The sequence below is a fragment of the Nomascus leucogenys genome, unplaced genomic scaffold (assembly GCF_006542625.1).
Source record: "Nomascus leucogenys isolate Asia unplaced genomic scaffold, Asia_NLE_v1 Super-Scaffold_249, whole genome shotgun sequence".
In the NCBI taxonomy this organism is placed as follows: Eukaryota; Metazoa; Chordata; class Mammalia; order Primates; family Hylobatidae; genus Nomascus; species Nomascus leucogenys.
Window position 1 is genome coordinate 1,182 of NW_022095768.1, and position 284,283 is coordinate 285,464.

General features: G+C 44.9%; 9 protein-coding genes, 1 non-coding gene and 2 pseudogenes across 22 annotated transcripts in view; 5 read left to right on the forward strand and 7 right to left on the reverse strand.

The window, feature by feature from the left end:
• The window catches only part of LOC100603413 (TBC1 domain family member 3F-like), a gene marked incomplete at its 3' end in the record, with an annotated part of 3,552 nt that extends 536 nt beyond the window's left edge, over positions 1-3,016 (reverse strand). The window contains exons 1-6 of the mRNA XM_030807922.1: positions 2,936-3,016; positions 2,586-2,658; positions 2,341-2,423; positions 1,005-1,044; positions 452-532; positions 1-5 (exon numbers count right to left, since the gene is read on the reverse strand). The exon at positions 1-5 is cut by the window's left edge and continues 103 nt beyond it. Coding sequence (XP_030663782.1) covers positions 1-5; positions 452-532; positions 1,005-1,044; positions 2,341-2,423; positions 2,586-2,657 — 281 coding nt within the window. The remainder of the gene's footprint in view (positions 6-451; positions 533-1,004; positions 1,045-2,340; positions 2,424-2,585; positions 2,659-2,935) is intronic.
• Positions 3,017-12,979: 9,963 nt separating this feature from the next.
• On the reverse strand, positions 12,980-52,313 carry UNC45B (unc-45 myosin chaperone B). 4 transcript variants are annotated; one of them, XM_030807925.1, is made up of 20 exons: positions 52,220-52,313; positions 51,699-51,866; positions 51,125-51,161; positions 49,916-50,091; positions 47,433-47,522; positions 45,696-45,863; positions 44,974-45,142; positions 40,870-41,040; positions 36,249-36,420; positions 32,069-32,369; positions 30,490-30,584; positions 30,165-30,306; positions 28,975-29,115; positions 26,947-27,074; positions 25,283-25,349; positions 24,175-24,288; positions 23,689-23,804; positions 20,315-20,432; positions 17,101-17,256; positions 12,980-13,874 (listed from the first exon to the last, which is right to left on the reverse strand). In XM_030807925.1, exons 2-20 carry the CDS (start codon positions 51,864-51,866, stop codon positions 13,614-13,616), a joined length of 2,790 nt encoding a protein of 929 aa, XP_030663785.1. In that variant the 5' UTR covers positions 52,220-52,313; the 3' UTR covers positions 12,980-13,613. The 4 variants fall into 4 exon arrangements, with proteins under 4 accessions (XP_030663785.1, XP_030663784.1, XP_030663783.1 ...); XM_030807924.1 differs by having other exon boundaries at positions 51,699-51,869; XM_030807923.1 differs by lacking the exon at positions 52,220-52,313 and having other exon boundaries at positions 30,159-30,306.
• Positions 52,314-57,778: 5,465 nt separating this feature from the next.
• Positions 57,779-68,564, forward strand: NLE1 (notchless homolog 1). 2 transcript variants are annotated; one of them, XM_003278376.4, is made up of 13 exons: positions 57,779-57,830; positions 57,966-58,109; positions 59,995-60,212; positions 60,743-60,822; positions 62,117-62,193; positions 62,367-62,464; positions 62,818-63,010; positions 63,513-63,648; positions 63,795-63,841; positions 64,569-64,771; positions 66,502-66,661; positions 66,755-66,825; positions 67,458-68,564. In XM_003278376.4, the coding sequence occupies exons 1-13, from the start codon at positions 57,813-57,815 to the stop codon at positions 67,468-67,470; spliced, it is 1,458 nt and encodes a 485-aa protein (XP_003278424.1). In that variant the 5' UTR covers positions 57,779-57,812; the 3' UTR covers positions 67,471-68,564. The 2 variants fall into 2 exon arrangements, with proteins under 2 accessions (XP_003278424.1, XP_030663787.1); XM_030807927.1 differs by having other exon boundaries at positions 57,795-58,109; positions 59,995-60,241.
• A 623-nt stretch (positions 68,565-69,187) lies between these two features.
• FNDC8 (fibronectin type III domain containing 8) lies at positions 69,188-77,874 on the reverse strand. Its single transcript, XM_003278378.2, has 4 exons — positions 77,553-77,874; positions 72,492-72,867; positions 70,261-70,497; positions 69,188-69,638 (listed from the first exon to the last, which is right to left on the reverse strand). The coding sequence occupies exons 1-4, from the start codon at positions 77,759-77,761 to the stop codon at positions 69,486-69,488; spliced, it is 975 nt and encodes a 324-aa protein (XP_003278426.1). The 5' UTR covers positions 77,762-77,874; the 3' UTR covers positions 69,188-69,485.
• Positions 77,875-79,547: 1,673 nt separating this feature from the next.
• Positions 79,548-99,384, forward strand: RAD51D (RAD51 paralog D). Of its 3 annotated transcripts, none has more exons than XM_030807928.1 (10): positions 79,548-79,883; positions 80,243-80,304; positions 80,755-80,873; positions 91,769-91,850; positions 92,095-92,229; positions 92,736-92,831; positions 95,640-95,730; positions 95,860-95,930; positions 97,803-97,967; positions 98,135-99,384. In XM_030807928.1, the coding sequence occupies exons 1-10, from the start codon at positions 79,802-79,804 to the stop codon at positions 98,216-98,218; spliced, it is 987 nt and encodes a 328-aa protein (XP_030663788.1). In that variant the 5' UTR covers positions 79,548-79,801; the 3' UTR covers positions 98,219-99,384. The 3 variants fall into 3 exon arrangements, with proteins under 3 accessions (XP_030663788.1, XP_012359070.2, XP_012359072.2); XM_012503616.2 differs by lacking the exon at positions 80,755-80,873 and adding an exon at positions 82,325-82,503 and having other exon boundaries at positions 79,579-79,883; positions 98,135-98,793; XM_012503618.2 differs by lacking the exons at positions 80,755-80,873; positions 91,769-91,850; positions 92,095-92,229 and having other exon boundaries at positions 79,579-79,883; positions 98,135-98,753.
• A 5,857-nt stretch (positions 99,385-105,241) lies between these two features.
• On the reverse strand, positions 105,242-105,334 carry LOC115833555 (annotated as a pseudogene).
• Positions 105,335-110,285: 4,951 nt separating this feature from the next.
• On the forward strand, positions 110,286-189,761 carry RFFL (ring finger and FYVE like domain containing E3 ubiquitin protein ligase). 3 transcript variants are annotated; one of them, XR_004028943.1, is made up of 8 exons: positions 110,286-110,501; positions 164,744-164,931; positions 169,518-169,928; positions 173,676-173,759; positions 174,701-174,911; positions 176,517-176,540; positions 179,111-179,520; positions 189,724-189,761. XR_004028943.1 is itself a non-coding variant. In XM_003278372.4 (7 exons), the coding sequence occupies exons 2-7, from the start codon at positions 164,752-164,754 to the stop codon at positions 179,290-179,292; spliced, it is 1,092 nt and encodes a 363-aa protein (XP_003278420.1). In that variant the 5' UTR covers positions 110,286-110,501; positions 164,744-164,751; the 3' UTR covers positions 179,293-182,311. The 3 variants fall into 3 exon arrangements, 2 of the variants coding, with proteins under 2 accessions (XP_003278420.1, XP_030663792.1); XM_003278372.4 differs by lacking the exon at positions 189,724-189,761 and having other exon boundaries at positions 179,111-182,311; XM_030807932.1 differs by lacking the exons at positions 110,286-110,501; positions 164,744-164,931; positions 189,724-189,761 and adding an exon at positions 165,972-166,125 and having other exon boundaries at positions 179,111-182,311.
• Positions 144,894-145,000, forward strand: LOC115833556. Its single transcript, XR_004028949.1, has one exon. It is a non-coding gene; the product is annotated as a small nucleolar RNA U13 (small nucleolar RNA).
• LOC101178641 lies at positions 183,189-185,656 on the reverse strand (annotated as a pseudogene). Its single transcript, XR_180470.3, has one exon. The product of XR_180470.3 is annotated as an oligosaccharyltransferase complex subunit OSTC pseudogene (transcript).
• Positions 183,189-210,418, reverse strand: LIG3 (DNA ligase 3). Of its 4 annotated transcripts, XM_030807931.1 has the most exons (21): positions 210,290-210,418; positions 207,100-207,650; positions 204,499-204,642; positions 201,289-201,480; positions 199,835-199,986; positions 199,114-199,280; positions 198,902-198,979; positions 198,245-198,413; positions 196,501-196,656; positions 194,742-194,873; positions 194,288-194,367; positions 193,125-193,212; positions 192,654-192,731; positions 192,223-192,346; positions 191,500-191,642; positions 191,090-191,164; positions 189,527-189,673; positions 188,825-189,020; positions 188,140-188,261; positions 183,689-183,848; positions 183,189-183,550 (listed from the first exon to the last, which is right to left on the reverse strand). In XM_030807931.1, the coding sequence occupies exons 2-21, from the start codon at positions 207,644-207,646 to the stop codon at positions 183,492-183,494; spliced, it is 3,009 nt and encodes a 1,002-aa protein (XP_030663791.1). In that variant the 5' UTR covers positions 207,647-207,650; positions 210,290-210,418; the 3' UTR covers positions 183,189-183,491. The 4 variants fall into 4 exon arrangements, 3 of the variants coding, with proteins under 3 accessions (XP_030663791.1, XP_030663789.1, XP_030663790.1); XM_030807929.1 differs by lacking the exons at positions 183,189-183,550; positions 183,689-183,848 and adding an exon at positions 185,869-186,660; XM_030807930.1 differs by lacking the exons at positions 183,189-183,550; positions 183,689-183,848; positions 210,290-210,418 and adding exons at positions 185,869-186,660; positions 209,390-210,238.
• Positions 210,419-227,918: 17,500 nt separating this feature from the next.
• On the reverse strand, positions 227,919-229,565 carry ZNF830 (zinc finger protein 830). Its single transcript, XM_003278370.2, has one exon. The coding sequence runs from the start codon at positions 229,532-229,534 to the stop codon at positions 228,416-228,418; it is 1,119 nt and encodes a 372-aa protein (XP_003278418.1). The 5' UTR covers positions 229,535-229,565; the 3' UTR covers positions 227,919-228,415.
• A 1,898-nt stretch (positions 229,566-231,463) lies between these two features.
• On the forward strand, positions 231,464-263,544 carry CCT6B (chaperonin containing TCP1 subunit 6B). The gene is made up of 13 exons (XM_030807911.1): positions 231,464-231,529; positions 232,412-232,546; positions 236,478-236,651; positions 239,018-239,121; positions 248,256-248,366; positions 248,520-248,679; positions 250,524-250,606; positions 251,435-251,531; positions 252,139-252,286; positions 258,994-259,127; positions 260,424-260,526; positions 262,436-262,508; positions 263,358-263,544. The coding sequence occupies exons 1-13, from the start codon at positions 231,527-231,529 to the stop codon at positions 263,428-263,430; spliced, it is 1,398 nt and encodes a 465-aa protein (XP_030663771.1). The 5' UTR covers positions 231,464-231,526; the 3' UTR covers positions 263,431-263,544.
• Positions 263,545-284,283: the final 20,739 nt, after the last annotated feature.

The following is a 284,283-nucleotide window of genomic DNA, read 5'->3' on the forward strand; positions in this document are numbered from 1 at the left end:
ACGAGCTGTGGGCAGAGAAAAGTCTGGTGTCACAGGCCACGGGGTGACCCCAGTGAGGACCAGAGCCCGGGGATTCTGGGAATTGTCAGCTTTGACCCCGTGATTCCTCAGTAGAGGTGAGATCGAGCTGGGACAGGGTCTCCCTTCCCAGGACTGAAAGAGTGGATGGACACTCAGAGTCGAAACTCTGATCTGAACCTTTTTCTTCCTTCGGGTCACCAGGGCATCCCTAGCCTTGAACTCCAGGTGGTCCCAGCCCTAGATTCAGATTCCCTCCCAGCAAGGTGACGCTTGCACGCAGGAAAATTGGCGACCAGGCCTGCAGTCCTCTGGGCGAGGACAGTGTGCCATGCGCCCTCTGAGAGGCTGACGGTGCCAGGCCACAGCCATGGGTGCCTGTCCCCTGTCTCTGCAGAGAGTGCTTCTGGGGGCCTCTCCCTCCACACATTACCTTTTCGCTGTTCTTGTACGTCTCCCATTTGCCCAGCATCTCCAGCCACTTGCTGTTTCTCCTTGTCTCCCGTCGAATTCGCTGTCAAATGAGGAATGTTGGAGTTAGTGGAGCTGCCGGGCTTCCCAGAGCTGCCGTGGATGCTGGGTCTTGGGCTCTGGAGCCCTGGTGGGACCCAGCTGGAAGGAGCCAGGGAAGGGCAGACCCTAAGGGCTGAGAGCCTTTGAGCAAATGAGCACCAGTGGGCAGGCCTTGGGACCCCGGGATGTGCCATCCTCAGGCCACAGACACACCAGTCTTAGGTCCCAGCCTCTAGGTGGGGTCCCGACACAAGCGGGAAGCCACCCCCAAGCCAGGACTGTGGTTCTCACTTTGGAATTGTATCCAACTGCCAAAGTTAAATCAACCTGGGGTCAGGTCTCTGCTGCCCCTCCCAGTGACAGAGTGTTGCCCTCACCCGCCACCGCCCAGGCCAGCTGCTTCCTCCGCCTCACTGACCACCCGCCCAGTCCATACATCCCTGGACCAGCCCCTCCATGCATCAGGCTCTTACCTTTGCCTCCCGCGCAGTCAGAGGAGGCAGCTCCGTCTCACTGTAAGGCAACCCAGGCAGTGCTGAGGACCTGCACAGGGCCTGGAGCCGCCCCAGCCCGGGAGCCAACCCCCAGAAAGGACTGGCTCTGTCCCTACCCAGCTCAGGGCTCAGCCCAGGAGAAGGCACAGGGAAGGGAGGACAAGGGCCTTCCTGTGGGGCTGACTCCCAGGAGGGGCAGGACCTGGGAGAGGAAGGAGTGCAGGGACAGCCTGGCTGGGGTTACCGGGGCCCCTGGCATGGGGGGTGGTCAGGCTGCACAATGGGGCTACCCACCCTGGACTCGAGGTGGTGCTTTCTGCTGGAGCTGAGAAAGGCCAGCCCTGAGATGGGATGGGGGCTGCCCAGGGTGGGCGACCGGGCCCTGCCAAGAATCCCTCAGGGATCGACCACATCACCCCGCCAGGGTCAAGGGAGGATGCCCTGAGACCTGCCCGGTGTACTCTGGGTGCACCAGGGGCCCATCCCACTTGACAGCCCCAGGGCTCTTGCAGGCTCTGACCTCCCAGCATCCACCTGCTTCTCCATGCATCTGAGCCACACACCCTGCGTTTCAGAAGTGGCATGGCTCATCAGCTCCCTCCCACCCTAATTCTCCCACCCAGGATCCGCTGTCTCTCCATCCTCTGATCCCTGAGGGATGGGCTCCAGGCTGGGCTCCTCTTACCTGGCCCCAGATCCCTTCCCAGCACCAGACCCAGGGTCTTCAGTCACAAGCCCTGCTGTCTCCCCAGCCTCACCCTGAGATGCCCAGAGTGGGGCCCTGCCCGTCTTCTCCCCCATTCTCTTAGGGCCAAAGCCCCCACTGTCCCCACACCTTTCCCCCTTCCCCACGGGGACAGTGAGGGCTGTGGCTCTAGGGAAATGGGGGAGGACAGGGGCAGGTGGGCTCTGAGAGACCTGCTGGACAACAGCCCTGAGGCTAGGCCAGGTGTCTCCTCACCCTGTGGCCACAACCCTTGGATCTCACTGGGGTTGTCTCCTGGTAGACAGGGCCAGACCCTCGGGCTGCCCTGCTCGTCTTGTGCTGACTTGCCAACAGAACTGCTGAGAGCCCAGGGGCCTGACCTAGCCCAGTCGCCATTCCCAGCTGCTCCCTAGATGGGCCTTGCACCTCTGGCCTAACGACAATCTCGGGCTGGACCTGCAGGGGAGCCAGGGAGGAGTTCTGACCCTGGAAAGGAGGTTGACCCGAGCTGGCGAGACATGTCCTGTGTCAGAAAGGCCTTTCTAAAAGCAAACCCATCCCTGAGCTGAGACAGATTCTTTAGGGGTGAGGGGAGCACAGAGGACTCACTGCACAATCCCAAACGGATCCACGTGTTCGAACATTCCGATAAGCACACGCCCCTTGTCCTCTGGCAGGCCAGCTCGGTGCCCCTGTAAGCCAGAGGGAGCCTTGGTGAGGGGTCCAAGGTAAAGGGTGCAAGGGCCTGGGGGTATCGGCCACCCGTCCCTGTCCTGTGCTCCCAGGGAACCCAGGACCCTTTGACCAGGGCGCACTGGAAGAGGCCTCCCTCCAAGAAGCAGACCGAACTGTACCTTTGAATATTTTCTGATGATGTCCTCTCGCTCCTGCACCCGCCAACTCTCCGCGTCCTCCACCACGTTCATCCTGTGAGACAAAATTGGATAAAGGTTACACTGTACCTGACAGCTTCGGAGAACACATGAACCGCTCCCACCAGGCTCCCAGATGCTGGTTGGTGGTGTAACCTTCATTCCACCACTGCACTCTGGTTAAAAGGGGCCAAACCCCGTGGCCCACACCTCCATGGGTCTCTGCAGTCTGAAGCCGCAAGCAGGGGTGAGCATCTTCCCAAGGACCCGAGAAGAGTGGGACCTGGACAGAGAATCCCGTTTTCCCCTTATGCCATGAAACGGGCACATACCTGCCCCGGCAGGTTGAATGGTGTCCACCAGCCAAGGGTGAAGGTCCTGTGATGGGCTATTCCGGGGTTGTGGATGTGAACTGGGGTCAGGCACCAGAGGTCTCTGTACGATCATCCTCCTGGGATACTCAGGGCCACAGAGATGCCCAGTTTCCTATGGGGAACAAGATCTCTCCTGACTGCTCCGTTCTACCTCGCTCATCACTTGGGCTACCATGGCCCTTCGGGCTAACCAGTGAAGCTGCTTTAGGAATAACGCCATTTGAGCGGGAGTGTGTTTGGTTTTGGGCATGAGGGATGAAAATGATCTATTGTCTCCAAAGCAGCCACTGCTCTCATGGACACCACATCTCTCGGGGAGGGACTGTGGACTCCACCATTCTGAGCTGTCCCTATAGGAGGGGGCTTCATTTTCCTGGGTCACTGATGAAGAACAGTGGATCCTTGCTCCTGGAGAACATCTAGATGGACCGTCCCTCCTGAGAATACTCAGGGCAAAAGGAAAGCAAGGCCAGACAGAATAAGAAATACGTGGGGAGAAGCCCAGTGCCTGGGCCCCTTTGAACACAAGGGAAGATAGTCTCCCCTCAGCCAGCCCTCCAGGGCTCCTTCACTTTCCACAACTGCCCAAGGGCAGAAGGCTCCCCATGCCACTCCCAGACAAGGGACCGTGTGTGTCCAGTGGGTCCCACAGTGACCATCAGGACCCAGCTTAGGCCCCAGGTGTGTCCTGAGGACTCTTCCTTCCTCTCCACCCACAGTGGATCCATCCCAGTGTCTCTACCAGGGCCAGGCTCTGCCCCATTGGGATCGGAAATCTGGGCAGATTTGGGATCTCGAGCAGGGAGGTCACAGGGTTGAGGCCTGAAGTCTAGCACAGCACACAGCAGGGCTGAGAGCAAAACTCAGGGTCATGTCTGGATTTTCGGGCCGGTTACCGCCTCTCTGACCCCAGACGTCTCACCTGTCGAATGGGTACATTTGGGAACAGCACCCACTCTACGAAGCCACCGTGAGGACGAAAGAGAAAGTCATCTATACAGGCAGTGTAGAACGGGCTCCCTGTGAGTGCTCAGGGATGACCCTCCTCCTCAGTAGCTGCCCAGAGGCAAACACCGCCCGTACCATAGCCACCATCCCCAAGTCAGCCTGGAGGGAAGAGAACAGGTCACACTCACCTGATTCTGATCAGCTGGCCTGGGTTATGTCTGCCTCTCAGGGAGAAAACCTTCTCAGGGAGAAAACGCAGCTGCTCACAAACACCACTGCCTGTGAGTAACTGCCGTAGAACACAGAGGCAGGCCGGAGAGCGGATAGGTGCTAAGCACCAGTGGCATTCTGAGGTCATGGCACGCATCACAAGGGGGCCTTGCCCGGGTCAGCAGGGCCCAGAGTCAGGGTCCTCCGCTGCCTGAGGCGTCAACATGCCTGCCTGCAATGTGTTTGTGCACGTGCGTGCACACGCGTACGTGGGTAAACACGTCTGTGCACGTGTGTGTTGCTTCTCTGGCCAGGCCCGGCTGCCCCACTCATGTGTGCACCCAGTTCCTCATCACTGTCACCCCCGAGGCCCAGGGCCGGCATCAGAGCATCCGTGGGTGCTCCCTAACCTCAGCCCTCCCCGCCCAGGGTGGTCCTGGGATACACATAGGGGTGGAGGGAAGTGACTGCTGCTGTTGGATCTCAGAATACAAATGCTCATACTATCACCTAATGGTCTTTTGAGCGTCTCTAATAGTATCGCTTTTTCGTTTCTGACATTTTAACTGGGTATTTCTCTCCATGACCCTTGGCTATTCTAGCTAGAGGATCCTGTGGGGAAAGTGCTGGGCACACAGTAGGGGCTCACTCTTCTAGACATGTTATCTAAAACCTGGCTCATCTGTCCTTCCACCCAGGGCCTAGGGGATGCCAAATTCCAGGGGCCAGAAAGAGCTCGGGATAAAATGAAACTTCAAGGGGAGGGCTTTGACCTGGGCTGAGTCTGCCTGTGCCATCCAACTGGAGTCTCAAGTCCTGAGGCAGGACGTCCAGATGCCCCAGTGCAGGGCCCTCCTGATCAACACCTGCTCCCCTGTACTCATTAGCAACCTCACCCACCCTACTCTCAAAGCACGCTTGGCTCTCGTATCCAGGAGTGCTGCATCTGTAGATTCAGCAACAGCAGATGGAAAATATTCAGAAAATAAATTGGTTGGTTATGTTTCTATTGAACATGTGCAGACTTTGTTCTTGTCATCATTCTCTAAAGAATACAGTATCACAACCATTTATGTAGCATCTGCATTGTATTACATATCATAAATAATCTAGTAATGGTCTAATGTATACGGGAGGATGTGCATAGCTTATACGTAAGTACTACGTCATGTTATATCAGAGACTTGAGCATCCATGGATTTTGGCATTCCCGGGGATGCTAGAACTAATCCTCCATGGATACCAAGGGATGACTGTATATACTCACTCAGGAAGGCTTCTCATTGGAGGAAGGGCCCAGTTCAGGACAGACAGGGACATCATCCCTGGACTACTGTCCATCCATCCATTCATCCATTGGCACCACCCTCTAGGACTGTCCCAATGACAGCCCTAGCAAGTGGAGACAAGAAAAAAGACTGGCTCAAATGGTATAGCTTTTTGAGGTCTTGGAAGATGTTGCACCAGTATGAGAATAGTGGGTCAGTTTTCTCCAGGATCCAGAAAGCGTATCAGGCAGGCTCGGGGAGAGGAAAGGAGCCCGGCCTCTCCAGCAGCCAACAGGCCTGCAGTAGGATGGGGCTGGGGCTGGGGCTGGCCCCATTTATCACTTGGGCCTCATGAGGGGAAAAGAAAGAACAGGGGGCAGAGGAGGAGCATGGGGGCAGCTGGTTGCCTAAGGAGAAGGCGCCTCAGGGAAGGGATATTCGTTCGTTTTCACACTGCTATAAAGAAATACTCGAGACTACGTAATCGATAAAGGAAAGAGGTTTAATTGACTCCCAGTTCAGGGAACTTACAATCATGGCAGAAGGTGAAGGGGAAGCAGGCACCTTCTCCACAAGGCGGCAGGAGGGAGTGAGTGGAGAACCAGGAAGTGCCACACTTTCAAACCATCAGCTCTCCTGAGAACTCCCTCACTATCGGGGAGCAGCAGGGGGGAAACTGTCCCCAGGTCCCATCCCCTCCCACCAGGTTCCTCCCTTGACACAGGAGGATTACAATTCCAGATGAGATTTGGGTGGGGACACAGAGCCTAGCCTGTAAGGGTCTCAGTGTATCTTGCAGCTCCCCTGGCACTGAGGCTGACTGCAGATCTGCTGGCCCTGCTCTACAGCACGCGGGGACTCTGCCTGTGTGCCCCCATCTGCTCTTCCTGGGGGTGGTGGCTGCTTTCTCGAGAGGAGGGTGGATCTGCTCTCCTGCCCACCCCTCTCCAGGGCCTTTTGAAGCCCTGGCCATGACCTCCCAGGGTAAGGCCAAGACACCAGGCTCCTTGCCCTTCTTGCTGCTTGGGTGACAATCCTGGGGTCATCCATAGGCCCCATCACTGTTCCTGCTTCTAAATGGAGAGTATTTTGGCACATCTTCCTGGCAGAGTCCGGGGTCTCATCCCTGTTATTTATTCTATCTCGGTAAAGCCAGGTGAAGACATCTGGGCAAGGAGATAGTAGAGTGGCCCCCAGGTAGGGTGGGTGGAGGGCGCTGGCCTTTGGGCTTGCCTGGATCAGGGTGGGAGGGGCAAGGTTACCAGGAAGCAGGGCTGTCAGGGCTAAAATCAGGAGGTGGTAATAATGCTGGTGGGGGGACAGGGCTGTGTGGTTGGCTTGGGGTGGGGCATGAGAGCCAAGGTTTGTCAGCACGCAGAGGGGTGGCTGACTCACGGACTAGGGGCTGTAGAACCCAGTGGTTGCCCTTAGCTCCTGGATCCTGGGAGACTTCTGGAGCCTGGGTGTGGGGCAGCCTAGGGGTGGAGGTGGGGCAGACAGGGATAGGGGTGGGAGAGGAGGCCTTGCATGGCAGGGTGCAGGGTAGGAAACCAGCCAGGGGCCAGTTTGCATTGGCGGCTCCCATCCCCATCCCCACCCTCAAGCCCACCCCTACCCCCACCCTGCTGCAGAAACGGGCCTGGGCTGCTGTCCTCTGCTTTGGCCTCAGCAGATCACACGATGGAAGCTGGCAGCCCACTTCCTGTGGGCGCACCACTCGAGCCAGCTGTGACCTGCAGTTTCTGCTTCCTGGAGTGTGGGGCGCCCACTCAGGAGAGCACGGCACACCCCACACCCCTCATTTCGAGGATGCTGGGAGGTGGGGACCAAAGTTCTGCAGCCCTGTGCTTGCGCTATGAAAGGTAGCCTAGGAGTCCTGTGTCCGCCCATCCACGTGGGGCCCCAGGAGCCTGAACAGTGGCAGGCAGAGAGATGAGGAGGGAGAGAGAAGAGGAAAAGAAGGAGAGAGAAAGAGAGATGGGGAGAACGGAGTGAGACACAGAGAGAGAGGAAGAGAGATAAGGAGAGAGACAGGAGGCTGAGAGGAAAAGGAGCAAGAGAGAGGGGGGAGAGACACAAAAGGCAAAGAGAGAGACAGGGAGAGACGAGCATGAGTAGGAGGTCAGGTCACTCTCGATCCCAGTTCCCCGTGAAAACCGTAGGTCGCCATCACCTAACTACGCATGCAATAAAGTCTTCTGCCTCCTGCTTACAGCCCGAGAACCCCTTCTCTGAGAGAATAAAATCTTTGACCATTGCCCTCTCTCACTGGAGTTTGCTTGTGTCTTCTGATGAACTGTGATGTCTCACCTATTGCCTTCCTGGGCTCAAGGATCCATGAAAAGCTGACGCCTCTTTTGGGGAAGCTCTGCAGTGCCTTCATCTTACTAGGCTCCCCAGGAAGCTTGCGAACTTGGCTTGAGCCCTAAGCAGCCGAGTATGTGCCGGGCCTCTGCTTCTCTCTTTCAGTAAGAGGGAGAACCAAGAAAGAGACTGAAGCATGGTCTGCAGAGAAGGCACTTGTGCAAACACCAGGAGAATGAGGGGCCTGAGTTGTCTTCATTTCTCCTAAAAACACGCATTTCCTCCCAGGCTACCCTAGTGAGGTCATGAAGCACAGCGTGTGTGTGTGTCTGTGTATGTATGTGTGTGCAGGTATACGCATGTGTAGGTATGTATGTGCATGTGTGTGTGCAGGTATATACATGTGAATGTATTTATGTATGTGCATCTGTGTGCATGTGTGCAAGTATATGCATGTGTATGTATGTGCATGTGTGTGTGCATGTGTGTGTGTGTGTTGCAGGGCTTTACAGTGGACAGGATGTGGGAGGGCAGCTGCAGCTCCAAGCTGCAAGTCTTTCTGATAGAATGGTTAAGATTCCCTGGACGACAGAAAGAGTGTTTTCATTTTCACCTATTTTTATTAGCATTTAAACCTGTATTCTTCGTAGCACGTAAAGTTTAAGTTGCTTAACTATTCTTAGAAACATTTACACCAGCGGTCCCCAAACTTTTTGGCACCAGAGAGCAGATTTCTTGAAGACAACTCTTCCACGGACCTGGGAGAAGGGGAAGGGATGATGCAGACATGATTCAAGCCCATTACATTTATTGTGTGCTTTATTTCTATTATTATTTCACTGTAATATATAATGAAATAATCGCACAACTCACCATAATATAGAATCAGTGGAAGCCCTGAGCTTGTTTTCCTGCAACTACATGGTCCCATCAGGAGGTGATGGGAGACAGTCACAGATCATCAGGCATTAGGTTCTCATAAGGAGCACGCAATCTAGATCCCTGGCATGCGCAGTTCACAGTTGGGTTCTATGAGAATGTAACGGCAGCACTCCTCTGACAGGTGGCAGAGCTCATGCGGTAATGCGAGGGATGGGGAGCAGCTGTTTTTACAGATGAAGCTTTGCTCACTGGCTGGCTGCTCACCTCCTGCTGTGTAGCCTGGTTCCTAACAGGTGGGGACCCCTGATTTACCCAGTAAGATAAACACATTATGTCAACTGAAATTATTCACCCTGCACCACCCAAAATTACCTTACATACCTCACCCACCCAAGGGTCTGGTAGCACACTTTGGGAGCTGTAGACAGTAAGCCTGGAGCTCCACTGAGCATTCCATCCTCCACCATCTGTGGGCTAACAGGCTGTGTTAGTTTCCTAGGGCTGTTTTACAGTACCACAGACTGGGCAACTTCAACAACAGAGTGTTACTGTCTCAAAGTACTGGAGGCCATGGGTACAAGATCAAGGTGTCAGCAGGGTGGGTATTTGTTTTCCACTGGACCGTTGATACATTCTTAGAAGGTTTTTGATTGCTGTTTAGGTTAATTTCTCTTCCTTTCTGCAATTGTTCTCTTTCAGTACTCCCTCATATTTTTCTTCTTGAAGAAGTAGCTAGTTAATTTTGTATTTTAAAATTCTTCCCCTCACCCCAAGAACTTCTGCCTTTGTAATTGTTTCTCTGTTCATATTTATTTTATACAAGATATGTGGTTGATTATATTGTTTCTGTCTGTACAGATGGAGAGTTAAGGAATAAAGGGGACAGACAGACTAGGTTTCCCTGTGTTAGCCAGGATGGTCTCGATCTCTTGACCTCGTGATCCACCCGCCTCAGCCTCCCAAAGGGTTGGGATTACAGGCATCAGCCACCGCGCCTAGCCTGTTGTTTTTAAATATATGTTGTGGCCTGGTGCAGTGGCTCATGCTCAGCACTTTGGGAGGCCGATGTGGGAGGATCATGAGGTCAAGAGATCAAGACCATCCTGGTGAACATGCTGAAACCCCACCTCTACTAAAAATATAAAAAATTAGCTAGGTGTGTTTGTGCATCCCTGTAGCAACCCAGCTACTCTGGAGGCTGAGGCAGGAGAATCGCTTCAACCGGGGAGGCGGAGGGTACAGTGAGCCGAGATCGCACCACTGCACTCCAGCCTGGCGACAGAGCCAGACTCCATCTCAGAAAACATTAATAAATGAATATATATATATACACACACACATATATATGTATATACATATATATGGTGCATATATTGCATAATACAGATAAACCATAAATTATGTAACCACTTCCCTAATGTTGGCCTTTTATATTATTTTCTGTTTTTATTATTATACATAGTAAAGCCTTTGCATATATCCATCATTATTATGATAAATTCTTAAATTTGAATTGCAGGATTAAAAAACACACTCATTTGCAGTTTTTCCTATAATATTGCCAAATTCCCAAGTTTGATGTTTTTGCAGTAGGATCAGACTTTTTATGGCTAGAACTATGTTTAAGCTTATGCTTCTTCATAAATCTTCTTTCATGATAATGTAAATTTTTACTTGTTCCAAAAGTACATATTTTTGCCTGGAAAAAGAGTAAATCAATTTTGTAAATGAATGCCAGACTTACACACACACACACAGAGAGAGAGAGAGAGAGAGAGAGAGAGAGAGAATTAACTTTGTAATGAATTGTTTTTATCAGCTCTCCTTAATACTCTTTTTATCTAAAAATCAATGTTTTTAGGTTTTAGCAGTTTGCGTTATGGAAGACAGAAATTTCTTTTCCTGTAGGGTGGATAAGGTAACTTTCACTTTTGGCTTGCTTTCCCTGAGTCAGTCAGAAGAAAATACTGACTTTGAATTAGTGTCAAGCTTGTAGCTATTTGTTTTCCACTGGCCTGTTGATACATTCTTAGAAGGTTTTTGGTTGCTGTTTAGGTTAATTTCTCTTCCTTTCTGCAATTGTTCCTTTTCAGTACTCCCTGATATTTTTCTTCTTGAAGAAGTAGCTAGCTAGTTTTGTATTTTAAAATTCTTCCCCTCACCCCAAGAACTTCTGCCTTTATAATTGTTTCTCTCTTCATATTTATTTTATACAAGATATGTGGCTGATTACATTGTTTCTGTCTGTACAGATGGAGAGTTAAGGAATAAAGAGGACAGAGAGACTAGATTACCTCAAACGCTGAAATGCTGTGATTTGTCCGAAGTCATACATGCATTATCTGACCAGACATATGTGCTTTTTCTCTAGAAGTATTTTGTCATTTTGAATAAAATAGGTCTTCTGAATCTACCTTAATGAAGTTGACAACTTTCAGAGATTTTCAGTGGTGAAGAGAAACTTGGACAAGGAGATAGCTTGCACAAACAGAAAAAGCCTTGTCTCTTCTGGATTCCTTTAATAACAGTGGTCATCACCAGGGGCAGATTAGCCTCCTTTTACCCTGGCTGGGACCTCCACCTCCTCCTCTACAGGTGTACCACCTTAGAAATCTTCTGCATCTCACTGTCACCCAACACATTTTCTCCTTCCAAGCCTCTGCAGCCTCACAAGTTTGTCTGTATTTTTCTTCTTATAACCTACCTTGCTACCTTAGCCAGCCTGGATCTCATAGGAGATTAACTGAAATACTCCCAACATTGGGCCTTTCCTGTGCCCCTATCTTCCTGCTGTATCCTGGCAAAATGCCAGCCCAATCCACAGTCTGTTGTTCTACTTCTGTATGAAAGGGTTAAAGAAAAAGCACCTAGTCGTGGAGATTAACCCTGTTTTAAAGTAACTATTACATATTTTCAGCCTCATCTGAGTACTCGGCCTTGCCTGATGTCTTTTGCTTGCCCAGCCCTGTTTAGTTCTCTCATTCTCTTCAACATCTTTAGCAAATCTTCTCCTTCCCCGTCTTGACCTTCCTGTCTCTTCACATGATACAGAGGTTCTTAGCTCTTACTTCATTGAGAATCTTAAGGTTTTGCTCTCTTCTATAAATTGACCTAGAGGAGTATCCTTCTTTACCCCTTTCCTATGGTTTTCAGGGGATGGAATATTTGTCCTGAGAAGGCCAATACATCCATCGGACACGTGTCTCTATGCCCATTTGCTACATAAGTATTTGACTTCAGCCATCCGGTACTCTGGCTCTGTCTCTGGTTTACACCTGCTGTCTCTGTGTCAGCACTCATTTCCGCTTTAGCCTATTTATTTTATTTTGAGACAAGGTCTCACTCTTGCCACCCAGGAAGGAGTGCAGTAGCACGATCACGGTTCAATGCAGGCTTGACCTCCCCAGGCTCAGGTGATTCTCCCACCTCTGCTTCCCGAATAGCTGCGACTACAGACACGTGTCACCATGCCTGGCTAATTTTTTTGTATTTTTTGTAGAAACAGGGTTTTGCCATGACGCCCAGGCTGGTCTTGAACTCCTGGGCTCAAGTGATCCACCCACCTCAGCCTCTCAAAGTGCCAGGATTACAGGTGTGAGCTTCTGCACCCAGCCAAGCATCTTTTATTTTTGTACTATCTTTTAAAAAACTAAAGCCAGTGGCAATTGACTGTATTAGCTATTTTTAAGTCAGTTACCTAAGACAATTAAATATTTCAGGTAGTTGGGACTTTTCTTTTTTGGTTTGCTTTATTTTGCTTAATTTAACCATTTTAAATATGATTCTCTGGGAATTTTTTCTTCAAAATATAGAATATATGTGCATGAGTTTGCTAGGCTTGCTGCAACAAAGTACGACAAACCGGGTGGCTTAGACAACAGAAATTTATTATCTCATAGATCTGGAGACTAGAAGTTCTAGATCACGTTGTTAGAGCTGTTTTCTTCGACAGCTGTGAGAAACTGTATGTTCCATGCCTCTCCTCTGGCTTCTGGTGGTTTGCTGGTAATCTTTGTCATTCTTTGGCTTGTAGGTGCATCACCTGGATCTCTGCCTTCATGTTCACATGGTGTTCTACCTGAGTGCATATCTGTGGCCAAATTTCTCCTTTTTATAAGGATACCAGGCATATTGGATTAGGGTTCCTCTCTACTCCAGTAGGACCTCATCTTCACTAAGTACATCTGCAATAACCCTTTCCAAATAAGGTCACGTTCTGAGGAACCAGAGGTTAGAGTTTCAACATACAAAATTTTTGGGGGGGTGGGTAAGGCACACGATTCAATCCATAACAATATGTTTATGAAACTCTGGATCTAACAATGTCAGACCTTCCCTGGATGGCCAAGATACATGAGCCAATGAATTATTTATTTTTTGTTTGAAGTACTTTGAGTTGATCTTATTTGTATTCATCATGTCCATCTTGCTTGGAAGACTTTCCCAAGAAAATTGCAGAGGTCACGTCCCACTGTTGAACATAAACTCTATTTCCATCACAGTGAATTTGATGGGAATGGGCATGGGACTGGGACAGAGCACTGTAGGTGAAACACACAGTTCTGAACAGACTGATTCAAATAGTGTGGGAGAGAGGACATGAAAACAGCACAGATCAGCATCCAAATACAACAGCATTAACCTTTATATGCACACACCCGTTAGTTCCTACCTTACCACAAAATCCATTTTCCAAAATATAAAGAACTTCAACCTATTATCCTGGCCTTCAGAATGGGCACAGAAAGAATGATCCAACCTATTTCTAATCGTGGGTGAAAATTATTCTGGGAATTTCTGAAACATGACGAATGTAAGGAGACAGGAAGCAAGAGAGAGAGTGAAACATCCAAACTCTGTCAGGACAAAGAAGATTCACAACTCAGAGAACAGTCAAGTCTTTCCTTTATGTTGAGACTTCATTGGCACTGCTATGATCCCTAGATGACCTGACACTCCAGGAGAACCCAACCCAGGACTCTGCACAGTACAGGACCACTCCCAGCAACCCTGAGGGTCCCTGTCTAAGACACTGGTTTAATGAAGCCGTAATCCATGCACTTGATGAGACATTCTCGGGCTGTCTGAACCACTTCTGCCTTCTTCCCATCTGGCTCCTGTTTGCCCACCACAGTCAGGATCTCCAGCAGCTCACTCTCCACCAGCTTCTTGGCCAGCTCAGCATCGGCTGCCAGTAGGTTGTAGGTGATGACCAGGCCCCGGTGTTGGACAGACAGCTGGTCATGCAGGCAAAGCCGCTGGAGGATCTCCAACCACTGGGTTGTCTGGAGGCAGGGAAAAAGGTAAGGAAGGTCCTAGGTTTGAGTGTGTCCCCAGAGTTCATGTGTTGGAAATGTGGTCCCTGGTGTGGCAATGTTGGGAGGTGGGGCCTTTAAGAGGTAATTAGGTCATTAAGAGGAATTAATGCTGCTGGCCCAGGAATGTGTTAATTCTTGCAGCAGTGAGTTCTTGCTCTCAAGGGACTAGACCAGTAACCATGAGAGACACTCATGGCCCCAATTACCACCTCTTGTGTTTTATCCTTTTCACATACACACACTTTCCCTTCTGCATCTAAATCATGCTATGACACAGCACAAGACCTTCACCAAAAGCGAATCAGATGACGCTGTCTGATCTTGCACTTCCTAGCCTCCTGAGCTGTCAGCCAAAATGAACCTCTTTTCTTTTACCTAGTCTCAGGTATTCTGTTATAGCAACAGAAAGTGAACTAAAACAAAATGACTAAAGGAATCAGCATAACTTAGCTATGGTCACGCATCTGGAAATAGTAGAGGATTCATATTCCCACATCCATTTATTTCTTAAGCAGCTTAAGAAGCAAAGGGCCAGACCCACTACAAGCCCGAGAAGAACAGGGATGCAGAGTGTTCAAAAGGAGGATTCTCACCCTGGGCACATGGGCAATGCCTGCTTCTGCCAAACCAGGTGCCCTTTGAGACATCAGCTCCAGGCATGCAGACATGCTCTCCCCCAGCCCTGACTTTAACTGGAATCAATACAAGAGTCTTAAATGTATCCTCACTTCCATTCTTCCTCCATTCCCAGCTGTGAAGCAACCCAACTTCTATTCTTGGGAAGGCAGGACTCTAGACTCCTCTGATCATCCCAGGAGACAGAGATAATGCTGATAACAGAACCAGGAGGCTTGATTCCTGTATCATTCAACAGACACACTTGGCGCAGCAGAGTAGAATGGTCATCAGCATGGGGATTTGGAGTCAGAGAGGCCAGTGTTCAGGTCCCAGCTCAGCCACTTACCAACTACATGGCCTCAGCTAAGTTATTTAACCTCTGTAAGCCTCAGGGTCATCTTCTACACCTACCTCTAACATTGTGGTGATTTAATGAGATGATACATGGAAAGAGCTTAGCATGGGGGCTGGAGCACACAGTAAGTGCTCAACAAGTAGAAGTGGATGCAGGGCAAGTACGTGATGATTTAAGACACCAACCCAGGCCGGGTGCAGTGGCTCATGCCTGTAATCCTAGCACTTTGGGAGGCCAAGGCAGGCGGAGCATGAGGTCAGAAGTTCGAGACCAGCCTGGCCGACATGGGGAAACCCCCCTCTACTAAAAATACAAAAATTAGCCAGGCGTGGTGGTGCACGCCTGTAATCTCATCTACTAGGAAGGCTGAGGCAGGAGAATCCGTTGAATCCAGGAGGTGGAAGTTGCAGTGTGCCAAGATTGTACCACTGCACTCCAGCCTGGGCAAAAGAGCAAGACTCTGTCTCAAGATAAATAAATAAATAAATAAATAAATAAAAATTTTAAAAAACGCCAATGCAAAGGTTTTCCCTTGGGCTTCTTTGTACCTGTTACCCTCACCTGGCATTTGTCAGCAGGGCTTGCTTTTCACAAGCACATGGGGAGACAGACACAGGGGGAAGAAAAGGCAAATTCTTGGCTTTTGAGCATCTAACCCAACTTTTGTAAACTCTGCACTGAATGTCCTATCCCAAGGAAAGAACATGAAAGCTCAGCTAGCTGTGGCATGGTTCTATGCTGGAAAGTTTCTATGCTGAAGTGTAACTGATGATGGGTCCAGGGCCCATCGCTCCCTGGGATGAGTCACCAAGGGTCAAAGGAAGCAGTGATAGAAACTCAACAAGGACGGGATTCCAGGGCAGGAGGCATAGCCCAGGGCATAGCCCAGATGACATGAGACTGTAGAGATGTCCAGCATCCAACATGGCCATGGGGTGGCACAAAAGATGAGTCTGAGTAGCTTCACAGAGTCCCCAGGAAGCCCCGTGTCAGAACAAAAATGCAGCCAAGATGTCTGAGCCCCGCAAGGAAGAACAACAAAGTGGCCAGGAGTGGGTTGGCAATCCTGAAGGGTTCCAATCCCTTCCCAACTAACAGGCTGTGTGGCCTTGGGCGAGTTGCTTTTCTGCACCTCAGTTTCCTCATTCGTAAAATACGGATGATGATAATAATAATATCCACCTCACAGGGTGTTTGGGAGAATTAAGTGACTTAATAAATGTAAACACTTAGGGCAACACCTGGCACTCAGTAAGTGCAAGGAGTCACAGAGGGTCCTGTGAGGACCTGCAACAAGAGTTATATGACCAGTGACACCAGCAGAGGCTGCTCTGGGGCAGTGGTTTCAAAGTGTGGTCCCCAAGCTGTTAGCATCGCACCCCCAATCTACTAAATCAGAACATGTGGGGAAACTGTTTTAACAAGTTGCCCAGGTGATTCTTACACACATTACAGTTTTGAGAAGCTTGCCTTAGGGAAAGAAGCTGAAGTCCAAAGACCATGCAGGATGAGCTACATTCAGCAGATACACCCTTGCCAGATGCCAGGACAATATAACCCCTCTTGGAACTTAGAGAACACATCTGCCGACACACACACACCTTACACGACTATCTAAAAGAGCCTGCCTTTAAACCAGACATGAACACCTTTGAATTGAGATATCCACATTTTTCACCATGGGGAGAGATGAGTGCCCACAAACTCCTCAGTTTGGTGAAATAAGGAAAGTTTCATTGTGCACTCCCTTGTTTGTGACTATACAGATATCGTTTCCATTACACCTGCTGCAATGGCCACAATCTCGTAGGAGATGGTCATTGTGTCCACCTAAGAGAATCTGCAGCTTTTTTGCCAAACCATAAGCTCCTTATGGCATCCCAGCCACATCCGTGCTTCTCTTAGGAAGCTCTGGAGCTTCATGGCAGTGGTTAGCATTGCTGTTGTTCTTAAGCAATGAGGTATATGCACCACTAAAGGCAATGGGTGAAACTCCAATGGGAGGGTTTGAGCTAGCACACTTGGGAAGACCAAATAATGAACATAAGGCACTGAAGGGAATAGACCCTCCTCTCCTTAGGCAGTAGGAACAGATGCCTGGGGGCTTCGAGGGGTTTCTTTAGGAGCTGGCCTCCCCAGGGGATCATCCAGTGTGGTCTGTGGGTGGGGAGATTCCCTGGAGCCCACCCAGCCCTTCCTATCCCCAGGGCCAGCTCTTACCACTTGAGTCATCTTGAGGCACAGTTTCTTGTGTGCTGCTGTCAGCATGGCCAGAGCCCCTGCAGCCGCATTCTGCACCTTATCATCATCCTCCCCACAGAGCAGCACCACCAGCTTCAGCCGGTCATTCCCGTCAGCCAAGAATCTTTCCTGTACCTGCGGGAGGCAGGAACATGGCTCAGAGAAAACTGTCCCCAATCTGCCCAGCCTGAAGAGGGTAAGATACATCTGAAGTTCTCTGACCCAAGATCTCTTAGAGTTTCCCTTTGAGCAGCTCACTCATGCTACCTCCCCCAAGAAGCCTTCCCTGACTGGTTGAATGAAGGGGCTACAAATTCTTCCAAGTAAAGAAAATAAGGAATTCCCCATCTAGTGTGCTTCACCACCTCTGTTTGCATTCAGCCTCCACACCAGGGGAAGGAGGCAGGCACAGACTCCTGCAGGGTAGATGATGCCTGAGGAACTGTATTTCCCATCCCTTTGGGGAACCTTGGAAGGTTTCTCCCATAATGGATGGGCCTTCAGGGTCTTCCATAAAATGATTTTGCAGGGACGGGGGCAGAAGCAGGAAACAATTAGGTGGTTTGCTTGGTATTAGAAAGCTACAGTGCCATCTCCACCAGGTGAGAGATGAGGCTTCCCAAGGATCTGAAAACCAGGAGAAGAGCTTCCAGGGGACCAGTGCCCTGACATGTCTCAGAGAGGTATTAACCCCTTACAGCATCTCATCCTCACCCCTCTGCACTACTGTAAAATCTAGGTGGTCAAGTCTCAGAGCATTCTAATGGGCCAGGTTTCCTAGAAGTGGAACTCCAAAAGGGGACCAAGATCACAGCTTCCCAGGTGTGACCCTCTACCTGCATCTCCCTGAAGCTGGAGCAGTGGTCATGGGAGGTGAGAGCATGGCAGAGGTCACCATATATCAGAGGGGTCAGCATGGCCCCCTCTCATGGGACACAACTGCCCTTACATGGACTACATTCCCCCATTTCTCACATCTCAATGTGGTGATGGCCTAGTTCTCAAAGATGGAACATGAGCAGAAATGATGTGTGTCACTTTCAGGCACCTCTCCCTCAGTCTGTCTCCCCATTCACCATCAGAATGGAATCCACTCCCAGTGTGGCAGAGGAGAAGACAGTTCTTGATGATCAAAGAAGCCTGGATCCCTGAGTCAGCTTGAAAGTGAGCCACCCGGCCAGGCGCAGTGGCTCACGCCTGTAATCCCAGCACTTTGGGAGGCCAAGGTGGGCAGACCACGAGGTCAGGAGGTCAAGACCATCCTGGCTAACATGGTGAAACCCCATCTCTACTAAAAATACAAAAAAATTAGCCGGGGGTGGTGGCACGCGCTGGTAGTCCCAGTTACTCTGGAGGCTGAGGCAGGACAATCGCTTGAACCCAGGAGGCAGAGGTTGCAGTGAGCTGAGATCACACCACTGCACTCCAGCCTGGGTGACAGAGCCAGACTCTGTCTCAGACAAAAAAAAAAAAAAAGTGAGCCACCCAATCCAAATAGGACTTTGACATGGTGAGCAAGAAATGAACTTTTTTTTTTTCTTTTTTTTTTGAGATGGACTCTCGCTATGTTGCCCAGGCTGGAGTGCAGTGGCGCGATCTCGGCTCACTGCAAGCTCCGTCTCCCAGGTTCATGCCATTCTCCTGCCTCAGCCTCTCCGAGTAGCTGGAACTACAGGCGCCTGCCACCATGCCCGGCTTTTTTTTGTATTTTTAGTAGAGACGGGGTTTCACCGTGGTCTCGATCTCCTGACCTCATGATCCGCCCGCCTCGGCCTCCCAAAGTGCTGGGATTACAAGCGTGAGCCACCGCGCCCGGCCAAGAAATGAACTTCTATCCTATTGGGACCACTGAACATTTTGACTTGGGTTGTTGAAGCAGCCGGTGCTCCCATAGGAAAGGTTGCCTCCCTCCTTCCTTTACCTCTCTCAGCTTCTCAACCTCCCTGCCCATCTCCTTGGACACACTCTCTGCCTCCCCCATGGCTGCCAGGCCCCCAGCCCAGCCTTAGGCCAGCTCCCTGGTAGACCCTGGTAGCTTCATTCCCCCTGACTTTAATATGCTTTTTTTTTTTTTTTTTTTTTGAGATGCAGTCTTGCTTTGTCACCCAGGCTGGAGTGCAGTGGCACAATCTCGGCTCACTGTAACCTCTGCCTCCCAAGTTCAAGCGATTCTCGTGTCTCAGGCTCCCGAGTAGCTGCGACTACAAGCACCCACCACCGTGCCTGGCTAATGTTTGTACTTTTGGTAGAGACGGGGTTTCGCCATGTTGGCCAGGCTGGTCTCGAATTCCTGACTTCAAGTGACCCACCCACCTCAGCCTCCCAAAGTGTTGGGATTACAGGCATGAGCCACCACACCCGGCCTTTAATAGGCTTTAATGGGTTAGGTTTTCCCCTATAACAGTGAGAAGATCTAAGGTTCAGGCGTTAAGGGTAAACAGAATGGGTCTCATGCTAGCCCCTATGTGGGGGCCCAGGAGGGCCATTCGGCTTGGCCCTCATGTTAATGAATGGCCTGAAATTTAGACCCTGCTGTTATCTCTGATAAGATTATACCTACAGGCACAGCAGTACTCTGACAGGATAGGAAGAAGAAGACATTCACCAGATGGGTATCATTTGTCCCATGACTGGACCATGAGGCCTACAGCATGTTCTGAATTCATTTTATTTTTATAAACCCTATAATTATTCTGTGATGAGTACAGTTATATTGCATTACAATTTCTATGGGAACAGTGGTAGTTCATTAAATGCTGTCATTTAAGACATCCTAAAATGGTTGATAACTGTATTTGGCGTTTCTTCATTTTTTTATACATGTGGAGCTTCAATAAATGCAAGTGGTCTAGCCTTCCTTGACCTCGGAGAGGCCCTGGTCTCATATCCTGCTTTGTTTTAAGGTTATTCAGGCCTAAGTAACTTAGGGAAATGGTGCCTTCCACCTCATCTAGCCCAGGGTTTGGATTCAAAGCCCCAGCTTTGTATTTTTTCCTTTATGCATATCTTTCTCTCAGGGCCCCTACAGGGAGGGGGGCTGTAATCTAGGAAAGATTTAGGGATTCCTGATTTTCTGTCCAAAATGCTACCTTAATGCCATCATAACAGCTCCTGATCTCACCCCAGGCCCTGACCCTGGCCTGCCTCTCGTGCCTTGATTAAGCCCGGGTCTCCATCCTGAGCCCTGCCTCACCTCCTTGTGGAGCACCATGTTGCACATGCACTCGGTGGCCGCCTGCCGCAGTTGATCATGATTCTCAAACATGTAGTTCTCGATGTCTGGCAAGGCCCTCTCCTTAAAGATCTTCTGCCTAGGGTAGGAGGGTGGAGGAAGAAAGACCCTTGAGTCCTCTGCAGTGACCATGGGGGTTTTCTGGCCACCCAGGGACCATTCTTCCATTCTGGTGCTCTCCTTCCCACATCCTCAGCCAGCGTGGTTTATGTGGCATCAAACTGCCCACAGCTCTAGGAGGGGCACCATGGGCCTAAACTAAATGGCATAGCATGGCATCCTGGCCACAGCAGTGGGTTCTGGATATCACCCAACTGGAGAGCCTCTGTATTATTGCAGTAAAGAAATTCTCTCTCTCTCTCTCTCTCTCTCTCTCTCTCATCCTGGATGTAGATCCAAGAAGATGCGAAGGCCAGAGCTGCCCTTATAACCATGAGAGAGCAGAAAAGCCCATTGAGAATTAAAGCAATACAGAAAGGACAGGAGAGACAGAGAGAACAGGAACCTAAGGCAGCTTTGTAAGCCCTGCATCAAGCCACATCTGAATCTTGTTACTCCAGACTTTTTACCTACATGAGCCAATAAATTTCCTTTATGCTTAGGCCTATTATAGTTAAGTTTTCTGCTACTGGCAACCAAAAGAAGCCCAACCCAGTACATGCTGACATATTCCTGCTTCCACAGAGGAATACATTTTATCCCACTATCCACCTGGATATCTTTTTTTTTTTTAACACTTTAAGTTCTAGGGTACATGTGCACAACGTGCAGGTTTGTTACACAGGTATACATGTGCGTGCCATGTTGGCTTGCTGCACCCATCAACTCCTCATTTACATTAGGGTATTTCTCCTAATGTTATCCCTCCCCCAGCTCCCCACCCCCAACAGGCCCCGGTGTGTGATGTTCCCCGCCCTGTGTCCTTGTGTTGTCATTGTTCAACTCCCACCTATGAGTGAGAACATGCGGTGTTTGGTTTTCTTTTTTTTTTTTTGAGACAGAGTCTCACTCTATCGCCCAGGCTGAAGTACAGTGGCACGATCTTCGCTCACTGCAAGCTCTGCCTCGTGGGTTCATGCCATTCTCCTGCCTCAGCCTCCTCAGCAGCTGGGACTACAGGCGCCCACCACCACGCCCGGCTAATTTTTTATATTTTTAGTAGAGACAGGGTTTCACCGTGTTAGCCAGGATGGTCTCGATCTCCTGACCTCGTGATCCGCCCACCTCGGCCTCCCAAAGTGCTGGGATTACAGGCGTGAGCCACCACGCCCGGCCCGGTGTTTGGTTTTCTGTCCTTGTGATAGTTTGCTCAGAATGATGGTTTCCAGCTTCATCTATGTCCCTGCAAAGGACATGAACTCATCTTTTTTATGGCTGCGTAGTATTCCATGGTGCATATGTGTCACATTTTCTTAATGCAGTCTATCATTGATGGACATTTGGGTTGGTTCCAAGTCTTTGCTATTGTGAATAGTGCCGCAATAAACATATGTGTGCATGTGTCTTTATAGTAGCATGATTTATAGTCATTTGGGTATATACCCAGTAATGGGATTGCTAGGTCAAATGGTATTTCTAGTTCTAGATCCTTGAGAGCCAAATCATTAGTGAACTCCCATTCACAATTGCTACCAAGAGAATAAAATACCTAGGAATCCAACTTACAAGGGATGTGAAGAACCTCTTCAAGGAGAACTACAAACCACTGCTCAACAAAATAAAAGAGGACACAAACAAATGGAAGAACATTCCATGCTCATGGATAGGAAGAATCAATATCGTGAAAATGGCCATACTGCCCAAGATAGTTTATGGATTCAATGCCATCCCTATTAAGGTACCAATGACTTTCTTCATAGAATTGGAAAAAACTACTTTAAAGTTCATATGGAACCAAGAAACAGCAGGCATAGCCAAGACAATCCTAAGCAAAAAGAACAAAGCTGGAGGCATCACCAGGGTCAGATATCACACTACCTGACTTCAAACTATACTACAAGGCTACAGTAACCAAAACAGCATGGTACTGGTACCAAAACAGATATATAGACCAATGGAACAGAACAGAGGCCTCAGAAATAACACCACACATCTACAACCATCTGATCTTCGACAAACCTGACAAAAACAAGAAATGACAAAAGGATTCCCTATTTAATAAATAGTGCTGGGAAAACTAGCTAGCCATATGTAGAAAGCTGAAACTGGATCCCTTCCTTACACCTTATACAAAAATTAACTCAAGATGGATTAAAGACTTAAATGTTAGACCTAAAACCATCAAAACCCTAGAAGAAAACCTAGGCAATACCATTCAGGACATAGGCATGGGCAAAGACTTCATGATTAAAACACCAAAAGCAATGGCAACAAAAGCCAAAATTGACAAATGGGATCTAATTAAACTAAAGAGCTTCTGCACAGCAAAAGAAACTACCATCAGAATGAACAGGCAACCTACAGAATGGGAGAAAATTTTTGCAACCCACCCATCTGAAAAAGGGCTAATATCCAGAATCTACAAAGAACTTAAACAAATTTACAAGAAAAAAACAACCGCATCAAAAAGTGGGCAAAGGATATGAACAGACACTTCTCAAAAGAAGACATTTATGCAGCCAACAGACACATGAAAAAATGCTCATCATCACTGGTTATCAGAGAAATGCAAATCAAAACCACAATGAGATACCATCTCACGCCAGTTAGAATGGTGATCATTACTACTTTAGAAAGAAGTGCTGGCTGGGTGCAGTGGCTCACACCTGTAATCCCAGCACTTTGGGAGACCATGGCAGGCAGATCATCTGAGGTCACGAGTTTGGGACCAGCTTGGCCAACATGGGGAAACCCTGTCTCTATTAAAAATACAAAAATTAGCTGGGTATGGTGGCGCACTCCTGTAGTCCCAGCTACTCGAGAGGCTGAGGCAGGAAAATAGCTTGAGCCCTGGAGGCAGAGGGTGCAGTGAGCTGAGATCGCGCCACTGCACTCCAGCCTGGGCGACAGAGCAAGACTCGGTCTCGAAAAGAAAAGAAAAAGGAAAGAAAAAAAGAAAAGAAAAGAAAGAAAAGAGAAGAGAAGAGAAGAGAAAAGAAAAGAGAAAAGAAACTAAAAGAAAAGGAAAGAAAAAAAAGAAAAGAAAAAGAGGGGCCTTATAGCATCTTTTGGCTTTGGTATAGTCACTGTGTGGTTTACTAAGTGCTAACTCAAATCCCACCCCTGGCCTTTGATGTTGTCTTCAGAGAAGAGCATTCTTAGCACATTATGTGAAATTTCAAACAAACACTTTTTGAGCCACCTCTCTCCACCCCTGCCACACTCACCACACTCACCGGAGTTTGTCACTCCGCCCAGACAGGTTGGTGAGGCCTAGGAGAGCCTCATAGTTCTGAAGCCCATCCCTCTGTGTGTCCAAGAGTCTTACGAGGGGCCGCACCACCTCATACACCTGTTGGGGAGGGGTCAAGTGTTTGGTCAGGTGAGGACTTTGTTTCCTGAGTGCCTCACATTTATAGGTGCCCAGCTGTAAAGTTTCCAAAGCACTTTCTCATACATTGTCTGATTTAATCCTCACAGTGATCCTGACAGGCAGGATTATTTTCTTTACTCTATAGATAGGATAACTGAATTTTGGAGAGGGCAATCCTGTTTGTCAGAGGCAGAACCAGGCCTGGAATCCAGGTGCCTCCAATGCATCACCCTCCCTGTGACAGCACCATGCCCCTGTCCCAGGCTGGAGGTAGAATGACAAGGGGAAAGGCCTCTAGAAGCAGAGGAGACCCCTCCCATTGCCCTATCCCATCTACCCAAGCACCTACCCGCTCCCCAGGAAAAGCAATGTCCGGATTGGAGACAGCAGCAATCTTTGCTAGAGCGTGGGCTGCCTTCACCTTGCCCACATCTGTGCCCTCCAAAGCCAGGGGAATCAGGGCCTGCAAGAAAGGGCAAGGTCACTACTTAGTCACAGACATCCAGAGGCTTCCCTCCTATCCTCCTGCTCCAGGTGCTGTCTGCCTGTCCCATGGGAGGGCCAGGAAAACTCTGCTGTATAATCAGCCCTTGCACATCATGGAAAATGATTAAATCCTTAATCACATATTCACTCCTCTTGGTTCCCAGTGCACATTCAGGTCTTTACTCCACTTCCTCCCACCCACCTAAATATTCCTTCAGCTTTTGGAAAAATAAATAATTCAATCAACAAATTTTTTACTTTCTGCCCAAGCCAAACTCAATCTTTTTGTTTGTTTGTTTTGTTTTGTTTTTTTGAGACAGAGTTTTGCTCTTGCTGCCCAGGTTGGACTGCAATGGCATGATCTCGGCTCATTGCAACCTCCTCCTCCTGGGTTCAAGCAAGTCTCCTGCCTCAGGTTCCTGAGTAGCTGAGATTACAGGTGCATGCCACCATGCCCAGCTAATTTTTGTATCTTTAATAGAGACGGAGTTTCAGCCAAACCCAATCTTAACATCAGACAACTATTGAGCACCTACTATGAATCAGTACTTTCTATATTTTCTCTAATTCTTGTGACAGTCTGTAAAGTGAAAGTATGATTTTTCCCCTATTTTACAGATGAGGAAGCTGTGGCTGGGAGATTAAGTATTTTGCCTGAGGTTATGCAGTCAAAAATGGGAAGAGCAAGAACTCAACTACAAGTCTTCTACATCAAAGTCCAGGGTCTCTGTCTTTGCACAGTGCTTCCTTCCAATAGCAAGGAGGATAGATGGGATTCCAAAGTACATACCATCATAGCATAAAGTCAAGCAGAAATTGGCTTGGGGCTATGAGCACAGAGAGCGCAGATAACTGGTGGCCATATTCCAGGAGGTTGAGTTGGGGCAGAGGGTACATTATTCTTGGGCTAGGCAAAGAGCATGCATAAAGGCACATTCTAGGATGGCAAGAACCATGTCCTGCCCAGTTACCTTGCCACCACCTTGAGCCACAATGGTGCCTCGGTCCTTTGGGTTGTCACACAGTGCCAGGAATACCCTGTGGGACCGAGAAGAAAGGAGAACAGTTAATGCACCAGCACACTTTCCCAGGCAGCAGCAGCAGCGGCAGCAGCGGCAGCAGCGGCATCAGCAGGCCAGCCAGTCGGAGCCAGTGAAACCCTGGGATGAAAAGGGAGGCCATGGAAAGTGCCACTTGTGTGCCTGTGCCCCAGAATTAACCACCTTGGGAAGATGACATCATGGAAATAATTGGCTGGGAAGGAATTGAGGCCAAGTGAGGCTGCAAAGATCACTCCTCACTATCACTATTTAGGGACACAACCACCCAGGAGAAGCTTTTCAACATGGATGTGCCCCAGGTCCTCTGTGATCTGGCTCTGGCCTCCTCTTTTGTCTCATCCAGCACCAGCCCTTCCTATGCATTCCCTGCCCCAGATATATTGCAGGAGAACCCCAAATTCACTCATTCTCTCTCCATCCTCAGTGTCTTTGCAGATGCTATTCCCTCTGCCTGGAACCTTCCCTCTCCTGCATTTAGGTGGCTCCTTTCCTTCCTTCAGAGCTTGAGTTGTTACATCCTCCAGGAGGCCTTACCAGCTGCCCACCCACCTCCCCTCCAGTCCGGTTGGTTGGGGGACACTACTTGTGCTCTAACCAGCCCTTTGTGCTTCCCACATCATGGCACCCATTGCATCGGACTGTAGCTGTGATCTTGCCTGCCTCCCTGGCCAGGCTGCACCCAGACTGTGCCTTTAATCTCTGGGAACAAGGTAACAAGAAGGAACAGTGGCCTCGTTTCTCCTGATGCAAACTTCCACCTGTGATGACCTGCCCAACATGCCACTTCTCTTCCTTCCTTTCCTTCTTTCCCTCTTTCTTTCCTTCTCCTTCCTTCCTTCCTTTCCTTTCCTTTCTTTCCTTTCCCTTTCTTTCTTTTTCTTTCTTTCTTTCTCTTTCTTTCTTTTCTTTCTTTCTTTCCTTTCTTTCTTTCTATTTCCTCTCTCTCTCCTTCCTTCCTTCCCTCCTTCCTTCCTTCCCTCCTTTCTTCCTCTTTCTTTCTCTCTTTTTCTTTCTCCTTCCTTCCTTCTTCTTTTCCCTTCTCTCCTTCCTTTTTTCCTTCCTCCATCCCTTCCTTTCTCTCTCTCTCTCTTTCTCTCTTTCTTTCTTTATTTCTTTTTTGTATAGAGACAGGATCTTGCTCTGTTACCCAGGCTGGAGTGCACTGGCACCGTCATCATTCACCGCAGCCTTGAATTCCTGGGCTCAAGTGATCCTCCTGCCTCAGCCTCCCAAGTAGCTGGGAGTACAGGTGCACACCACCGTGCCAGGCTAACTTAAAAAATTTTTTGTACAGATGGGGTCTCAATATGTTTCCCAAGCTAGTCTTGAATTCCTGGGCTCAAGCAATCCTCCCACTTCGGCCTTCCAAAGCCCTGGGATTACAGGCATGAGCCACCACCCCTGGTCCCATGTCACTTTCAAAGCTGATCCCCTCAGACCTTTCTCCAGGCTTTCCCAATAGTTTATCTCTTCATTTAGGCCCCCACCATTTCTATCTCCCTGCCCAGTGTGCTGCACTCCAGGCCCCTCAGCCCCCAGCCCTAGTTCCAAGCTTTGGCCCACTGCAGCCCCACCTGGCCAGCAGCTCCTTGGTCTGGTCAGTGAGGATGGCACTGTCTGCTTTCACCATGCAAGCCAGGGCAGAGATGACACCCGCCTTCAGAAGCCGCTTCACCCGCATGTCTATAAAGTCCTTCTTGTCCTGGGGAGATGAAAAGATGGCAATGTGGGAGGGTCCTGGGTGCCAGGCCAATCTGTATTGGAACCGAAGATGGTGCATTTCTGAATTCTTGGGGTCAGTTGAATAATGGCCTCCAAAGATGTCCATGGCCTGGCCAGGTGCGGTGGCTCACGCCTGTAATCCCAGCACTTTGGGAGGCCAAGGCGGGCAGATCATGAGGTCAGGAGATCAAGACCATCCTGGCTAACAAGGTGAAACCCCGTCTCTACTAAAAATACAAAAAATGAGCCAGGCGTGGTGGCGGGTGCCACCAGCTACTCAGGAGGCTGAGGCAGGAGAATGGCATGAACCCACAGGCAGAGCTTGCAGTGAGCCAAGATCACGCCACTGCACTCCAGCCTGGGCAACGAGTGAGACTCCGTCTCAAAAAAAAAAAAAAAAAAAAGATGTCCATGGCCTAATCTCTGGAACCTGTGTATGTGGGACCTTACATGGCAAAAGGGATTTTGCAGACACAATTAAGTTAAGGATTTGAGATGGGGAGTAAGCCTAGATGTCTGTGTGGGCCCAATATAATCACCGGGATCTTTATAAGAGGGAGACAGGAAGATCAGAGTTAGTACTAGGAGATGCAACAATGGAATGGAAATGAGGTCGGAGTGGTTCAAGGTCACCAGCCAAAGCATGTAGGTGGCATCTAGAAGCTGAAAAAGGCAACAAAATGATTCTCCCTTAGAGCCTCCCAAAAAAACCAGCCCTGCTAACACCTTGACTTCAGCCGAGTGAGATTCATTTTAGGACTCTTGACCTCCAGAACTATAAAATTTTTAAAACTGGGCCAGGCATGGTGGCTCACGTCTGTAATCCCAGCACTTTGGGAGGCTGAGGTGGGTGGATCACTTGAGCCCAGGAGTTCGAGACCAGCCTGGGCAACATGGCGAAACCCCGTCTCTACTAAAAATACAAAAATTAGCTGGGAGTGGTGGCACATGCCTGTAATTCCAGCTACTCGGGAGGCTGAGGCAGGATAATCACTTGAACCCAGGAGGCGGAGGTTGCATTGAGCCTAGGTCTCACCACTGCACTACAGCCTGGGTGACAGAGCAAGACTCTGTCTCAAAAAATAAATAAATAAAATAATGATTCAGAGAATGAGATGGCAATGTGAAAAACACGTTTTTCCAAAATTGGGCACAAAATGATAAATATATTCTGATTATAACTATGAAAAGAAAAAAGATACATAGAAAAAAAGCCTCTGGTAGGTAACATAACATCAAAATGCCAACAGCAGTCATGTGGAGATGACATAATCATGAGTGGTTATTTTCTTTTCTCCACATTTTAATTCATTTTGCAGCATGATTATATTACTTTGATCATTAAAAAAATCTAAATGATTTTATTGGCTGGCAATATCTTGCATATATTCATACGCAAATCACACACAAATCATATCTTCATGTGCAAGGAATTGTGGGAGAGGGTTCCGGGAGGTCTGTGACTTCTGGGCTAATGCTGACCACGCCTCTCCTCTCATGATTCCTACTTAGCACCCATGTCACAAAATCCAGAAATCTGAGAAAATCAAATTGTTATCTGCTGGAGACATGAAATAAAACTGTCTTTTATCCATAAAATCAACAACACAAATTGCAAAGTGTCCATCATGGCTCCGTTTGTTTTCTCAGACTACAAATTGTTGGATTTTTTTTCAAAATAGAAAATAAAAACAAAGAAAAAGCATGAGCACCATCTGGTGGGAAAGTTTACCATTAACATATTCAGTGTATGTGTATCTTACCCCCAACCACCCAAACACACACCGCGCCACTCCTGACACCACTCCTTTTGCCATTCCGCCTCCTTTGGAGGCCTGGTGGCACAAACCAGACCCCTCCCGGGTCACGCCTGACCCTACCTTGGGGTGTTCCTCGGGCACATGCTGCTTGGAGAACTTGGCGAGCTGGACAAGCTCTGGAATGACCTCCTTGACATCGTAGCTGTTGGTGCAGTTCACCAGGGTGGTGGCCACCGAGTACAGGATGGTCTTGTCACTGGTCTGGAAGGCACAGGGTCAGGGAGAGGGAAAGGAAACTTTAGGACAAACCTCTGCTTCCAGGATGCTCCCTCACGTGGCTGGCAGGTTGGTGTGGGAGGAGTGCAGCTGGTAGGGCCCATTCTGAGGAAAGACAGCAGTGCAGGAGAGGAATGGCTTTGCCCATAAAGGCAGGCAGCAGTGTCTCCTGCACCCTCCACAGTAGCTCTGACAGTATGAATAGGAGCTGTCCCACAAAGATCCTCGCTTTGTGCCTCTTCCACAAGCTCAGTCTAACACTTTCCCACCCAACTGGAGATGGGGCAGGAGCTGGACATTTTCCGGTCCTGGCGAAAATCTCTCCCATGCTTCCTCCCTTTACTGTTAGAAAAGGGCCAGGGAGTTGGCCCAGCAGATGAGGAAAGGAGTCTGGGAGGGCCTGGGAGGGAGGGCAGGTTCCCAGAAAGGCTGGGCACAGCCTTTTTTATTTACTTATTTTCTTGAGGCAAGGTCTCTCTCTGTCACCCAGGCTGGAGTGCAGAGCTGCAATTCTAGCTCACTGCAGCCTCGATCTCCCAAGGCTCAAGCAATCCTCCCACCTCAGCCTCCCGAGTAGCTGGGATTACAGGTATGTGCCACCATACCCAGCTAATTTTTGTATTTTTTGTAGAGATGGGGTTTCACCATGTTGCCTAGGCTGGTCCTGAACCCCTGAGCTCAAGCCATCCACCCGCCTCAGCCTTCCAAAGAGCTGGGATTACAGGTGCGTGCTCTGATGCCCCATTTTTTTTTTTTTTTTAGCTGCCTCAGGTCCTTCAAGACCTCACCTTCTGAGGGCCCCAGGAAAACAAACTGCCCTCCTGTGCATCTTCCCATCTCTGGAAGGCATTGGGAGTCAGGAGTCCATTTTACAATCAGGCAAAATGAGGGCCAGAAAGGGGGAAATAACCAATCATGTTTACACAGGGGTAAGGAGTAGAGCCAGGAGGAAGACTGAGATCCATTCCTTGTGGGTCCAGACCCAGCAGACCTTTCCTGAGGTTTGTGGTCAGGCCAGACTCCCCCACACTTGCCTTGGCCAGCTCAAACATGGCCTGCAGGGCAGGGACATCCTGGACAAAGTCGTCCTTCACATCAGCGTCCAGCGTGAGGTAGGCCAGGCCCTCCACTGCCCAGCGCCGGGTCCGGGTGTCGATGGAAGTATTGCACAGCCACCTGGAAGAGTGGAGGGAGCACACATGGGAAGGGGCCCAGGGCTCAGGTCAAGAGGGTGAAGCGATTTCAGGGTGGTGAACCAGGGGTGAGGTCCCTTTCACACTCCACTGGAGCACACCCCAGAGACTCTTGCCCGGAAGGCACGTGAGGAGGTGGAGGGCCTGGGAAACAGAGCCCCCTTACTTGCGACACTGTTTGGCCAGTTTTTCTGTCGACCCTTCCGCAAACTGCCTGAGACCGTAGTCTGTGCCGCCTGCAGAGCCGAGCTTACAGAGTCCCTGTGGAGGAGAGGAGACAGCAGACACATGCAGGATCAGAGACGCCAAGGCTTGGGGATGAAGCCTTGCTCAAATAGGTTTCTATGGCCAGAACACTTTGCCCCTCTTTCTTTGCTTGGTTCCACCTCTGTGCAGACTGTAAAACTCAGCTCAGGTGCCACCTCTGCTGAGATACTTTCCCTGATGCTCTGGGTTAGGGTAGAGGCCCATAAAGTTGAAGTTCTTGCCCTGCCCCCCTTCCCCCACCATTTTGACCCCACAGATGTATTGTGCCTGCCATTTTGAAAAACCAGCAAGACCAAGTTAACCACATCTGAAGCTTCAGTGGGGAACCTTGTTATGGCACAGAAACTGACAGAGAAATCCTATCTTCTGGATAACAGACTCAAATGTGCAAAATTTTACCCAGAGATAATTGGACTTTTCTTAGGGGGGCGGTTTCATAAGAGAAAATTCACTTTTGTCAGAAGCTAAAATTTGTTTTTAAAAAATTGATGCTGGGTACAGTGGCTCATGCCTGTAATCCCAGCACTTCGGGAGGCCAAGGCGGGTGGATCAGTTAGGCCAGGAGTTTGAGACCAGCCTGGCCAACATGGTAAAACCCCGTCTCTACTAAAAATACAAAAATTAGCCGGGTATGGTGGCAGGCATCTGTAATCCCAGCTACTTGGGAGGCTGAGGCAGGAGAATTGTTTGAACCCAGGAGGCGGAGGTTGCAGTGAGCCGAGATCATGGGGGTTGCAGTGAGCCAATATCATGCCACTGGACTCCAGCCTTGGCTGCAGAGGGAGAGGGAGACTCTGTCTGAAAAAATAACAATAATAATAATAATAATTTCAGGCCAGGCACAGTGGCTCACGCCTGTAATCCCAGCACTTTGGGAGGTGGATCACCTGAGGTCAGGAGTTCAAGACCAGCCTGGCCAACATGGTGAAACCCCGTCTCTACTAAAAATACAAAAATTAGCTGGGTGTGGTGGCACACGTCTGTAATTCCAGCTACTCTGGGGGCTGAGGCACGAGAGTCACCTGAGCCTGGGAGGCAGAGGTTGCAGTGAGCTGAGATTATGCTGCTACACTCCAGCCTAGGTGACAGAGTGAGGAGACTCCATCTCAAAAAAAAAAAAAAAAAAAGTAAAATGAAAGTGGAAAAAAAAACACCTTATAAAAACGGATTAAGGAAAGTGACTTTTCGGAATTTGCTCTGAAAATGCATTCTGGACGCAAGCTCATCAGTGCTCACGTTGTTCATAAGCAGGGAGACGAACGTCCTCAGTGTTAAGCAGCAGAGTTCACCGTTCTGAATCTACATCCTCACAAGCCCCCTGGATATTGCCCTGTTCTGCAGGGGTCTGTGGCTGGCTCTGGTGCCCCCTTAAACCTGGTCTCCTCAAGAACAGCGGCCTCAACTCATTCATTTTGGTGTCCCTGCTGCCTGGCATGGCATGTGGTACTGAGTAGGAGGGTGGTACCGAGCCCACTCACCACCAGTGTGCGGATCTTGATCTTCTCATTTTTGGTGGTCTTGTAGATCTGTTTGAGCAGTGACACTCCATTGGTGATGATGAAGGTGGCACGGCTGAGCTTGGTGGAGGCATGGATGAGGGCCTCCACGGCCACCAGCTGGTCCATCTCGCGCTCTGAGCCACATAGTGCCACCATCATCTCCATCACACCTTTCAGTCCCAGCAGCTGGTTGCCCAGGTCAAAGGGGCCCTGCAGGATCCCTGACACCGTCTGGATGGCATTCAAGTTCTTGTCCATGTCCTGGGGGTCAAACTTGCCCCTGAAACAAAGGACAAGGGTGGTCAAGAGAACTGGCCCAAGAGAGCGGAAAGAGTGTGAGATATGGAGGCAGTAGGATTTGGATTTGCATCCTGGCTCCACCACTCATGTGCTGTGTGATATTGGGCAATTCAGCAAACCTCTCTGAGCCTCAGCTCCTGTAAACTGAGGATAGTACTACTAGTTCTCAGAGTTGTGGTGAGGATAAATGACGTAACAGCTGTGTCACAGGGTGTGCCTCTGGGAAATACACTCTGACTCAGGGATCGACATGCAGGAAGTTTGTTAGAGCTCTTGGGAAGAGAAGGAAGCAAGACTGGGGCAGAGGGAGGCATTTTACAGTCACCACAAAGCCTCAGCCTCCAAGAAGTTCTGGAGCTGGAACACCCTTCACAGTTATTGCAAGTTGGAGTGAGTCTTTTTTTTTTTTTTTTTGAGACTGAGTCCTGCCCTGTTGCTGGAGTGCACTGGTGCCATCATAGCTCACTGTGACCTCAAACCCCTAAGCTCAAGCAATCCTCCCACCTCAGCCTCCTGAGCAGTTGGGACTACAGGTGCACACAATCATGCTCAGATAATTGTTTAAATTTTTGGTAGAGACGGGATCTTGCTATGTTGCCCAAGCTGATCTCAAACTCCTGGCCTCAGGTGATCTTTCCGCCTGGCCTCCCAAAGCACTGGTATTATAGGTCTGAGTCACCTCAACTAGCCTGGTGTGAGTGTTTGCACACCGGCTTCCCTGGGAAGGGTGAAACAGCTCTCCCCAGCTGAGGCAAGTCCCAAAGAGAGATAACGGCTGAGAGCTATCAGCTGACAGCCTTTCCAGCAGCTGCTGTGTCTGGGAGGACAGTACAGCATCGACAACAACACAGAAAGGCCTAGTGTGATGCCCGGCACACTGTTTCTCTCTGTGACATGGCCTGGGCCAGTCACTCCCCTCTGGTGATCTGGTCTCAGTCCCTTCCCCTGTCAGTGAGCATGTGGGCTAGATATCCAGGAACGTTCTGCCTTGCTTTCAGAATCTATTACCATCTACTCCAGGGGAGAATCTCTGCGTGGGAATGTCAGAGGTGACATGCCTTCTGATGCTTCTCATCTGCGCAGGTTGGTGCATTGTGGGAAACAGGGCAGATGTGCACAGTGGAAATGCAGCTGTGTATAAATGCAACAAGGCAGCGTGGACTGGGCAGGAGAACTCCACACCGAGAGTCCAAGACCTGGGCTCTGGTCCCACGTCTGCCTCTGATTGCTGGAGGATCTCAGACAAGTTCCCCTGGGGAAGAGGACTCAGCTTTGGAAGCTCTGAGAGCCCCTCCAGCTTGAGCATCCCGTGTCCTGTGCCTCATCTCTCCACTCAGTGCCCAGGGAACCAGCATCCTTCATAATTAGTTGGGGTCTGACCTTTGAGCTGGCACTGGGTCCCCACACAGCCCCCGCCCCTGATGAAGCGGGGTGTATTCCACACTTGCTAGGGGCAGGCTGGGGCACCATTTGATGAAGGCAGTGACCCCTCCTCTCAGCATTCCACAGGCTGACAGGAGGGGGCCTCAATCAACAAGCCCAAACACGAACTAGCTGGATGACAGGTAATGGAAGTCAGTTGGGGACCTCATGAGGGACTCAAGAAGTCAGCAGGAAAAGTTGAAACTGAGGTAGAGAAAGAGAGAAGCCTTGAAAAGAGCTAAGTGAACCAAAGTCAGGGTGAGCAGAAGCCATGGGGTAGAGAAGGAGTTGGCAAATCCAGGGAGTTGAGAATAGCTTTCACATTATTTTATTTTATTTGAGACAGGTTCTCACTCTGTTAGCCAGGCTGGAGTGCAGTAGTGCATTCACGGCTCATTGCAGCCTTGACCTCCTGTGCTCAAGTGATCCTCCTACCTCAGCTTCCCAAGTAGCTGAGACTACAGGGGTGTGCCACCACACTTGACTCATTTTTAATTTTTTTTTTTTTTTTTTTTGGAGATGGGGGTCTCTCTACGTTGCCTGGGCTGGTCTCAAACTCCTGGCCTCAGGCAATTCTCCCACGTCGGCCTCCCAAAATGCTAGGATACAGGCATGAGCCACCACACCTGGCCAGCAGCTTTTTGGCTTTTTTTTTTCTTTTTGAGATGGAGTCTTGCTCTGTCGCCCAGGCTGGAGTGCAGTGGTGCGATCTTGGCTCACTACAACCTCCACCTCCTGGGTTCAAGCCATTCTTCTGCCTCAGGCTCCCTAGTAGCCGGGATTACAGGCATGTGCCACCATACTCGGCTAATTTTTGGTATTTTTAGTAGAGATGGGGTTTCACCATGTTGGTCAGGGAGGTCTTGAACTCCTGACCTCAGGTGATCCGCGCCCCTCGGCCTCCCAAAGTGCTGGGATTACAGGCATGAGCCACTGTGCCCAGCCAGCTTTTTGTATGTTAAAGGATTTTTTAAAAATATGTTGATAGAGACTTATATGTCCCACAAATACTAAAATATTTACTCTCCGGCCCTTCATAGAAAAAGTTTGTTGACCCCTGGAATACAGAAAGGAAAAGCAGAGTAAAGGCAATGTCTTCACCCACCTAAGACTCACCTGGAGTGCTTTTAAGCATGCAGCTTCCTGAGCCACACCCCAAACTACTGAGTCAAGAGGGGATGTCTCAGAAATCTGAATAATTTACAAGTCTGGGAATCATTGCAATAAAGAATTAAAAGGTCATGCACTGGAGTCACACTGATCCTGGGGCACCAGTGAGGAGACTCAGGAACTGCAGCTGCTGAGGGCCCTAACCCCTGTCTAGCTCTGCAAAGCCACATGAGTCTTAGTCTTGAAAGAACCAGGCCTCCCTCTTTGACAAGCTATTTGTTCCTTTCAACCACAGAAGCCAGTGGTAGGTATAAAATATGTCCATGGCTGGGCAAGGTAGTTGATGCCTGTAATCCCAGCACTTTGGGAGGCGGAGGCAGGAAGATTGCTTGAGCTTGGGAGTTCAAGACCAGCCTGGGAAACACAGCAAAACAAAAAATACAAAAATTAGCCAGGCATGGTACTGCACACTTATAGTCTCAGCTACTTGGGAGGCTGAGGCAGAGGCAGGAGGATCGCTTGAGCACAGCAGGCTGAGGCTGCAGTGAGTCATGATCATGCCACTGCACTCCAGCCTGGGTGACAAAAAAAACAAAAATTAGCCCAGCATGGTGGCAAGTGCCTGTGGTCCCAGCTACTCTGGGAGGCTGAGGTAGGAGGATCACATGAGCCCAAAAGTTCGAGGCTGCAGTGAGCTATGATGATGTCACTGCACTCCAGCCTGGGGGACAGAGTGAGACCCTGTCTCAAAAAATAAATAAATAAAATATGATATGTCCAAAAATATGTTGACACCCCTCCCTTCAAAAGTTGAAACCTAATTTCTTCCCCTTAAATGTAGGCCAAACTTACTGACTTGCTTCTAATGAATAGAATGTGGTGGAAGTGATGACATGTGTCTTCTGAGGCTAGATAGAGAAGACATCTCCCTGCTGCCTTGCTCCCTCTTGGATCTCTTACTGTGGGACAAGCCAGCAGCATGCAGTGAAGATGCTTCAGCAGCCTGTGGAGAGGTCTGCAGGGAAAGGAACTGAAGCCTCCCACCAACAGCCAGCACCAATGTGCCAGCTGTGTGATTCCACCATCTTGGAAGCATTTTCCAGCCCCAGTCAAGCCTTCAGATGGCTGCAGCCCCAGCCAGCATATGACCGTAACTTCATGAAAGACCATAAGCCAGAGCCACCCAGCCAAACCACTCCCAAATTTCTGTTCTGGTGTGAGATAATAAAACATTATTGTTTGAGCTGCTAAATTTTGAGATAATTTGTTACACAGCCATAGATAACTAAGACAGAGCCCAACCCTGTGAGGCCTTCAGGAAACTTACGTGATGTATTCCTCGCAGATCTTGCGGAAATGATCACGCTCTGGGTCACAGCGCAGGTCATCATAGAGCTTGTTGATTAGGATAGAGGCCAGCATGCGGGTGTTGTCAGTCAGGGGCAGGCAGGACGGCAGATCTGGAACCTGCCCCACGACCTTCAGGATCTTCCTCAGACCTGCAGGGTAGACAGTGGCAAGCCTAAGATTCCTGCTGGGCTCCATCCTCACGCACACCCCTCACTCAGTGACTTGTTATTATCAGCTTCTCTCCAGCCCTGTCTGTAGAAAACATGTGGTTCATCCAGAATGAAGGGCCCTAGAATGGGGTCAAACGACTGGGGGCAACTGACACTGCCCCCAGCTTGACCAATTCACCTCCCTCTAGGGGCCTCTATTTTCATATGTACAAAATCAGGACTAGTTGATCTCAGAGGACTCTACCAGTGCTGACATTCCATGGGCTTATGTATAGTCTTCTCCAAATACTATTTCATATTCTCTTCCTCAAGCCGCAGCTTCTTCATTTGTAAAAGAGGAATAATACTACCTACCTCATAAAGTTTGAGGGCTCAATGGATAATATATGGAAACCCTACTGCCAATCCAGACACATTACTATCACTCAATAAATGTTTATTATTGAGTGTGTATTTATTAAGTATTTATTTAGCAAATGCCATATTTACATTTATGATGATGATGATGTCTTCTCATCTCGTTTGTTGAAAAATCTTCAATGGCTTCCTACTGCCGTCAGGCAAATTCAACAGTCATGTCTTTGTTAAGTAAATGAGCACCTTTGGGGTACTGGCTACTAAAATAAGAGATACGATCCTGACCTCAAAAAGCTCACAATATAATAGGGAAAACTGACATATGAAGATTACAATGAGATGTGATAAGTATAGAAGGGTAACGCTGAAGATGAGGTGATTCACTTCAACAAAATAAGATCTGCAATTTATTCTGAGCACTTAATATGTGCCAAGAGCTTTATACACATTAACTTCATCTAATCCTAACAATAACCCTACTGGTTTGGAATCATTATTTCCATCTTTCAGAGGAGAAAAACAAGACTTAGAGAAGTCAAGTAAGTTGCCCAGGACAAGTCAAGTAAGTTGCCCAGTGACATAGCAAGGACAGGCTCCCAATCACGTCTGATTTCAAAGCCTGTGATGTTAGCTGTTACACTGTGTTGCCTCTGGGGCAACAGACAGGTGGATTTCAGAGCCAGGTTTTAGAGGTGGCTTGGAGCTGGTCAGACCTTGGGTAGTACAGGGAAGTGGAAGAACATTCCAGGTAAAAGCTGGGAGACATGAAACTCTAGAAGTTAGGAGGGAATTAAAAGTGCCTGGAACCAGCCTGGCCAACATGGGCAAAACCCTGCCTCTACTAAAATACAAAAAAATTAGCTGGGCATGGTGGCAGGCACCTGTAATCCCAGCTGCTTGGGAGACTGAGGCAGGAGAACTCAGGAGGTGGAGGTTTCAGTGAGCCAAGATCACGCCATTGCACTCCAGCCAGGGCTACAGGGCAAAACTCCATCTCAAAAAAAGAAAAAAAAAAAAGTGCCTGGAAGTGGCTTGGTGGCTCATGCCTGTAATTCCAGCACTTTGGTTAGGCCGAGGTGGGAGGACAACTTGAGCCCAGGAGTTTGAGACCACCCCGGGCAACATAGCCCATCTCCCCATATGAAAGAAAAAGAAAAGGAAAGTGCCTGGCAGTAAATTTTGTGCTATGTACATTTTACCACTTAAAGGAAAACTTCTGTTTCCTCCCTAAACTACTTCTACTCTCAGAGCTTACTTCTGACACCGGATGGGTGTCCTACAATTCAATGCTGACACTAACTACTTGGGATTAGCACAGACCCCACAGGTTAAGGGCTCAATCCAACAAGACTACCCTCCTTCAGATGCCAGCCTCAAGTCCAAGTTGCTACCTGTGCTTCTGACTGGCCAACTACAAATCAGAGATTCCCATGACCCTCTCCCTCAGGTTCGATAATTTGCTAGAATGGCTCACAGAACTCAGAAAACCAGTTTAGTTACTAGATTACCAATTTATTATTTAAACAACAACAACAACAACAACAAAAACAGAAACTCAGGAGCAGCCAGATGGAAGAGATGCAGAGGGCAAGGTATTGGCAAGGGGCGTGGCACTTCCATGCCCTCTCCAGGTAGCCATCTCTCCAGCACCTCCGTGTGTTCACCAGCTTGGGAGCACTTTAAGCCCCTTTGGTTAGGGATTTTTTTTAAAGAGGCTTCATTATGTAGGCACAATTGATTAAGTCATTAGTTATTAGCGATGAATCCCACCTCCAACCCCTCTCCCCTTCCTGGAGGTAACGGGTGGGGGGCTGAAAGTTCCAATCCTGTAATTGCATGGTTCTTTCCCCTGGCAACCGGCCCCCATTCTGACATTCTGAGGTTATCTAGGGGATCCCAGCCACCAGTTATTTCATGAGCATACAAAAAGATACTTATCACTTCAGAGGTTAGCTGTGTGCCAGGAAACAGCAGCAGAGACCAAATATGTATATTTCTTATTATGCAACAACCATGCATTTAAAAAGTGCTCAGCAGGGCTGGGGAGTAACAGGAAGTGCCTGATGAGCCAACCCAGACTCCCCAGCCTGGGTCCCAAAAGCCTCCCTCAAATGCACCTCTCCAATCTCATCTCCCAGTCTCGCCTTCCATTCTTGCCCACGCCTTGAGCATCTCATTTCTCTTCTGCTCACTCTAGACCTTCTTCCTGTCGATCTTTGCCCCTTCTCTCACCCAAAAGCTCACTTCGGGTTTGACATCCTGACGGCTCCCTTACTGTGACTCCCAGCCCAGTTTGTGCAACACATAACACCTCAGTATTGCAGCTTTGTATTTGAATATCTGAATTTTTAAATCCACATTATTTTTACCCAAGTGCTATCCATGTTGGTGCCCTTTACAAAAAGAACAGAATAAAAAATACTGCTCTCCACCTGTCCCATCCCATAACACGTGGATGAGCCTAGATCCTGGTGCAGACAGAGATCTGTTGTTAACGCTCACGTTTCATGATATATGCGGAGAAGACCAGAATGAGGCAGGGAGGAAGTGGGGTTTGGGCATTTAGCAGTAGAGTAATGTGTTAAAGTCTAAGCACTTGCACATGCACTTTGCTGAGGTCTATAAAAACCAAACAAGGGAAGTGCAATATCAAAAGATATCTTTTAAGCTGGGAAGAGCTGATCTGAATCTTTTAGAACAAGGTATAGTCTGTGTGTCATAAAACCTATGGAAGAATTTACCGTAGCAGATCATGAAACCACAGGTATGATTCCTCAACAATCAAAGAAGTTGATTGAGGAGAGGGGTAACACCTCGGAGCTGACAAATTGAGTGACTATCTGCTAGAACATGTGAAAGAAAAATAAAATCTTGGCCCAGTGCCATGGCTCGCGCCTGTAATTCCAGCACTTTGGGAGGCCGAGGTGGGATGATCACTTGAACCCAGGAGTTTGAGACCAGCCTGGGCAACATAGTGAAACCACATCTCTACAAAAGAAAAACATTAGCCCGGCATGATGGTGCGTGCCTGTGGTCCCAACTACTCAGGAGGCTGAGGGGGTAGGAAGATTGCTGCAGCCCAGGAGTTCGAGGTTGCAGTGACCATGATCACGCCACTGCACTCCAGCATGAGCAACAGAGTGAGACTCTGTCTCTAAAAATAAATAAATAAATAGATAAATAAACAAAAATAAAATCTTGGGATCCCTAACTCCCTAAACCAAAGGAAAAAAATTAAGCTGAAAGCTGAATCATGGCAAGAAACTGCCTTTCCTTTTATTACTAAGCAGATAGCTACAGATAAAAGGTTAAATATCTCCACAGGTTTAATAAATTACTCTAGTGCTTAAATATGTCCATTCTATGTTCACCTTATCTTATGTAAAGTGGTCATTTACTGAGCAGGAGACAAATATATAATTGACTATTTGAGTATTCCCCTACCTCCTCCTTTCTCTTCCAACATGTGCATTCATATAATGTGACCATACCCTCCCTCTTTCCCCTCCAGGCTGTCTTTCCCCTTGAAATATTGAAGCCCTTACCATCATCTTGGGAGAAAGGCTCAGACCACAGACTGTCTCTGTGATTCTGTGTTTCCTTTCTGCGGGGCATGTCCATAACCTTGGCAAAATAAACTTCTAAATTGATTGAGACCTGTCTCAGATACTTTTGGGTTTACAAACATTCTCACTGTGCTTTTATATAAACTATACTTGATGCAATTTCCTCCCTTTTGAAAGGCCTGTGAAGTATTTTACCAACCATGAGACTTCTGGAATTTCATCCTGTTGTTGGTGGAGTCCTTGTCCCCATTTACTAGGTCGCTCCACCCACATGTTTTGGGGATGTGTTTGGGCACTTCCTGGGTGTGTTCAGGCTCTGAATTCAGAGCCTTGACCTGCACCTTCACAGGCCCACTGGTGGATCCTGATGTGCCAATGCCTTTTCTCACCTTTTCAGTTAGAACTGAAGACCCCTTCAAGAGCCTCACACCTTCCATTTCCTGTTCAGTGCCCTGCTGCCCACTTAAAAGGCTTGAGCAAGCCCCAAACCTTCCCCTCTTCTCACCGTTATCCACCACATAGATGGTACGTGAGTTGTCGTGAATGGCAAGGTCCTTCCTGGGGACATTCTTATTGAGCAGGTTCAGCGCCTGATCCCTGCCCTGGCCAGACACCTTCTTGCTGACTAGCATGTCCAGCAGGTGGCTGGTGATCTGCTTCAGGTCCTTCTTGGTGTCTGAAGAACAAGAGGACAGGGGTAAGTAGAGAGGGGTAGGAAATCTCACATATCTATGACCAAGAAGAGAAGCAGCTTCTAGACTGTGGAAATACTGAATCCACTACTTCCTGAATATGTGAATTCCCAGGGGAGTATAGTGTTGCCCATCTCACCCGGAAAAAGGGAGAGAAATCCCTAGACAACACCCCCAAGCGGTCCTCCAGCCACCCTGAACACTGACTTCTACAACAGCTCCTTCCATCCTTGAACAGTTGGGATTCTTAGAAAGTTCTTCACTCCTAGCAGTGACAGGCAGAGATCCAGGGATGCTTTATGTGGTTTTTAATAAACTGATCTAATAAAATGCTTTCCAGAAGGGGAATTTATACTCTTTAGAGACATTTCACTCCCCACAGATTCAGGCATGCTGGGAGCCTAAATTCAAGCTTTTGCCTGTGCCGCCGGGACTTCCTGCCCACTGGTAGAGCTTAAAAGGCAAATGCCTTTTTTTCTGATTTTGCCCTCCCTGAGACTTAGAGATTTTTGTTCTCATTCTAGGATGGAGCCCAAAGTCGGGTAAACTGAAAAGTAAAGCTCTCCAAACCATGTCAGATAAATAACTGATGAAGGAATACAGCTCCATCGCCTAACGAAGGAAAGATGTAAACAGCTCGTCTTCAGACAGAGGCATGTCATGGGAGTGAGGTAACAGACTCCTTCCGTGAGGCTCCAGAGGGCAGACTTTGGGCCAGAGGCAGATGGAAGCTACAGGGGGATAGAGTGGAAATCAATATGTGGAGGAATTTTGTAGCAGAGATGTTCAACCCAAGGAAATCATGGAAGATTGTGAATTGGTGTCTCCCTGGGAAACACGACTCTCAGTATAAATGCTGTTGGGTAATCTCCTCCCACACTGGCCCTGGGCTGCTTATGTGACCTGTGGCACAACCAGAGGCTTACATGGCACTTGTACATTGGGGCTTGTCCATTTAGAATCCAGCCACCATGTTCTATAGAAACCCAAGCTGGCCACTAGCAAGGCCACAAGATCAACAAGGTCACAAGGCCACAAGGTCAACATTTCCAGTTGACTGCCAGCCATACAAGCAGGGCCATCTTGGATCGTCCAATAATTCTAGCTCAAAAAACGAAAGTGACTAGCTGACCATTATAATAATAGTAAGTCAGAGTCACATCAAGAATCTAGGACTTCAGGGCTGGGCGCAGTGGCCTGTAATCCCAATATTTTGGGAGGCCACAGCAGGAAGATCACTTGAAGCCAGGGGTTTGAGACCAGCCTGGGCAAGAAAGTGAGACCCTGTCTCTGTGAAAAATTTAAAAATTAGCCAGGCGTGGTGTGTGAACCTGTAGTCCTAGTGACTCCAGAAGCTGAGGTGGAAGGATTGAGCCCAGAAGTTTGAGGCTGCAGTGAGCTGTGATTGCATTACTACAGTCCAGCCTGAATGATAGACAAGACTCTGTCTCAAAACAAACAAACAAACAAAAAACTCTTATAAACAAATAAGAACAACATTAAGAAATAGGTAACAACATGAACAAACCATTCAAAGACAAAGGAATCCAAATGGCTAATAAAGACACAGAAAAATGATCAATCTGATGAATAATTTAGTTTGAATCTAACAAGATAATTTTTAATCTACTGGATAGGCAAATATCTTTAAGAAGGATAGCATTCAAATCTGATGAGAATGTGTTAAAATGGAGACTCTCATCATTGCTTGGTGAGAGTATAAATTGATGCAGCCTCTCAGAAAGGAATTAGAGAGCAAGATATAGAAAGAACATTAGTTATTCTCATAGCCTTTGACCTAGTGCTCCTTTTCTAGGAATTTGACCCCAGGAAATAATTATAAATGTGTCCAGGCATGGTGGCTCACACCTGTAATCCCAGTACTTTGGGAGGCAGAGGCGGGTGGATCACCTGAGCTCAGGAGTTTGACACCAGCCTGGCCAACATGGCAAAACCCCGTCTCTACTAAAAATACAAAAATTAGCAGGAGGCTGAGGCAGGAGAATCACTTAAACCCGGGAGGTGGAGGTTGCAATGAGCTGAGATCGTGCCACCGCACTCCAGCCTGGGCAACAGAGCAAGACTCCATCTCAAAAAATAAATAAATAAATAAATAAATAAATAAATAAATAAATAAAAATAAAAATAAAAATAAATAATAAATGCAAGCATAGATGCAAAAATGCCTCCTGGAGAGTTTTGTATAAACATGCAAATTGGAAATAACTGAAATCTTCAATAATATAGAGCTGATTGATGAATTATCCATACAAGAGAAGATTAAGATATTCTTGAAAATAAAGTTTTCTGAGTGAACCTGCCTCTTTGACCCTCCCAGCCAGAGCAATATCTTTTAAATTGATGCCTAGGACCTGGATGTGCAGGGAGAAGCATGAGTCTGTATGTGCATATGCAGGAAACACATGTAAAATTAATTATTAAAATCAAAGGAATCCTTTTTAAGAATATTAAATGGTACGCAATATTAATATAATGCTCAATGCAAAAAAAATATAACTTTTCATGGCAGAATTCCAATTTTGTTAGATATTGATGGTTTAAAAAAAAAAGACAGGAAAGATACATGTGGTAATGGTAATAGTGATTATCTGAATGGGTAATTATAGGCATTTATTCCCATTTTTACATAGTTCTATATTTTCCCAAATGTCTTCAATAAGCCTCTGTTACTTTCTTTAAGCTGTGGTAAAATTTACATAAAATTTACCATTTTAACTTTTTTTTTTTTTTTTTTTTTTTGCAACGGAGTCTCACTCTGTCACCTGGGTTGGAGTGCAGTGGCGCAATCTCGGCACACTGCAACCTTCACCTCCCAGGCTCAAGCAATTCTTCTGCTTCAGCCTCCCAAGTAGCTGGGATTACAGGCATGCACCATCATGCCCGGCTAGTTTTTGTATTTTTAATAGAGACAGGTTTTCACCATGTTGGCCATGCTGGTCTTGAACTCCTGACCTCATGATCCGTCCACCTCGGCCTCCCAAAGTGCTGGGATTACAGGTTTGAGTCGCTGCGCCTGGCCCCATTTTAACCATTTTTAAGTGTTCAGTTCAGTGGCATTAAGTATATTCACATCATTGTGCAAACATCACCACAATCTATCCACAGAATGTTTTTCATCTTGCAAAACTGAAACTTTGTCCCCATTAGAAAATAACCCCCCATTTCCCTCTTCCATCCTCTGCCAAACACTATTCTACTTTCTATCTCCATGAATTTGACTACTCTAAGTATCTCATATGAGTGGATTCATGCAGTATTTGTCTTTTTGTGGCTGGCTTATTTCACTAGCATAATGTCCTCAGTGTTCATTGATGTTGTCGCTTGTGTCAAATTTTCCTTTCTTTTCAAGGCTGACTAATATTCCATTGTATGTATAAACCATATTTTGCTCATCCAGTCACCCACCAACAGACGCTCGAGTCGTATCCATCTTTTAGCAATTGTGAATACTGCAGCTATGCCTGTTACTTTTATAATCAGAAAATACATATAACAGGTCAGGTGCAGTGGCTCATGCCTGTAATCCCAGCACTTTGGGAGGCCAAGGCGGGCAGATCACCTGAGGTCTGGGGTTTGAGACCAGCCCGGCCAACATGAAGAAACCCTCTACTAAAAATACAAAAATTAGGTGGGCATGATGGTGTGTGCCTGTAGTCCCAGATACTCGGGAGGCTGAGGCAGGAGAACTGCTTGAACCCAGGAGGTTGCAGTGAGTCTAGATCACGCCACTGCACTCCAGCCTGGGTGACAGAGTAAAACCCCATCTCAAAAAAAGAAAAGAAAAGAAAATACATAAAACCAAGCCACCCCCACATACAGGGAATGCCCAGTCTGAGATGGCAACTGACCTTTTCTTTCCCCATCCCCTTGAATCAAAACCGAAGAATGTTTCCTACCTAGAACCAGGGCCTCCTCCTTCCCTCGATGCTCCCGCTTGTCCTCCCCAGACAGGGAGTCAATGATGGCTTGGAGCAGGTTGCAGACAGCCAGAGACATCTCCTCATTCTCCACGGCCATGAGGCTACAGATTCGGTCTATCCTCATTGCATGCAGAATTACTGTGGCCTAGAACCCCAGCAAGAACCATGGTCAGCTGCCTTGCCCCTCCCTTCCAGCTGCCATGCAGGTTAGAGAGGGTGTGATAATCCTCCCCACCCCACCCCATGCAGTAGAGAAATCAGCCCAGGCCGCCATCGCCTCATGGGCCCCTCGGTCCTGGAAACTTCTTGACACAAGCCATGCCCGTCTCCAGAGGTCAGAGCTGTGCCATCCAATACAGTGGCCACTGGCCACATGGGGCCGTTGAGCTCTTGCACGGTGGCAGGACCAGATGGAGATGTGCTGTAGTGTAAAATACACACTGGGTTTCAAAGACTTAGCATGAAAAAATGTAAAATATCATAGCCTTTGCATTCACCACTTCTGCCTTAAGCACTTTCAATAACTTGTCTTTGCTTAGTCAAACCCATTTCCAACTCAAAGGGAAAAAGAGACTGGAGCACACTTTGACTTTTTATCTGGTTCCATTGATGCCAGCCACAGCCCTGACCACACGTCACCCTCCAGATCCTTGCACCAGAAGCCATCTGCTCCACATGCCCCACAGCCAGGCACTTACCCTGGCTCGGTGGCCACTGCACATGCCCGACAGGGTCCGCACTGCAGCCAGCACCAGCTCAGGCTTCTTAGTGTCCAGAAGCTGCAGTAGCAAGGCTACTCCATTGTTCTGGAAGATCTTCTCAGCCCCTGCTTCCTCACGGCCTAGGACAATGAGATTGTTGGCAGCCTGAAGGAGGAAGAGGCAATAAGGGTTATGAGGGAGGTATGGCCACCCAGGCCTGGACCATGGGCCAAGTACAAGAGCCAGTGCAAAGACTGGATCTTCAGAACATTGTTCTATTATCTCACCTTGTAATCCTCCTCCTGGAAACACAGCCCAAGAACATAATTCAAGAAAAAAAGCCAAGTAACTTGCATCAAGACCAACTGGATGAAATATATTGCAGCCATTAAAGTCATGAATAAAAGGACTAAGAGCAATGGAAAAAGCATTGGTATGCAGAATCAGAATCAAATGATTACTCCAATTGCACTTATGTTAAAACAAAGATGTATAAAATGCTTATAGAGAAGGACTAGAAAAAAGATGGAGAAATGAAGTGTTTTTACACGGAGAATAATTTCCTTAAACATTTTGTTGATTTTCCTGTTCAGGGGAATCTGAAGTTCCCAGGAAGTGAGCAGCAAAAACACTAGATGGGACCTGAAAGCCCTGGGTTTGAGTTCTGATTCTGCTCCCTGCTAGCTGTATGAGCTTGGGTGAGTCACGGTGCTTCTCTGGACCCCAGACTACTCATCTGTAAATTTAGGCAGTTGAGCAAGCAGGTTCCCAAGTCTCTTCCCACCTAAAGCCTTCCAACTTAAGGATGCATGAACCTTAAAATAAAAGGCTCCAGGTCTCAAGCAGGACCTGAGAACCCAGGGCTGAGAAACACAGGAGGCGGAAGAAGGGGAGGAGGTGGGCAAAGAGATGTTGAGTTGGGTGCTGGGGAGAGGGCTGATGAGAGAATTCCAGGCAAGCGTGACCAGAGCCATCACTGTCAACTAAGGGCTTTGTACTTTTCCAAAAAAAAAACAAATAAACAAAAAAAAACAAACCAAAAAAACTTTATTTTATCTACAACAACTTATTATGTTCTCACGAGAGTTTGTTAGGAAAGATATTGGCCTAGTTTATGGATTTATTGAACATAAACAAAAATTCCCCATTGTTTCTCAAGTTCTTGCAAATGTAAAACACTCAAATGTTCCATTTTTTTCCTCTGCAGAAACACTAGAAGGGAACATAAAAAAAAAGGTAACAAGTTTGGTTAAGATGATGATTACGTCGGTAAATATTTAAATTTTTCAGAATGACTTCTTTCAATATCTTTTAATAAAATAAAACATTATTTTAATGGGCCGTTATTTCTTAGGGCCGAAATTACAGTGAGGCAAGTGAGGTACTTGCCTCGGGTGCAAACTTTAAAGGGGCACCAAAGAACTCAATAATCAAATAATAATCAATGCTATATTTTTAAAAATCAAAATAAATGCCAAAATATCCATGATGAACAAAACATCAAAATTTCAAATAAAGACAGGATCCAACCTTGCTGCATGACTCTCCTCACTAGATTCACCCAAATCTCAGTCCTTCTTATGGTTTACACTGTGTTCCAATGTGCTTAACCTTTGGCCAATTTTCCTTCCTGGGCTGCAAAGACAGGCCTGGGTCCCCCTTCCCCTCACAATGATGTCACTGTCCAGACTGGCGGGTCCTTCTGCTGGCTGGATGGCATTGGCCAGCACTCACCTTTTCCTGCTTATCAGCCTCACTGTTTTCGTCCAAGAGGATCTCAAACATCTTCTGTACCCTCGAGTCTGTGGAGAACTGCACTCGGAGCTGAGGAGAGAGGAGGGAGTGGAGAAGGAGGCAGGTGGGGTCCACGTCATTTCAGCTCCACATTCAGTTCATCTCAGTAAATATCAGGGTGTCCACTCTGGGCTCCCACACATACATTCATTCATGTATTCATTCGACAAACATTTACTGGATAACTACGATGAATTAATAAATACAATAGAATTGTGAACAAAATCAAGTCCCTGCCCCTGAAAGCTCACCATCTGGTTACATTTGTTATCCCATTTAGACATCACAATAGTCTGGGAAGGCCTAAAGGGTCTTCAGCCCAGTTTTAGAGTCTAGTAAACAATCTGCTATTAGACATTTAAATAGGGATAAAACAGAAATACGTCTCCATACTCAGAATCCTGTAGCAGCTTTCTTTTTTTTCTTTTTAACACACCTGAAGTGTAGATGAAGCCGCTTTCAAGCTCTGTTTCAAGCAAATCGAACTCATTTTGTTTGGATATCTAGTCCCTCACAGTCCCCACTCCAACCCCATGGCGCTGGGTCTTCCATAAAGTGACCTAACTGATCATCATCCTTCACTCCGCCAGCTTGTTTTGAACCTCCTGTTACTTTGTTTGGGGGGTCCACACTACTCCCACCTACTTCTGAGCACATTTTTTAATTTTTAATTTTTTTTTTTTGAGACGGAGTCTTGCTCTGTCACCCAGGCTGGAGTGCAGTGGCACGATCTCGGCTCACTGTAACCTCTGCCTCCCAGGTTCGAGTGATTCTCCTGTCTCAGCCTTCTGAGTAGTTGGGATTACAGGCATGTGCCACCACGCCCAGCTAATTTTTATATTTTTATAGAAACGGGGTTTCACCATGTTGGCCAGGCTGGTTTCGAACTCCCGATGTCAGGTGATTCACCCACCTTGGCCTCCCAAAGTGTTGGGATTACGGGCTTGAGCCACCGCACCCAGCCTATTTTTAATTTATTTTTAATTTTTGGTAGGAACAGCGTCTCTCCCTATGTTGCCCAGGCTGGTCTCCAACTCCTGGGCTCAAGTGATCCTCCCGCCTTGGCCTCCCAAAGTGATGGGATTACAGGCGTGAGCCACTGCACCCAGCCCTGTGCTCATTTCCTTTGGGGGTGAGGAGAGGTCTTTCCTTCGCCTATCCCTCTCTGAATCTCTCCTCAGTTTATATTTCCTCAGTCCTTGAGTCTGCACCCTGGACAGCATGCTGTGGTCCTACCACAGGGCTTCTCCAGATGTGTAGAAGTTACTGAGTCTTGGAGCAAGGGGCTGAGTGATCAATTACCTTACCGCTCTTACAGAGAGGAAACCAACACCCCAAGAGATGCCCCACAAAACTAGCAGCTGAGCCAGGACTAGGGTTCAGGATTTCTCACCTCTGGTCCAGGTTCTCCCCACCCTACTCTATTTCCTAGAAAATATTTTATGCTCCTGGCTCACATCAGTAATCCCAGCACTTTGGGAGGCTGAGGTGGGTGGATCACATGAGGCCATGAGTTCGAGACCAGTCTGGCCAACATGGTGAAACCCCATCTCTATCAAAAATACAAAAATTAGCCAGGTGTGGTGGTGCACATCTGTAATCCCAGGTACTTGGGAGGCTGAGGCACAAGAATTGCTTAAACCCAGGAGGTGGAGGTTGGAGTGAGCAGCTGAGATCATGCCACTGCACTCCAGCCTGGGCAGCAAAGCGAGAGTCTGTCTCAAAAAAAAAATCATGCTTCTAATGGGGCCGGGCTTTCCTCTATCCCTCATCGATGTCCTCAATTCCTGTGTATTTTATAATACCTAGAAAGAGAGAGAGAGATCATGTTGCAGACATATTAAGTTATAATAATATTTCTAAGCCTCCATCTGGATTTTTTTTCGGGGGGTGGGAGAGACAGAGTCTTGCTCTATTGCCCAGGCTGAAGTGCAATGGCACATGATCTCAGCTCACTGCAACCTCCACCTCCCAGGTTCAAACAATTCTCCTGCCTCAGCCTCTTGAGTAGCTGGGATTACAGGTGCCCCCACTACACCCGGCTATTTTTTGTATTTTTAGTAGAGATGGGGTTTCACCATGTTGTCCAGGCTGGTCTCAAACTACCTGACCTCGGGTGATCTGCCCACCTCAGCCTCCCAAAGTATTGGGATTATAGGCATGAGCCACTGTGCCTGGCCCCATCTGGAATTTAAAAGACCAGTGTTCTAGCCTTGGCTGGCTTGTGCCCTCAAACAAGCATCACAGATAGAAGCATCTGCTTAGCTGTTCTGTGCAGCCTGCCCATTCCACTTGCTGTCTGTATCTCAGAGTGTGGAGGTAGGGCTAGCCCTGCCCTGATGACCCACCTCCCTAACCCATTCCTACTAGGAATGAAGAGAGGGGCTGGGCAGCCAAGGGTTGTGGGAAGAGGCCCAGCTCACCTTCTCCTGAATGCTGGTGTTGAGTCTCCTCAGCGTCTCCTGGAAGTTCTGGTTCCGTGGCTCGAGGGTGGCACAACGCTGCACGTCCTTGAAGGCCTGGTCCAGCTTCCCCAAGTGCTCCAGTGCCTGGCATCGCCGATACAGAGCCTTGATGTCCGAGGAGTTGATGTCGATGGCTATCGAGGGGAGACGGGGGATGAGGGCCTTAGGAAGCCAGATTACAGACCACCAGCCCCACTGCCCCAGCTCCAGGAAGCATGCTCTTGCTGTGCTTCTGTGTCTTCCTTGGAGATTAGCCACCCATGTGGACTCTCTGGCCCTTACCTCCCCTTTGTTAGGGAGACAGTAAGATCCACAGAGTTTCAAGGTGGGAAGACAGCTTGAGGGTCATGTCATCCAATTCCTAACGCCCCAGTCTCTGCTACAGGATCCCTGCCAGGGGCTTAACCAATCGGTGCTTGCATACCGCCAGCAGTGGGGAGCTCCCTCCTTCTCAAGACAGCCAGGCGGGCCTGGCGCAGTGGCTGTCACCTGTAATCCCAACACTTTGGGAGGCCAAGGTAGGCAGATCATGAGGTCAGGAGTTCGAGACCAGCCTGGCCAACATGGTGAAACCTTGTCTCTACTAAAAATACAAAAATTAGCCGGGCATGGTGGCAGGCGCCTATAATCCCAGCTACTTCGGAGGCTGAGACAGGAGAATTGCTTGAACCCGGGAGGCAGAGGTTGCAGTGAGCTGAGATCGTGCCATTGCACTCCAGTCTGGGCAACAGAGCAAGACTCCATCTCAAAAAACAAAAACAAAAACAAACAAAAAAACAAACAACAACAACAACAACAACAAAAGACAGCCAGGCAGCTTAATCAGAAAACATTTCCCTTTCCCTACCTGAAATGTGTTCCCTGTAACATTGCCCAGCCCTGGAACCCCTGAGATGAAATCCAATCCTTCTTCCTTGTGACAGCCTTTTAGGAATTTGAAGGCAGCTCTCTGTCCCACCTGGGAGTTGCCTTTTCTGGGCTAAATATTGCAGCTTCCCTCAACTGCTCGTCACAGGATATGTTTCCAGTCCCTTCTCCAGCTTGTTCTCTCCCTTCTGAAGTCACTCCATACTCACTGTTTCTTGCCCCAAAATGGTAACTAGATTAAAACCCAGGCCATGCAGAGGAGAATGTGACAGGGCAAGCTTGGCGGTGGGAGGGGCTTACCTCTGGAGGCATCTGAAGCTGCCTGGACGTAGCTCTCCTGAGGAAAGGGGAAGGAGAAGGAGACTCGGTTAATGTGGGCCCAATGCAGAGATGGCCAGAGAATGTCCCCACAGTGAGGGGAGAGGGTTTGCTGGGGGAGCTGCAGGCTGTCAGAGGCCCAGGGCATGCTCCTCACAGGCATGGCAAAGAGGACAGGCTTTGACATCAGGCAAACCCAGGTTTGAATCTCAGCTCTGCTACTACTTGGGAGAGCTTGGGCAAGTTAATGAAGCCCTCTGGATCCTGAGTTTCTGATCTGCAACAGGGGGAGGACAACAACAGCTATCTCACAGGCCATTAGTAAGATGCCATGAATAACACATGAAAGCACCTGGCACTGGGCTGATTCTGCTCTGGATGAATTTCTGTCTTTCCAGGGCATGGGTCAGGGGGTTGGAGGCACCCTTCTCCAACCCCAGGCATCCAGGAGAGTCGGCTGGGATGAAGGGCAATTCCTATCAGGATGAAGGGGCTGCCACTCAGCCCCAAGGCCCCTCTGCCGCACTCCCACCCTGTGCCCTGCCCTGCCCCAGACCGTTTTCAGGCCACAGGCTGCCCGGTTCCGATAAAGCGTGGCCAGCAGGGCCTTGTCCTTGGTCAGCTTCAGGGCCTGGCTGTAGCTCTTTATGGCGGCCTTGTAGTCCTGGAGCTGGAAATGCCGGTTCCCTTCCTCCTTCAGCTGTACCGCTTCCACCTCTGCCATCTGCTGGGACAGCAGCAGTTCCGTCTGGTCAGCCGCTCACTCCAGACCCAGGGCTGGGCTCCTGGCCTGAGGTCCGGAGCTCCAGGGTCCCCTCACACCAGAGAGGATGGTGGGGATTCTGCCTGGAAGGGATCCACCCCCAGAACCCCCAAATCTATTGCCCCATGAGGACATTATAGCATTTGCTCAGAGCTTGGCCCAAGCTGAAAGTCCCTGTGCCTCACTCTCTGTCCCTCCCAGCCTGAGCAGGCGAAGCCACTCAGTTTGTGCCAAAGGCCTGAACTCTCGTTGCAGGTCTTAGAAGTCTGCTGTCTCCCTCCCCAGTCCAGGGCACACCCCAGGCCCCTGCTCACTTTCTCAGCGAGGACAATGCTTTCGATCTGCCCTCTTGTGATGCTGCACCCCTGAGCGCTCCTGTGTCACCCTCCAGCCAGCCAGCCTCAGTCTGCCCCTCCCAGCCCCCACCCAAGAGATTTCCTTGCCTCAGCCAGTGGCTCTGGACCATATTTGGCCACAGGGGCAGGTGCCCCTGGAGTCTGTCACTGATACTCAGGGCCCTCCCCCTCCCCAGACTGGTCAGTCATGACCACGTGGAGGTGCTGACCAGCCTCCGCCCAAGCACCCAACTCTGGGGTATCCTGGGGTAGGGGGGCGCTTAGGCACTAACATTCCAAAGAGGGACAGAAAGATCCAGAAGGGACAGGAACCCCCCGGCAGACTCCCTCCCTGGGCACAGCTCTAATGCACCTCTCCACATCTATCCCAGATAAACAGCTTCCTCTCCCTCCCCTCAACCATTGCTATTTTTGGGAGCAGAGTGACAGCTGAAGGGCTGAGAGACTGGGACACACAGCAGTTGCCCAGATCCCAGACCAACTGGAGACTTCCAGAAATACCTTTCTGGAGGGAGGGGGGAAGGAACAGGGGAAGAAAGTTCCTTCCCTTTTCCACTTCTGCGCAACACCTCAACCTACCCAGCTTTCACGTGTTCAAAATGTCTTTGCTTTTCAGAAAGACCAGCAGGACTTGCTAACTCAGTTTAGTGTGAGTGAGTGGTTCATTAGTTTCGGTCCACATGCGGTCTCCTGTTCCTCCCCGTGTATAGAGTGGATCTATTCAGCCTACCTCTCCCATCTGACTGGGGGCTCCTAGAGAGTGGGCTTTGTGTATCCCCCATCAGGCTGAGATCTCTTAGGGCAAGGGCTGGGTCAGACTGGGAATTCCTCCGAGACCAAGGGTCCCCCCACCCGACTGGAAACTATCCTGGGACACACTGAGGCTCCCTCCTTAGAAGGGGGTCTTCCTGGGACAAGAACTATGTATCCACCATTGCAGAGGGGTCTCTCCTGAGGCAGGAATGTTTCTCCTTAGCTAACTGGGAGTTCCTGAAGCAAATTTATGACGTTGTCCCCAGTTGGACCCAGAACTCTTCTGCCTTTCAGTGCTGTCAAGCCTGGGCTGTGAGCTCCCTCCTGGAAGGCAAAGACAGCATCCCATGTAGCTTGTCCCCCAACCCCCTTCCTGCACAGGTTCTGGCACAGTCGGTGTCCGAAGTGTGTTTCCTGAATGGAATGAATGGATGAATGAATGAATGAACGAATGGTGTCTTCATGCTGATGATTTCCTCCACTCACCTCTCGTCCCTCTCCCCTCCACCCCACACATATCTTCAAACTTACCTGGCCAGAGCTGAGAGAGACACTGAAGAAAATCCCAGGTGGAATCATTCGCACTGGATTCTACTCACAGACCTGTGACCTTGGACACACAGTTATGTGACCTTGGACAAGTTGTACTGCCCTTCTGGACACAAAGCCCAGCCCTAACACATGTTTGTTGAATGAGCAAATAAATGAATGAATAGATGGATGAATTCCCTGCCTTCATGTTATCGCAAGCCCTGGGCCCCTTTGTGGGGCAAGCTCTCTGTGGCAATGAGGTAATAGGATAAAGGATCCTGACATTGGCAGAGACCTGTGGTTCTGTGACTTTAAGTCCAAGGGATCTTATATTCAAATGCTGATTCAGTAATTCATTCCACAAGCATTTCTTAAACATCTTTTGTTGTTGTTGTTTGAGACAGAGTCTTGCTCTGTTGCCCAGGCTGGAGTGCAGTGGTGAGATCTCGGCTCACTGCAACCTCCACCTTCTGGGTTCAAGAGATTCTCCTTCCTCAGCCTCATGAGTAGCTGGGATTACAGGCATCCACCACCATGGCTGGCTAATTTCTGTATTTTTAGTAGAGATGGAGTTTCACCATGTTGGCCAGGCTGGTCTTGAACCCCTGACCTCGTGATCCGCCTGCCTAGGCCTCTCAAAGTGCTGGGATTACAGGCGTGAGCCACTGCGCCCGGCCCGCATTTCTTAAACATTTATTATGTGCGAGGAACTGTGAAGCATAGAACACTCATGAGGGCAAGGATTTGTGTCTATGTTGTTCCCTCACATATTCCAAGCATTTGTAATGGTGTGGGGCACAGTGGCTCATGCCTGTAATCCCAGCACTTTGGGAGGCCAAGGCAGGCAGATCACCTGAGGTCAGGAGTTCCAGACCAGCCTGGCCAACATGGCGAAACCCCGTCTCTACTAAAAATACAAAAATTAGCCAGCCAAGGTGGTGGATGCCTGTAATCCCAGCTACTAAGGAGTCTGAGGCAGGAGAATCGCTTGAACCCCAGAGGCAGAGGTTGCAGTGAGCCGAGATCATGCCACTGCACTCCTGCTTTGGCAACAGAGCAAGATTCCGTCTCAAAAAAGAAGAAAAAAAGAAAAAGAAGGTGCTCAGTGCTATTTGTTGAATGAATGAATGAAATAATTCCATGGATCTGTGATTCTGTGATTTCTTTCTTTTTTTCGTTGTTTGTTTCGTTTTATTTTTTGAGATAGTGTCTCGCTGTCACAAGTGGAATGCAGTGGCATGATCACGGCTGACTGTAGCCTTGACCTCCCAGGTTCAAGCAATTCACCCATCTCAGCCTCCTGAGTAGCTGGGACTATAGGTGCATGCCACCTGGCTATGTTTTTGTAGAGACATGATCTCACCATGTTGCCCAGTCTGGTCTCAAACTCCTGGGCTCAAGTGATACTCCCACCTTGGCCTCCCAAAGTGCTGAGATTACAGGTGTGAGCCACTGTGCCCAGCTGGATCTGTGATTTCTAAATGTGAGGAATACCAGGATGTTTTGAAAACGTGCAACAGGGAAATATGACATCATTTCAAAGGTTTCCCTGCGTAAGTGATAAATGAGTTAATATACATAGAACTCCTACAACGTCTGGCAGAGAGTAGGCACTCAATACATTTATTGGATGAATGAATAAATATTCAAGGCAAGACCTGAAGAATGAGGAACTACTCCTGTATTAGTCGGCTCTGGCTGCCATAACAAAATAGCACAGACCGGGAGGCTTCAACAACAGAAATTTATTTTCTCACAGCTCTGGAGTAGAGAAATCCAAGGTCAAGGTGCCATGAGGGTTGGTTTCTGGTGAGGCCTCTCTTCCTGGATGCAAACAGCCACCTTCTCACTGTGTCCTCCTATGGCCTCATCTTTGTGTGTGCTCAGGGAGGCAGTGGCGGTGGGAGAGACAGAGAGAGAGCACTCTGGAGTCTCCTCTTTTCACAAGGGCACCAGTTCTATCTGATTAGGGTCCTACCCATACAAACTCACTTATTAACCCTTACTATGTCCTTCCAGGGCCCATCTCCAGGCCAGACATGGTGGCTTAAACCTGTAATCCCAGCACTTTGGAAGGCCTAAGACAGGAAGATCATTTGAGGCCAAGAGTTCGAGACCAGCTTAGGCAACAGAGTGAGAGCCTTGTCTCTACAAAAATTTTTAAAAGTTAGCTGAGTGTCAGGTACAGTGGCACACACCTGTTGTCCTAGCTACTCAGAATACTGAGGTAAGAAGAGCACTTGAGCCTGGGAGTTTGAAGCTGTGTGAGCTATGATCACACTACTACACTCTAGTCTGGGCAACAGAGGGAGACCCTGTCTCTAAAAAAAATAAATAAATAATAATAATAATATAGCCTATCTCCAAATACAGCCACATTCAGAGTTAGGGCTTCAATATATAAATTAGGGCAGAGGTGTCCAATTTTTTGGCTTCTCTGGGCCACATTGGAAAAAGAATTGCCTTGGGCTACGCATAAAATACACTAATGATAGCTGATGAGCTGAAAAAAAAAAATCAAAAGAAAATCTCATAATGTTTTAAGAAAGCTTACGAATTTGTGTTGGGCTGCATTCAAAGCCGTCCTGGGCTGCATGCAGCCTGTGGGCCAGGGGTTGGATAAGCTTGAATTAGGGGAAGGGCACAATTCACTCCATAACAGTTCCAGACAAAAAAAAAACTGCATGTGCAAAATCACTGATGCAGGAAGAGGCATGCCTTGTAAGAACTCAGAAAAAGCCAGCAAGATTTAACCTAAAGAGAGGGGTGGCTGGACATAGCAAGGCCGAATGGACCATTATAAGGAGTGTTCTTTTTTCCTGCATGTAAGGGAGCCATCGCAGGGTTTGAGGATGAAGAGCAACAGGCCAGATTTTTGGTCTGAAAAGATAACCCTAGCTGCATCGTGGAGAATGGGTGGAAAGAGGCAGGAATGAAAACAGGGGGGCTCATCGGGAGGCTGTTGTAGTGGTCCAGGCAGGAGATGATGGTGACTCTGACCAGAGTGAGGCAGTGGAGATGGGGAGAGCCGATTCAAGCTGTGTTCATGAGGATGACTTGGCAGAGCTTGAGACTGCCTGAGCAGTGGAGGGAGAGAGAGGAGAGTTGGCAACGGAGATCCTTCGTTTCAGGCAAGAGAGATCAAGTTCATTGCTGTCTGCTTCAGTTCCTCAGTAATATGGGGAGAAAAGGGTTGTAAGAATTAAATGAGTTATGCAGGAAAAGCACTTAGAACAATTCCTGACTCGTTGATGTCATTATCACTATTATTGATTCACAGCGTTGATGATTGTAGAAATGGTTTGCTTTTGTACTGGAGTATTATTAATTGAGTTCATCCATTTTATTTATTTATTTATTTATTTATTTATTTATTTATTTATTGAGACAGAGTCTTCCTCTGTCATCCAGGCTGGAGTGCAGTGGTGAGAGCTCGGCTCACTGAAACCTCTGCCTCCCAGGTTCAAGAGAATCTACCACCTCAGCCTCTCCAGTAGCTATGACCACAGGCGCATGCCACCACGCCTGGTTAATTTTTTTGTATTTTTATTAGGGACCTGGTTTCACCATGTTGGCCAGGCTGGTCTCAAACTCCTGGACTCAAGTGATCTGCTCGCCTGGGCCTTCCAAAGTGCTGGGATTACAGGCGTGAGCCACCATGCCCAGCCTTGACTTGATCCATTTTTTAAGAGGATACTAATTTCTAGGCCAGGCGTGGTGGCTCACACCTGTAATCCCAGCACTTTGGGACGCTGAGGCTGGGGGAGTTGCTGCCTGAGTTCAGGAGTTTGAGACCAGCCTGGGCAACATAGTGAGATCTCGCCTCTGCAAAAAATAAGAAAAAAATAACCGGGCAGGGTGTCGTGTGCCTGTAGTCCGGGCTACTCTGGAGGCTGAAGTGGGAGGACCGCTGAGCCCGAAAGTTCGAGACTGCAGTGAGCCGTGATGGCGCCACTGCCCTCCAGTCGGGGGGACGGAGTGAAACCCTGTCTCAAAATAAAATTAAATTAAAATGGGGCAAGAATCCCTGTTGTGAAGAGTCAAAAGTTTACTGTGTCCTCTAAGACCCTGGCGAAAAATAAATGCGAAGGCTGTTGAGGGGCGGGAGGAGCGCCAGGTAAGCCCATTTCTAATCCCCTAAACCGTGCGCAGCGGGACGCTTCTCCTCCCCAACAGCAGAGGGCGATGTGGCCGGCGGCGACCCCGCCCGACCACGGAGACGGCGCTCTGCCTGTCGGGCTCATTCTCCTCCACGTGGGGACGCAGGATGGCGGCGGCAGTGGCGGTGGGTGTACGTGGATGGGGGCGGGGGGCGTCGCGGCGGGGCGCTAGGGCCCGGGTCCCTGAGGCCTGAGAGAGGCGAAGTGGGGCCCTTCTGTGTGGGCGACGAGACTGACTCCCGCCCCACTTGCTCGCACAGGACGAGGCGGTGGCGCGCGATGTGCAGCGGTTGCTAGTGCAGTTCCAGGATGAGGGCGGGCAGCTGCTGGGTTCCCCGTTCGACGTGCCCGTGGACATCACCCCGGACAGGCTGCAGCTCGTGTGCAACGCGCTACTGGCCCAGGTAAGTGGCAGGCCAGGGCGGCCTCGCATCTCCACCCCCGGGCGGGTGCGGTGGGGGAATCAGATGACCGAGGGTCTGCGGTTCGTGGTCCCCCGCTAACGGACTGTGGTGATCCACCTGGCGTGAGTTCCCACCTATGTCAGAGATGGAATCAGTGGCAAAGCGCTTTACACGCCAACCAAAGGGGTCCACCTGCGGAGAGGGGCCTAGCTTTGAACGCATTGGATACTGTATTTCATTGATTCTTTGTCACAGTCCCCCAATCTGGGACACGTTAATATCCCCATTTTACAGCGTGGCCTGGAGGGACTCAATTATTTGCACGATGCTATGTAATAGGTAGCAGATTTGGAATTGGAACCCAAAACTATCTGAATACCCATGCTTTTATTTATTTATTTACCTTTTTTTTTTTTTTTGAGACGGAGTCTCGCTCTGTCGCCAGGCTGGCAAGCTGGAGTGTAGTGGCATGATCTCTGCTCACTGCAATCTCTGCCTCCCAGGTTCAAGTGAGTCTCCTGCCTCAGCCTCCCGAGTAGCTGAGACTACAGGCGCGTGCCACCACACCCAGCTAATTTTTGTATTTTTAGTAGAGACTGAGTTTCACCACGTTGGCCAGGATGGTCTCGATTTCTTGACCTCGTGATCCGCCGTGGCCTCCAAAGTGCTGGGGATTGGAGCCACCGCACCTGGCCTTTGCTTTTAACCTTTAAGCCAGTGTGTTTACTGAAGAGTTGCCCTGGGGACAGGAGAGGTCCTTAAAATTGCAGTTCCTGGACCCCATCCCAGGCCTACTAAACCAAACTCTGGGATGAAGCAGAAAGTCTACATTTTTTAACAGGCGTTTTGGGTGCTTTTTACACACATATAGTGTGGTGTGGTAGTTAGGGAAACACTGCATAATGCTATATGCTAATCTATCTTGGACCTAAAGAACCTGAATTAATCATTGGCAATAGGACATTGAACTAATTACTTAGTTGTTCTGAGCCTCTGCTTTTGAAAACTGTCAGTGGGAATATTAGTATCTACTTCCCAGGGTTGTTATGACATGCAAATAAAGAATTTCATGCCGGGTGCAGTGGCTCATGCCTGTAATCCCAGCACTTTGGGAGGCTGAGGTGGGCAGATCACTAGAGGTCAGGAGTTTGAGACCAGCTTAGCCAATATGGCAAAAACAGTCTCTACTGAAAATATAAAAATTAGCCAGGCGTGGTGGCAGGCTCCTGTAGTCCCAGCTCCTAGGGAGGCTGAAGCAGGAGAATTGCTTGAACCCAGGAGGCAGAGGTTGCAGTGATCTGAGATCTCACCACTGCACTCCAGCCTGAGTGACAGAACGAGACTCCATCTCAAAAAAAAAGAAAAAAGAATTTCCAAGTGCTGTGTAAGTGTCCTACAACTGCTGTTCAGTGACTTAAAAGGTCTTGCTCGCCTGGGCGCAGTGGCTCACGCCTGTAATCCCAGCACTTTGGGAGGCCGAGGCAGGTGGATCACCTGAGGTCAGGAGCTTGAGACTAGCCTGGCCAACATGGCGAAACCCCGTATCTACTAAAAATATAAAACTTAGCGGGGCGTGGTGATGGGCACCTGTAATCCCAGCTACTCGGGAGGCTGAGGCAGGAGAATCTCTTGAACCCAGGAGGCGGAGGTTGCAGTGAGCGGAGATTGCACCACTGCACTCCAGCCTGGGTGACAGAGCGAGACTCTTGTCTCAAAAATTAATAAATAAATAAAAGGTCTTGCTCAATGGGCAATGATGGGGGTAACCCTAGCACGGTGGCTAAAAAGAAGCTTCACCTCCCACAGCTGAGTGGGGAGCATCCCTGGCAGAGGGTGCCCCTGCACATCCTTTGATGCGGGTTTGTCCTTTACCATTGTCCTTCAGGAGGATCCCCTGCCACTGGCTTTCTTTGTCCACGATGCTGAGATCGTCTCCTCACTGGGGAAGACGTTGGAGTCCCAGGCAGTGGAGACAGAGAAGGTCCTAGACATCATCTACCAGCCACAGGCTATCTTCAGAGTCCGGGCCGTGACTCGCTGCACCAGCTCCTTGGAGGGTCACAGTGAGGCAGTCATTTCTGTGGCCTTCAGCCCCACGGGAAAGTAAGGACAGCTGCAGACTCATGGAGGGGGTATGTGGGGGTGCAGTCTCTGCCTGGTGTGGGGAGGGTCCCCCAAAGTTATAATTGATGGGGCCTCAGGGTTGCCTACCATAGACCCAAGCTCTGGACTCAGCTTGCAATTAAGGGACTTCCTCAGTAGGGCATGGTCCCCAAAGGCTAAGGACCCCTGCCTTGGACAAACCTTTCCTGGACTTGATTTTTCAAGATCTGAGCTGTGTGACTTGTATAAATCACTTAACCTTTCTGAGTTAATTTTTCATCTGTGAAACTGGGATTAGTTGCTTCTCTCAAACTTAGAAAGCTAATGAGAAGCTTCAAAAGCTGGTTGTAGCTGTGGAGAGGAAAGAAATGGCCTCCTGATGTATTCTCCCAGAGGACAGCATCAGTATTGTCTTTCTCCCTTCCCGGGGCGAGGGAAGAGTCCAGTTCCATATTCTATTCACAGAAAGTGATTGAATAGGTGGCAGCAATGCACATGTGCAGTGTCAAGCATCCTCTCTTCTTCCGCAGGTACCTGGCCAGTGGCTCTGGAGACACCACCGTGCGCTTCTGGGATCTCAGCACAGAGACACCACATTTCACATGCAGGGGTCAGTATGCAATTAGCCATTTAGGGGGTCTTTTTTTTTTGAGACAGGGTCTTGCTCTGTCAACCAGGATGGAGTACAGTGGTGCAGTCACAGCTCACTTGAACTCCTGGGCTCAAGCAGTCCCCCTACTTCAGCCTCCAGAGTAGCTGGGACAGCAGACACTTGGCACCACACCTGGCTCGTTTTTTGTTTTCATAGAGATGAGGGTCTCACTTTGCAGATTACAACCCTTTAATATCCAGTTGGTGGCTGTCTATTCCTAGGTAGAGACCATGTCCTTGAGCCCAGCCAGCCACTTAGACACAAGCAGAAACTGCACCAAGGAGTCAATATGGGACATGGCGAGAGACTGACTGACTGGTAGCAAGGAGAACCTGGTTTAAATCCTGCGTCTGCCACAGTGGTTTTCAAACTTGAGCACAAATCAGAATTCGCCTGGGGGCTTGTTAAAATGCAGATTGCTGGCCAGGCGTGGTGGCTTATACCTGTAATCCCAGCACTTTGGGAGCAGGGCAGGCAGATCACTTGAGGTCAGGAGTTCGAGACCAGCCTGACCAACACAGTGAAACCCCATCTCTACTAAAACTACAAAAATTAGCCGGGTATGGTGGCGTGTGCTTGTAATCCCAGCTACTCAGGAGGCTGAGGCAGAAGAATTGCTCGACTCTATTAGGCGGAGGTTGCAGCGAGCCGAGATGGCACCACCGTACTCCAGCCTGGGTGACGGAGTGTGACTCCATGAAAGAAATAAAGAGAGAGAGAAAAGAGAAGAGAGAAAAAAATACAGATTGCTGGGTCCCACCCCCAGAGGTTTAGTTCTGTAGGGCCTGGGAATTTGCGTTTCTAACAAGTTCCCAGGAGATGCTGATGATGCTGCTCTGGGGACCACACTTGAAGAACCACTGCTATACCACAGATGAGTTAAGTGACCTTGTGTGTGTAGGGCATGTTCCCTTTCTAAGCTTCAGTTTTCTCATCTGGAAAATGGGGATGATAATTCTTGCCTTGCTCCATACCTTAGAGCTCCTGTGAGAATAACAAGGGATGACGCGTACGAAAGCACTTCATAGCATGTGTCACATGAGGAATCAGTAGAGAGTGAGGGTGTTACCCGTGCAGCAAGACGCAGAGCTCTGACACTTGGGGTGCATCCCCAGAAAGCCTCATCGCTCCTTTTGTTTGATCATTCATTTATTCAAATGGTTAAGGAGTACCTGGCACCTGACAGGCACTGCTGGGCACTGGGGATAAAGACAGATGTAGTCCCTTATTTCTCCCTCCTCTGCTTTCTTAGGACACAGACACTGGGTCCTTAGTATATCCTGGTCTCCAGATGGCAAGAAGCTGGCCTCAGGCTGCAAGAATGGCCAGGTAGGTGGTTCTCAGGGTAACTACGCAGAGACTCAAGGGGGCCTTCCTAGGGGACAGTTCAGAATCAGGTTCGGGAGTCTTCGGGGAGGGTTGGGTGGGAAGTGGTAGGCAGGGATTTTGGTGGAGCCAGAGACCTGTTGGGGAGGATTATTCAGTGAGCTTCTGTCCTTCAGATTCTCCTCTGGGACCCAAGCACAGGGAAGCAGGTGGGCAGGACCCTCGCTGGCCACAGCAAGTGGATCACAGGCCTGAGCTGGGAGCCCCTCCATGCGTAAGTGACACTGACGGAGCTGGGACAAATGAGGAGCCAGGGGATCAAAGCCATCCCCTTTCCCTGCCCAATGCATAGAAGTTTTACGTGAGGGGACAAGATGGGCAGCCTGAATGACCGTGATGGCTTGGCAGGCATGGGAGAAGGGTCTCAGGGGCAGACCTGCATTGCTGCTTGGGAGAGGCTCTCATCACAGGGTCTGCTGGTTGCACTCACCTTGCAGTGCAGCCGAGTCTTGGTGTCAGAAAGCTGTCAAAAGATTGTCCATGGCCTTTAAGTTGGGAATGGGGAGGTGCCACGGGCAGACAGATGTTGCCAGGTCACAGTTGAGGTCACATCTCCCTTCTCTCCAGGAACCCTGAGTGCCGCTATGTGGCCAGCAGCTCCAAGGATGGCAGTGTGCGGATCTGGGACACAACTGCAGGCCGCTGTGAGCGCATCCTCACCGGGCACACCCAGTCGGTCACCTGTCTCCGGTGGGGAGGGGACGGGCTTCTCTACTCTGCCTCCCAGGACCGCACCATCAAAGTCTGGAGAGCTCGTGACGTAAGTGCTGGGAGGGTTCAAAAACCAGTCCAGAAAATCTCAAGTCACAAGATGCTGGCACTCAGAACGACCTTGACATCAGCGAGTCCAGTGTTTCCCAGATGTGTGCTGGGAGCCCTGGTCTAGGGAGGTGTTTTGGGAATGAGGAGTTCTGTGGTTGGTGCTGCACCATAGTGGAGATTGCAGAGTCCCCATGAGATCGTCACACTCTGGAAATTCCTCCTGTAGGACACCTGTTGGGCTTTATCAGATCTACCATACCCAAATGTATTGGACTGGAGCCGTTTACTCTGACATCCCTAACTCCTCTTCCGTGAAACATTTTCATGATCTGGACTCCATTTTACAAGTGGGGAGAGACTTGACCCCAGAGGGGTGGTTTGATTAAGGTCACAATGCATGAGTGATGATGATTCTTAGTCCTGTACCACCCGTCTCCTGGGGCTAATCGCCCAGGTGAGGGGAGGAGTGTGTGTGTCTGACCTGACTTGCTCTCACCTAGGGTGTGCTGTGCCGGACTTTGCAAGGCCACGGCCACTGGGTGAACACCATGGCCCTCAGCACTGACTATGCCCTGCGCACTGGGGCCTTTGAACCTGCTGAGGCCTCAGTTAATCCCCAAGACCTCCAAGGATCCTGTGAGTGATTGGGAGAAGGAAGAGCGGGAGCTGATTGGGAAGGAGCCAGTTCTCTAGCTTAATGGGGAGTGTTTGCTCTTTGTGTTGGATTTTCTAATCGGCCTTCTTCCTCATCTCCTTTTCTCCCCTCCGGTACCTGGTCACAGTGCAGGAGTTGAAGGAGAGGGCTCTGAGCCGATACAACCTCGTGCGGGTGAGTGTGTGCCAGCCACATGCACCCCTAGCTGTGTACCAGTCCTTAGCCGATCACTAAAACCCTCTCAGACCCTTCTCCCTTCCAGACCCAGCTCAGAATGTACCTATTCCAAAAAGTTGTTCTTCATAATCCTAGTTTGCAATCCTAAAATATTAATGTGCTAGAGATCATTTTATTTCATTTTTTGTTTAGTTTATTTGCTTGTCTATTTATTACATTTCCAACATGCTTCATTTTTACTTTAGTTTGTTGTTTTATTTAAGATTGTTTACACATTCACGTTCAAAAAATACAAAAGGTAGATCGCGGAGTCTCCCATCTCTATTGTAGCATCCAGTGCCACCAGTATCCTGAATCACCTTCCAGAGATTTAATATACACACATACACGTTTCTATATACGGTATGTATGTATAAGCACACACACACACATACATACATAAAATCCTTCTCCTTTTAACACATTATTTTGTGCCTTTTTCTGTAATTATGTGTCTTAAAATTTTTTTCTACATGCATGTAGAGTTTCTTTTTCCTTTTGGATGAAGTGACTTGCCTGGGGTCACGTGCGAGTGAGTGGCCAACCCAGTCCTCATTGCTCCTAGCGCTGGCCTCTCTCTGTCCCTGGCACTGAGTAATCAGGGTGTATGTTTGCTGCCAAAGTCGGGCCCTCCTCCTTCTTTCTGAGGCCACACCCAACACAGTGTGCTTTCTGCCTCCCCTAGGGCCAGGGTCCCGAGAGGCTGGTGTCTGGCTCAGACGACTTCACCTTATTCCTGTGGTCCCCAGCGGAGGACAAAAAGCCTCTCACTCGGATGACAGGACACCAAGCTCTCATCAACCAGGTGCTCTTCTCTCCTGACTCCCGCATCGTGGCTAGTGCCTCCTTCGACAAGTCCATCAAGCTGTGGGATGGCAGGATGGGCAAGTGAGTAGGGGTGGGTACTGCTCCTCTGTAAGGAGTGAATGGTGGGAGGGGCTTGGCACTGCCACTTACTAGCTGTGTGGCCGTGGCAGGTGTTTGGATTTTCTAAGCCACCGTTTCCTCTTTGGTAATATGCAGACCCCCTGCCTCTCAGCTTTGTTACAAGGGTTTTGTTTGTTTGTTTTTAGAGATGACTTCCACTCTGTCGCCTGGTGTTCAAGTGTTGCAAGTGCAGCGGCACAATCTTGGCTCATTACAACCTCTGCTTCCTGGGTTCAAGTGATTCTCCTGCCTCAGCCTCCCAAGTAGCTGGGATTACAGGTCTCCACCACCGTGCCTGGCTAATTTTTGTATTTTTAGTTGAGACGGGGTTTCACCATGTTGACCAGGCTGGTCTTGAACTCCTGAGCTCAAGTGATCCAACTGCCTCGGCCTCCCGAAGTGCTGGGATTACAGGTGTGAGCTGCCGTGCCCACCCTAGTTACAAGGATTTAATGAGACAGTATGTTTAGGACCCGCACTAAATGGTCACTAAAAATGCTAGTTCAGGCTGGGCGCGGTGGCTCATGCCCATAATCCCAGGACTTTGGGAGGCCGAGGCAGGTGGATCACCTGAGTTCGGGAGTTCAAGACTAGCCTGGCCAACATGGCAAAACCCTGTCTCTACTAAAAATACAAAAATTAGCCAGGCATGGTGGCATGTGCCTATAATCCCAGCTACCCCGGAGGCTGAGGCAGGAGAATCTTTTGAACCTGGGAGGCAGAGGTTGCAGTGAGCCGAGATCACAACACTGCACTCCAGCCTGGGCCACAGAGTGAGACTCTGTCTCAAAAAAAAAAAAAAAATGCTAGTTTATATCTTAGGAGAGAAGTGATCTTAGAGCTAGCTGCTGAAGGGGTAGGGCCGTAGCCCTGGAGAAGGTGAAGTAGTGGTAGGTAGGCTTGTTACCTGGCCCTCCTCAAAGTGTGGGCCACAGACCAGCGGCATCAGCATTACCTGGGAGCGTGATAGAAATGCAGAGTCCTGGCCCCAAATCAGACCTTGTGGATCTGATTCTTTATTTTAATAAAGTTACCAGGTGACTCTGCTACCCACTCAAGTGCGGGAACCCTTGGTGTGGTGAGGCACAATGCCCTTGGGGTTAATGGGATCAGAGGAGAGGCAGAGGCACAGGCAGGGGGGAGAAAAAGCCAGGGAAACCTTGTTGGGGCTGAAGCGGGGACCTCTGCATCAGTCACTGTGTTTTCACACAGCAACCCTTTAACATAGGTAATTGGGTTCCTTTTTAAAATAAGGAAACTGAGTCTCAGAGAGGCCTGATGGTTTGTCCAGAGAGAAACAGCTAGACTGTGTTGACGCGAAAGTTCAGTGGGCTCACTGTTACTCCGTGCCGCCTGCCAGTAGGCACTTGCTGTTTGGGGGCATGACAGGCAGATGGGCTAAGCAGATGGCCACGTTGGAGTCTACGGCATGCAAACTTGTGCAGGTATGGAGGGCAAGCAAGAGGCATGCTAGAAGCTACTCATTTGGAGAAGTTTTACAAATTGTAATGACTGGTAATGATTAAAATGGTCTGGGATGGGGACCAGGTAGTGTGATTTTGTAAAAGTTCCCAGGTATTTCTAACAGACAGCTGAGGTTGAGAACCACTGCCATGAGCATAGGGGACCCTTCAGACGTGTTGGAAGATCTAACTCAGACTAAAATCCATCATCGTCTTCTCCTGGACCAGGTACCTGGCTTCCCTACGCGGCCACGTGGCTGCCGTGTACCAGATTGCGTGGTCAGCTGACAGTCGGCTCCTGGTCAGCGGCAGCAGTGACAGCACACTGAAGGTGTGGGATGTGAAGGCCCAGAAGCTGGCCATGGACCTGCCCGGCCACGCGGATGAGGTAGGGCCAACCCTCAGGCACAGGAGGGACTGGGATTGGAGCCTGGCTGTCTCCCTCTCACCACCCCACCTGCTTTCCTCTGCCTCCCTTCAGGTATATGCTGTTGACTGGAGTCCAGATGGCCAAAGAGTGGCAAGTGGTGGGAAGGACAAATGCCTCCGGATGTGAGTGTGGGGGAAGTGGTGGTTGGCATGTGCAGCCCTCCTACCCCTAAACCAGTCCCTCTTTGCACACTTTCCCTTATGGCATAGAATTCCGCAGGGCCATCCAGGTGCTCAGACTGTCTTGAGGAGGTGTGTGGAGCCAGGTTCTCAGTGGGCAAGTGGGAGGGCCACCGGAATAACAGAGGCCACAGGACACCCTCTTAGAGGGCGCGTCCAGGTCTTTCTGTCACTGGACTTCAGAGTCCCAAGACCTGAGTTCAAATCCTAGTTCTGCCAATGAGTAATCACAGAGAACTTGGTTAATCAGTCTCTTGGGAATTATCAAACCTTCACAGACAGGATCAAAAATAGGAGAGTCAACACTCTGGAAGCCAAAGTGTTGTGTGCTTATAAGAGATTGTGATTGTTTGCTGGTGGGCATTCTGAGGGCCAGGCCCTAGGTGGAGGTCCTGGTGGCATCAGGCAGTGAGTGGGCAGCCTGAGTTTGAGTGGCCAGAGCAGGGACGGTCACCCGGCTCTTGGTGACTCTGAGGGTGGACCACAGGCCGTCCGTCAGTTGACACTGGGATTATATGACAGCCTCCCTTTCCTAAGGTGGAATCCCCATCCTGACACCCTTCCCTTCTCCACAGATGGAGGAGATGAGAACGCCTGCAGTTCTCTCTGACCCCCACCTGGAGTCGGCATCTGCCAGCTGCCTTCCCTGCCAGAGAACAAAGGCTGAGATGGCAGCGCACACACGCTCCCCACCAGTGGGGACCTGAGAATGCGTGTGGCCTGCTGTCCTCGACAGACCCGAGTGGGGTCTTCCCACAGACAGATCTTTGCTGCCTGTGGCACACCCCAGAGCCAGAAATTGAAGGTCACAGGAAGTTGTCACTGAACTTGGCCCGTGTCTGCTACTCTGTACCTTGCTGGTACAGACGGGTGGTGGGCGGCCAGGCTCTATGAGTGGGCCCCTAGTGTCAACTCTGTATAGGGTCAGACCCCGGGTTCTATAACCAAATAAATAAGTTAGGTTTTATGTGTTGGGTTCTAATTCCTTGTCCTACAATCCCCATGACTCAATCAAGGACTGTGTTAAATCAGATTGTCCAGCCCCCTCCCTTGCACTGGACTACACCAAAACCACACTGACCAGGCACTTGCCTTCCCTCTCTTCCCCCGTGTCGGTAAGAGAGAGACCAGTTGCCATAGTGGCCAAGGAGAATCGGGCTGTATTGTTGTCCACTGCAGTAGGTACCGGCCACATGTGGCTGCTGGCATGAAATAGAAGTGCAGTTCCTCCATTGCACCGGGTACGGCCTCCAGTATTGGACAGCACACAGAAAGGTTTTCATCATCAAGAGAGTTCTGCTGGCCAGCCCTGCTCCAGGGGACGCCTCTGCCTTCCCATAGCACACTGCTTGAGGCCCTGCCAGGCACTAAGCACTGCCCTGGGCCCTCAGGATAGAGCAGGGAAGGTGATGGCTCTTCCAGAGGATTCCCTCAGATGGGGAAGCAGCAGTATGAGCTCCGAGCAGAAGTCGGTATGGTTGATACAGAGGATACTTCTTTGCCACAACAGAACTTTCAAGCAGTGAAAGGAATTCCCATCAGGACTCAGACCCCAGGCCGAGATCTTGCCCTGAATGCACCCTGCCTCTGCTTTCTCCTGCATCCCACGCTAAGCAGGGTCATGGTATGAACTACTCAGATTGGATTTCCAAACCATCCTTGTATAAACTGCTCAGAACTAGCATCTTGCTCCTTCTTACCCTCCTCCACCCTTGTCTGTGCTTTTGGGTTTTGCGCATCACCTAGGCGCAGTGCTTGGCCTCCACCTTGCACATCTCTGCGGTGAGGCTAGATAAGAAGCGAACAAAGCTATCAGCCGCGGAGCTCCTTGGTGCTAGGTGTTTGTGTGCTGTGGTCTCAGACTGCACCAGGCCTGGAAGGTTCTCAAGCTCTAAAACTTTTGATGAGGAAACAACATAAGAAGCTTAAATGAATTGCCCATGCCCTCACATCCAGTAAGAGGAAGAGCCGGGATTAAACCAGGCCCTGCCCCAAAACTTACTGTGCACTTTGTACCACATCCCTCCCTCCAGAGCTCAAGCTAGTTTGACAGCTCATGGGCCACCATGTCTGTCCATGACAGCTATTTCTGTATTTTTCTGGTGTAAAAGCCTTTTAGTCTTAGAGCACCAGTCTCCCTGCCCCCCTTCCCCACCCCACTGGGGAAGGGGTGATGGCAGCATCCTATTGCCTAGCTGCCTGTTTTCCATCTCCCTACCCATGTAGACTCCGTCCTGGTGGAACTAGGAGGTGGGTGTCAGCCAGCCCATCTGAGGCTGTCTGCAGCATAAAGCAGACTTTAAGGTGCTGGATGACCTGCAGTTCTTTAATGGACCCAGCCCAGATTTGGGGGAGGAGGGCGTCTAGGAGCTGTGGGCAGTGGCTGAGCCTGGCATGGCCTGGCCTGAAATGTCTCCAGGTGAATGGGGCCCCTGTCTAGCCTTGGCCCCAGCCCAGGGGTGGGGTGTCCATACCACTCTGCCAGGCCCCGGGCCCGCATGGTGCTGGTGGTATGGTAGTTCTCATAGTTCTGGTTCCTAAGGGCCCAGGGTTGAAGCTGAAAGTAGGTGAGGGGTGTCCTGGGCCTCCCCACCCCCCCGCCCTTAATAGGGAGATAGGTATTCCAGATCCTCCAGCCTCCGCATCTCCTCCGGCCTGATGGACACGATCTTTCGCCGGGGTTCCTTGCGCCGCACGGTGATCTGGATGGGGTAGTTCTCAGGACAGCTGCTGAAGTCAGTGGCCAGGGTTGCAAACTGAAGTGAAACAAGAAAACCCTTCAGAATTCCTTCCCAGATCTGAGCCTGGCTCACTCTCTCTGTCTCTATCACCCCTTTTTTTTCTATCTGCTAACTCAGACCTTAAACAGCCTTATCCAACCTAGCCACTGACGCAGGAAACAGGTGCAAAGATGCAGGACTCAAGCCTGTGCCTCCTCAGTTATGGGATATTTCCAACCAAAGGGCTGTCTGTACTCAGGCCTCTATACCCCTGTATCCCTACCCATACCCAGGCTGTTCCCTTCATCCCCCTTTAGCCTCTTGTCTTCCCTGTTTCTTTCAATGCCCTTGACTTCCCAGCCTACTCACAATCATTGGCACTGAGTTGCAGAGTCTAAAAACCAATGGCTTTGGAAGGGGAACATTATAGTGATGTTAAAAAACACATTCGTTTGCATTCTTAGTGGGCCCCAGAGTGGCTTAATCCTTAAACCTCCCAGCAGCATGCATCCTGGAATTGATGCTTCTTGACCCAGGCAGAAGGAAAACTAGCCAGATGAGTCATGTGGGTATAGGAGTGTTCCCAACCTCCAAAGCCCTGGTTCCCTGGCTTCGGACTTCTCTCCACCCTCAAGACCCCTCTTTTCCCAGGGCTCACTTTGTAGGTCTTGCACCACTTCCCCACCCCAGCTGTGTTGGCTGCACGGACAGTGAGGCAGTAACACGTGTGGGGCTTCAGCTCCATCAGCTTGACAGTAGTGCCCAAAATCTTGTTGAAGATCCATGGACGATTCTTTGCCTTGGGCAACTCATTCTCCTGTGTCTTGGCCACCTCCCATAACAGGAGCTGGTACAAACTGACCGGCGGCTTGCCCAAGGCGTAGGTCCAGGAAATCTAGGGGAAGAGAGAGCCCCGAGGCTTCCTCAGATATGTCCTGTCCTTCCTGTCCTCTCACCCTCCCAATTGGGGTCAGGACGTCCCACGCCCACCCCCTGCTCCTGCTGGAGCCCAGGCAGGTCAGATGGAAGGTGCAAGGTACTGCAGCACTGAGTGTGGAACCCGTGCCCCGAAGCATGTGCTACTCTCCTGGGTAGCTCCACCCACTTTAGGGTACACCCTCATTCCATATTTCTTCTACACCAGGGGTCCCCCAACCCTTGGGCCATGGACTGATAGTAGTCCATGGCCTGTTAGGAGCTGGAGAGCAGAGCAGGAGGAGATTGGTGGGCGAGCAAGCGAAGCTTCATCTATATTTACAGCTGCTCCCCACAGCTCACGGTACCACCTGAGCTCTGCCTCCTGTCAGATCAGCAGTGGCATTAGATTCTCATAGGTGCGTGAACCCTATTGTGAATTGTATAGGAGGGATCTAGGTTGCATGCTCCTTATGAGAATCTAATGCCTGATGATCTGTCACTGTCTCCCATCACCCCCAAATGGGACCCTCTCGTTGCAGGAAAACAAGCTCAGGGCTCCCACAATTTCTACATTATGGTGAGTTGTATAATTATTTCATTATATATTACAATGTAATAATAATAGAAATAAAGTGCATAATAAATGTAATATGCTTGACTCATCCTGAAACCACCCCCCGAACCTCATCCATGGAAAAATTATCTTCCATGAAACCAGTCCCTGGTGCCAAAAAGGTTGGTTCTAGACTCTGTCTAGACTCTGTCAGCTGAGAGGGACCTTAGAGATCATCTTATCGACTAGGTCCAGAGAGGGCAAGTGAATGGTCCATCATCATACAGCAATTAAGTGACAGCCAGGGTTCAAACCCATAGCTCCAGAGCCCATACACTTTGTACTACAATGGTTGCCAAGCCTGGCTAAGCATCTCAGGGAGATTTTATAACTGCAGATGTCTGGACCTGCTGCCTCCTGTCTGGTTTTCTCCTCCATCTAGGCCAGTGGTTGTCAAACTTGGTGTGCATTAGAATACCCTGGAGGACTTATTAAAAGACAGATTGCTGGCCTCTGCCCCAACAGTTTCTGACTCAGGAGGCCCAAATGTGGTGAAGGGAGATGAGAATTTAAATTTCTAACAATTTGCTGAGCGATGCTGACATTGTCTATCTGGAGAGCACTTTGAGAAACACTGCTCTGGGCCATCCAACAGTGGAATTCCAGGCATCTTCCCAAGATACAGCTCGAATTGCTTTCATCATCTGATATGAAGCTTTGTACAAAGCTGTTCCCTATTACTTACAGAAAAGTCTATAAAGTAGCCTAACGCTGGAGGACTCTGGAAGATGATCCCAGACTAACGTTCCCCGTCCTGACCCCTGTCTTCACTTCCCATAGTGTAGGACGGTGTTGTCTGACGTGTAGCCCGCGGACACGGAGCACCAGCATCCTCTGGGAATCTGTTACTAGTGCAAATTATCAGGCTTCACCCCAGACCCTCTAGGGAGGAGGCCCAGCAATTCCGAGTAGCCTCACTTGATCCCAGGGCTTCTCACGCTTTCATGTTCCTACAGATCACCTACCATATTGTTCAAATTGAGATTTCCTCTCACACTTTCCTGTGAGCTTTTGCTAGGGTCCGCCCCTCCAGGGATGCCTCCCCTCCTCCACCTCTAGATGTTTACATGCTACCTCTACGTCCCAGCTCAGATGTTACCAAAAGCCACCAAGCTTATTCCCGCATCTGGAAATATCTTTCCCTCTGAATTCCTGGTGGCACTTGCTCTGAACTTTTCCTACAGCACTGAACCCTTTCTGTCTTGCACTGGGGTTTTTACAGACACGTCCTCTCCCTTCCTAAACCATGAACTTGAGGTCGACATGCAGGTGGCAGGCACCTTCTCACTACCCATGGAGCTCAGCTCAGTGCCTGGCACAATAAGCCTCTGCTGAATGCATGAGCAAGGGAAACGCACCACAGCTGTGGAATTGTTGACGGTGTGCTCAAAGATGAAGGGGGTGTCCGGCAGGTCCACAACCACAGAAGATTCTGAGTCCGTTGAGGAGGTTTCTGTCTCCAGCTCAGGGTTGTCAAGGTCCAGCAGGCCCCTCGTGGCCATTTGGGACTTCGATGGGCATGGGCAGGGGCCGAGGGCCAGGTCCTCGTTTTCTGTATTCTTGGCCACTGGGGAGAAGCCGAGTTTGTTCAGCTCCCCCTCCAGCATCCCTGCAAAGAAGCTGCTGTTGGGCTGGGTCACAGCTAATTTGATGGGGTTCGGCAAGGTGGATGAGAAGGCAGAGATGCTGGACTCATCAGAGCTGCAATCTGAATCCTCCACTGGCAGCGGCTTCCTGGAGCAAAAGGGGAGACAAGTGAGTCAGATGAAGGAAGCCACCCCAGCCCGTTCCACCTGAGGGCTCCTGAGGGCAGGCCTTGGGCCTGACTTACCAGCTCCCCAGCCATTTGCAAACAGCGTGGAACAGCCTCATTGCTCTACAGCATTGCATTAGACTCACCAGGGCACTTACTAAAATGCAGACTTTTAGTCCCTGGTCCCCAGTTAGCATGGGACTAGGGAATCTGCATCTGATCCTGGCTGGGCGCAGTGGCTCACACCTATAATCCCAGCACTCTGGGAGGCCGAGGCGGGCAGATTCAAGGTCAGGAGTTAGAGACCAGCCTGGCCAACACGGTGAAACCCTGTCTCCACTAAAAACACAAAAATTAGCTGACTGTGGTGGCTGGCGCCTGTAATCCCAGCTACTTGGTAGGGTGAGGCAGGAGAATTGCTTGAACCTGGGGGGCGGAAGTTGCAGTGACCCAAGATTGCACCACTGCACTCCAGCCTGGGCGACAGAGTGAAACTCTGTCTCAAAAAAAAAAAAAAAAAATCCTTAGAAAATCCTGATGCAAGTGTTCTGCAAACCACAATTTAAAAAACATGCTAAAATGGCAAGTCCTCCCTCCAAAGTGGGGGGCAAATGCCCCAGGGAATAACCATAAAGATCTACTGGGGTATGGAAGTAATACATTCAATTTCACTAATGTTTATTTACTGTTGTTTAAATTTTAATGGAATTACTAATATTTACTTACATTTTAGTAGCATTTAATAATACCTATTAATATCTAGCGTGTAAAATTAACAGGAATACAAATACACATATGGGCCAGGCGTGGTGGCTGACACCTGTAATCTCAGCACTTTGGGAGGCCAAGGTGGGTGTATTACCTGACGTCAGGCGTTCAAGACCAGCCTGGCCAACATAGCGAAACCTTGACTTTACTAAAAATACAAAAAATTAGCTGGGCATGGTGGCGGGTGCCTGTAATTCCAGCTACTTGGAAGGCTGAGGTGGGAGGATCGCTTGAGCCTGGTAGGTGGAGGTTGCAGTGAGCCGAGATCCTGCCACTGCACTCCAGCCTGGGCAACAGAGCGAGACCCTGTCTCAAAAATAAAATAAAACAAATATACATATGGATGGGGTGGATGCTCAAAAACTTATTTCTTCCACTCTGAATTTTTAAAAATTATGAAGTATTTTAGACTTATACAAAAATATCAAGAATATTATATTAAACCTCCATTTACTCCTCATCTAGCTTTAGAAATAAAACCTTATCACTATGGGCAAAGCCCCCCGGACACTTCTGTCCCCCATCAAAGTCCTCATCCTTCGACCGAAAAGTAATGAGTACAGTAAAGTTTAAATTGTGTATTTATTACTCAATGTGTGTCTTTATAGGTTTCTTACATATTTATGTTATCCCTAGGCAAGATCTATTATTTTTCACATTTGTAGACGTTGTATAAATAAAAGATATTATTCAGTACATATCCATCTGCAGCTTGCTTTTTTTCACTCAACTTTGTGTTGACATTCATCTTGATACATGTAGCTCTGGTTCAGTCATTTTTACTGTTATATGATTTTCCATCACACGGATATTTGTTTTTGTTTTTGTTTTTTGAGACAGGGTCTCCCCCTGCTGCCCAGGCTGAAGTGTGCTGGTGTGACCTCGACTGACTGCTCTGCCACCCTGGCTTAAGCGATTCTCCTGCCTCAGCCTCCCGAGTAGCTGGGATTACAGGCCCACACTGCCACATCTGGTCAATTTTTGTATTTTTAGTAGAGATGGGGTTTTATCATGTTGGTCAGGCTGGTCTCGAACTCCTGACCTCAGATGATTTGCCGGCCTCAGCCTCCCAAAGTGCTGGGATTACAGGTGTGAGCCACTGCCCCCAGCCAAACAAAAAACACTATTTTTTTAACTGATGAAGAACACCAAGCTAAAAAGTTTGGCTTTCAAATCTTTTTTTTTACCTTTACCCAAAGTAAAATACACTTTCCATGGCAACTTAGTACATGCATATATACACCTATAACTAAAACAAACATTTCACGACCAATACTTACTCTGTGTGCAATGGGCTCTGGAATTTCCAATTCTATTATAGTTTATTTTATTTATTTATTTATGTATGAGATGGAGTCTCACTCTGTCAGCCAGGCTGGAGTGCTGTGGCGTGATCTCAGCTCACTGCAACTTCCTCCTCCTCGGCGAGAGTGATTCTCCTGCCTCAGCCTCCCGAGTAGCTGGGACTACAGGTGCAGCCACCATGTTCAGCTCATTTTTGTATTTTTAGTAGAGAAGGTGTTTCACCATGTTGGCCAGGATGGCCTCGATCTCTTGACCTCGTGGTCTGCCCGCATTGGCCTTCCAAAGTGCTAGGATTACAGGCGTGAGCCACTGCACCTGGCCAGTTTATTTTTATCCTAGCGGTCTTCACCAACTAGAAGGACTTCTTGACCCATTAATAGGTCACAATCCACAGTTTGTGGATCCCTTACTCCCATCCAGCCTCCCACGTCTTGGTTGATGAATGGGCTAAGTTTTTCCTCCCCAAGTTCCAGCCTCATCAGCCTCCCGAGAAATCCTGATTAGCCCAGATTCCCTATGCTAGCGCTTGGTGGACATTTGGAATAAATGATTCCCCCACCAAGGTCTTTTGCAGACTGAAGAGTCTGGGTATTAAGGTCATATGTACTTTAGATTGTCCTAATGAATTAATATTTCAGATTCACTTACTGCAAATGCTGGTACTGATGCAAGCACAGAAGGCTGCTAGGCACTGGCTACATGCTGAACATCTCCTCCTCCCGATGTTCACAACAGCTCTGCTGGGTGGGTGTTAGCCCCATTTGGCAAATGAGGGGCTGAGGGTCCCTGATCTGTTTTTTGTTTGTTTGTTTGTTTGTTTGTTTTTATGGAGCCTTGTTCTGTCTCCCAGACCCCTGGCTGGAGTGCAGTGGCACAATCTTGGCTCACTGCAACCTCCACCTCCCAGGTTCAAAGGATTCTCCCGCCTCAGCCTCTTGAGTAGCTGGGACAACAGGCGCGTGCCACCACATCCAGCTAATTTTTGTATTTTTAGTAGAGATGAGGTTTCACCATGTTGGCCAGGCTGGTCTCAAACTCCTGACTTCAAGTGATGCTCCCGCCTCAGCCTCTCAAAGTGCTGGGATTACAGGCGTGGGCTACCCCATCTGGGGTAATGAACATCTCCGATCTTCATTAACTTGTCTAAGACCATAAATCTCTAAGTGGCAGAACTTGGATTTGAATTTGGGCTTCTAGCCCAACATTCCCAGTATACCATGAAGTTTCCTGTGAGCATCCATCACTTTATCCATACCTGCTTGCTTACGGGCACTTTGGGGAATGGACACCACATCCCTCTCACATACTCAAGACCAGCTATGTAGTCTGTGGAGCCCAGTGCAAATTGAAGTACCTTGAGCCCCTTATTCAAAAATTATGAATTTGAAGATAGTAACAGTAAAGCATTAAACTAAGCACAGGCCCCTTGTAAGTGCAGGGCTATTTGTGACTGCACAGGTCATTCACCCATGTGGTGGGTGACCTGCATGTAATTCCCCCAGCCCACATCACCCTGTACCACCACCCCTTCACTGGCTAACTCCTTTCCTTCCTTGGAGACTCAGCTCAAATATCACTTCCTCCAAGAAGTCTCCCTCAACTGCACCCAGTCTGAAGCTATACTAAGCCCCTCTGGTCCCTCAAGGCATCCTGTCCTGGCACTTACCAGACCATGCTGTATCATTCTCGTTATTGCATGATCCCCATCCTTTCACCCCTGACCTCCACATGCCAGACTGGGAGCTCCTTAAAGGCAGTGACTGTGCTTTCCAGCTCTATGTTCCCAGAACTTAAACACTGGGCCAGACACCTTGCAGGTGCTCAAAGAGTTTTGTGGAACGAAGTAGAGGAAACCCAGACTTGGTGAGAAGGAACAGCAAAACCCAATCCGAAGGAAGGCAGGCTACTGGGGAACAGTCAGGTAGATGAAGGTACCAAAGAGAGAGGGTTGAGGAAGAGGAGCCATGGGGGTGTCAAGGGTTTGGTGATGGTGAGGACCACAGCCAGACAAGGCAGGAGAAGGAGCACTGTCAACAGAACTGACTAATCCAAGAAGGCCTCCTGGAGTGGGAGCTCCATATGCCTCCAAGAAGTGATCTGGGGCTCAGGAATACATAAATAGATCCAACCTGCCCACACGCTCTTCTCTGGGAGTCAAGGAACTGGGTTGTGACAAGTCATGGAAGTATAGCTTCTTTAAGTCTCTCTGCCCAGCCCCCGGCTCCAGCCTTTCTTAGAAACTATAAGCATGGTGGCTCAAGCCTATAATCCCAACACTGTGGGAGGCTGAGGCGGGAGGTTCGCTTGAGCCCAGAAGTTCAAGACCAGCCTGGGCAACATGGTGAAAACCCATTTCTACAAAAAAAAAAAAATATGAAAATTAGCCAGGTGTAGTGGTGGCACATCAATAGTCCCAGCTACTTGGGAGGCTGAGGTGGGAAGATCACTTGACCTCAAGAAGTCAAGGCTGCAGTGAGCCGAGATTGCACCACTGCACTCCAGCCTGGGTGACAAAGCAAGATCCTGTCAAAAAAAAGGAAGGAAGGAAGGGAGGGAGGGAGGGAGGGAGGGAGGTACCAGATTTGTGTCTTACGGTAGGTAGATGGTATCATCCTCCAAGAAGTTGACCAAATTGCCCTTTGAGGCTAGTGGGAGTCCTTTGGTAGTGACGGTCCGGTTCATAGACTTGGGGTTTGGAAAGGGTTTTGGCAGTTGGTCGAGGGCATTCATCATGTTGAAGTTTTCTTTCTTCAGTACAGCCTCCTCCCCATCTCCCATTGGATGGAGTGCCTCTGATGCCATCTGGTTTGTTCAGGATGACACCCGTCACCATGCAGGACAACCCAGGTGACCAGAAGCAGAGAGAAACTGTGGGGGCAGTGGCCCACCTTTAGTCTGGGCAGTCTGCAGGTGCAGTGAGCTGACTTCATAATCATCACAGAGTGTAACAATTACAGGCCAGCCTCCCCCGTTGATTTGAGGCTACTGCTGCCAGGCTAGCTATGTGGCTGGCAGCATCATGAGAGGGGTAAAACCAAGGAACAGACTGCATGAGCCCTTGGGCCCCTTCCAGCTCTAATACTCCATGGTGATAGCAGCCCTGCCCTTCTCTGAAGATCTCAAAATGCCTGACACCTGTGCCCTTCCGCACTGCCCTGGGAAGGAGAATAAGGATGGTGAGAGACAGGCACGGGATGTAGAGGATGGCGGTGTGGCCCTGAGAGATAGGCAGTATTGGAAAGTGTCTGTTGGGGAGGGAAACTTTGTCCGTAGAAGCTAAGGCTCTCTATCCTGAAACGATAGGCGGCAGACTCCACTGTGCCCAGCCGGTTAGTGAAAGGGAAAGCCCACATGGTTCATAGGGGTTCATGGCTCACGTATGATCAGATTTCACTGCCAGAATTCTAAATGTGCCACACCCACACTCCCAAGTACTTTCCCATGTGGAGTGACAATGGTGGCAGTTGCAGTGGGATACAGAGATGGGCCACACATGATCTCTGCTCTCAGAGAAACCACCTTACAGTAGGAAAACATGTACACAGCTTCAGGGGTGGGGAGGAGGGCTGTCAGAAAGCACTGGCTTTGCAGAGTCAGATGTGGATGTGAAGTCCAGCCCTGTGCCGCCTAGCTGGGTGACCTTTGGCAAGTGATTTAACCTCACTGAACCTCAGTTTCTTCATTGGTGAAACAGGGATAAAAAATAGCGCCTCCCTCACAGATTTGTCATGAGATAACCATGTAAAGTTTTATTTCTTCCTGTGGATGAGGTAAAGCAAAGGACATTTAAAAATACCAAATCATATCTTTTTGTGTGTGTTCTATATAACCAAGATTTCTTGCCCTTAAAAAAAATAAAAAATAAAATAAAAAATAAAGGCCGGGCACGGTGGCTCACACCTGTAATCCCTGCACTTTGGGAGAACAAGGCAGGAGGATTGTTTGAGCCCAGGAGTTCGAGACCTGCCTGGGCAACATGGTGAAACCACATTTTGTAGAGGTGAAACCTCTACAAAAAATACAAAAATTAGCTGGGCAAGGTGGCACGTGACTGTAGTCCCAGCAACTCAGGAGGCTGAGGCAGGAGGATCGCTTGAACCCAGGAGGTCGAGGCTGCAATGAGCTGAGATCTCACCAGGGCACTCCAGCCTGGGCGGCTGACCGAGACCCTGATTCAACCAAAACGAAACCAACTTTTGAAAAATAGACGCAGGTGCCCTCTGGGTGCTTTGCTGCTTCTTGACACCTGTCGTATAATCTGTAATGATGTGATTTCTGCGATTCCTTTTTCATTGTCTATCTTTCCCTCGCTCACAGGTAAGCTCCCTGGGGGTAAGGGCGGGTCGTCTTGTGTCGCATTGTGTCCCCAGCGTTTGGAACGGAAGCTGGCACACAGAAGGTTCTTTAGAAGGTCGGTGTGTGTGTTGCGGCAGAAGGTAGAGGCCGAATGTGGCCGTGGGTGGCGTGTTGAGCGCGGAGGGGTTCGTGGGACTCGGGAACCTGTGCAGGCGGTGGAGAGGGACGCAGCGGCTCTGCCCCGCGCGGCCCGCAGATGGCGCTGCAGGTCAGGTCCTCGCCGCGCGCCAGCCTGGAACCCGGAAGCGGCAGGGCGGCGCGACCCGGCGGGCGGGCTCTGGGCGCGGGAATCTCAGCGGATCGCGGACAGGCGGATGACCCCCAGCCCTACCCTTGGTGCCGCCTCCTCCTCTCTCCTTTCTCCTCCTGCAGGCAGCGCGCCTGTGTCCTCTCTAGGAAGGGGTGGGGAGGGGCGTCTGGAGAGGACCCCCGCGAATGCCCACGTGACGGGCAGTCCCCCTGGGGCTGTTCCGGCCTGCGGGGAACATGGGCGTGCTCAGGGTCGGACTGTGCCCTGGCCTTACCCAGGAGATGATCCAGCTTCTCAGGAGCCGCAGGATCAAGACAGGTGACCGGGTGTGCCCGTGCCAGGGAGCCGCGCGGGCCTCGCACAGCCTGGGCAGGCCCCGAGCGCTGGCGCACTGCCCTGGCATACCTGCAGGGCGCTTCCCCTCCATTCCTAGAGGGCCACGCTTCTGGAGAGGCTCAGGAAGGGTGGGCGTGGGGAGCCAAGCAATAAAGCAGGGTAGAGGATTCCTACTGTGTGCAGGGCACCGCGCCAGCTCCTGCAGCTTTGTTATTTCACACTGGCCTCCTGAGACGGCCTGCCGGGAGGTAGAATTGACACCCCATTTGACAGATGAGGAAAAACCAAGTGTGGGAGGCCCCAGTCCTCTCTGCCAATCCGCTCTACTGTTTCGTTTTCAGTGGTGGACCTGGTTTCTGCAGACCTGGAGGAGGTAGCTCAGAAATGCGGCTTGTCTTACAAGGTGAGCTCCTCATCTCCCCACTCCAAACCTGAGTGTCTTTAAAAAAAAGTCCATCCCAAGGCGGTGGCTCACGCCTGTAATCCCAGCACTTTGGGAGGCCGAGGCGGGCGGGTCACTTGGAGTCAGAAGTCAGGAGTTCGAGACCATCCCGGCCAACATGGTGAAACCCCATCCCTACTAAAAATACAAAAATTAGCTGGTACTCGGGAGGCTGAGGAAGGAGAATCGTTTGAGCCCGGGAGGCAGAGGTTGCAGTGAGCCGAGATCGTGCTACTGCTCTCCAATCTGGGCGACAGAGTGAGACCCTGTCTGAAACAACAACAGCAAAAGTCCATCCGAAGCCAAAGGGAGCAGAGGGTTCTCAGATATTGAGAAGTGGGGTGAATGACACCCTGGGATGTCAGCTTCTACGGGCAATTCGTTACTGAGCAGTCTGGGGCCCTTTGGCAGGCCCTGGTTGCCCTGAGGCGGGTGCTGCTGGCTCAGTTCTCAGCTTTCCCCGTGAATGGTGCTGATCTCTACGAGGAACTGAAGACCTCCACTGCCATCCTGTCCACCGGCATTGGCAGGTTTGTGTGTGTACCTGGGGAAGAAGGAGAGAGGCAGGAGGATGGGGCCGCCTCTCAGCTCTGCTTTTGATGCTTGAGTCTAGACAGGAAGGTTTTTTTTAAGCAATAATGGATGGGAAGGAAAGGGGTCAGGACATCTGAGTTCTTCTCCTATAACAGGGTTATGGGGTTTCTCAGCCTTGGCACTGTTGATATTTAGGGACAGGTAATTTGTTGGGGGGTGGAGGCTGTCCTGTGCAGTGTAGGATATTTAGCAGCATCCCTGGCCTCTGCCCACTAGATGCTAGTAGCACCAGCCCTGCTCCAGTTGTGACCATCAAAAATGTCTCCTGACATGGCTAAATGTCCCCTGGGAGGCACAATTGCCTCTGGTTGAGAAGCACTGTCCTATAACACAAGATGTCAGTATCTCATTATTTTCACCATCTTCTCTGGCCCTACTTCTTGTTTTACTTAAGGATATGGCAAGAGAGAACGTTTACTGAGTGCCTACTATGTGCCGGCATTGCCTGTATGTTCTAGGTAATCTCTTCAGTGACTCTACCAGTTAGAGATAATTAACCCTACTTGAGTTTAGCCTAAGATGAGGAAGTGGCAAAGGGGAGGCTCAAGCCCAGGAGTATGTGGCCCAAAACTTGTTCACCACATCTGTAGCAGTAGGGAACAGGAGAGTTCAGATAAAGAAGGAGTTGCGGTCCGGATGCAGTGCTCATACCTGTAATCCCAGCACTTTGGGAGGCTGAGGCGGCAGATCACTGGAGGCCAGGAGTTTGAGACCTGCCTGGCCTGCCTGCCCACCCAAAATGATGAAACCCCATCTCTACTAAAAATACAAAAATAGTCGGGCGTGATGGCGGGCGCCTGTAGTCCCAGCTACTTGGGAGGCTGCAGCAGGAGAATCGCTTGAATCTGGGAGGTGGAGGTTGCAGTAAGCCAAGATCGCACCACTGCACTCCAGCCTTGGTGACAGAGCGAGACTCTCTCAAAAAAAAGGAGCAGTTATGTTCTGCCACGTTGTTTGGTGGGTTAGGGAAGAGTTGCAAAGATGACAGACGTTTGCTGGCCAAGTGAGTCTTGACCTTTTTCCTGGTCCGTTCAGAAATTGATGAATAACGGCCACCATAAAGGTCTTTGGATTGGTTTGGCCCTTTCTGTTTCCTTAACACATTCTCTTGGCAGGGTTCATGCAGCATGGTGCTTGCTTTCCCTGGTTGGGGGTCTGAGTCTGTGATCCATCAAGCACTGGCTAAGGGCCTGCTGGGTGCTTGGTTGTGCAGATGATACATACACGAATGAGGCAAGGCCTCTGCCCTTAAGGCCTCTAGTTGGGTGTAGGGGAAAAGCAAGTGAATACAAGAGAGGTGTAAGCACCGAGGGAGGCAGCGGTGAGGAGGGAGTGGTGAACAGGAAGCCCATTGGCCTTGGGCTTAGGGAGTTTATAAATCCAACAGACATGGAGGGCGCACTCAAGTGGTAACCTGGGAGGATTACAGCTGCCTCAGGTCCCCGCAGGGAGATCGTGGAGTGGGGTCAGGAATGCTCTGAAGCAGCCAGGACTTGGGCATGGAGGAACAGATGGACTTTCGCTGAATGCTTTCTGTGAACGAGGCACTGCACTCAGCACTTCACGGTACATTATTTCATTTATTCATCACAACCACCAATGAACATGTTACTGTTTAAATCATCCTTCTAGGCTGGGCGCCGTGGCTCACACCTGTGATCCCAGCACTTTGGGAGGCTGAGGCGGGCGGATCACGAGGTCAGGAGATCGAGACCATCCTGGCTAACACAGTGAAACCCTGTCTCTACTAAAAATACAAAAAATTAGCCGGGCGTGGTGGCGGGCGCCTGTAGTCCCAGCTACTCGGGAGGCTGAGGCAGGAGAATGGCATGAACCCGGGAGGTGGAGCTTGCAGTGAGCTGAGATCGCACCACTGCACTCCAGCCTGGGTGACAGAGCAAGACTCCATCTCAAAAAAATAAAATAAAATAAAAATAAATCATCATTCTATAGGTGAAGAAATTGGGACTCAGGTTAAATGACTTGCTCAAGATTGTGCAGTTGGCAAACGGCAGACCAGTTATTTGAGTTCATGCTTGTCACACTCCTAAGTCTAACAACGCGGCTCTTATCTGCCCGGCTGCCTCCCTGGAGGCGGGAGGCCCTTGTGAAAGCAGGGTTATAGGCAGTGGGGTAGAGGTGTGCAGGGTGGAAGGGTGGCAGAGGCCAAGCAAGGCCCTGGCAGTGCTGGCCTGGGGTATGTGAGTCCAATCTAGGACAGTGGGAGACATGATGAAGAGGAACTGTGACAAGGCCTACTACCAGGAGGAATGTATTGTGAAGAATCAAAGCTGACTCACCAGGTTTCTAGCCTTTCTTTCTTTCTTTTCCTTTTCCTTTCCCTTTCCCTTTCCCTTCCCTTCCTTTCCTTTCTCTCTCTCTCTCTCTCTCTCTCTCTCTCTCTCTCTCTCTCTCTCTTTCTTTCTTTCGACGGAGTTTCACTCTGTCACCACGCTGGAGTGCAGTGGCGTGATCTCGGCTCACTGCAACCTCCGCCTCCCGGGTTCCAGTGATTCTCCTGACTCAGCCTCCCGAGCAGCTGGGACTACAGGTGCGTGCCATCATGCCCAGCTAATTTTTTGTATTTTTAGTAGAGATGGGCTTTCGCCATGTTGGCCAGGCTGGTCTCGATCTTCTGACCTTATGATCCTCCCGCCTTGGCCTCCCAAAGTGCTGGGATTACAGGCGTGAGCTACCGCGCCCGGTCTCTGGCTTTTCTTATGGTGTGCTGTGGACAGTTAATGGTGTAACTTTAAAACTTGGGAGGAGGGGAGTTCTGTAGTCAGAAGTTTGAGAAATGCCTGACTAATCCAAATTAAACAGGTTTCTCTGTCGTAGGCCGCCTCAGAGCCTTTAGTGCTGAGGTGCAGTGATTCCTTACAGGGTGTTATAGCATGTAACGTACTTTGGGAAAAGCTATGTTGATGAGGGAGATTGATTATTCCTCACAGGCCAGAGCTAGGTCTGTTCATCCCAGAGTCCCCTCATTTTAGAATAAGACTGTCAGGAAATATGAGGCATTGAAGTGGTGTGTGAATGGATGACTGAAAGAATGGCTAAAAGGCAGTTCAGAGGGAAAGGCAGAGGATAAGTCCCAGAAATCACCTGTATTCTAGGCAGTGGTAAAACCCAGGTGTACTTCTGCTTCATGGGGCAAGACATGTTGACAAGTGGAGTTAGAGGTAATGGGGACATATTGGTAGGAAGGTCTTCTGGGCAGTCGGAGAGGCATGGAATGGAAACTCAGGTGAGAAGTTGGCTGGAAGGTGGATTTGGGAATACCTTATACAGACTGATCTCCATAGCCAAGGATGTGGTTGATTCTTGACTAGAGTCAACACCAGTGCTTTAACCCCAGCTGCACGTTAGAATCATCTGAGAAACTTGAGATATTCATGCTCTGGTCCCAACTCTATAAATTCTAACTTAATTAGTCTAGGTCAGTGGTTCCCAAACTTGTGTCCCTGGAGTTACCTGAGGACTCTTTTAAACATTACGAAGTCCAGGTCTCCCCCAGACCAATTAATCTCATTCACTGTGAGTGGGACACAGGCATCAGTATTTTTAAATTTTTTAATTTGTTTTTTAGAGACAGGGTCTTCCTCTGTTGCCCAGGCAGGAGTGCAGTGGTGAACAATCATAGTTCACTGCAGCCTTGAACTCCTGGACTCAGGCAGTCTTCCTGCCTCAACCTCCCAAGTAGCTGGGACTACAGGTGCTCACCACCATGCCTGGCTAATTAAAAAAAATTTTTTTTTGTAGAGACAGGGGTCTTGCTATGTTGCCCAGGCTGATCTCAAATTCCTGGACTCAAGCAATCCTACCTCGGTCTCCCAAAGTGTTGAGATGACAGGTATGAGCCACCATGCCTGGCCAGGCGTCAGTATTTTCTTGAAGCTCCCAGGTGAATCCAATGTGCAGACAACTTTGGGTACTGCTGATATAGGCATGTTTTTAAAAACTCCCCTGATTTTATTTTATTTAATTAATTGATTTATTTTTTTGAGACAGAGTCTTGCTCTGTCACCCCGGCTGGGGTGCAGTGGCGCCATCTCGGCTCACTGCAAGCTCCGCCCCCCGGGTTCACGCCATTCTCCTGCCTCAGCCTCCCGAGTAGCTGGGACTGCAGGCGCCCGCCACCACGCCCAGCTAATTTTTTGTATTTTTAGTACAGATGGGGTTTCACCATGTTAGCTGGGATGGTCTCGATCTCCTGACCTCATGATCCACCCACCTCGGCCTCCCAAAGTGCTAGGATTACAGGTGTGAGCCACTGCGCCCAGCCAACTCCCCTGATTTTAATGTGCAGGCAGGATTGAGACTAACTACTCTAGTCTAACGGTTCTGAAACTTGAGCGTGCATCAAAATCACTTGGAGGCCTTGTTGAAACTCAAGTTTCAAGTGTGGCCTGCATTCCCAGAGTTTCTGATTCAGTAGGTCTTGGGGAGCGGAGCTGTGAATTTGCATTTCTAGCTAGTCCTTAAAGGTTGCTGATGCACCTGGTCTGGGGACCACACTGGGGTTCCCCTGATCTCAATGGGAAGAATGGAATCAGGAGTGGCAGAGGCTGGATGCTTATTAAACAGAGATGGGGTGAGCACAATTATCTCAAGAAGCCACAGGGCTAGAGTGGTAACCAGAGTGTTTTGACTGGCAGGAGCCTGTGGGTATAATCATGGGGAGTCCCTGGAATTAAAATGGATGGGGGCCAGGCGTGGTGGCTCATGCCTATAATCCCAGCACTTTGGGAGGCCAAGGCGCGTGGGTCACCTGAGGTCAGGAGTTTGAGACCAGCCTGGCCAACATGGCGAAACACCATCTCTACTAAAAATACAAAAATTAGCCAGGCGTGGTGGTGGGAGCCTGTAATCCCAGCTACTTGGGAGTCTGAGGCAGGAGAATTGTTTGAACCCGAGAGGCGGAGATTGCAGTGAGCCGAGAGCGCACCACTGCACTCCAGCCTGGCGACAGAGTGAGACTCCGTCTCAAAAAGAAAAAAAAAATGGATGCGATGCTTACTAAAGTGCTGCTCGGCATATACAGAGAGGTCATTGGAGGTCATCAAGAACTAGCTCAAGGACTGGAACCTGGGAAGGTGATTGTAGGGCTAGGAAAGGGACGCATGTGGTCAGACATTGGTACAGGCCGTGGCACAGAAGAAGCTTCAGCCTAGAGATAGGGCAGGGCATGGAGGGTAGGTGGTGACCTGTTTCATGTGGTTGAGGGAGAGAACCTGGATTAGGATTTGGCATGTCATGAGGTTTATCCCAAGTCCTTCACAGCCAGTGTTGATGATACAGAAGCTAAGTAAGAGTGATAGCACCTTTCTCTTACTCATTTTTCTGGAATGATTATTGGGTGCCTCCTGTGTTTCAGGCACTGTGCTATTGCTGGGGATGCAATAGGGATAGGACCCAGTCCTTGCCCCATGGTGCTCTCAGCTAGATGAGCAAGACAAACAAAAACAAGCAAATAAAAAATAATTACAAACTCCTAGGACTAGTGAGGATAAAAGGCCAACACATACAAATCAACTGCATTTCTCTATACTCACAATGAACATGTCAAAACTAAAATAAAAAACATTACCGTTTATTGGCCGGCCGCAGTGGCTCATGCCTGTAATCCCAGCACTTTGGAAGGTCGAGGCAAGTGGATCACCTGAGGTCAGGAGTTCGAGACCAGCCTGGCCAATATGACGAAACCTGGTCTTTACTAAAAATACAAAAATTAGCTGGGCGTGGTGGCGGGTGGTTGTAATCCTAGCCACTCGGGAGGCTGAGATGGGAGAATCACTTGAATCTGGGAGATGGAGGTTACAGTGAGCAGACATTCTGCCACTGCACTTCAACCTGGGTGACAGAATGAAACTGTCTCAAAAAAACAAAACAAACAAACAAAATGGCCAGGCATGGTGGCTCATGCCTGTAATCCCAGCACTTTGGGAGGCCAAGGTGGGCAGATCACAAGGTCAGGAGATCGAGACCATCCTGGCTAACACTGTGAAACCCCGTCTCTACTAAAAATACAAAAAATTAGCCGGGCGTGGTGGTGGGCGCCTGTAGTCCCAGCTGCTGGGGAGGCTGAGGCAGGAGAATGGCGTGAACCTGGGAGGCGGAGCTTGCAGTGAGCCGAGATTGCGCCACTGCACTCCAGCCTGGGTGACAGAGCGAGACTCCATCTCAAAAAAACAAATAAATAAACAAACAACACAATACCATTTATAGTTGCTTCGGAGAAAATGAAATACTTGGGTATAAGTCTAACAAAGCATGTGTAGAATCTGTATGCTGAAAATTTTTAAATTGCTGATGAAAGAGATCAAAGATGACTTGGATAAATGGATGACATGTACTTTGTTCATAGATTGGGAGACTGAACATAATGAAGATTTCAATTGTCCCCCAGTTGATCTGTAATTTAATGCAGTTCCTATTAAAATCCCAGCAAGTTTTTTTTTTTAATAGACATAGACAAGCTTATTCTAATAATTACGGAAAGACCAGTTTTACCTAGATTAGCTAAAAGAATTTGGAAAAAGGATAGCTGGAGGAATCAGTCTACCCAGGGTTAAGACTTGCTATATAGCTACCTAATTAAGCCTAGTGTGGTATTGACCAAGGGACAGATGGACACAGATCAATGGAACAGAATAGAGAACCCAGAAATAGAGCTCCACAAGTATACACAACTAATTTTTTTTTTTTTTTTTTTTTTTGACACAGGGTCTTGCTCTGTCACCCAGGATGGCGGGTACTGGTGTTATTACAGCTCACTGCAGCCTTGACCTCCCTGGGCTCAGGCAATCCTTCCACCCCAAGCCTCCCGAGTAGCTGGGACTACAGGTGTGATACACCATGCCTGGTTGTTTGTATTTGTATGTTTTTTTTTTTAGACGGAGTTTCTCGCTCCCTTTTTATTTTTTATTTTTTGAGATGGAGTTTCACTCTTGTTGCCCGACCTGGAGTGCAATGGCGTGATCTCGGCTCACCGCAACCTCCGCCTCCCGGGTTCAAGCGATTCTCCTACAGGCACACGCCACCAGGCCTGGCTAACTTTTTTGTATTTTTAGTAGAGACGGGGTTTCTCCATGTTGATCAGGCTGGTCTCGAACTCCTGACCTCAGGTGATCCGCCCGCCTCGGCCTCCCAAAGTGCTGGGATTACAGGTGTGAGTCAGTGCGCCTGGCTGGAGTTTCTCTCTTTTTGCCCAGGCTGGAGTGCAATGGCGTGATCTCGGCTCACTGCAACCCCTGCCTCCCGGGTTTGATTTATGTGCCTCAACCTCACGGGTAGCTGGGATTACAGGTGCATGCCACCACGCCCAGCTAATCTTATATTTTTAGTAGAGACGGGGTTTCACCATGTTGGCCAGGCTGGTCTCGAACTCCTGATCTCAGGTGATCCGCCCTCCTTGGCCTCTCAAAGTACTGGGATCACAGGCATGAGCCACCACGCCCAGCCTGTTTGTACTTTTTTATAGAGACAGGGTTTCACTATGTTGCCCAGGCTGGCCTCCCAACTCCTGGGCTCAAGCAATCCTCCTGCCTCAGCCTCCCACAATGCTGGGATTACACACAATTGATTTTTGACAAAGGTACAAAAACAATGTGATGGAGGAAAGACAGCCTTTGAACAAAGGGTGCTGGAGCTATTGGATATCATAGGCTAAAAATATACAATAATAAACCTAAACCTTATACCTTATACAAAAATTGACTGAAAATGGATCATAGACTTAAATGTAAAACCAAATTGTCTAATTTTTAGAACAAAACAGAAGAAAATCTAGGCAAAGAGTTCTTAGATTTGACACCAAAAGTATGATCCATGACAAAATTTTTGATTAATGGGGCCTACTCAAAATTAAAACTTTTGCTGTGCAAAACAGAATGAAAAGAGAAGTACAGAATGGGAAACATAGTTGCAAGCCATGTATTCAACAAAGGACTTGTATCTAGAATGAAGAAAGAATTCTTAAAACCCAACAGTAAAAAAATCAAACAATTCAATTAGAAAATGGGCAAGGGCTGCCTCACACCTGTAATCCCAGCACTTTGAGAGGCTGAGGTGCTCGGATTGCTTGAGCCCAGGAGTTCAAAACTGGCCTGGGCAACGTGGCAAAAACCCTGTCTCTACCAAAAAAATACAAAAATTAGCTGGGTGTGGTGGCAGATGCCTGTAGTCCCAGCTACTTGGGGGAGCTGATGTGGGAGGATCACCTCAGCCTGGGAGGTCAAGGTTGCAGTGAGCTGTGATCATGCCACTGAATTCTAGCCTGGGTGACACAGTGAGACGTGAGACCCTATCTCAAAAAAAAAAAACAAAGCCAGGCGTGGTGGCTTACACCTGTAATCCCAGCACTTTGGGAAGCCAAGGAGGGTTGATCACCTGAGGTCGGGAGTCTGAGACCAGCCTGACCAACATGGAGAAACCTTGTCTCTACTAAAAATACAAAATTAGCCGGGCGTGGTGGCACATGCCTGTAATCCCAGCTACTCGGGAGGCTGAAGCAGGAGAATTGCTTGAACCCGGGAGGTGGAGGTTGCGGTGAGCCGAGATCACGCTATTGCACCCCATCCTGGGCAACAAGAGTGAAACTCCATCTCAAAAAAAAAAAAAAGTTCAACACTATTAACTATTAGGGAAATGCAAATTAAAAACACAGTGAGCTATTATTACATACCTATCAGAAAGACTAAAATAAAAAAAATAGTGATAATACCAAATACTGATGAGGATGTGGAGGCACTGGACTACTCATATATACATCGTTAGTGGATATGTAAAATGGCATAGCCACTCTGGAAAATAGTTTGGTAGTTTCTTATAAAATTAATAATGCATTTACCATACCACCCAGCAATTGTATTCTTGGGCATTTATCCCAACGTTGTGAAAACTTGGGTTTATACAAAAACCTGTAAAAAATGCTTATAGCAGTTTTATTCATAATAGCCCCAAAGTGGAAACAACTAAATGCCCTTCAATGGATGAATGGTTAAATAAACCGTGATACATCCATACCATGGAATACTTTTTAGCAATAAAAAGGAATGAACTATCCATATATGCAACAACTGGGATGGATCTCAAGGGAATGATGCTGAGTGAAAAAAGCCAATCGCAGGGCCAGGCGCGATGGCTCATGTCTGTAATCCCAGCACTTTGGGAGGCTGTGTTGGGCAGATCACTTGAGGCCAGGAGTTCAAGACCAGTCTGCCCAAAATGGCAAAACCCTGTCTCTACTAAAAAATAAAAAAATTATCCAGGTGTGGTGATGGACGCCTGTAATCCCACGTACTCGGGAGGCTGAGACAGGAGAATTGCTTGAACCTGGGAGGTGGAGGTTGCAATGAGCTGAGATTGCACCATTGCACTCCAGCCTGGGCGACAGAGCAAGACTCCGTCTCAAAAAAAAAAAGAAAAAAAAAAGAAAAAAAGCCAATCACAAAGGTTACATAGTGTATAATTCTATGCACATAACTTTGTTCTTGAAATAACATAATAGAGATTAGTGGTTGCCAGGGGTTCGGGATTAGGGGTGAATGGGAGGAATGTGGCTATAAAAGGGTAGCAGGAGGAAGACTTATAGTGATGGAAATGTTCTGTATCTTGATTATAGTGGTCGTGTAAATCTACATATGTGATAAAATGGCATAGAACTAGACACATCAACACACGTGCTTGAATGCTAGGAACACTGGTGAAATCTGAATAAGCTCTGTTGATAGTACCAACATCAGTTTGCTACTTGTGATATACTATAGTACTTTTTTTTTTTTTTTTTAAGAGAAAAGGGTCTTGCTATGTTGCCTGGGCTAGACTTGAACTCCTGGACTCAAGTGATCCTCCCACGTTAGCCTCCCAAATAACTGGTACTACAGGCCCCTGGCTAGTACAATACATTTTGTAGTACAGTTGTTATTACTAAGGTAAACCAGGTGAAGGGTTCATGGACTTTTTGCAACTTCCTGGGAATCTATAATTATCTCAAAGTTGTTTTTTTGGTGGTTGTTGTTTGTTTTGTTTTTTGAGACGGAGTCTTGCTCTGTCGCCAGGCTGGAGTGCAGTGGCATGATCTTGGCTCACTGTAACCTCCACCTCCTGGGTTCAAGCGATTCTCCTGCCTCAGCCTCCCGAGTAGGTAGGACTACAGGGGTGTGCCACCATCAAAGATTTAAAAAAAAAAAAAAAAAGACAAATTTTGGGAAATGCTATCAAGGAAACCCACAAACAGCTAGGCGTGGTGGCTCACGCCTATAATTGCAGCACTCTGGGAGGCCGAGGCGGGTGGATCACTTGAGGTCAGGAGTTTGAGACCAGCCTGGCCAACATGGTGAAACCCCATCTCTAATTAAAAAAACTAGTCGGGCATGGTGGCGGGCGCCTGTAATCCCAGCTACTCGGGAGGCTGAGGCAGGAGAATCACTTGAGCCTGGGAGGTGGAGGTTGCAGTGAGTAGAGATCACGCCACTGCACTCCAGCACTCTGGCCTGGACAACAAAGAGAGACTCCGTCTCAAAAAAAAAAAAAAAAAAAGGAAACCCACAGGGCCTGAGATGAAAAATGAAAGGAGGACCTTCTGATGGGGTGGAGAGACCTCTCTGGAGAGCTGATTTTTAAGAGTGGAGGGATGAAGAGAGACCAGAGAAGGAACATTTGGGCATTCCCTCCTTCCCAGAAGAAAACACCAGGAGAAGCCTCCTGGCCAGTGATGCTCAAAGACAGAACCAGTGCTTGAAAGAAATGTCTTACTTTTCTTCTTGGTACCTTTTCCCCTCTCTTCCTCCTAACCTCTTGTGTTGATTTTCTTCTCTTCTGCCATCAGCCTTGATAAACTGCTTGATGCTGGTCTCTATACTGGAGAAGTGACTGAAATTGTAGGAGGCCCAGGTAGCGGCAAAACTCAGGTACATGTGAGGCCAGCAGTCAGGAGGATTTAGGGGTGAGGGTGGTAAATGCATAGCCCAGGGTCCCTGGAGGAGCTTCAGCGTACTAATGGGTTCAGAGCCCAACAGAGAGAAGATGGGTGATAAGGAATGGGGCTTGGACTCAGCCCATTTGTGTTGCTGGAATCTGGGCAAGGTTTGGTGGGGAGCTCCCATTCTGGACCTTCTCTGAAGTGTCAAGTTCATCCAATGCCCCCACCCCCAGGTATGTCTTTGTGTGGCAGCAAATGTGGCCCATGGCCTGCAGCAAAACGTCCTATATGTAGATTCCAATGGAGGGCTGACAGCTTCCCGCCTCCTCCAGCTGCTTCAGGCTAAAACGCAGGATGAGGAGAAACAGGTAAGGGCAGGATGCTGGGTTCCACTGAGATTCTGACACAAGAAAACCCCATTATCCCTTAACATTGTAAGAATTTGGGTTGAATAGTCATTCCTTGCCTTCAAACTTGCTGTTCTATTAATACATTCTGTATTCCTTAAGCCACCCCTGTTGATGCCATCATCCCATTTGGGATGCAACTCACACCGATTCTTCCAGGAAACCCTCCCAACTCTTTGCATGCCCTAAACCGGGGCTGGCAAACACCGAGTTTTGTGTTTCCAGTCCATTTCTCACCCATGAGAGGCATCACTAATCAGTCATATCCCTCTTTCCCGCTGAGTTCTGAGTACTTTACAGCTCAGCACCCAGGCAGCCGCCACTGTGACAACTGACCCATTAGACAAAGCTCATTTGCTGCCCTGGACCTGAGTCCTTGCATCCAGGTGCCGCTTCCTTCTCAGCCTTACCTCGACCCCCTACTCCCTCTTATCCAAAGCCCTTGCTTCTCTTTTCCATCCCTTCAGGCAGAAGCTCTCCAGAGGATCCAGGTGGTGCATGCGTTTGACATCTTCCAGATGCTGGATGTGCTGCAGGAGCTCCGAGCCACTGTGGCCCAGCAGGTGAGCCTGCTGTTCTGCCCCTCCTTGCTTAATTCAGCTTTCCAGGTGCTATCTCTGTGGACAGGTGTCCTACTACAGACTGTTTGGAAATGCAGATGTGCAATCTGGTGACTCCAACTATGCTTGCTACTCCCAGGATGGAATTCCCGAGCACCTAAATCACATACCTCATTGTTTACATGTTCATCTTCCCTGCTGAACAGTAAAGCCCCCTGAGTGGAAGGATCATGTCATATTTATGTCTGCATTCCCCACTAGGTGAGTGAGGAATACTTTTAGCTGCAAGTAATAGAGGTTGTCTGACAGAGACTTGAACTTTGAGGACATTTAATTATGTCACATGAGTTAGGAGGTTGGCAGGTCCATGCTATCAGGGCAATAGGTTGTGTGTCTGATTTTCTTGTTCTTCCCCTCATGGTTGCAAAGAGGCTGCCAAAGGTCCAAGCATCTTGTCTTCACACATCCACATCCATATTCAGGGCAGTAAAAGATAGATACCTGCTCCCTTTTATCAGGGATGAAGAATCTTTCTCCAGAGCCCACTAATCGACGTCCCTCTTCCCCTTACATCTAGCTGGCCAAAATGGGGTTATGTGTGTATCTTGGACTAAGGCCTGGGCCCACCATCCCTGAAGTCAGATGTCTGCCTAGTCCCTGAACACATTCAGAGTCATGTTAATGGGGAGGATTTAAATGGCATTTGGGTTGGTACTTTGCTACTCGTGTTGGGTGCTTAGACAAGATTTGGTGCACTGATTTATAAATGACTAGATGTGGAGGATACCTTAAAGATAGAATAGTTTATCAAACTTTTCCTCTCACCCCAAAGCATGACGTGCTCACATGGGTATCCCCACAACTATATATAAAGTCAATGATTTTTACAAACTTTAGAACATATAATAGTTGAACAAGCTGGGAGCGGTGGCCCACACCTGTAATCCTAATGACTCGAGAGGCTGAGAGGGGAGGATTGCTTGAGCCTAGGAGTTGGAGATTGCAGTGAGCCATGATCATACCACTGTACCTTAGCCTGGGCAGCAGATCTAGACCCCGTCTTTAAAAAAAATGTTGAACAAATACTTACCTCAGAAGTCATAGCTGGTTATGACCCACCAGCTTGTTGAGACATGAAGCTGAGTAGTGCTTACCTCACTTTTAGAGATGAGAAGAGTGAAGGCCAGAGAAGTGAAGTGAGTTGACCAAAGTTGACCAATATTTAGGACAAGAACTAACCTTATAGCCCAAACCTCTCAATTCCAGATCAGAAGACTGTATTTTTTACTGTAGGACCATTAGATGATATATCTTATATTATTGCATAATAAGTTACCAACACCTTAGTGGCTTAAGACATAGTATTTCTTATCTCACAGTTTCTAGGGGTTAAGAATCTGAGGCTGGGAGCGGTGGCTCACGCCTAAAATCCTAATGCTTTGGAAGGCCAAGGCAGGAGGATCACTTGAGCCCAGGAGTTCAAAACCAGTCTGGGCAACACAGCAAGACCCTGTCTTAAAAAAAAAAAAAAAAAAAGAAGAAAAGAAAAAGAACCAGAATCAGGATATAAGAAGTAAGGGAGAAGAGAAAAGAAGCATCAAAAACAGTTTAAGTCCAGGGAAACCAGGAGTCTCCTGCTTGTGTAAAGACAGAAAATTATGGTTAGAAAGATGGCACCAGGCTGGGCATGGTGGCTCATGCCTGTAATCCTGGCATTTTGGGAGGCCAAAGTGGCCAGATCACTTGAGGCCAGGATTTCGAGACCAGCCTGGCCAACATGGTGAAACCCCGTCTCTGCTAAAAATACAAAAATTAACCGGGTATGGTGGTGTGCACCCGTAGTCACAGCTACTTAGGAAGCTGAGGCTTGAGAATCGCTTGAACCCAGGAGGCAGAGGTTGCAATTAGCTGAGATCATGCCACTGCACTCCAGCCTGGGTGATAGAGCAAGACTTAGGGAATTTATTTGAAGGCATTTTAGATATGGAAGATGAGGCCTGGAGGCATGATCTAGAAGGAGACAGCGAAGTAAAGAGAAGGCTAAACTCTTCAGCAAAGGAAGTTAGGAATTTGAGGGTGGTAGTTAGCCGGACAGGGGAAAGAAAGGAGCGAGTCAGAAAAGGAAAAGAAGGGCCTTACCACCATGGTGGGAGGCTGGACACAGGAGAGAGATGGGTGCTGAGAGATCCATGACCAGAGGCCTCAGGACTCTATGCATAGCTTTCTGAAATTTGATGACTTTAATGTAGTTTTTAGTTAACTAATTTTTTTTTTTTTGAGACAGAGACTTGCTCTGTTGCCCAGGCTGGAGTGCAGTGGCGTGATCTCAGTTCACTGTAACCCCCGCCTCCCAGGTTCAAGTGATTCTCCTGCCTCAGCTTCCTGAGTAGCTGGGATTATAGGTGTGCACCACCACGCCCAGCTAATTTTTGTATGTTTAGTAGAGACGGGGTTTCACCATGTTGGCCAGGCTGGTCTCGAACTCCTGACCTCAAGTGATCTGCCGCCTTGGCCTCCCAAAGTGCTGGGATTATAGGCGTGAGCCACTGCGCCCAGCCACTTTAGTGTAGTTTTGATGTCCTGTGATTTAAACCCTTTCTTTCTACCCAAGTCTTCACTGAAGTCTGTTACACATGTCAATGGGACGAGGGAGACATTGCTGCTGATGACATTCTGTGATGCCTGTGCAGCTTGCTGTATTTGGGATGAGGGGGGCTATTTCTTACTAGTTTTAGATAGAAGAGCCAGCTTGTCCTTTAATGTGTCCTATAGGCTGACAGGTTCATGAGTGCTTCCCCCACATTCCTTCAGGTGACTAGTTCTTCAGGAACTGTGAAGGTGGTGGTTGTGGACTCGGTCACTGCGGTGGTCTCCCCACTTCTGGGAGGTCAGCAGAGGGAAGGTGAGTGATGTGGCAGAGCCTGGGGCCAGTGGAATGTGACCTGGCCTCCCAGCTCTGGAGTCTGGTCTCTGGCCAGCCCCATCCCTGGTTCCCCACTGCCCTCCCTGTCTGCTTCTCCTCCTCCTACAGGCTTGGCCTTGATGATGCAGCTGGCCCAAGAGCTGAAGACCCTGGCCCTGGACCTTGGCATGGCAGTGGTGGTGAGGAAGCAGGCTTGGCCAATGAACTTGATTTCTAGTTATTGCGAGCTCTTTATTTCCCTTAAATGTCAGCTTGTGAACCCCAGTGTCTCTTTAGGAAAGGGACATACCCCAGCTTCCCTGGGTCAGCTACAGCTTTGCACCATAAATAGCTAAGGGAATCAGGAATTGTCTTGTTGTTTTTTTGTTGTTTTGTTTTGTTTCTACATTTTTTCTTTTTAGTCAGGTTTATTGAGGTATATTTTACATAGAGTAACTTTCTCCTTGTTTGAAGTTTGACTAATGGATATAGTTGTATCCACTTGTGACCCCACCAAAAGGTCCCCCAGGCCCAGGCAACCACTGATCTGTTTTCCATCCCAATAGTTTGGCCTTTTCCAGAGCTTCATATAAATGGATCTTTTTGCTATTGAAGTAACTTTTTCTGCTTATGAGGTAGTTTTTTTAAAGTCTGCATGCTTCTCATAGAAAGGATAAAAAATATAAGATTCAAATATGTCATCAATCTCAATCTCCACATCCACAGAAACCATATTAATATTTTTACATATCTCCATACAATACTTTTTCTGCATATTTACTTACACTTTTAGCCAACTTTCCTTTTTTTTTTTTTTTTTTTGAGATAGGGTTTCTGTCTGTTTCCCAGGCTGGAGTGTGGGGGCACAATCACAGCTCACTGCAGCTCGACCTTCCAGGCTCAAGCAATCCACCCACCTCAGCCTCCCAAAGTTTTGATATTACAGGGGTGAGCCCACACTTAACCAGCTTTCTAACTAAACTAACCTCATGAAAAAAAAAAAAGAAGGCCAGGTGCAGTGGTTTATGCCTGTAATCCCAGCACTTTGAGAAGCCAAGGCTGGTGGATCACTTGAGCCCAGGAGTTCAAGACTAGCCTGGGCAACATGGCAAAACCCCACCTCTACAAAAAATACAAAAACTAGGTGGCCTTGGTGGCAGGAGAATTGCTTGAGCCTGGGAGGTTGAGGCTGCAGTGAGCTGTGATCATGCCACTGCACTCCAGCCTGGGCAGCAGAGCAAAACCTCATCTCAAAAACAAACAAACCAAAACAACAACACAAAAAATACCATCTGAGTCCATTTCCTATGTTTTAAAATAGATTTTTTAGAAATGTAATTTTTAGCAGCTATATATTTTTCCAGTTTCTTTTATTGTTGTAAAATACATATAACATAAAATTTACTATCTTAACCATTTTAAGGTATACAGTTCGGTGGTGTTAAATACATTCATAACGCTGTACAACCATCACCACCATCCATCTCTATAACTCTTCACCTTGTAAAACTGAAACTCTGTACCCCTTAAAAATAACTCATTTCCCCCTTCCCCAGCCCCTGACAACCACCGTTCTACTTCCTGTATCTATGCTTTTTGACTACTCTAGGAACCTCATATACATGGAATCATATGGTATTTACTTTTTGTGACTGGTGTATTTCACTTAGCATAATGTCCTGAAGGTTTGTAGCATGTGTCAAAATGTCCTTCCTTTTAAAGGCTGAGTGGCTGGGCATGGTGGCCCACACTTGTAATCCCAGCACTTCGGGAGGCTGAGGCTGGTAGACTGCATGAGCTCAAGAGTTTGAGACCAGCCTGGACAACATGGCGACATGTGCCCCATCGCCTTCTGGTTCGGGTCAAACCTGAGGCATTGAGATTTAGTGGAAAGAGCGGGGCACAAGTCAGGAGGCCCAGGTTCTAGTTCCAGACCTGCCGTTAGGTTTTGTAACCTTGGGGAAGTTATTTCTCTGTGCTAGGCCTCTGTTTTCCTCTCTGTAAAATGAAGCAGTAGTAATAGATGTCCTCTATACTAGCATTATGGATCTGTAAGTCTGTTTCTGCTGCAGGTGACCAACCACATAACTCGAGACAGGGACAGTGGGAGGCTCAAACCTGCCCTTGGACGCTCCTGGAGCTTTGTGCCCAGGACTCGGATTCTCCTGGACACCATCGAGGGAGCAGGAGCATCAGGCGGCCGGCGCATGGCATGTCTGACCAAATCTTCCCGACAGGTGAGCCAGCCCCAGGAAGATGCCAGTAATCTTGGGCCCTGGAGGGTGGTTTCCATACCCACAGATGTCTTCGAGAAGAACTCTTTAGAGGCTGAAACCTTGCAACTAAAGAAGCTACCCACTTGGGTTGCTTAACTCCACTTACTCCTTCCTATTTCTTCTTCCAGCCAACAGGTTTCCAGGAGATGGTAGACATTGGGACCTGGGGGACCTCAGAGCAGAGCGCCACGTTACAGGGTGATCAGACATGACCTGTGCTGTTGTTTGGGAAACAGGGAAGCAATGGGGACCCCTCCCAACTTTTCTTCCCAGTAATGCCTGCTGTTTACCGCCACCTGGCACTGGTGACTACAGACGTTCTCAGGCTGGCCAGAAGAGACATCTTGGGTTCCTTGGCCTCACTCTCTGTAAGCATATAAACCACAGGCGAAAGAGGATGCTGCATTGCGAGGACCCAGAAATTCATACTGGTGCCATGTTTCCTTCCCTTATTTCTAACATGTATGTTTCCGGTGGAAACCAAGTTCACCCTGGCTGGGAGCATCTCTGAAGAGGCATGCTGGCGACTGGATGGATAGCCCTGTGCATCACCGTTGTGTCCTGTGCTCCCTCCTAGCACAGTGGCCAAGCCGGGAAAGCCTCTAACTTGCCTTTGCTGCTGCTGCTGCTGCTTTTTTTTTTTTTTGTCTCTGCCTTTCCATTTGTTAGATGGGGGCCCACTCTTCCTTAGCTCTGTCTCTGAGTTACTGGGTGGAAATAAGCTTATAAATGAAATACTCTTCTTCATCTTTGTTTTGCTCTTAAAAATATAAAAAGGCAATTCCCCCAGCCCTAGAGCCACCTGATTCCCCCTTAGAAGGCTGTTTTTCAGTTTCCCCCAGTGAGGCCCAAAGAACAGTTTATTCCTGCTTTCCTCTTGCTGATTTGGTTTCAGACCTGCCTGCATCACCATGACTAGGTGAGAACGTGTGGGCTCACTGCAGTCCCAGGGATATAATTTAACAGAAAGGGAGGATATGACCTGTTCCTGGTGAATCCAGCCACTCGTTTAATATGCATGGTGCCCTGTGGGGCCCCTCCACAGTACAGCGTAACCAGAGGTGCTGAACCATGGCCTTGCCCATAAACAGACAGAGGAGAATTTGCACAGTAAATAGAGCCAGCTGGGAAAATTGATGCTGACGTAAATAATACATGGCAAATCTAGTCCTTTATGCAGAAATTCATTGCTAGTGGCTCCAAGATGCAATATAATTACACCTCTCTTCCTGCCAGCTGTACCACAGCTAGTTCCCTAGTGTATGAAATAATCCCCCTGTCTTTCACCAGCACTGTGGCCATCGGTCTGAGAGCCATGACCCTGGCTGGGAGGGGAGGAAGACACCAGGGAATGGAAAATAAAAGAAAAGTAGAGAAATGATCAGGATTGTATACTGGCCACATCTTTTAAAGGAAGGTCGTCTTGGTTAGAGAGCCTGTTGTGAAATTAATCAGTTATGTCTTGGCTGCAGGAAAGGAGTGTCAGAATTACACTCAGAAAGTAATGACATTTAGAGGTGATGAATGCAGCAGGGATAGAACCATGGAGGATTGGGAAGGAATGGCAAACTGGCACCAGGGTGTTGGATTGAGGACAGGGTTGGTAAGCCTAAGCCTGGGGGAACCCCTAGTGCTTGCTTTCACAGAAGACCCCAGGATAAATTAATCTTCAGTATCTTTATACCATGGGTGATTGGCACATTCCTGCAACCACAGTAAGATGCAATACATGAAGCTGGAAATTGCAAATTCCTGCCACTCAAGGTACTATTTGGGCATCTTAAGCCCACAGCAGACATCACCAATTGGGCACAAGCACTCTTTTTTGTGGAAGTCAAAGTGTTTTTAGAAGTTTTTCTCAATACAACACTCCAGGTAGCCACTACCAGTCAGTTGGAGTTGGTATTCAAGGTGGAGTCTGGTTGCCATCTCTGCCCTGTTCCCATTATGTAGTGAGTTCAGGTACTTAATACCTAACTGAGGACCCTAGGACTGCAGTTTGAGATCATCTGGGGCTAGGCACAGTGGCTCACACCTATAATGGTAGCACTTTGGGAGCCTGAGGCAGGAGGATCACTTGAGCCCAGGAGTTTAAGAGTTTAAAATCAGCCTGGGCAACATGATGAGACATCGTTTCTATAAAAATATTTTTTAAATTAGCTAGGCATGGTGATGTGCACCTGTGGTCCCCGCTACTTGGGAGCCTGAGGCAGGAGAATTGCTTGAACCTTGGAGGTTGTGGCTGCAGTGAGCCCTGATCGCACCACTATACCCCAGCCCGGGTAACAGAGCAAGGCCCTGTCTCAAGGAAAAAAAAATCATCTGGCCCATCCTGTTACTTAACAGAGAAGGTACCTGAGGCTCAAAAAGGGTGACTGACAGTCCTAGTGGCAGAATGGAGGTGGGATCTGGAACCCAGAACTTGATTCCTAGGCCAGGACTCTTTTTTTTTTTTTTTTTTTTAATCCCCACATTGGCCGGGTGTGGTGGCTCACGCCTGTAATCCCAGCATTTTGGGAGGCCGAGGTGGGTGGATCACCTAAGGTCAGGAGTTCCAGACCAGCCTGACCAACATGGTGAAACCCCATCTGTACTAAAAATACAAAAATTAGCCAGGCATGGTGGCCCATTTCCTATAATCCCAGCTACTCAGGAGGCTGAGGCAGAATCGCTTGAACCTGGGAGGCAGAGGTTGCAGGGAGCTGAGATGGCGCCACTGCACTGCTCAGGTTGGAGCCTGAGCAACAGAGTGAGACTCCGTCTCAAAAAAAAAAAAAAAAAAAAAAAAAATACAAAAATTAGCCAGGCATCGTGGCGCATGCCTGTAATCCCAGCTCCTTGGGAGGCTGAGCATCGTGGCGCATGCCTATAATGCCAGCTCCTTGGGAGGCTGAGTGGGGAGGATCACTTGAGCCCAGGAGGCAGAGGTTGCAATGACCCGAGATCATGCCGCTGCACTCCAGCCTGGGCAACAGAGACTGTTGCAAAAAGAAAAAAAAAAAATCCCCACATTTTATTTAATTTCATTTAATTTCCAGTCCATACAGTTCTATTCCTGCTAGGGTTGTAACTCCAGCTGAAGGCACCATAGCTCTCACTCAAGGAGTTTCTGTGGCCATGGGAAGGTGTTGCATTCACTGCTACTTCAGACCACCACGTGACATTCCTGCAGGCTGTGCCCCTCACAGCTGGCTTCATCCTTTGGCTCCTCCTAGACCAGGGCTTTGTCTTGCCTGCCTGCTGCCACTGCACTCTCTGTTCCGGCCACAGCACACTGTGCAGTCCCCTGGTAGGACTTGGGCTAGGCTGGCTCTCCTGTCCAAGTGCCTTTTGCTCCCTTTGCTTATGTGTCTGTCTCTGCCCAGCTCCCACTGTGTCTGGTGCACACCCACCCTGACATCCTTTTTTATGCCTCAGCTGCGATCTAGATAGATGCTTACAGTAACTCCCCTGTATTATTTATTCACTTGTACTTTCTGTTCACGTGTCTGCCTACAGGCTCCCACTTTTTGTCACTTTTTCTCTTTATACATTATGGAAGCTCAGTAATTATTAAATAGATGAATGATGTTTTAAAAATATATTTTAAAAAAAGCAAAGGACTGGCTCTATCTCAGGAGTTCCTTCCATAAAGCATCAACTTTCAATTTCCCCCGCAGGGGTGGTTTGAGACCTGAGGGCACTCTCTAGTTCTTAGGAAACAAATACACACACACACACACACACACACACGTATATACACACACATATATACACACATATATATATGTATGAGCCAGGTGCAGTGGCTCACGCCTGTAATCCCAGCACTTTGGGAGGCTGAGGCAGGCCGATCACTTGAGGTCAGGAGTTCGAGACCAGCCTGGCCAACATGGTGAAACCCCGTCTCTACTAAAAATACAAAAATTAGTTGGGTGTGATGGCTTGCACCTGTAATCCCAGCTACTTGGGAGGCTGAGGCATGAGAATCGCTTGAACCTGGGAGATGGAGGTTGCAGTGAGCCGAGATTGTGCCACTGCACTCTAGCCTGGGCAACAGAGTGAGACTCCATTTAATATATATATATATATATATATATATATATATATATATATATATATTCACACACACATCATTGAGTCCCCAGAGTGTCTTCTTACATATCTTTTTACAGGGGACTATTGTATGCCCTTTGACATCAGACGAAATTAATGTTGAGATCCTACTATGTGCTAGCACTTGATGGCCTTAATTAAAAATCAGGCATTTGAATTCCCAAGGACTCAGGCAAAAGGTCCATGTATCATTAAGGCTGCAAGTAACAAAACCTAGCTTAAAGAAGTGTAAATACTAGGGACACTTGTTTATATTTATTTCTTTTATGTTTCAAGACAGAGTCTTGCTCTGTCACCCAGGCTGGAGTGCAGTGGCACAATCACGGCTCACTGTACCCTTTACCTCCCAGGCTCAAGTGATCCTCCCACCTCAGTCTCCCAAGTAGCTGGGACTACAGGTGTGTGCCACCACACTCATCTAAGTTTTGTATTTTTTGTAGAGGCGGGGTCTCTCTACGTTGCCGAGGCTGGTCTTGAACTCCTGGGCTCAGGCGATCTACCCTCCCTGACCTCCCAAAGTACTAGGGATTACAGTCATGAGCCATCATGCCTGGCAGGGACACTTATTATCTCTGATAACAGGAAGCCTGAGGTTCGTTAATTTAGTGGCTCGTTGTCAAATGGCATAGGGCCTTTGCATCCTTCTGCTCTGTTCTTTTATGTTGGTTTTGTCTTCAAGCTTGTTCCCCTTATGAAAGCCTGGCTGCAGCCATTTTGAGCATCAGTCCAGACATGACAATATCTACAGGCAGGAGAAGGATCACCTCCTGTGTGTCCTTTAAAGAACAAGGTGTTAACATGCCAGGAGCTGTGGCTCCTGTCTGTAATCCCAGTACTTTGGGAAGCCAAAGTAGGAGGATCGCTTGAGGCCAGGAGTTCCAGACCAGCCTGGGCAACATAGCAAGACCCTATCTCTATAAAATAAAATAATAAAAATTAAGAAAACAAGGTGTTAAAAGACAAAATTAAAGCAAATATAGTTTTGCAGATTGTAATTGACTTTTATTTGCAATTCTAGAATTGGGCTGCCCTCAGAACCAGGACAGGTTCGGAGAATTCCAGAGCTGCAACATAGTCTGAAAGCATTTGTGGTCAGAAAACAGAAATGAGATACAAAGACAACTAATTGGTTACAGCTCTGCCTTTGCCTTATTTGAAAATGGTTTGAATAGTTGGCTGCCTGGAACCCACTGAGGCTGATGATGTGATTGGCTGAGCCTCAGCAATCTGTTACAAAAGTATACTCCTAAGTTAGGTTTTCAGTTAGTTTGCATACTAAGGCTGCAGTTTGTTAAGGGCCCAATAAAGCCTCCTCAGGTCAATTTTTTTTTTCTTTTTGAGATGGAGTCTTGCTCTGTTGCCCAGGCTGGAGTGCAGTGGCATGATCTTGGCTCACTGCACCTCTGCCTCCTGGGTTCAAGTGATTCTCCTGCCTCAGCCTCCTGAGTAGCTGGGATTACAGGCACGTGCCACCACGCTCAACTTTTTTTGTATTTTTAGTAGAGATGGGGTTTCACCACGTTGGCCATGGCTGGTCTCGAACTCCTTAGACCTCAGATGATCTGCCTGCCTCGGCCTCCCAAAGTGCTAGGATTATAGGCATGACCCACTGTGACTAGCCCTCAGGCCAAATTTAGCTTTTGTTTGTTTGTTTGAGATGGAGTCTCTGTCACCTAGGCTGGAGTGTAGTGGCACGATCTTGGCTCACTGCAACCTCTGCTTCCTGGGTTCAAGCAATTCTCCTGCCTCAGCCTCCTGAATAGCTGGGATTACAAGCATGCACCCCCATCCCCGGCTCTTTTTGTATTTTTAGTAGAGATGGGGTTTCACCATGTTGGCCAGACTGGTCTCAAACTCCTGACCTCAGGTGATTCACCTGCCTCTGCCTCCCAAAGTGCCTGGATTACAGGAGTGAGCCACCGCACCTGACCCCAAATTTAATTTAACAAAGGACTAACTCAGAACTAACTTCCAACCAAAACTGATTCACCTCAAATCTCATTGGTGCAGAATTGCTTCATACACCCATGTGTAATACAGTAACTGGCAAGAAAAAGGGACTGCTGTGATTGACTTGAACCAACTAGGAAATAGCCCTGGAGCTGAGGCTGGGGACAGGCTTTCCTGAAGCACATGCTGGAGCCACTGAAAGAAAAATGGGAGTTCTGCTTTCTACTAGAAAGGAGAGTGTGTGGATGAACTGGATGCTGGGTGGGCAGCCTCTCACTAGTACTTACGGTAGTACCAAAGACGAGTTAATCAAGGCTCTATTATGTATCCTGAGGCTCTTAATGCATGTCTCATTATGACCTTAGGACAGCCTGTGGCAGAGGGAATCATTCCATTTAATAGACAGTAAATGGGAGCTCAGTGAGGTTAAGGACATAAAGCTAATAAGTGACAGCACGGGAATCCAGACACATATCTGCCTGATACCAAACCCATTTCTTCCCATCTGCATGCTGCCTTCTGCTATAAATATGTAAATGTTTCCACAAAATTCTTTTTCATACTTTGCCCTGATAGCAGCAAGGGCTGCACATCCCAACCTCTTTTCAGCTTAGCTCACCATAAAAAGCGGGATCAGAGATCTATATTCTCAGCTCTTTCTGATTTCCCCCAGGGAAGTTACAAAAGAATGACAAAAACTTGGAGAAGGCAGATATCATTAGTATTAAAGAGAACTGGAGGTTTAGGGAGAAATAAAGCTGAATAGGAAACAACAGGACCGGCTGAGCGCGGTGGCTCATGCCTGTCATCTCAGCACTCTGGGAGGCTGAGGTGGGTTGATCATTTGAAATCAGGAGTTCGAGACCAGCTTGGCCAACATGGCGAAACCCCATTTCTACTAAAAATACAAAAATTAGCTGGGCGTGGTGGCGGGTGCCTGTCGTTCCAGCTACTCAGAAGGCTGAGGCAGGAGAATCGCTTGAACCCGGGTGGTGGAAGTTGCAGTGAGCCGAGATCACGCTACTGCACTCCAATCTGGGTGACGGAACAAGACTCCATCTCAAAAAAACAAAACAAAACAAAACAAAACAGGGCCTATGTATCCCTGAGATGTAAAGTAGGGGGAGATAAGGGATTTAGATGTATATCCTACTAGGTTTTTGCTGTGTTCTGCCATGCAGTTGTCTGGGCAGGATTTATTTATTTTTTAATTTATTTCAGGGGCCATGCTAATCTTCTTTGTATTGTTCCAATTTTAGTGTATGTGCTGGTGAAGCAAACACTGGGTAAGTTTTAAACTGTCTAATTCTGTGAGTTGGGGTTTGGCCTTGGAGAAGGCTCTGCGATGCATAGACCTTAAATTAGAGTTAGGTATATTATTAATCCAAAGTGATCCTGAATGCTTTCTATCATTTTTTCTTGTCCTATTGCAGTGGCTGTCTAAACTAAAACTGACTTTTAGTACTACACAGAATAGAAGCAACAATAACAATCATCCTTGTCTTGTTCCTAACTTTAGTGGACTATTTACAATATTTTACTGAGTTAAATGCCTTAGGTTCCATGTTAGGTCTTTATCAAAGACCTCACTGGGTTTCCCTTCAGTCTTGGAGGAGTCTGGGTATTGGCCATGACATTTGCCATAAATGATGGCATTCTCTCTGCCAGGTCCTCATGCCCTGGAGCTGTACAGCTGTGCTTCAGCTGCTGCATGTTTGACTTTTTGAGTAGCCCTTGAATCTCTGCTCTTCCTTGGCCTCTCTATAGTTTGTGGTATAATAGCCTCAGCTTAAGTTTGAGTTTTGTAGGAAAACAATGGGCCTGTGCTGACAAAGATACAAAGTCAAGGAACAGGATTTTTTATATCTCAACTAACTTGATCCTAGCTTTGACATTTACTTGCCGTATAACACTGGATGAATAACAGTCTCTTTAAGCCTTAGTGTCATCCACCATGAAATGGGAAAAATAATATCTGTTTCATAGAGTTGTTTTAGGATCATGTAGCTTATGTAAAACACTGAATAGTTTTCCAGGCATGACATAGGCACTCAATCTCATATTATGAATAAGCTTATGATGCATGGGGGGTGCTGATGACAGCTTTCTTCTGTCCAGGCAGGCCCAGCTACATGGTGGTATGACCAGTGCAATCACACAGGGCCCCATGCTTAGCAGGGCTGTGTACTTAGTTTAATGCTCTGCCGTTGTCATCTTGAAATTCTTAATTTTTAAACAAGTGTCCCGCCGGGCGCGGTGGCTCAAGCCTGTAATCCCAGCACTTTGGGAGGCCGAGGCGGGTGGATCACGAGGTCAGGAGATCGAGACCATCCTGGCTAACATGGTGAAACCCCGTCTCTACTAAAAATTACAAAAAAATTAGCCGGGCGTGTTGGTGGGCGCCTGTGGTCCCAGCTACTCGGGAGGCTGAGGCAGGAGAATGGCGTGAATCCAGGAGGTGGAGGTTGCGGTGAGCCGAGATCGCGCCACCGCACTCCAGCCTGGGGGACAGAGAAAGACTCCGTCTCAAAAAAAAAAAAAAAAAAAAAAAAAAAAAAAAAAAAAAAACAAGTGTCCCATATTTTGCACTGTTTCTTGCAAACAGTGTAGCCAGTTCTGTCTCCAGGAATGGATCCAGCACTAGTACTGGCCCTTCTCTTTGGGAAACATCCTTCCATTGATTTCTTAGGGAGTAAATCCCTTGAAGAGTAACCTCCCATAGAAAAATTAGGGTTAGCACCCTGTGTATGTTTATCTCTAACTGTTCCATTCTCAGTAACCTACACATCCTCTCTTATTAAACAAAACAAAACAAAACAAAACAAAACAAAACAAAACAAAAAACACTTTATATTTTACAGAAGCTATTAGATCCAGAGAAGCCGGTAGGGGGTGCTGGTGAAGCGGAATGGTGATTTGGGATTTTGGAATCAGGAAAAAGATCTAAGTTCAAAACCCTGCTAGTCCCTTTCTGGCCGAGTTACTTAGACAAGGTAATGTCTCTGTCCTACTGGTAAAGTGTATGTTGCAGGGGAATTACATTTTCTTTGTTGGTAAAATATATGTCTCAGGGGAATTAAACAGATAATTTATGTAAAGTGCCTTTCACAGAGAGTCTGGCACATAGTAGGTGGTCAGTCACTATTAATTCTTCCAGCTCTTGCCAGAAGTAACTAAAATCAGGGCACTAGGACTTCCAAGCCATGCTGCTACTAATAAAAGAAATAATATGATTTATTTTTTCACAACTGTTTGGGGAAAGGCCTGTGCTTCATAAATATGCATTGGAAAGTACTTAGCAAATGAGTAGAAATAATAAAAATATGTCCAAGTAAACAGCTCCTATAAATATGTCACTTGGTAGACAAATTAGTGTTTTATCACTACTAAATACTATTGCTTGCTGAAAAGGATTTCGGATTGCTTGCACAATGGGTACATTATTGAATGCCTCTGTGGAAGGGCATGATAAAGATGAAAAATAGTGATGGTGGTAATGCCTAAGGTGGAGAAAGGAGGAGTGTGGATAAACGCAGCTCGGAGGCCTCTGTGCTGCAGTGATATGCACATTATTTAGCAGCATTCCAATGATTTGCTTGTAATATGGACCAGACGGCCCAGAAAAAAATGATTTCCACAGGATGTCATGAATCCAAACTTCAATTATTGGATCCAATCAGTGGATTAAGTGCACCCCCTTTCAGAACTGAACCTTCAGGTTGTAAACTAAGTTTACAAAAGGACATCCCCAGGTCTCACCCCACCCTTGTTCTGGACCTATTAACTTTTTTTCTGTTTGTTTGTTTTTTGTTTTGAGATGGAGCCTTGCTCTGTCACCCAGGCTGGAGTGCAGTGGCACAATCTCAGTTCACTGCAACCTCCACCTCCCGAGTTCAAGTGATTCCCCTGTCTCAGCCCCTCGAGTAGCTGGGATTATAGGCGTATGCCACCAAGCCTGGCTAATTTTTGTTATTTTTATTAGAGATGGGGTTTCACTACATTGGCCAGGCTGGTCTCAAACTCCTGATCTCAAGTGATCAGGTCTCCCAAAGTGCTGGGATTATAGGCATGAGCCACCGTGCCTGGCCTGGACCTATTAACTTTCTATAGCTATGATTTCTATCAAGAGAAAAGAGTGATGTGGTGGAAAATGCTGTGCCTTCATCGCAGGTAGGAATCTATTTCAGAATTGAGAGGATGGACAAGGTCCTGGCATATCTAGGGAAAAGGAATTAGAGGGAAAGGAGGAGACCATAAATGCTTTTGGAGGGTAGGGCTGGAAATGAAGACTTAGAGAGAAGCAAACCAGACAGAATTGCATCAGGGAAAGTTACAAAAATAGCCAGGAAGGAAAACGATGGGTACATTTAATTCGGATGTGGGAGGCCTTTAGCAGGTCAGTCTTTCCATGCATTCCAGGTGATTGAAAAAATCAGTTTTAAATTCCAGCTTTTTGGGGCGCAGTGGCTCATCCCTGTAATCCCAGAACTTTGGGAGGCCAAGGCGGCAGATTGCTTGAGGTTAGGAGTTTGAGACCAGCCTGGCCAACATGGTGAAACTCTGTCTCTACCAAAAACAGGCAAACAAATAAACAAATTAGCTGAGCGTGGTAGCAGGTGACTGTAGACCCAGCTATAGGGTGGGAGGATCCTTTGAACCTGGGAGGCGGAGGTTGCAGTGAGCGGAGATCACGACACTGCATTCCAGCCTGGGTGACAGTGAGACCCTGTCTCAAAAAAACAAAAATAAATAAATTGCAGCTCCGTGTATTCAAGACACTTCTGGTTGAAAGAAAAAAAAAGCAATACATTCCAGCGCCACCTTTTTCTAACCATGGGGTTTTGGGTAAATTACTTAATATGTAGATCCTCATTGATAACATGGGAATAATAGTACACAGTTTGCTGGGTTGTGAGGATTTAAAATAATACTTGTAAAGTGACAGAGTCTGATACGTATACGTGATCTTATTATTATTATTTTTGAGACGTCGTCTCGCCCTTGTCGCCCAGGCTGGAGTGCAATGGCGCGACCTTGGCTCACTGCAACCTCTGCCTTCCAAGTAGCTGGGATTACCGGCACCCGCCACCATTCCTGGCTAATTTTTTTGTATTTTTAGTAGAGATGGGGTTTCACCATGTTGGCCAGGCTGGTCTCGAACTCCTGACGTCAGGTGATCCACCCACCTCAGCCTCCCAAAGTGCTGAGATTACAGGCATGAGCCACCACGCCTGGCTCAGGATCTTATTTTCCTTACGATATTCCTTGTTTGAAAATACAAATTGCTCAGAAAAACTGGGAGTTCTCAATAGAACCTAAAACCTAAGAAAACTGTGTCACTAGACACCATTTAAAAGAAGGGTTGGAACTTAATATTATGTTCATGACTAGGCATCGTAGGCCACGCTGGCTAACCATCCCCTGGGCGGCCCTGCTGCTTGGCGGTTTACTAACCACAGCTACATGCATGCGCTCACTAAATCCACGCCAACCTGCATTTCTGGGATGAGAAAACCAGAGTTCGTAAAGGTTAGGTACCTTGCTGGAAGGTGCATGGGTAAAAGGCAGGGATGGATCCTTGCTGAGTCATTCCCATTCTACCACAGCCTTCCTCAGCAGCTTCCTGACCTTCCTGAGGGGAAGTAGCTAGTCCTAGGGGTTTAGACTGGGCAGTGCTAGAGTGAGTGGGACAAGCATGGGTTTTTAGGTCCCACAGACCCGGCTTCTAATACATGCCAGTTGTGGGACGCTGAATAAGCTCGTAACCTCTAGTGGGGCTGGGTTTCTGCAATCATGAAGCAGGGAAAACCGTCGTCTGCTCATAGCACTGATGAGAGTGTCAATGAGACATGAAAGTCAGGCACCTTTCAAAGTTTTATGACATGCGTTCAGAGGTGTTGAGGGACTCGCTCAAGGTCACCAAGCCGGGTCTTGACCCAGCTGAAACTTGGACTTGGACCCTTGGGCGCCTCTCGCAGAATTGTGTGACCAAGGTAAACAGCAGCGGCCGACACCATGACTTTGGGGAAACGACGCCTCCTACGGTCCGACGGCTCAGACCAGCCCGGCCCCGCCTCCGGGAGCCCCAGCTCCGCCAGGGGGCGCGAGCGGAGGCCGCGCTCGAGGCCGCCGGGCGCCTCGCTCTTCTCTATGGTGGCTCGGGCGCGGCGGGAGCGGAGGCGCGCTCCCGAGAGGGGGCGGGGCCGAGTCAGGGGCGGGGCCGCGCGGAGGGCGGGAGCGGCAGGGCCGGGCCGGCTGGGGATGGGTGGGGGGGCCGACTTCCTGGGGCCGCCCGTGAGGATGTCGCGACCTCCCCCGGGTGCCCCTCAGCGCCAGAGACGCCGCCGCCGCGGAGTCCGCAGCCTCCCTGCCTGAGGCTTCTGCGGCCGGGATCCGGCCCCTCCCCTCGCCTCCTCTCCTAGGTGCCGGCCCGGCGGGCGGCCGCAGCAGGTGAGGAGGCGGCGGCGCTGGGGGCCGCTGGGCGCCCGGCCTAGGGAAGGACGGGAAGGGGGACGGTCGGGTGCCGTCAGGCTGTGGTCTGGGGGCCCTTCCTCTGTGTGGGGCGCGGCCTGGGACTCTCCCTGCCCTACAGGGGTAGGGGGAAGCCGTTTGCTGGCTGGAAGTCCCCGCCTTCAGGGCAGCCCACACCTGTCCTTTGAAAAGTCCCCTCAAAGAAAGCGTTTCACCTGTGGGGGCAGTAACGGGAGACGTGCGTCCTCGATTATCCCCAAGCGCCCTGCAGACCGGCAGGTCTAGTTGGCTTGTGGGGAAAAGATACCTCTTTGTACGTCAGAGGAAACTGAGGCAGGTCCGCGGCGGCCTGCTTACCCCTTTAAAGGAACCAGCCCGTCCCTACCTCCGTCTTAGACGGAGGCGGCTGGAGGAGGGAGGTTTGGAGTTTGGAGATTTGATGGAGAAGTTTGGGAATGCGGTTCTCCCCGCAGGGTCCACTGTTCCCTCGCTTGGGAGTTGTCCTCTGTTCGCGATGTGTGTGAGGTCGCCACTGTGCGGCAGCGGTCAAGACCGAGAGGGAAATGGGGCCTCTCTTCAGCCGGCTGCCCAGGAGACAGTTGACTAGACATGGGGAAGTCTGGCGAACCAGGGGAGCCAGAGCCTCCGCTGGCACGTCTGCTCAGAGCTTGAGTTCAGGCTGGTAGAAGAGATAAACAACAGCATATTTTCTCCTTTTTGTTGGTCTGTCATTTGTTCTAGGGGGAAAAAAAAACTGCTTGTGTAATCAAGAGTGTACCGTGCCACCCCCCAGTCTACCATAAGGAAGGATAATTGTTAGCTTGGAAATAGTGTTTTACCCACAACTGTCACTTTGCTCCCTGGTTAAAGGCCAGAGTGACGTGATGAGCAAACATCCCGGGGTGCGTGTGGCCTTCTAAGAAAGCAGTAAGTTCCTTATGTATCCCTTTGATGATTGGTTTAGAGGACAGAGAGACTTCCTGTTACCACTGTCGCTGCAACTGTTTGGGGTGCCGTATTCTCCCCGTGACAGTTCAATTTACTGAAATGTGGGCCGGGCTGCCCATTTATTATACCATTCTTCTAGGAATGGGAGTAGGCAGGGGACAAGGTACTGGGCTGAGTTTGTGTACAGAGTTCTAGGGCTGCAGCCTAGCCGTGACAGCTCCTTTCTGTTAAGGGGATTTCAGGTTTGACAACTTCTTTATCCTTTTCTCTGATTACATTCTCTTTCACATTCAAGGAAGTAGATGATGGCAAAGGTTTTTGAACTTCTATTGTATATTTCCTAATTCTGAATTTTAGAGTACAATTCAGAAGTTAGTTTATTTAGAGGTATTCTTAAGTTTGAAAATATTTGGGTATATTTTCATAACACCTGCAGATTGATGTGGCAGGGCTAATATATTGATTGTGATTGAAGAAAATGTTCATGTAATCTAGGACACACTCATTTTAATGCCCATCTAATTACAAAGACCAGCTGGTTAAAAACTTTCATATTGATCAGGTAGACAGTTGTGATACCTTGTTTACATCGGCATCAAGGGTTGTAAATATTTAAATCGACCAGTTTAACCAGTTGCCAAAATAACATGCACAAAAAAAGTCCCTTCTCAGAAACCGTAAAAATCAATTTCTTTCAAACCTTCTCTCACGACCAAGCCAGTTGACATAACTTTGCTTGGTACCATCTAATAGGAACACCTTTTTTTTTTTTTGGAGACGGAGTCTCACTCTGTCACTCAGACTGGCGTGCAGTGGCGTAATCATGGCTCACTGCAGCCCTGACCTCCTAGGCTTAGGTGACTCTCCCTTCTCAGCCTCCTGAGTAGCTGGGACCTCAGGCATGCACGACCACACCCAGCTAGTTTTTGTATTTTCCGTGGAGACGAGGTTTTGCCATGTTGTTGGACATGAACTGGGATCAAGCGATCCTCCTGCCTCGGCTTCCCCAAGTTCTGAGATTACAGATGTGAGCCACCACGCCAGGCCGGAACACCTCTTAAGGGTTGTGGAAAAGGCGTTTTTAGTGACCAGCATTTAAGAAGACAAAACAAACAGCAGCAATAACAAAAAAGGGCACAATTTCTTTTCTAATTACGTGTGCATTGTTATTTAAATATAGTCACACCCATCTCTATGAGTGTCATGCCTAAGACTTTCTGAGAACACCTCTGTAAACCTAAGAAGTTGTTAGGGGGACTAATTCCACCTTGATTTTTTATTCTTGTCATAGAACCTTTAATTAACTGCCATTGTTTTAATCATAGAGACTTTTATACCAAACTTGTACTAGTCATAGTGTTTATGTTTTTGGAGGAAAGATTTAACCTCTATACCTTAGAATCTCATAACTTGTTAATACAATAACAGAATTAAGGTATTAGAGTTTAATGAGAACACATAGTTTAAATTGCTATTGGTGAAGTCTCAAGCGAGGAGCTGCTTCATTGTTGTTTGGTAATGGTTACTGGTTTAATGATGATTACTGGTTGTTTTTGTTTCACTTCTAGTTATTGGTAATGGTTATTTGGTGTTTGTGTAAGAAAGATTTTGGCAATTGTAAAGATAGTCTTTTTTTTTTTTTTTTAATTGAGATGGGGGTCTCACTCCTGTCAGCCATGCTGGAGTGCCATGGAATGATCTCAGCTCAATGCAACCTTGCCTCCTGGGCTCATGCAATCCTCTTACCTCAGCCTTCCCAAGTACCTGGGACCACAGATGTGCGTCACTACGCCCAGCTAATTTTTGTGTTTTGGGTGGAGACAGGGTTTTGCCATGTTGCCCAGGCTGGTCTCAAACGCCTTGAGCTCAAGTGATCCTCTGGCCTCGGCCTCCCAAAGTGCTGGGATTATGGGTGTGAGCCACTGTGCCCAGCCTAAAGACAATCTTTTCATATACAAACAGACTTCCGGTTCTTTTGTAAGGAAATATCTGATTAACTTCTTATTTCGTGACTTTATATTAGTTAAGCAGTTTTAAAATAGTAAAACTAATTTGGCTCTTAGTAGGATATCCTATTATATCTCACATAAAAGTCATCTCAGATAGGTAGGAATTGGCCTCATGTATTTAAAGACTTCTGCCCTCCCTGTTTCCAAGATTTAACAGCTGCCATCAGGACAGCGGTCATAGCTAATCCTGTTAGGCCAGTCTTAGTTTAAACCCATTATCCTTTCTCTTCATTAAGACTGGCATGAAGTTCCTCCTTTACTTTTCTTATGCAGGGTGAATATTCCACATTTTTAATGTATTTGGGCCTGTTAACATTCTGAAGTGAAGCTAAGCAGTTGGTTAAAAGAGTCCTTCATGTTTTTAAACAGTTTCCTTTTTAAAGCATCAAATCTCCATCTTGGCTGGGTGCGGTGGCTCACTCCTGTAATCCCAGCACTTTGGGAGGCAGAGGTGGGTGATCACCTGAGATCAGGAGTTAGAGACTAGCCTGACCAATATGGTGAAACCCTGTTTCTACTGAAAACACAAAATTAGCCGGGCATGGTGGTGTATGCCTGTAATTCCAGCTACTTGAGAGACTGAGGCAGGAGAATCACTTGAACCTGGAGACGGAGGTTGCAGTGAGCCGAGATCGCACCACTGCGCTACAGCCTGGGCAACAAGAGCGAAACTCCATCTCAAAAACAACAACAACAACAAAAAACTGCATTTCCTCTGGAGTAAAACCAGCTTTTTGAATCTGATAATAAAACAAAAGCTGTTTTTTCCTGCTCTCTACTAATAGAAAGTCTTTATTAACTTTACCTTACTGGTTTTGTTAGTACAGTGACTAGTGACTGGTAGTAAATGATAACCTAGTGGTAATGGGAGATCCTGAAATCTCCTGAATCATCAATGACAGGTCACATTGTGTTCAGTGCAGCTTTAGCCTTTTGAGCATGTTTTATTGTACGGAGTTCCAAAAGCCAGCCACTCCTTGAAAGATGAGGTACCTGGTGATTTGCTGCTGAGTCACTGACCGAGATATTCTTTAAAAATGCAGATTTCCCAGCCCCACTTCCTGGAGATTTTGATTGAGTGGGTAGGTGATGACCAGGGAACTACCTTTTATTTTTTCAATGTTATAATTTTATTATTACTACTATGAGGCCATACCCCGTAGATGCCACCTTTTATTTTTGTTATTTATTTTTATTTTATTTCATTTTATTTTGAGACGGAGTCTTGCTCTGTCACCCAGGCTGGAGTGCAGTGGTGGGATCTCGGCTCACTGCAACCTCTGTTTCCTGGGTTCAAGCAATGCTCCTACCTCAGCCTCCCGAGTAGCTGGGATTACAGGCACCCACCACCACACCCAGCCAATTTTTGCATTTTTAGTAGAGATGGGGTTTCACCACATTGGCCAGGCTGATCTTGAACTCCTGACCTCATGTGATCCACCCACCTCAGCCTCCCAAAGTGCTGGGATTATAGGTGTGAGCCACCGCACCCAGTCTATTTATTTATTTTTGAGACAGTCTCAGCTCTGTCATCCAGGCTGGAGTGCAGTCACTGTAACCTCCGCCTCCCAGGTTCAAATGATGCGCCTGCCTCAGCCACCCAAGTAGCTGGGACCACAGATGTGTGTCACCACACCTGGCTAATTTTTGTATTTTTAGTAGAGACGGCGTTTTACTATGTTGACCAGGCTGGTCTCAAACTCCTGACCTCAGGTGATCTGCCCGCCTTGGCCTCCCAAAATGTTGGGATTACAGGTGTGAGCCACTGCGTCCGGCTGGAAGCTAGCTTTAAAAAATCTCCCTTGCATCTTTATTTTCAAAAAGCTCCCCAAGTGCTTTTTATTTATTTATTTTTTTGAGATGGAGTCTCTCTCTGTCACCCAGGCTAGAGTGTGTGGCATGATCTCGGCTCACCGCAACCTCTGCCTCCCGGGTTCAAGCAATTCTCCTGCCTCCGTCTCCCAAGTAGCTGGGATTACAGGCACGCACCACTGCGCCCGGCTAATTTTTGTGTTTTTAGCAGAGGCGGGGTTTCACCCCGTTGGCCAGGCTGGTCTCAAACTCCTGACCTCAGGTGATCCGCCTGCCTCGACCTCCCAAAGTGCTGGGATTACAGGCTTGAGCCATTGAGCCGTGACTGGCTTCCCAAGTGCTTTTGATGTGCAGTCAAGTTTGGGAACCACCGTTTTATTGCATTGATACTTTTTTTCAGGGTTGGGGGGCATTATCTCCTGTACATCAAGCCCCATGGAACTTTGAAAATTGGGGTTCATTTTTCTTCCCTTTTCTTTCTTTCTTTCTTTTTTTTTTTTTTTTGAGACAGTCTTGCTCTGTCACCTAGGCTGGAGTGCAGTGGTGTGATCTCGGCTCACTGCAACCTCCACCTCCCGGGTTCAAGCAGTTCTCCTGCCTCAGCCTCCCAAGTAGCTGAGACTACAGACATGCACCAGCATGTCCAGCCTATTTTTGTATTTTTAGTAGGGATGGGGTTTCACCATGTTGGCCATGCTGGTCTCAAACTACTGACCTCAAGTGATCTGCCTACCTCGGCCTCCCAAAGTGTTGGGATTACAGGCGTGAGCCACTGTGCCTGACCCGCTTTTCTTTTTTAATTTTTAGAGTGAAATTATGCACATTGAAATTCCTTATAAATTGGTATTCCCTCTAATAGAATCGTTATGCTAGCCAGGATGTTTGATTTGCTAGAATAGCCCATTTCCTAGTCATGACAGATAACAAAGAGCTTTTATAACTTTTATGTAAATTGCTTTACAGTGAGGCCCCCTCTGCTGTATTATCTATCAGGAGTCATGAGGGAGGGTTTTTGGTGAAAGTACCTTCGTTTATCTCATGAGTGGACAAATGAATGATAATGTGGAAACAACTAGAGGTCTGAATAGGTAGTTGAATCTAGTTATGATCATCAGTGTTGGATGGCAGAGATGCCTGGGAATTCTCTGTATGTCAAATTTTAGAATAAAGTCAGTTTGTCTGTTTTATTTCTACACAGCTGAAGCCTTTATTGAAAATAATAGGTGCGTAACAGATAGTTAATAAAATTTAGTCAGCAGCCGTTTGATGAGTTCATGGAAGGAAGAATAATTGCTGAAATTTGGAACCATCTGATTTAAAACAGACTCAGGCACTAGATACATTATCCCTAATGTTGTTTGTTTGTATAGACAAACCTGGTTTTGAATTCTGACTCCCCCACTTCCTGGCTGTGCTACCTTAGGCAAATTACTTAACCTCTGTGAGCTTCAGTTTTTTCATCTGCAAGATGAAAATACCTGGTAGGATTGTTATGTGGATTAAAAGGGGAAAAATATGCATGGTAGGATTAAAAGAGAGAAAAATATGTTTTTTGTACGTTGTAGGCAACTCAATAAACGTCCCTTCTCCCACTTCCTCACACAATTTTTATTCTGTAGGCTTAAGATGCTTTTCTAAATCCAGCTTTCTCTGTATCTCTTTCCAGGAATATCTATTCAGTCAGCTCTTTTAGAAAATGTATGAAAGAGTGAGGACTAAAGTTAAGAACCAGAGAATAGGGGTAAGAAGAATGAGTCACAGGACAATTAGCAACACTTTAAACAATTTTTTAGAATGAGTGGAGTGTTGGCATGTGCCCAGAGTTACTAACTGCAGGAATAAATGAATAACATTACCCAAATTCTGCCATCTGTACCTGGACGGTAGCCCAGATTAGGCTAGGAGCCTTTGAGGGTGGCCCCATTAAGTAGCACCTAACATCTAGTTCTTTCATTATCTTCTTTTCTCCCTTTTGGTCTTCATTTCTTGTTCCCTGTCTCCTCCTTTACCCTCTTTTAAAGCCGTCCTTCCTTTAGACTTGCCGATCATCATCATAGATGCAGGCCCAGTCCCTGGAAATCGAGGCTAAAAGAGGTTTCTGGTTGCTAACACCTGTCTCCTAGCTAAATGAATAAGCTCTTTTGTGGGCAGGATGTTAAAAAAGCTGATTAGTACAATACCAGCTTAAAGGGCCTATTAATGATACAGCATATGTAAATCACAGTGATTTAAAGCCATTTTAGAGATTAATTTCTTATATATTTATTTTCTGTATTGAATTATGATGTCAGTTGAATTTTTACATCTAAACCATGAATCTGTTTATTGCCTAAACAGACTAATTTCTGTCATATTGATTGGGAATCATTTATATTCTAAAGAAGTTTCTACCCTTAAGGGCCTTTGTATTGTTTGGCAAATGTCTAACTAGTGTGTAATACAATTTAAAGTTTTGTTCACTGCACTGCTGCCATAACTAGTTTAATTTCTGCTCCTTATATATTTCTGTTGGCAGCTGGAAAATTAAAATACTAGATGTTCCATAAAACTGATTTTTTGAGGGGTGATTTTACTGTCATTTGAATGGACTTAGGCCCCAGGGTACATTTTTTAAGATGTCTTATTCAACTTTCCTGTAATAGTCTCTCTCTCTTTATATAATTAATGTATTAGACACATAATTGGCTGTTTAAGCATTCAGAAGAGACAATGTTTGGCCTTTTACCCAGAGATTATTTTTTTCTACATCTCTTGAGGAAATGTGTGTCATTTTTGGAAACTCCTAAGTATATTACAGTTACACTAGCACGTGAATTTTTGCAAAGACTAGAGAATGAACAATTCCCAAATCATTCTATTCTTTTTAGATCATAGTGTTTCCAACCTGATGTGAAAGTAGAAAGGCTGTGATGTGATGCCTGGTAAATCCTCCTCATAATTTTTCTATATGTTTCACAGAAATATATAGTCTTCAAGAACTGAAGTTACTCTCAAGGAGACTTTACATTTAATTACTCAGTCCATACTTAATTTCCCACAAGATTCTTGGAGAGACACTCACCAGGCTGCTGATTTCATGGAGTTATGACCTACACAGGCTTTTATCTCTGTTAAAGCTACTAACCGCGCCCCCCACCCCCCCCTTTTTTTAGGTTGAAAAGTGACCTTGGTCTGGTAATTTCTTCATTGTCCTCTCCTCTAAAAAGATACAGCAAAACCTTCTTGTTCTCTCAGCAGCGTTTTTCAACTGCTACTACCGCCATGTGCTGAATTTGAATTTGAGCACACTTCAGTATATGATTTTGTTGAGCTAATGTTATCTGACTTTTTAAAGCTGCCGCTCTGCAATGCTACAGTTAAACCTACATTTTCTGTTTTCATGTTCACATGCCTTTTCTAGAATTATATACAAAAATATGTTTTCATTATCTCTGGGTTGTGGAGTGTTCCCTGGGTCAGTCACTTGTTTCTACCAGTGGCTAGTTCTAAGAGTAGGGGAAATCCACCTGGATTTGAACTATTTGCAGCCAGTATGGTCTGCTGAAACATTTTAACTGTCTTGGTCCTTTTTAAAGAAATGCTGCCTAGTCATCTTGAAACTTACAGGAAGTTAGGCCAAGTGGAGGCTCCGCTGGCTTCTGAGTGGTTAAATGCAACTTATTAGTGATCAACACCATTGTTTATTTGCAACTGCTGGATTATGTTAAAAGATTTGAAAGGAAAAAAAGCTTTTCTTAAGGAAATCGTGCATCCGTCTCTCCCACCTCACCCTCTTCTTGTTTTACTCTTCATTTGCTTTGGAAAATCTTTCCAGTCTTGGTACTGATCACATGTATATAGTCTTAGTGGCAATTGAGTCAGCGTATTTTATCCTAAAATATACAAGAAACTATGTGCCCAACCCTCTGCATTTTCTGCTAATCCTCCCATGCTTTTTTACTTTGATAATGATTAAAATATGTGCCTGAGAAATAACCAAGCTTCATCCTCTATCAACTTCCAACCCTCTTCTAGGACTTGCATCAGTAGATGCATGACCAATTGCAGTTGGGTTGGATTGTACCATCTTAACTATACTAATTATTATTTTACACAGCGTGGAAGATCAGCCAGAGCATATGCTTTATTCTAAAATGCTGGGCAAAGGAATGTTCTAATTTGGAGAGAGAGGAAGGAGTGTTTTCTAGGGCCTTAGCAGGAGTAAGTCCACTGAAATTCAGCTCATTTGAGGAATCTGGATTTTTATCAAGGGGTGGAAAGGAATAGTTAGGGGTTAAAATTATGTGCAAGCGGGGGTGGGAAGGAATAATTTATGAGATGAGGACTTTCCCAGTCCATAGTGGAGAATTCTTAATCTTTCAGATTCTCTTATGTCTGTCTACTTATCATATACTGATGGAAGAGTTTACGTAATCCTTCTGTATCAGAGCTAAAGTATACCTTAGCCATTGTTTACTGAGAGGGTGGGAAGAGGGATGTCAGAATATTCTCAGCTTGTCAAAGGGCAGTCCACCTTCCTGTTGTACCCTTGGCCATATGGTTGAATCCAGCACTTCAGATGATTCTGAGTCATCCCCACCACTCCCATTGATCTAGTTCAGTGTTTCCCAATTCTGAAATGTTGACACAGTTAGAGACCAGCAGCTTGAGGAATAGTGACTGTGAACCTACCAATTAATGGGGAACATTAAAATGATAGTAGTTCTGCAGCTTCACCTCTAGATGATCTTCATCAGATTCCTAAATTGCATTTACTTGATAAAATCTTCACCACAGCACATCAACATGTCTCTTGCACTACCCAAAAGCAGTATTAAAAAGGAAAATACGTTGACAATTACTATCTAATTTGTTTTTTATTTGAGATACAGGCTATCTATAACTGTGTTGTTATTTGTGGAAATGCTAGCAAAAAGCAGACTGAAATCTTTCTCCTTACATTGTCGTTTTAGAAACAACACAAACAGGTTAGGCGGTGGCTCGTGCCTGTAATCCCAGCACTTTGGGAGGCTGAGGTGGGTGGATCACTTGGGTTCAGGAGTTCAAGACCAGCCTGGCCAACAGGGTGAAACCCTCATCTCTACTAAAAATACAAAAATTTGCCAGGCATGGTGGTACATGCTTGTAATCCCAGGAACACAAACATTATAAAAATAAGCCTCTAGTTTTATTTGGGAGGGATCAATATACCATATTCGAGTTCTGAATATCGTGTCAGGAAAGCAGTTTTTGATGCCACTAGTTAAATGTTTGTGTGTTTTGATATACAGTTGGTCTTCCCAACCAAACATCACTTTTTTTTTTTTTTTTAAACAGAGTCTCACTCTGCCACCCAGGCTGGAGTTCAGTGGTGCCATCTCGGCTCACTGCAACCTCTGCCTCCTGGGTTCACGTGATTCTCCCATCTTAGCCTCCCGAGTAGGTGGGACCACAGGTGTGTGCCACCACATCCAGCTAATTTTTGTATTTTTTGTAGAGACGGGGTTTCATCTGTTGGCCAGGCTAGTGTCGAACTCCTGATCTAAAGCGATCTGTCTACCTCGGCCTCCCAAAGTGTTGGGATAAGTGCTGGGATTGCAGATGTGAGCCTCTGCACCCAGCCGATCCCTTTTTAAGATGGGGAAAAATGGAAATTTGCTGTTATGTATTACACATATTATGAAAGCATATTAAAACATATTTTCTGGGCCGGGTGTGGTGGCTCATGCCTATAATTCTGGCACTTTGGGAGGCCAAGGCAGGCAGATCACTTGAGCCCAGGAGATCAAGACCAGCCTGGGCAACAAAGCAAAACCTTGTCTCCAAAAAATTAGCCAGATGTGGTATTGTGCGCCTGCAGTCTCAGCTACTCAGGAGTCTGAGTTGGGAGGATTGCTTGAGTCCAGGAGTTTGAGGTTATAATGAACTATGGTTGCACAACTGTACTGTAGTGTGGACAACAGAGTGAGAAAAAATAATGAAAGTCAAATAACTTCTTTATTGGAGATTACATACAAATCGTGACCTTTTTTTAATTCCTAAAGTCTTTAGTAAGGTTGTATGTTTACTGCAATAGATCTTAAATTTTAGTATGGATCAAAAATCTCCTAGGTGCTTGTAAAAAATAAAGATTCCTGGTTCCTAGCCCAGCCCTACAGAATCAAAGTATTTGGGATAGAGATGTGGGATTCTGATGTAGCTTATCTGCAGAACCCACTTGGAGAAAGAATTTATGTGAGAAAGAACTACACATAAAAAAAAGTGATTGAGAAATGCTATTATTTTGCAGAGGAGGAATTTAAAGCATAGAAAAGTCAAGAGACTCAGACTTAACTAGGATATCCAGCTAGTTATTTGACTCTTGCAGACCAGAAGCTAGGTTGGCTGACTACTGTGGATTTGTGCTCTTTCCATTAGATTATAGTCCAGGGTGTGCAATCTTTTGGCCTCCCTGGGCCACATTGGAAGAAAAAGAATTGTCTTGGGCCACACATAAAATACACTAACACTAATGATAGCTGATGAAAGTTTATGAGTTTGTGTTGGGCCCAGAGGCCATGGGTTGATCAAGCTTGGATTATACCAGGGTGCCTCCTTGCTGGTTTATCTAATTGCCTTTAAATCAGAAGGTATACGATAATGAGGGCAAAAGTACTTTGATTCCTTCAGAACAATAATGACTGAACTGGAACTTCATAGTGGGAAAAGTTTGTGCTTCTTAAACTATCTGTGGCGAAGGACCAGATTTGTAAGGGTTTCCCTTCACCCCTAATCTGTTGCCAGCCAATAATTTTGTAGAGTACAAGAAAAGCGAATCACCAGAAAAATCATGCACTTGGATGTCACAGCAATGTCAAGTGCTAGAAAAGTTTCTAAATGCTTACTGTGATTTTCTGTGTTTATCTTGACATGAATGGGCCTCCAGCAGTCTGACACACACACTTTGAATAGCATTGTTCTAGGTGGTTCTTAGCACATCTTAAGAACTTGATATGAGAGGTCCTTGATCATTTTCTTCCTCATGCCGCCTATAACTGAAGCTACCATCTGAGAACTCCCATTCCTACCTGGGGAGAGAAGTTTCATGACTTGGTGATTTCCTAGGTCAGAACCAAAGTTGATAATACTTAGGGACTAGTTAAGGAACTATATATTTAATTTATTTAATTATTATAAATAATTTATATATATAATTTATTTTAATATATTTAATTTATTTTTATTTTTAAAAACCAGAGCATTTATTGCATGACTAATTGTTGAAATTCTTAAGATGAACCGGATGCTGCTGCAGCTGCCCTCTTGGGTTTAGGTGGTGTTCTTTCACAGAATCCATACCTGAATCTGCTGTATACAATTTTTTTTTTTTTTTGAGACAGAGTTTTACTCTTGTTGCCCAGGCTGGAGCGCAATGGCATGATCTCGGCTCACTGCAACCTCCGCCTCCCAGGTTCAAGCGATTCTCCTGCCTCAGCCTCCCTAGTAGCTGGGATTATAGGCATGCGCCACCACACCCGGCTAATTTTGTATTTTTAGTAGAGATGGTGTTTCTCCATGTTGGTCAGGCTGGTCTTGAACTCGCGACCTCAGGTGATCCGCCCGCCTTGGCTTTCCAAAGTGCTGCAATTACAGGCATGAATCGCCACGCCCGGCCTTTTTACTATTATTTTTAAAATTATTGCTCCTTGCAGAGCAGGGCTACCCTATAGGCAGTGTGCCCACAGTAGCCAACCTTTAATATATTTAAGAGTAAATTGAGGCCGGGCATGGTGGCTCATGCCTGTAATCCCAACACTTTTGGAGGCCTGAGGCGGGTGGATCACTTGAGGTCAGGAATTCGAGACCAGCCTGGCCAACATAGTGAAACTCCATCTCTACTAAAAATACAAAAATTAGCCGGGTGTGGTGGCACGCGCCTGTAGTCCCAGCTACTGGAGAGGCTGAGGCAGGAGAATCCCTTGAACATGGGAGGTGGAGATTGCAGTGAGCCAAGATCATGCCACTGCACTCCAGCCTGGGAGACAGAGCAAGACTCCGTCTCAAAAAAAAAAAAAAAAAGGATAAATTGATAGAATTTGCATTGGGTGCTTGTATTGGGAGGCATATTCCCCTCTTTTGACTAAATACTGGAAAGGAGTTTCTAACTTCTTGGCCTGTAATTTAACTCACAGTTAAGATGCTTAAAGATGGGAGACAGAAAATAAAATTTAGGAGTGTGCAATTTCTTCGAGACACTTTTGTGTTTGCTTTTCAGAAGCCTTTTGTGAATAGTCTACAAGGATGCATTATTAGTTTTTGTGGTTATAATGTCACAATTAGTGTTGATTTGGAGCAGGCAGGGAAACCTCTCCATGCATGCTTTTCATCCTGGTTTAATTGCTTAGTTGGATGAAATGTCAAACTTGATAGATTATTGGAGCTGTTATTTTGGTAGTTAAACAATAATGAAACTGTTCGAATGTTTTTGGAGAACACTGCTTCCTGTGTCTGGACTTTGCACTGGAGAGAGTTTCAATTGTTCACAAGCAATACTGGTTAGAAAATGCAGCTTCTGTGGCTCCTAACACAGCTGTCTAAATTACTAGCTATATGGGGGCCTTTGGACAAGCACTGCTTAACACTTTTGGAAACAATTTGTTTCTGATTCCAAAAATGTCGTTGGTCGTTTCCTGAATACTTGAGAAAACTAGAAATGGGAAAAAGGTATTGCATGTGTCTAGGTTATGCCAGTCAAGTGTTTTTTCTTTAAGCATCTCTAGAACAAATTTACCTTTTTAGCAAAGGATGAGAGGTTTATGGAAATGTTGTAGCAGCCCCCTGGGCCTTTCTTTCCTCCTTGATGACTGTTCAGCAGGGTAGCATGTTGTCAGCTTGTGTGCCAGCTTACAGAGGGCTTGGGTTATTATAACCTTGATTAGGAAAGAGGGATGGGCAACAGGAGTGAGAGGACAGATGTTTTTGAAAGTCCCTCTGCCTGCTATGTGAAATCTTGAATTTTCACTTTGAACTTCACTGTTGTTTGGTGACAGATGTTATAAAACTATCTTTAGACAGTTTTCTATTGAAATTGTGTGTTGGCCACAGGAGCTAGGGAAGCATTGGGCGTGCTCAGCAGGATTTATTTCACTCATTCCACTGTGTCAGATGATACTTTTTCTGAATGAAATTGTATGCATTCTTTGGGGAGAGTTAGGGGAAGGCTTATTCTCGTCTAAAAGTATGGGAGAATTTGTGTAAGACTGATCAAAAGACTGGCACTTCTTTTGCTATGTGATACTTCTCTTTGTGCCATATTTTACCTGTAGGAAAATTACCAACAGTTATTATGTGCTCTCCAGGTGCCAGGGACTTTGCTGTATTAACAAGTTTAATCCTCCCAACAATCCTATGAGGTGTGTAGGTGTTATCTGTGTTCCACAAATGTGAAAATGCCGCAGAGAGAAATTAAAGAGGGGGCCCAAAGCCTCACAGTGTTGGAACCCAAGTATTCCAGCTGTAAAGGTTGAGCTGTCAACTACTGGGTGACAGCTGCCTCACACTCCATCAGGATGATTACCTTTTGAATAAGTCTTTACAAATATGTGGGCTGCAGAAGTAACCAGTCCAGAATGAATGAACTCTTACCGCAGTTTTAGCTCAGCAAGAGTGACTGCTATCAGAAACATCCAAAAACCACAGCAATTAGACAAATAAGTTGTGAAAGATGTGGTTTCCAGGTAAGATGTGACAGGCTTCTTACTGCAAATAGTTTTTCTTATAAAAGAAGAAAGACTGGTGGGAGAGATGGTGGAAAAAATGAAAACAATGCTTCTTCTATGATTCTCTGGCCCAACTTCACAGGACTTCATATGTAGTGAAGGCAGAATATTTGCCTCAAGCCCAGATGACCAACTTTTACTTTCTACACTGACTCAGGCTTCTTACTAAAAATGGTGTTTTACCATTTATTCCACTAACATCACTTTTTAATTCTTAAAATAAAAAAGAATAGTTTTATTCATAAAACTACGTGGGCCTACTTGTGTGGAATGTGATTTAAAAATGATGTTAGCAATACTTGTTACTTATTTTACTAGTTTTAGCTTTGTTAGTGCTGAAGGATGTTTTATAGTTTATTCTAAAATTGTAAACGTTTTTGATATGTAAGCTAGTCACCCTTAAAAGCACATTTGGCTAAATAAATAAAGCATTGGGTTAGAGAAGAGTTCACCAGTGGTATGTATGTATGTATGTATGTATGTATGTATGTATTTATTTATGTGTGTGTGTGTGTGGGGGGGTCTTCCTGTTTGTCAATAGGCCTTCCCAATGAATTGAATTCTACATAAGATACATAGATGTTAGTGCCCCATAGGGCCTCATCTTGTAAGTGATGTTAGTGGAGTAAATGGTGATATACCATTTTCAGTAAGAAGCCTGAGTCAGTATAGAAAGTAAAAGTTGGTTATCTGGGCTTGAGGCAAATATTCTGCCTTCACTACATATGAAGTCCTGTGAGGATGGGCCAGAGAATCATAGAAGAAGCATTGTTTTCATTTTTTCCAACATCTCTCCCACCAGTCTTTCTTCTTTTATAAGAAAAACTATTTGCAGTAAGAAGCCTGTCACATCTTACCTAGAAACCACATCTTTCACAACTTATTTGTCTAATTGCTGTGGTTTTTGGATGTTTCTGATAGCAGGCACTGTCTGCTGAGCTAAAATTGCAGTGAGAGTTCATTCATTCTGGACTAGTTACTTCTGCAGCCTTCTGGCCCATTACTCATGGCTTTGGTGAGGCTCGATAAAAATATTGTGATGGATAGAGCACAGGTAGTGCCTGAATGTATTTCAGATAGTTAGGCCAACAACCAATCTATGCTTAAATAATCATCTCTCCTGCATAGTAGAGACTGCAAAATAGTATGAAACATGCTCTACTTTATAAACATTTTGCCTTTTTTAGTTCCCCGTAGTGGCTGGACAGTTGACTGAATAATTTCACTTTTTTTTTTTTTTTTGAGACGGAGTTTCACTCTTGTTGCCCAAGCTGGAGTGAAATGGCACAATCTCAGCTCACTGCAACCTCTGCCTCCCGGGTTCAAGCGATTCTCCTGCCTCAGCCTCTTGAGTAGCTGGGATTACAGATGCACGCTACCACGCCTGGCTAATTTTGTATTTTTAGTAGAGACGGGGTTTCTCCATGTTGGTCAGGCTGGTCTCGAACTCTCGACCTCAGATGATCCACCCGCCTTGGCCTCCCAAAGTGCTGGGATTACAGGCGTGAGCCACCGCGCCTGGCCACTTTTTAAAAAAAATATTTTTAGGTAATTATAGATTCACAGGAGGTTGCAAAAACACTACGCAGTTTCCATGTACCCTTCACCCGTTTTTCTCCCATTGGTTATGTCTCATTTAACCACAGTACAATATAAAAACCAGGAAACTGACATGGTGCTCTGTGTGTGTGTGCGTGTGTATATGTGTGTGTAGTTTTCTGCCGTTTTATCACATGTATGGATTTGTGTAACTGTTCTACCACCACAAAGATCCCCCTTGTGCTACTCCTTTATTATCACTCATATCCCTTTTCCCTACTGTCCTAATCTCTGGAAACCAGTAACCTGTTCGGTGTCTCTATAATTTTTTCATTTCAGAAATATTATGGAAATGGAATCATAACAGTATGTGACCCAATATGTGACCTTTTAAGACTGGGTTTTTTGTTTTTTGCTTTTATATGCATAGAACAATTAGAACTTTTTTTTTTTTTTTGAGACAGTGTCTGGCTCTGTCGCCCAGGCTGGAGTGCAGTGGCGCAATCTCAGCTTACTGCAACCTCTGCCTCCCTCAAGCCATCCTCCCACTTCAGCCTCCTGAGTAGCTGAGACTACAGGTGCGCACCACCACACCCAGCTAATTTTTGTATTTTTTGTATAGACAGGGTTTTACCATGTTGCCCAGGCTGGTCTTGAACTCCTGAGCTCAAGTGATTTGTCTGCCTCGGCCTCCCAAAATGCTGGTATTACAGGTGTGAGTCACTGCGCCCAGCCTCGAATGTATTTTTTGTAGAGATAGGTCTCACTGTGTTTCCCAGGCTGGTCTCGAACCCGGCATTTTTCACTTAGTGTCACACCCTCCATCCAAGTTATTGTGTGGCAGCAATAGTTTGTTCTTTTTATCGCTGAGTAGTATTCCATGGTGTGTATATACCACAGGCTGTTTAACTGTTCACCTGAAGGGCATTTTAGTTGTTACCAGTTTGGGGCTATTACAGATGAAGCCATAATGAACATTTGTGTACAGGTGATTGTATGGACACAAGTTTTAGTTTCTTTGGGTTAAACATCCAGGAATGAAATTGCAGATTCTTAAGGTAAGTGTATGTTCAGTTTTCCAAAGAAATTGCTAAACTTTTTTTTTTTTTTTTTGACAGAGTCTTACTCCATCACCCAGGCTGGAGTGCAGTGGCACGATCTCAGCTCACTGCAACCTCTGCCTCCTGGGTTCAAGCAAGTCTCCTGCCTCAGCCTCCCAACTAGCTGGGACTACAGGTGTGCACCACCACTACTAGCCAAATTTTGTATTTTTAGTAGAGACGGGGTTTCACTATGTTGGCCAGGCTGGTCTTGAACTCCTGACCTCAAGTGATCTGCCCACGATGTCCTCCCAAAGTGCTGGGATGACAGGGGTGAGCCACCACACCAGGCCAAAATTGCTAAATTCTTTTCCAGAGTTGCTGTACCATTTTACAGTCTCACCAGCAGTGTATGAGGTCCAGTTTCTCTGCATCCTCACCAGCATCTGATATTGTCATCATTTTTAAATTTTTTTTTTTTTTTTTTTTTTTTGAGACGGAGTGTCGCTCTGTAGCCCAGGCTGGAGTGCAGTGGCATAATCTTGGCTCACTGCAGCCTCTGCCTCCCAGGTTCAAGCAATTCTCCTGCCTCACCCTTCTGAGTAGCTGGGACTACAGGCATGTGCCACCATGCCTGGCTAATTTTTTGTATTTTTAGTAGAGACTGGGTTTCACCCATTGGCCAGGCTGATCTCGAACTCCTGGCCTCAAGCAATTTACCTGCCGTGGCCTCCCAAAGTGCTGCAAATACAGGCATGGGCCACCGTGCCTGGCCACCATTTTTAATTTTAGCTATTCTAATATTATATTATATCTGGTTATAATATAGTATTATATCTGGTTTTTAAGTTCATTAGATTACTTAGTAAAACTGATTTGACTGACAAAGAAGATTTTTGAGTTGTATTTTTAGCTCTCTGGATGAATCTGCCTCCATACAGTGTCACAGTGGTCTGCTGACTGGCTTTTTAGCACCCCTTCCATGGTTTCCTTGACAGCAAGACCCTAGACAAACTCTTTTTACCTAGCAATAGATAGCACAGCACTCCCAGTGCAGTACTGCTCATGGACAAATAATACAATTTCAAAACTGTGAATTTCTTGTTAATTTTTTATACATTTGCCTCTATGACTGTAGCTTTAAATGTACTCAAAATTTGGCTTCCAAAGGCCCTAAAACTTTTTCAAATTGTTTTGGTTTATATTATCAAATGGTCTTAGGTACTTTATTTCTAATATGATTAACTTAAACTGCTCACACCTATAATCTCAGCACTTTGGGAGGTTGAGGCAGGAGGATTGCTTGAGCCTAGGTGTTCGAGATCAGTCTGGGAAACATACTGAGACCCCATCTCTACAAATAATAAAAGAATTAGCCAGGCATGGTGGCATGCACCAGTGATCTCAGCTACTCGCGAGGCTGAGGTGGGAGATTGCTTGAGCCAGGGTGGTCAAGGCTGCAGTGAGCTGTGATCACACCACCGCACTCCAGCCTGGGCTGGAGTGAGAACCGTCTCAGAAAAACAAAACAAAACAAAACCTAGCTAAAACAGCATAAAGCAGAAGTTAGACCCCCATCCCTACTAGGAATAACTGCTATTAAATGGTTTTAGTATATGTGTGCGTGCTCGCTCGCTCTTTTGCACGTGCGCGTGCTCTTCCTCTCTCTCAGTGTGTATGTATGTATATGTATGTGTGTATCTATCATATATATTTAAATATATATTCCCCCCTGCTGTCCACGGTGCTTTTTTTCAAATGGGTAATGTATTGTGGAGCATTTTTTAATGTGAATTTTTTAAAGCATTTAGGACCTGGGATGGAGCTTTGGGTTCCTTTCTCCAACCCTTGTCTGTTATAAAAGGGATGAGAGAGGTACCGTTGAAAGACCTAAAGAAAATACGTTTTCTTCCTTGTTACGTGGGTTTCAGTTGAAATAAGGTTTTAGCTATATTTGTGAGTAAATCATTAGAATACTGGATGTTAGGATGCATCTATCCACCTTATTATAAATAATGCAAGGCTGATTTTATGATGTGATCTCTTGCAGAACCTTGGGGGAAGTGAGAACTGTGAGCACAATAATCTTCAGAGAATGCACAGTCCTTTGGGTATTTGTCTACTCATCAGCTGCTTAGTCAGATGGCCTAAGTACTACTGAAGTACACAGTTCAGTCTTTATTTTGAAATCTCTCCTTCTGCCTTCTCTCCCTCTTCCATTACTTTGATTACCTTGATGGGACATTCAAGCTGTGCAGTCGTATCCTTTTATTTCTATAGCCTGCAGAAACCAGGTTGAAGATTAACTGTAGGTGAACAGGTAATCTTATCTACTTGGCTAGAAATCACCCTTCAAGATGAAACACATGTTGACAAAGGCCCCCTAGACTTGGGGACTTGGGGACATGAACAAAGGTAAGTTAATCTTGGGGCATTATTAGTGGAAACCAGGGTAGACGTTTGGGAAGTTTGACTTATTGGAGGCAGGGCATGTGTGTCAGGGAGACAGAGCATGTGAGTGTATGTATTAGGAGAAGATACGAATTCAGAGGTATACAATAAAGAAGAATGATGAATTCAGGCAGTCTTCAGAGTTGAATTACAGAATCTTTTCTCTGAGAGTATGGTTACTGGGGCAAGGTAGTAATAGGACATGAGCCTGCTAAGTCACTTCATTATGAAGCTATTAGAGTTTAGGTGATGGAGTTTGATGACAGGGGTCTTTTCCCTGCCCTTCTACTGTATTAGCTGCTCAGGGAAAAAAAAACAGAAAACTAAGAAATAGCCTTATATAGAAAATTATACCCATCAAATGGTTCCAAGATTTCTGTTGCTGGGTTTCTGAAATGAGCTGCCCAAGATAGCAGTTTGGTCACGTCGCTGACTTCTTGCTGACTTCCTTTGTCCCAGTCTTGTCATCGGGTCCTCAGGCTGGGTCCTGACCCCTCTGGATTCTTTTTTTTCCTGCGTGCTTGCTACTTTTTCAATTACTGACATACGGGAACCTAGTATTTCATTGTGCCTGAGGTAGCCGGTTGCTAGCCTCTTGATGTTGGATACCTTTTCTGAGCTATGAAGTATTATACCATAGTGGATAATAAAGTACTCACAATTGCATTATAGAATAGATTCTGGTAACTGCACCAGTGGGGACAGACTGGGTTAGCATGCCCTCACACAACTGGGGGGTTGTTTTGCAGCAAAGTGCTGTGAAGCAGGTTGAGCCTCATGCAGTGCCAGTTCCTGTATCTAAATGTGAAAGTGGCTCGTTAAAGATTAAAGGGACTGCCTGGTCCTTCTGGCCCCAAGATGGAATGATCTCTGCCATGGTGACAGCCTCTATCTCCCAGGAGAGGCCATTTTATACAGCAGGTTTGTGCTTCCAAATGTTACTGTAAGCCTGCACTGGCTGATACTCTGGCGATAAGTTGACATTTGGGCACTGTCAAGACATATGAGCTATATAGCATCCCATGGTTTGAATTTCTGGGCAAAATTGGCTCATCAGGAAGTCAAAAGCCTCTACTTTCAACCTGTTCCTTTGGGGGAGTTTTTCTCTTTTGTTTTATTTGACTATTCTGTTGAGTCAAGTGAACTTTAATTTTTAGCCATAAAAATTCCATTAAGCCCCTTGTATTGCATCCAGGTGTGAAAATGTCTCAGCATAACAAGACTGTGGGTGACAGGTGAAATCCTTAATGGTAGTTAGGATAATTGTCTCTGAAGGCTTGAAGAAAATAATGGCCCAACCAACAAAGTAAATACAGTTTGTATTTTTTGTGGTTCTTGTGGGTGAGGGGACTTATGTTTAGGACCTGCTCAGTGTGACTACTGTTCAGCTTGGAGGTCTTTGAAAAAACTTTTTTTCATTTTACTCTAAACAGTGCTTAGGGAACATAGCTGTGTCCTTTTTCTCAAAACATGATCCAAGGCCCATCTGTATCAGAATTGCTTGGAAGGCCAGGCGCAGTGGCTCACACCTGTAATCCCAGCACTCTGGGAGGCTGAGATGGGCGGATCACTTGAGGCTAGGAGTTCAAGACCAGCCTGGCCAACATGGTGAAACTCCATCTCTACTAAAAATACAAAAATTAGCCAGGTGTGGTGGTGTGTAGTAATCCCACCTACTTGAGAGGCTGAGGCAGGAGAATCGCTTGAACCTGGAGGTGGAGGTTGCAGTGAGCCAAGAGATTGTGCCACTGCACTCCAACCTGGGCGATAGAGCAAGACTCTGTCTCAAAAAAAAAAAAAAAAAAGGCTTGGAAGAGAGAGATACTTATTAAAAATTCAGTTTTGGCCAGGCATGGTGACTCATGCTGTAATCCTAGCACTTTGGGAGGCTGAGGCAGGTGGATCACCTGAGGTCAGGAGTTCAAGACCAGCCTGGCCAACATGGCGAAACCCTGTCTCTACTTAAAATACAAAAATTAGCCAGATATGGTGGTGCACGCCTATAATCCTAGCTACTCAGGAGGCTGAGGAAGGAGAATTGCTTTAACCCAGGAGGTGGAGGTTGCAGTGAGCTGAGATTTGCGCCATTGCACTCCAGCCTGTGCGATGAGAGCGAGATTCCGTCTCAAAAAAAAAAAAAAAATTCAGTTTCTGGGGCCTCCCTCCATGTCTGCTAATTCAGAGTGTCTGAGGGACTGGGATGAGAAATGTTCATTTTCAGTAAGCACCCCTGTTGATTCTTAAGTACCCCTAGAGTTAATCGTTGAGTATCATAAAGTTTACTTCATTTTTCATGTTTAATTTCTGTGATTTATTAGATGATAAATGTTTGGTTGCCATCATATTGTTTTTCTTAAACAGTATGTTCTGTAGTTAAAAAAAAAAAAAAGGTTGTAAGGTCACTGAACACCAAGATTAGAATTTGGCAATCACTAATTATCAACAAGGTGAGACAGGCACTGATTCCTGGAAATGTGCATTTATCCATTCACTGACTTCTCAGTTAGAAAAAGGATGTAGACACAAGTAAGATTAATTTTGTTAAAAACAAGAAATGTGCAGTATCATTTAGGATGCTGGGGGTAGGGAAGTAGATAAAAGGGAGATGTTGAGAGGAAAGAGTGTGAAGAGAGAGTAAAGCAGTTTGTAAGCGATACAAACTTTAAAATTTTAACTGAATTTTAAACTACCAAATCATATTTGAATATATGCTTGTAAAAAAATTCATGAATTTTGGGGGGTAATTTGGATAAAGCTAAACATAGCTATTTGATCTTTATTCCCATTACAGTTCTTTTCCTGCTATGTGCATCCTCCCAGATCTTCTGTATGTATTTGGTAATTTTCTGTGGATTTGGAAGACTACAGAATCCTGAGAAATGGATATTTTAATTTCTCTTTTGAAACCTGCTTATTGTTTATAATGTCAAGATCTATTGCAGAAAAGAAAGTAAATCTGGGATGTCAATGACATCACATATTTCTGTTCAAATGAAACAATGGGCACACACGCATATGCACACTCATTAAATATCTGTTGGAACCACCCTATTAAAAAAAGCATAAATAGTTTTGGGTGCTAAGTTACTTGAGTTTTAAAATAACGTATTTTCTGTTTTTGTTGTTTTCTGTTTTGACATGGAGTCTCCTTTTGTCGCCTGGGCTGGATTGCAGTGGCGCAATCTCGGTTCTGCAACCTCCGTCTCCCGGGTTCAAGCGATTCTCCTGCCCCAGCCGGGTAGTTGGGGTTAGAGGTGTATGCCACCATGCCTGGCTAATTTTAAAATAATGTATTGATAGAACTTAATCAGAAAGCCACAGTTATTATTTCTCCCATAGCCTCATATTCTCTTAATTTTCATATAACCTCATAAAACTTCAAGTGCCTGAAACCACTAGTTCAAACGAGTACCTTTTTAAGCTCTAAAATGTAATCCTCAACCTTTCCACTTTAAAAGGAGGAACTAGATGGAGTGTGGCTATAATTTGGGGAAGTTGGTTAAAACTGTATCAGAATCCCAAAGAGGGGAATGATAAGCTGCAGCAGCTCTGTTCACTTGCTCAATGGTGTTTCTCTTAGTCAAGTTAGGAGTTCCATGCCTTTGGCCTTCAGGCTGCTCTTCATATAGTTCGTGTCTGTCTCCTGGGCATAGTACTGTCTGGATTTTCTCTATTTTTTTTTTTTTTTTTTTTAAGACGAAGTTTTGCTCTGTTGTTGCCCAGGCTAGAGTGCAATGGCACAATCTCGGCTGACTGCAACCTCTGCCTCCCGGGTTCAAGCGATTCTCCTGCCTCAGCCTCCCGAGTAGCTGGGATTACAGGCATGTGCCACCACACCTGGCTAATTTTGTATTTTTAGTAGAGATGGGGGTTTCTCCATGTTGGTCAGGCTAGTCTTGAACTCCCGACCTCAGGTGATCCGCCCACCTCGGCCTCCCAAAGTGCTGCAATTATAGGTGTGAACCACCGTGCCTGGCCCTCTTTCTTATTTAAAGTTCACAAATATAGAACAGGTCAGGAGCTTTTCTAATCATTTTTTTTTTTCTGAAGGAGGTTCCGTATTTGTCTGTACCTCGAGAGTTGTTTCATACTAGAATTTGTAACTTATCATCAACTACAGAAATTTTTTTTAAAGTGTGGTTGAAGAGATAATGGTTGTCAGCTGCTATAAAGATGTGTTTATCATTTGGAAAGGACTAATTAACATGTACTATAGGGAAACTTCTTTAAACAAAGCCGTTTTCTGAAAGGAAAACACTGAAGGGGAGGAAATAAAACAGGGAACATTTTATAATACCTTATAAAAGCTCAGCGTGGCTATCCTACTGGAATAATGTAATTAAAGAGAATTAAGTGAGTTGGATAAATAACTTTTTAAAACTAGCCCCTTGAATAGAAAATTAAGTAGTATAGTTTTTAAACCCCAATTCTGTCTGTACGTACATTTTAATTAACGTAACATGATTGAATGACAAGCTGAGTTGGCAGCTACATCCAGAGTTCATGCCATGTGAGACCTACCTTAAAGGATGAACAAAGCTAGGTGCAGAGGCCTCAAATGCCCTGCTAAGAAATAGCTGATGGCCATGGGGAACTGTTGTACATTTTAAGCAGGAAACAGAAGGATCTAATAGGAACTTTAGTTTCTCTCTTGTCAAATTAAAACACACAGAAAGCAAGGACTTGATCTGTTTTTTTTTTTTTTTTTTTTTTTTTTTTGTATAACACCAATGTCAATTCTAGCCTGTCAAGGCAAATTCAATAATTAATAGCTGTTAATGAGCCAGTCATTCTAGAATTGATTTTTTTAATAAACAGGCTAATAAATGAGAATTGACATAAATTTAGGGATTTCTCTTTTCAGAGCAAGTGTTAAGGTGATTTTCATAGTCTTCTGTATTCCCTGTGCATCCAATAGGTGTGATGGTAGATGATTTGGCTCTAGCATAGAGAATGTGGCAGCTGATTAAAAAAAAAATTCCAGTGAATCTATCTTAATGAGAGAACTTGAGTTGTCTAAAGAAATAGAGAGGCCAGAGGAGGCCTAGTGGGAAAAAAGAACAATGAGCCTGGTTAGAACTGACAAAAATTCACCCTAATGATTTGACTGGCTAATGATGACTGGGCAAGTTCCCTGAGTCCACTGACCCAGATGTTCTAATTTGTAAATGCAAAGTGACTTATTTATCAGCCTCCTGGGGAAATCTTCAGAGCTGTGAACCTGCTATGTTCAGTAATCTTGTTGGCCCCAGCCCCAGCCTGTTCTCAGATGAAATTTTAGAAACTGGCCACTGGAACTTTTTGGGTAAGGGCTCTGGAGGTGGCCAAGTTACCAGCAGTGGGGGAATGAGGTTTACCTGGCCCCAGTAATCAGCACTTGATTTGAAACTATCAGTGAGGTGCCTCTTCTTTCCTAGGCTGCAGTTGATTGCGGTTGGTTCAGGCTGAGTTGTTTGGGAAATACAGGTTTTGCCCAGCGTGAGTCAGCACTGCCCTGGGTAAACTCCCTGCTCTGTTGCAATCTTGCTTACCAAAGATACATCCCCAGGCGGCACCATTCACTTCACATGAAAGCCGCTGCTCTTGGTTCCTGAGATGATCTCATCTGAACATGGCTCCAGCGACCTCAGCCACAGGAACTAGAGACAGCTTGCTTTCTGTTGTGGCAATGTTTTGAAACTGGCAAAATCAGGTAACCTCAGACTGTTTTCTTAAGTTTCAATGAGCTAGATGAAGCTGCATTAGAAACTGGGAAAATCCTGTCTTCAGAAGTGAGTCAGGTTTTTTTTTTTTTTTTTTTTTTTGAGACGGAGTTTTACTCTTGTTGCCCAAGCTGGAGTGCAATAGTGTGATCTCGGCTCACTGCAACCTCCACCTCCCGGGTTCAAGTGATTCTCCTGCCTCAGCCTCCCAAGTAGTTGGGATTATAGATGTACGCCACCACGCCCAGCTAATTTTGTATTTTTAGTAGAGACAGGGTTTTGCCGTGTTGGTCAGGCTGGTTTCGAACTCCCAAGCTCAGGTGATCCACCCTCCTCAGCCTCCAAAGTGCTGGAATTATAGGCGTGAGCCACTGTGCCCGGCCAGAAGTTTTCTTTCATTTGGGTTCTGGATGTGGAGTTAGGTCCAGTTAAACCACTGATAATATAAATCTTAGAAAAGTAAAACGTTAGGTTTACAGCTTTATCCATCATTTGCTCTTGTATTTTGTTTTTTTGTGTGTGTCTTGCAACATCACTTGAACCCGGGAGGCAGAGGTTGCAGTAAGCTGAGATTGTGCCATTGCACTTTAGTCAAACTAAGCCATTGTTAAAGGAAAAGAAGTGAAGGTATTTGGTTGCCTTCCTAATAACTAAATATTGAGTTGTGAAGAACACTGTCTTACCAGTGAGTTTATTCCCATATTCCTTTCTGAATTAATAGGAAGAACCTCCCTCATCTCTAATTCTACTAGGCTACTACTCTATCTCCCTCCTGCTTTTCATCTCCAAACTTTTGAGTCCTTCACCTAATCAGACTATGATATCTCTAGGTAGTCGTCACCCTCCAAATTACATTTCTGCTCCTTATAATTCCAACAAATTGCCCACGTTCTCTTTCACCTCAGACCTTAGCACATATAAGCCTTCTTTTACACACCTTCCCCAAGCTTAATCTGGCCAACTGGTTTCAGCCTAGAAGTCACCTCTTCCACGAAGCCTCTTCTTACTTACCAGGATTGAGTACTCAGGAGAACCTGGTATTTACTCCAATCATAGTATGTATTGAGAATCAGGGTTGGCTTTGTTAGAATTGTATCCATGGTACGTTGCACATAGTAGGTTCTCAGTAAGGGTAGAATGAGCAAGAGCCTGTACTGTACTTTCTCAACTCTGATCCTCTTATCAACTCTTTTTTTTTCCCCTGAGACGGAGGAGTCTTGCTCTGTCGCCCAGGCTGCAGTGCAGTGGTGCGATCTTAGCTCACTGCAACCTCTGCCTCCCTGGTTCAAGCGACTCTCCTGCCTTAGCCTCCCGAGTAGCTGGGACTACAGGCATGTGCCACCACGCCCAGCTAATTTTGTATTTTTAGTACAGACAGGGTTTCACCATGTTGGCCAGCATGGTCTCGATCTCTTGACCTCGTGATTCGCCTGCCTTGGCCTCCCAAAGTGCTGGGATTACAGGCGTGAGCCACCACGCCCGGCCTTGTTCATTCTTTTTATGCTCATATCTTTAAATGTGCTAAACCCTGTTGATTTTATTGGAGTACTGCTTGATGTGTGGCTTTTCTTCATTCCCACTGTCATTGCCTTAATTTACCAGAGGTCAAAACTGGACATTTAAAGTCAGACTGGGCGTAGTGGCTCATGCCTGTAATCCCAGCACTTTGGGAGGCCGAGTTGGGCAGATCACCTGAGGTCAGGAGTTTGAGACCAGCCTGGCTAACATGGTGAAACCCCATCTCTACTAAAAATAAAAAATTAGCTGGGCATGGTGGCACATGCCTGTAATCCCAGTTACTCAGGATGCTGAAGCAGGAGAATCACTTGAACACAGGAGGTGGAGGTTGCAGTGAGCGAGGGTCACACTACTGCACTCCAGCCTGAGCAGCAGTGAGACTCCGTATAAAAAAAAGAGAGAGTTTGAGACCATCCTGGCCAACATGGTGAAACCCCGTCTCTATTTAAAAAAAAAAAAAAAAAAAAGCGCGCCACGCATGGTAGCCAGTCCCCGTGGTACCAGCTACCCAGGAGGCTGAGAAAAGAGAATTGCTTGCACCCAGGAGGCGGAGGTTTCAGTGAGCCGAGATTGTGCCACTGAACTCCAGCCTAGGCACAGAAGGAGACTCCATCCCAAAAATCAATCAGCCTAAGGGCTTAAAATTTTGTGTGTAAATACTTTTAGGCACCATCAGAGAGAGGGCCTGTACTCTTCAAAGATTGCAGATACCACCATTTTCTGACATCTTACACACTGAAGACTTAGTGTTTTACCTGCATTGCCTCTAGGAATTTGAGTTTGTAACTCCTAGTTCAGACCCTTATCAAATGGCCACTCCTCCATAAGTCTTTCCTTGCCCCTATCTTCTCCATATTGTTGCCCATGTTATCTTTTTAAAGTCAACATCTAATCTTTTCATTTAAGGTGTCATTTGTTCCCTGTTTTCCACTTAGCTTGACTTAAAGCTTTCACAGCTGGATTCTTTCCTACATGTTGCTGTTAACCATCTTATCTCCCTCTCCCCTGGCCATTTCTGTCCTCTCCAGCTTCACTGAACTTCTCATTTTAACATTCTGTGGATATACCATGTCTTTTAGGACTCTGCCTTTTCCCAATGGACTCTCCCTTCTCTAACTGGCAAGATACTCATCCCTCAGGACACTTAATTCATATATGCATCTTCTCTGACCTCTCTGTCTTTTCTGACAGGCAGCACTGTCTGTCTCTTCCACTAGACTGTTGAGTTCCTTGACTGAACTTGGTGTCCCTGTACTAGAGCTTGGCACCATCAGAGAGAGTGGCTGACGTGGATCTCCAGGGTCAAACCGTTATTCTTTGCAATATTAGAAAATCCATAAGCTTTTTTGCTAGATGGCATGGTTTTTCATTCTTATTTGATGAACATGAGCCCATGGCTGCTTATTTTGTATGCGTTACCTGCAACCATCAAGTAATCATTCAAAGTTAATTTGAAGATTTAAAGGGTTTGCTGAGATCTAGTCCCGCAATATCACAACATTTTTATGGTGTTTTACAAAATTATTTCCCTCATAGGGTTTTATTTGTGTTGGGTAGGCTTTATTTATTATCCCTATTTTACCAGTGATTATAAAGCTAGTCTGATACCAAAGCATATATACATTCAGGTAAGACTCAGAGAGAAAACATGGTTCTTACACTGCATTAAGCAACTGGTTTGTCTCTTAATATAGTAGTTAAATGTACTCTATCAGGTTCCACAGAAATGGTGCCTTTGCTCGATAGGCAAGTGCTAACGGTCTTGCCTTTTACAAGGCCACTTTATCATCAAGGTAGGAGGAGGAGGTACTCTGAACCTGCCTGACCTATGAGAAGGCCCTGGTTGTGGTTAGAGACCTTGATTGAAATTAATGGTGTGCCCACTCCAACCTCTCAAGTTTTTCTATTATACTTCAAATATCTGGAAGTTGTGAAAATCTGCTGCTCTGGTGGAGTGTCAAACCAGGCTGGTGAGTGAAAGCAGTCATCCCAAAATGGAGTAAGCTGAGTGTTAAGGGCAGAAAACCTTTTACAGTTATAGTAAGTAATTAACTTTTTAGATCACAACTTTTGGAGTGCTAAAATGCCATATTTGGGACTATGAGAAATTCCATTATAAAAAGATGAACCATTAGAGCCAGGAAATAATCTCTGTTAGATATTGGCATATGGTGTTCAATTTTGGGTCTCTCATACTTGAGAGGATAATTAAAATGATTAAAAGGTTGAAAAATAGGTCTTATCATTATAAGTTTTAAAAAGGGGGGAAAGATTTTAGCCTAGAGAAGGAAAAGCTAAGGGATAACTTCATTATCATCTTCAAATACAAGAATAGTTTTTGCCAGGGGGATTTTTATTAATTATTCTTCATGAACTTCAAAGATTTAAGAGGAAATGGTCTTAAATTGAAGGAGGAGCAATTTTGATGAATACGAGAAAGAGTTTTTTGATCATCAAAGTGGGGAAATGTTTGAATGATTGCCCAAGAGAGTGTTGAATTTCTGACTCAGTTGTCTATTGTGTGACAAATTACCCGAAGACTTTTGGTGGCATAACATGACAACCATTTTATTGCCTATGATTTTGTGGGTTAGTAATTCAGGAAAGGAGGACATATTTTTTTGCCCCATATGATGCTGATTGAGCTGGAGGATCCAAGATGGCTGCACATGTCTGTACATTTGGAGCTAGCTGTTGGCTGGGATATCTTGGTTCTCTGTGAGTTCTCTTTCTTGGTCTGTCATCACTCATAAATCTGTATCGAATGGCCGAGCGTGGTGGCTCATGCCTGTAATATCAGCACTTTGGGAGGCTGAGGTGAGTGGATCACCTGAGGTCGGGAGTTCCAGACCAGCCTGACCAACATGGTGAAACCCCGTCTCTACTAAAAATACAAAAATTAGCTGGGCGTGGTGGTGGGCACCTATAATCCCACCTACTTGGGAGGCCGAGGCAGGAGAATTGGTTGAACACAGCAGGTGGAGGTTGCAGTGAGCCAAGATTGTGCCATTGCACTCCAACCTGGGTGACAGAGCGAGACCGTCTCAAAAAAAAAAAAAAAAAATTCTAGCTCAAGCTCCTTTTACATGGTGGCTGGGCCATAATGGAAGCTGTAGGATCTCTTAAGACCTAGGCCTGGCAGTCATACATCATCACTTTTGCCCCATTCTTTTTGTCAGAGTAAGTCACAATTATAGTCCAGATACAAGAGGAGGGGACATTGACTTCACCTCTAAAGGATAGAGGGTAAAAATCACATTGCAAAAGGACATGCAGTGTGGTTGGGATTATTACTACCAACTTTATTTTATTTTATTTTATTTTATTTTATTATTTTATTTATTTTAATGTTTTGAAACAGAGTCTTGCTCTGTCACCCAGGCTGGAGTGCAGTGGTGCGATCTCGGCTCACTGCAACCTTTGCCTCCCGGGTTCAAGTGATTCTCTTGCCTCAGCCTCCTGAGTAGCTGGGATTACAGTTGCTTGCCACCACGCCCGGCTAATTTTTGTATTTTTAGTAGATACGGGGTTTCACCACGTTGGTCAGGCTGGTCTCGAACTCCTGACCTCATGATCCGCCTGCCTTGGCCTCCCAAAGTGCTGGGATTACAGGCGTGAGCCACCGCACCCAGCCTACCACCAATTTTAGATACAATTTACCACACTGACCTTAGAGATTTTTCATGAGAGAATAATCAATATATGTTTATTTAAATGGGTAGTTTGGGCATATGATTTACAAATTTGGCTGCATATAGAGTCATCTGGGAACTTTTTACAAGCATAAGCTCCTAGGTACCAGACCAGTGACTCAGTATCTCCTGGGGGTGTTGTGTTGGCACATAAGAGACACTATGTCCTTTCTTTCAGGTAACTATCAGTAAAATGAGTATGGTGGGGGGGACAGATAGGTATAATATGTAAGGCAAGATGATACGTACATTGAGATCGATCTCATCTCTCCTGCTTCTAGGACTTGATTGAATCCTCTATCTAGCATGCTCTTCCTTCCAGTCTGCCTAGTGTAAATTATATTTCATTAAATCAGCCCATCATCAGAACAGTGTTTCTTGATGCCTCTCATTTTTTTCTCATGTTTTCTGGCATTTTTCCTTCATTACTTTTTTTTAGTTCATAATTCAATATTTATATGATTGTTTGATGTATAATAGACAAAAACACATCTGCTTTGCTTTCGAGTATCTAACATAGTGTCTGCCTCATAAAAGGCACTCAGTAAGTACTTGTTGAATGAATAAGTGGTTGATTGAATGCATGAATGAATGAAGTGATATGTGAATTTAGTTTTAAAGGTGATTGGAATTTTGGACAGGTGGAGCAAATGAATGAGAAATTTATTGTTCTGAAGTGGAAACTGTGGATCATATTGCTCATGTAATTTCAGAAAACTGGAGAAACTGGTTTGGGAAAATGGAAGAGTTGGTTTATATCTGGTATGCTAAATTTGAGGTGTGGAAATTTAGCAGGCATTTAGAAATGAAGCACTGATCTGAAGGGTGAGATTGATTCCAGATATTCACTTTTGGGAGTTACCTGACTGGAGAATGTGAAGTCTGTTCCTTTCACAAATACCTGGTAAGCTCCTACTGTGTGCCAGACAGCTATGTTATAGGGAAGGTGAACTGCAGTCTGAGAAGGAGCCAGTCTTGTGAAAAGAGCTTGGGAGAATGTTTCAGCTAGAAAAGGAACCCAAGTTTGTAGGCCCTGGGGCAATAAATAATTTATAATTTTTGAGGAATTGAAGGAAGGTGACCGAAGGACAGAGCGAGGTGAGTGAAGTGGGAGAGCTGCATGAGGTAAAGTGGGAGAGGCAGGCAGAGCCCACATCACATGGGGACTTTGTGGGCTAGATAGTGAGTCTAGCCTTCACTCAAAAGTGTGGTGGGGCTGGGCATGGTCGCTCACACCTGTAATCCTAGCACTTTGGGAGGCTGAGGCAGGGGATCACCTGAGGTCAGGAGTTCAAGACCAGCCTGGCCAACGTGGTGAAACCCCATCTCTACTAAAAATACAAAAAATTTTAGCCAGGCATGGTGGCTCATGCCTGTAATCCCTGCTACTCGGGAGGCTGAGGCAGGAGAGTTGTTGGAACCGGGGAGGTGGATGTTGCAGTGAGCTGAGGTTGCACCACTGTACTCCAGCCTGGGTAACAAAAGTGAAAACTCTGTCTCAAAAAAAAGGGTGGTGGGACACCATTGAAGGCTTAAAACAGAAAGTGACAAGCAGAGATTCTTTTTCTAAATAAAAGGTTACCCTGGTTACTCTGTAGAGAATAGAGAGTCACAAAGAAGGGACCAGTAAGGAAGTGTTTGTCTCCCTTCTTGAGAAGGATCATGGCAGATAGGGCAGGGTATGGCAGTGGACATAGAACGGGATAGTTGCAGGATGCATTTAAGAAGTAGAACCAGGCTGGGCGTGGTGGCTCATGCCTGTAATCCCAGCACTTTGGGAGGCTGAAGTAGGCAGATCACCTGAGGGTCGGGAGTTCGAGACCAGCCTGACCAACATGGAGAAATCCCGTCTCTACTAAAAATACAAAATTAGCCAGGCGTGGTGGTGCATGCCTGTAATCCCAGCTACTCAAGAGGCTGAGGCAGGAGAATCATTTGAACCCAGGAGGCGGAGGTTGTGGTGAGCCGAGATCATGCCACTGCATTCCAGCCTGGGCAACAGAGCAAAACTTTGTCTCAAAAAAAAAAAAAAAAAAAGTGGAAGTAAAATTCACTAGAGAAGGAAAGGAAGAAGGAAGAATAAGGAGTACAGAACCCTAGGGCCTATGTATGGGGCAAAAGGAGGAACCAGGGAAGGAAAATAAGGGAGCAAGAGTGGTCATTGATGTCAAAGGTAAGTCAGGCTACTGCGCTTGCAGTGGGAGCCAATGTGGGAGAAGGAGTCGGTAAGGGGAATTCAAGTGTATCCAGAGTAAGTGTGTTGCCTGATGTGTGGCAAGTCAATACCCAAGACCTGGGGGCGGGATTTAATTGTAGGGCTGCAGAATGAGGAGATGAGAGGGAACTGCAAATCCATCCTCCTGAGGAGTTTGGAGCTAGGGTTTTTAAGGATTTTGGAGTGGGCTGGAATGTGGAGATTGTTGGGTGGTCAGAGAGAGAAAGGTGAAGTAATGGGACCCGGAGATGAAAAAACTGTATTATGCTGATTTTGTTTCTCTCTGAGGGTCTTCAAACTGGTTGGCATCAGCCGTTTTACCAGAATTTGGGATCTGAAAAATATCTCAAGCAATTCTTAAAAAAAAAAGCCTTATGCTTCTAATGTCAGAGATACTATCTTTAGAAACAATAGGGATGCAAATGGTCAGTGTCTAGTGCTGTGTGACTTTCGGTTGCAAGGAAATGTGTCAAAGTCCAGCCTGATTAATGTTTTTTTTTTTTTTTTTTTTTTTTGAGATGGAGTTTTGCTCTTGTGGCCCAGGCTGGAGGGCAATGGCATGATCTCGGCTCACTGCAACCTCTGCCTCCCAGGTTCAAGTGATTCTTCTGCCTCAGCCTCCTACGTAGCTGGACTACAGGTGTGTGTCACCACACCCGGCTAATTTTGTATTTTTGGTAAAGAAGGGTTTTCACCGTTTTGGCCAGGCTGGTCTTGAACTCCTGACCTCAGGTGATCCGCCCACCTCAGCCTCCCAAAGTGCTGGCATTACAGGTGAGCCATCTTACCTGGCCTAATGCTTAATTAAAGTTATATTTCTGTCCATAGTTCTTGGTAACCCTCTGAGGACAGCTTCATAAGGAAGAATTTGGGTAGGTTTTGGGTGTACGGAGCTGCAGGGAGTCATGAAGGTTGAGGACGTAGGAAAGAGTCACACATTTATCCATCAGAAGATCATTGGTGGCCATTGGCCGGGCGCCGTGGCTCACGCCTGTAATCCCAGCACTTTGGGAGGCCGAGGCGAGTGGATTACGAGGTCAGGAGATCGAGACCATCCTGGCTAACACGGTGAAACCCCGTCTCTACTAAAAATACAAAAAATTGGCCAGGCGTGCTGGCGGGCACCCGTAGTCCCAGCTACTCAGGAGGCTGAGGCAGGAGAATGGCGTGAACCCGGGAGGCGGAGCTTGCAGTGAGCCGAGATCGCGCCACTGCACTCCAGCCTGGGCAACAGAGCAAGACTCCGTCTCAAAAAAGAAAAGAAAAAAGCCGTTGGATCCGTATTTACTAAGCACCTACTCTAAGCCTGTCACTGTGCTAGTGTTAAGGATTTGTGTGAATGACCTCATTTAGGTACTTCATTTTACAGATGAGAAAAATGACGCTTAGGGAATTAATCACCTTAACAGGTCACACAGAAAGAAGACTATGAGTTCTGTCTGACCCAGGCCCCATGCTCCTAAACCTTGCATGACACTGCTCTTTGGAAAGTCCTATCAGGACATCAGCTAGAGAGGAATGAAAGGTTTTTAGAGCCCAGTGATGGCTTAGCCCCAGCTGTATGAATTTGTTAGCAACCCAGTTAAATAAATTCTTCTGATTTTTCTATAATAATCTGGCAGTTTAGGAATGGAGAGGTGGGGGAGGGGAAGGGAGGAGAGGGGAGGAAGAAAAGGATAGAGTAAGAGTTCAGTAAATTAGAAAGGGGATTATTTTGTTGTTCATAAGTGTAATGATTGGATTTTCATGCACATGTATGAGATGTGCCTCCCTCAAGCCTTGTTACTACAAAGTCAGTGCATTACCCATCCGATGTGGGAAAAATAGAAAGAGGCCTCAGCTTGTGGGAATGGTAGAATGCAATGGCTTGTGTTGTTAAGCAAAATTGTGTTTTACAGTAAATATTTATTGTGGTTCTTTTGATGCAAGTTATATTGGGAAATGGAGGAAAATGCAAAAATGGATAAGATGGTATATTTGACCTCTACACGGTTAGAGAGGAAGGTAAAATGCTTCACTATAGTGCTTGATTGAAGGGTATGAGAGGGGTGGAAGGTGGAGAAGTATGGGAAAGTGTTATACAAGTTAGCTTGTAGAGTGAGGGTGGCATTAGGTAGGGCTGGCCAGGATGATGCCATTCTAGCTTCTCAGGATGACCCCTCAGGATTTTGGTCACTGTGTCGTCAGTCTATTCTTGGGTCATAAAATGTATTTTGTGGAGAACCTGGAAATAATTAGTCTTGAAGACAGGATTGTATTCAGACTTGAGAGATTGAGCTCAGAATGGAATGCCAAATTATTATTTTAGAATGAAGGATTCCTTTTCCGTTAACAGGATTCTGGAATTTGTTAGGATAATTGCTTTTCAATATCAAGAGATCGGGCAATCAAATTTAATAATATCAAGCTTGCTTGGTGAGCATGGATTTATAACATAGCATGGTTTGTGGGGGAGAATACAGTTACAAAAAAGATTATTGTTTCGCATAATGCCTGGTATTGTATTAAGTACTTTGCATACAGTAGGGCATTTTATTGTCCCAGTGATCCTCCTGCAAAGTAGGTACAATTATCTTCAATTTACAAATGAGGAAACCAAGCTGTCTTCAAGCTGATAAGATGCTGAACTGAGATTTGAATCAAGTCCCTCCGCCTCTAAGAGCCCATACCCCTAGCTGCTACTATATGCTGTACCCATCTAAGCTTCATGAAATAACCTTGTTCCACTGCAGAGAAGATGTTGTGTCACCTACCTCTAGTATTTCTCAGCCTTGGGCAGTTCTGGAGTCAAAATGCCTCTCCCTGTTTTTTCTAGATTTTTCCAGATTTCTTTGCTAATCAGTCTTAGATGTGGTCACATTCTTTGTTTAAATACCTGTATATTAATATAGTCATCCAAGCCTTTTTGTCCTCTTCTTGCTTTTGGTTTGGAAGATACTCTGTCTCTTTGGAGGAACTTTATATATCTGTGCACATTGATTTTGTGTTGATTTTATTATCTTAATTTTATGGGTTAAGTTTTTGAGTTTCCTCTGGCTCCTATTCCATCAGCTCCTCCCTGTCCCCTTCCTCTTCCACTAGACTTAAATTCAGATACTACTGCCAATTTCTGAATACTGAGTCTGGCTCCAGTCCACGTATCCAATTTAGGCATGGCTCTCTGGATCACTAGCTATTTCCAGTTACTCACTGCTCCTGTATATCCTTGATTTCCTACTTGAGTACCCTTGTTTCTGTTGTGCTTTTGGCTTGGAATGTCATTTTTCCCATGAAGGCTCCCTAGTCTGATCCCTCACTGGGAGTAATCACTTCTTCCTGAGTCTTATAGCAGAGAATTCTCTTTTACGTCTCCTTTGTGGCACATTACACTTTCTGCCATCTATTATAGTTGTTTGTTTACATACCTATCTCCTACTAGACCATGGCCTCACTGAGCAGATCTGTCTGGTTGGCCTTTGTCTTTCCCCTAGTGTCTAGTTCAGTTCCCTGCACATAGTGGGCATTCAATATCTATTGGATGAATGAATGAATAACTGAACAGAATTTCAGATTTTTAAGTTTCTGCTCATTGTTTATTATAGATTCCCTCCCTTTTTTGCTTTTCTTCTTCCTTTCACATTTCCTTTTATTTCTTTTCTATTAACCTGTGTTTTCCCGTGCACTGACTCACTGAACTTCTCTTTACCACTCCCTTTTTTTACCCAGATTTTGCCTCATTCTCTCCCCATTAGCAGTCACTGTGTGGGTGTGCCACATGCTGCTGGTCAGATTTTCTCCATCCTTTTGTGGCTCGAGTTCCTCCATAAATCAGATGAGCAGCGTAGGAATTGACTGGTGATTACATTAAGATCTTAATAAAAGACCATGTATAAAGAACAGTACTTAAAATTTGTCAGTATATTGCTTTCAAGAGGGAAATTTTCCAATGCATGTTTCAAGTGAAAGGGAAAGGGAAAAGAATCTTTGGGTACTGGGGAGGTAGATCAGGGCATTTTATTCACAGTGTGGGATGTGGGATGTCAGAGCCATCTTATTTGACCAAAGAAATAATGCAGGAAACCACAGAAACTTCTGCTAACCATTAATATTGAATCCTCAAATTTTTCTACAGCTGGAGAAAACATTAGAGATGAGTGTAGTTCAACCTTCCAATTTTCCAGATGAGAAAACAGACCCAAAGAGGCTAAATGAGTTGTCCATTAAGCTGGGGTATTTGTTGCCCAGTGTTTACTTCTAGAACTGAATGTGGCCTGGGAAACCACCAAATCTTTGAAAGTAGTGGAAAGTTACACTTGAAGTGGAGGCTTTAGGTGTCTAAAATTGAAGGCTTTTGCAATGCTGAAAAGTAGACTTTGTCCAGTTGGTAGCAGGTTGGATTTGAGGCAGTGTTCACCAAAGGGCTGTTTAACTGTCTCAGTCACTCCCTTCTGGGAATCTGTTCCTTCTGCATTTGAAAACGGGCCAACGTTTAATTATTAAAACATTTTCAATTTTTCTTGCTCTTTTTCCCAGCCCTCATATTCGAAGTTTTGTTTCAGGCTTAATTTCCTTATCTCAGCACTATTTGTGTTAAGTTTTTATTGCTTAAGTCAGATGTCAGTACAAAGCATGAGAAATCCAGTGTCTTAGACACTCATGATTGGTTTTTGGTGCTTGTTAGGTGAATCTTTTACCTGACTCATATAATAATGTACTTTATTGTCACTGAAATACTGTCTAGTGAACCAGTTGGCAGCAGATATGAAAGGTTACCTACTTGTTGAAGGTCTAGGGTGCAGCAGTGGAAAGAGATCAGATAGCCCAAAACAGGAAGTCAAATGCAAACAGGATGTGTTTGTCTACTGTAACTCATGTGCCTGTGTTTTGAAACTTGGTGCTGTTAGAAAGTCAAGACTTCTAATACTGGAGCTTGGCTGGAGAAGTCTCCATTTTGGGTTTGAAAAGAAGCTAACATAACTAGTCCTTTACAGCCCTTGCCTTTATCCTTATGCACGTCTTTCTTGTAGGGACCATTCTTTCTTCCTGGGCATGGTTGTTTATCCTAGTTTATACCGTACTGCATCCATATGGTTTATAAAATGAAGCCACTGAATTGACTACTGATGTTACTTTTGGTAGATATGGGATTCAGTCTGTGTTTGGCTATTTTTTTAAATAACAATGGGAAATTTTAGCCTATAATTCACCATCCTTTTATTTTTTATTTATTTTTTATTGTTTTGAGATGGAGTTTCACTCATGTTGCCCAGACTGGAGTGCAATGGCACCATCTCGGCTCACCACAACCTCCACCTCCCAGGTTCAAGCGATTCTCCTGCCTCAACCTCCAGAGTAGTTGGGATTATAGGCATGCGCCATCACACCTGGCAAATTTTGTATTTTTGTTAGAGACTACTACTTTTCTCCATGTTGGTCAGGCTGGTCTCGACCTCCTGACTTCAGGTGATCTGCCCGCCTCAGCCTCCCAAAGTGCTGGGATTACAGGCATGAGCCATTGTGCCTGGCCTCCATCCTTTTATTTTAATTAAAAAAATTTTTTTTTGTAGAGCCTGGGGAGTGGCTCATGCCTGTAATCCCAACAGTTTGGGAAGCTGAGGTGGGAGGATCGCTTGAGCCCTGGAGTTTGAGACCAATCTGGGCAATATGGTGAGACCCCCGTTTCTACAAAAATAGAAATAGCTGAGTATGGTGGCATGTGCATGTAGTCCCAACTATTCAGGAGGTTGAAGTGGGTGGATCACCTGAGCCCAGGAGGTCAAGGCAGCAGTGAGCCAAGAGTGCCTCACTACAGTCCAGCCTTGATACCAGAGTGAGGCCTTGCTATGTTGCCCAGGCTGTGAGCTGATCTCAAACTCCTGGCCTCAAGTGATTCTCCTCTCTTGGCCTCCCACAGTACTGGGATTACAGGTGTGAGTTACCACACCTGGCCACCACCTTCTATTTTTTAATTTTAATATTTTGAGACTGGGTCTCCCTCTCACCCAGGCTGGAGTGCAGTGGTACAATCACAGTTCACTGCAGCCTTGATCTCCCAGGCTCAAATGATCCTCCCACCTCAGCCACCCAGTAGCTGGGATTACAGGTGTGAGCCACTACAACAGGCTCATTTTTTTTTTTTTTTTTTTGAGATGGAGTCTGACTCTGTCACCTAGGCTGGAGTGCAATGGCGTGATCTCAGCTCTCTGCAACCTCCGCCTCCATGGCTCAAGCAATTCTCCTGCCTCAGCCTCCTGAGTAGCTGAGATTACAGGTGCCCACCACCATGCCTGGCTAATTTTTGTATTTTTAGTAGAGCCTTCGCCATGTTGGCGAGGCTGGTCTCGAACTCCTGACCTCAGGTGATCAGTCCACCTGGCCTCCCAAAGTGCTGGGATTACAGGCGTGAGCTACCACACCTGGCCCATTCTTTTAAATAACAGTCTGCTTTTGTTGGTTTCCAGAATTTTTAGCCTAACTTTTGAGTGTTTTCTGAGCGTGGTGGTTTACAAATGACTACCGGGTGTTTGTGAACTTTTTTTAGTCTTTGAATTCAAACTTTCTTTGAGTACTGGAGGCTGCATTTAATGCTAGCTGCTGAATTGCTTCACCCTTTGGCAAGTCTCTGGAGAAGAGATTAAGTAAGTAATTTGCTTGGGGTCACTCAGCTGATAAACAATCTCAGCAGCCCCTATTTTCTGAACCCACCTCCCATTTCCCATTGCTTCCTACTGTGAAATCTGCTCTATTACATTCATTAGAGGACTGGATTGGTTACAGGATAACCATCTGCTCGAGTCATCTCGGGATCTTTGTGGATTATCACAACCACTTGAACCAGGTCCATTCTGCTGGCCTCATACTATAATATGGGATAGGTAAAGGTTTTGATAATGTGTGTGTGTGTGTGTGTGTGTGTGTGTGTGTGTGTGTGTGTGTGCATTCTGTACCCTTGCCATATTGCAAAGAAAATCATCTGTCCTTCCACTTCGTAATTCCAGGAGCAAATGGGTAAAGCAGCAGCACATCTCAGTGTGGATGGTCTAGTGACTATGTGAAAGCAGTGAGAACAGTATGCCTTTCTGCTATCAGCACAGGTGTCGTTTTTCTTGACTCTATCAAAAGGTGGGAATATGAGGCATTTTGCACTTTGTTGTGAGATAGATGCAAATAGTAAAACCTGAAGATCAGGCTGAACACAGGTGTTCTTGGCAAGGAGAGAATATGGTGAAAATACAAAGGTTTTTGTGACACCAAGAGAACTAGAAATCTCTATTCATTTCTGCTGCTTGGCGTAGATACTGGGTAGATCACATCCTCCTGGCAGGAGCAGAAAACATTTCAGAAAGTCAGCATAATTTTCAGATTGAGATCAAACATCAAACCAAGCTAAAGGTCTGTGGGAGGAAGGGGGTGCTTAGTCTGAATTCATCCTGGATTTATCACCAAATCCTATCTGACTTCAGTGCAGTGCAAGCAATTACACTGCATCAGGTGGAGGCCAGAGGCATACGTTCATTCTTTGAATTTGGCAGAGAAGGGTTGAGGAGCTAAGGGAGAAATTCTAAACTGGCTGGACTGCACGGTTGTGGGGAGTAACAAACTCATTAGCAATGGGGTGGAATTGGGAAGAGATTTAACAGCCTCGGGCTGCAAGGAGGATAAACCACTCTGACCACTTCTGAGAAGTTTTTCAAGGGATTATATAATTAAGAACTGGTGGAAGAACTGTAGTCATTTAATTCTTAGAAGAGTGGTTCAAAAACTAAACTGAACCTGATTAGAGGTATTGGCATACCTAAATTTTTATTTTTTTAAATTTATTTATTCCTAAATTTTTATTTTTTTAATTAATTAATTAATTTATTTATTTATTTTTTGAGATGGAGTCTCGCTCTGTCGCCCAGGCTGAAGTGCAGTGGTGTGATCTTGGCTCACTGCAAGCTCTGCCTCCTTGGTTCACACCATTCTTCTGTCTCAGCCTCCCGAGTAGCTGGGACTACAGGCGCACGCCGCCACTCCTGGCTAATTTTTTGTATTTTTAGTAGAGACGGGGTTTCTCCGTGTGAGCCAGGGTGGTCTTGATCTCCTGACCTCGTGATCCGCCCACTTCGGCCTCCCAAAGTGCTGGGATTACAGGCATGAGCCACCGCGCCCGGCCCCTAAATTTTTAAAAAGCAGATAGATAGAGGAATAGAACTGATAAACGTCTTTTTAAAGCACCTTAATGGGCTAAGTGCAGTGGTTCACGCCTATAATCCCAGCACTGTGGAAGGCCAAGGCGAATGGATTGCTTTAGGTCAGGAGTTCGAGGCCAGCCTGGCCAATGTGGTGAAACCCTGTCTCTACTAAAAATACAAAAATAAGCTGGGCATGGTGGTGGGCACCTGTAATCCCAGCTACTTGGGAGGCTGAGGCATGAGAATCGCTTGAGCCTGGGAGGCAGAGGCTGCGGTGAGCCAAGATCATGCCACTGCATTCCAGCCTGGGTGACAGAGCGAGACTCTGTCTTAAAAAAACAAAACAAAACAAAAAAGCTGGGCATGGTGGCTTGTGCCTGTAGTCTCAGCTACCCAGAAGGCTGAGGTTGGAGGATCACTTGAGCCCAGGAGGCAGAAGTTGCAGTGAGTGAGACCATGCCACTGCACTCCAGTCTGGGCGACAGACGGAGACCCTGTCTCAAAACTAAGTAAAATAAAAAAGTTAAGAACCTTAATGGGCCTTTCTGTGTTAAAACAACAACAACAAAAATAACCTTAAAAAAGTACTTTGTTTACAGCCAATTTCTGTTGAACATCGATTATTTGCTGGGCTCTGGGTTAAATGCTTTGACATGCATTATTTTAATCCTTTCAATTATCTTTTCAATGTAGCAGGTTTTAATTAAAGGAGTTAAATAACACCAGAATTCATTCTATACCATGGTACATTGGCTGCAGTAATTTTTGTGCAGTCCACTTTGGAAAGGTAAATTGCATAATTTTGAGCCTAGACAGAATTCCTGTCCTGAAGTGCCTTCTTTTCCCAGTGCATTGGAGTGCCAGAAACCCCTTCACCTAGTCCCTGCCTTCATTAAAAAAAAAATCCTGGTTACCCATTAGTCAGTCATTGTGATAATATCTTGTGAAAGCAGCTTCTTCAGTAGAAGGTCCAGAAGAGCTTATCTGGTAAATCCTGTTTCCTGCACCAGAGTAGTAGGGGGATCAGAGTCTCTTTATTCTTGATGAGCTTTGTCATCAGTTTCGATGGAAGAAGGATCCTGCTGTAATTAAACTGCAGGTCCATTTATTCTGTTTTCAGCGTTGTTAGAAGACTTTACTCTGCTTTGTTTCCTGATTGACTCACCCTTTGGGGCAGAATGCCTGGGTTGAAATGCAAGCGTAGGTTTCTCTGCTGCAGTGTTCAATCTGTCATCTCTCCTAAACTCCACACTAAGAAGCAGCCATTTAATTGGTCAGACCCCGGGGGTGATATTTTGGCACAGCTCCATTGGTTAGAATTACTTTTCCCTGAACTTGGTAGCAGATGCTGAGGTCCCTCTGCAGATATTTGTCATAGAATAGTTGAAACCAGGGAGTTTCTGAGAACATTTATAACTTGTGATTATTACGTATGTCTTTCAGTTGTTAACAGTTACCGCTTAAGAAACAGAGCTCACTTATTGCTAGTGGGAAGTGAAATCTCTCTCCTTTCCCCCTTATTCATATTATTATTTTAACAGTTTATGCTCCAAGACCCTCTGCTCTCTGGTTTCCTGTATCATTTTGTTATGTTTCTCCTTCCACCTTGCTTGGGCTGTTCAAGTCGGGAACAACAGGCAAAGGTACACCCAGACCTGGGTGCGTCTGGTAGAGGTCGGTTTCTTTGATTTCTAGCGTGTTTTTATTTTACATCTGCATTTGTTGTTTTCATGTTTATTTACATTTGCAGTTCCCATTGCAGCACCATTCCAATCCAAAACAACAGTGAAGGCATTGAAGCCTTCTGTGTCCTTTTAGGATGAGATGGAAGTGACCATCTTATTCCTCTTCCAGGCTCTCCTTTTCTGGTTTTGTCCTTCTGTAATAACAATTTAAACCATTTTTCTTTTCTTTTGTTTTTCAAGTAATCTTAGCAGACAAAGAATTCTCTTCGGTCTTTCGTTCAAGGTATTGCTGTGGTTGTGTGTGTTTAAAATCCTTAATTTACTGATCATCCTGGAATCATAATTGTGCAGTTTCTGTCTCTTTTTTTTCTTTTTTTTGTGAGACAGAGTCTCACTCTGTCAGCCAGGATAGAGTGCAGTGTGCAATCTTGGCTCACCGCAACCTCTGCCTCCCGGGTTCAAGCGATACTTCTCCCTTAGCCTCCTGAGTAGCTGGGACTACAGGCGTGTGCCACCACACCATTAATTTCTGTGTTTTTAGTAGAGATGGGGTTTCACCATGTTGTCTAGGCTGGTCTTGAACTCCTGACCTCAACTGATCCACCTGCCTTGGCCTCCCAGAGTGCTGGGATTGTAGGAGTGAGCCACCATGCCCAGCCATCATTTTAGAATTATAATTTTTAGCTGCATGCAGTAAAAAAAATCCTTTCTCAGCCTTCAGGTCTCATCTCAAGTATCACCCACATGAGGAGTCCTCCCCCATTTACACATACCAGCTCAGTGTGAAGAACCGAAAGGTCACTACCTTTCGGTTTTTCACACACCAGCCCACTATGGCTTGAAGCTAACGAGTGAGAAAAGTAGCACGGCATGAATTGGAGAAGTGGTCAGGGTCTTTAACCACGTAAGAAGTGATTATTTTTATTCTAAAATGCAATAGGAGTCCATTAAAGAACCTTTTTTTTGAAGAGTTTTTAAACATTTTTATGTACAAAGAGTTAACATGATTTCTTTCATTGTGTGGATGCCTTGGATAATCCATCCAAGAAAGATCACTTCTAGGAACAAGCAACATTAAAGAGCTTTAAGTGTGTGTGTTGAGGGGAGGAGGGCAGTGGGTGATGCCTTGTGGAGAAGTAGTTGGATAGAGGCAAGAATTAAAGCTAGGAAACCCGTTAGAGGCTGTTCTTTTACCCAAGAAGCCATTCTAGACTCTGGAAATTCAGTAGAGCACAAAGTGCCTGCCCTCATGGGGTTTCTATTCTAGTTAGGGAAAGCAGTTAATAAGTAAGCAAATAATATCAGCTAATACCAAATGTTATGGTGAAATTAGAAAATGACATTAAAAGGCTGGGCGTGGTAGCTCACACCTGTAATCCCAGAGCTTTGGGAGGCTGAGGCAGGAGGATCCTTAGAGCCCAGGAGTTCGAGATTACAGTGAGCTATGATCAAGCCACTTACACTCCAGCTTGGAGAGAGACCCTATCTCTCTCTCTCTCTCACTCTCACACACACACACACACAAACGACATTAAAGCTGATGTTTGGATAACAAGAAGGAGCTAAGCATAGGAAGTTCTAGGGAGACCAATCCAGGCAGAAGGAACAAACAACAAATCTAAAGGGCCTAAGGAAGGAAATGTGATTAATACATGAAAGATGATGTTTTAGCCCACCAGCAGGGGCAGGGGAGATGAAAGTAGGAATTTATGCATCTTTGATTTAAGAAAAGTATTTTTTATTTTTTTTTTACTTTTTTTTTTTGAGAGAGAGTCTCGCTGTGTCACCCAGGCTGGAGTGCAGTGGCATGATCTCAGCTCACTGCAACCTCTGCCTTCCAGGTTCAAGTGACTCTCCTACCTCAGCCTCCCAAGTAGCTGGGACTACAGGTGCCTGCCACCATGCCTGGCTAATTTTTTATATTTTTAGTAGAGGCGGGGTTTCACCATGTTGGCCAGGATGGTCTTGAACTCCCGACCTCAAGTGATCTGCCCGCCTTGTCCTCCCAAAGTGCTGGGATTACAGGCGTGAGCCACCGCGCCCGGCCAAGAAAGGTATTTAAAGCAACCTGAGGTGTGGTTGGAGAGGGAGGCCCAAGACAGCCTGGACACTCACAACATTTAAGAACAGAGGGAGGGGTAAGAAGCAGCAAAAAGGCTTTGAGGTAGGAGGAAAGCCACGGGTGCAGAGTGCTAGAAGCTAAGAGATGTTTAGAGCGGGAGAGTCACTTGTGTCCAGCATTGCTGAGAGATTAAGATGAGGATAGAGAAGTGTCAATTAGATCTGGCCACTTGGAATTCCTTGGTGACCTTGAAGAGGTTAGGAATGGTGGTTGGCTCAAGCTAGATTGGAGAAGGTTTAAGAGTGAATTAGAGGTTAAGAAAGTGGAGTCGGCCAGGCGCGGTGGCTCACGCCTGTAATCCCAGCACTTTGGGAGGCCGAGGTGGGCAGATCACCTGTGGTCGGGAGTTTGAGACCAGTCTGACCAACATGGAGAAACCCTGTCTCTAGTAAAAATACAAAATTAGCTGGGCATGGAGGTATATGCCTGTGATCCCAGATACTCGGGAGGCTGAGGCAGGAGAATTGCTTGAACCTAGGAGGCAGAGGTTGCAGTGAGCTGAGATCGTGCCATTGCACTCCAGCCTGGGCAACAAGAGTGAAACTCCGCTTCAAAAAAAAAAAAGAAAGTGGAGTCAAATATTTGGAGAAATTTGATTTAGAGGAGATCACAGAAAAAGAGCTTTACTGGGGAGGGGGAGAATGTGGGGTCAAAATGGGGTTTTTTTATTTTTTGGTTATTTTTTACAAATTACAAATATTTGACTAGGCGCTTTAAAAAAATCTGTCATTGGCCAGGCACGGCGGCTCACGCCTATAAGCCCAGCACTTTGGGAGGCGGAGGTGGGCGGATCATGAGGTCGGGAGATCAAGACCATCCTGCCCAACATGGGGAAACCCCGTCTCTACTAAAAATACAAAAATTAGCTGGGTGTGGTGGCGCGTGCCTGTAATCCCAGCTACTCGGGAGGCTGAGGCACGAGAATCGCTTGAACCCAACAGGTGGAGGTTGCAGTGAGCCGAGATTGCGCCACTGCACTCCAGCCTGGCGACAGAGCGAGACTGCGTTTCAAAGAAAAGAAAATAAAAAAATTTGTCATATAGGCTGGGTGCAGGGGCCCAAGTCTGTAATCCCAGCACTTTGGGAGGCTGAGGCGGGCGGATTGCTTGAGCCCAGGAGTTCAAGATCAGCCTGGGCAACTTGAAGAAACCCCATCTAGACAAAAAAATACAAAAAATTAGGTGTGGTGGTGCGCGCCTGTAGTCCCAGCTATTCGGCATGCTGTGGCAGGAGGATCACGTAAGCCTGGGAGGTCCAGGTTACAGTGAGCCATGGTCACATCACTGCACTCCAGCCTGAGCAACAGAGTGAGAGACCCTGTCTCAAAACAAAACACTCATATAAACTTTTAATTCAAATGTAACTAGAGAAGTATATAAATTATAAGTGTACAGTTCAATGAATTTTTACAAAGTCAACATATCTACATAATCAGCATTCAGATTAAGATACAGAATGTTCCCAGAAGCCCCTTGGGCTGCCTTCCATCTGTAATCCTACCTCACAGGATGACCACTATCCTGATTTCGAACACCATAGTTTGCCTATTTTTGAATTTTATGTAAAACGAATCATTTCCCATGTATTTATTTGTGCCTCCTGCTTTTGCTCAACATAAGATTCATCTGTACTATTGCATGTATCAGTTGTTTTTTCTCATTGTTCTGTGAACATATCATAATTCTACCATTGATGGACACTTCAGTTGTTTCCAGCTTGAGGCTATTACAGTAGGGCTTCCATGGATATTCCTGTATACTGTTTGGGTGAATGTATTTCTGTTGGGTATATGCGTGGAAGCAGAATTGCAAAGCCATGGAAAGAGGTGTGTGTGTGTGTGTGTATATGCGTGCGTGCGCACACACACACACACACACAAAATTTCCAAATTGGAGTAATTTACACTTCCACCAGCAATATTAGAGTTTCAGTTGCTCTTTTTTCCTTTTTTTTTTTTTTTTGAGACAGTTTCGCTCTGTCATCCAGGCAGGAATGCAATGGTGCGATCTGGTTTCACCGCAACCTCTGCCTCCTGGATTCAAGCAATTCTCCTGCCTCAGCCTCCTGAGTAGCTAGGATTATAGGCATGTGCCACCATGCCTGGCTAATTTTTTGTATTTTTAGTAGAGACGGGGTTTCACCATGTTGTCTAGGCTGGTCTCGAACTTCCAACCTCAGGTGAGCCATCCGACTTGGCCTCCCAAAGTGCTGGGATTACAGGTGTGAGCCACCACGCCCGGCTGCTCCAGTTGCTCTTTATCCTTATCAATATTTGCTAGTATCTCTTTTCCATTTTAGCCATTCCAGTGGTGGTAACACTTTATGGTCGTAATTTGTACTTCCATTATGACAAAGAAGAGTTTTTAACACCTGGGAGATTCTGGGGCATACCTGTATGATGATAGGAAAGTTCCTGTAGAGATGGAAAGCAAAAGCTCAGAGGTGATGGGCCACAGGGTAGACAGATTGGTTTTTTAAATTAAATCGGGACTACATCTCAAGAGGGTATGCTTCAGGGTCTAAGTGACCGAGGTTCAAAGCTTGGCTTTGCTGTCCTCTAGCTATGACCTTTAACAAGTTACTTAACTTCTCCGAACCTTTTCTTCTCACCTGAAAATGGGAAGAACTAATCTACCTTGCCAGAATTGTGAGGATCACATGAGATAACACTAGGTAAAAGTACCTATCTCAGTGCCTGGCAAATAAGCATTCTTCCAGCAGAGAGTGGCTACTTTCTTCTTTACTTCTCAAAATATGTAATTACTTATCAATTATTTTAGAGAGGCTTAGCCTAAGCCCTATTGATAGACTTTTCACAGAATTTCCTTTCAAAACCATTGCACTTGTCTTTAATTGCTTTTTAATGATAATATACAAGATGAAGCTAAGCCCATTCTGTACTAATGATTCGTAATGTGGGATACTTTTGTTTATGCACTAACAACATAGATAGTTGCTTTTAACCATTCCAGAAATATGTTAGTGACAGTAGATGTACCACCCTCAATAAACTGGACATGATTCTGTAAGGCTTGCTTTCCAGCCCTTTTCTGATTTGCCATGTCAGAAAGGCATTTCTTTAAGGTTTGAGGGCATTTTATTTAGGTATTTTAAAAGGATTTTTGTAAACTTTTATACAATGGGTGCACCATAAGTGTGTTAATTCCAAGATGTAGCTGTCTATGGTTTTGTGTAAAGCCTGTTGTTGTAGAACTACCTTGGTGCACACAGCAGTTAATTAAGATCAGAATAGATTGGATGAGAACCTTGGGAATTTTTTTACTGCTTTAGTTTTTTGAGTGGTTTTGGAGTTACACTGCAAACCAGCATGGCCCTTCTACTCCTCTCTCCCCTTCATGGGAAGACCCATGACAACCACTGATCTGCTTTAAATCATTTGCCTTGGGCAGGTGAACAAGCGGAGAAGTGTTTTAAAACTACTTAGGAATCTAGGACTTAATAGGTAGAAATCACATTATGTACCCTCTTGCCTCTAACTATGACTGTACCAAGCCCACCTGGAATAGGTAATTTATCTTATTCTGTTATTAACACTTATTTTCCTGTTCAGTCGGGCTAAGTCTCCCAAGAAATGCTAGCATACCTATCAAGCTGACAAAATCCTACATGCTAGCTAGCCATTCTTGCCTCATATCACAAGGTTCTTCCACAGGGAATAGTGAATGTTTTTATTCACTACTGGCCCTACATCTCCCATTTTTCTCCCTTTTAGGGAAAGTGAAAGGGGAGATCCTAGTAGGCTTCAAGCAAGCTCTGTAGGACAGCAGTTAGACACTGGTTTTGAGGATTAAATTGCCAAGTCTGTCTTTTAAGAAGAGGGTGAGGGGAGTTTGGGAAGGAATGTTCAAGCCTTGAGTGAAGATCTGATAATTTTCTTTCAAGATCAGAAGGAGGTTTGTAGATAAGAAAGAAAAGTTTTTCAGTTATCACCTTAGGGAGAATTCTTTCTACACCTCACAATTAGTTCCACTTTTAGTCCTTTAATAGCATTATCAAATGCCATGTATGTATATCTATTTAGGGATGAGGAATGAAAAAAATATTCCCAAGAGAAAAGTATTTTAGCTTGTATAGCATTGTTAGTTACAAACTCTTTCCTTCCGCCCTCTGAAATAACCCTGAACGTAGTTGTTATTTAGGGTTAGGGCTTTCCAGTTTGGCAGGAGAGTACTTTTAACTGACCACATTAGGACATGTTTCTTTTTTGGTATTTAAATATCTGTCAGAGTGGCTGGGCATGGTGGCTCATGCCTGTAATTCCAGCACTTTGGAAGGTTGAGGCAGGCATATCACTTGAGGTCAGGAGTTCAAGACCAGCCTGGCCAACATGGTGAAACCTCGTCTCTACTAAAAATACAAAATTAGCCAGGTGTAGTGATGCACACCTGTAGTCCCAGCTACGCAGGAGGCTGAGGCAGGAGAATCGCTTGAACCCTGGAGGTGGAGGTTGCAGTGAGCTGAGATTCTGCCGTTGCACTCTAGCCTGGGTGACAAGAGTGAAACTCCATCTGAAAAAAAAAATTATATATATAAAGAGTAAAATATCTATATATAGATATAGATATCGATATATATGTATCTATCGATATAGATATAGATATATAAAGAGTAAAAGCCAAGTCGGCTGACTTTGGCAAACCTGTTCTGTTAGACTGAGCAGGTCTAAGGTATGTTAACACTGGAGAATATTGCCGCTACCTGATCTTTCCTGTAATAACCACCTTCCCCACATATGTATATTCCTAGCATAAGACTTCATTCTCCACCTAAACTTGGAGACTGTGGGGTAACAGAATGGCAATTTTTTTTTTTTTTTTTTGAGATGGAGTCTCGCTCTGTTGCCCAGGCTGGAGTGCGGTGGTGCAATCTCGGCTCACTGCAACCTCCGCCTCTCAGGTTCAAGTGATTCTCCTGCCTCAGCCTCCTGAGTAGCTGGGACTACAGGCGTGTGCCACCATGCCTGGCTAATTTTTGTATTTTTAGTAGAGACGGGGTTTCACTATGTTAGCCAGGATTGGTCTCACTCTCCTGACCTTGTGATCCACCCACCTCGGCCTCACAAGTGCTGGGATTACAGGCGTGAGCCACCGTGCCCAGCTGCATTTTGTAGTTTCTTTAATGCCATGGTGCATGTTACTTGTTTTCTGTTGTTGAAAATTCCTTCTCTTCCTGACTTTCTGGTAAAGTCCCAGTTACTCCCACAGCATGATAGGATGTGCGGCACCTCATTTGAAAAGTCTTCTCTGGTCACCCCTCTGCCCCTGTAGAGCTGATCATTTCCCTCTGTGTAGCCTCCCAATAATACATGGTGCAAACCTCCGTTAAAGCACTGATCACCCTGAAATTTCAATTTTTGGTTTACATTTCTAGTACCCTGACTAGACCACGAACTCCTTGAGGGTAGGTACTTTACCTTCCTTACCTAGCACTGGAAACAGCAAGGCATTGGTTTCAGTAAAAGTTGCGTGCATCATGAATGAGTAGAGAGTTTAACAGAAGTTAGTGAATTGGCCAGGTGTGGTGGCTCACGCCTGTAATCCCAGCACTTTGGGAGGCCGTGGCAGGCGGATCACCTGAGGTCAGGAGTTCGAGACCAGCCTGGCCAACATGGTGAAACCCCATCTCTACTAAAAATACAAAAATTAGCCAGGCATGGTAGCAGGCACCTGTAATCCCAGCTACTCGGGAGGCTGAGGCAGGAGAATCACTTGAACCTGGGAGGCAGAGGTTGCAGTGAGCTGAGATCATGCCACTGCACTCCAGCCTGGGCGACAGAGGGAGACTCTATCCCAAAAAAAAGTTAGTGAATTGCCTACAACCTTGTCCTCTTTACAGGGGACAAGCCCAGAAAGCCAGATGGTAATTGTTGTGAAATCTGTGGGTTTATTAGGTTTATTTTGTACCTTTGCCTTCCCAGAAAAATTGTAGTTAAAAGCATTGTTATAATGTGGATAACAACAACTAATGTTTATATAGTGCTTTATAGCATACAGACTGTCCAGAGGAGAAAAATGAAGTACAGAAAGTCTATTACTTGTTAGAGGTAGGTAACACAGACCTTAAGTAGTAGAGCAGGACTTAGGACTGAGGCCTTCTTATTCCAGATTCTGTATTCTTTTTATTATTACATACTGTCTCAGATTTGTCTGTCAACATGTGATTTAAAGAATTACAAAATTTGGCTGGGCATGGTGGCTCACACCTGTAACGCCAGCATTTTGGGAGGCCGAGGCAGGTGGATCACTTGAGGTCAGGAGTTTGAGACCAGCCTGGGCAATATGACAAAACCCAGTGTTACTAAAAATACAAAAATTGGCCGGGCATGGTGGCTCATGCCTGTAATCCCAGCACTTTGGGAGGCTGAGGCGGGTGGATCATGAGGTCAGGAGATTGAGACCATCCTGGCTAACACGGTGAAACCCCGTCTCTATTAAAAATACAAAAAATTAGCCAGGTGTGGTGGTGGGCGCCTGTAGTCCCAGCTACTTGGGAGGCTGAGGCAGGAGAATGGTGTGAACCCTGCAGGCGGAGCTTGCAGTGAGCTGAGATCATGCCACTGCAGTCCAGCCTGGGCAACAGGGCAAGACTCCGTCTCAAAAAAAAAAAAAAAGCAAAAATTAGCTGGGCATGATGACAGATGCCTGTAATCCCAGCTACTCAGGAAGCTGAGTCAGGAGAATCACTTAAACCTGGGAGGCGGCGGTTTCAGTGAGCCGAGATCATGCCACTCCACTCCAGCGTGGGTGACAGTGAGACCCCTGTCTCAAAAAAAAAAAAAAAATTACAAAATATCTATTTCGGAGGGCTATTCCTCCTTTGTTGTCCCCATTTCTCTTGGCAGCAAAGAACTCATTTACTTTATCATACACACACTCTGTGAAGAACTCTTTACTTCATTATTCCATGTGAACTGTTAATTGCAAGTAAAGGCAGATTACTTGCAATTCTTATTCTAGGAGCTTAAGTTCCTGGGAGCTAAGTTCCTCTTCTGGGAACTTAGAACCCTCAGACAGGTTATATCGAGTCAGAGAGAAATGTTTCTGATGTGCTGAAGATTGAACAAATGTGTGATTAGTTAAGACTTAGATATTGTATATGATTAATTCATTTGCTAGTTCTTGTTGAGCTACCTGTCTAACTGGGCACTGTTAGACTATCACAATCCCTGTTGTCGTGGGGGTCACAGGCAAGTTGGGGAGACAGGTGTTAATCAGGGACCCCTGCAAGGGAGTGAATTATATCACAGGTGCAGTGGAGGCAGTGTTGGAAAGCTAAAAAGGACCTAGAGAAGTGAAGAGGCCTGAGGTTATGAGCTATTTGACCTAGGAAGTTACTTCCCCTTGCTGGCTCTCATTCTTTTTTCCTCTATAAAATGACCCAGGTTGAATCAGTTGGCTTCTTAGTTCCTTCCAGCTTATGAAAGTGCCCTTGTTAAAACAATGAGTCAGGAGACAGCAGAGCATTCTATTGTGTGAACTGATTATCGAATAATAACACTAAATGTTTCATTTATTGTCTCTGTAAGCAAAGAGTTCAGGCTCAAAGTGTCTACATGGGCTGCTTTAGTCTACTGAGGAAAACATACTCATATCTCACATCAATGCTTGGCATTTGAGTGGGCCCTCTTACAATTGTTAGGTTATTCTGACATTTGAGGGATTGGATCCGGATCCTCTTTGTTTTGTGATCGTAAAAATCATCAGCCCTTTGTCCCCAGTACCTGCATTTGATATGTACAATAGGAGTAATAAACCAACACTTTTTTTTTTTTTGAGACAAGGTCTCACTTTGTCACCCAGGCTGGAGTGTAGTGGGTGCAGTGGCACAATCTCGGCTCGCTGCCACCTCCGCCTCTCAGGCTTAAGTGATCCTCTCACCTCAGGGTCCTGAGTTGCTGGATTACAGGTGTGTGCCACCACACCTGGCTGTTTTTGTATTTTTTTTGTACAGATGGGATTTTGCCATGTTGGCCAGACTGGTCTTGAACTCCTGAGCTCAAGCGATCTTCCCACCTTGGCTTCCCAAAGTGCTGGGATTATAGGCCTGAGCCACCACACCTGGCCAACACTTCTTTTATTTTTTTTTTTTTTGAGATGGAGTTTTGCTCTTGTCACCCAGGCTGGAGTGCAATGGCACGATCTCCCGTCACTGCAACCTCTGCCTCCTGAGTTCAAGCAATTCTCCAGCCTCGGCCTCCCAAGTAGCTGGGATTACAGGCGCCTGCCACCCCGCCCAGCTAATTTTTGTATTTTTAGTAGAGACAGGGTTTTGCCATGTTGGCCAGGCTGCTGTCGAACTCCTGACCTCAGATGATCCACCCGCTTTGACCTCCCAAAGTGCTGGGATTACAGGAGTGAGCCACGGCAACTGGCCCAACACTTTTTTTTTGTTTTTTGAGACGGAGTTTCACTCTTGTTGCCCAGGCTAGAGTGCAGTGGCGCGATCTGGGGTCACCACAACCTCCGCTTCCTGGGTTCAAGCCATTCTTCTGCCTCAGCCTTCCGAGTAGCTGGGATTTCAGGCATGCATCACCACACCCAGCTAATTTTGTATTTTTAGTAGAGATGGAGTTTCTCCATGTTGGTCAGGCTGGTCTCGAACTCCCGACCTCAGGTGATCCATCACCTCAGTCTCCCAAAGTGCTGGGATTACAGGCGTGAGCCACTGCGCCTGGCTCCGAACACTTCTTAATAAACCTACAGAGGCTCTGATTCAGTAAGGAAGCAAATATTTGTTGAGCTTCTTCTACGTGGACAACAGTGCTAGGGAATAGTACTGTACATAATGAATAAATATCCCCTGCCCTGGAGGAATTTATGGCTTAGTAGTAGAAAATAAAGAGCAAGATATACCTGTGCAAGAAAGTATAATAGGTGCTGTGATAGAAGTTTATCTAGGATTGGGGGTACAAATGTAAGAGTAGTTTTACTGGCTGGCAGGAGGGGAAATCAATGAATGGACAACATAGTATAGGGAAAAGGATGTTAGGTTTGGAGTCAGAAAACCTGGGTTTGTAGAATCTCAACTCTGTATATTAGCTTTCTATATATCAGCTATATATTTGATTTCTTTGAGTCTGGGTTGCATCATTTATATAAAGCAATGAACAATAGTCTTCCCCGGCTCAGCGCCATGGCTCACGCCTTAATCCCAGCACTTTGGGAGGCTGAAGTGGGCCGATCACAAGGTCAGGAGTTCGAGACTAGCCTGGCCAATGTGGTGAAATCCCGTCTCTACTAAAAATACAAAAAAGTTAGCCGGGCGTGGTGGCAGGCACCTGTAATCCCAGATACTCGGGAGGCTGAGGCTGGAGAATCGCTTGAACCCAGGTGGCGGAGGTTGCGGTGAGCTGAGATCATGCCACTGCACCCCAGCCTGGGCAACAAGAGCAAAACTCCATCTCAAAAAGAAGAAAAAAAAAAAAGAAATCTGTGATCCTTGAAAACACATCTCCCCTCGACCTTGGTGGCATGTGTGCATTGAGTATCACTGCTCACCTGTGCTCTCGGACATCAAAAGGACAGTAGAGGTGTGTCTTAACTCCGACCTTTTCCCCTTTCGTCCCTTGCACCAGATTTTATCATGTGGGCAACCTGCTGCAACTGGTTCTGCCTGGACGGACAGCCTGAGGAGGTCCCACCACCCCAGGGAGCCAGGATGCAGGCCTATTCCAACCCTGGGTACAGCTCCTTCCCTTCCCCAACAGGCTTGGAACCAAGCTGCAAGTCCTGTGGGGCTCACTTTGCAAACACGGCCAGGAAGGTGAGTGCTGACTTCTTGGCCTGCTCTGCCACTGCAGCCTATGGACCATGGGCAAGCGCCGCTGACCCCTCTGAATGCCTGCAACCTTGCCTTTTCCTGTGTGATGCTGGTGACCCAGACCTGTCCCTTTCACAAAAATGTTCAAGAAGAACTAACCGAGTAAAAGCAAAAGCAAAGCATGTCAGCATAGATTTGGAGTCAGTAGACCTAAATTCGGTTATCAGCTTTGCTACTTACTAGCTATATGATTTAACCTCTCTTGAGATTCAGTTTCCCTGTTATAAAATGGGGATGATTGTAGTCCTCATCTTTCAGGGTTGTGGGAATAAAGTGAGACAAGAAAGCCATGAAAGGTGCCTAGCACGATGCTTAGAATGTCGTAGGCACTTGATGTTATTTCCTTCATTAGCCACCATCACAAAAGGCCTGATTGCAGATTAACTTGTTCTTTTTATCAAAAACAATGTTAAGGATGCCTCAGGTACATTAAGACCATAACAAAGACTGGAGCTTATATACTGTAGCAGATTTCATTTGAAATGCTTGGGAGCCATGCTTCCCAAATGAGTGAACTGGAAATAAAATTACTGGCTAGATAATGGTGTCTAGGTGTGCACCCTCCCTCTTGCAGAGGCAGTGAGTTATCTGTGATCAAGCATGACTAGGGCAGAAGGTAAACCCTCATCTGGATGAAGAACTCCTGCATTCTGCATTTTTCTGCAGAATGAGAGGTTTGCAGCTCATAATAAGTGATAGGATATGATGTTAAAATGGTGATCATGGGAAATTTGAGAGGAAATTATACTTTTAAACCATCTGCTATGTGCAAAGGACTGTTTAAGGAATTTAAATTTTTTTATTTCATTTAATCCTCACAATAGCTATGATATAGGTTTTAGAATCTCCCAAATCCCATTTTACATATGAGAAACTAGGGCTCAGGGTTTAAAATTTAAGAAGAACATTGAATGTGTTAAATTCCTGACAAATAGCATGGGAGATATTAAAATACTCATTCTTTTCCCTTGACTTCAGTAGTGCTCAAGATCACATAGTTATTAAATGACAGAGCCGGGATTCAAACCCAGGTCCTTGATTCCAAAGCCCCCTCCTAGAAGACATTCGGCATGTCGAGTAGAAGATGACAGTTACAGGCCTGGGTGCCTAGAGAAGCATGGCAATGATTAAAATAAGGTGCTTTTTTTCTTATTTATTGGAAAATGAATTACTGAATATCTACTGTGTATCAGGAATTGCCTGGGCTAGGGAGGCAGAGATGAAGAAGGCCATTGCTGCTTAACAGGGAGCTTGCAGTTGGACAGGGAGGTGAGGACAGTGCACACCATACGATATGACAAAAGAAAAGTGTGTGTAACAAGAAGAGCTTCTGTGAGGGGAAGAAAAATTCCAGTTTGGATGGTAAAAGATCGTTATTGGTACAATATTTTCTTGCTGCAATATTTTCTTGCTACAAAAGTATGAATTAATTTTGTGCAATTTACAGTGAATTTTGTGAATATTAAGGGTGTTTTCATCTATGAGAATTTTTCATTTGTAATTTCATGCTTAAGTGGATCAGCGTGCTTATCTTGAGGGTTTGGCATTTAACAGCCAGGGGCTTTCAAAATGTCTTTTTCTAGAGGTGCTTGAATTGAAATGATTACATGGATCCTACTGTCTTTTTCTTTTCCTTTTTTCTTCATTATGATCAGTATTTTCTGAATGCTTATTGGGTGCAAAGCACAGATAACATTCAGGACTTTATAGACAGAATATAAGTAAGATGTGACCCTTGCATTCCCTGAGTTTTCAGTCCTAAAGAGAAATGGCAGGCTGTACTTTTGCCACAAGCCAAATACCCCATCTCTATTGGTAATAGCTCCCTGTGGTTTAGCAGCGACCCTGACAGTTTTGGAGGGAGTCTGGCACCCAGCCTCTTTAGTTGGACCAGTTGGAGGACGAGGTTACGCTTGGAGCCATGGAAGTGATATTCAGATCTCAGAGTGTTAAGAGAGGACTGGGTCTTAGGTGCTGGTAAGGCGAAAGAAAAAGGTAACTGTGTTACCTTTTCTGGAGCACCCACCTTGTGCTAGGGTTTTATATACATTCACTCATGTAATATTTCCCATATTCCAGGGAATAGGGGTGGGAGGGAGTAGGAGCAAGGGAAGGGCAGTTGGCAAACAGGAGCCAGCAGAGCCCTACACACGGCATCCTTGAAGGGTAGTGCCGGCCTGAGGCGCCGCTGCCAGTTCTGTGATGCTGGATATCTCAGTGCACTCTGGGCATTTGTGCAGACATGGTGGTTGCCTCCACTAATTCATCTTTCCTGCTACCTGGTTACTCAGTTGTTCTGAACCATTCGGTAGAATTTATACATAAGCGTGTCCTTTGCTCATTCTGCCTGCATTTGTTGACAGCCCTTTTTTCCTTTCTTCTTGTTCTCTCCTGCCACTGCAAACTGGGGTTTTAGCCTCAAGCCCTATCCTGTTCCTGTAGGGTGTGTTTCAGATGCCAGCTTATTTCAGAGTCCCCTGTGAGCCAGCGGGTGCATAGAAGCTAGGCTGTTGTCTGCATTCTGATCTTGCATCCAACAAGCCACACACATTTGAAAAAACAGAGAGTTGTTTGGATCTGGCTGATTGAGCAACGCAGGCTTTATAATTGTGTCAAGCTAGGTCTTGTCCAACTGCATTGACTTAAGTAATATTCCATGTCAGGCCCACAGGTTTGTGGCATTGAAGCCTCTTTGGTTCAGTCTCAGTCATCCTAAACAGACTTCATTTCCCAATAGAAAAGCTTTAGATGTGAATGAACCCCAAATACCCAAAACATCAATTTTCTGCCTGCATGGCTACTGGTCCCAGAACCGTTACAATGCTAGTGCAGCCATGCATCCTTTTAAGTCTGTCTCTGAACAGTATTGTTTGGTTATAACTGTGTGGAGGATTAGGGAGCTTGATATATGTCCCTTTGCAATGCCTTCTAAGTCTTAATAGCCAAAACTGGGTGGTAAATATTATTTCCTTTTCCCTTTACTATGTGAATGATACTTAGACAAAACTTATATAACTATCTTAACTGTGCATACATTTACTTCAGCCCAGTGTGTCTGTGATCTTGACTATGAGAATCTTGTCTCTTGAGCTTTCTTTTTTAGCTTGAACAGCTTTCTATATTTCGAAAAGATGGACAAGAAATATTTAAGTTACTACTTAAGTCAACACAGGATGAAAAATTTTTAACTTCTTTAAAGGATTAGTGAGGGTGCCCTCGAGGCCAATCCCAGTGTGCTCAGGAATTACCTCTCTTGTTGGGGGTGTGACATGCTCTTGGCCAGAACAGAGCTCAGCTAGATGTCACTGTGCTCGCTCAGCCTGTGGGGTGAGAGGCCAAGGATTGCTTCCTGTGGGCTGAGTAAGCCTTCTTGTGTTGTCAGCGACTGCCAGAGTAGCTGCTGCCAGGCAGTACCAGCTTGCCCATCAGGCGCTCTTGTTGCCTAACTGAGACACTCTGTGCTTTCAGGAACGAGAGTACCCTGATGTCCAGACGGCTTCCCGTCACTGTCTAAATATTTGTCTTGGATATGGTCGTAAGCACCACTGGGTTCCCAGCACTCTGAGTGGGCCTTCCTGGAGTGGGGATCCTGTGTCGATGGGGCAGTGGGTGGGGAATTTGGAGATGGGAAGCCAGGCCCTTGACTCAGAACTGCTCTGTGCTTGAATGGAACTGAGCTATGCAGTATGGCCTGGTGGAAAGAATGTGATCATGGGCATTAGCCTCTGACAGACCTTGAGTGTGAATACTCGCTCTCCTGTTTATTGCCTGACCTTGAATATAATAGTTGATCTCCCTAAGCCTCTGTTGCTTTGTCTGTGAATCAGGGAAGAACACTAATACCTACTTTGCAATGTCGCTTTGAGAATTAAATGATAAGCTAGCATATAGAAGCACCTCAATAAATTAATATTAATTGTAACAACCACCACCACCATAATCTTCATGCAGAAATAATTATAGTTTAGGATTTGAATCCTGGCTCTCACCATTAGCTAATATTTCCTAGCTATAATAAAACAGCTTACACTTGTTGAGGACTCATTTTGTGTTAGATATGCTAAATGGGTTCTCTCTTAATCTTCACAACAACCCCATGAGGTAGATACTGTTATCACCCCCATTTTACAGATGTGGAAACTGAGCACCAGAGGCTAAATTACACACCCAAGGTGACACTGCAAGAAATAAGGGAGGGAGGCTTAATAAAAATGCAGAGCTTTTTGATTCTAAAGCTGGCAGTCTTAATACCTCAGGTGCTTCATGAGTAAATAAAGTAAGCCTCAGATTAAATAATAAATGTGAAGTGTCCTGTACATGGATATACACAATACACACTGGAGGTCTGCCCCCTGAGTGGCTTTTAATCTAAAATCTGAAAGTGGCTTGCACCCTTAGATATGTGAGAGAGCTTAGTAAGAGTGACTGGAGGAGATCCTGCTGGGCCTGGCAGCTCTGAAGCTCCCATCTCACTCTCTGTCTTGTTCTCTCAATCTGGTATGGTTTCCTGTGTCTCTTGCTCTAAGCAGCAGACCTGCTTGGACTGTAAGAAAAATTTCTGCATGACCTGTTCGAGCCAATTGGGGAATGGGCCCCGCCTCTGCCTTCTCTGCCAACGGTTTCGAGCTACGGCCTTTCAGCGAGAGGAGCTCATGAAGATGAAGGTGAAGGACTTGAGGGACTATCTCAGCCTCCATGACATCTCTACCGAAATGTGCCGGGAGAAAGAAGAGCTGGTGCTCTTGGTCCTTGGCCAGCAGCCTATAATCTCCCAGGAAGACAGGACTCGTGCCTCCACCTTGTCCCCAGACTTTCCTGAGCAGCAGGCCTTCCTGACCCAGCCTCAGTCCAGCATGGTTCCACCTACCTCACCCAACCTCCCCTCTTCATCTGCACAAGCCACCTCTGTTCCCCCAGCCCAGGTTCAGGAGAATCAGCAGGTAAGGGCCCATTTGTAGTCTCTGCCAGTCTGTGCCAGTTTGAGGGCTCATTTTTATTTTCCTCTCCTGCCTGTGTTGTGAGAATGGGGTATAAGGCTAAGTGTCTTGATTATGTGAAGCCTTTCTGACTACTGGTGCACCAAGTGTTTTCTGGGTATCAGACTCATGTTTTGGCTTTCTTCAGAGATGATATGCATAGTACCAAATTTTTTTGTTTGTTTTTTGTTTTTAATACACACATATCCTAGTTAGACATTTTTTAAAGTTCATCATTCCAGAAATATTTTGAGAAAAGTAACCATTAAGCCATCAAATTTAGTTCTGTTCCAATTTGTCTTTCAACTTAACTCCTTTGTTGCAGTCTTCATTGGCTGGATTGGAAACTGATTTCCTTAGTAACCATCACAAGGAATATAGGAAAGCAAAGGGCTATATGGAGGCAAGGGAGGGTGGGGAAACAGACAAAGACACTGCCCCTCTTACCAGTCACTGGCTGGAAGCAGGAGTAGTTGGCACGCTGTATTTGTATGCTGCTTCTTCATTATCCTGGGGGGCTTGGAAGTGGTAAGCTAAAAGCAGCACATCAACTGAATCATGACCCAGGCCTGGGGAGTATAGAAATGAGTAACATACTGTCTCTGTCCTCAAAAAGCCCCCAGAAGAGGGAAGGTAGACAGGTAGACCAACTAACTACTGGATTAGAGTGAGGCCAGTGGACATAACTGTTGTATAAGAAGTGATGATGTTGCACAAGTGCCTTAAGTGACTCTGTTATTTATAGCAGTGGCCCCTAACCTTTTTGGCACCAAGGACTGGTTTTGTAGAAGACAATTTTTCCACAGACTGGGGTGCATTGGTTTTGGGATGAAACTATTCCACCCAGATCATCAGGCATTAGTTAGATTTTCATAAGGAGCATGCATCCTAGATCCCTCGCATGCGCAGTTCACAACAGAGTTCACACTCCTGTGAGAATCTCATGCCACCGCTGATCTGACAGGAGGCGAAGCTCAGGCAGTAATGCTCACTTGCCAGCTACTCACCTCCTGCTGTGCATCCGGGTTCCTAACAAGCCATGGACCAGTACCAGTCTGTGGCCCAGGGGTTGGGGACCCTTGATCTATAGCGCTTGGGCAATATGGGGGAATTAGGAACTACAAGATCCAACTTCCACATCCACTTTTGTCACTGACTTCTTGGTCCCCTGGGGCAAGTGTTGAGCCTCCAACAATGAAATGGGGTTAGTAATCACAGATCACTTTTGATCTTGCCAGGATGTTGAGAGACCTGAATGCGTGATACCATGTCTAAAAGAGCTCTGAGTTACTTAGAGCTGGTATAATGCTAGTGCTGTTTGTTCCCACACATGATGTGGATGGCTGCTGCCACTTGTTTATGATCACCTCCTTTGCCAGGACTGGGCCCCTGATTCAGCTCTTGACAACCACTGAGGCATAAAGGCCAATGTGATAGCATAATTTAACTGTAGTAAAATCATTTAACTCCCTTTTTGGCCTGAACATGTTTTTCTCCGCAGCTGGACTTTAACTCTTTCCTAAACTCTGACTCTTGGTCTGCTAGACAGATTTTAACTCCTGCTCTACATTCTTCCCTTTGCTTGTGTGTGTGTGTGTGTGTGTGTGTTTCACTCTATGTATAAGGAGCCAGGAGAAGAACTTGAGGAATTCTTTTTCTGTAAAGAACTTTGGCTGGGCGTGGTGGTTCATGCCTGTAATCCCAGCACTTTGGGAGGCTAAGGCAGATCATTTGAGCCCAGGAATGTGAGACTAGCTTGGCAACATGGCAAAACCCTGTCTCTACAAAAAATACAAAAATTAACTGGGCGTGGTGGTGGGCACCTGTAGCTACTCAAGAGGCTGAGGTGGGAGGATCATTTAAGCCTGGGAGGTCGAGGCTGCAGTGAACCATGATCATGCCACCACACTCCAGCCTGGGCAACAGATGAGATGCTGTCTCAGAAAACAAAAACAAAAAACCAACCAAACCTTCAGGTAGATTTTTCAATAAAAGATTGTAAGCTTCCTGTCATTAACCAGAAATTTCCAGATTGCACCTAAAGGTCACCCTACATACAAGATCTAAGTGGATACTTTTCCTCTGAGATTTTCAAGAGACCTTAATGTCGCTTACATACCCTGTTGTGGTGAGAGCTGCACTTTGCAAGCAGGAAAAACAGGCACGGAAGAATTAAGTAACTTACGCAGTGCTGTCTGACAAGTTCACAAGTGAGCTGCACCTAGAATGTAAATTTCCTTATAATACTTGCTCAACCAGAGTTCTTTCACGTTTAGTGTCCTAGCAATCAATAGTTGCTAGGCAAGGAAGTGTATACAATAAGCACAACTGTGGACAGGTACTAGTTTTGGATTTTTATTTAGCCAGTGGGCAAACTGGAAAGACAAGTGCATGCTTTGCAGCATGAGGTCGTTTCTCTTTCTAGGAAACAGGACATCTGAAAGATGTCTACTTAGGAACATGTTAGGCTCTGAAGGATTCCAGGCTAATTCCAAGGTGACACTACCTGAGAGACCAGTGAGGATCTAGAGTAAGCTAAGAGAAAACGTTGTTGATGAAGACATTGATTTGGATCCATCCCCATATATGGGTACTATGCATTTGATCTTGCCTTCACTTGGCATTTTGTTATTTCTACTTTTCATTTCCATTGCAGTTGGTTGCCTCTTCTTGATTAGCTCCATATTATGCATCCTAATGTGGGGTGAGTGGCTGGGGTCGGTGGGTGACTTTGGTTTCCCAGATTCTCCCTTCACTGGCATCCCCAGAATCTGGTGGAAAAGGCCTGTGAGCTCAGGCACCTCTTTGCTCTGAGCTCACAGCAGGCCCTTTGCCTGCAGGGAGCAGTGGGCGAAGAGGATCTACTTAAGGGGTTTGTGGCTTAAATGGTGATGGAATTAGGAGGCTCACAGTTCTGCCTACTCTTTGGCCAAACTTCCTAAAGGAGTACTCAGGAGGAACATTTTGAGAAGTGAGAATTCAAAGCATAATGAAATTCCATAAGCATAGGCAGTGTTTTATATAGTGTTAGGCTAATAGATTCTTAGATACATTAAAATGCTCTTTGACTAGGTCTGGACATAGCACTTAATAATAGTATGCTCAACATGGGGAGCACATTTCCAGAATGTGAGAGTAGTTACTAGGCAGAAAAGAAAGAGACTAGGGTGGTGATGGTCTGGAAACTTTGTCCCATCAGTGTCAGATAAGGAAGCCAGGGAGATTTAGTGTGAAGGAGGGGAAAACATGGTATAAACAGTTTGGGGAAAAAAAAAAAAAAACAAAAAACCAGTAGACTATGGTCTGAGGAGCAGAACCAGGGATAGGGATGGCAATTTTGGATCAGTGTCAAGAAAAACCTTGATGCTAGATAGACAGCAGTCCAGCAGTGGAATGGACACAGTGACCTTCCCTTCACCTGCGGTGCTCAAGCTGAGATTAAATTGATGGTGAGTTGTGGCTACTGCCATCCTGGTGTGTGCAGAATTAATGCAGTTTTGTTCTAGAGGGCAGCTTTGTCTATTGAAATGTATTTGTGTTGTTGACAAAGTTGGTATGAGAGAGCAGGCTTTTGTAATGATGCTGTAAGAGGCTCCGAATTTCTGGGCGTGATGGGAGTACATTCTGGACATTGTGTGAGTTGAAAAGAGGCCCATGCTATGCAGATCTCTGGACATCTCTAGATGTGATGTTACTTTTCTCTTCCCACAGGCCAATGGCCATGTGTCTGAGGATCAAGAGGAACCCGTCTACCTGGAGAGCGTGGCCAGAGCACCTGCTGAGGATGAGACCCAGGTGGGGCCTCTGCTTGGGTCTGTGTCTTCACCTTTGCTCGTTCACTGGTGTTCTTAGGAACCTCTTAGCAGACTCCAGTGGAGAGAGAATAAATGTGTGATGATAGTGCTTCCGAAATTATATTTTTGGGGTAGGGTTTAGTGTTAGTGTTCCAGGTTAACTTGTGAAGCTGTCAGTGTGTTTATAAGGAGTTGTGAGGTCACATTGGAGACTGAGAAGCCTCATGGCCCATTATATTTCCAGTCTCTTGACTTTCTAAGAGCTGCCAGAGGGCAGGCTTGTGGTGCTGCTGTGAAAATCTTGTTCTTTTCTTGCTTCTAGCACACTGTAGCTATTGTCAAGGGAAGGACGTCAGACAATTAGCCAGGCAGGGCCAGTCCAGAGCACAGACCAGGGAGCTGTGGCCAAGGTTGTGTATAGAGGAGTACTTGCCAGGGAAATGTGCCTCTTGTGGGCAAGCAGAAGTCTCCAGGGGAGAAGGGCCAGCACCATGCTGGTTTCATGTGCTGCCATATTTAACCTCTACAGGACTCCTGTGGGGTAGGACTGCTCTCTCTCCTTAATGGAGGGGCAAATAGGCTCAGAGTGGTAAGCAACTTGCTGGATATTATTTAGCATTAACAGCAGAGGAGTCAAGATTCAAAATTAGGGTCATATGACTCAAACCAGCACTCCTTCTACTATACTTCTATCTAGTATTATATCACACTGATTGGTTGGTCTGTGTCTGTTTGCTCCTGAGCAAAGAATCATGGGTCAGGAAGAGATTCTAGTATATTTTGCAATGCAGAACACCATGCCAGGTACTCATCCTGTCTCTGTTCCTACCCTTCATGAGGTCAGTCACCAAAATTATGATGTGGTGACTGCTTTGGGGTCCTTGGAGAAAGAGCTTTGGGAGGTAAGAGCTGAGCACACTGATCTCATCTTTGCCATTGCAGTCTATTGACTCAGAGGACAGCTTTGTCCCAGGCCGAAGGGCCTCTCTGTCTGACCTGACCGACCTGGAGGACATTGAAGGCCTGACAGTGCGGCAGCTGAAAGAGATCTTGGCTCGTAACTTTGTCAACTACAAGGGCTGCTGTGAGAAGTGGGAGCTGATGGAGAGAGTGACCCGGCTATACAAGGATCAGAAAGGACTCCAGCACCTGGGTGAGGGGCTATCTGCATGGTAGCTATACAGAGCTCAGGAGTGTTTGCTGTCACTCCAAAGCATGATGGCATTGACTTGACTCAATTTCCACACTTTTAGCCATGGAAGGAGACACCTTACATATTTGCACCATCTAATAATAGCTGTCATTTGTGGTTGAGTGTCAAAACTAGATTAGGCATTGCATATATGTATGTATTCTTTAGAGCAACCTATGAAATAGGCATTATTAACATCACCCTTTTATCATGGAGCCCAGTTTTAACTGAAAAATTTCTGGTCTAAGTCCATAGCCTTTCTCACCATATGCTATCCCCTCCCTACTCACCACCACCTTGTAAGTTTTCTTACCTTAGAATAAGAATGCTTGTTCTGAAGATTTGGGAGGTAGAAACTATATCTACATACATGGTAGGAGAAGATATCTCTTCTGTCTGCACTTGGGCTCTTCCTTTTGTTCATTTCCCAGAGCATTTTATACTGTATCATTCAGGAGATGCCCAGGAAAATATCTGGGTCCGTGGTTAAATGAGTTTAGGGAAAAATAACTCAAATCTTCATTACTGATTTATGGTAGATTTTTATATTAAAGGGAGAGAAGTCCTGCAGAAGATATATGTGTTTTGGCTGTTTTGAACTTAGCATTTCCTGAAATTATTTCACCACAGAATCTTCTCCTTTCCTCCCATCCCCAGTTGATTTGGTTCCTACAGAGCAACGTACTGATTGCTTGCTTGGTAAGAGTGGTTGAAGTCAGATTTCACGCTCTCTTCTACCAGTAGCTCAAATTCATCAGTGTTAGGGGACATCTGACTGACTCTTCACCTGATTACAGACTGAGGCCTACTGACATGGAGTCTGTTTTCCCTTTGGGATTGTTTCAAGAGTCTTCTCTCGAGTTGTCAGGACCTGGGGAACAGAACAGATGACTCCATGTGGGAACTTTATCCAGATTCTCTGACTGACTGAAACAGCTAGATACTTCATTCTTTCTTGACTTTAATGCTGGCTTCAAAGTAGAAAAGGATATTGCACATATACAGTATCCTTCTACTTGGCAGTTTGTGCAAACTGGTGGAATACCTTTTTCTAAGAGTAGACCAGGCTGGGTGTGGTGGCTCATGCCTGTAATCCCAGCACTCTGGGAGGCTGAGGCAGGTGGATCACTTGAGATCAGGAGTTCAAGACCAGCCTTGGCAACATGGTGAAACCCCATCTCCACCAAAAACAAAAAATTAGCCGGGAGTGGTGGCATGTGCCTGTAGTCCCCAGGTACTCAGGAGGCCGAGGCAGGAGAATTGCTTGAACCCATGAGAAAGAGGTTGCAGTGAGCCAACTGCACTCCAGCCTGGGCAACAGAGTGAGGCTCCATCTCAAAAAAAATAAAAAAATAAAAAATAAAGTAGACCAGATGCATGAGTAGGAGCTTTGTGTGAGTTCTGAGCATGTAGAGTGAGTAGAGGGCAGATGTCCATCTAGGCTCTTGGCAAGCCTGGTTCCCAGCAGGGAGTGGTAAGAGTTCAGAAATGATGTCAGGGCAGTAAGAGACTTTGTTTGTACCATCATGCCTTACCTATTCAGACATCCTTCTCTTTCCTTTTCAGTCAGTGGTGCCGAAGACCAAAACGGTATGTAGTTTCTGTTTGGGAATGGGCCTAGGCCCTTTTGTCCTTCCCCTCCTTCAACCCCAATCCCTTTAGTAGTCTAAGAATTCTGAGCATTTGAGCCTCCAGAGAGAGGGTGTGTGGGAAACTCACTGAGACCCAGGGGGCCTCTCACCATCTTTAGAAATTCTCTGCTCCCTGTGCAGGAAGCAGAGTGGAGCATACATAGGGGCGGACTCACTGAAGTGCATGTCCCTGGGCTACCTGAGCTCAGAAGCCAACATTTGTAAAACACTGAAACAGAGGAGGGGTGGCATGTATCACACTCAGCTCATTTTTTAAAATCCTGTCGTGTTCAGTTCTGGTCTGGGTAGGGAGGGTCTCTGTGTGCACCTTCTGGGGAATCAGGGTGTTTAGCAGCTTCTGGTACTAACCAAAAAGAAAGAGTGGTGACCCGAGACAGCCCTGTTTGTACAGGGCTGGTAATGGTTAGAGCTACTCTGGAGCTAACACATGTGCTACTCTCTGGGCACAAGCTATATATCTCAGCTCAGCTGCCATTCACTTAAAGACCACCACTGGGCCCTCAGGTACTCCCAGAACACACTGCAGAACTCCTGACCATCTGTGGGGATATTCTAAAATATGCTATGTGTTTTCAAAAGCCTCAAGGGTATATGGTTGTGAACTCCCTCCCAAGAGAGAACGTTCTTGGAATAGTGTTGGACTAGCCTGCAGCATCGTAAAACTTATTTCAGAAGACTTCCCAAATTTATTTAGTAAAATGGCCTTTTGCTCAGAATGGGCAGTTTTATGTCTGATTACTTCTAATTAGACATAAAAAACAGTTGAGCTTTTCTCAATTCCCCAAAACCATTTGGAGTTCTAGACCTACCTCCACCCCCCAACCCCCGAGCATCACCTAGTACCAAGATCAGGCTGATCTACTTGGTGCTTCCTTTCTTTTTCTGATTCCTTGGGAGAATGCTGACAACTGAGTTAATGTGTTTGTTGTTACTCCTGAGAGAATGAGTAACTGAAAATTATAAATTATTCCCACTCATCTTAGGTATTTGTATAGTCTCTAAACCTCTGTTAGGGCCAACAGCACCTCAAAAGAGGCAAATAGGTTTCACTCCCTTTCACACCCAGCCTACCTCCTAGGGGGAAGTATTTCTTAACTTTTTAATAGTCCAGAAAAGAGAAAGTATAGACGCAATAAGGGAGAATTCCTCTATGGCTTGGCCAACCCCCAGATGGTAGAGGTGACTTGTGTGAGATCAGTTCCTTTTTATGGGTACCTACTTCAGGCTACAATTTAAGACATGATGAGATGGCTGGGCTTTTGAACATGATTTTTTCTGTTTGGGTCAGCTCTACTAGGATACTGGTCATGCCCACTATATTCTGCTAGTGACACAAGCCAGCTAGCATTTATTGAGAACTTTGTGCACTCGGCAGTTGATACTGTCTGGATAGTTTCTGCTCTTAGGACAGTTAGGCAGAAGGCCATTCTAGAGCAGGAGCTGTGGGGCCAGCCTGCCTGGGTTTGAATCCTGGCTCCTCGACTTAGCAGCTGTGTGCCCTTGGGCAAGCCACTTAACTCTTTTGCCCCAGTTGGCCTCATCTATAAAATGAAAATAACAAGAGGTCCTACTTTATAGTTTTTGTGAGGCTTCAGTGAGTTAACACATGCAAAGCTTTCAGGACCGTGCCTGGCACACGGTAAGCATTCAGTAAATGTGGGATGTTGTCATTCCCTTGGGAAGAAGTTCATTCATCAGACATTTAGAGTACCTACCATATGACTGGCACTGGGGGCTTCAAAGATGAATATCTAACCTCGGAGCATGGAATAAATGCTAAGCATATAATTGTAAAAATTGAGTATGTTGAATTAAAGAGCTCATAGTCTACTCTGGGAGTAAGTAGGCAAACTCAAAATTTTAATCCAATGTGATAAGCAGTCATGGGGGTATAAAAAATAGAAAGAGGGAGCAATAATCTCTGCCAAGTTTCTCCACCAGGAAGTTTCCTGAGGAAACCTGGGAGTAGTTTGTGAGATAGCAGAGGGGTCCCCCATGATCCTTGACTTTATTAAATGGAGGATGTGTTTATAGATAAGCCTTGTGATCCTTAATGAACCAATCATCACAGTTCCATTTCTATCTAAACTTTTCTGAACCAGTTTTATCTTTTTAGCCTGTTCTGCCTCAGGGGATAATGAGTCCCTATGTGCCACTCACACACTCACTATATTACAGCCCCAACTGTCTGAAAATTATTTCTTTTAAGCTTTGAGAACTTTGCCTTAGTTCTCATGTTCTGGGATGTATCTGATCCACAAGTACTGTACTTTTCAAATCTGTACCTGTTGGAGGGGACGAAGTGTGGATTAAACAAGTAACCAGAGTTGGTTATTGAGGACATGTTTCCTTGGAGGAGCTCTATTTGAGGGAAGTGTGTGCATTGAGAGTTTGTTCACAATGTACCTATTATCTCCCACCTCCCTCCTCCAGTCACCCCTATACACTTAAGACATTCTCCTCACTTACTCTTCTGCCCCTTTTTTTCTGCCCTGTGTGTTTGTACAGGGGGAGCAGTACCATCAGGCTTGGAGGAGAACCTGTGTAAGATCTGCATGGACTCACCTATTGACTGTGTTCTGCTGGAGTGTGGCCACATGGTAACCTGTACCAAGTGTGGCAAGCGCATGAATGAATGTCCCATCTGCCGGCAGTATGTAATCCGAGCTGTGCATGTCTTCCGGTCCTGAGAGCTTGCATCGGTTTCTTCAGTGCCTTACAGGGAAATAGCCTGGGGTGTCTGGGCTCAGGGTTGGCCAGCTTGCAGAGGAGCAAGCTAGTAGAAATACTGCAGTGTTCCCAAGACCAGGGCAAGCAAGATGCCATGTCACCCCTGAGCATGCCTGTCTTGCCAGGGGTGTACCTCTTGGCTGGCAAAGCCCAAGGCCAGTGGGAACTTATATAAATCACATGGCTATGTTCTTGGTTCAGTGATCTTGGAGTGATGATGGTAACTGATGAACAGAGAACTTTCCAGAACTTGGGTCCTGTCTTCCTCCCCGAACCTAGAGTTTCACCCCTCCTCCTGTACCCAGCCCATCCCCACCCCATATGGGAGATGCTTGCCCATGTGTTTCATCAATCAGAAGTCCTCCTCCCGGCACATTCGGATTTAAATTTCTGGTCTCTCCGGCTTTCTGTGCTTTAACTATCTTTGCTAAAGTCTCTTGCTACATTGCCTAAATCCATTTGTTTCTTTGGACCAAAAATGTTAGTTTACCAGACTGATAGTGGTCCTTAGGACACATTTTAGACCAGTAAACTTATCTTTGGTGAGAAATGCAATACAAATGCCATAGAAAAATTTCAAAATTGTTAAAAGCCGCTTCCTTAAATGCTGGGATTGGAAGCTGTTGGTCTCCTGACCTGACTCTGGGAGCCAACAAAACATCAGGCTCCAAAACTGCTGGGAAATTCGTTTCTGTCTGCAAGGGATAGTGCGTTCATAATCCCTGCTGCTGCTTCTCTTGGGACCTGATTTGCACCATCCTTAGTTTATGTGGAAAGGGGAAGCAATGGGTGGAGGCAGTGGCCTTCTCCTTAATTTTGGCTTGGCTTCTGATCCTTTTCCCCACTAGAAGAAGTCTTAAGCCACTTTCCCCTGAAAATGAAATCTCTCCCTTATCCATGGTAGTTTTAAATTTGGTCTCACTGAAGAAATAGATTTAGGCAAAGAGCCTGTGCTCTTCTCTGGCCAGACTTCTCTTGAAGTTCCTGGAGAGCAAACGTTAAGACAGAGCACTTGAGCTTTCAGGAGGTACTGAATGAGACTGGAGTCTGTTGTGAGCCGACAGTTCAAGTCTTTATTTCCCAGGTTGGTGGGGAGTGAGGAGACCCTACGTTCATTCCCTTTCCTAGCCTACTGATTTTTGGGGGCAGGTCAGGGAAAAAGCATTTTCTTTCTTTTTTGAGTCTCACTTTGTTGCCCAGGCTGGAGTGCAGTGGTGCAGTCTTGGCTTACTACAACCTCCACCTCCTGGGTTCAAGCTATTCTCCTGCCTTAGCCTCTGGAGTAGCTGGGATTATAGGCGTCCACCACCACACCCGGCTAATTTTTGTGTTTTTAGTAGAGATGGGGTTTCACCATGTTCACCAGGCTGGTCTCGAACTCCTCACCTTGTGATCCGCCCGCCTCAGCTTCCCAAAGTGCTGGGATTACAGGCGTGAGCCACCACACCCAGCAGGAGAAAGCATTTTCTAGGCTCTTTAGGAAGGACCATACAATGAGTAGGTGATGTTTTTGAGCCCTCACAGTCTTTACACCCCTAGAGGAGCTGGAGGGCTTAAGAGTTTGCTGGAGAAGCGTGGCCAAGCACAAAACACATTATCAGGAAAGCAGAGTGTTTTCCCATTACCAATGGATGAACTATGCAAACCCTAAATGCCTTGGCAGACAACTCCCACCCCTTACCCCTCCCATGCAGCTGAAAAATCTGAGACTAGAACCAATCATGACTCTGGATGGCAGAGGGAAACCTCTAAAGGGACTTACTACATTGGTACAGACATATTTACGCTTTCCTTCCATCACCAACCACTAAACCCCTTTGGAGGAATGAAATAACTGCATAAAATAGTTGTCAACTGAACACTGGGCCATTTACCTCAACATTATACAAAGTCCTGGATGATTTGATTCTGAACCACAGCCTTTGCAGGAGTTGGGGCAATCAGATTTGCTTATGAAGACATCCCTTTCCACTTTTGTCATGGGCAGTAAATACTATAGTTTACAATGCCTACTAATTTAGCAAAGGAGCATTCATTCAGCTACTCAGTTCCTCTGTAAAACAGGTCTATGTATGTGCAATTCAGCTAAGATCTAGCAGTAACTTCAGGGCAGAAGCTGGCTCTCTACTTACAACCTGCTTTCTCTGCTGAAGCCTTACCTCCTGCTCAGTTTCCCTCCTAGACACAAACCGAAAATAATATACTGATAGCTGGTTAGTAACCTCAGTAAGAATTAAAACTGAGGTCGTTTACTCATTTTGCCTTTAAATCTTTTATCCCCTTTTGGTGGTTTCCTTTTAGGAAAAAAGGTGTCAAACAACCCTGATTTTCTTTTTTTGCATCATTTTTATTACACCAAATAAAAGTTGGGAGTTCCAAGATCCCATTCCAGTTAATATTTAACCAAGGTCTAAAATTTGATTTTTTAAAATCTTTGAATCCTCCCTCCTGCCCCCTATGGATCCTTGGTTTTAATGATATGGAAACATCTAATTCTTACAATTATTCCGTAGCTTTTGCTGATTGCTCTGAGATTTCAGTTAAGACTTGTTTCAAAAGACAGATAGCTAACTGGTTCATAATACATTGGAATAGTTGGATCCAAACTAATAAGCTGTACAGGAACTAGTGCTCAATATACATTGTATAAATTTGTGGAAATTTCTTGGATGTGAATTGTTACTTCAAGTGGCTTTTATTAAGATTTTCTCAGACTTACTTGGAAGTTAAAGCAAACCCAAATGTGTATTATTTTGTTACAGAGCTCTGCTTTATAATTTTGTAATAAAGTTTCAACACAGACATCCGTCCTGTCTGGTGTGAGGATGTTGGAGGTTGACAGGACTGACAAAAGAGCCTGACAGTGGTTCATGCTATAATTTCAACACTTTAGGAGGCCAAGGTGGGAACACTGCTTGAGCTCGGGAGTTTGAGACCAACCTGGGCAATGTAGTGAGACCTTGTCTCTACTTAAAAAAACAAAAAAACCCCCCAAAAACAAAAAATTAGCCATGCATGGTAGTGCATGTGGGTAGTCCCAACTACTTGGAAGGCTGAGGTGGGAGGATCACTTGAGCTAGGAGATTGAAGCTGCAGTGAGCTCTGATCACCACCGCACTCCAGCCGGGGCGACAGAGTGAGACCCTGTATTTTTTAAAAAAAAAATTTTGACAAAATAACTGATAAACCACAAGCTAATCCTGGGATGTGCACATGGCCTGGGATTAGCCTGTGGTTGGGCCAAGTGACCTTGGTCAAGATGCTCAGTGTTGTTGTAACTTGCTCAAGACCACACATGTAATATGTGGAAGAGGCCATGGAACAGCCTAGAAGAGAATGAGAGCTGGGTAGGAAAAGGATGAATCCCAAGACCAATTGGGTTGAAGCACCAAGTGAGTTCAGATATTTACACTGATCTAGAAGAGATGGGCCTTAAAGTTCTGAAATGGAAAGGAATCTGAGGACAGCTAGTATGCCCAGTTAGGTCTTCAGGTTACCCTGGGAGATAAATGGTACCTTTTGGATACAGCTGTAGTACAGCTGGACTGTGGCTCAGAAAAGGTTGGCCCAGGCTGGGCGCCGTGGCTCACACCTGTAATCCCAACACTTTGGGAGGCTGAGGTGGGTGGATGACTCGAGGCGAGGAGTTTGAGACCAGTCTGGACAACATGGCGAAACGCGCTCTCTACTAAAAATACAAAAACTTAGCTGTGAGTGATGGTGTGTGCCTGTTAAGTCTCAGCCACTCGGGAGGCTGAGGCATGAGAATTGCTTGTGAACCCGGGAAGCAGAGGTTGCAGTGAGCTGAGATTGCACCACTGCACTCCAGCCTGAAGGACAGAGCAAAAGTCTGTTTAAAAAAAAAAAAAAAAAGGTTGGCCCAGCCTCGTGACAGACTGCTGTGTGTGCACAGGCTTGTACAAACCTCCCTGACCAGGCGCCCAAGAAGCAGGGAAAAGACTCCTGAGAATGCAGCCCCTGGGAGAACAAGATTATGTGTCCATCTGCTCTGTGACTGAGAAGAGAAAGGAATCTTGCCAAAAGGGCATAAAGGATCGAGGATGAGCCACAACACTTTGCTCACATTGCCCTAGGGAGCTGACCTGTTCAGCGCCCAGTGATGACCTCTGCTTGATGCCAGCCGGCAGCATGTAAAGGTTCAGAAGAGGGAGGCCTCCAGCATTCTGCTGGAGAGATTTATGATGATGATGTTGAGGGCTGCATTGAAATACATGAAATGATGCAAAATAGTATATACAGTCAGATCTCAGCAGCAAAGACTGAAATACATAAAAAACCACTGACATTGAAATGGCAATAACACACACTAAGGCAGAGAAAGGACAAGATGATCACCTGCAGCCAGCAGAGCCCCTTTCCTGTGAGTGTGCACTCTGGGTGTAAGCAACCAGTAAGGGCAAGTGGGGCTGGGTCCAGGTTGAGAGGACAGTGCCTTTGGCAGGATCCTGAGGAGCCAGCCTTGTTCTGCTGCCCTGTCCAGTTGTTTGGCCTGAGGCTGAAGAGAGAAATGGAAATCTATGTAGGTCAGTACTCAAAGGAGGAGCAGCTTTTTGTCTCCATAGAGGATGGAATAAAAAGTATCTTATTCCTAATACTGAAGCCAGGCTGAATGGTGCCTATTCAAAAACACCAAATGTCCTGGGCTAGAGTCAGGAAAGTAAACCCCTTCCCCATGCTGTCCCTACTCCCCCAACATACACATTTTAAACAGTAGGTGGAAGCCAAAGTCAATCAGATCAAAGTTGGCAGGGGGGTGGGGGTGGGGGGGGGGGTGGCCAGGGTGCGCAGTGGTCCTTGATCTTATAGGCCCAGAGCCTGCTAATTTGTTCATGAGGAGAGAACTGACCCTCAAGAGCTGGAAGGATTGGGACATGGAAGCCAGTTTACAACCATATGGTGTCCTGATGAGCCTGCACTCAGAGTGGAGTGTTAGTTGGCACATGCACACCTGCAACTGAGGGTTCTAAAGTCATAGGCTAGGCCCTTCTCCCAGGTAGGGTCTGCACATGCACACCAGCAGTGACGTTCCCAACTCTAGATAACTATGTGCTAGGCTCTGGGCTAAGTGCTTTACATAATGTTGCTCAGGACAACAGGACAACCCTATGATTTAGGTGCAATGGCTATCCCCATTCTACTTGGAGGGATTGAGGTTTAGATGTTACGTAACTTGCCTAAGGTTAGAGCCATTACGTTTCAGGACTCTGATCTGAACTCCGTCTACACCTGCACTGTCCAGTGTGGTAGTCACTAGTGACGTGACCATTTGAAGTTGAATTAAAATAAGAACTTCAGTTCCTTAATTGTGCCAGCTTCATTTCAATTGCTCAGCAGCTATCTGTGGCTAGTTTGGTTGGACAGTGCATATTTATGGATATTTCCACTGCTGCAAAAAGTTCTATTGAATAGCACTTGTCCACACTAAATTGTCTGTCTTCCTTTTGTTCTTCAAATAAATCAGCCTCAGGTAGCACAGGAGCTGTTCTTTGTAAGCAGGTTATATGGATCTGTTCTCAGGTGTGGATTTTTATTTATTTTTTCCTTGCAGATATGGAGTATATTTTCTTTAAGAAAACTAAGAAGAAAATGCCACTCAACATTGTTGGTATTATCAATAGGTCAGCAGGAAGAAAAAATACTGTGATAAACTTGTCTCTCTGATACCAAGAAGAAATTCTAGTCCAAGCTTCAATATGCTTCCTGTTTTTTTTCGCTAGGTATTTCTTTTACTGCCGCTCTTCATTCTTTCCCAGATTTCATATTGGAGGATTGGTACAGACTTTAGAACTTCATTGACAGGAGCAAATCCAGTATCCACTGATTTCTTCTCAAAGGCACTCTAACCCATCAGATAGCCCAGCAGTTTCATTCACATGAATACTCCAGCCATGAAAAAACTCAGTAGGACACAGACGAATCCAATGAATAGAAGAAAAAAATCGATTGGTTTTGGGATATTTGGTGCATTCGATTGGTCCAGGATTATGAAACCTAAACCTGCCATTGTAAACAGGAAGCTGGATGCAAGTCCTTCCATAATATACTGTCCACTTACTCTGTAGGCCAAGAAAGCTACTGGCCTCTGATGCCCACGTTCATCAGCCAATACTTGGGGGTTCAACAACATCATATAATTATTCCTCCAGTCATGAGGAAGTAAGACACCACCACCAGAGCATACACAGTCATGGCTGATGGCATGTGCAGCCAGGGTGGCTTCTTCAACTTCAGGTTGGACCATTCGAGCACTAAGAATGGGACACGGTACAATGTCTCCATGTTGGTGGCGGCAAGGGCTGTTCTTGGCCTCAAGCCCCACGTGGATTTTTATTCTTAAAGAACAGTCTTGTTTCCAGGTTTTGGGGATGCAGATCTTCCTGGAGCCCTCTATCCCTCCAGGGGAGTGGCCCAAATAACCTCCCCTTTCCTTCATAAAGGCCTCATTTTCCTACCTGACCCTAGTCCCCTCCCTTCAAACTGGGGATCCTCACCCTGTAATAGGAGAACACAGAGAAGAAAGTCAAAAAAGTTCATTTTGTTTTCTTTCACATGAGGGTTTGTTCCTGGCAAAGGATGTCAGGCTGAATACAAGTTCTGCTAAATAGAAGCACTTCTGAGGGCAGTTCTTTAAATACAACTTTAAAATGAGCCTGGAAGTACAAAGGAACAGGCAAGGATGGGAGAGAAGGCTTTGTGGACAGAGCTGCCATAGCCCAGCCTTTACTCCTTAATCTCTAGGGAAATTACTGGGGGTGCAGGTGGGGAAAGGACAAAGATAACTGCAAGATATTTTATTTATAAGAAAGGTAACTAAGCTGCTTTTCAAAGAAAACAAAAAGACGGCAAACCCAGCACCCAGCTCTGAAAGATCTATTTAAACCAGCAAGAGAAACTGACTTCAGTTGTGGCACCCACAGCAACTAATTCCTGGTCCAGAAGACCGTGGAGAACTGGTGGGTTTGGGAGAAGCAAGCCCATCCGCCCTATACTGTGTCTATCTGCCTCCAGCCTAAGTCCAGTCCGGTAGTATGGTAAAGGAGAGTATGGCCTGAGGGAGAGGGAAGACAGCAAACCTAGCAGGGAGCTACGAGTCTCCGTTTCCGGATACATGCCCAAATCCACTCTGGGGAGACCTGCTGGGCGGCAGAGTTCTTGTCCCTGCTACCCAGCACGTGCGTGGCTGAGGTCATATCAAATTCCTGTACCAGGTCCCCGTTGAATGCCACAAAGTAGCGTCTGAGACGGCTGAAGTCTGGTGTGGAGGGTGGCAAGTAAAGCCGCACCCCAGTGAAGATGTCCAGCAGTACCTGCAAATGCAGAGGGGTCAGGGTGGGGTCAGACCTACGCTGGGTACAGATGGGTCTTCACCCAGATGAGCACGGGACAGAATGAGGGAGCCCAGAGTTAGGACACAAGCAGAGGAGTTTACTGGAATACCATGCATCAATACCCCCACCCCTCCAGTCACTCCAAATTATACAGGAGTGACACGCCCCTCCACCCCTGCCTAGGGGAAAAGGAGAGTGGACAGGCCTCGACATCTGGGACCTGGAGATGGGAAGAGTACACGTGTATAAGAGCCACCCAGTCATGGTGGGCAGGTGGAGCTGGCTCTGACTCAGTGCCCCCAGACTCAGTGATGTGCCCTGAGACCAAGCAGTCTACTCTACAACCTGCTAGACTGAGGGGTCAGGAGTCCTGCTTACTACTCTCAATGGGTTCAAGGACTTCAGGCTGGGAAGAGAGAGGGGAAAGGTTTCTACAGGTCTGTTGGGGACCGAGTTCAGGCCTTCAGCTGTCAGACTTCTATGCTTAACTCCTGGATGGTGGTGGGGAGCGTGGGGGGCGCAATGACATGGGTGTAAATCATATGTTTACTTCTCTGTCCTTTGAGCCATCAGCTCCCCCAGAGTTGAGCCAGTACTAAACCTAGTTCTTGGCATCAGAAACTGCTCAAAGGAGTCCGGGTGCGGTGGCTCAGGCCTGTAATCCCAGCACTTTGGGAGGCCAAGGCAGGCGAATCACTTGAGGTCAAGACTTTGAGACCAGCCTGACCAACATGGTGAAATCCTGTCTCTACTAAAAATACAAAAATTAGCCGGGCATGGTGGCACGTGCCTATATACTCCCAGCTACTCGGGAGGCTGAAGCTGGAGAAGCGCTTGAACCCAGGAGGCAGAGGTTGCAGTGAGCTAAGATTGCACCACTTCACTCCAGCCTGGGCGACAGAGGGAGACTTATCTAAAAAAAAAAAAAAAAAAAAAAAAAAATTGCTCAGGAGATGTTGCCAAACCCAAGACTGACAAGTAAGTGTAAAAGGGAAAAGGCTCCTCAGGTGGGAGGAGAGTCACCAAGCCAGTGCCCTCTCCCCCACTCAGTGCTTGCTGGACCTGCTTCCACCCTGACCACGAACTCACAATGCTGCATTCCCACACCCAGACTGGGCCTTCCCCTTTAATGTAAATTTTGACTTGGGGCCAGCAGCTGAGTGAGTCCCTGCAGTCTCTCCTGGCTAGGCCGGGCTGTTCTATCTCCTGCCTGCTGGCACAGTTCTTCCTCTCTGCTCACTGGCTGGCCACCTCTGCAAGGCAACAAGAGGACACAGGGTGAGCAGCAGCATTGCTGACCCTGCCCACGACAGAGGAGTGGCTGCAGGCAGGGAAGAGGTTTAGCCAATGTTCCCCAAACACCTTTGCTCATCCTCTTTCAAACTTCTTCTGTATAAGGTTGGGAACACAACCTGGGCTAAACTGGCCCACGTGGTGTGTTGCTGTTTTTACCCTCACCTTTGTTTGGCACAGGGTCTCATCAGCAGCTTTCCGCTTCTCCCCTACTTTCACTGGAGAAGACTTCATGGCCAGCTTCTCTCCCGCCTTCATAGCAGAAGGCTTTGCAGTCAGCATGTTGCCTGCAGGACAGACAGGAAGCTGGGTGTGGTGGTGCACACCTATAGTCCCAGCTACTCGGGAGGATCAATTGAACCCAGGAGTTTGAGGCTGCAGTGAGCTACGGTCGTGCCACTGCACTCCAGCCTGGATGACAGAGTGAGACCCTGTCTCTAAAAAACATAAGATACAAAAGAACTAAGAGGGTAGGGATTGCTGATAATGCTCCCTGAAGTCAGGGGCAGTAATGGGAAGGACCAGGGCCTTTCTCTGCTATGAGCATAGGTAAGAGGGGAGTGAAGAGTTATCAGCTAAGCCCTTTACTCAAAGGTAGCTTATTCCCTGGTCAGACTGGCTGTCCCCGGGGTACTGCTCCATTCAGGTTTGCTGAGCAGATACAGGGTGCCCAGCAGAAGGGTCTCTGGCCCATGGCTGGACACACACCAGGAATGCAGTCCGTGTCCACTGCAGTGGACATACATAATCATGAGATCTCAGGGCTGGAATGTGAGAGTGGGTCCCTGCCCTTGGATCTCTGCCCCTCACACTGCCCTCTTCACCATACCAGCCCCCTCCCTATCCTTACCGTCTTTGCTGTTGGAGTTACTCAGCTCCCCTTCTGCTTTCTTGGTACTGGCTGAGGGCTTGCTGGGGGCCTTGCGGGACACAGCAGACCCTGAGGGCCCCTTATTCTCTTCACTGCTACCCCCTGTAGTGGAGCTCCCCTCATCTCCAGCCACTACAGTGAAGTCTGCCTTCTCCTTGGACAACTGGTACAATTCCTGAGGCGGGGAGGGACAATGTCAGAGGGTTTCATTGCCTTCCCAGTCTGGCCTCAGAGGTGGTGTGTGTGGTGTATTTTAGGCGCATATGGGAACAAAGATGTGAGAAAGATAAAAGAGCAAGGAAAAGGAGTTGGCTCCCTTGGTACCATTCCAAAGTATGGCCCTATAGCCTGAGTAATCAGGGTACAAATCATTGTTCTCGGTACAGCAAAGCAGGCTTTGCTGGGGCAACAGGAGCAAACTCTTATTCCCCAGACGAAAGGCTGCTCAGTGGGGCCTCGCAAATGCAAGGTTCTCTACTCAGAGATGGAGGGAGAAGGAAGTCTAGTGCTGTGCCCCTGGCCCAGCAGCAGTTTGTCTCCCTCTCCAATTGCCCTCCTTGCTCTGCCTCAGGAGAATGGGAGAAAGGAGAAGACAGAGGACATGTGAATGGTCCAGATGCCCAAGGCTCCAAGGCCTGGACAGTGGGGTGGAGAATACACATACAGCCTAAGAGCTGCTACCTTGAGTTGGGGAAGGTTAGTGGCAGATTTCCAGTCCTTATCATCTCGGATTCGGGTGCAGCGAGGGAATCGGATGGAGATCCCGTCAGCTGTGTGAGCCTCCGATTTGGAGAATTCAGCCCCTGTGATCTCCCACACGGCAGCTTTCTGTCAGGAGTAAGCCAGCAGGTCATCACTGGTTAAGAAGATAGTATCAGTGGCCGGGCGTGGTGGCTCATGCCTGTAATCCCAGCACTTTGGAAGGCTGAGGTGGGCAGATTACTTGAGGTCAGGAGTTCGAGACCAGCCTGGCCAACATGACGCAACCCCGTCTCTACAAAAAATAATAAAAATTAGCCAGGCATGGTGGCGCGCGCCTGTAGTCCCAGCTACTCAGAAGGCTGAACCCAGGAGCTGAATCGCTTGAACCCGGGAGGCAGAGGTTGCAGTGAGCCGAGATCATGCCACTGCTCTCCAGAATGAGAGTCTCAAAAAAAGAGAGAAGCAAGTATTGGCCGGGCGCGGTGGCTTGCGCTTGTAATCCCAGCACTTTGAGAGGCTGAGGCGGGTGGATCACCTGAGGTCAGAAGTTTGAGACCAGCCTGGCCAACAAGGTAAAACCCTGTCTCTACTAAAAATGCAAAAATTAGCTGGGCGTGGTGGCACCTCTGTAATCCCAGCTACTTGGGAGGCTGAGGTGAGAGAACTGCTTGAACCCGGGAGGCGGAGGCTGCAGTGAGCCGAGATCTTGCCACTGCACTCCAGCCTGGACAACAGAGTGAGACCCTGTCTCAAAAAAAAAAAAAAAAAAAAAAAAAAGTATCTCCCAACCAGCTAGAAGCAATACAGAACAGTTAAAACCAAAAAGACAGCTGGGTGCAGTGGCTCACGCCTGTAATCCCAACACTTTGGGAGGCTGAGGCAGGCAGGTCACCTGAGGTCGAGAGTTCAAGACCAGCCTGACCAACACGGAGAAACCACGTCTCTACTAAAAATACAAAATTAGCCGGCCGTGGTGGCACATGCCTGTAATCCCAGCTACTTGGGAGGCTGAAGCAGGAGAATCACTTGAAGCCGGGAGGCGGAGGTTGTGGTGAGCTGAGATCGCGCTATTGCACTCCAGCCTGGGCAACAAGAGTGAAACTCCATCTCAAAAACAAAACAAAACAAAACAAAACAACCAAAAACCAAAAAGGCTTTGGCTAACAGCTGGGAAACTTGGGTCCTAGTTCTGCTGTTGCTGAATAACCTTAGGGAAGTCCTGTTTGTTCTCTAGATCTCTTTCTTGGTCAGTACAAGAAGGGATTGGGACAGATTACTTCTAGAACACACCCTTTGTGCTGAGGGGATAGGTACTCTCTTCTTCTTCTCTCTCTCTCTTTTTAAAGCAATTGTATTGCAGAAACAATTCTATTCAAAATTCCTCAGAGTTGTCTGGTTGTCCTTGTGCCTATCACTTGGCTGGAAATCCAGATCCCCATCCCTGGGTGGACTTTCGGTGAGGTGAGATGGATTCTCTGTGGCACTAGAGAACCTGCAAGCTAATTCTATGGGCTGGAGGACCCCAAGCCACTGGGTTAATACCTTTGGGTCTGGGACGATGAAGTCAGGATAGTAGATCTTGTTGACCTTCAGCCAGCTGGGTATTTTGCTGGGGTCCTAGAGGAGAAAAGATGCTATTTTGGGCTGTTCCCAACCTGGAATAAGGCTTAAATCCCTTCTCTTGGTAATAAGATTATAAGAAGCCACTTAAACAGCTGACGTTTGAGCCATGTGATCCTCCCAGCCCACAGTGGGTATGACCTAGAGGCGTGCAAGCCATTTTCCACGAGGAAGGCATTCAGAGATTTTAAGGCCTAATCCTGCTCCCTTGAGCAAGCTGCAACCCTTCTTTCTGGGGAGACAGAAAAACACCTGTAGTCCCCAAAGCACAGCCTCTGTCTCAGTGATGACGGTCAGTCCAGAGGCCAGGGCCAACCAGGTCCCTTCCTCACCTTGCTGATCTTCACCATGTCTAGTTCCTTCTGCAGGCGGGTAAGCGTGGCATCATCATGGCCTCCTGCACACTTGGTGACTGTGCACCACTTCTGGCTGCCAGGGTCGTAGCAGCCCATGAGGAAGATTGACATCATGCCGCCTGGGAGGGGAGCGTGTGAGATGAGTGTGGGTTGGAGGAGCCATCTCTGCCAGTCCCAAGAGCCCAGGGCCAGGAAGAGGACCTGGGTCCTGGCCGTCAGAGTGCCAGAGTTTACCTCTTGGAGCTACCTCTTACTAGCTGTGTCATTTTAACCTTTATAAGCCCCAATTTCCTCTTCTGTAAATTAGGGATAATCACACCCAACGTGTTGGGCTCTGGGGCATTGAACTGTGTTGGACACATGATAGATTGCTTAAAAGTATTAGTTCCTCAGACTCCAGCTTCCTTTCCAGTCAGGAAAGAGATTCTCCCTGAGGAGAAAGTTGTCAGGCCCTGACGAAATAATTGGTGGTAAGCGTCCTTCTGCTAGGCTAGCATAGGGTACTCTATTCTGACTTCTCCCTAACCGAGTAAGCAGCTCTGCCTGAGGTGACTCAGGCCAGCTTGGGGCCCTAGATCCTAGGACTTCGGAAGTCATAACTGGCCATGCTGGCAGATCAAGCCAGTAACAAGGCCAGCCTGTACCTCAAGTGGTGCCTTCTAAAACAGTACCACCCCAGGGGGCAGAGGCCACCCTGACCTTTGCTCCCTTGCCCATAGAAGGCCCCAAGGACCACCAGGTCAGCTGTGTCGGCCATGGCCCCCTCGTTCAAATAGTCTTTCTTCACTTTCAGCCAGTGTCGCTTCCCAGGCTCATATGTACCCTGAAGGGAAGCAAAAGAGAAACCACAGAGTAGAAAGGCAACTCCATGAGGATGGGTTCACCCCTTCACTGCTACACACCAGATCTAGCCCAGTGCCCCTCCCTCGGGGTAAGAGCCCTCAGGCTCCAGGCACTACAGGAGACACACAAACCAGTCCTCCAGATCCAGGAGACATCTGCCCACACTTCCCCAGCAGCCACCCCAACCACTGCAGGCTACCACTGACATCTCCTGGTCAGGGCTGGAAAGGCTCAGGGGAGAGGGCTGAGAGTGAGTCGACAGGAGAAGGCAAGCGGGGCCACCTTACCTTCACATCCTTCAGCACCAGCCCCTCCAATCCCTCCCGGATCACCCGGGTTATCATGTCAGCCAAGTCCGAAGCTTTCTGAGGGACAAGAGAGATGCTGAAGTTGGTGTGAGAGTGGAGAAGGTGGTGAGTGAGTGGGGGTTGTTCCTTTTCACACACTAGTTAAGTGCCCGCTGGAAACACCCTTACTTGAAACATAAGCGACAAAGGGTTAGAAAGCAGGTTGCTTCTCATCCCAAACGGAGGGCTGCTGTGGCTTTGAAACACAGGAGGCTTATCTAGGAAGGATTTCCATGCCCTACCCTTCTGGGTGAAGACTAGCAGACAACGTATACAATAGTCAAAGGCAAATATTATCAGGAGGCTCCATAAGACATTAAGATTTATTCTTCCAGTCGCGCTTGACCCAAGGAGTTCTCTGCCCTGCATTCAAACTTCTAGGACACTGCCTAGCGTAGGGTCTTCACTTACTGTGACTCGCTTCATTTCTGAGAACATTATCCGGTTTGGAATTTCAACCATGTTGTCATGAAGAAACTTCCGCCGCTCACACAGAGGCCTGAGGAGAACAGGAGAGCTGAGGTTAGGCCGGGATCCTCCCTCCCTTATTAGGAATTCTGACGAAGGAAGGGCCACAATGATAAAACTGCTATTTCAAGAAAGGGTTTGCCATGGATCAAAGACCTCGTGTAACAGTTCTGCTGTCAAGGGCTGCAAGGGCTCCATCGTGACCGAAGATGGACAATTGTGAGCTGTGGCATAGAGCCAGTTCATAGTTGTAGTTCCTATTTCTACTTCATCGAGCGAGCCAAGGGAGAACTGGCCTGTAGCCCAGATTGTATAAATTCTGGTCCCACTTGAAAAATGACTCCAACTCTCATTTTTTATCCCCTGCACCCTGCTTTGCCCCAATCCCAAGGCCAACCCCTGGGTAGGCAGGCTGAGACAGGCCTTAGGACCCAAACCCCAAATCCTACCCCCACCAATTCCTTCCCTCTCTACTTCCTTCTCCTTCCCCGATCAAGTATATGGCTGCAGCAGGAGGAATGGGGTAGAGATACATTTCTAAGTGAGGAAAGGGCTGATACTGGTTTCTCAGGCACAAGCATATGGATGCAGCTAAGACCTTTAATTCTCTCCAAGATGGTCCCACCCATGGCCTCCTCTATAATCAGGAGCTTTCTGTTGTCAGTGTCTACTGAAATCAAAACCTCTGAGCTGAAAACCATCTGCCTTATGCCCCCAGGGGTGCCATTGGAGCCCCTGGGGTGCCATTGGAGAAATAAACTGAAACCCCACATGCTCACAGTCTATTTCTCTGCAATAGTCCATTTTGCTTTAGCAGAGAAACTTCTTTGGGGGTTTGGGTCTCTTCTGTGACTTAAGCTCTCAGAGATGAGATGGAGTCAACACATGGGCTCTTTCTTACACTAAATGGGGAACTGATCATGTAGCAATTGTGCTTCCTCTCAGCTCCCTCTTGCCATTGCCTTTGGCAAGCTCTTGAGCACAAACATATGTGCCAGCTGGTTCCCTGTACCCTCCTTTCCAACCTGAAGCCCCCATCTTCCTCACCCAGGAAATGAAAACAGATTCTTGGCAGTTTCTGGGTTTAAAGATGCTAGCCAACTCACCTGTCCATCAAGCTGACATCATTAAAGTAGATACAATCAAAAACAAACAGGCAGACATTAGCATCCTGGAAGGCTGCTTTCTGTAAGGGAAAATGACGTAGTAGGTATACAAAGGACAAAAGTCAGTGTGAAAAAATAAGGAGTACCAGTCCACTTCTGGAGACCCCCTGAGGCATCGGATGAAAAAGTCCTATTTCTGCTCTGAAGCCCCTGGACCATAAGGGCACTGAGCAGATAGTGCTAAATGGAAACCAACCCAATTATAAGTTGGTTCCCAATACCAGCCCCTTTTTAGGAGAAAAACAAAAGACAAAAAACCAAACCAGAAACCGGTCAGAAACGAAGAAGGCGGCCCACACTAAGGGATATTTCCTCCCTTTTCAGACTGCAGCGTGCATCCACATGTACATACTCACACTCATTCATTCTTGCACATATGGCCCTGAGCTAGTACCTTGTGCACTCCCAGAGTCCCAAAGGGCAGTGGTTTGCCTGTCTTGTTGTCAATCAGAAGCACTTCAGAATCCAAGATCATGCTGTGGCCCCCAGGAAAAGCCTGGGGAATGTAGTCCTTAAAGTGGGCCACCTGAAAGCAGAAGGGGAGCTTTGGTGAGGGATGACATGGCAGCAGGGACCCCAAACCATGCCATGGAGGGCAAAGCCTGGGCCCAGAGAGTATACAGAACAACATGTGGAAGGTCCAGCTAATGTGCAAAACATACAGCTAGGCATTGCGAGCCACCTGGACAAGAGGGAGAGGCCATCTGTTTCAGTACTTCTGTCCAAGCCCAGGAAGAGGTCAGCCCATGCTGAGTCACTTTCTATGGGCTGTAGAGAAGGTACAATTTTTGAGGAAAATGGAAGAAACAGATTAAACCTGTCAGGGGAGGAGGAGGAGGGTAGGTGGGCAGAGATTAGTGCCTACTGCAGAAGATGTGTGACTATCAGGCTGGGGATTGGATTAGGGGAGAACAGACTGCTTGAAACCAGAAAGGTAGAAATGAACCGCCTCAGGTGCAGCAAGGAAATTTGAGCAGTGTCTTCTCTGAGTGGGAGCCCTGAACCCACAGCCATCACTACCCAGGATGCTTAGAGCAGGAACAGGAAAGGCCAGCACATCCATGCCATTCCCCTTCAATCCCTAACCTAGCCCTTTAAGAACCCAAATCACAGGAGAGGCAAGGGATGAGTGAACACTGGGTAAGGGAAAATTAAGGAAAGGACTAAATCTGGAAAAGTGTGCTCAGACTTCTTCCTGGGTCACAGATGGTGTCTGTTTAACACCAACCTCACCAGAAGCAGTCCTCAGTGATTTACAGTGCTTCACAGAACACGTGAACCTGCACCAAAGCTCCACAATGAGGCCACTGCTTAGCCCTCCTCTTGAACATATGAAACAAATGGACTGACTGCTCTGTTCCCAGTGCTCCAGCAGGAAGGCAAGGCTGAGGTAAGCACGGGCCACACAACACGTTCCCCTGAACCCCGAGGCTCTGAAAAACTGAGTCTGAGTTAGGAAAGAAAAGGATAGCAAAGATAGGAATTCCATCTGCTCACAAGCTACTGGAGCCAGATGTTCCAGCTGCTTTTCCCTGAAGACACCCCCAAAGGCTCACAGTATCCTTGGGAGTGGAGAAGGGTTAAGGAATAAAGTTCCAAATGCCACCCGATTAGAGGAGGAATCTAGGCTCCTAGATGTCCCCATAAGACTGTGTTTACATCAGAATGTAAACTTCATGGTGGCCAGAACTTTTGTCCATTTTTTCCACTGCTATATCCCCTCTAGCTGTAACAATGGGTAAACATCTGATAAATAATTGTTGAACAAATTAATGAATGACAGCCCAATAGCCCCTGGTATATAAGCCTTAGTCTAGCTCACAGGAAGCATCTGGGACATGGAAACACAAAAGACACACAGCAACTCACCAACTGAGCTCACTGTCCCAATATCACTGTGGGCAAAAGAAGTATCACTGTTCCAGGGAGCTCTGTCCTCATGAACCCAAGTCAGGGCTCTTTGGCTCTCCCTGCTGAGCAGCCCTTCATTATTGGAAGACTCCAAAAATGAATAAATGAATTAATTCATTCAACAAATAAAAAACAAACCCTTCTTGTGTACCACAGCTGGAATGGCTATGGGACTCTGGCCCTGAGATTGTTAGAGGCAGAAAGGGGAAAGACGGTCCTGGCGGAAAGGAAGGCACTCATACCTTGTGAGGCAGGACGGGCTTAAGACTGCGGCTGAAGTAGCTGAAGTGGTCTCCATTCTTATGCACCTGGACTCGCTCTCCATCGTACTTGATCTCAGAGAACATGCCATTGGGACATTTCTTCATCGCATACTCAATGGACTTGCAGGCCTCCGCCTTGGGGTGGGGAAAGCAAAGCCTGGAGACTTTCAATGAGGGGCTGCTAAGCAGCGACAGCCAAAGACCTTGCAACTGGGTTAGTGAAGGCAGGACCTGGGTCTTGAGACTGACTGCCCACAATTAATGCTCAGGGAAGGCTGTTGTAGAGGTGATGGGAACGGAAAGGGCTGGGCAATGTTGTATTCTGCCTATAAAATAATCACCAGAGCTGACATAGGAGCTTGCCTTTTGAGGAATATGAATGCTATTCATTGTACAACAAGTAAAAGCCCAGTGAAACAAGATTTAATTTTTTTCTCAATAATTCAGGCTCTTGTAGGGCCTCTGGCTTATTATTAAACACATCGGTTCTCCCAGTAAAAGAGGTATGTGAAGCTAAGGTTAAAGAGTGCAGGTGACAGTGAGGCTGGCAGGGTGAGTGATCGGGGGTCCCTACAACAAACAGGGTTTCCAGATACTGGAGCGCTTACTTACATGCCTACCTGTGCTAGCCTAACTCAAACAACAATAGCTACCATTTTGGGAGCACTTCACATACATAATCTCATTTCATCCCCGATGTGACATCCTATGTGACAAATATTGTTTTCATTTTTGGATGATAAAACCAAAGGTTAGAAAGATTAGGTGCTTGCTTAAGTTACGCTAACAAATGGCAAGAATGAGATTTGAATCTAGGCCCACCTACAAAACCTGTGTGGTTAACCACTAAGCTATATAACCCATGCCAGTCTTTAAATGACAAACTATAGAACAGACTCCAGGAGGCATTTTTATAAAAGTCAGAAAGGCCACTACTGCAGGTAGCCGCAGTCCCATCTCTGGGATGGAGATCTCACTGTTTTGATGCTGGCTATCCCACATTCCTAGCAGGGAGAGAACACTTCCCTATCTCAGACATAAAACCCTAAACCAAGGCTTTAGTATGACAAACAAGACAGTTTCAAAAAAAGCACTGTACATCACTCAAAAATCCAAAGAATCTCACAGCAGGCATGGCACCATATGTGGTGGGCCCTGTCACACAGGAAAACCAACGGTGGAAAGGAAACCCCGTTTCTTATGAAATGAGCAGAGGCCTAAGATGATGTCTGTCAGAGTCAGCCTTCATTCCTTATGTGTCCTTCCTCTTCCCAAGTCACCCTGTCATAGGAAGCCTGGCTCTGCCGCCAACTCTCAGATCTACTTTGCAGTAGGTCACAGAATCTCAGGGGTTACTTAATACATCCACCTGTCTTCAGGTAAGATAACAGATAACCCATTCTAGGGGGATGCCTCAGGCAGTCTCAGACGTCATCCACACAGGAGACTGAAGTTCAAGAGAGGCTAAGTCACTCATCTAAGATTCTACAGCTTCTTAGTGGCACAGCTGGGCCTACAGCTCAGGTCTTTCCACTAGATCCTCTGTCTTCTCCTTTGCCTTCGCCTCCTACTGAGAAATACCCCCTTGCACCTCCCTCTTCCTTCCCTAAACTCCTCCAGTCAATTTGCAAGCGCTCTCAACACTCATACCCTATCCGATCTCAGCCCGAAGAATGTGGAGCTTGGAGAGGCTGGAGAGCAGAGGCAGGGCAGCACTCCTCACCAGCATGGGCTGCACAGGTGTCATCAGTGAGGCCTGGACGCTCAGAGCTCGTCTCTGGCCCGGCTCCTTCTCCACCTCCTGTGCATTGTGAAGGACTCGCTCCACCACATCCTGCAGGTTGCGCGAGGCTTTGAAGGCTTCATAGGCATTGGGGTCAAGGGCGTCTAACCTGCCAAGGGGTACAAGAACAAGGAAACAAAACCACTGCCTTTGTTTGACTCCATGGCTTTGGACAGCAATCTGTCCTCACAGGAGAAATCCTCATCTGTAGAGAAGGGGTTGTGTTCTATTGTCTAAAGACTTTCACAAGAGGAGAGAAAGCTCTTGGAAAATTCAGCTCTTTTGAGATACTGTGCCTAGGTGGATGCCGCCTTAGCGAGGAGGGGGCTGGAGTAGGCAAGAGACTCATACTTTACTCACTGAACATATGCCACACTTCAACTGTAACAACTCTGTGAGAAAGGTACCGTTATCTCCATTTTATATGGGAGAAAATGGAGGCAGAGACAGGTCAAGTGACAGATCAGGGTCCCACAGAAAGTAAGAAGGTGGAATGGGGATTCAAATCCTGATTGGGACTCAAAAGTCCTGACACCAGTTGGGAACAAACGAAGCTAACAAATGACAGCTCAGGCTGTCAGAGGAGCTGCTACTTACACATGTTTTGCACCTGAGTTCATCTTCAGATCATGTTTGATCAACCTGATGATGCATTTAAGGTCATTGGCTGTACACCTAGGGGGATGAGGCACATTTAACTTGGTCTTGAAGAGCTCTGGAACCCCAAGGGAACCTTCCCTTCCCAAGAGAGTTCATCTCTCTATGCCCAATCCTCATTGGGCATGGTTTGACGGAGGCAGCTCCCCCACCTGGAGGCAATGTCCTGTAGGGCCTGTTGCTGCTCATCCTCCTTGGTGAGCTTGGACAGCCGCAGAAGGAACTCATCCACTTCCTGGATGGTAAGGAGGCTCTTGGCAGCTGGGGGGAAAGACTTGCTCTGCTCAAAGAAGACTCTGATTGTCTCTGACACGTCACCCTGTCTCCAAAAACCAAAATGCCACTGCTGCAACCCTAGGGTGGCCAAGTGTATCCCCCAAGACCCAGGACTGAAGATGAATCAAGAAATTTCAGTCATAGCTCCTATCCCAACTCAACATATCTAGCCCACTTCTTAGAGACACTAGCCCATCCACAATTCCTAGAAGGGGATGGAAACTTGCCATGGTACCAGGGATAGAGTCACAAACAAACCAAAGCTTGGTAAACCCAAGTTATAGGAGAAAACAAGCAAGAAAAAAAAGTCCAGAATAAAAGCCCCAGGAGAGACAGAGGGGCCAAGTCTCAAATTCTGACTTTTGAGAACCAGCCCTTTGTGGTTCAGCAGTTGTATGGTTTCCACCCTCAGAAACTTACGAAATTAACAGCTATAGCCTCACATTCAGCTCCCCCTACAACGGAAGCTTGCTCAAATGGGTTTCAGTTTCCTAAAACAGTATGTGTCCCAACCAGAAAAAAAAAAGAGGCTGCAGGTGCCTGGCTTGGCAAAACCCCACCTGGAATGTAGCCTACCCTCCCTCCCCTTCCTCTGACCTGCTCTAGGTCCCGTGCCATATCATCTGGGTTGCAGTTAAAAATGCGACTGAAAAGCTTCACAATCTGCTTATCATTCAAGTTGTAAATAGTCTTAATGACTCCTGGCAGCAGCAGCTTCACTGTTAGGTACACATCACCGTGGAAACCATCTGGAGACAGAAGAAAGGAACCCTTCTTGAGAAATAGAGCTTAAACAAATACATATATAAACTCAAAGAAGGCTGGGCAAGGTGGCTCACACCTGTAATCTCAGCACTTTGGGAGGCTGAGGCAGGAGAATTGCTTAAGCTCACAAGTTTGAGACCAGACTGGCAACAAAGAAAGACCCCATCTCTACAAAAAATTAAAAAATTAGCTGGACATGGTGGCATATGCCTATGGTCCCAGCTACTTGCGGGAGAAGACAGGAGGGTTGCTTTAGCTCAGGAGGTCGAGGCTGTAGTGAGCTGTGATCACACCACTGCACTTCAGCCTGGGTGACAGAGCAAGACACTGTCTCACACACAAAAAAATAATTAAATAAATAAATAAACTCAGACCGCTCACGGTGGCTCACGCCTGTGATCCCAGCACTTTAGGAGGTTGAGGTAGGCAGATTAATTGAATCCAGGAGTTTGAGACCAACCTGGGCAAAACAGAGAAACTCTGTCTCTACAAAAAATACAAAAATTAGCCAGGTATAGTGGCACATGCCTATAGTCCCAGCTACTTGGGAGGCTGAGGCAGAAGGACTGCTTGAGCCCAGGAGGTGGAGGCTGCAGTGAGCTGAGATTGCATCCATGCATCAGCCTGGGCAACACAGCCACATTTTTTGTCTCAATAAATAAATAAATAAACAAACTCAAAGAAGCAGAGACCAAAAGATATCTATATATCGCTGCCCATGCTCCTATAGTACCCTGTGCATATCGCTACAGTAGGAGACAGCATGGCGTTCAGAGGCTGGTGGACTGTGTGTCTGCCTCACCTTTAGCCTACAGATGAATTCTTGTTGGACAGAGTGGTTACTTTCACTTCATGTGCCCAGTGACAAGGACATTAGAGATGCTCATTGACAATTTGTTAGATAAATGAAAGAAACAGAGTTGGAAGATTCTATTCCATGCTGTGTATATGGTTCACAAAAACCTAATTAAATATGTAGGACAGTAAATTTTCTAACTAGTCAAATAGGATGGGTTCTTCTGGCCTCCTAGGGGCACAATAAGGGGAGAGGAAGAAAGATGCCAAAGCGCTCTGAGAAAAACTGGCTACATAATTTGCGGAGTACAGTGCAAAATGCAAATGCGAGGCCCCTTGTTCAAATTATTAAGAATTTCAAGACAGCACTACAGTACAGCATTAAACCAAGCATGGGACCCTGGGCAACTATACAGCTCACATGACCAGGAAGGCAGCCATGGGCTTGAGCTCTCTGGAGGAAAGGCCTATTCAGGATTCTCATGCCACACCTCCTGCTGAGCCTTTCCGCAGGAAGTCCTGGATGATCTGGGTCTTCGTGTTGTAGCTAGGATTATCGGCCACCATGGCGCATAACTTTCGAAACTCCCGTAGCAGACAGTCCTTATGCCTGGGGTCACATTTGCTTGAAGACAGACTTCTCTTAGGGGTGGGGCTCAAGGGGGCAGAGTTGTTGGGCTTGGCTGTTGGAGAAACAACAGAGATGAATTCATTCTGCCCTTCTGAGAAGAAAGAAAGGGAAGGAAGGAAACAGATATTCTGCTGGTACTTCAGCTTTATTTAATCTCCCCAAATAGACCTTTGGGGTAGATGTCATTATACCCATCTTACAGATAACGAAATGGAGGCCAAGCAATTTTCCCAAATCTTACAGCTAATAAATAATGTTAAAGGAACAATGGCCTCCTTAGACCCAAGCAAAAGACCAGACTGATGTGCCTCTCTTTATGTGAGCACTTCACTAAAGAATAAAGACCAAAGTCATGCCAAGAATGATCAGGACCGGCTGGGCACAGTGGCTCACACCTGTAACCCTAACACTATGGGAGGCCAATGCGGGAGGACTGCTTGAGCCCAGGAGTTCGAGACCAGCCTGGGCAACATAGTAAGATCCTGTCTCAAAAAAAAAGGGGTCAGAAGGATCTCAGAGCAATTGTAAAGCTGACCCCAGAAAAGTTGGCATGAGAAAGGGTTAAGAAATCAAGGTACATGTTAGTCAATGTGAAATTACTGCTATCACAGGTTGTCAGAGCTGGAAGAAGCCTTAAAGATTATCTAGTTCAATGTTCTCTTACTGATAAGGGGACTGAGGTCTGAGAAGAGCAAATGACTTCCTGGCCCACTTCCTTGTTGAAAGAGCCAGGACAAAGGCACTACTAAGAAAGTCAGATCCCATTAGTACACTCAACATCCCCACCCCTCGCCACTTCAACTTTTCTTATTGTCAAAATAAAGCCCTGCTCCCCAAGGAGCAGTTATAAAAAAAAATAATACATTTTTACAAAAGGTGGTCAAGGGGCAGGGATTTCCTCCAGACACTTAAAAATAATTATGTGCAACTCATCGGTGATTCCCTTTCACCTCCTTGTGACCATTTACAAAGCAAATTTTATTCTGCAAGCTTGTGGCAGAGCCATTACTAAGCTAACTGCTGCTGTACACTGCTTCTTGTCTGGGCTTTGTAAATTATAAATCCATCCTCATCTCTGATCCAGAATCTAAATATGATTTTAGGGGACAAAATCTTCAAAGTGTCAATGTTCAACCAGGTTGCAAGAACTAAAACACTCTGTTTCTCTCAACTCCTCCCAAATTCCATCCCCAACACCGGAGCCCTTCCAGAAACATGCTGTCCTTATCATCACCTGGACTCTTCTCTATCTTTGGCCTACCAGCAAACAACCAACCAACCAACCTCAGAATTTTAAAATAATAAAAATCCTATAGAACCAGGCACCGTTTTTGCAATGTTATCTCTTATAGTCCTCATGAGAACACTATGGGTTAGATGAGGCATGGAGATATGATGAAACTTAAACAAATATATACACAAACTCAAGGAAGGAGAGGGAAAGTAATCTATACATTGCTGCCTATGCTCCCATAGCACCCTGTGCATAGCACTATGGTAGGAGAAGCAGGCCACTGCTGCTTCATAGACAGAGGCTAAAGAGAGGTAAGGATGTGTTCAGGGATCTGAGCTGTCAAAGGCCAGAACCCAAGTCTTCTGACCTCAGGTCTAGGCTTCTTTCAATCACATAAAATGTCTTTCAATCTCCAAATGACTTCTAAAATAAGGCCAAGTGGTTTGGCTTTATTTATTTTCTTCAACTGAGTCAATCACAAGAATGTCTCCAAACAATAAAAGCAGCAACACAGTGTAGTATAAAAGAACACAGGTACTGGAGTCAGACTTCAGTGCAAATACTAACTCCATGATAACCCTGAACTTCAACTCTCTCAGTCATAAAAAGGGCCTAATAAAAAGTACTTCCTAAATAAAGGTACTGTCTAGGGTTAATGAAGAACAAATGAAACTACATATATAAAAGCCCCTAGTCCAGTGCTGTCTGTTTATGTAAGGCCAATAAATGATCCTGATCTTCTCAACTCCTATCTATACCACATGCCCCAGCAAAGTCTTCCTGAGTCCCTGTCTATGAAATAGTAATTCCATGTTTTATATAGAAGAAACTGTATATGTGTGCATACACATGTGTGCATGTGTGTATTATAGTGAAGAGAACAGGAAACTTAACACTTTATTGTTCATCTGTCCTACAAATATACAAATAATAGCCACAGTCCTGCCCTTTAGGAGATGGAATTTGAACCCAGAGCTCACTGATTCCAAAGTCTGCAGGCTTCATCCCTAGGCTGTACTGCCTCCCAACAAATAGCAATATCCTTCAGATCTTTTTTTCCTTCCTTTGTGTTCCATAAAGTTCCAGTGTTTTGAACAAACAGTTTTAAGAATTAAGAAGGGAGATCCACATGCATGACATCTCCCTTCTTTCATACTTTCATTTCTAGGCATATTCAGGGATACAATTTCTCAAAATTCTTTCATTATCAAAACACAAGGAAGTAAAAGACAGGTTCTAATAACCTCTGTCTGACCCACATAACTATTTCAAGGGGAAAAAGTCTTGACAAAACAAATCTTTCTGCTGCAACAGAGGTTAAAGTATACAAAGAAATGCTATACAAGTGGAATGCTGGCCGAGCGCAGTGGCTCACGCCTGCAATCCCAGCACTTTGGGAAGCTGGGGCAGGTGGATCACCTGAGGTCAGGAGTTTGAGACCAGCCTGGTCAACGCGGCGAAACCCCGTCTCTACTAAAAATACAAAGATTAGTCAGGCGTAGTGGCGGGTGCCTGTAATCCCAGCTACTTGGGAGGCTGAGGTGGGAGAATCACTTGAACCCAGGAGGCGGAGGTTGCAGTGAGCTGCGAATGCACCACTGCACTCCAGCTTGGATGACAGAGCAAGACTTCATCTCAAAAAACCCCAAAAACCAAAAAACAAACAAAAACCAAGTGGAAGTCTTAGAATTAGCCATTACCAGTCTCTGCTCAGACAGAAGCAGATTATTAATGAGATGAGATAGCACAGAATGTTCACTCTTTAGCCAGAATCCTAAGTAGAATACAAAATAAAAGCAGCACTATAACAGCTAAAGTCGCCCTAACCTATCTTACCTGAAAAGCCAGAAAATTTCCGGGGATTGGTACTGGTGACAAATGAGGTGCCTTTCACTGGAGAAGTCACCTGGCCAGTGGTTGTCAACTTAGCCTGGACAATAGCTTTCTTCTTTGGTGTACCTGCTGCCTTAGAAGACAGATCTGTAGGATCCCAAAAGAGTATAAAATATCCTTCAGTGAAAGATCTCTGAAAACAACATCCAAAGAATCTATCAACTGCTCCTAGGGCCTTGCTTGTTAAGTCACTACCCTAGCACTAGCCCAAGGCTGGCTGGTGGCTGGTATTTTTTGAGTGGGGGTAGTAGGTAATAGGGTATTGTGGGGACAGGAGGGAAGGATATTCTGGAGACAAAAGATCCAGTTACCATTCATCTCTATTAGTAACTTAAATTTTCATCAACATTCTCCACTTCTTATCCCATATGTAAGTCTCCAGAAATAACAATTCGGGGGAAATCAGAAATCATAGTTTGATGGATAAAACTTAGGGAACCCCAACCCCACAGAATTAGCTTCAATTTAGAGACGAACAAAAAGCAAATGAGGATCACAGAGCATGTCAGTCTAGCATAGGAAGGAAAATTTCCAGCTGCTTAGTTATCTGAGTCACGAACTCTACCTGTATTTCTCTTCCTCCAAATGAGAGATGGGTCAAGAAGTAACAAAGGCCGAGGCCAATAGCTAAGGCAGTGCAAGGTGGGATGGGGAGGCTGAGAATAAGGTATATGGGAAGTACAGTTTTCTTTCCTGGAAGTCTTTTTTCCTTTCAAAGAACAAGGACAGATACCCCTTTTTAGAGCCATTGTTAACTGTCTTCCTATGGTGCCCAGAACTAAGTTGAAGATATGAACATTATTTTACAGACGCTGAAGGTCAAAGAGGACTAACTGGATTTGGAGGTATTGGCATAAAATTTCTAAAATATGCATATGTAAAAATGCATGTACATGCAAACATGTTATATATAGCCATATATAGGTATGAATTTTACATGCATATACACACACATATTTTCTAGCTCTGTCTGCTGAAAGGGCTTAGAAACAGACACGCCATGGCTGGGCGCTCAGGCCTGTAATCCCAGCACTTTGGGAGGCCAAGGTGGGCGGATCACTTGAAGTCAGGAGTTCAACACCAGCCGGACCAACATGGTGAAACCCTGTCTCTACTAAAAACACAAAAATTAGCCGGGTGTGGTGTCAAGTGCCTGTAGTCCCAGCTACTTGGGAGGCTGAGACAGGAGAATTGCTTGAACCTGGAAGGCAGAGGTTGCAGTGAGCTAAGACAGTGCCACTGCACTCCAGCCTGGGTCACAGAGTGAGACTGTCTCAAAAAAAAAAAAAAAAAAAAGAAAGAAAGAAACAGATACCCCATGACAATGTGGACACATAATATCCAGGTTTTACTCTTTAATACCATTTCCCACTAACAGGATAGTGCCACTACACTCCAGCCTGGGTCAGAGTGAGACTCTCAAAAAAAACCCAAAAAAACAAAACAAAAAAAAAACTGATACCCCATGACAACGTTGACACATAGTATCCGGGTTTTACTCTTTAATAGGGGCATTTCCCACTAACAGGAATCCCCAGAGAAATTGCGAATTTCAGGGCTGGGGAAGGATACATATAGGATAAGAATAAAAGCATCTTGCTATGCCCGAGTAAAGAAGTACATTAAAAAAAGTAATGAAGGTATACAGGACACAGAGGACAGTGTAAAGGGGTTCCTAATTGGCCAAATATGGGACAATTAAGTATCAAATTAGTTAAGTACAGTAATGAATTATATGCTACAAGAAAAAAAGTAAAAGAGGATAGTAATCAGTACTCTATTCTTCCAAAATATCAATGTCATAAAAGAGAGACTATGGAAATATTTCAGATTAAAGGAGGCCAAAGAAACATGACAACTAAATGCAACACCTGATATGATCCTAAACTGGGATCCTATACTGCAGGAAAAGGCTATTGAAGGTATGACTCAATCCACTGACAAAATAATATACAGATGGTAGATTAAAGTATTATATCAAGGACAAATTTTCTGAAGATGATAGCTATATTATAGTCGCATAATGGTCATATATCCTATTCTTAAGGTATATACACTGAAGAATTTTAAAGGACCATGATGTATGCAACTTATTCTCAAATGGTTTAAAGTGAGTGCACACACGCGTGTGTGTGTATGTATGTAGAGAGAGAGCACATGAACAAATATGATAAAGCAAATAAGAGTAAAATGTTAATAGGTAAATATGGGTAAAAGGAATATGAATGTTCTTTGTACTATTTTTAATCTTGCAACACTTCAGTGAGTTTAAAATTATTTCCAAATAAAACGTTAAAGGCTGAGCATGGTGGCTTGCGCCTGTAATCCCAACTACTTGGGAGGCTGAGTCAGGATGACCTGAGTCCAGCAGTGCAAGGCTGCAGTGAGCTACGAATGCGACATTAAACACTGGCCTGGGCAACAGAGTGAGACCCCATCTCTAAAAAAACAAAGTTAAAAAAAAAGAGAAAGAAAGCAATTGAACTCCTTATCCCTTTTTCTCTCAGCACCAGTAAGATGAGAAAGCAGTGTTCTCTACCTTACCTGCAATGTGCTGGGTTATCTGTTCCTTCTCATTATCTTCCAGCTCTTCCCAGCCTTCCAGCTCTGTGAGGTCCTCGATTTTTTTTGTGGAGGCCCGGGCCCGCTCTAGTTTCTCGAACATGCATTTAATGTGGTACCACTCTTTCATATCACCCCCAGCCTCTGAGAAGGGATTGGGCACCACTTTGCCAATTCGGCATATGCCCTTCACAATCTTTTCCTTGCATTTTTTGCAGCCAGCTGTGCCACGCTTGGCATAGTCCACACAGAACCGTTGCTCAGCCATCTCACAGGGGCCACTGCAGCGTCCCACATGCAACCCTGGCAAGAAAACAAGGCAGGTGGCACGTGATCTTAGATGGCTTCCCTGGAATGATAGAACAGGCTTTCTTCTCAGGAAGAGAGGATGTCCATGAAGCAGATCTGTTTCTGACCACTGGCTGAATTGTCTTACATCAGGCCAGTGATGTTTTCGGAATAGGCACAGTTCTTTTCGGCTGAGTGCACAGAGGGTTTGTGGAAAGAGGATCTTGAAAGCCAAAGACATATAGCTGTACGAAAGGGTAGGAGGCCAAAAAAAAAAAAAAAAGATATAAACAAGGAGATAGGCTTCCAATTTTCCAAAGGCCAGTGTCTTATATAGTCCATGATGACTAATCAAACACTTTCCAAAGTATTACATTCATTGTCTACTCTACAGCATGAAAGAGTTCTGATACAGGAAAAGCCAGCTCGCAAAAGGATGTTGAATTATCTAACGCACATATGTACATCTAGTAAATCACAATGAAGAAAATCCAAATAACATAAAAGCTCTTTTTAGGCCATCAGCAACATATGATGCTCATAATGGATGATGACCTTTAAGTATTACAAGAGCCTGAAGTTTCTTTCTTTTTTTTTTTTTTTTGAGGCGGAGTTTCACTTTAATTGCCCAGGCTGGAGTACAATGGCGCAATCTCGGCTCACCGCAACCTCCTCCTCCCGGGTTCAAGAGATTCTCCTGCCTCAGCCTCCCTAGTAGCTGGGATTACAGGCATGCGCCACCATGCCCGGCTAACTTTTTTGTATTTTTAGTAGAGACGGGGTTTCTTCTTGTTGGTCAGGCTAGTCTCCAACTCCCAACCTCAGGTGATCCGCCCGCCTCGGCCTCCCAAAGTGCTGGGATTACAGGCGTGAGCCACACGCCCGGCCCTGAAGTTGCTTTTTAATCACCAGTAAAAATTACATTATGTTCATGAAGTTTTTATTGTGAAGTTTAACACATATGTCATCCTCTGAAATCAAGCCACTATATAGAGTTGGAATTGAGTTAGAATCCCTATATTGAGAGACAACTAAGCAGAGCCTGGAATCAGACTGCCTGAGTTCAAATCCTAACTCAGCCACTTACCAGCTGTATAACCTTGATGGGTTTCTTACCTGTTTCTGAGCTTCCTCATCTGTAAAATGTGGCTAATTATGGGACCTAACTCAAAGCGCTGTTCTTTTTTTTTTGAGACGGAGTCTCGCTCTGTCGCCCAGGCTGGAGTGCAGTGGCGCAATCTCGGCTCACTGCAAGCTCCGCCTCCCGGGTTCACGCCATTCTCCCGCCTCAGCCTCTCCGAGTAGCTGGGACGACAGGCGCCCGCCACCACGCCCGGCTAATTTTTTGTATTTTTAGTAGAGACGGGGTTTCACCGTGGTCTCAATCTCCTGATCTCGTGATCCGCCCGCCTCGGCCTCCCAAAGTGCTGGGATTACAAGCGTGAGCCACCGCGCCCGGCCCAAAGAGCTGTTCTAAGAGTAAAACCCTTAAAACAATTGGGCACACAGCAAGAGCTCTCATTAACGTCAGCTCCTATTATGATCGGTGACGTCGTTATCTTTCAAGAAGAGGCTCCCAATGTGCAATTAACCTGTTTATAATTCAGCAACTTGAATCAGAGAATGCTGAAGTCATTGGGCAGCAAGACTCACAGGAACTCATAAATCAATCCAAATGGAAAAAGATTATATCAGCATCTTCTTATATTCATGTTTTCTAAAGCATTTTATAGTCCTAGTTTTAAGTATACTGGAATTATGTTCAGTCTGCACACGCTGTGAAGCAAAATTGCTATCACTTTATAATAAAAAGCGGGCTTTGCTTACTGTAGTGCAACATGATGTGAAGGAAAGCTGGTGGACCTGGAATAAGGGATGGGAGTGCAAGTCTGACTGTACAGTTTACCGACTGTTACCTCGGAGAAAACTCTTAATTTATCTGCATCTGTTTTCTTATTTCTAAAACAGGGTAAATAATACCTACCTCACAGGGTAGTTGGGAAAATTACAAGGAATCCATGAATGCGCTGGTTATGGGGGAGGGAAGCCGTTCTGAGCTCTCTAAAAATGTATACAAGATGTACATTCGAAAATGCACGGTTTTGGAGGAGGTTTATCACTTTCGTGACATTCACAAAGGGCTATATAACTCCCAAAGTTTAAGAACCACAGAGGTGAGGTAAGTGGAAGTACGGCCGACCCATAAAAGGAGGTCAGAACAAGTGAAGATCAATTTACAGAGCAACCTCTAGGGCCCCAATAATGAAAGAAGTGGACTTGAGGGAGGCTCGGGAGGCGCTGGGCCACGAGGAGGCACAATGCAGCTTTGAGGAAACCCGTCTGTCCCTCGTTCCGCACCCTCACAACTGCCGCAGCCCAGGGGCCCGAGAAGGAAATCGCTGAGGCCTGGCCGCCGCCGCTTTTCTCGAAGGGCTTCCCGCGCCGCTGTCGGAGAGTGGCGGGGACAGTGGGGTCGGCGGCGTAGGCCGCGACCCCCGGCGAGGCAGAAAGGAGCGCTCCTCCACCGGGTCCGGGACGCAGGCGGGAAGTGATCAAGCCTCCCTGAGTCCCACCTGAGCGCTCCCGGTTCGGCGCAGGAGGACGCACGCCGGGCCAGGGTACGAGAAGGCCCTGTGGGTTCCGCTGGGCGCACAGCCCAGGCGCCGGCCTCCTCGCCTCACGCGGCCCCGTGGGGGTCCCGGGGAGCCGCGAGCCTCCCCCCTGGGCTCCCGGGAGGGCCGCCACGTCACGGAGGGTGTGCCCCGGGGCTCCGCAGGCGGGCGGGGGAGGAGCCGGGGGGCTGGCTCCCCGGCCGCGCCGAGCTCCCCGCCCCGGCCCGCTGCCTTCCCCACGCCGGGCCCCGCCGCGCCGCGCCGCCTCTCACCTGCCTCTCCGGCTCCGGCGCTCACCGCAGGCCTCGGGACTAGCTCACTACAGGCCGCGGGCAGCCCACGATGGTTGGAGCGCCTGTCTCTTTAAATCCGGGTCCTAGAGCGGGAGGCAGCGCGCAGGCGCAAGAGCCAAGGCCGCGGCCACGCGACCGGTCCCCGCCCCCGTCTGCCACGTGGGTCGTAGTTAACATTCTGCCTGCGCTGTGATGTTTGGGAGTAGTTTTCAACCTGCAATCGCGGCCCGGGAAGCGGAGGTGAGGGGACATGGCGGCTTCTCGGAACGCAGCCTGGCCTGAACTTCCGAGGATCCCCTTGATTTTCTCATACTGTTAGAGAGGATCTAGTTTTTAAAGATACTGGTGGAGAAACTGTATTGTAATGAGGTCGGGGAAGGCAAAGATCGCGTCAGTCTATTTTTTTAATATAATCCCTCTGTTTGTGTCCCGCAGACTGCCTAGTAAATAGTTTGTATTCAGTAGCTTTCATGGAATTGGGACGACGCACTAAATAGCAGGTAGATATAAAATGTAAAGGACTGGTGGAGGAGAAACTCCTTGATTCTATATCATTCAAAGTGTATTATCTCAAATCTGAAGCCAGCTCCATGAGAGTTGGGGATGGCGATTTTTACAAGTGTAGCAGCCTGAGGGTAAGTGACCTCTTCAGAGTCTAGGAACAGCAAACAATTGGGCCTTGTTAGGTAAGCAAAGAACAGGTTCCCGAGAGAATTCTGTGCTGTGTGATGAAGAGTTTCGTCTTTACTCTGTAGAGGATGAAGAGCCATGAAGAGTCTTAGGGAATACTGTTGAAGCTGAGTGGGGAGAGACTTGAGGCAAGGGAACAAATCAGAAGGCTCTCAGTGACCCATGTGGGAGATGAAATTCAGCTAGTTAGGGTGGAGAGTAAAGTGCGTTTTTGAAGATCATTTAGAATTTAAATGATCTTCTAGATAAAGTGCTCATTTATGGATAAAATAATAATAATTTGAGTGAGCAGAAACATAATGGTACCATCAACTGAAATAGAAAATAGAGAGGAAAAGGAGGTGTTAGGGGTAGAAAGATGAGTTTTGCACTGGATACATTAAGTTTGGTTGACTAAGTTTAACTGCGATTCTACTGTTTGGAGGGGAGTAAAGCCTGTTTTTAATGCGCAGCAGAATGAACCAGGGCTTTGGTTCAAGCAGGGAATTGGAAGGTCGCTGGAGACTCACGTCCTAGCTATGATAATTGAGTGATCTTGAGCACATCTCTACAACTACATTTGCTATATTTTTTTTAAGTCTCCTCAGTTGTATCTGTCTTTTTCCAATGCTGTAATCACTAGCCACAGGTGACTATTGAGCACTTGAATGTTGCATGGAATTGAGATGTGCTATAAGTGAAGAAAATACACACCAAAAAATTCATACTAAAAAAAGTAAAATATCTCATTAATAATATGTACCACATAATGACATTTTGGCCAACAATGGACCAAATATATGAGGGTGGTCCCATAAGATTATAATGGAGCTGAAAAATCCCTATCATATAGTGACAGCACATTACTCACATGTTTGTGGAGATGCTGGTGGAAACGAACCTACTGCATTGCCAGTTGTATAAAAGCATAGCACACACTATTATGTACAGTATATAATACTTGATAATGATAATAAAGGACTATGTTGCTGGTTTATATATTTAGTATACTATACCTTTTATTGTCATTAAGTTAAATTAATTAATTTATTTATTTTTGAGACAGAGTCTTGCTGTGTTGCCCAGGCTGGAGTGCAGTGGCACGATCTCGGCTCACTGCAACCTCTGCCTACCAGGTTCAAGTGATTCTCCTGCCTCAGCCTCCCGAGTAGCTGGGATTACAGGCCCTTGCCACCACGATGGGCTAATAATTTTTTTTTTTTTTTTTTGCAACGGAGTTTTGTTCTTGTCGCCCAGGCTGGAGTGCAACGGCAGGATTTTGGCTCACTGCAACCTCTGCCTCCTAGGTTCAAGCAATTCTCCTCCCTCAGCCTCCTGAGTAGCTGGAATTACAGGCACCCGCCACCACGCCCGGCTAATTTTTGTATTTTTAGTAGAGACAGGGTTTCACAATGTTGGCCAGGCTGGTCTTGAACTCCTGACCTCAAGTGATCTGCCTGCCTCGGCCTCCCAAAGTGCTGAGCTGACAGGCATGAACCACTATGCCCAGCCTTATTGTTATTTTAGAGTATACTACTACTTATTAAAAAAAAAAGCTAACTGTAAAACAGCATCAGGTAGGTCCTTTAGGAGGTATTCCAGAAGAAGGCATTGTTATCATAGGAGATGACAGCTCCATGCATGACATTGCCCCTGAAGGCCTTCCAGTAGGACAAGATACAGAGGTGGAGGATGGTGATATTGATGATACTGACCCTGTGTAGGCTTACTAGGCTATTGTGTGTGTTTGTATCTTGTTAACAAAAAAGTTTTAAAAGTAAAAGGAATTTTTTTTTTTAAATAGGAAAAAGCTTATAGAATAAGGATATAAAGCAAAAATATAAAGCCACCATGCCCAGCTAAGCTTTTTAATTTTAAAATACTTGATTCTTTTGTAATAACCTTTAGTTTGAAACACGAACAGGGCCCATCATGGTGGCTCACACCTGTCATCCCAGAACTTTGGAAGGCCGAGGCAGGTGGATCACCTGAGGTCAAGAGTTCGAGACCAGCCTGACCAACATGGCGAAACTCCATCTCTACTAAAAATACAAAAATTAGTCAGGCATGGTGGCATGCGCCTGTAATCCTAGCTACTCAGGAGCTGAGGCAGGAGAATCTCTTGAACCTGGGAGGCGGAGGTTGCAGTGAGCCGAGATTGCGCCACTGCACTGCAGCCTGGGCAACAGAGTGAGACTATCTCAAAGAAAAAAAAACAACAACAAAAAAAAGAAAAATTAAAAAGCTTATAAAGTAAAAGAGTAAACAGTAAGCTAAGGTTAATTTATTATTGAAAAAAGAAGAAATTTTTAAAGTAAATTTAGTGTTGCCTAAGTGTACACTTTATAAAGTCCAGAGTAAGGTAGAATAATGTGCTAGGCCTTCATATTCACACACCACTCACTCACTGACCCACCCAGAGCAACTTCTAGTCCTGTAAGCTTCATTCATGGTAAGCGCCCTATGCGGTGTACCATTTTCCTTTCTTTTCTTTCTTTCTTTCTTTTTTTTTTTTTTGAGACGGAGTTTCACTCTTGTTGCCCGGGCTGGAGTGCAATGGCATGATCACACCTCACCACAACCTCCGCTTCCCAGGTTCAAGCGATTTTCCTGCCTCAGCCTCCTGAGTAGCTGGGATTACAGACGTGCACAACCACGCCCTGCTAATTTTGTATTTTTAGTAGAGATGGGGTTTCTCCATGTTGGTCAGGCTGGTCTCAAACTCCCAACCTCAGGTGATCCACCCACCTTGGACCATTTTCTTTTATACCTTTGCGTGTGTGTGTGCTGTACTTTGCCTGTGTTTAGAGACACAAATACTTACTATTGTGTTACAGTTGCCTACAGCATTCAGTATAGTAACATGCTGTATGGGTTTATAGCCTAGGAGCAATAGGCTATACCATATAGCTTAGGTATATAGTCAGCCATATCATTTAGGTTTTGTAAGTACACTATGATATTCCCATCACAAAATCACTTTATGATGCATTTCTCAGAAGGTATCCTGTTGTTAAACGACTCATGACTATCCTATCTTTATGTCAATTATTTATTGAAATGTTTTTTTTGGATATGTTATGTCAAATAAAATATATTAAAGTTCATCTCACCCATTTATTTTTACATTTTTGAAAATGTGGTGACTAGAAAATATAAAACTGCATGTTTGGCTTACACTATGTTTCTGTTAGAATGCACTGCCTTAGATTTCAAACCTACATGTAGAGGGTGGCATCTGTGCCATATGCTCAGTGCCTAGAACAGTGCTGGGCACATAGTCGATACTCAACAAATATTTGTAAATAATGAATGAAACTCACGAGTGAATGGAATGAATGAATAAAACTCTGGAAGTGATAAGATCCCTTAGAAGGATGTTTATTATGTCATAACAATATTTGATATAAACTTGCAAAGACTCAGGCTCTAAATGATTTTTGCTTGATGAGAGCTCCCTGAACCCCCTGATTCTCTCTGATTCAGGTCCCCTGCTGTGAAATAGAACTAGGTACAAAAGAAATGGAACTACGTATGAAAGCTGGCAGTTGCATTTCTTTAGAAAAGTGGGAACTGGCTGGGTGTGGTGGCTCACGCCTGTAATCCCAGCACTTTGGGAGGCCAAGGTGGGCGGATCACAAGGTCAGGAGTTCGAGACCAGTCTGACCAACATGGTGAAAGCCCATCTCTACTAAAAATACAAAAATTAGCCAGGTGGTGGCGTGCACCTGTAATCCTAGCTACTCACGAGGCTGAGGCAGAAGAATCGCTTGTACCTGGGAGGCAGAGGTTGCAATGAGCCAAGATCGCGCCACTGCACTCCAGCCTGGGAGACAGAGCGAGACTCTGTCTCAAAAAAAAAGAAAAGTGGGAACTGCTCTACCAAGGAGAATGTGGCAAAGTGTGGTGGGAAGAGCAGGGCTTTGGTTTCACACAGACAGGTTTGAATTATGTTCCACTACCAGCTGTCTGTAACTTTCATCTATTTTCTTGACTTTCTGGGTCTCAGTTTTCACCGTGAAATGGGAATAGTTTTACATTTAGGTCCCTGATCAATTTTGAATTTATTTCTGTAAAGGGTGTAAGATCTGTCTAGATTCAATTTTTGCCATATGGATCCCTTGTTGATCTAACACCATTTTTGAAAAGACTGTTTTCTCATTTGTATTGCTTTTGGTCATTTGTCAAAGATCATTGACTATATTTATGTGAGTCTGTCTGTGGGCTGTGTTTTCCGGTCCATTGGTCTATTTGTGTGTTCTCTGACCAGTACCACACTGTCTTGATTCCTGTAGCTTTATAGCAAGTCTCAACTTAGATAATGTCAGTCCTCCAACTTTGTTCTCTTTCTCCAATATTGTGTTGGCTATTCTGAATCTTTTGCTTTTTCACATAAACTTTAGAATCAGTTTCTAAAGCCAATATCCACAAACTAACTTACTGGAATTTTGATTGGGATTGTTATTGAATATACAGATTACATTGGAAAGAACTGACATCTTGACAATATTGAGTATTTGTATCCATGAACATGGAATATTTATTGATTAGTTTGTCTTTGATTTCTTTTATTAGAGTTTTGTAGCTTTCCTCATATACCTCTTGTACATATTGTATTAGATTTATGCTTAAGTATTTCATTTTTGGGGTGGTGGTGAAATGAGGATAAAAACTCTTGGGATTGTGGGTGCCAATTAAATGAGATGACTGATGTCAGCTTGCAAACTGCTTGGCACCTAGAGGCATTTCAATAAATGTACATTCTCCTGCATTACACAGCCTGGATACATTCATACCACTACAGAGTGTAATCACTCAGTCATTGATTGGTCAGTCAAGTATTTACTGAGTGCCTACTCTGCGTCAGGCACAATTCCAGGAGTGTAATACAGTAGCGAAACAAAGCAGACAAAAATCCAGCCCTGATGGAGCAAACTAGTGTGGGAGATCAATAACAAACAGGGAAGTAAAATGCATAAGGTGTAAGAAGTGAGTGGGAGCCATGGAGAAGAAGAAAACAGAGGAGGAGGGTGGGACATGCGGGCAGGTGCAGGGGCAGGGCAGCAGTTTTAAATAGAGGTCAGAAAGGCCTCACTGACAAGTAACAACTGAGAAAAGATTTGAAGAAATGAGTCAGCCCCATGCAGAGTGAGGGTAGAGGGAGCATTAGATAAAGGCTTGGAGGCCAAAAATGTGACTGTCATTTAGGACGATAGCAAGGAGATCCATGTGGCTAGAGCAGCTGGAGTTAAGGTTGAGAAGAGCAAGGAGACAGATCCTGTAGGGTCCTGTAAGACATTCCAAAGACATTGGCTTTTATTCCAGGTGAGAAGGGAAGCTAGTGGATTGTATTGAGCAGAGAAGTCATGTGATCTAACTTAAGCTTTAACAGGATCACTATCACTCTGGTTGTTGTGTAGAGAAGTTGGGAGATGAGTCAGGTAGCTATGGTAATAATCTAGAGAAGAGATGAAGGCAGCTTGGGTGGTAACAGTGATAGTAAGAAATAACTGAGGCTTATAGACCCCTAGGGGAACTGTGGATGGGCTCAGGGGTGTCCTTGAATTTCCTGAAATTTTATATAAACATTTGTGTGCATGCGCATTTTTGGTGAAGAGCTTTTATGGAGTCTCAAAGCAGTTTTATGATCCAAACAAGAACTAAGTTGGTGGTGAATAGTCAGGATATCTCATGCTTGTTCCTAGCTATTTGAAGTCCTCAATTAAGTTCTTTCCACAGACCTTGACTGTAAATCCTCTAGGGCATCTATCCTGTTTGTCAGCCTCTTAAGAGTTTCGACTATCTCCTTTAAGACTGTTCTATCCCTGACTTCCAGTTAAGACTCATCAGGATTGTTACAAAGAAAAAGAGCCATAAGGAAATGGGTAGATTCTGTTCATGTTCTATGCTACTAACTGTGGTAGCTTGGGAGCCACAGGCAAGAATCGGGAAAAGGCTTGACATCTTCCTAGAGATAGTGAGGGGCACTTGTGAGGCTAGTCTGTTCTCAGTGGGTTCCCTTTTTTAATAAGTTGTGGTCTATGAATCACATAAATCCCAGCAGCAAGAGCTGATTTTATGGGTTGGTTTGCTTAATAGTCACACAAAATAAGTTGTAAAAAATGGTGGTGGTATTTGCTAGGATAAATATTTAAAAGGGAACAGCTGTAGAAAGATATAATAATTCAAATCAGCTCATCGTTCTTCATTCTCAATAAAAGCTGCGGAGGTTGGTTCTTAACCAGGGGGGTTTCTTGGCCTCTCCTTTGAATATGTTATACTACAGCTGTCAGGTTGAGAAAGGGCAGAGCTTAGAGGAGTCATACTTGCCTTTGGGAGTAGCTGATCCATGACAGAGAGGTTCTGGGACGGGATTAAGAAGAGGGTTGAGGTCACAGATGTGGTGTGAGGAAAACTCAAAGTTGCCACCATCTTCCTTGAACTCCTGGGTTGGGTTTTCTAGCGTGAAGTCCTGGTGGTTATGTTTTTCAGGAGACAAGTTAATAATTTTCAAAGGAAAATATATTTTATGAAGAGATGAGCCTATTTGGGAGGTAGACTTAAGTTCTCCTTTACAGGGCTGTGGGGCTGGTTGATAAGGTAGTTTTGATGATAGTTGGTTTTTTAGCTTTGGTGCAGTGGCAGAGGTTGAAGACTGGGCTGAACACTTTATCTCTCTTGTTCCTCCTGCCATTCCTGTATATTGGGAGAGCCTCTACCCCTTTTCTTTCCTTCTCTAGGATGTGCCACTTTGGCCTTCTTGAAGCATTCCTGACCACCCATGCTGCCACCTCCCCTGCCTACAGCTCCTGTCTTGGTCTTGGTGATGGATCCTCCTGGGAGGGTCCTTAGTACCCAGACATAGCCTAATACTCCAAGAGGATAAAACTAAGGCTCAGGGAGTAACTGACCAGGTAGATATCACAGCGAATGGGTGGCAAAGTGGGACTCAGACCCTAGACTTTTGATTAGCCCTCTTTACACTGCATATAACCAGTAGTTTAATATTTTGGTCCTGCCCAATTTCTTTTTTTTTTTTTTTTTTTTTTTGGAGATGCAGTCTTTCTGGAGTGCAGTGGTGCCATCTCGACTCACTGCAACCTCCACTTCCCAGGCTCAAGCGATCCTCCCACCTCAGTCTCCCAAGTACTTGGGACCCATAGGTGCACGCCACCAAAACTGACTTTTTTATATTTTTGGTAGAGATGCGGTTTCACCATATTGCCTTGGCTGGTTTGGAACTCCTGAGCTCAGGCGATCCATCTGCTTCGGCCTCTGAAAGTCCTGGGAGTGCACCACCACACCCGGCTAATTTTTATGTAGAGATGGCATCTCGCCATTTTGCCCAGGCTGGTCTTGAACTCCTGGCTTCAAGTAATTCTCCCACCTCAGCCTCCCAAAGTGCTGACATTACAGGCATGAACCACTGCACCTGGCCCCTGCCCAGTTTCTTATGTACTATTTATAATACAACCAGATTGTAATTTCCTTGAAGATCAGGGACACTTTTTCACTCATTTATTCAATAAGCATTATTTGAGTGTCTGCTTTGTGCAGGGCATTGAGTGAATAAGATAAACTCAGACTCTGCCTTCAGGGAGAGGTTGATATATACCTTTGAATTCCTTGCAGACCCTTGTACCACAGTGTACCCTAAAGAAGTACTCAGTGAACATTGATTATTGTTAATAAGTATTATTGAGGGCTTCTTATATGCCAGTGCTAAGCAATTTGTGTGTATGTATTTCATCTTCACAGTAAACTTGTGAGGCAGGATCTGTTATCAACAGATGAACAGGTTGACAGGTTACGTTATTGCTTCAAGCATTGGTTTTTGCCACTGCAGAACTACGTGAAGAACTTGTTTAACATACTGTTTCCAATGCCCCAACGTAGACCCACTGACCTAGAATCTCCTTGAGTAGGTCAGCATAGGGCATTGAATATAGTTGGGTTAGGGAACCATTGTCTTTGAAATGGGCCAATTTGGACAGACTAGGTGAGACAGCCTTTCATCCAGAACCTGCACACTGATGTCTGATACTGCAAATGTTAGCCAGGTGTCCTCCTGCCCAAGTATCTATCTAAAACCTAAACTCTCTTTAACTTGGGTTTTAGCTGTGTTCTGTACTTTTCTATTTCTTAAATAAATTTTTGGGTAATGGGTTTGTTACATTATTTTCTGTACTTCCCTGTGTGCTTCTATTTCCTAAACTTTTTGAAAATTAAAATAAAAAGACATCAACCAAAGGAATATATCAGAGTCTGCTATGAGAGGTTTTCAAGTAGCTTCAAGGACTATTTGGAGGAGTAAAATTGAGTCTTTTTCTTGAGTGAATCTTGTGTTCTAAAATAGGAGGGCTTCTCTAGTTTTTCTTCCCTCTCATTTCGAGGAGTATAGAAGCTGTGGGCTGAAGAGCCAATCCATAACTGGAAAGAAAATCCAGATTAAAAGAAGGAATTATTCATTTTTGTCCATCGTCTCTATCTTTTCCCAGTTGAGGATGGTAAGTCTTTCCAAGAAATGAATGTGCTTTTTTCTCTTCCTTCCCACGCTGGATTTCTGCTTTCAGGCTGGAGTCTAAATTGCTGAGGATCACATGCAAGGTTCTTTGTAAATCTAGTCCCAGTGGACTTCCTGTCCTATTTCCACCACATCCTTCCATGTACTTTAGGTGACAGTTTCCCCAGCACTGCATACTTTCCATGTCTCTGTGCCACTGTTACCTTAGTCCAAAATACTCATTCCCTCCTTCACTGCTTGGCACAGTCTTTCTCATCCTTCAATGCTGAGTGCAAATTTTGCCTCCTCAGAAGGCTTTCTGAACCCTCCTCCCTGCAGTCAGTTGCTCCTCCAACACACTGCCCACTCAACACTTTGCACAAACATATTTTTTCATATTATATTATAGTTAGTTGTAAACAGACCAGTAGATCTCAACTGGGGGCTACTCTTAGCTAACATGATGAGGTGGTGGGGTTGTGATAGGGCCACTGGAATTTAGTGGGTAGAGGTCAGGGATGCTGCCAAACATCCTATGATGCACAGGACAGACCCCCAGCCCAAATAATTATCCAGTCCCAAATGTCAATAGTGTAGAGGGAAGCCTGGTGCGGTGGCTCATGCCTGTAATTCCAGCACTTTGGGAGGCTGAGACAGGAGGATCACTTGAGTACAGAAGTTCAAGACCAGCCTTGGTAACAGGGAGACACTGTCCCTACCAAAAAAAGGGGGGGAAAATAGCTGAGTATGGTGGCTCGTGCTTGTAGTCCTAGCTACTCAGGAAGCTAAGGCAGGAGGACCACTTGAGCCTAGGAGTTCAAGGCTGAGGTGAGCTATGATCACACCACTGCACTCCAGCCTGGGCGTCAGAGCAAGACCTTGTCTCAGAAAAACAACCAACCAACCAACCAACCAACCAAACAAAAATAGTGATGGGGTTGAAAAGCCCTAATCTAGACTGAAATCCCTTTGTTCAGGGCCACATTTTATTCATCTTTGAATCCCTAGGAACTCTCATAGAGTAGGTTCTCAATAAATGTCAAACATACAAATGAGAGGGAGTGAATGGAAGCAAGAGGGTCTAAGCCACCTTGGGAAATAACTCCACTTAATCCAGTGCCTCTTCTACTTCTAAATTATCCCAAAAAGAGCAAAAGCATTTTTCCTCAGATACCCTCTGCGGATGGTCACATGGAGGAAGGGCAGTCTCCTAGAATACAGAAACCATACAGTACAATAACAACAGGCAACACTTAGTGAGTGCTTACTATGTGGCTCAGGTGCTATACTAAAAGCATTGACATGCGTCTAACTCATTTAATCTCAGGAGACAGGAACTATTACTCTCCTTGGATTATATTAATAGTTGAGGAAACTAAGAGTGAAGTAACTTGCCCAAGGTCACCTTGTCAAAAAGCGGTGGATCACAGGGCACTTTGTAACTGTTATTTCCCATTGGGATTTCTGAGAACTGAAATCATCATTCTTCTTCCCATCAGAGACCACTAAGGAGTACGCACTTTATTGCTGGCGAAATGGGGTTAGGCAGAGCATTGTGGGAGCGTGTGGAGAAAATCTGAGGATAACACCCTGCAACAAAGAGGACTTCCCAGCCTAGCAAGGGATTGTGAAAAGCACTGAACTGCTTTAACCTTGACAGCAAACTTCCCTCATCTTAATTCTTGCTATTTTGGGGATCCTGTCATGTTGTGCACATTTTATTATTAAATATAGAAAATATATTGTACTAGGAAATCAAGTTACATCTAGTCTTAGCGATTAACTTACTGAGTGACCTTGGACAAGTCATTAGACATCTAAAATGGAGTGATAATAGTTGTTTCACTTTTGGTGGGGGGGTGGTGAGATAAAAAAAAAAAACAACTATGTAAAGGTTGGTGTATTAGTCTGTTCTTATGCTGCTGATAAAAACACACCCGAGACTGGGCAATTTACGAAAGAAAGAGGTTTAATGGACTTACAGTTCCACATGGCTGGGGAGGCCTCGCAATCATGGTGGAAGACAAGGAGGAGCAAGTTACATCTTACATAAACAGCAGCAGGCAAAGAGACAGAACTTGTGTAGAGGAACTCCTCTCTTTAAAACCATCAGATCTCTTGAGACTTATTCAGTATCATGAGAATAGCACAGGAAAGACTTACCCCCTTGATTCAGTTACCTCCCACTGGGTGCCTCCCACAACATGTGGGAATTCAAGATGAGATTTGGGTGGAGACACAGCCAAACCATATCAGTTGGTGAGTAAAAAATACCCTATGCAAATATATATTAATATTAATAATGATGCAGTGTAATAGTGGGAAGAACAAGGGCTTTGGGATTGTTGCCTTGAGTAAGTTGTTTCACTTCAGACCCTCAGCTTCCTCATCTGTAAAATGAAGATTTCATATACTTTACAGGGTTGTGAGTATGTGACATGGTGTATACCAAACCCTAGCATAGTGCCACCCATACGGTAGGTATCCAGTCAATGGTAGCTATTATTAATAACCTGATCAGCTGGCTTGATTGATACGACCTTGTAACTACACTTGGCAAAACAACAAACAATACACAACAATGAAAACAACAAACACCACCATCATCAAACACTTTGTGTGGTCCTCCTCATTCCCCTAAAGATGACTCTTAGCTTCCCAGTGTGCTTGAAGCTCACCAAATGCTGCTAACAAAATGGAGGTGCAGCCAGATGGAGCTGGTTTCCTCCTCTGAGAGTCCCTCTTTGCCTATTTGGTATCATGAGGAATTCCTGTCAGCTAACTGTGAAGGTGGCCCATTGCACCCTAGACGCTGTTGTGTATACCTCCTTGCCCTGTTGTGTGCTCAGAATAGGTAAAGGCTTCATGTGCCAGAGAAGTAAGGAAGACACACAGTTGGAAAAAAGTACCTCAGCCCTCTGTTCAAGCTGCTAACTGACTTTTATGCTGGTTCTGATTTTATGCTGTAGTCAGCTTGATCTTTCTGCCACTTTCCCAAGCAACTTTCAGCTATGTGGGTGGTATTCATTCAACAGGTGTTTATCGAGCCCTATTATGTGTCTGACATTATTTTAGGTTGCAGCTAAGACAGACAAGATCCCTGCTCTCATGGAGTTTACATTCTAGTGGGAAGAGATGTTAACTTAGATACAAATAAACAAGCTAACTTAAGATAGCGATAAGTTTAGTGAATTCATAAAGTATTGTGAGTGACAGGTGGCTGTTTATGCCATCTGAGAAAGGGACTTTAGAGCTTAGAACTGAATGACTGAGAAGACTGCCATGCTATCTGAAGTCACATTCCAAGCAGAGAAAACCGCAAGGGCACAAGCCCTGAGATGTCACATCTGAGGGCTAGAAAGCTAGCCAGTGAACTGAGACATAGAGAATTAAGGGGAAATGTGTAGTAGATGAAGTCAGAGAGGTATGTCACAAGGTGGGGGTCCACAGATCACACTCAGCCCACAGTGTTTTTGATATTTCACTAAAAAACAATCCAGACTTGCAATTTCTCTTAAGTTAAAAAAAAAATTTGGGCCAGGTGTGGTGGCTCACACCTGTAATCCCAGCACTTTGGGAGGCTGAGGCAAGTGATCACAAGTTCAGGAGATGAGACCATCCTGGTTAACATGGTGAAACCCTGTCTCTACTAAAAATACAAAAAAATTAGCCAGGCGTGGTGGCAGGCGCCTGTAGTCCCAGCTACTCGGGAGGCTGAGGCAGAATGGCGTGAACCTGGCAGGTGGAGGTTGCAGTGAGCTGAGATCGTGCCACTGCATGACAGAGCGAGACTCACTATGCCAGGCCATTATTCCTGAATAATAATTGCTTTCAAAGTAGAGCAGTTATGCTCTCCTGTCCCCTTCCACGCCACTTTAATGGGGCTTACTGTCATCAGTTTGTAAGTAGTAGACATTTGAATTAGCAATCCCCGAGTACCATGTGGGCTTAATAAGGGCTTGGATTTCTCCCCCTGCCCCGGTGTGATAGAAGCATATAATGGTTTTAAATGATAGAGTGACTTGATCTAAAATTTTAAGATCATTCTGTCTACTTTGTGAGAATAGATTGTGATGAGGGTAGGGGGACAGGCAACAATGAATGAGATGTTGGTGGCTAGGGCCAGTGGAGAAAGAAGTGGACAGATTTTAGGCATATTTTAGAGGTGGAATGGACAGGACTTAACTAGTGCATTAGACTTGAGGGAAAGGAAAGAGAATGAATGATGGCCCCTAGGGTTTGCCTTGAGCATCTGGGTGGGTAGTGGTGCCATTTACTGAGACAAGTCTCAGTAAAATTAAAGTTTACTGAGACAAGTTCTCAGTAAACCTGAGAACAGGTTTGAGAAGAAAATCAAAGCTCTGTTTGAGAGTTATTATGTTTTGGACACCTATTAAACCTTGAAGTGGAATGTTAGGTAGGTACTTAGCTAAGCCAGAAGCTTAGGAGGAAGGCCAAGGTTGGAGATATAAATTGGGAATCTTCACTGCATAGGTGATATTTAAACCCATAGGAGGGGATGAGATCACTGAGGGAGGAAATGTAGATATAAAATTGAATGCGAGGAGTTCTGGGATTTTTTTCCCCCTGTTCAAACTTTTTTTTTTCTTTTGAGAGACGGAGTCTTGCTTTGTCGCCCAGGCTGGGGTGCACTGGTGCGATCTCAGCTCACTGCAACCTCTGACTCCCAGGTTCAAGCGATTCTCTCACCTCGGCTTCCCAAGTAGCTGGGACGACAGGCGTGCATTGCCATGCCCAGCTAATTTTTGTGTTCATTTATTTACTTATTTTTAGTATAGATGGGGTTTCACTATATGTTGGCCAGGCTGGTCTCAAACTCCTGACCTCAGGTGATCTGCCTGCCTCGGTCTCCCAAAGTGCTGGGATTATAGGCGTGAGCCACCCAGCCCGGCCCTTGTTCAAATTTAAATCTTCTATACTTCTGGTATTATACAGGCTAATAGACTATTAGTTTGAAAAAGCAATCTAAGGTTATCTATCTAGTCATCATTCCTATGAATATTTACTCAAACCCCCGGCACAACATCTAGCCAAGCAGCTAGCCAATTGGTGCTTGACAGGAAATACACTATTTCCATTAAGACCTTCCATTCTGTGTTCATCAGAATGAGTCCATGTCTTGCTGGACTCTCACCATACCCCTGTGAGGAATTACATATCTTCATTTTATAGTGGAGCAAACTAAGGCTCAGAGACATGACTTGGCCAAGCTCATTAACCATTAAAAAGTAGAGTGGAAACTTGAATGCAGGTCTTCTGTTCCACGGTTCTTTGCATTACTACACACTAATCTAGTCATTGTTACTATTAAAGATTTTAGGCCTAAATTATATTTTCTCCTGCAATTTTAACTCCATAGTCTATTTTGTCCCCTGGTGTGTAAAAAGCAGTCATTACTTCTATCAATAAATGAAAATTTTAAGGCACTGGACACATATACATTTGAAGGCTAGTTGGATCAGCATTTTTTTTTCTTCCAAGTTAGGGGTGTTGATTTAAATTGATAAGTGAAGTTGGGTGAGAGGATACCTTTATAGCCTTTACACTTCTATATTGTGATGACGGCTGAATTAGGGGGCATTCTAAAAAGAGAAGTGACTGGAAGGAGTCCTTGGGACCAATTCTTACAGTTTAGGAACAATGATGGTATTCAGTCAAATGCCAAAATCTATTTGACTTAGCTCAGAGAAGGTATAATAATGGAGCTTTCCAATGTATAAGTGGATCAGGAAAGATACACTAGCTCCTATAGCTGCTTACACTGACCTCAAATTCAACAAGGACTCATTGAGCACTGATTATGGTCAGGGCCCCATTTCTACTGCTCTGGAATACAGACCATTGAGAATCAGATTTTGAGGGCTTTTTGGCCTTCCTAAAAGCCCAACGGGGGTTCACATGAGTAGTAACCACACCTGGCACTTCTTAAGCACTTCTTTGACTGTGTTACAATTAAGGACTCAATCTACAAGGATAAATTGTTTACCTAGAAAGTTCAAATTCCTTAGAGCTTGGCATTCAAGGTCCTCCACATGTTCCTAATCTACCTTTTCAATCATAATTCCCACTGTTGCCAGGAGTGAACCCTCTGCTCTATTTAAATTGGATGCTCACTACCTCCTGAGCATGTTTATCTTTTCACCTGGATACCTTACTCTTTGGATCTATGCTGTTCTTTATAGTAGCCACTAGTCACATATGGCTATTGAGTACTTGAAGTGTGGCCAATCTAAACTGAGATGTGCTGTTAGATACACCTAGATTTCAAAAATGTAGTAAAAATAACCAATCTTTAAATATTAATTACATATTGGAACATTAATATTCTGGACATAGATGAAATAAAACACATTAAAACTTTTCACTTCTTTTTACTTTGGCTACTAGAAAATGTAAAATTTTCTTTTTTTACTTTTTTATTTTTTTACTTTTTGAGACAGGGTCACACTCTGTCACCCATGTGGGAGTGCAGTGGCACAATCACAGCTCACTGCAACCTCCACCTCCCCTGGCACAGGTGATCCTCCCACCTCAGCATCCCAAGCAGCTGGGACTACAGGTGAATGCCACCACGCCCGGATAATTTGTTTGTATTTTTTGTAGAGATGGGGTTTTGCCATGTTGCCCAGGCTGGTCTTGAACTTCTAAGCTCAAGTGATCCACCTGCCTCGGATTCCCAAAGTGCTAGGATTATAGGCATGAGCCACCACACCCAGTCGCATTGTATCTTTAGTGGAAAGTACTCCACTAGATTGTTGGCCAAGGCAGTACTGGGCCCACCATTCAAACTCATATTTGTACTTTCTTGCTAGAGTAATAGTGATGAATGAAGGGAAAATTCTGAGTAACACTGGGTTCACACATTTGCGGCAAGCAAGCCGTGTCTCATCAAATAGAAGCTGCTATCACTGATCAGCTAGCAGCTCAAGGAGGAAGACTGCCACAGGCAGCAGGACAATTGTTAATAACAATTTGTGGTACACAGCAACTGTTCAATAAGTGTTAGATAACTCCTTTTAGGCAGTGACACTAAATACAAACAAAATCTTGAATCCCATGATTATCCCTCCTGTTTTTCTTCTTCCACTTCTAGTCACTAAAATTTAGCTATTCTGGCCGGGCATGGTGGCTCACGCCTGTAATCCCAGCACTTTGGGAGGCCGAGGTGGGCAGATCACGAGGTCAGGAGATCGAGACCATCCTGGCTAACACGGTGAAACCTCGTCTCTACTAAAAAATACAAAAAATTAGCCTGGCGTGGTGGCGGGTGCCTGTAGTCCCAGATACTCAGGAGGCTGAAGCAGGAGAATGGCGTGAAACCTGGGAGGCCGAGCTTGCAGTGAGCCGTGTTCGCGCCACTGCACTCCAGCGTGGGTGACAGAGCGAGACTCCGTCTCAAAACAAACAAAAAAAACCAAAAAAAATTTAGCTATTCCTATGAAATTCTTTCACTTCTATTCCTTTTCTCCCAATCCACAGCTAATCAGTCTTGTCACCTTGCTTTTGAAAATATAGTTTTCAAATAGCTCCTAGCTTCCTTCTACCCTCCATGTTAATTCCATTCTATATACTGTTAATAATGTCCCATGATATTTCTTTGCAGATGTAATTATTCGCTCAAAACCTCCATTTTCATATGAACTTCATTAAAAATTTTCACTTAGCATTCAAGGCTTTTCAAACCTTATCTCTTGGTACTCCTCTCCATAAAAAAGGAATTTAGGGAAACTAGATTGAGTTAATATATGTAAAGCACTTGGAACCATGCCTGGCCCATGCTAAGGAATATATAGGTCTTAGCTATTATTATTATTGCTCACTTTTATTTGAATCTGCTGTATGCATTTCTACTCCAGAACACTGCTAATTCCCTTTTCCTATTTGAGTACCTCAATCTCCAAAGGAAGGAGTGATTTAAACTATCAATGACCAGTAAGAGCCAATTGTTACTGCTGGAAAGACAACTTAAATATTCTTTCTACACTAGATAGGACCCGCAAACAAGGAACCCTAATTTACCACCAAATAACAAAATTTAAGGCTGGATGAAATTAATAAAAGATAATATTTCCTTCATTCAAGAAACAGCAAATTTATTGAATGTGTTAAAGAAAAAGAAAAACCTGAAAAACATAAATGGGTTCTGGATTTAGGGCAGTTACTCTCTAACCCTGGCATATATTAGAATAACCTGGGAGATTAAAAAACACAGTTGCCTGGGCCCAATCCCAGATTTATTGAAGGGGAAGGCCTCAGACACTTGAATTTATTTTAATGCTTCATAGGTGATTCTCATGTGCAACCACATCTGATCATCATTGGTCTAGTCAAGAGAAGCTTTGGTTTAGGGAGGCTGATCATGTTTGGCATATAGTTTTCTCATGTTTTTCAAATAAAGCATACTAAGAGAACTGATTAACCTACAATGACTTATGTGTTTATGAAGTGTTCTAAAAAACCAAACAAAAACCAAAGAAACAAAAAAACAAACCTTTTCAACTTGATGTAGGGTTCAGAAGATACATACATTCCAAATACCACAGTGAGCATTCATCTGGAAGTTTGCCGGTTGGTCTATTAATTAAAAAAATTCAAAACAGAATACAGATTTAACTATGTACAATATTTACAACTCACAGATTTTACAACGAAATTATACAGTTAAGTCTGTCGTGGAAAAGTTGGCATTTTGGTATATAACACTTCAGAAATTTTAAAAACAACTTTACCTCAAAAACATTTTACACAAATTTTCCAAAGTGCTGCAGCTCACTGGCTCATTTTATCTCAACAATCCAGTTTAGCAATCCAGGTACCCAAATCTTTAGGCATGAAGTAACCGATATACTACTGACAGACAGCACTTTTTACACAATAGCTGAGGCTGTTAGAAACCTTGGGTCTTTAAAACCCTATAACAATGCCCCTTTCACCCTCCAATCCTGAGACAACAAATCCTGCAGTTCCCCCTCATCATCGCTGTCAGCATTCTCTTCTTCCTTTTTCTGCAGTTCTTTTATGGTCAGGATTTCTTTAAGTTTATTTTTTATTTCATCCTGGCGATTCCGTAGCTTTTCCACCCGTCGGTAACACTCTATCTGCTCATCGATCTCCCCAATCTGGCGGTCCAACCGTCCCTCCTCATCCTCTTCGGCAACTATGGCTTCGGAAATAGTGTTGACCTGCCTCATGGCTTTTTGGAATTCGTCCCACTCTTTGTCCATCTGATCTTTTGGGGCATCAACCTTTCGTACCCTTGCATCTACCTCAGGGTCGTCAAAAAAACCTTCCGGTAACGCTTCCGCGGTGTTTTCTCTCCTTTCCACCACTTTTTCATGTATTTCTGCTTTCTCAATTGACCCTGAATGAGGAATTATGGGGGCCTTGGGAGGATTAGTACTAAAGAAATCGTCTGGCAGCACACTACTTGTTACCTCCCGCGAAGAGGAAACTGAGTGCTCCTTGCCCTGTGGGTCGGAGAGCGGCTTGCTGGCGTCCCCCCTTTTTCTTTCTCCATCTCCTTCCTCCTCCTCTTCCTCCTCCTCCTCATCTTCATAATCGGGGAGTAAACTGAGTCCTGAAGGCTTACTGGGAGTCGCTCTAATGAACTCCTTTCCTATTTTGTCAAAGTTGGTGGGCAACGCAGATGTGGAGGGCTGTACCTGAGGCACCAAGGTGGCCTTCGCTCTCTTGACATCTCGCTCGTCTGCGTCCGGCGCTTTCCTTTTGACGGACTGAGGCGCTGAACTGGCGGACGAACCCTGGCTGGCTTCCTTCGCGCCTTTCAGCTCGGCCACTTTCTCTCGGTGCTGCTTTCCCAGGACGTGAGTCTGCCACAGGAGCTCGCTCTTAACCGGAGTGTTACACAGGGCACAACTCAGCTGCCCCAAACGGTTGTACTTCGCGAATGGAGATTCTATCCGTTTCCGATTGGTGCTCAGACGCTGCTTCTCCTTCATTAACCGCCGCAATTCTTCCTGATTTACCACTCGCTTCCCTGCCGGAGTCCGAGCGGAGGCGGAGGACGCCATCTTGGCGACCAGACCCAAAGCGATTCTGGTTTCCGTCGGGCGAGGCATGATAACATCACTTCCTGTAAGGGCGATGATTGGCCGAGGCTCAAGAGAGCGTGGCGTCGCGTTGCCGTTTTTGCTCAGAATCGCGACTAAGGCTTTTTTTTTTTTTTTTTTTCCTCTGAACGATTAGGCTATGGCTGCGATAAAGGCTGTGAACTCCAAGGCTGAGGTGGCGCGGGCCCAGGCAGCTTTGGCCGTCAATATATGCGCCGCCCGAGGGCTGCAGGATGTGCTGCGGACCAACTTGGGTCCTAAAGGCACCATGAAAATGTGAGACGGCGGTTGGAGCGGCCGGCCATTAGGCGGCTGGGGGCCTGTTGGTGTCCTGGGGCCTTCTGAGGCAGGCGTCCGCGGAGCGCTGTGGATGTTCTTGCGAGCTTGATTTCCCTCATTCTCATCCCTGCTCTGAGGGTATTTCTCGCCTAGTGCAGGTGGAGGAGAAAAGCCTCCCCTAGTAGAGGGCCCCAGGAGTGAAGCTGTGGCGCTTCCCCGACCCCCAACTTGTCGTCAAGGTTCATATGCAGTTAGAAAGTCAGTTAATTTAGTGTCTCATTGGAAACAAAGCATTTAACTCCTCTGCTCTTTAAGACTGTATACCCTTGGTCCATAAATTCAACAAGTAGTTTTGTTTTTTGTATGGCAATGTATTGTAGTGGAGAGGACGCAGGCTTTGGAGCCAGGAAGGCATGGGGTCAAATCCAAGTTCTACTTGAATACCCCGTGTCTATGATTGTTCATATCTATTCATCTTTTCAGTATATATTAAGCAACCTTTTCTATAGACGAGAGTGAGGAAAAGAGACCAGTGAGGGCAAAAGGGTATAAGAGGAGAGACACATCCTCATAGTAATGAGCAAAATAATAGTAATGGTAAAATAAGTGACTTAGGTACTAGTTGCTGGGACACGGAAATCATCAAGATACAGTTTCTGTTCTTAAGGAGATGTGGTAGAGACGGATGTGGTGGAGTAGGATGTGCTAATTATATATAGATGCATATGATTATGCTGAGAAAAGGGACTAATTGATGGCAGAAGGAAAAGCATCTTAAGTAACATGTTTGATCAGAGTCTTGAAAGAAGAATAAGACTTCACTAGTTGGAAGAGGGAGTAAAGACCTCGGCAAAGTAATTTCAGGAATAAAAAAGACCAATGGTGCAAATCCAACAGAAACAAAACAAAACATGGTGTGTATTAAGGGAACCAGAAGATTTGCTTGTGGGAAAGTAGATGAGGCAGGGAAGATTTGGGAAAGGTCAAGTATGTCATTGCTGTGTTTGGATTTTAACTTGAAAATGATGGAAAATACAAAAATCACTGGAGGACTTTTGATCAGGGAACTGACTGAATCACATTGCCTTTTAGAAAGAAAAATGTGTGGAGGGTATATTTAAGTTTGGAGATATCCGGATGCCATCCAAAGTAGAGATGATAGCAGTGGAGATGGAGAGAAGGGGGCAGATTCAAGAAATATTTAGGTAGTAGAATTGATAGAACTTGGCGATCTAATAAATGCAGGGATGAGGGAAACTAAGTTGAGTGACTGAATGAATGAAAACATTCACCAAAATAAAAACCTGCAGGAAATTTGCGAATTTGTGCTTTGTAGACTTCCAAGTATTCTTTGACCAAACCACTGTTCATAACTGATCAAGTGCTTTTATCTTTAAACCTGTAAGTGGTCCATTTGGAATGAAATCACCATAAGCTGTCCATCTGGGGAGAAATGATTCTGTGAGCTGCAAATGGTGGTAATTACTATGGCATATTCCCATGGTACAGTGGAAGTTTTCCAAGCCCAGTTCTCTCTATTAAGGATAATGGAGTGGCAAGCACTGGGAGTGCCTTCCTACCACATGAAGTTAATATCATTCTTCTCTGAACAGGCTTGTTTCTGGTGCAGGTGACATCAAACTCACCAAAGATGGCAATGTGCTGCTCCATGAGATGGTGAGCTGATGCTGCTGACTTTAATAAACCTTAATAAGCCTTAATTAGAAGCATAGTAGAACTTGTGTATCTTTAAGCCAAGGCTGTGAGCTAAATACTGCAGTCTTGAGATATGCTGAAGACTGTTGAATTAGACCTCAATAAAAAAATTTTTTTGGCCGGGTGTGGTAGCTCACTCCTGTAATCCCAACACTTTGGGAGGCTGAGGTGGCCAAATTGCTTGAGCCCAGGAGTTCAAGACCAGGCTGGGCAACATGGTGAAAACCGTCTCTACAAAAAAGAAAAAAAAAATTTTGCTCAGTGTGGTGGCATTCGCCTGTAGTCCCAGCTACTCTGGAGGCTGAGGTGAGAGGATCACTTGAGCCCAGGAGGCCAAGGCTGCAGTGAACTGAGATCGTGCCACTGCACTCCAGCCTGGGTGACAGAGTGAAACCCTGTCTCAAAAAAAAAAATAGTTTTTTTTTTGGCTGTTTCCAGGTCTTTGTATACTTATACATACTTTGTATACTTAGGCATACTTATAAATCAATAATATCTTTTAAGGGCACTGCCTTATGTTCTTTGTAATTATGGAAAAATAAAAATATCCTTTGCAAGTTTAATAAATGTACTCATTTTGAGATTGAATGATTTAATCTTATTTTAGAAATGTCATTGCATTCTGAAGCAAAGACTTTTATGAAATGTTCAGACCTCATTACCTGTCACTTTTAAAATTTTGGACTTGACATTTAGGTATTGATAATACAAAACTTATAAACTTGTAGAATGAAGTTTATTTCATTTTTTAATTTTGCTACTGACCCCTAGGTTGTCTTGTTTTTGGTGACCTACTTCCTTATCTCATCCTCCCTTTTTAAATCTGTTGCTTGCTTTTTCCAGCAAATTCAACATCCAACAGCTTCCTTGATAGCAAAAGTAGCAACAGCTCAGGATGACGTCACAGGAGATGGTACTACTTCAAATGTTCTAATTATTGGAGAGTTATTAAAACAAGCTGATCTGTACATTTCTGAGGTATTAGAATTTCACAGAGTTTATATGTTATTTTGAATGGCAAGTTATTTTTTAACTAGTAAAATGGTTGAGTTTTAGACAGTTAATTTTGTTTTAATTAATTAATTAATTAATTTTGAGATGGAGTCTCACTGTGTCGCCCAGGCTGAAGTGCAGTGGCAGAATCTCGGCTCACTGCAACCTCCGCCTCCCAGGTTCAATCAATTCTCCTGCTTCAGCTTCCCGAGTAGCTGGGATTACAGGCATGCGCCACCATGCCCGGCTAATGTTTGTATTTTTATTAGAGACAGGGTATCACCATCATGGCCAGCCTGGTCTTGAGCTCCTGACCTCAGGTAATCCACCTGCCTCGGCCTCCCAGAGTGCTGGGATTACAGGCATGAGCCACCGTGCCTGGCCTAGACAGTTAATTTTAATTAAGATATTCTTGAACAATTAAAAATGGAAATAATAATGAACTTTGTTGGCCAAAATAATGCTTCTTATTGGAATTATATACCTTTTTTAAAAATGAAATATTTAACGGACCTAAAAAAGTAAAAAATTACCCATGTATCCATGGGTAATTAAGAAAGAAAACACCATAGATAAAGTTGAAACCAAATTATGCACCTTTATAAAACAACCGGAGAAAAATTATTGAAGGTTTTCCTTATTGTGAATTTACCTTCCTTTCTAGTTGCATTTTTCTTTATAAATCATCTGCTTCAGCCAGACTCTTCCATTCACTGGCCTCTGAAAACATCATATACATTTCTACCTTTCTCTAATTAAGTATCTCTTTTTTCCGTATCTGAATTTTTTTCTCTTTCAGGGACCACTTCAGCAAAGAATAACCTGGTCAAAATGACTCTCTGTGTTTCGTTTAGTATTGGGAATTTTCTATTAATTCAGTACTTGCAACTTAGGATGCTTTTGGCTGTAAACAACTTGACTAAAACTCACTTGAACAATAAGGAAATGATTATCTCCCATAATAGAAAATTGAGAGATAAGGCAGACTGTCAGGTTGTGTGATAACAAAATTCAGTCATCAAGTACACAGGTTCTTTGTCTCTTAGCTCTTCCACTCACAGTGTTGTTTCATCCTAAGAGTATTTCCATCTTGAAAGTAAGAGGCCAGGTGCGGTGGCTCACGCCTGTAATCCCAGCACTTTGGGAGGCCGAGGCGGGTGGATAACCTGAGGTCGGGAGTTCGAGACCAGCCTGACCAACATGGACAAACCCTGTCTTTGCTAAAAATAAAAAAATAGCCAGGCGTGGTGGCACACACCTGTAATCCCAGCTACTCAGGAGGCTGAGACAGGAGAATTGCTTGAACCTGGGAGGAGGAGATTGCGGTGAGCCAAGATTGTGCCATAATACTCTAGCCTGGGCAACAAGAGTGAAACTCCATCTCAAAAAAAAAAAAAAAAGAAAGAAAGAAAGAAAAAGAAAGTAAGACTGGCTGGGCACAGTGGCTCACGCTTGTAATCCCAGCACTTTGGGAGGCTGAGGCAGGAGGATCACTTCAGCCCAGGAATTTGAGACCAGCCTGGGCAACATAGTGAGACCCTGTCTTTAGAAATAATAAAAAAAATTAGGCTTGGTGGCATGCTGCATGTGGTCCTGGCTACTTGGGAGGCTGAGGCAGGAGGATTGCCTGAACCCAGGAGGTGGAGGCCGCAGTAAGCCATGATTGCACCAGTGTACTCCAGCCTGGGTGACAGAGTGAGACCCAGTCTCTAAAAGGAAGAGAGAGAGAGAAGAGAGAGGAGAGAGAGGACAGAGGAGAGAGAAGAAAGACTGTCAGAGGAAATTAGGCAGAGGGCAAGATAAAGCCATTCAGGAGGCTTTTCTTTAGTATGATTGGGCCAACTTTAGTATTATGTCCATCCCAAGCCAGTAACAGTTTTTATGGGAATTGACTTAGACTAATCAGGATCCACTCCTTGAGCTGGTGGTAAGATCAGCTTTCTCCAAAGCACAAGTGGGAGAGGGAAACCTAAACTGAATTAGGGTTGGGTTAGGAAGAAAGGAGTTTGGCAAGGGTGAGATGCTAACAGACATTATGAAACTCTGTGGCCCTACAGTGATAGAGCTGGGCACAGTATATGATAGAATCACTGAGGCTGGAGGGACATCCTAAACTAGCCTGACGTAGTGAGGAAGAACTCTCTGGAGGAAGTAAGGCCTGGCCTAAATCTTCAGGATGAGGAGGAGTGAACCAGACAAAAGGGCAAGGGGTGAGGAGAATGGCTTTCCGGACAGAAGGAACAACATAAGCAAAGCCACAGAGAAGACAGGCAACATGGTGTTGTATGAAGCTACAAGCATTTTGGTGTTGCTGGAATTTCAGGTGATGTGAACAGTAGTGGAGAAGAGGCTGGAGAGGGAAGTGGGAGCCAGATCAGAGGGCATGTAGTATGCTAACCAAGAAGCTTAGATTTCATCCAGTGGTATTACAGACCAAATATAGAAACATACTAATGACTGATATGGTCAGGTTGGCATTTTAGGTATTTGGGGGATGGTTTTAAGGGAGTCTAGACCAGAGGTTTTCATGGTAGTCTGGATGAGAGATTGTCTTGAAGACATTTTTGAAAATGGTTAATAACATAGGCTCCAAAGTCAGGTCTCATGGGTTTAAACAACTGGTTTCACTTCTTATTATCTTGGTGATCTAAGGCAAATTACATTATCCCTTTAAGCCTCGGTCTTCTCATCTGTGAAATAGGAAAAATAATAATACCCACTTCATAATGTGGCTAGAGAATTAAATAACTCGTGTAGAACTCTTAGTCATGTCTAGCACAAATACTCGATGTCAACTTTTAAAGATTATTAAGGATTGATGTAAAGAAAAGAAGTAAGGGAATGAATTAGACCAAGTGCTAGCTTTCACAAAGTTTGTGTATTATTTTATGGAGCAAAAAATACTATTAAAATATTTTGTCATAATTTTAGACCTATAGAAAAGTTGCAAGCATACTACAAAGAATTCCTGTATACTTTTTACCCAGATTCTTCAAGTATTTTCATTTCTCATTCCCTGCCTACCCTGTTCTCTTCCTTAGTATCAGTGTACATATTCTTTTCTAAACTGTATGTTGCAGACATGATCTAAATATTTCAGTGTATATTTCTTAAAATCAGGGAATTATATAATCACACTATAGTTATAAAAACCAGGAAATTAATAATAACATTAACACATTGATACATTACTGTTATCTAATCTGCATTCTATTCAAATTTCACCACTTGTATTAATAGTGTTCTTTATAGAAAAAAAAGATCTAAGTGCATGCATTGCACTCAGTTGTGTTCCTTTAGTTTCATTTAAGCTAGACTAGTTCCTGAGCTGCCTTTTATGCTTCATGATATTGCTACTTTTAAGGAGTACCAGCCATTTATTTTGTAGAAAGTCCCTCAGTGTGGATTTGCCTATTTCCTCAATTAAACTTAGATTACAGATTGTTGGCCGGAATACCACAGAAGTGTTGTATTCTACTGAATGCATCATATCAGCAGGCATGTGATGTCTGTCTCATTATTGTGATGTTAACTTTGATCACTTGGTGAAGTGGTAGACACCACAGTGTTCTGTCTGCCACTTTTCCCCAATTCAGTGGTGGTTCTTTTCCTCTGCATTGAAAGGAATCTTTTTATATGTGCCCATTCAGAAGGGCACCACATAACAACAATGTAGTCATAATTTTTGGAAATAAAAAGGACTTTTGTAATTTTTTATACTAGACTTGAAGCTTTACTGTTAAGTTTGAGATTATTTCAAGTATGAAGCACTAAAATGACTTTTATAAATTAGGTACACTTATATTTCATGGCATTAGTGTGATTAACCTTTTTTGGACATAATAATCAGGCAGGTTGGTTACTTTTACATTGGATGACTTATTTCTTAATTTATAATTTTATGTTGATGTAACAGGGCCTGCACCCTAGAATAATAGCTGAAGGATTTGAAGCTGCAAAGATAAAAGCACTTGAAGTTTTGGAAGAAGTTAAAGTGACAAAGGAGATGAAAAGAAAAATCCTCTTAGATGTAGCTAGAACATCATTACAAACCAAAGTTCATGCTGAACTGGCTGATGTGTTAACAGAGGTATGTTATTAAACTTTTGCACTCAGAACAAATATAGCCTGATGCATGGTGATATTTTTCTTTTTTCTGTAAGATAATCAAGTATTTCATGTGGTTTTTTGGACATAAAGTATGGAAGACAGACAATTATTGTATAGGCCTAACTGTAGATTAGATTTGACTGGTCAGAACAGTATTCGTAATTTTCAGAAGTATCATACTAGGCCTTTTTCAAAATGTGGCTTGAAAGTTGGGAGAGGTTTGGCTGCCTGCAGATCATCTCTTGTGGAAGCTCTTGAATAGTATACTGGTCTTTTTAAACCTAGAGGTCCATATTCTATTATGTGAGGTGACACACAACATAGTTGTTTTAGCAGTGTACCTTGTAGATAAGGTTACCAATATAATGAAATGTGATATGATATATTAATATATTAATATTCACATATTGGAAATGTATGTTTAGTTTATTTCTTTTATTAATTTTTTTGAGACAGAGTCTTAACTCTGTCACTCAGGCTGGAGTGCAGTGTCATGATCTCAGCTCACTGTAACCCCCGTCTCCCAGGTTCAAACGATTCTCCTACCTCAGCCTCCCGAGTAGCTGGGATTACAGGCGTGTGCCACCACGCCTGGCTAATTTCTGTATTTTTAGTAGAGATGGGGTCTCACTATGTTACCAAAGCTTGTCTTGAACTCCTGACCTCAAATGATCCACCCGCCTTGGGCTTCCAAAGTGCTAGGATTACAGGCCTGAAGTCACCACATCTGGCCAGTGTTTTGTTTATTTCTAAAGGTAGAATATGTGTTATATAGGCTGGGCACGGTGGCTCATGCTTGTAATCCCAGCACTTTAGGAGGCCAAGGTGGGGAGACGACCTGAGGTCAGGAGTTTGAGACCAGCCTGGTCAACATGGTGAAATCCTGTCTCTACTCAAAATACAAAAATTAGCTGGGCATGGTAGCAGGCACCTGTAATCCCAGCTACTTGGGAGGCTAAGGCAGGAGAATCACTCTGGGAGGGAGGGGGAGGTTGCAGTGAGCTGAGATCATGCCACTGCACTCTAGCCTGGGTGACAGAGTGAAACTTTGTCTCAAAAAAAAAAAAAAAAAGAATATATTTTATATAAAGACAAGATTGGCTAGATATTTTGGGAAGGCTTTTATCAGGTGGCAATGATTTGATATCATTATTGTTTTTCAGCTTTGTAATTTCTGAAACTTGAATATATTTGTTTACCAGGAAGAATGATAAATTCTTAGGAAACAAATTCACAAGACATTGACATACAAAGCAGAATACTATCTTAATAATTTACTTTGAGAACTACAAATGCCAAATGTACTGGAATACTTGAGTTGTTTCTGGTCAATTCTCCTTACTGTTAGAAAAAACAACTTGGGAAATCAGATTAAGATCAGACAATTTCTTGATGAGCAGAGTCAGAAGAAAGGCTCTGCTGTGTTTTCTGCTATTAGAGTACTTAAATGGCCCCAAATCTTCATGCTGCTAGGGCACCCGTTCTGTTTTAGAGTTACAGAAACAGTGATATTCTCACTATCCAATGGCCTTTGTCCTATTTGTTATTTGCCTCTAAAATAAAATATTATGTTACCTCAGGCAAAGTTTTCTAAGATACGGTTTTTTTTCTGCTTTATGTATATTTTAGGGTAGTTATAACTTAGCTCTTAATTTCTGCAGTTATTCATTATTTTTATATCATTTTCTGAGCTAAGCAATAAGATGTGTTGTGCTATGCTTCTTAAATTGTATATCCCTGGTCATATGTGACAGAATAAATGAGACGTATCTTTCTGGAGTGTCAATTTTACTTTACAATATTGGGGGAAAACATTATTTTTACATTGAGATAAACATATAATGGGATGACGTGGAAACTTTTCACGATAAAACATGAGACTTTAACATTTCCTGTTATTATAGCCAGCAAATTGGAGCTATTACCTTAGATTACCTTTCCTTCTTTTCCATTAAGGTGTCCTTTGGTGGAAAAGTTTGGATAGTCTTGGTATGATAGAAAGAGTAGTCGCTGGGCAGTTAAGGAGCCCTGAATTCTAGTCCTGGCCCTGTTACTAGCTGTTAGATCTTATTTAAAAACTGTGACTTCTTAAGGTCTTATCTCAGTTGCCTTATCTGTAAAATAAAAGGTTTGGACCTAATGATCTCTGAAGTTTCTTTAGACTCTAAAGTGTCTGTTGGCATTGGCTATTGTTAGCGTCCATAGTAAAGTGGCACATATTGGTCTTGCCCTAGGTTTTGAATCCTGAAGGCTTTTATCTCCTTAGTCTGGTGATAGATTTTTTGGGCCCTTGGTTTATTTTAGTAGTCCAAATAACTTAACTGTTCTCATTCATTTCTCTTTCAGGCTGTGGTGGATTCTGTTTTGGCTGTTAGAAGACCAGGTTACCCTATTGATCTCTTCATGGTAGAAATAATGGAGATGAAACATAAACTAGGAACAGATACAAAGTAAATTACATAAGCTTGACAACATATGGGTTCTAGAATTTTTAAAAGATATTCTTTCATTAAATTCATTACTTACTTTTATTCAACATAAATATATTCATTCAACATATATTAAGTCACTGCTATAGGTAATGGGAATGAGACTAAACAGAACAGAATTTCTTTCCCCAAGAAGCTTATGTTTCTAATTGAAATAGAAATAAAATCATGTGTGTGATTTTATAGTGGACAGGGAAGACTACTCTGATAAGAACCTAGAGAGCTAAGAGGTCTCCGAAGAAACAAGGGAGCTAGCCATGTGCACATCTGGAACAAGAGGGTTCTAAGCAGAAGGAATGACCTCTGAAAAGGTCCTGAGGCAGAAGTGTGACTAGGTTGTTACACTGTGCCTGGAGCACAGGGAGAGGAGGTGAGGCAAAAGGTACCAGATTATGGAGTACCATGTTGATTTTGGATTTACTCTTTTAAAACTTTGTATTATAGAAAATTGTGAACATATATAGAGAGAACAGAATAGGGAACTTCCACACACCTGTTAGCTGTCTTTATCAATTTCCAACATATGAAGCAATCTTATTTCAACCATACCCTTCCCTCTTTCCCCCTCCCACCCAGGATTATTTTGAAGCAAATCCAGACATCATATACCACCTGTAAATATCATGTAATCCATGAAATATAACCCCCCCTGCTTTTACCTAATATATCCACAAAACATAACTCCTTAAAAATGAATAACTCATTAATACTATCACATTTCCAGTTTATATTCTAATTTGTCTAACAGTTGTCTCAGATTTTTTTCAATTTTGTTTGGATTAAGATCTACACACAGTCTGTATACTGCACTTAGGTGATAACTCTTTTAAGTCTCTGTTAATTTGTTAATTTGTAGGTTCTTTCTTCCTCTCATTGTTTTTCACCTTGATAATTATTTTGCAAAAGTCTGATTGTCTTGAAGAGTTTTTGTGGGAAGATTTTTGATTACTCATTCAAATTTCTTCTTTTTTTTTTTTTTGAGATGGAGTCTCACTCTGTCCCCCAGGCTGGAGTGCAATGGCGTGATCTTGGCTCACTGCAACCTCCGCCTACTGGGTTCAAGTGATTCCCCTGCCTCAGCCTCCTGAGTAGCTGGGACTACAGGTGTATGGCACCACGCCCGGCTAATTTTTTGTATTTTAGTAGAGACGGGGTTTCACCAGGTTGGTCAGGCTGGTCTCGAACTCCTGACCTTGTGATCCACCCGCCTCAGCCTTCCAAAGTGCTGGGATTACAGGCGTGAGCCACTGCTCCCGGCCCCACTCATGCAATTTTCTTAATGGCTATAGGACTAGTTAGGTTTTCTACTTATTTTTTGAATCATTTTGGTAAGTAATGTTTTCTTAGAAATTTGTCCATTTTGTTTAACTCTGAAATTTTTGGTATAAAATGTTCATAAATATCCTTATTGGCATAAAATTTTTATAAGGATCCTGTTCGCAGGATCTGTAATGGTATCACCATTTATTTCTGGTGTTATTTATGGCTTCCTTTCCTTTTTTTGATAATTTTTTCCCAGAGGTTTGTTTTTGTTTCACAGTGTCTTTCTCTTTATTATTTAATTTACTTTTTTGGAATTTTGTGGGGACTTTTTTTGCTGCTTCTGTTTTATTGTGATAGCTACTTAGGTTATTAATTTTCAGTCTCCTGCTTTTGAATACAGTGCTTAAGACCTTAAATTTTTCTCGAAGTACTATTCAGCTGCATCTTTCAAGTTTTGATATGTAATCTTATAATTTTTATTCAGTTTAAAATATTTTCTAATTTCAACTAGAAGTGTGTTTCTTAACATGGGGAAATTTTAGTTATTACCTAGCTTAATTACATTATGGTCAGAGAATATGTTCTATGAGATTTTTGCTCCTTTGAAATTTGTTGACACTTGCTTTATGGTTCAGTGTATAGTCAGCTTTTGTTATGTTAATGTTTCATGTACTTGAAAAGAATGTATGCTGCAGTTGGTAGGTACAATTTTATATACATGTCCATTAAGATCAAGGTATCCTGTTAATCCTGTTGTTCAGAACTTCTATATCCTTATTGATGTTTTGACTGCTTATTCTGTCAATTACTGAGTGAAATGTATAAATATCTTTCGATATTATTGTGTACCTGTTTATATTTTACTTTAGTTTTGAGAGTTTTGCTTTATGTATCTTGAGACAATCTTTTTAGATGCATAGTTTTTAAACTTACGTATTTCCTGGTGCATTGAACTTTTGTACTGATATGAAGTGACTTTTTTCTAGTAATGTCTTTAAAAGTATAATTTATCTGATATTGATAATTATATTTAAAAAATCTTTACATGTTAAAAGCTGTTGTACCAGCTAGCTAGCTTCCTTCTTTCCTTCCTTTCTTTCCCTTCCTCCCTCCCTCCCTCCCTTCCTTCTTCCGTCCCTCCCTTTCCTTTTCTTTCTTTCTTTCTTTCTTTCTTTCTTTCTTTCTTTCTTTCTTTTTTTCTTTCTTTTTTTTTTTTTTTTGAGATGATGTTTTGCTCTTGTTGCCTAGGCTGGAGTGCAATGGTGTGATCTCGGCTCACCGCAACCTCTGCCTCCCAGATTCAAGCGATTCTTCTGCCTCAGCCTCCCTAGTAGCTGGGATTATAGGCATGTGCCACCATGCCCAGCTAATTTTGTATTTTTTTTTAGTAGAGATGGGGTTTCTCCATGTTGGTCCGGCTAGTCTTGAACTCCCAACCTCAGGTGATCTGCCCACCTCTGCCTCCCAAAGTGCTGCAATTGTAGGCATGAGCCACCATGCCCGGCCTTTTCTTTTCTTCTTTTCTTTTCCTTTTCTTTTCTCTTCTCTTCTCTTCTCTTCTCTTCTCTTCTCTTCTCTTCTCTTCTCTTCTCTTCTCTCGTCATGTCTTGTCTTGTCTTTTCCCTTCCCTCCCCTCCCCTCCCCTCCCCTCCCCTTCCCTTCTCTTCCTTTCCTTTCTTTTTTTTTCTGAGACAGGGTCTTGCTCTGTCGCCCAGGCTAGAGGGCAGTGGCGCAATTACAGCTCACTGCAGCCTTGTCCCACCTGGGCTCAAGTGATCCTCCCACCTTAGCCTCTTGAGTAGCTGGGACCACAGATATGCGCCACCATGTCTGGCTAATTTTTGTATTTTTTGTCAAGACAGGGTTTTGCCATGTTGCCCAGGCTGGTCTCAAATTCTTGAGCTGAAGGGATCCACCCGCTTGGCCTCCCAAAGTGCTGTGATTACAGAACAGAATGAGCTACCATGCCAGGTCCATCCAGTTTTTTTTTTTTTTTTTTTTTTTTTTTTTTGAGATGGAGTTTCACTCTTGTGACCCAGGCTGGAGTGCAATGACGTGATCTTTGCTCACTGCAATCTCTGCCTCCTGGGTTCAAGTGATTCCCCTGCCTTAGCCTCCCAAGTAGCTGGTATTGCAGGCATGTGCCACCACATTCAGCTAATTTTGTATTTTTAGTAGAGATGGGGTTTCACCATGTTGGTCAGGCCGGTCTCAAACTCCTGACCTCAAGTGATCCACCCTCCTTGGCCTCCCAAAGTGCTGGGATTACAGGCATGAGCCACTGTGCCCGGCCCAGTTTTCTTTTAATTAGTATTTGCCTGTCATATCTTTCTGTATGTTTTCATTTTCAGTCTTTCTCTCTTTACATGATTTTTTGTGTCATATAGGTAGATTAAAATATTAAATCTGATAATCTTTATTAACAGGAGCATTTAATCCTTTATATTTAATACAGTTATGGGTATATTTGATTTACAATTTACCATCTTAACAGTGGACTTTGGGGACCCCAGGGGGAAGGGTGGGAGGAGGATGAGGCATAAAAGACTACACACTGGGTACAATGTGTAGGCATAAAAGACTACACTGCTTGGGTGATGGGTGCACTGAAATCTAAGAAATCACCACTGAAGAACTTAGTCATGTAGCCAAACACCACCTGTTCCCCAAAAAGCTATTACAATAAAAAAAAGCAAATTAAAAAGTTTGCCATCTTGTTTTATACTTTTTACTTATCCTTACTTCTTTTTCTTTTTTTTTTTTTTGAGACGGAGTGTCACTCTGTCACCAGGCTGGAGTGCAGTGGCTTGATCTCGGCTCACTGCAACTTCGCCTCCCAGGTTCAAGTGATTCCCTCAGCCTTCTGAGTAGCTGCGACTACAGGCGTGCACCACCACACCCATCTAATTTTTTGTATTTTAGTAGAGACATAGTTTCACCATGTTGGCCAGGCTGGTTTTGAACTCCTGACGTCAAGCAATCCACCTACCTCAGCCTCCCAAAGTGCTGGGATTACAGGTGTGAGCCACCACGCCCAGCCATCTGTGTAGCTTTTTGCATCTCAGCCTTCCATTTGGGATTGCTTTTCTTCTGCCTAAAGTTCATCCTGTAGATTTTCCTTAGTGATAGTTTGTTGGAGGCATACTTTCAGTTTTTCTTTGCCTGAAAATGCCTTTATCTTTATTCTTTGATACTTTCATTGTGTGTTTACTAGGTTGGCAGTTAGTTTCTTTCAGCTGATTGAAGATATTGTTCTGTTGTTTTCCAGCTTTCATTATTCCTGTACAGAAATTAGCCATGAGTCCTTTATAGCCATGAGTCCTTTATTTACCTAGGTGATTTTAAGATATTTCTCTTTGTCTTTGGTATTGTATACTTTTACTATGATGTAGCTAGGTATGGATTTCTTTTTGTTTATTCTGGTTGGCATTTTCTGGCTTTTTGAGTGCCATCATTTGTCTGATTCTGGAAAATTTCCATCCATTATCTGTTTAAACATTTCTTTTGTTCATCCCTTCTTCTTCTCCAGTTAAATGTATGCTTGATGTTCTTAATTTAGTTTTTTATGTACTTTTTGTCTTGTTATCTTTTGTGTTGCATTCTGGATAATTTCTAGTGATTTACTTTGTTGTTTGCTAATTTTCTCTTAAACAATGTCTACTCTACTTTAAAACCAATCCCTCGATTTAAAAATAAACTTACTAATGAAGTGTAACACACACTGAAAAATGCAACTATCATAGCAATATGGCTTGATTAATTTTCCAAATGTATCTGTGTAATCAGCACTGTCACAAGAAACAGAACTACTAGTACCTTAAAAGCCCCTCTTTTGCTTCCTTTCAGCCATATTTCTTCTAGAGTAATCTGAATTTCTGCAGCATAGATTGTTATATGTTTTGTACTTGTATAAGGAATCATAAGGTAGGTACTCTTTGTTTCTGACCTTTTTCATTTAGCATTGTTTGTGAGGCTCATTTGTATTTTTGTGTGATTAGTAGATTGGTCATTCTCTTTGCTATTTAGTATTTTCTTGTGTTAATATACCACAGTTTATTCATTCTGCTGTTGATTGGCATTTAGGTAGTTTACATTTTTTGCCCATTATTAATAGTGCTGCTATAAACATTGTAATATTCTTTTATTAGACATATGGATGTATGTCTGTTGTTTTCTTGAATTTTTTATATCTGTGTGTATATGTGTGGATATCCTTATTTACTATTTATAGAAGTTCTATTTGGTTCTTTCTTAAATCTGCCATGTTACTTTTTATGGTGTTCTATTCCTTGCAAATCTTTCCAAACTTTCCCTTTTTTCTTTCTTTAAACATATAGTTCATGTTTGATAATTATAATAGCTAAAGTTTTGACTTGTCCCTTTCTGGTGTTTATTATATTTTACTGGTTTTCACTCATCATGCTTTGTGTTCATATGTGCCATTCATTGTGCTTGAAAAACATATTGGTAGAAATAATTTGAGACCTAGAATGAAGCTGCCTTTCTGCAGAGAGGATTTGCATTTGTTGCCTCCCTAGGGACTACTTTAAATTAAATTCACAGCTTGAGGTTTTTGGGAATATCCATTTGATATGAATTCTGACTGTAAGTCCATGTGAGGGCTGCTTATTTCTAGCTCTTCCTTCTGGATAATCCTGAATATGTAGCCCTTTGTGGTTCCAACTTAATGTGAAGAGGGTCTCCTGTAAACACTCCACCTTGGATGAGCTCTGGGCTTTTAATTCTGTTTTCTTCTCATTGTGAAGACATTGAAACCGAAGTTCAGATTTGCCTGGATTGTCAAATGACTTTAAGATAAAAGAACCTACTGTTCCTGAAGTTCTCTACGTACCTGTTGGAGTTTCTGTTTTATTTCAGTTTTGGCCTCATGGTTATATACTATCTTATAGCTCTTCAATGTTGCTAAGAAGTTTTTGCTTTTAAGCCATCATGTTTAGTTTAGTTGTTTTTGATAGTAGGACTGATCTCAGTTAGCCTACTATTGCTGAGGATAACAAGTTCTTGATTTATACTTCAGAAGATTATCTGTGGTTTTTGTGTGGGGAATACACACAAAACGGCTGATTGGGAGGTAAAAGAGGGCCAAGGGCAGAAAGCAGAGACCAGTTAGGAATGTTGGTATAGAACAAGTGAGAAATGAAAATGGTTTGGATTAGGGTGTACTTAGAAGGAAAGGGCAATAGGATTTGTTGAGGGTTCAACATAGGACATGACAGAAACAGAGCGGTCAGGGATATCTCTTGGGCTTTTTCATGATTAGCGGGAAAAGTGGAGGTGCTGTTTCTTGAGTTGGAGAAGACTAGGAGGATCAGATTTGGGGAGATAAATCAAGAGTTCAGTTTGGGAATGTTATGTTTGAGATGCCTATTAGGCATCCATGCGGAGATGTTGAGTAGGAATTTGGAGAGATGTGTCTGGAGTTCAGAATAGAGGTCTGCACTAGAAGTATGTATTTGAGAATCATTAGTGTATAAATGACTTAAAGCCATGAGTTAATGAGACCATCTGGGAAGTGAATATAGTAAAGGAAGTCTAAAGCATGATCCCTGGGAACTTGGATGTTTAGAGTTTGAAAAGATGAGGTGGATTCTGCAAAAGGGAGTGAGAAGGGGGCAGTCAAGGAGGCATTAAAGCCAAGGGTGAGTGGTGTCCCAGAAGCCAGAAGAAGAAAGTATTTCAAGGAGACAATAATCAGCTGTGTCATATGCTGCTGAAAGTTTGAGTACATTGCTGTGAACTGAGAGTTGATTGTTATATTTGGAAAACATTTACATTTTTTTTTCTTTTTTGAGATGGAGTCTCGCTCTGTCGCCCAGGCTAGAGTCCAGTGGTGCGATCGCGGCTCACTGCAAGCTCTGCCTTCTGGGTTTACGCCATTCTCCTGCCTCAGCCTCCCGAGTAGCTGGAACTACAGGCGCCTGCCACCAGGCCCGGCTAATTTTTTGTATTTTTAGTAGAGACGGGGTTTCACCGTGTTAGCCAGGATGGTCTCGATCTCCTGACCTTGTGATCCACCTGCCTCAGCCTCCCAAAGTGCTGGGATTACAGGCGTGAGCCACCGCGCCCGGCCGGAAAACATTTACTTTTTTAGTGGCTTTAATGAGAGCTGATTGAATAAAGAGGTGGAAATAAAAGTCAGATTGAAGGTGGCTCAAGAGAGAATGGTAACTTAGAGAAGTGTAGCTATAAAGGAGAACAGAGAAATGGGGCAGTAGCTAAAAGGGAATATGGGAATGGAGCTGAGGGAGAAGGATTTTTTGTATTAATGATAGGAATTGTTACTGCAAGTTTGTATGCTGGTAAGGATGGTTCTTTAGACGAGAAGAATTGATGTAGGGGACTAGGGGACAGTGCAAGAACAGAGAGGGAAATGGAATCCAGTACACAAGTAGAGAGGCTACCCATAGAGAGGAACGTGGACAGCTCATTCATAGTAGTAGCAGTTTCAGGTTCAAGTGCAAGTGGATTGGTAGAGGTAGTAATGGGACAATGTTTCTATTTTCTCAAAGAAACAGTGTCATTTGCTGACAGTAGAGAGGGAGGAAAGTGAAGGAGGCTTGAAAAGTGAGGAATGTTGAACATAGTGTTTTTGTTTCTTTCTAGATATGTTTACATTCTGTTAAGAGGTGGAGTAATCTAGTTAAAGTAAAATTTTGAAAACTTCCTTATAATTATGTGAACTAAAATAGTTTAAAAATATGTAACAAAAATTAGTTATAAAGGATTCATAAGTAGAAATTCCATCCCCTAAATGTTTTGTAAATGAATTTTATAAAGTTATCAAAATATTGACTCTTGAAAGATTATTTGGAAAACAGGAAGAAACACCTCCTTTCCAAATCATCTATATTCCTACTACCCATGCATAACCTCTACTCTTAGGTCCCTCCCATTTTTTTTCTTTTTAATGCCAAGTTGTTTTTTTTTTAATTTTTTAATTTATTTATATTTTTTATTATACTTTAAGTTTTAGAGTACATGTGCACAACGTGCAGGTTTGTTACATATGTATACATGTGCCATGTTGGTGTGCTGCACCCATTAAGTCGTCATTTAACATTAGGTATATCTCCTAATACTATCCCTCCCCCCTTCCCCCACCCCACAACAGGCCCCAGTGTGTGATGTTCCCCTTCCTTGTTTGTTGTTAAAAAGAACAGTTATAGTCATGCTTCATATGCAATTTGTCATTCTATGCTTATCAGCTAGCCCTATACATATTTTTCCATGTTATTACATACTTTTTATAACCATCAAATAGTTGGGTCATTATTTGCTGAATAATACCCTATTGTTGGATGTTTAGGTTAACAATTTTTAGTTGTTCCATATAATCATTTTGAATAAATGTTCCTAAGAAACTCATCGTATACATACATTTCATTACTTGATAAACTGTGTCATATTTTTGAATCATATAATTAGAAAATAATTCTGGCTTGACTTTTTATTGTGACTTCAGAGTCACACTGTGTTAAAGTAGATTCTCTTTCCTAATTTTACTAATTATATGTTAGGTTTAAAGTCAATGCAAGGAGGTGGGTGAGGTGATGCACTCCTTTAGTCCCAGCTACTTGGGAGGCTGAGGCAGGAGGATTGCTTGAGCCCAGGAGTTGGTGGCCAGCCTGGGCATCATAGCAAGACTCCCATCTCTGAAAACAAAAAACAAAAACACCAAAAACTGTTAAAATTAGTACAAGGAAACAATGTGTGTCCTGGAAGTATTGATGTAACTTTAATAGTATAATGATAATTTTATACCAAATTTTAGAGTATATATTCAAAGTAAGAAACACTAATGTTTTTAATAGGTTGATCCAAGGATTAGTTTTGGATCATGGTGCCCGTCATCCAGATATGAAGAAGCGAGTAGAAGATGCATTTATCCTTATTTGCAACGTTTCACTGGAATATGAAAAAACGTGCGTGTTACTTTCTCTTTATAGCTTTTGAAATTTTTTTTTCTAAAGATGTTTTAAAATCTCTGTTTCCTTCCTGATGTTTGGTGTAGACTACTTCTATCTCTTTTCCTTTTTCCTCCTGCCTTTACTAGCTGGTTTTTATTAATCTTTTAGAGAGGTGAACTCTGGTTTCTTTTATAAGACTGCAGAAGAGAAAGAGAAATTGGTAAAAGCTGAAAGAAAATTTATTGAAGATAGAGTACAAAAAATAATAGACCTGAAGGACAAAGTCTGTGCTCAGTCCAATAAAGGATTTGTCGTCATTAATCAAAAGGTGAGAAAGAAAGTTTAGATTTTAGTTATTTGTAAATGTTCTTAAGTATTTCTTGAAGTGTGGTCTGTGGACCCCTAAGAATCCCTAAGACTTTTTCAGAGAGTCTGTGAGGTCAAAAACTATTTTCATAATAATAATTACACCTTTTACATTGTGTTGACATTTGCAATGATGCTGCAAAAGCAATCTGTAAAACTGCTGGCACCTTAGTAGAAATCAAAGAAGTAGCACCAAACTACACTAGTAGTCGTCGCATTCTTTATTGCTATACCACTGCACACTTGCAGTGAAAAGAAAAAGGCAGTATCATTTAAGATTGTCTTGATGAAGTGGTAAAACTTACTAATTTTATTAAACTTTGATTCTTAAATATGCATCCTTTTATTATTATGTGTGACAAAATATGAAGTATGCACAAAGCACTCTTTTTGTTTTTCTTTTGAGACAGGGTCTTGTTCTGTCACCCAAGCTGGAGTGCAGTGGCACCATCATAGCTCACTACAGCCTTGGCCTCCTGGGCTCAAGTGATCTTTCCACCTCAGCTTCCCAAGTAGCCAGGACTACAAGTGTGCATCACCATGCCTGGCTAATTTTTAAGTTTTTTCGTAGAGGCTGGGTATTGCCATGTTGTGCAGGCTGGTCTCAAGTGGCTTGGCCTCCCAAAGTGTTGGGATTGTGGGGCTGGGAACTTCAAAGCTCTTCTATTGCATACCAAAATATGATGGTTGTCTTGAAGGAAAGCACTTGTGTAATTGTTTGAATTGCAAGGTAAACTAGCCACTTTTTCATGGAATGCCACTTTTACCTGGAAGAATGACTGACAGACAAACTGTGGTTATCTAGATACGGGTATTTGGTAGATTTCTCTCAAAAATGAATGAAGAAATTCTGTGACTTAAAACAACTGACAGTATTTGTTGTCAATAACATTTGAACTTTTAAACAAAAATTAGAATTTCAGAAAACTTGTATCTGCCATGTGAACTTGACAGCTTTCCAATACTTAAAAGACTTTAGTGATAATAGTAGTGATATTAACAAATGTGAGTTTTTGTTCACTGAGATAGGTAAAGTTTCCACATGTATAACATGACACAGTTTCCACATGTATAACATAACATGTTATACATGAAATGTGTCAACATGTGGAAACTTTGCGTAACTCAGTGAACTGATGCTCTATCTACATGACTAAAAATGCATGATTTTTATAAAATCATACATGGATAAATAATCCATTCAGTGTGCAAGTTACACCAATGTGTTTTAATGTGAGGTAGTATGAAAAGTTCATTGCTATGGTTCCACAGTGAAACTAACCTTTGAGAAACTATTACTTGTTGAGTTTTGGTATAGTATCAAAGAAGAATTTCCATCATTATCTGAAAAGGCCATTAAAATATTACTCCCTTTACAATATTTATCTGTGTGGGGCCAGATTTTCTTCATAAACTTGAACCAAAATAACATATCATTCCAAACTGAATACTGAATGAGATATGAGAATCCATTTGTTTTCTATGAAGATAAACATTGAAGAGATTTGCAAAAATGTAAAGTAATGCCACTGCTAGCTCACTATATATATTTTTGTTTTCAAAAGTATAGTAAATTTTCACTTAAAATGTTATGTGTATTAACATAAAATGGGCTTATTATTTAAATGAATTAATAAATATTTAAAAAATTTCTCAGTTTTTATAATATAAATATTATAGATAGAGCTTACATAAGCAAAAGCTCTTTGGGTGCTTAATAATTTTTAAGAGAGTAAAGTGGTGCTGAGATCAAAAGGTTGAGAAATACTGGTTTAAAACATAATTTTTATGTTAATTTGATTATAGGGAATTGATCCATTTTCCTTAGATACTCTTGCAAAACATGGAATAGTAGCTCTTCGCAGAGCAAAAAGAAGAAATATGGAAAGGTAAGCTTGCAGATAATTATATATCCTAAGTTTTTAACAGAGTAAATGGAAACTATCCCATGTGTTTTCCTTTTAGCTTATGTGTAAATGTTGTTGAACAAAACAATGGCATAAAAAAATCCAAATTTTGTTTTTAGTTTCAGTAAATAATTGAACTGTCAAAAAGCAAGGTTGTTAACCTACTGCAGAACTTTGTTGAAGTATAAGGAAAGTTTTTATCTTTTTAAAACAGATTTTAAAAACAAAACAATACAACATAATACAGCATGATCTCACTTTTATATATGGAATCTAAAAAAGGTGAACTCATAGAAGTAGATGGTAGAATGGCAGTTACCAGGGGCTGGGGCAGTGGGAGGGGAGGGGCACTGGGAATATGTGGGTCAAAGGATACAAAATTTCAGTTAGTTAGGAGGAATAAATTCAAGAGATCTATTGTTCAACATGGCAACTATAGTTAATAACAATATATTGTTCTTTTTAAAAATCTTTTGCAAACCCACCCAAGAATGCACAATGTGTTGGATTCTTGAAAAATGATGAGAGTAGATTTTAAGTGTTCTTATCACAAAAATGGCTAAATCAAGCCTCACATAGGCAATATATATGTTAATTAGCTCGATTTAGCCATTCCACAGTTTATACATATTTAAAAATATCATCATGTTGTACTCAATAAATATAGACAATTTTATTAGTCAGTTAAAAACCCAAAACAATACAATACAGTAACAATACAGTCTTCTGCATTAGATATCTTTTCTCCTCTAAGTAATTAGTATTAATATTTTCCATAGTCAAGCTATGGTGACATATATGTAATTTCAGACTCTCTCTTGCTTGTGGTGGAATGGCCGTGAATTCTTTTGAAGATCTCACTGTAGATTGCTTGGGACATGCTGGTCTTGTGTATGAGTATACATTAGTGAGTATTTCTATGAATAGTGGTTATAAAGTGAATGCTAAGCCCCCTTTTTTAAAGAAAAATACTACTTGACCTTTTATTTCATGTTTTGTGTTTTGAGATCTAATTCACAGAACAGATTTTACCATTTATTTACCTAAATGTTAAGAGTTCAGATATAACTTAACTCCTTTTTTTTTTTTTTTTTTTTTTTTTTTTTTGGGACGGAGTCTTGCTTTTTCACCCAGGCTGGAGTGCAGTGGCTCAATCTCGGCTCACTGCAAGCTCTGCCTCCTGGGTTCACGCCATTCTCCTGCCTCAGCCTCTCCGAGTAGCTGGGACTACAGGCGCCCGCCACCACGCCCGGCTAATTTTTTGTATTTTTAGTAGAGACGGGGTTTCACCGTGGTCTCGATCTCCTGACCTCGTGATCCGCCCGCCTCAGGCCTCCCAAAGTGCTGGGATTACAAGCGTGAGCCACCACGCCTGGCCAACTTAACTCCCTTTAAACATATCTTTAGTTATGCTTGATAAGAAAAATTCAAATGAAGATTGTATTCTAGTATAAATTGTTGATTTTATAATGACATTAAATATTAAAGTTACATATTTTTGTGCCACCCTTTAGGGTGAAGAAAAGTTCACTTTTATTGAGGAGTGTGTTAACCCTCGCTCTGTTACCTTGTTGGTTAAAGGACCAAATAAGCATACTCTCACACAAGTCAAGGATGCCATAAGAGACGGACTTCGTGCTATCAAAAATGCCATTGAAGATGGTAAGCTCTTTCTTGTGATTGATATGAACCTCATATATATGTGTGTATATATGTATATATACACACACACACACCTATGTATGTGTATATATATATTTTTAGACAGAGTCTCGCTCTGTTGCCCAGGCTTTAGTGCAGTGGTGCGATCTCAGCCCACTGCAACCTCTGCCTCCCAGGTTCAAATGATTCTTCTGCGTCAGCCTCCCAAGTAGCTGGGATTACAGGCACGCACCACCACACCCGGCTAATTTTTTGTATTTTTAGTAGAAATGGGGTTTCACCATGTTGGCCAGGCTTGTCTCTAACTCCTGGGCTCAAGCAATCTGCCCTTCTTGGCCTCCCAAAGTGCTGAAATTACAGGTGTGAGCCACCATGCCTGGCCTTTACATTTTTTTTAATTTTATTTTTATTATTAATCTATTTAATCTATTTATTTCTTTTGAGACCAGGTTTTGAAACTGGCTAATTTTTGTATTTTTGGTAGAGATGAGGTTTCTCTGTGTTGCCAAGGTTGGTCCTGAGCTCCTGGGCTCAAGGGATCCACTTGCCTTGGCCTCCCAAAGTGCTGGGATTACTGGCATGAGCCACTGCGCCTGGCTGCAAACCTCACCTATATATATTTTTCTTGAGACATGGTCTTGCTCTGTCACCCAGGCTAGAGTGCAGTGGCACAATCATGGCTCACTGCAGCCTCAAACTCCTGTGCTCAAGTGATCCTCCCACCTCAGCTGGATGATAGGTGCATGCCACCACACCTGGCTAATTTTTAATTTTTTTTTTTTTTTGTAGCGATGAGGTCTCTCTATGTTGCCCAAGCTGGTCTTGAACTCCTGGCCTCAAGCAGTTTCCCCCGCTCAGCCTCCCAGAGTGCTGGGATTTGTAGGCATGAGCCACCACATTCAGCCCATGTTGAGCATCTTTTAATGTGTTTATTTGCCCTCCGTGTATCTTTGGTGAATTTTCTGTTTAAATCTTTTGCCCTTTTAAAAAATTGGATTGTTGGCCATGCACAGTGGCTCTCACCTGTAATTCCAGCACTTTGGGAAGCCAAGATGGGAGGATTGCTTGAGCCCAGGAGTTGGAAACCAGCCTGGGCAACATAGCAAGACCATGACTCTATACACATACACAAATAGCCAGGCACAAATAGCCAGGCATGGTGGTCTGTACCTGTAGTTCCAGCTACTTAGGAGGCTGAGGCAGGAATATCACTTGAGTCCCAAGAGTTTGAGGTTACAGTGAGCTATGATCACACCACTGCACTCCAGACTGGGCGACAGAGTGAGACCGTTTCCAGAAAAAAAAAAAAAAAAGAAAAGAAAAGAAAAGAAAAAAATTTGTGTTAGTTTTCTATTGTTGAGTTTGAGAGTTCTTTATATATAATTTGGTTACAAGTGCTTTTTCAGATATATAAGTGGCAAATTTTTCTCCTCTGTGGCTTATTTTAACAGTCCCTTTCAAGGAGAAGTTCTTAATTTTGATGAAGTCTAATTTATTATTTTTATTCTCTCATGGATTATGCTTTTGCTGTGGCATCTAAAAAATCTTTACCTAACCTAGGGTCACAAAGATTTTCCTCTAAAAGTGTTATAGTCTTATGTTTTACATTTAGGTCTGTGATTCATTTTAAGTTAATTTTTGTATATGGTGCAAGTATGGATATAAGTTCATTTTTTTCATATAAAGGTATCAGATTGTTTTAGTCTTATTTGCTGAAAAGACTTTACTTTCACCACCAAATTGCCTTTTCTCGTGTATAAAAAATCAGTTTTTCGTATTTGTGTGGTTCTATTTCTGAGCTCTTTTTTCTGTCCTACTGATGCATTTGTCTATTTTAATGTTAGTATCATACTGTCCTGATGACTGTAGCTTTATAATAAATCTTGAAATCAGTATTGTTAACTCTCATTTTTTTTAAGTTATTTTGGTCATTCTAAGTCTTTGGCATTTCCACATGACTTCCATATGAATTTTAGAATCAGCTTGTCAATTTCTACCAAAAAGACTGCTGCTGGGATTTTGATCAGAACTTTTTTTTTTTTTTAGAAAGGATCTTACTCTGTCACTCAGGCTGGAGTGCAGTGGCTTGATCATGGCTCACTGCAGACTCGACCTGCTGAGCTCAAGTGACTCTCCCACCTTAGCTTCCCAAGTAGCTGGAACCACAAGCATGCACTACCATGCCTGGTTAATTTTTTTTTATTTTCTGTAGAGACAACGTCTCATTATGTTGTTACCCAGGCTGGTCTCAAACTCTTGGGCTCAAGCGATCCTCCCGTCTTGGCCTCCCAAAGTGCTTGGATTACAGGTGTGAGCCACTACACCCCGCTTGATTGGAATTTTATTAAATCTGTAGATCAATTTGGAGATAGTTGATATTTTAATAATGAGCCTTCTAACTCATGAATATCGTCTTATCTATTTATTTGAGTCTTCTTGAATTTATCTCAGCAATATTTCGTAGATCTTAGTATATGAGCCTCACACACTTTTTTCCATATTTATCTCTATATATTTCATTTATTTTATTGCTATTGTATATGCTATTTTTAAAATTTCCATTTCTAATTGTTGGTTGATAATATATAGAAATATATTTTATTTTTGTACATGGATCTTGAATTCTGCAACCTTGCTAAATCACAATTAGCTTTCTTATAGGCTTCATTGAATTGTCTATATAAGTGATTACCTTGTCTGCTAATACAGTTATACTTTTTTCTTTCCAATATGGATATTTTAAAATCTTCTCCCTTATTTCATGGGCCAGAACCTCCAGTATAATGTTGACTAGAAATAATGAGAATGGACATCCTTTCCTCATCGCTGATCTTAGGGGGAAGCATTCAGTCTTTCTCCATTACATATGATGTTAGCGTTAGCTATAGGTTTTTATCAGGTTGAGGAAGTTCTCCCTTCTGCGCCTAGTTTGCTGACAGTTTTTAATCAAGAATAAATGCCAGGCTGGGCGCAGTGGCTCACGCCTGTAATTCCAGCATTTTGGGAGGCTGACGTGGGTGGATCACCTGAGGTCAGGAGTTCGAGACCAGCTTGGCCAACATGGTGAAACTCTGTCTCTACTAAAAATACAAAAATTAGCTGGGCATGGTGGCAGGCACCTGCAATCTCAGCTTCTCGTGAGGCTGAGGCAGGAGAATTGCTTGAACCTGGGAGGCAGATGTTGTAGTGAGCTGAGATCGTGCCACTGGACTTCAGCCTGGGCGACAAGAGTGAAACTTCTTGTTGTTGTTGTTTTTTGTCAAAACACACACACATACACACACACACACACACACACACACACACACGAGAATAAATGCCAAATGCTTTTCGTGCATCTATTGATCATATGTTTTTTTTTTTTTTTTTTTTTTTTGAGATAGAGTCTCGGTTCGTTGCCCAGGCTGGAGTGCCATGGCGCAATCCTGGCTCACTGCAACCCCTGCTTCCCAGGTTCAAGCGATTCTCCTGCATCAGCCTCCTGAGTAGGTGGGATTACAGGCATGCACCACCATGCCAGGGTAATTTTTGTATGTTTTAGTAGAGATGGAGTTTCACCATGTTGGCCTGGCTGGTCTTGAACTCCTGACCTCAGGTGATCTGCTTGCCTTGGCCTCCCAAACTTCTGGGATTACAAGCGTGAGCCACTGCACCCAGCCCTCATTTAGTTTTTTCGTACAGTAAATTACATTGATTGATTCAAATGTCAAACCTTACATTCTTGGGTTATAATGCATTTTACTTTTTAAAAAATTAATGGATTACATTTTTTAAAAATTATTTTTTAAATTGTGATAAATATCCATAACATAAAATTTACAGTTTAACAATTTTTAAGTGTACAGTTCAGTGTTAGTAAGTGCATTCACATTGTTGTGTAACCATTATCACCACCCATCTCCAGAACTTTTTTTCCTTGCAAAACTGAAACTCTGAACCCATTAAACAATAACTCTCCATTCCCTACCCACCTCCCCAGCCCTGGGTAACCACCATTCTACTTTCTGTCTCCGTGAGTTTACTCTATGTATCTCATATAATTGGAATCATACAGTTTTTGTCCTTTGTCTGGCTTATTTCACTTTGCATAGTGTCATCAAGGTTCATTCATGTTGTAGCATGTGCCAGAATTTCCTTCCTTTTTACCATTGAATAATATTCTATTGTATGTATATAGCACATTTTATTTGTCTATTATTGGAAACGTGTTACATTTACCTTTTGGCTATTGTGAATAATGGTACTATGTGTATTCTCCTTTTTATGTATTTGATTTAATTGGCTAAAATTTTGCCAAGAATTTTTACATCTGTGTTCATCTGTGTATATTTTTTCTTGTAATGTTTTTATCTTTTTCGGTGTTAGAACAATGCTGTGCTCATAGAGTGAACTGGAAAGTTTTTCTTCTTGTTCAAATTTCTGAAAGTGTTAAGTTGTTGTGGAGAATTGGTATTATTTGTATTATTTCTTTCTTAAATGTTTGGTAGACTGTCAATAAAGCCATGTGAGCCTGGAGTTTTCTTTGTGGGAAAGCTTTTAATGACACATTCAATTTTCTTAATAGACATAGGGCTATAAAGGTTTTGTTTTTTTTTGAGTGAGCTTTAGTGGTTTGTAGTCTTTCAAGAATTTGTCCACTTCACCTAAGTTAGGATCATCAACTATCTATAAGCTAAATCTGGTTTGCTGCCTGTTTTGGTAAATAAAGTTTTGTTGGAATGTGGCCATACTCATTTGTCTATATATTGTCTGTGGCTATTTTGTGTTACAGTGGCAGAGTTGAATAGTTGCAAAAGAAACAGTATGGCCTAAAAAATATTAACTGGCCTTTTGCAGAAAGTTTACTAACTTCTGATCTACAGTTTCAACTTTATTGTCATAAAGTTGATCATAATATTCATTTATTATTCTTTTTAATATCTGTAGAATCTGTAGTGATATAAATTTTCTCATTTCTGACATTTGTCATTTGATTAATTTCCACTTCCATCCTAATTATTTCCTTTCTTTTTGCTTATATTAGGTTTCATTTGTGCTTCCTTTTCTAGTTTTTTTTTTTTTTTCTTTTTGAAACAGAGTCTCAATCTGTCGCCTAGGCTGGAGTGCAGTGGCATGGTCACGGCTCACTGCAGCCTTGACTTCCCAGGCCCAGGCAGTCCTCCCACCTTAGCCTCCTAAGTAGCTGGGATTATAGGTGTGTGCCACCACACCTGGCTAATTGTCGTGTTTTTTGTAGAGATGGGGTCTCACTGTGTTGCCCAGGCTGGTCTTGAATTTCTGGGCTCAAGTGATGTACCTGCCTTGGCCTCCCAAAGTGCTGGGATTATAGGAGTGAGCCACCAGACCCTGCCCTTTTCTAGTTTCTTAAGGTGGAAGCTGGGGTCATTAGTTTGAGAACTTTCTTTGTTCCTAATATAGGTGTTTCGTGATATAAATTTCTCTTTACTGCTTTAGGGATGCTAAAATTTTGATATGTTGTGTTTTCACAGGGAATGGGATCAGGGAATTTTTCAAAGGTTCTAGTAATCTCTTTCTTAAGCTGGGTGGTAGGTACATGGATACATTTGTTTATTTGTACATTTGTTCTTTATATCTTACACATATAAATATTCTTTTGAGTATATTCTGTATTTAACAAGGAACTTTTAAAAAATGTGAATGGGAGGAATGATGTAATCATCTGGTGGGTAAACAACTCTTTGAGCAGTTATGTTGTGAAGTGAAGCAGAGAAAGGGGGTAGTAATTTTAAAATGATGTGAGATAAAAGGGGAGATTGTTTTCATATTGTTTTGTTTTAAAGCAAGTTTGCTGATTTAAATAAGAGTCATAAACTTTATGAAACCATACAAGTAGCAGATATAAAAGTCATATCCTGATGTGAAATTTGATGTGTTTAACCAAAACTCTTGGTTTAGAATAATAATACCACTTAAATTTTTTCTTAGATAGCAGTCTGAGTTCTGCTCCAGTACAAAAAACAAATACTTCATTGAGTTCCAAGAATTCCCTATCAAAAACTAGAGACAAATTATCTTGGTCTAAAAAATTTTCATGTCAGATATTGTAAACAGTTACCTGTCAATATAAATTATAAATACCTCTTAAAAGTAGTCATAAAGCTGGGTGTGGTGGCTCACACCTGCAATCCCAGCATTTTGGGAGACGGAGGTGGGTGGATCACTTGAAGTCAGGAGTTCAAGACCAGCCTGGCCAACATGGTGAAACCCCATCTCTATTAAAAATACAAAAATTAGCTGGGTTTGGTGTTCATGCCTGTAATTTCAGCTACTTAGAAGGCTGAGGTAGGATGATCGCTTGAACCTGGGAGGCAGAGGTTGGAGTGAGCCGAGATCATGCCACTACACTCCAGCCTAGGTGATGGAGTAAAACTCCATCTCAGAAAAAAAAAAAAGTAGTTATAAAAGAGTAAGATGAAGGTAAAAATAAATTATTCTTGTTTACCAGAGGATAAGCAGCAAAATAAGCTGTTTACAGCAAATTATCTGTACTATGCCTATTTATTTAATGACATACAACTTCAAGATGTTTCATAAGACAACTGAGTAATTACTAAGCTGTGCCATTTATTTAGTTTCTGTAGATAATAGAACATACTTAAATAGTGAATTGCTTTTCTCTCTCTCTCTCTCTCTCTCTTTTGGTCTTTATGGCATTTCTTGCCAATCATATTTTTTCTCTCCAATAGGTTGCATGGTTCCTGGAGCTGGTGCAATTGAAGTGGCAATGGCTGAAGCTCTTGTTACATATAAGAACAGTATAAAAGGAAGAGCTCGTCTTGGAGTCCAAGCTTTTGCTGATGCCTTACTCATTATTCCCAAGGTACAACTACCCTTTCGGCCAAATAACAACTGGTTAGACATAAAGGTGTTTAATTACAAATTGCCCATATTATCTGATAGTTAATGGAGTAGACAGGTATTTATATGCATTTCCTTACACAGTTTTCTCTTAGATATTTTACAACTAAAGCAGGGAAACTTTTGGGATAACAGCCCAGAATCCTTGCACGATCTCATGACATAGCCAACTTACCCCCTTGCTTCTTTCTCTGAGTTCCAAAAATTAAAGCAGGTCCAAAAATTTCCTTCAGAAATGACTCATGATTAACCAATGATAATGAAAAAGTTTAGAATTTAAAATTTAGTTAGATTTTATGGTACATCTTTGTTTTGTTAGTGGTATCCAAATGTAATCAATTTAAATTGTGGAGAGGGAGGGCTTGAGGCTATTTAGCACTCCTAGATACAACCTTACGTTTGTCATCATCATTATAATTCCTAGAAAAAGAGAAAACAGAATTTTTCCATGTGGCAACCTAAGGACAGAAAGCAACCGTTCCTTTCTCTTTGCCTTAATTGGTTTCAAACCACCTTAGAAATATAGTAAAACTACTTCAAAGATGCTATTACCATGAATTAAAACATTATTAACAATGTTAGCAAAATCTCTTTGCTAATTTTTATTAAAATTTTTCATAATTTGTGAAATCTTTGTGAATTAGATTTCCTATTTTTTCTTTCCCCAGAGCAGCAAAGTCAGTATGATCCTGTTGTTGACAGAAATTGGTAACCCTAGTATACATTGGTGGTACCTTTTTCCTCATCAGCTGGTGATTTGGGGCCACTTGGAAATGAGCCTGGTTTGGAGTGCGGGTATCTCCAACCCTGTTACCACAGGTCGTGACTCTCCTCATGAAGATGAGGGGCACGAAGATGCTGCAAATATTCTGGTTTCCTTAGCAAGTGCCTATGAAGAACTGGAGGGCATGTGGCTAGTGGCACTAGAGGAAACAAGAATATCATTCTACTTCCTTCCATACTAAAAAAAAAAAAAAACTTTTGCAAGGAGGGAAATTAATGTAGTAGGGTGGAAATGGGGGAACTCTGATGTCCTCAGAATTTAGTGTGATGTGCATAGGGTAAATGTTTAAGTAAATATAAAAACTACTAGATAGATGAAATAATAATTTGATTTAGATTAAAAGTGGAATTCTTCAAAAGGAGATGATTGCCATGTTATGGATGTGTTTTTACAAGAGTAAAGAGTATTTTTATATTTGATGTATGTGAAGGTATTATGCATATATATATATTATTATTATTTTTATTCCTAAAGGTTCTTGCTCAGAATGCTGGTTATGACCCACAGGAAACACTAGTAAAAGTTCAGGCTGAGCATGTCGAGTCAAAACAACTTGTGGGCATAGATTTGAATACAGGTGAGAAAGTGAAGGAAAATTAGCTGCTTAATAAAGAAAGAGGTTATTCTTTAGTTACACAGATCTTATGGTAAAGGAGTAGAGGTTTGGGTAACTTTAATATTTAAATTTTGGATGCCTCTAGTTTATTTTTGAGCTTCTTAAAAAATGCTCATTCATTTAAGACATAGTTATTGAGTGCTTGTTTTCCTCTTGGGCTTCACACAGAACAAAACAGACAAAAATATCTGCCCCTGGGAGCTTATGTTGTAGTGGGGGAAGGTAGGCAGTAAATAATAACTGTAATAAATAAACTCCTTCAGCATTTTAGAAAAAGTAATGAATTATATGAAAAAAAGAGTGGTATAATAATGATCATGAACGCTAGTACAGGAGGGTGGAGAGAGAATGACAGCTTAAAGGGTTGGTCAAGGTAGGCATCATCAAGATGTCTGTTGAAAAAAAGTGGAAGGAAGTGAGGAAATTAGCCATGTAGGCAACTAGAGTTAAGTGTTCTAGGGAGAGAGAACATCCAGTGGAAAAGCTGGTGTCTGATGTTTTTGAGGAAGGAGGTGAGAGAGGTGACAGAAGGCCAGATCATGCAGAGGCATTTGGACCAGTCTCAGGACTTTGGCTTTTACTTTAGAGGAGCAGGGAGCAATTTTGAGCAGACATGGCCTAATTAATTAATTTATGAGACAGTCTCGTTCTGTCACCCATGCTGTGGAGTGCAGTGGCACGATCTCGGCTCACTGCAACCTCCGCCTCCCAGGTTCAAGCAATTCTGCCTCAGCCTCCGGAGTAGCTGGGAATATAGGTGTCTGCTGCCACGCCCGGCTAATTTTTGTATTTTTAGCAGAGACAGGGTTTCACATGTTGGCCAGGCACGTGGCCTGATTAAGTTTAAGAGAATCACTCTGGCCACTCTCCACTCTGTAGAGAAGTCAACTGAACAAGTAGAAGGTTGGAGTTGCAATCAACTGTGGTGGAGAAGACTGGCTGGAGCAGGTTGTGGGTGAGAGGACATCAGCATTCAGTTTTGGCAGAGTCAGGGTTGAAGCATCTGTAATCTTTTAATTAAAAAAGTTGGATATATGGGTCTGGAGTTCAAGGAAGAGGTCTGGGTTGGAGATTAAAACTTGAGAGTCAGGCCGGGCACAGTGGCTCACGCCTGTAATCCCAGCACTCTGGGAGGCCAAGGTGGGTGAATCACTTAAGGTCAGGAGTTCAAGACCAGCCTGGCCAACATGGTGAAACCCCATCTCTACTAAAAATGCAAAAATTAGCCAGGGATGGTGGCAGGCACCTATAATCCCAGCTACTTGGGAGGCTGAGGCAGGAGAATTGCTTGAACCCAGGAGGTGGAGGTTGCAGGGAGCCGAGATGGCGCCACTGCACTCCAGCCTGAGTGGCAGAGCAAGATCTCTGTCTCAAAAAGAAAAACAAAACACCAAAAAAAAAAAAAAAAAGAAAACAAAAAGCAAAAACACCCAAAAAAACCTTGAGAATCATCAGATATGTATGGTTTAAATCTAAAAGTCTGGATGAGATCACCTAGGGATTAAGGGTAGAGAGAAAAGAGGCTGGGACTGAACTTTTGGGTACTCCAACGTTAAGAGGTCAGGGAGGAAGAGGAAGAAGCAGCAAAGTAATCAGAAAAGGAGCCACTAGTGCAAAAGAGAGAAAACCAGAGGAGTGTGGTATCCTGGAAGATAACACAGAGTAGGCTGGAGAATGTGATCAACTGTGTTAAATACTGATAGATGAGGCCTGAGAATCAACCATTGGATTTAGGATTTAACAATATGGAGATCATTGATGACCTTGACAAAAGTAGTTTTGGTAGTGTATTAAATATTTTTAGAAGATATCAATTAATATTAATAGCAAATACTAAGATTTTGGTATTAAAATTGTTTTTACTTTTTAGGTGAGCCAATGGTAGCAGCAGATGCAGGAGTTTGGGATAATTACTGTGTAAAAAAACAACTTCTTCACTCTTGGTAAGTTCATATGAACATAAAGTGAAAGACCTGTAGAGTTATAATTGATAATATTAAGATGAAATTTTTTTCTATTATTTTTGTCCCTGTACAGTGGAAAAATTGTCAAGTGTATGAAAGGTGTGGTATTCAGTTATTAGAACTAGCTTCTGTCATTTTATGGTCCATAGTCCCTTTTATATTTTAGGCCTAGCAGTGTTAAGTTATAAGAAAAATTAATCTTACTATTTGAGGGGTAAAGAAAAGGGGAAGTTTACTGAAATAGTAGCACATGCATGATGGAGAAAGTCAAATGATATTGTAAAAATAAGCTCAATTTTGCTGGAATATAAATCAGGAATGCACCTTATCAGCAAAGGAGTTTAAATTATAATACAAAGGGTGACATTTGGGCCGGTGCGGTGGCTCACACCCGTAATCCCAGCACTTTGGGAGGCCAAGGCGTGTGAATCACCTGAGGTCAGGAGTTCGAGACCAGCCTGGCAAACATGGCGAAACCCCGTCTCTACTAAAAATACAAAAATTAGCCAGGCATGTTGGCGGGTGCCTGTTATCCCAGCTACTCGGGAGGCTGAGGCGGGAGAATTGGTTGAACCCGGGAGGCAGAAGTTGCAGTAAGCTGAGGTCTTGCCATTGCACTCCAGCCTGGGCAACAAGAGTGAAACTCCATCTTGGGAAAGAAAAAAAAAAAGGGTGACATTTGTACTTGTATATATAATAGCCTTGTCTCATGAAACATCATACTAACATCATTAAAGAACAAAGTACCCTACATAGGTAAAGATTGCTGGGGAAAAAAGCTAAGAGTGGGTTAGTAGGGTTTACTCACCCTCTCATCTTTTTCCTTAGCACAGTGATTGCCACCAACATTCTCCTGGTTGATGAAATTATGCGAGCTGGGATGTCTTCTCTCAAAGGATGATTGAATTCAAAATCAACCCCTCTAGAAGGTGAAATTTAGTACACTTTACATCTGACTACTATTATGTAGCCTGAGCCATTCTGAATTTCTACACAATAAATGCAGTTTATGTCTTTTGGGTCTTAATAGTCTCAAAAATATTTCATTAAGGTGTAAAGAACACAAGAAATACTTTTACAGTAAAGGAATAATAATTAAATATTTCCCCAAGAGTCCTAACTCCCCACCCTTTGTTATATGCTATTGCAGTTTTTATAGCATAGGATCTTTATGATTCTTAGACCTTTTGGCAAGTTTTAATTAACAAAATAGAGGTTTTAGTACACCCAAGTAAATTTCCAATTTATCAGAGGGTATAAATGTAGTAGGACAAAATGTTTCATTTTCTCTCAAAATTCTTTCAGTGACTTCTTGCTGCCACTCTTTCCTCTTATAAATATGGCGTGTAGCTTTGGGTTGCATTGTTTATAATATCTGACTCAATTTATTTTGTATATCATTTATTATATTTTACATGGCTTTTTTGTATATATGATCAACAATTTATGCTACTGTGCTAGCTCTGGTAGCTCTCTGACTAGATGGTGAGATAGAACAGGTCTCATCTGGAAAGATGAGAATTGTTGACACCAATGGTGGGAAGTAATTGTTTTTGGCTTATAATACAACTGTTCAGTATAGATATTATAGCAATATCTTTCTTGTTTGAAACTCTAGAATTAATCTATTATGCTTTTTATTTTTATTAGAGTTCTTGTGGTTAACTTCTTTCCATGGATGGTAGTTGATAAGAGACTAAAATATGGCAGGTGCATTAATGGAACTTTGGCCTGTTTGTGCATTTAGGAGAAGGTTCCTTTAACCCTATAATTTTATAGCCTGTTTTTTCCACTTAATATGCTGTCAGCATCTTTCTAAGGCAGTATTCAGACTTCTTCTTCTTCTTCTTTTTTTTTTTTTTTTTTTTTTTTTTTTGAGATGGAGTCTCACTCTTCACCCAGGCTGGAGTGCAGTGCCATGATCTTGGCTCATTGCAACCTTTGCCTCCCAGGCTCAAGTGACTCTCCTGCCTTAGCCTCCTTAGTAGCTGAGATTACAGGTGCACACCACCACGCCTGACTAATTTTTGTATTTTTAGTTGAGAAGGGGTTTCACTGTGTTGACTAGGCAGGTCTCAAACTCCTGACCTTCGGTGATCTGCCTGCCTTGGCCTCCCAAAGTACTCGGATTACAGGCATGAGCCAGCACACCCAGCCCAGTATTCAGACTTCTGAACCATCACTTATTTATGGTTACATGGCATTGCATTGTATGGTTATACCACAATTTATTTTACTAATTCTGTTTTCCATTTTTTTTTGCTGTTATAAAGAAAGATCTCCTTTTTAAACTTGTCTTTATTCTATAGGATAGTCCTTTTAAAATGGGCTTACCATGCATATGGCCAGATCTTTTTTGTGTAACATTGTTTAAATTTTGAAATATTTAAAATATACCAAAAAGAAAGTAATATAATAAACACATTTGTACCCTCCACCTAGCTTTAACAAATAGTAACATTTTGCCATATTTGTTTCAGATTTTTTTTTCTTTTTTTTTGAGGCAGAGTATCCCTCCTGTCACCCAGGCTGGAGTGCAGTGGCACCATCTCGGCTCACTGCAACCTCTACCTTCTGGATTCAAGCAATTCTCCTACCTCAGCTTCCCAAATAGCTGGGATTACAGGAGCCTGCCACCACGCCTGGCTAATTTTATATTTTTGGCAGAGATGGGGTTTCACCATGTTGGCCAGGCTGGTCTCAAACTCGTGACCTCAAGTGATCTGCCTGCTTTGGCCTCCCAAAGTTTTGGGATTACAGGCATAAGCCACTGTACCCAGCCAGATTTTCTTTAAAGAAACACCAAAGTACAAAATGTTAAGATGCCACTTCCCCCACCCACTCCCCATCATGCATTTTCCACCCTTCCTCCCTAGAGGTGATCTTTATTGCCTATTCACTTTTATTTTTCCCACTCTTTATTCTTTTTTTTTTTTTTTTTTTTTTGAGACAGTTTCGCTGCTCAGGCTTGAGTACAGTGGTATGATCGCAGCTCATTGCAACCTCCACCTCCCAGGTTCAAGCAATTCTCCTGCTTCAGCCTCCCGAGTAGCTGGGATTACAGGCACCCGCCACCATGCTCGGCTGATCTTTTGTATTTTTAGTAGAGATAGAGTTTCACCATGTTGGCCAGACTGGTCTTGAACTCCTGACCTCAGATGATCCACCCACCTCAGCCTCCCAAAGTGCTGGGATTACAGGCGTGAGCCACTGCGCCTGGCCGCTCTTTATTCTTTTGCATACCCATGACAACATAAAAATTTCGTTTGGGGTATTTATTTATTTAATTTATTTAGAGACAGGGTGTCACTGTGTCACCCAGGCTGGAGTGCAGTGGGACAATCAGTTCGCTGCAGCCTCAAACTTCTGGGCTCAAGCAATCCTCTCACCTCAGCCTCCTGAGTAGCTAGGGCTATAGGCACATGACACCACACTAGCTAACTGGTGAATTTGTCTTTTTTTTTTTTTTCCCATTCTTTTTTTTTTTTTGTGGAGATGGGGTCTTGTTATGTTGCCCAGGCTGTTCTTGAACTCCTGGCCTCAAGCAGTCCCCCTGCCTTGGCCTCTCAAAGTGGTGGGATTAGTGAGTACCCAGCCTTTTCTTGGGTTTTTAAAATGTATAAATTGTATCGCTCTGTAGATATACTTTTGTGCTTTTATTTCCCACTTAATGATTTTGAGACTTATCCATTCACTCATTTTAGCAGTTTTGCAGTATGCCAGTGTATTTCTTTTTAAAATAAAAGTTACACAAACTTTTATTTAAAAAAACACAAAAATACAGTCTTTTTTCACATCAGTTATGTGGTATATTGCATTTTCCAGTTAGTTCAATGCTTTAACGCTCAAAGATGCCTCTGCTTTCGATTGTACATGGGCCTGAAGCACCTAGGTTTTGACAAGCAGGCAGGAGATTCAACAAAAACCAAAATAGGAACATTAATGCAGGGCACATCTGTAAACATATTATACATTTGCAAATTACAATATCGGTCAAAGTGACACAGTTTACAGGTGAAATGAAACTATCTGGAACTGCCTTACCACAAGTTTCTGAATCTGGACTGACATAATAAGTTATATATATATAATGTATTTTAAAAGTTTTGTTTACATCAAGTGGGATTTGCAATCTATGCTTATAGTTTTAAAATCTAAGCAGGGCATATTCCAGTATATTTCTTGTATGTATGTATGTATGTATGTATGTATGTATGTATGTAGAGACAGGGCCTCACTGTGTTGCCTGGGCTGGTCTTGAACACCTGGCCTCAAGTGATCCTCCCACCTCAGCCTCCCCAAGTGTTGGGATTACAGGTGGGGGCCACCCCACCTGGCTTTCAGTATGTTTCTGTACTACAATGTCATGTTCCAGTAAGTTAAAGAAAAAAACTTCAACATCAAAATTTTCAGAATATGTGTCAATGGCTTAGAAGAAAATACCAGAGATAGTAGTAGAGACTTTTTCATGAAATGTTGCATTACCACTTCTTGATGGTGAGAATGAGTGTCAGAGACTCTTAAGTTGAAAAGTGATTTAGAAGAGTTGGACTCTTGATTATGAAGTCTTAAGAGTATCTTACCTTATTTATTTTGCCTATGTTATTAATGCATAGGAACGATATATGATAAAAAATTGTATGTATAAGTTTAAAAAGCTCTTACGGTAAATATAAAAAATGTATGAATGATAAAGTATTATGTCATGGTTGAAGTGCTAGCATTTTCTTTTAGTCTATGAAGTAATGGGTGCATCTTATAATGAGTGACATTTTAGATTCAATGAAATATGTTACTATTTATACACTGCTGGACTCAATGCTAATATTTGTTTAGGTTTTTACATGTGTTCATAAGCACTGTTGGCCTATAATTTTACTTATTCTACTTCCCTTTTCTAATTTTTACATCAGTGACATATTAGCCTCATAAAATGAGTTGAGGAATTATTACTCTTTGTTTTCTATGGAAGTTTGAGTGGGTAAAATGGAGGGTTATCTATTTCTTGACAGTTTGGTCTGAGCCTAGTAGTTTTTTAGATGGGAGGGATAGATTTTTGACTACTGATTCAATTTTCTTTATTATTTTAGGTCTCATGTTTTCTATTTCCTTTCGAGACTGTTTTGATAATTTATATTTTTATAGAAATGCTTTATAAAATGATACTTTTTCCCTTAAAGTCTTATTTTGTTTTATATTCATCTAGCAATGCCAGCTCTATTTTGGTGCAGGGGATAGGTAAAGGATACTATTTTTCTAGTATCTTTTCCCATCCTTTTATGAAATTTCTTTGTTTTCAGGTATTAAGTGTGTCTCTAAAAGCACATTATTGCTAGATTTTATTAATTTAATAACTCACTGCAACCTCGATCTCCTGGGCTCAAGGGATTCTTCTACCTTAGCTTCCCAAGTAGTTGAGACTACAGGTGTGCACCACCACATCCGGCTCATTTATTTTTTATTTTATTTTATTTTTAGTGGAGATGGGGTTTCACTATGTTGCCCAGGCTGGTCTGGAACTCCTGAGCTGGACCGATCCTCCTGCCTTGGCCTCCCAAAGTGCTGAGATTACAGGAGTAATTGGGCAGTATCTTTTAACTGGTGAGTTTAGTTATTTTTGATGATTAGTGATAGATTTATTTCTACCATATAATTTTGATACTTTTTGTTTACCCTTCTTTTTAAAAAATACTTTCTCTTTTTACTGCCTTCAATTAGATTGATACGATTTTGTCTACTCCCCATTTTTTTCTCTCTGATGGTTTGGAAATGATATATTCTATTTTTATTATTGTAGGGTTAATTTAAAATTTTTAACTTGCATACTTAACATAGTAACTCTGCTCCTCCCTAACAATACAAAGTCCTTAAAACATTTTAAATACAGTAATTCCTCCTGTGTTTAAATGTGTTCTCATTCAATATTTTAGTTCCTCCTTGTTTTTAAATCTCTTAAATTAGTTATAGTAATAATCACTATTATTATTATTTTTTTTTTTGAGATGGAGTCTCACTCTGTCACCCAGGCTGGAGGGCGGTGGTGCAATCTCAGCTCACCACAACCTCTGCCTCCCGGGTCCAAGCGATTATCCTGTCTCAGCCTCCCAAGTAGCTGGGATTACAGGCACATGCCACCATGCCTGGCTAATTTTTGTATTTTTAGTAGAGACAGGATTTCACCATGTTGGTCAGGCTGAGAATCGCTATTATTTTATAAAGTCAGTTGCTGTTTAGACTTTCCATGTGTTTATTCATTTCTTTGTTCACCACTTTTTCTTGCAACTGTATTCTTCCTTCTGGATTCACTTTCTTTCTTACTGCTATATATTCTTTCTCCTTCTAGTGTACATCTGGTAGTAGTACTCTCTTAGTTTTGCTTCCCTCAGAACGTCTTTATTGCTCCTTACTATTGAATGATAATTTACTAAGTTACCCATTGTTTTCTCGCAGCACTTTGAAAATATTATCTCATTGTTTTCTGCTATTGTACAGGCTTTGTTATTATGACACGTATTTCCAAATTCCCTTCCATAGGGTTTATACCAGTTTGCACTCTCATTGGCAAGTTATAAACATGGGACCATTTTTACCTTTTTTTTGAAACCCTCAGGTGGTATAATTTCACAATCCACACCTGAGCATGGTGTAGGCGTAGAGCTTCAGTTCTTACAGGAATCCTGAGCAGAGCAAGTTTTCCCATTACTTCACTTGGCAGGTGGGTGGAGTGCGTCCAGCCTCTGTACTGGCCTCCGTAAATGTGCCTTTTTAAGGCTCTTGTTTCATTTAGGGGCCTTAGCTTCAACTCCTTCCTTCAAGTGTGGCCCTGTTTCTGTGTGAGTGTTAAAAGCCTGACATCTAGACTAGATCTTACATCTAGTTTCTTATTTTGTCTGGCTTCTGTAGTTCACCTTCAGAGTTTGTCACTCTGTTTTGACTTCCTTTGGAAGAAAATTTTCTTTTCTCTTTTTTAAGCTCAGCCATATAGTTTTTGTTTTTGTTTTGTATGCTCTTTATTTATTTATTTTAATGGTAAAATATACATAACATGAAATTTACCATTTTAACCACTTTTAAGTGTATAGCTCAGTGGGATTAAGTATGTGTGCATTGTTGTGCAACCATCTCTACCATCCGTCTCTAGTACTTCTTTTCCTTGCAAACCTGAAACTCTGTACCCATTAAACAATAACTCCCCATTTCCCCCTCCCCCTGGCCCCTGTTAATCACATTCTACTTTCCGTCTCTATGAATTTGACTACTCTATGTACGTCATATGAATGGGATCATACAGTCTTTTGGTGACTGGTTTATTTCACTTAGTGTAATGTTGTCTATGTTCATTAATATTGTAGTGTGTGTTAGAATTTCTTTCTAAGGCTGAATAATATTCCAATATATGTACCTACCACATTTTATTTATTCATCCATTGATGGGCACTTGGGTTATTTCTACCTTTTGGCTATTATGAATAATGCTGCTATGAACATCGGTGTGCAAATATGTTTGTCCATACTTTCAGTTCTTTTGAATATATACCAAGAAGTGGAATTGCTGGATCACATGGTAATTCTATGTTTAATTTCTTGAGGAGTTTCTTTACATTTTTATACTCACCAGCAGTACACAAGGGCACTAATTTATATCTTCACCAATATTTGTTATTTTTTGATAACAGCCATCCTATTGGGTATAAAGTGGTATCTCATTGCAAGCCATACATTTCCTCTAGCATTTTTATGTCTGTAAATTACGGGTGAGGTGGAGGGTGGTCCACATTAGCTAGACTGCTATGTGCTAGAACTGCCAGACCTATCTATTTTTAATGCATGTGTTAGTCCATTTTCACACTGCTGATAAAGACATACCTGAGACTGGGAAGAAAAAGAGGTTTAATTGGACTTACAGTTCCGCATGTTTGGGGATGCCACAGAATTATGGTGGGAGGCAAAAGGCACTTCTTACATGGCGGTGGCAAGAGAAAAATGAGGAAGAAGGAAAAGCAGAAACTCCTCATAAACCCATCAGATCTTGTGAGACTTACTCACTATCACAAGAATAGCATGGGAAAGACCAGCCCCCATGATTCAATTACCTCTCACTGGGTCCCTCCCACAAAACATGGGAATTCTGGGAAATACAATTCAGGTTGAGATTTGGGTGGGGGCACAGCCAAACCATATCATTCTGCCCCTGGCCCCTCCCAGATCTCATGTCCTCACATTTTAAAACCAACCATGCCTTCCCAACAGTCCCCCAAAGTCTTAACTCATTTCGGCATTAACTCAAAAGTCCACAGTCCAGAGTCTCATCTGAGACAAGGCAAGTCCCTTCCACCTATGAGCCTGTAAAATCAAAAACAAGCTAGTTACTTCCTAGATACAATGGGGATACAGGTATTGGGTAAATATAGCCATTCCAAATGGGAGAAATTTGCCAAAACAAAGGGGTTACAGGGCCCAAGCAAGTCCAAAATCCAGCAGGGCAGTAAAATTTTAAAGCTCCAAAATGATCTCCTTTGACTCCAGGTCTCACATCCAGGTTATGCTAATGCAAGAGGTGGGTTCCCATGGTATTGGGCAGTTCCACCCCTGTGGCTTTGCAGGGTACAGCCTCCCTCCTGGCTGCTTTCATGGGCTGGCGTTGAGTGTCTGCGGCTCTTCCGGGTGCACGATACAAGCTGTTGGTGGCTCTACCATTCTGGGGTCTAGAGGACTATGGCCCTCTTCTCACAGCTCCACTAGGCAGTGCCCCAGTAGGGACTCTGTGTGGGGGCTCCAACCCCACATTTCTCTTCCACACCATCCTAGCAGAGGTTCTCCATGAGGGCCTTGCCCTTGCAGCAAACTTCTGCCTGGGCATCCAGGTGTTTCCATACATCTTCTGAAATCTAGATGGAGGTTCCTGAACCTCAGTTCTTGACTTCTGTGTACCCGCAGGCTCAATACCACATGGAAGCTCCCAAGGCTTGGGGCTTCCACCCTCTAAAGCCACAACCTGAGCTCTATGTTGGCCCCTTTCAGCCAAGTCTGGAGCAGCTGTGACACAAGGCACCAAGTCTCTAGACTGCACACAATATGGGGACCCTGGGCCTGGCCCATGAAACCACTTTTTCCTCCTAGTCCTCTGGGCCTGTGATGGCAGGGGCTGCTGTGAAAGTCTCTGACATGGCCTGGGGACATTTTCCCCATGGTCTTGGGATTAACATTAGACTCCTTGCTACTTAGGCAAATTTCTGCAGCTGGCTTGAATTTCTCCCCAGAAAATGGTTTTTTCTTTTCTATCACATAGCCAGGCTGCAAAGTTTCTGAACTTTTATGCTCTGTTTCCTATTTAAAGCTGAATGCTTTTAACAGTACCCAGGTCACCTCTTGAATGCTTTGCTACTTAGAAATTTCTTCCACCAGATAGTCTAAACCATCTATCTCAAGTTCAAAGTTCCACAGATCTCTAGGGCAGGGGCAAAATTCTGCCACTCTCTTTGCTAAAACATAACGAGTCACCTTTGATCCAGTTCCCAACAAGTTCCTCATCTCCATCTGAGACCACCTCAGCCTGGACTTATTGCTCATATTATTATCAGCATTTTGGTCAAAGCCATTCAACAAATCTCTAGGAAGTTCCAAACTATCCCACATTTTCCTGTCTTCTTCTGAGCCCTCCAAACTGTTCCAACCTCTGCCTGTTACCCAGTTCCAAAGTTGCTTCCACATTTTTGTGTATCTTTTTAGCAATGCCCTACCCTACTGGTACAAATTTACTGTATTAGTCCACTTTCACACTGCTAATAAAGACATACCCAAGACTGGGAAGAAAAAGAGGTTTAATTGGACTTACAGATCCACATAGTTGGGGAGGCCTCAGAATTATGGCGGGAGGCGAACGGCACTTCTTACATGGCAATGGCAAGAGAAAAATGTGGAAGAAGGAAAAGCAGAAACCTTGATAAACCCATCAGATCTTGTAACCCATCAGATCAGTATTCTCACTATCACGAGAATAGCAGGGGAAAGACTGACCCCCATAATTCAGTTACCTTCCACTGAGTCCCTCCCACAAAACGTGAGAATTCTGGGAAATACAATTCAAGTTGAGATTGGATGGGGGCACAGCCAAACCATATCAATACAAATTACTTAACTAATTTTTCTGTCTGTTGGAGAATATCCAACTTTAAAGTACATAAAAAATTCATGACAGTTTCCTTAAAAATAAAAAATACTTTATCCTAAGATTGTTTCATAAATCTCCTAGCTACAGTTAAAGTATGATGAGCCAAGAATCGATATCCCCGTCTGCCATTCTCCTAACTGCTTGTTTCTAACCTATCTTTTTTTACAGTCCTTTCTGTAACAATAACTATTTCTTTGCAATCACTTTAATGGTGCCATCACTATTGCTTTATGTTTTGATCCTGTCTCATAGTCATACATTACTACCCTCCCAGCCTCCCACAATACCACTGCCATCCCAGGGTTTTGGCTCTTGAACATAATTCAGTTTAATATCTCTAGGTATTAAGGCCTTGTAACAATCCATTCACTCTTCCTTTACAGCTGCCTATATAATTGTCAAAGAGATCTAGGGGAACAAGGATATAATCATTAAGGACATCCCCAGTGACTCTGTAAATAGTCTTGCTTTCCTTATTCTATTCTAGATTGAAGTCTTTAATGAGGAAATCAAGTGCCCCAGAATTAGATTTAATCTTCAGTCATACTTTTTCTGGCCTGATGTTTAGGCTAACAGGAAAGGGACAGAGATGGGAACCTGGAAGATCAGTGTTTTTGGTTGGCTTTTGTGAAAACAAAAACATACGCTGCTAAACATTTTGTAAAGACAGCCTTATAATATTGAATTAATTGTGGATTCCTGACTACCCTGCTCTTTAGCTACTTCATAAATATTAGCCCTTCTTTAAAGAGGACACTTGGGGACCCGAGTTGGGCCTTTATTGAGGGATATTATGTTTGAGGACAGAGAGAGAAGAGAAGTGCCAGGGTGCAGGTATTTCCCTAGAGCCCACAGATGGTAAGAATGGTTTTCCCACGGGCCTGACTTGCCATCTTCTCCCTGCTTGGCAGAGTTCTTGGCATTAAAGAACTGAGCTAATGATGGTCACAATGAACAATGACTACAGTCTCCTTCCTTCTGAGACTTGTCTCAACATTTCTCAATTGCTTAGTCCAAGAATCACCTGACATATCCCTGTGTCTGTTTGCTGCCTGGGCCAGGATGAAGCCAAGTGCCTTGTTGGACAAATATCCTGTGGGCCTGTATCTGGCTTCTGCCCTTAACTTGGAGATAAATTTAGATGCAGAGGTTGAGAAACAGGTTTGGCCATATGCTTGCCTGGCAGGAGCTTCACAAAAGCTCAAAATGCGTAAGGAAAGGCTTTGAGAGCAGTGAGCTTAAAACGATTTTTCCTATTGCCTTTTTCTTCTATAGTCCTAGAGCTGTATACAAGGGCCAGTTGGTCATGCAGTATTAGTGGGGGCACACCATTCATTGTGCTTGACTGTTCTATCAATTGTAGAACTTTCTAGAGATTGTAGGATGTTTCACACCCCTGGCATCCAGGCACCAAAGGCCAGTAGCACCCTCCATTCTTTGTGACAGCCGGACGTACCTTGTGTTTCCAGATGTGCTCAGGAAGATGGTACCACTAAAGAAAACTTTAACTGTTCAGGAGTCTACCTACTAGTATATCGTTTGGGTTACTTGGTTCTTTGTCTTCACTAAACCTTAGTCTTAAAAGTACTCTTTTCTACCCTATGCCACAATCTAGGTTGGAAACGTGGTAGACTATCCTATGGGGAGGACAATGTTGGAAACCCCTCTGTCATGCAGTTGTCTTTGTGAAACAGGGTTGTGCTGGCAATTAAAAATGTTGAGACTGGGCTTGGTGTCTCATGCCTGTAATCCCAGCACTTTGGGAAGCTGAGGCAGGAAGACTGCTTGAGCCCAGGAGTTCAAGACCAGCCTGGGCAATATGGCAAGGCCTCATCTCTAGAAAAAATAAAAAATTATCCAGAAATGGTAGCATGCACCTATAGTCCCAGCTACTTGGGAGGCTGAGGTGGGAGGAGCACTTAAGCCCAGGAGTTCAAGGTCATAGTGAGCTTTGATTGTGCCACTGCACTCCAGCCTGGGTGACAGAGCAATACCCTGGCTCTGAAACAAAAACAAAACAAAACAAAACAACTGAAAAGAAGAATGTTAGCTTTGGAGCCATAGTGTGTGGAACCATATTCCACCCCTACCATCTATCAGCTGTTTGACATGGGGCTAGTCACCTAACCTCAGTTTTCTCATCTATAAATGGATTATAATATTTTATCTATCTTACAGGATTGTTGTGAGGATAAGTCAGCATGTGTTGACTGCTATACACAGTGCTTGAGCCATACTTTGTGCTTAACAACGCTTAGCTACTATTATTTTTATTATCATTAATAGTTATGCATCAGTATGCATTGGGCATGCAGTTTGTTACATAAATAGAGCAAAATCAACTAATGACAATAACTCTGCAAACTTTTGCCTCTGGCAGTGGAGAAGTGTCAACACTGCTTTGGCTGTGGGACCAGGATCCTGCCGCCTGGAGGCAGATTGGTGAGTGTGCCATAGGGGTTTGCCAAATACATGTGTGCTTTCCTGTTTCCCCCTTTGGCATTCTCTCAATCTCTGCCCCAGAACTGTGACTGATGAGATGTGCAGTTTGGGGGGCCTAATGTTGCCAAAAGGCCACAAGGCCTATAAAGCCATTTTTCCTACAGTGCAGGAAAAATATTTCTGCCTAAACATTGCATGACATGAAGTGAGAGCCCTTTTCTGTTACTTTATTATTATCACGTTAAACTTTCTAGAGATGCAGGCTTAACCTTACACCCATATGTGGGTAAGCTAAGGGAGTATAGTTTGAAGGTACCAAGAATGTCCTGACATTCAAACTCCCTACCTCTGTGGCTAAAATTCCAACATTACTATTTCTTTTGGTCTGGGTTTTTGTTTTAAAAGCAAGTATGTAGAAAAGAGTTATAGCAGGTCCAGGTTTTATCTTTTGAAAGGCCTGCTTTCAAGGTTGGTCCTTGGTTGATATCTGGGAATTTGGATTTGGGAGTGTTCTCACTACTCTATGTTCAGACTGTCAATATTATTTATACTGAATACCTGCTTTCGTTTTGGAAGTCTGGAATTTTGGGTACATCTGGATACGTAGGCATGTAGTTCCTATATAATCAGCCTCTAAAAAAGATCCTGGACTCTGAGTTTCTAATGTGCTTTCCTGGTTGGCAACATTTTACACATTGTCAATTTGTTGCTGGAAAAATTAAGAACATCTTGCCTGACTCCACTGAGAGAAGACCTTGGAAATTTGCACTTAACTTTCCTCTGGACTCATCCCATGTGCCAGATGGGATGATTTGCTGATTTTGCTTTCTATCATTTCTCTGTAATAAACTATAGCCCTGAGTATAACTACATGCTGAGTTCTGATCCACTGAACCCAGAAGTGGTCTTATGGGCCTCTGACATAGCAAGTATTCCTGACATCAAAGAAAAGAACACTACAGAACAATATCTGAGCAAAATTCTTCAATGAAATATGAGCAAACTAAATCCAGCATCATATAAAAAAGATTATATAATATGACCAAGTGGGATTTATCCCAGGGATGCAAGGTTGGTTTAATATCCAAAAATCAATTAATATAATATACCAAATTAGTAGAATAAAGAACAAAACTACACAATTATCTCAATATACACACAAAAATTATTTACAAAATTTATGATAAAAACTCAAGCTTAGAGTAAAGGAAACTTCCTTAACCTGATAAAAGGCATCTACAAAAAACCTACAGAAAACATCATACTTCAGGGCGAAAGCCTGAATGAATTCTGCCTAAGATCAGGAACAAAGCAAGGCTGCCCACTCTTACTTCTTCAGCATGGTACTAGAGGTTTTAGCTAGTGCCATTAGGCAAGAAAGGGAAATTATTTTCAGACAACATGATCCAGTGTCTAGAAAATTCTAAGGAATTCATAAATATAAGTATTCCTGAGAAAAGAGCATGTTGTCAAGTTCGCATGAGAGTGAGTTTATAGGATTTTCTATGGGATCCCTGAAAGAGTCTGGCAACTTGGAATTTGAAGGCAGAGGAGATGTTAACTGGGAAGTTAAAAATCTTCCTTCTGTCTGGTATGTGGTTAACTTACCTACTAGAGTGCATAGGTAAGGTGGAAGACAATGTGCTCTGGTATGCACCTCTGAGACAAGAGCAGGGGATGTAAAGGTTTTCAGCTGTTCTAAATTCTACTGTAGTGTTTGTGCCTTCTCATGAGTTAATGAGAGTGAATTTTCCAAAGGGCTGTTACCAAAAGGATTGGAGGAGTATAGCTTTTGGAAGCAGAAAGATTCAAGTTTGAATCACACTTAACTGTTGGATTTTGGGCAACCTGTCAGCCTGTTTCCAAATGGGAATGATGGTAAAGCTACTGTATAAGTCAAGACATGCATTTGGCTGCCTGAAGTTGAGATCAGGAATGATATTAACTCAAGCAACATAGAAGTTTATTTTTCTCAGGCCGGGCATGGTGACTCATGCGTGTAATTCCAGCACTTTGGGAGGCCAAGGTGGGCAGATCCCTTGAGGTCAGGAGTTCGAGACCTGCCTGGTCAACATGGTAAAACCCCGTCTCTGGGTAATAAAAAATTACCCAGGCATGGTGATGTGTGCCTGTAATCCCCGCTCCTCAGGAGGCTGAGGCACAAGAATTGCTTGAATCTGGGAGGCAGAGGTTGCAGTGAGCTGAGATTGTGCCACTGCACTCCAGCCTGGGTGACCAGAACAAGACTCAGTCTCAAAAAAAAAAAAAAAAAAAAAAAAAGATTATTTTTCTCTCATGTTCAGAGACAGGGAAATCAGGATTTATGTATAGTGGTTTCTCACTATTATTTGAGGCCCAGGCTTCCAATTTTTTTGTTCCACTCTTCTGGGCACATAATTTTCATCCTCAGAGTTGCCTTAATGATCTGCAATGTCTATTGGACCTTCAGCCATTATCCTTCAGCCATTATAACTGAATAAAAAGGGCCCACCTCAGCAGTCTCACTTACTTTTTTTTTTTTTTTTTTTTTTGCGGAGGGACAGAATCTTGCTCTGTCACCCAGGCTGGAGTGCAGTGGCATGATCTTGGCTCACTGCAACCTCCGCCTCCTGGGTTCAAAGTGATTCGCCTCAGCCTCCTGAGTACCTGGGATTACAAGTGCACTCCACCATGCCCGGCTAATTTTTGTATTTTTAGAAGTGACAGGGTTTCACCATGTTGGTCAGGCTGGTCTCGAACTCCTGACCTTGGGTGATCCTGCCCACTTCGGCCTCCCAAAGTGCTGGGATTACAGGCGTGAGCCACCGCACCCAGCCTTCACTTCCTTTTAAGAAGCTTTTCTAGAAGTCTCACACAATGACTTCCTCTGACATTTCATTAGCCAGAATTTAGCCCTATGGCTACACCTAATTGCAATAGAGGCTTTAAAATGTAGTCTTTAGTTAGGCTCATTGGCAAAAAAAACAGGGTTCTCATGCTGAGAAGGTAGGAGGAAGGACGCTAGACAGGTAAAGCAGCCTCAGCCTCGTCTCCCCTGCTGAGCTAATGGAAGGGGTCAGTGATGGAATGCAAGAAAAATGCCAAGCACACAGCAGGATCTCATGAATGCTCCCTTGCCCCTACCCGCCCCACCCCTGCTCATGTGCTTCAGTCAAGAGTAAGATGACTGTTCCTTATGGGTCTGTGTGTAGGGTGCAAGTGAGAGGGGCACTACCAAGGGATCCTTCCAAGGGCAGTGTCTTTTCCATGTTCAAATACTTTTAGCTCACTGCCTGCCACTAAACAGGTACCTATAAGTGCCTTTTGGATGAATGAAAGAGCATGGGAAGGAGAGACAGACAAACCTTGTATTTGAATCTTGTCTTTGCCATCCCTGGTAAGGTTACTTAACTTCTTGAATCTCAGTGTCCTCATATATAAATTGATGATGATAATACCTACTCTACAGAGTCGTTGAAAGGATCAGATAGAAAGGCACTGTGTCAACTTCCCAAGCACCAAATGGATAGCATCACCATTGAATTTTATGGGGAGAAAATAGGCTGGGCGCAGTGGCTCATGCCTGTAATCCCAGCACTTTGGGAGACTGAGGCAGGTGGATCACCTGAGGTCAGGAGTTTGAGACCAACCTGGCCAACATGGTGAAACCCATCTCTACTAAAAATATAAAAATGAGCCAGATGAGATGGTGTGCCCCTGTAATTCCAGCTACTTGAGAGGCTGAGGCAGGAGAATCACTTGAACCTGGGAGGCAGAGGTTGCAGTGAGCTGAGGTGGCACCATTGGCCCTCCATCCAGCATAGGCGACAGAGTGAGACTCTGTCTCAAAAAAAAAAAAGAAAAAAAGGAAAGAAAATATTATGAAAGGGAACATTTGTCCCCTGAGCCTTCTCACCTACCCCTTGCTCTATCTGCTTCTCTTCAAGCCATCTTTGTCCAGGTTCCTGTCCTGTGCATCCTAGTAGTTAGGAACACAGACTCTGAAGCCAGCCTACCTGGTTCAGATCCCAGCTCTGCCACTTAACTGGTTGACTCTGGGTAAGTCACTTAACTTCCCTGTGCCTCAGCTTCCTCATCTATACAATGGAGATTATAACAGTATTCACCTAATAGGGTTGGGAAGATGAAGGGACTTCAAATAAAGTTTTAAGAGCAGTGCCTGGTGCATAGTGTTAGCTGCTATTATTATTGTTACTTGGCATCTTCCCTTCTCTCTGTCTGCTTTGTCTAAATTTTATAATCTTTTCCCTTCTCAGGAAATCCATATTCTCTTGTCTCCCATGAATAATGAACCACTTCTTTCTCCCTTGCCACAGCCATCTAGTGAGTCCTTCCTCACCATCCCACTTCTGGGATGCCTCAGTGGACAACAAATATTTGTTACCTCCGTGTCCTCACCAAACCTTAAGCAGCAGCAGAGCATGGGCTTGGGAGGCGGGTGTTTCTGTGGCAGGGAATGGGAGGAAGGCTCCTGCCAGGAAGGGTCTCCCATATCCCCATTCCCACCCATCACAATGGCCTAAGAGGCCCCACACCTGCCTCTCCAGCCTCATCATCTCTTACCTTCTCAACTCTCTCCAGCCACACTGGCCCTCCTGCTGTTCCTCCTGTCAAGCTTGTTTCTGTCTTGGGAACTTTCCCTGACTTTTTTTTTTTTTCTTTCAGAGACGGAGTTTTATTCTTGTCACCCAGGCTAGAGCGCAGTGGTGCGATCTCAGCACACTGCAACCTCGGCCTCTGGGATTCAAGCAATTCTCCTACCTCAGCCTCCTGAGTAGCTGGGATTACAGGTGCATGCCACCACGCCCAGCTAATTTTTGTATTTGTAGTAGAGGGGGTTTCACCATGTTGGCCAGGCTGGTCTTGAACTCCTGACCTCAGGTGATCCTCCCACCTTGGCCTCCCAAAATGCTGGGATTACAGGCATGAGCCACCATGACCAGCCAACTTTTCTCTTAGCCAAGAACACTCTTTCCCCACACTCTCACAGGGCTTACTCCCCCAACTCAACTTAGTTACCCTTTCTTTTTTAAAAAAACAGCTCCATCTCCTGCCATGTTCTGTATCTTCTGCTTTATTTTCTTTGGAACAGTCATCACTATTAAATAAAATGCTGGATTTGTCCATTGTTCATCTCCCCCCAAATCAGATTGGAAGATGCTCTCTGTTCCCAGTGGATTTCTCCCTGGCACGTCTGGGGACTTTTACTGATTGAGTAAATGGTTAAGGCTGACCTAGGTACTCCATCTCTGGCCATGCTTTCTTTTTGAGGGATGAGCAAATACTCCAGGAGGTGGAGACAGACTCTAGGGTGGGATAGGGTCGGGGAGGCTGGCTGTGGTGGGCTTCCACAGCCAAGGTTGGGATGCTGTGTGGAGCCCCTGTCTTAGCGGACTCCTACATTCTCCTCTCTTGGCTCCAGATCCTCTGCTTCAATAATTAAAAATAGCTTCAATCAGTGTTCAAAGCAACTCCATATACATTGTCTTCTCTTAATCTTCACAAATATAATAATTAACTCAGGGAGGCAGAGTTCCCCTTGTTTTCTAACGAGTTGACTGCAGGTAACATTGGCTTTGTAATGATTCTGGGAAGTAATGAGGACCCTGGCCTCGGAGACCAGGCCACCTCTTGGCAGGAGAGTTTTGGTAGCTATGCAAGTGCCTGGGTTGAATTACATGGACTTTGTAATCCTTTCAAGCCTGGAGGTTTAGGATTCCCCAATCCTGTCTTGCCCATGAGGATACTAAGGCTTGTTCAAGGTAGAGATCTGGGGAGAGAGGGTATAAGATACTTAAAGCAAGGTCTGCGAAGACCGTTCAGGACCATTTGATTTGTGCACAGTGGTGTGTTTCCACCTCCCTCGTTTCTCGCATGCGGGTGCAGGGGAGAGAGAATCCAGGGTGCACGGTCTTCTTCTCAAGATGCAAGGGAGGTCCAGGTGCTGTGTGCCAGGACGGCCAGTGTTGAGGAGACAGGGCTGAAGGGCTGGGCTCCCTCCCTGGCCCAGAGCCTTCTTAGTGCCACCTCCCTCCCCTCCCCAGCCTCCACATTTTGCTGCAGGCTATTAAGGGCCCCCATCTGTACCACCTGTCATTAATTAAAAATGCCACAAACCATCTGTTTAAGTCTGTTCCCGGTGCCTCCTGCAGAGCCTCATATAGTTCCTCAATCATATGTATGGAGTGAAGAGGTGAGTGAATAAATGGATGAAGGAAAAAAGGAAGGAAGGAAGGAAGCTTGTTCCCTCTAAGGTGAGGCATTCTGCCAGCCTCTAATTCATAGAAATCAGAGAAATCATGAAAGGAGAGACCACTTAATGAATCTACATTAGTCCAACCCAGTCATTTTAAGGAGGAGGCATGGTGAGAAGTGGCAGGTCCAAGGTCACAAGTTCCCTTCAGGAGAGCCAGGCCTGGAACCTGGGTCCCCCGACTCCTGTTCTTTCCTTTTGCCCTGGGCAGGGATCAAGGACAGGAGGATCTGAGCCGATTAGAATGGGCTTCACGTCAAGTCACAGCAGCCTCTCTCCATCTAATCTCCCCAAATCAATTTGCAAAACTTCCATTAATACTGTCAGGAAATCTGCAAGCTGTTTAAAGCCAGGGCATCATGATAACTGCCTGTGTAATGGCTACCTGGGGGGAGACAGACATTAACGGGATAATTAAAGATTAGTGTGGCCTTGGGCAGTTCAACAAAATTTACCTTTCCCAGTAGCTGATTTTGGAAAAGCTTCATTGTAGAGGAGCCTCATACTAAGGGCTGGGCCAGGTGGTTCTCTGCCACCTCTCTTATTGACACTGTATTTGCTCCCAGGAGGCCAGGGGTCTTCTGGGAGGAGGGACATTGGAGCAGCAGTTCAGCAACTTGTTTTGCCTGGTCAGATGAGATTGATCCAAAGTAGCACTGCAGAGCAGGGCTTCTCACACTCTTTTGGCAGCCACATCACCTGGGCCTCCTGTGAATGCGGATTCTCGTTCAGAAAGGCTGGGGTAGGGCCAAGACTGCATTGCTTTTTTCCTTTTTCTTTCTTTTTTTTTTTTTTTTTTTTTTGAGATGGAATCTCGCTCTATCGCCCAGGCTGGAATGCAGTAGTGCGATCTTGGCTCACTGCAACCTCTGCCTCCCAGGTTCAAGCAATTCTCCTGAGTAGCTGAGACTACAGGCGTGAGCCACCAGACCTGGCTAATTTTTACATTTTTAGGAGAAACGGGGTTTCACCTTGTTGACCAAGCTGGTCTCGAACTCTTGACCTCGGGTGATCCACCCACTTTGGCCTCCCAAAGCACTGGGATTACAGGCATGAGCCACTGCGCCTGGCCTCTGCATTTCTTTGTTTGTTTGTTTTTTGTTTTGAGACAGAGTCTTGCTCTGTTACTCAGGCTGGAGTGCAATGGTGTGATCTCAGCAACCTCTGCCTCCCAGGTTCAATCGATTCTCTTGCCTCAGCCTCCTGACTAGCTGGGATTACAGGCGTGCACTACCACACCCGGATAATGTTTGTGTTTTTAATAGAGATGGGGTTTCACCATGTTGGCCAAGCTGGTCTTGGACTCCTGACCTCAAGTGATCTGCCCATCTCGGCCTCCCAAAGTGCTGGGATTACAGATGTGAGCCATCGTGCCTGGCAGACCCTGCATTTAAGTCCAGAGATGCATAAGTCCAGAGATGAGGACAAGAGCTGTGGCCCAAACACTAATGAACACAGGAAGAAGAGGCCAGCCACCAGGCTGTTTCTATAATGTTCTAAGCCAGCCCCATCGAGGGGTACTGATATGGAGTACCAGGGATTAAGACAGATGACTCTAAAATTCCTACTGTCTCAGTTCAGAACGTTGGCTCCAGCATTCAGCCCCAGAAGATGGAGATAATAGCAGTACTGACTTTATAGCATTGATGTAAGGATTAAATGAGATCATTCACTTAAAGCATTGGCTCTGAGCATGTCGAAAGTGCCCTGTGTCGGGGTGAGGTATTTTCAGTCCTCAAAGACAGTTTTTAAGCACAGAAAAAAATTTCAGAGGATGCTTTGGTTTTTGGAAGGAATGTCTAATTTATTAAAGTTATACGTTGTATAAAAATCTAGTTTTTCTTTACCTAGTACAATTTACTAAATTTGGGCTGGGTGCAATGGCTCATGGTTGTAATCCCAGCACTGTGGGAGGCCGAGGCAGGTGGATTGCTTGAGCCCGGGAGTTTGAGATCGGCCTTGGCAACATAGTGAAACCTCATCTGTACAAAAAATACAAAAATTAGCCAGACATGGTAGTGTGCACCTGTGGTCCCAGCTACTCAGAAGGCTGGTGTGGGAGGATCGCTTGAGCCCTGGAGGGCGAGGCTGCAGTGAGCCATGATCATACTACTGTGCTCCAGCCTGGGTGACAAAGTGAGACCCTGTTGAAAAAAAAAAAAAAAAGATTAACCGAATTTTAGCAGTAATTTTAAAGGGACTTTTGGATGGTGTCTCTTCCATTTACAAACTTAATAAAACACCTTCACATATTTAAAATATCATTTTGTAAATTTAATATATTTCATTTTTAAACACTATACTAACCCAACTGACTACTTTTTTTCCAAGTAATTCTTACAAATCTAAGAGAAACTTAAGCATGTATAAAGTTAATATGATTTTTTAACTTAAAATCACAAATCTAACTCAATTGTTAAATTATATTTTAGATTAGAATTAAAGGCTGACCAATATTCAAGTAGGCCAAATTCTCAAACATTATACACACTTAAGGTACCAAATACACTCAGAATCTTTCACATCTAAAAATATTCCTCCTGTGGGTTTGAGAATCTCTAATATTTCTATATTTAAGGATGAAAGAGCCTTACCACTAAGGAGATAATTATACCTTCCCAAGTAGTTTTGGGGGTCACCTTCTCAGACAATTGAAGTTGCATAGTAATCAGAATTATTGGCCACAATGTCAGCTGGATTCTTATCAGTGGCATTTATGGAACCCAGTAAGCTCCTTTTTTAGATGCTTTTTGTCAGGGACTCCATAAATTAAAAAAGGTGGTGTTCACGCAGTCCACGCCCCAATATTCTCAGTTCTTTAGTCAACTCACAGAGATTGGCAACCCCCTCCTAGACCACCACAGCACATGACTGGATTTTGCATGTTA

What these genes read in the sequence shown, in the direction of transcription:
- UNC45B (XM_030807923.1), bottom strand. Translation starts at nt 51,866, where the DNA reads ATGGCAGAGGTGGAAGCGGTACAGCTGAAGGAGGAAGGGAACCGGCAT. An exon ending in AGCTTCAGATGCCTCCAGAG is followed by an intron (nt 50,092 to 51,124) that starts GTAAGCCCCTCC and finishes TCCCCTCGATAG; the next exon opens with CCATCGACATCAACTCCTCG. An exon ending in ACCAAGGAGCTGCTGGCCAG is followed by an intron (nt 25,350 to 26,946) that starts GTGGGGCTGCAG and finishes TCGGTCCCACAG; the next exon opens with GGTATTCCTGGCACTGTGTG.
- NLE1 (XM_003278376.4), top strand. An exon ending in GCCTTCAGCCCCACGGGAAA is followed by an intron (nt 60,213 to 60,742) that starts GTAAGGACAGCT and finishes CTTCTTCCGCAG; the next exon opens with GTACCTGGCCAGTGGCTCTG. An exon ending in CAGGCTGCAAGAATGGCCAG is followed by an intron (nt 62,194 to 62,366) that starts GTAGGTGGTTCT and finishes TCTGTCCTTCAG; the next exon opens with ATTCTCCTCTGGGACCCAAG.
- FNDC8 (XM_003278378.2), bottom strand. Translation starts at nt 77,761, where the DNA reads ATGGCATCAGAGGCACTCCATCCAATGGGAGATGGGGAGGAGGCTGTA. An exon ending in TCAACAATTCCACAGCTGTG is followed by an intron (nt 70,498 to 72,491) that starts GTGCGTTTCCCT and finishes CTCTTCCCCTAG; the next exon opens with ATTTCCTGGACCTACGCCTT. An exon ending in AGTGGTGCAAGACCTACAAA is followed by an intron (nt 69,639 to 70,260) that starts GTGAGCCCTGGG and finishes GTTTCACTTCAG; the next exon opens with TTTGCAACCCTGGCCACTGA.
- RAD51D (XM_012503616.2), top strand. Translation starts at nt 79,802, where the DNA reads ATGGGCGTGCTCAGGGTCGGACTGTGCCCTGGCCTTACCCAGGAGATG. An exon ending in CAGGTAGCGGCAAAACTCAG is followed by an intron (nt 91,851 to 92,094) that starts GTACATGTGAGG and finishes CCCCACCCCCAG; the next exon opens with GTATGTCTTTGTGTGGCAGC. An exon ending in CGCAGGATGAGGAGAAACAG is followed by an intron (nt 92,230 to 92,735) that starts GTAAGGGCAGGA and finishes CCATCCCTTCAG; the next exon opens with GCAGAAGCTCTCCAGAGGAT.
- RFFL (XM_003278372.4), top strand. Translation starts at nt 164,752, where the DNA reads ATGTGGGCAACCTGCTGCAACTGGTTCTGCCTGGACGGACAGCCTGAG. An exon ending in CTGCTGAGGATGAGACCCAG is followed by an intron (nt 173,760 to 174,700) that starts GTGGGGCCTCTG and finishes TTGCCATTGCAG; the next exon opens with TCTATTGACTCAGAGGACAG. An exon ending in GAAAGGACTCCAGCACCTGG is followed by an intron (nt 174,912 to 176,516) that starts GTGAGGGGCTAT and finishes TTTCCTTTTCAG; the next exon opens with TCAGTGGTGCCGAAGACCAA.
- LIG3 (XM_030807929.1), bottom strand. Translation starts at nt 207,646, where the DNA reads ATGTCTTTGGCTTTCAAGATCCTCTTTCCACAAACCCTCTGTGCACTC. An exon ending in GATAACCCAGCACATTGCAG is followed by an intron (nt 204,643 to 207,099) that starts GTAAGGTAGAGA and finishes GGGATCCTACAG; the next exon opens with ATCTGTCTTCTAAGGCAGCA. An exon ending in AGACCCTGTGCCAAACAAAG is followed by an intron (nt 186,661 to 188,139) that starts GTGAGGGTAAAA and finishes CTGCATTTGCAG; the next exon opens with GTACTGCTGGACATCTTCAC.
- ZNF830 (XM_003278370.2), bottom strand. Translation starts at nt 229,534, where the DNA reads ATGGCGTCCTCCGCCTCCGCTCGGACTCCGGCAGGGAAGCGAGTGGTA.
- CCT6B (XM_030807911.1), top strand. An exon ending in CTGATCTGTACATTTCTGAG is followed by an intron (nt 232,547 to 236,477) that starts GTATTAGAATTT and finishes TTGATGTAACAG; the next exon opens with GGCCTGCACCCTAGAATAAT. An exon ending in TGGCTGATGTGTTAACAGAG is followed by an intron (nt 236,652 to 239,017) that starts GTATGTTATTAA and finishes TTTCTCTTTCAG; the next exon opens with GCTGTGGTGGATTCTGTTTT.